Genomic DNA, 288,358 nt, shown 5'->3' with positions numbered 1-288,358 from the left:
GTGTTTGTGTATATATACTCAAACATACACAAACACTACAGTGACATTTTTTTTTATATTAAGAATGAGGAGGCAGAGGTCATATCCACACTGTAGAGAGATTTTATATTACTACTGTCATGCTTATTATACAAAATAAGCATGACAGTAGTACTGAACAATTGAACTTGATAACTACCAACATTATATTGTACAGTAATAATTTTATTATTGTTGAACAGGTGGCTTCCAAGACTTCACATGAAGAAATAGTTCCAATGGTAGCCATGGATTTTGTACTGACTACACCAAAAAACTATGGCCAATACGAAAAGGAATACACACAAACATCACCAAAGCATACAAATTCTGTATCAAATATAAACATTAATGCATCAATTCAAGATGCTAGGGCGTCCAGTCAGTGCCAGCAAATTATCAATCATGTTTTACTTCAATGTGACATGCCTAACTTGGTGAATCTAACAAATAAATTAGAATGTGCCCTTAAAGAATCTAAAAGTCAACATGTACGTAAAGTACAAAGGTCTTTATAGTAAATTCTAGTTAAGATTTTAGTTAGGATTTTTATTTATAATTTATTGTATTATATTCGCAATGTGTTATAGATTTAGAAGGTGTAATAAATGTATTTATATTGTAATCATTATTTTGTTTTAATTTAGCCAATCCACTGAGCACATACATGCACAATTTTATACTTATTTACATTATCTATACCTAGTTATACACTATTATTATAATCAGGTAGTTCGTAAGTTTGTAGCATACATTGTAAGGGGTAATCTTCGGAACTACTGATCAGATTTCAAAAATTATTTCACCAGTAGAATGCTACATTATCGGGGAGTTCTATAGACTATATATTATATTGGTATCATGTATATTAGCCGGGATATCAGAATTTTTGTGCCACAGGTCGGATTGAAACTTAAAACAGCGTTAAACACATGCGCTGCCATAATTGCATATAATATTTAAACCAATGCACGAAGGTATTATGTATCTATAAAAGTTTTTTTTATTAAAAAAAAGCCTCGACACCATATCTATCATCTTCCGTATTTTAGCATATGTAGTAACTTTTGTGTTTGTGTTTTGTGTTATAAAAATAGTTTTACGGAACAATAAAAATCTTAATTATGAGAAAGACAATATTGACCAATTTAAGTGATACGTATTTTTACTACTGCGAGAGAATAGAGTTTGGTTGGGGTAGAGGTAGTGTAGGGGTTCGGTATATGTAGGGTAGGTATATTGTAGGGGTAGCCACTCAAACAATTTGGTTGGCTGTGGAAATGAGTAATTTTAATTCGGAATTCGTTGAGACTACCGCAGACTTCGAGTTTTTCTTATTTCTAAATGTACCTATAGGTACTAGGTAGGTAGGTTTTTCTTATTTCTAAATGTACCTATAGGTAATGTCAGTACGGTGAGTTGGTCACAAAAAATATTTGATGGTACGGTACGGGTTGTGAACGCAATCCCTGACACGTTAGAGTCCATTTTATCCAAACAGAGCAAATTAACGAGCACACCCAGATGCCTCAAACACGTCCAATGTGCGCTCCATTCGTCCTAGGATTTTTGCTGATTGATAATTATAATTATTATTTATTATTCTAAGTCAGAGACAAGTTTGTTAATTTATTAATTAGGTACCTGGAATCCTAGAGATTTGAACTCGGGTGTCAATAGATATCAAATATATCTGTTTGTAAATGTGAATAGACGACTAGCCTATTATAAAATACGTGACCAGAAAAATAAATATGCCGTGTACTATATACAAGCATAATTTTCTACAAAAAGCAAATTTGCTTTTGGAATCACGAATAGGCGGAGGAATATTATTCCAGCAGCGAGTGGCGGCATATTTAAAACTACCCCTAAAAGCAGCTGAACAATGTCGAGGGACGCTTAGAGGCTTACGAGCGAATCTAAATTACTCTCTGTCCGGGTACATCCTGTTAAGCTTCTGACTCATGTGTAATGGCTTACCATCCTTTATTACACCAAAAACTATACTAGCGAGATGTACTTTCCTCCTAGACCTCATCTTTAGCAAATTATGCTTATTCAAAAACGGAGTGACATGAGCTCGAGGAGGAATGCTGAAACTGTATCGTGCACACGCATTTTGAACCCGCTGTATGAGCTTATTGGTTCTGGCCAAGATACGAGGCCTACATCTGCATAATTTAATTTGGATAGTATGAGGCTTTCCACCAGGTGAATACGTACTTCTTGACTGATGTAATTACGAATTTTGTACAAGATCTTTAACCGGTAAAAGCAATTACGTACTACCGCAGCTATATAGTTATCGTATCTTAGCCCAGAATTGTCGCATTGGTTCGTCGGCTTTTCGCGGATAATAGCAAAATAAATAAATTATTGTATATTCATGATGGACTTTCATTTGGTTTTACCAGTTGCACCTATATTTATTGTAAAAAAATCCGCACTAATCCCCAGCTAGGTCATCATTACAGTATCATATGATGAGAAGTACAAGTGTCAGTATAGTACCTACCCAAAAATGTACACCAGCTCTCGGACTATATGAAGAGAGTCTGTGAGTGGTGGCCGGTGCCGAGACGAAACAGTGCTGATACCATTTCGAGTTTTAGAGACTACACCTGAATCGTATAGGAAATCTAAGTAGTTATGACCACAGTAAGTAATTATGTACCTACCTATACATAATAGTACAAGTACGTACCTACCTAATATTACGTTACGTACGATAAAATAAAGTAAAACGTATGTACGTAATACGTATAGCTTAGACCAATGGTCTAAGACGTAGGTATAGGTAACATTTTACTTTATTTTTACAGCGATTAACTTGGTCTTTTTAGGTCTATGTAGGTACCTATGTAAAAAATTATTGATTGTACCTAATTAAAATTATCTAAAATATTTTTTTAACATGAAAATGGAACCGACTAACTTCAGTTATTTTGATTGTAACAATTGTAAATTACTATACCGATTTTCATGAAAATTAAATGGGACCAATTTGAAATTATATTCTTTCAAACAAATAAATAAATTTCAAAATTGAAAATAATAAAATTATGAGTTAAAAAAAACATACGAGTCGACCTTCTCCTTTTTTTGAAGTCGGTTAAAAAAATATTTTGAAACGACCACAGAAAGTCTTCCGAGACGGTATCTTCAAGTAGAGAATAATAAATGCATGACGAATGATACATACGAGTCATGAATGCAGAGTCTGGGATGCCTTGCTGATGTAAGCTTAGGCTGTGGCTTAGGTGGGAGTTGAGACTAAGTTTTTAGATTAATATTGTAAGCAACATCGATCGTCACAGATCGAAGGCTTTCTCATAGTCATTGGCGTATCTAAAATCTTTTCCTAGGGTGGGCCTGGGTCATAGGTCATCAAACGCCAAGCAACGTGGTTGGTAATACTCTTCGGGGTTTTGTATAACCTGCATTGACGTATCTAGGATATACGCCTATGGTAACCTGCCTCAGCGTATGTATTTTACGAGTATGTGGTCTTTCAGGAGTTCTGGTGTGATTCAGCGAGCACCAGGTTCCTTGTTGTTCTTAAATTGTTTGAGAGTCATACTAATCTCATATAGGCTGATAGGCTGGCTGATATCCCGGAGGGATATCTTCGGTATAGTGTCGTGTCAGTTTAGCTCTGGGATCCTTGCCCAAATTGTCAACAGGCTTTTGAGTATAACGGTTCGTAGAACTTCTCGAATAGCAGGGCCTCCGGGGCACTAGGGGCTGTTTGTTTTTGCCTGTATCCATAAATGTTAATGCCCAAAGAATTACCACGCTGGCCATGCATTCGAATGGCTGGATTTTTTCCGCACCGGTTTCGCTGCTGCCTGACACCAGCCTGTGCCATTTAAAAAAGTCCAACCAGTTTCGAATGGTTATACCGTATAACCATTCGAAACTGGTTGGATTTTTACTTTGGCAACCGATTTAACTTATACCGCCACAAATCGGTTGCCAAAGTCAGTCTGCGGGGTGCTCCACGAGCAGGTGAGGTTGGCATTTGGTTGGCTGACTGGTACTAGCCTCCCCCTTACACCCCTTGATTTGTAATCATACAAAATGTAATGAATGACTTGTGAAAACTTTCGTGAGTAGTTACCTTATCTACCTACGTAAACGTCAAGTGGTTATTGATAGACCAAAAAAGAATAAATCGTCCCGTCACTAGCAATGATTGACTTTATTGGTAAGTAGATAACATTTTGTGGTAGGTGTGATTTTTAAATATCATAACTAGCGGGCGCCAGCGACTCCGTCCCCGAGAAGTTACGTTTCCTCCTTTCAATTTTTCTTCCAAAAGAGACTGTAATTATGAAAGCCGGGAGGAGCTTACTATGTTTAAATACACATTAAGTAGGTAGGTGTAAGTATAATAATAAATGAAAACTCTGTCTGTTTGTTTGTTAATTTTTCATAGCTGAATCGATTTTGATAAATATTCGTAGGTATAGGTACAGATAATTTGAACCCTGGAACAGAACACACTAGGATTTGGTAAAAACAGAATTTACAAGACATAGGTATCTATTATATAAAACTATCTATGTCAATAAAAAACAAGATTTGTTCAAACCGTAGGGCCTAGTTCGGACTACTTTATTATTTTAGTCGAGTACGAACAATTTTTGGGCGGTAAATCCAAAAAAATTACATATATAGGTAGGTATATACTCCACTAAAATACTAAAGTAGTCCGAACTAGGCATTAGTATTGCAGTTTGAAATAATGTAACTAATCCAACTGTTTTGTATATATTGATAGGTATATTGCATGCTGACCATCTGGTTTAAGTGTATATTATATAATACACATTAAATACTTAGTAATCATGATTCCGCAAAATCGGGATGTGGAGTTATAAAGAGCGATATGTGAACATTCAACAGCAACACTGCCCGTCTGTCTGTACTTCGCTCGGCGCTTCGCCGCCGCGTGAATTCAGTCAGTTGTTCAGTTTACGCGCGACGCGGCGCGACGACGTTCGCTCAAACAAATGTACTGGCCTGATATTCCCGTACTTATCTGTGATATTGTTATTCATACTGGACTTATATTCCGTCGTACTTATTCACTGTAGCTACTTACAATTCTTATAAAATATATTATCGCGGCGCCTAATAAACGTTCGTATTATTGTTTCTCAAAAAACTATCGAATTGCCACCTCATTACGCAATGCAATACCAAAAATTGTACTGAGATCAGTGATCTGCGTGACACATAAGTGATTTCCGATTTAAACAAGAGCAAGTGATATTTATGAGGAATATTAATAAACTATGTTGTGTGTATTGTGGTCTAAGTGCTTAAAGTGTAATAATGTGATTAAAACTCAAATATTTTTTGATTAAAATTTATTGAAGTTTGTGCTGACTCAGAAAAATAGTTACTGTTTAACTTTAAAATAAGATTTGGGAATCTGTGTCTATTTTTTTGGACTTATAGATTTCTAACTCCAGTGCAAGATGGATTCAAAAGTTGTACTCAAAGAAAAAAATCCGCACGATAATGCAAACATATTATCGAAAATATTTTTGTGGTAAGTGTCGCCTTTTTTGCTAACCTTTCAAGCTATAAATATTAAATGGCATTTCATTAAAGGATAATATTTTAATGCTTTTGAGTTTTTTTTAATTAGCCATGTATAAAGACATATCACATGACCATAATTTTTCTTTTTTCTCGCATCGCAGTTAGTCGAATGCAATATGAATACCGAACCTCATGCTTCTCAGATTTGAGTCCGGTCCCGTAACAGGGTGTCATTTATAAGTGGACAGCTGTTCGACATTTTTCGATAGCTATTATTTAATTTGAGACAAGCTGAAAACTTTGGCCTATTGCTACTTTTTCTATACCTACTGGGTATAACACAGAGTTTAAGACCTTTGGAGTTACTTTTTAAATAGCAATTTAAAGGGAGATTTTATTTTTAATTGAATTTTTTATGCAATTAAAAATAAAATTTTAATCTTCATGTACCTAAAGGTTGATTTATCCCTACTATAACCCAGCCAGGTCACCAGTGCAGTCTGTTAGGGTAGTAGGTATAATATAAATATACACACAAAAGACAATTTTTTTTGCATGCCTCAAATATCTTGTTAAAAATGTCGACCAGCTCTCGGACTATAAGCCAGCCACTCACGATCACGGATCAAGTTTACCGTCAAGTCTGCAGTGCGCTAATGCTACTCACCGACGGTCCGATATACCCACATGCCTGCAGCGCTGCTGGCATGACGTCCGGTAAAATGTAAAACTTATCTTGTGTTGGTCGCGATGTGCAGGATGGCTCGACTTAAAACAAGAGTCGCGACGTATGTCAGCCACTAACGTAATACGCGGTGAATTTTTCTGGACGTCATGCCGGCAGCGCTGCAGTTAGGTGACTAGCATTAGGGATGTATGTAATGAAAATAAATATAGAAACCATGCCCTCAAAAGCTCAACCATTTTCGATATGTTATTTCATTGTCCTCGTGGACACGTTTACTTTCAAGCAGTGTGCTGGGGGATGTACTGACGGTAAACTTTGTTTGTGTGTACAGAGAAATGTATGTATTTGTACACTACATTCCTCAAAAATTAAATAAATATCAAAATCAAATTTAATTTATTTTAAGCACGCTTGTAAACTACAAGCACTTTTAAAACATCAAGTTTGACTATTTGTAAAGACTACGGCAGGCACGTTTTGTTGAGAAGACCCAACAACAGTTACAATTGTGAAATTTTACAATTTTACAATTTCTTTTACTTTAACGTGAAGGTGGAAGCTGATCCAATGGCATTCAAGCATGTTTATCATTAAAGAATTCATCAATTATGTAGTAACCTTGACCAAGTAAATGATTTTTAATACATTGCTGAACCTTTTGACTCATATTGTTGCATATTATGTTGAAAAAAATGCATTGGCCGGTCTTTGGGTTCTTGTTATAGAAGAGTACACCCAACCCACAAACACACGCACACAGTTTTTGTTTAATACAGAATCTTACGTATTACTCTTATTGTATTTTATGATATAATGGGTGTAAGGGGGAGGCTAGTACCAGTCAGTCTCCCCAACTGCCAACCTCACCTGCTCGTGGTGCACCCTGCAGATGGACCGACGAGGCTCTGGCGACCGACGACGAATGGCGGTATATCCATTCCCACAGGCTAGATTACGAAATGCCTCAGGCCGGTGTCGGGCAGCAGCGACACCGGCGCGAGTAATCTAGCACTGCGCTGACCAACCCGCATGCCCAGCGTGGTCAGTACTGGGCAAAACTTTGTATGGACGGCAAAAACAAAACACAGCCCCTAGTCCCCGGCAGCCCCGCTATTCCTGGCTCTGGCAGCGGTTATGGTAACGGCGGGGCAAGGGGTGTTAAGAATCTCCGGCAGAGATTCCGCTGCCAACCCCGACGACTAGACCTGGCAACATACAACGCACGCACTTTGAGGTCCGACGAAAAGGTCATCGAGCTGGAAGAAGTTATGAGCAAGTTGCACTGGGATATCATAGGATTGTCTGAAGTCCGAAGAGAGGGGGAGGGCTCGATAATCCTTGAATCCGGCAACATGCTCTACTACCGGGAGGGCGACCAACAGTCCCAGGGTGGTGTCGGATTTATCGTTCACAAGTCCCTCGTGAACAATGTTGTAAAAGTCGAGAGTGTGTCGAGCAGGGTAGCGTTCCTGGTCCTCCGAATTACCAAACGGTATTCGTTGAAGGTTATACAGGTTTACGCACCGACCTCGACACATCCCGACGAGGAGGTAGAGGTATTGTATGAGGATATTTCTAAAGCCATACATGCCTCAAACTCTTATTACAATGTTGTGATGGGGGATTTTAACGCAAAGCTGGGCGAACGTAGCGGTTCAGAGTTGAAAGTGGGACGATTTGGATATGGGCAACGGAACGATAGGGGCCAAATGTTGGCTGACTTCATGGAGAAGGAGGGCCTCTTTATGATGAACTCCTTCTTCAAGAAGCCACCACACAGGAAATGGACCTGGATGAGCCCCGATGGTTCCACGAAAAACGAGATCGACTTCATCTTGTCTACCAGACGGCAAATATTCAACGATGTTTCTGTGATCCATAGGGTGAAAACCGGTAGCGATCACCGAATGGTTAGAGGCACGTTGAATATCAACATTCAGCTGGAACGGTATCGACTGGTGAAGTCTACGCTCCGACCTACTCGTGCCCATATTCAAAACCCCGAGTCCTTTCAACTAGAACTGCAGAACCGCTTTGATTGCCTAGCAAATTGCGAAACTGTGGACGATCTGAACAACAGGTTCGTGGAAACTGTCCATTCCGTTGGGTCTAAGTTCTATAAGACCCACCGTGCGAAAAGAACCAAAAAGTTCTCGGACCAAACACTTAAACTCATGGAAGAGAGGCAAGAAATGAGATTACAGTCTTCAGCAGATGCGTCAAAATACCGACAAATCAGTAGACAGATCTCTAAGTCGCAAACCAGCGACTTGCGAAATTTCAATACCGAGCGTATTAAAAATGCGATTGAAAATAATCGAGGCTCGAAAGTTTTCGCCAGAGATCTGTCTATTGGACAGAGGCAGCTGACGCGTTTGAAGACCGAACACGGTAATCTAATTTCTTCCAAGCCCGAGTTATTAAGTGAGGTCGAGAAGTTCTATGGACAGCTATACACGACTACTCAGCAGCCTGTTGCCAATTTGGCTAAAGACCCCAGAGCCAAGTTGACCCGACACTATACCGAAGATATCCCGGACGTCAGCCTATACGAGATTAGTGTGGCTCTCAAACACCTGAAGAACAATAAGGCGCCAGGTGAGGACGGAATCACAGCAGAACTCCTGAAAGCGGGTGGAAAACCGATACTTAAAGTCCTTCAGCGATTGTTCAATTCCGTCATTCACGAGGGCACGACGCCTGAGGCGTGGCATAGGAGCGTGGTGGTTCTGTTCTTCAAAAAAGGTGACAACACCTTGCTGAAGAATTACAGACCCATCTCGCTGCTAAGCCATGTTTACAAATTGTTCTCGAGAGTCATTACGAATCGTCTCGCTAATAGGTTTGACGACTTCCAGCCTCCCGAACAAGCCGGTTTCCGAAAAGGCTTTAGTACCATAGACCACATCCATACGCTGCGGCAGGTTATACAGAAGACTCACGAGTATAACCAGCCACTTTGCTTAGCGTTTGTGGACTATGAGAAAGCCTTCGATTCGGTGGAAACCTGGGCTGTGCTAAGGTCATTGCAGAGATGCCGAATTGATTACAGGTATATCCAAGCGTTGAAGTGCTTGTACGAAAACGCCACTATGTCAGTCCGTATTCAGGATCAGACTACGAGGCCAATCCAGTTGCAGCGAGGAGTGCGTCAGGGAGATGTGATCTCTCCGAAGCTATTTACCGCCGCACTGGAAGACGTCTTTAAGCTTCTGGACTGGAGCGGACTTGGCATCAACATCAATGGCGAGTACATCACTCAACTGCGGTTCGCGGATGATGTAGTCATCATGGCACAGACTCTGGATGACCTTAGTACCATGCTCAATGACCTCAGCAGCGTTTCTCAACAGGTGGGCCTGAAAATGAACATGGGCAAAACAAAAATAATGTGTAATGCTCATGTATCGCTCCACCCAGTTATAGTTGAGAACGCTGCACTCGAAATTGTAGACGAATACATATACCTAGGACATATGATCCAGTTAGGTAGGTCCAATTTCGAGAAAGAGGTGAACCGTCGAATCCAACTCGGCTGGGCTGCATTCGGGAAGCTTCGCGACATCTTTTCGTCCGAAATTCCTCAGTGCCTGAAGACAAAAGTCTTCGAACAGTGCGTGTTGCCAGTGATGACCTATGGTTCCGAGACTTGGTCGCTAACTATGGGCCTCATAAGAAGGCTTAGAGTCACACAGAGGGCGATGGAACGAGCTATGTTAGGAGTATCTCTGCGTGATCGAATCAGAAATGAGGAGATCCGCAGAAGAACCAAAGTCACCGACATAGCTCAACGAGTTGCGAAGCTGAAGTGGCAATGGGCGGGGCACATAGTTCGAAGAGCCGATGGACGTTGGGGTCCCAAAGTGCTGGAATGGCGACCCCGCACTAGTAAGCGCAGTGTTGGCCGACCCCCCACCAGGTGGACTGACGACATCAAGCGAGTCGCAGGGATTCGCTGGATGCAGGCGGCTCAGTATCGTGATGTTTGGAAGTCCCTACAAAAGGCCTATGTCCTGCAGTGGACGTCCATCGGCTGATATGATGATGATGATGATGATGATTTTATGATAAATAGCATACGCGACTGTAGGTTATTCAGATAACCGAATTCTAAGCGGCAGATTAAATATGTATGACGCGAAGTGTATTTGGCTTAAACGATAGTGTCAAGTCGCCAATCGCGTTTTACTCGTATTTATGTATTACAATATTCACGATTTTAAGAAGTAAAGCACTAAAAACTTGAGCGCTTTATATTAAACTAGCGGACGCCCACAACTTCGTTCGCCCTTAAACCTCCTTAATCCGGCCATGTCGTAAAATCCATCCTTATGTATAAACTATAAAGTGCCTCCCTGCTAAATTTCATCTTTGTACTACAAGCGGTTTTCGATATTTCGTGACCTTTCGCTATTATATATTTATATACAGGGTGATTCGGTCTTTAGTGCGGATATTTTTTTTCGTGGTTCTGTATCATTAATAGAATATAAATCTACAAACAGTTCGATACATTTAATGTATTTTTTTTTTTAATTTATGTCTCTAAAATAACAAAATAATGTACATATTATTACTAAACAAGATATATTCAGCTTAAAAGTGATCTGGTGACGTCCTTTAGGTATCAAACGAAAATAAAATAAACGCACAATAGGGTGACCCTAAAATTCTGTTCAAAAGTAAATAACTTTAGCTAACGATAATTTTGTTATTTTTGAGTTAAAAAAAAAAAGAAAAAATACGTGATCATTAAATTTTGTTTATGTACAAAATATAAAAATATCCGCACTAAAAAAATTTTCTTCCTGTAGATAATTAGTAGTAATATTAAAGCGAGATCTGTAGGGATGTGTCGTAAATATCGTTATGACTTAATGGTATAGGTAGTTTATGTAATTACTTATTTCTCTGCGCGCGCTGCAAACTGCGCTGTATATTTGATCGTCTGTAGCCGCCGTAAGCAGATTCTAAATTTTTAACTGATTTACCGGAAAAACTCGTAGAGATCGTGATTTGCTATGGATAGGGTATTATCTCGGATCTCATTATGGAGGCTACTAAACTCAACTATGCTCTCGCCACAAAATAATGATATCCTTTATCTACACTAACACATTAACTACTTACTATTGTTTAGCTAATAATCTAGGAAACACATAATATCTCTTTTTAGTTTTAGTGTGTTTTACAGTTTAAAGGTCATTACTTACTAGGACTAAGAAGAAAACATTAAACCGCTGTTTCATTTGATATCCTGACCTTACTAAGCGAAGATGATTTTGTTAATTGTCTATATTGAGAGACGCGCCAGTACGAACGCTATGTACTTAGTAGGTACCCATTCCCATCATGCATTTCAATTGAACTCAATAAGCTATTATTTAAACGCATTGTTGGTCAGTTACTCAGAATTTTGTAAGGCGCGTGAGGAATATCGACATTAGGAAAGCACTTAATATACATATAACTAGCCGACGCCCAGTCGTTTCACCTGCGTAACTTCCGTTCCCTTGAAACGGGTATAAAATATAGCCTATGACACTCACAAATAACGTGGCTTTCGTTCAGTAGATTACCCGCTGCAACACCACAAACTGTACCTCTCTATAATACCTATTAGAATTTGATTTTGGCAGACTTTTATTTTTTATAGAGAAGCACAAAAACACACCGAATAAAATTAAAAGACATAAAATGCCAAACAAATTTTATAAATTGATTAAATACCTACAAAAGTGGAGATGGACAGGGCATATGATAGGAGAGAAACAGGAAAAATGGACCAGACTAATATCAGAATGGTATCCGAGCGGCGGCAAAAGAAACCTAATGAACTTAGCTGATGAATGATGAGAGAACTATAGAAATATAGATTAAATTATTTTCTTAATCATCATTATCAGCATTCAGCCTATTTTAACAGCCTAATACAAGGTCAGATTTCTATCGAGAAGAGAAAAAAAGAGATTTTATTGAACTAGTTCATGCCTAATATGGCCTCTTCTATCTCCTACTTAATCTCTTTTTATTCTTCCTCATATTGTATAAGTATATTCAGAGTTTATCCCGATCCCGATTAAATTAGTTTTTGTCCGACAAATGGTCTTAAACAATAACAGTAAGGTAATAGTAAATAAACAGTAGGTATATAAATCATAGTTTGGCTGTCACGTTTCATCATCATCATCATCATCATCATCATTAACCCGTATTCGGCTCACTGTTATGCACGAGTCTCCTCTCAAAATAAGAGGGGTTAGACTAATAGTCCATACGGATTGGCAGACTTCGCATCCCACGAACCGGTTTCGAACCTACACCTTCCAAATCGAACGGAATCATGTTTAAAAGTTTTAAAATATACAAGCCAAAGAGAGAAGTATGATTTGAAATTCAAAACATTCTCCCGACTGTAGACACACATTTTTAAAAATCCAACCACAAAAGTATTTGATTCTTAATATTTTGTCCGATTCGGTATGGCGATCTACATTCTTAATTTGGCTATTCACTCAGGACTGGTTTGGTACGACCAAACCAATTAGAGTGTGAGATAAACATTAAAATGCCACGCGATGAGATCGCAAACGATTTATGGTGATCGAAAAAAATCATAATCGTGCGGGTGAAGTCGAAAGATTTTATATACTAGTAGATAGGCTAATCTTATTAAGTTAAGTCAATGATAAACCCACCTTTGCTTTTCATATCTCCTTTGCTTTGTAAACAATGATGTTCCCAACAATTGTTATATTTTATGACTATTGCGTTAATCTCACCTAATTATCAGCCTAGAATTCATATATTTTTTTAGTAAATCGTGTTGATTTTAGTGATGTTTAATTTGTTGGTGTCTACGTTTGGGCGTGGTTAGGTTAGGTTGTGGTTTCTATAATCGATTTGTCTGTTGAGTTATCGATAAGATTATTTTTAATAATTAAAATACTCTCAATACCGAAAAATATCGAAGTATGGTGGCTGGCGTAAATGGTGCATCGCAAAGATGCATCGATATCGCGTGGGTTAATGTACCTACTTTGATTATAACAGAAATAAAATGATAAGAAAAGAATTTATCTAAGGAAATAACGGTCTCTTCTAATAAATTATAAATATTGTGACTGAAAACCACGACTAATACTGCCCGACGTAATTTATTTATTAATAACTAAATAACTAATTTTATAGCCTCAATAGCTCAACGGTAAGAGCGGTCGGACTCATCACCGAGGGGTGGTGGTTCGATCCTCACCCTGTTGGTCTATTGTCGTACCCACTCTTAACACAGTCTTTCCTGACTAGTTGGAGGGGAATGGGAATATTATAAAATATATGACAAATATTCTTTTATAAAAAAAAAAAAAAAACTAATCGCCGCACGGTTTCAACCGCGTGGTTCCCTTTCCGTAGGAATACGGGAATGAAATATAGCTTATTTATAGCACTCGGGGAGAGTGTAGCTTCCCACAGACAGCCTCTGACGATCCAATAAGCCTGACGATCAAATATCCTACTAATATTATAAACGCGAAAGTTTGTATGGAGGTTTGGATGTAAATGGATGGATGGAAATGGATTTTACTCTGGATTAACACATAGGCTACTCTTTATCCCGAAAAAATCCATGGTTTCCCGAGATTTGCGAAAACTGATGATTTTAATGATATGAATACTCTTACACGCCTCGACTACTTAACCGAATTAGCTGAAATTTGGTATTAAGACATATTATAGCATGGATTAACACATAATCTACTTTTATCCCGGAAAAATCCATGGTTCCCGAGGGATTTGTGAAAAACTACATTCCACGCGGACGAAGTCGCGGGCGTCCGCTAGTATTATTATATTTTACGAAGTAAATAACTAAATTATTTATTATATTTAGATTTTGATAACTGATACTATGTCATTGACTTCGTTTGTGTTCTGCTCGTTCCGTGTATCGTACACGTAATAGATTATGATAGTCGCTATAGATACCTATGTAAATGAAATATTATCAATTCAAAGGTATTAAAAGGTATTAAGCTAAAATATTTGTTGAGAAAATATAAAAAAGTATAAAAGAATAACAATGGATCTGTCAAGGTATGATACACAAATATTACCTCTTCTAGAAGCGTACAATAAACAGATCGGTTATAAAATTATTTATATTTATACAAAATTATAATGAGGTAAAGTTTGTGGTATTGTAGCGGGTATCTCTGGATCTACCGAATCAATTTTGAAAACTTTTTTACCACGTCCACGTTTTTTGTAAGTGTCATTTATAATGGGGATGATGACTAGGTTTGAATTTATTGATTTTTATGATACATTCGGGTAAATAAGGTCAATGTTAACTAATTTATACATAAAAAGCAAAGACTGTCTGGATATTTGCAAAATAATTAACATTATAAAATTTCAAAATCTATTAAAAATCTTTTATCGTAATTAGATGAAAATTCATACAGTTTTAGCTTCATTAAATTAAATGTGACATTTTTCAAGATATGAATTATAAACATAAACGCACAAATAATAATCTATACTAATATTATAAAGCTAAAGAGTTTGTTTGTTTGTTTGTTTGATTGAACGCGCTAATCTCAGGAACTACTGGTCCGATTTGAAAAATTATTTCAGTGTTAGATAGCCCATTTATCGAGGAAGGCTATAGGCTATATATTATCCCCATATTCCTACGGGAACGGGAACCACGCAGGTGAAACCGCGCGGCGTCAGCTAGTAATAAATAAATAATAAATGTACTTGAACAATACACATCACTATCTAGCCCCAAAGTAAGCATACAAAGTAACTTGTGTTATGGGTACTAAGATAGTTGATATAATAATATTAATATACATTTATATACTACATAAAGATACTTATATAATATAATATAATGTATAAATACACACAGACACTAGGAAAATACCCATGCTCATCACACAAATATTTTCCAGTTGTGGGAATCGAACCCACGGCCGTAGATGCAGAAAGCAGGGTCACTAGCCACTGCGCCACGAGGCCATCAAATATTATTTTACGTTATATAAATAACAAAGATATTATTAGTAATTTTGTTTGAACGCCCATACAAATCTAACGACCATTATTATTATGACGTCATTAAATCGTACCATTTTGTATGGAGCATCTTCCAGGGATGAAACCGAAACACATAGGTACCAAATATAATTTAGCTGCAATATCATTTAAATATCAATATAATTACTATTATCAATTCATATGAGCTATCAATTAAAATATTAATCAGCTTCAATATAAATAAAATACCAATCAGTATCAAATACCTACCAATACCAGCATTAATTAGTTTTTTTTAAACTTTAGTGTAAAAAAAATGAGCCCGAAAATACAGAAAAAAAATATTTCACAAAAAAAATTACGCCGATTTTTTTTGACCTGCGCGGGACATTTAATTTTTTGATAATAAAATTGGATCGTCCCACCAAAATCGGGACGTTTGGCAATGCTGATACATACCCACATACACAATATGTATCAGAGTACACCCAGCGCCGGCCCAAAGTAAATTTTAAAATGGAGCGAGATCCAATTATGGCGCCTCTCCTGTTTGCTCCTAATAATATGTACCTAGATACCTATACCAAATTATGAGTGTAAAGTAAGAATGAAAAATTAATTAAATACTCTGGGGTGACCAATTGAAAATCAGGCGCAGTAACGTCTGAGGTTGACTAGGATTATCATTTAGGCGCTCTCTAGGATTTGGCGCCTGGAGCGACTGCTCGGTTCGCTGTATCACAGTAGATATAATAAGGCTGTATGGACGTGCCGGCTCTGCGTACAGCGTACATATTACTTACATAAATACTCTCGAAAAACATTACCCCCTTTCTGAAACAGGTTGTGTAAAAATATAAATAATGTAGATTTTTTTTTTGCTTTAGGTGGAGTTTTCGTTTATTCAAAAGAGGCTACAAACATGGCCTGACGTTGGACGACCTATGGCAGGCCCGTAGCGGAGACCTCTCCGGACGTCTAGGCGACAGACTTGAAGAAGCGTGGGAGAAAGAGTTAGAAAATTCTCGTAAAAAGAAAACAGAACCGTCCTTATCAAGAGCAATTATTAGTTGCTTTTGGGTCGAATACATGACATGTGGATTTTTTGTTGGGATACTTTTCATAGTTTTATGGTGAGTTACAATTATTACTATAATCTGTACATTTAGATCAGCAGGCGTACATTTTGTTTGTAATTATAAAACTTCGCCATTCATATCTATTTTAATATGTTATTTTTTGTCGATATACTCACTGCCTCGAGGGTTTGTACAACTCTACATGTCTGGATTTAGCACAACACACTTTTCACCTCACTACGATCACAAAATTTTAATAAATTCAAATCACCTATAGTTACAACACTATTGGAGAAAGTAGAATTTTGCGATCTAGTGAAATGGAAACTCTCTTTTATTTCCCTCAACATATCGGATGTGCGTACTCGTAAGTTTTACTTAAAATACACTTTTAATACAAAGCCATTTTCTTTTCAGGCCCATGATACCTTTTACTCTAGCTTTATTTATAGAATATTTCGCTGGTGAGAAGACTAGAGAAACGTATAGAAATGCGCATATTTATAATTTTACATTGAATTTTCTGAGTATATTGACCGCAATGATGTTGAATCACACGAATTTAACCCAAAGTTGTGTTGGGATGAGAGTTAGAATAGCATCGTGCTCGGTCATTTACAGAAAGGCAAGTATTTTTCAAAAAATGTATGTATGTTCTTGTAATAAAATTACATGACTAAATTGTTTCCGTCATCATCAAAATCTGTAGTAAAAAATATCTACAAAATTCAATTAAAAATGCAATGTGTTTTAATTGCTACTTAATATGAGAGGCTTCAATAAAAACTCCGTTTTGTTATTCCTGCTATTATCTTAATTGTTTGCTTGTGAAAACGCCAATAGATTGTTTTTTATTTTCTGAAAAAGTTATTAAAATTCAGTTCTTTGGTGGACAGAGCTTTTTTATAATAAGTAGGTAATTATGAATGTTGCATTTTAACATTGTACATAATGTATTGTTTGTTCACTTAAATAAAATGGCACTCGTTGTTGTTTTTAATCCAGTTTTTTTAAATTACAAATTAAACTTTGTCTACAATCTCACCTAATGTTAAGTGAGGATGCAGTCTAAAGTTGTTAAGGGGTTCACTTGACTTGCCTGACAGTTTCTAACGGACAATCATACCGGAAGTATGATTGTCCGTTACTTAAATCGCGGTTGGACGTTACCTATATGTTAATAAGTAGACAACTGCTTACCATCAACCAAAAGGTAATCTTTCTGTAGTCTAAAATTAAACATACTCGTAGTTTAACCTCGCTACTCCCAAAATAGTGAAACTATAAACTAACATGTAGCCAATGGCGTAGTGCGCCTTGGAGGGGCCCAGTAACAAAGTTAGTTAGGGACCCAAATGAAGCGTAAAGATTTCTATACAAAAGAAACAAAAACGCTTGTTTAAAATAAATATGTAGGATATTTCCATTTCCAACTTATGGGTGAATGTTTAACTCGAAAAAAAACGATTTTTTTTTTCACTTTTCTGAAATGAAAACTCATAGGCAGTTTTTTATAATGTGTTTTTTTCGGGAAGCATCAGATGTGAGATTGTGATTAAAAAATTAGTAAAATATTATTGGATAATATTTTACTAATTTTTGCTTTCACACGTAAAGGACCCCTGTAGTCCGGGGTGTCCGTGTCATTGATACCGCTGATACGGCGATAGCTACGCCTCTGCATGTAGGTCAGGGTCAGTTTGTAGGTTAAGGTTCAGCCGATTATTGACCAATGACAGTGAGGACAAACCACATTGTTTCTTTACTTAAATCTTTCCTTTCAGATATTAAAATTAAACCGTATAGGTATGAGCAAAACAGAGACCGGACAAGTGATTAACCTGATGTCGAACGATGTGAATCGCTTCGACACCGCCGCACTATATTTGAATTCCATTTGGGTGATGCCTATAGTAGTGCCGATAGTTTCGTATTTGGTGTGGCAGCACATCGGTTGGGCAACACTGGCTGCGCTCCTCGTCATCTTTGTACAATCTGTGATCATACAAGGTACTGATACTTTCTAAAACTTCGTCACCTTTAAATAAGTTTAAGGTTCCTCTAATGGGCCTGCCACACACTCGACGAATGGCATAGACAGTAGTGAGGAACGGAGGCAAAGAGTATTCCAACATTACTCGTCATACCGTATGTTATGCTCCTCGTCGTGCTAGTTTTGCCAGGTATCTGATAAAGCCGGCTTTATCCGGACACCTGACCTGGCTATAATGTAAAGCCTAACAAAAGCCGGACAAGCCGGACACGGAAAAGAAAAGCCTAACTATGTCCGGACATAGCTAGGCTTTTCTTTTGTCCTTACATTTAGCAACCGAGCGAACGACGAGTATGTATTGGAACATTTACGGTAATAATCATGAATGCTTGATTTTACTTACTTGAAAAAAAATTGTCGTAGGTACCTATTAATACTGATGTACACAAAATCCTCAATAATGTATTTATCTGTCCGGCCTTTTTACTCAAATATCAGGCCAAAAATGACTGGACTGTCCGGCTTTTAAAATCGCCGACCTGATAAGTGTCTAACGCTCAATTTTGACGGTTTTTTGAGCGCGAGTCAAATTATTGTATAGCAAAGACAAATCACAATGAGGGATCGTCGCGATTAGACCAGTGTAAGGGCAGAAAGAGCAAAATCGACAATACAATACGCATACGCAGTGCAAGGAGCATAGTATGGAAGGCCCATAATACAACACATATTACGTAATATAATATTTGTGGTTACTATTAGTACCGCAGGTAGATGTTGGTGTTTACTATTTGTGTTGAAAATGTGTACAAGTCTTAAGTAAACTAAAGTGAGAGGCTAAAAATATACTGGACACTCAATCACTTGAACAAATTGTTGTAGTTAGGATAATCAGATAATTGTAGCAGAACAATTATTCTACATTAACTCTTGTATAGTATCTCTAGTGTTACGTGTACCTATTTACAGATGTTAATTCAAAACAATAAAATTAAACTACGTATATAAATGACAACCAATATTTGGATGATGCCTCAAAATCAAGGCACTCCTTTCTGCCAATATTTACCTAAATTACTACTTACCAGCTAGTTATCAACCACACATTTTCCTAAGTATTTTGGTACTTACCACCTTTATTCGATTCCATTATTTACATAATTATTAGCTAAATGTACTCGTTGTTGATTTCACTAAAGGTCTTATTTCAATTTGATGTTTATTAGTTATTACTGTGTTTGTATATTTTAGATGTCTATGTTAGGTAAGACCTTCAATCTTCGAATATAAAGGTAACCATAATTATGTTTGTCAAATCTTGTTACTAGTTTGTGCATGTAGGTTAAGCTCAGGAAACTATAAAACCTAGATGGCTAAACTGTATATGTTTAAACTAAATGACATCAATTGGCTATACTTATTTGTGCTTCACAGCACATTACTGGTTTTCCCTATATTAATAAAAAAACTTGTTTTCTTTAATGTAATGTCTTCCACTAAAAGGTGAGGTAATAACAAAATTCCGTTACATTTAATTCTGAAACTTCTTGTTCTTTTTATAAAACAATATTAATAAAAACGATAACGATTTGGTTCTCTAACGCCAGACACAGACGGTCAAGTATACGTCAAGTCTGCAGCGCATTTAGGGATGTGGGCAATTTGATCTTTAATTCAAGAATATTCTCGTGTTAGTAATAAATATGTATTTAACATTAGCATTAAAGCGTAAAGCTGAACTATTCACTATTTTGGTCTTTATTATCAACCTAAATAAACATCAAACCAATTATTGAGAAAATGTCATTTACCTACTGTGTGATATCCACCAGTAAGCACCGGATGATATTTGTTACATAGAATCTCCATTTCGTATATGTCAACTAGCATATGTCAAAAATAGTGAATAAGCCTGCAGGTATTTCTTGCAGTATTTTTTTACGAACCGTGATCTGGTACCAAGTACCTGGTGTTAAAAGATAATAATTAAAGCGAGCCTATAATTATGATCGCCATGCCTTACGCTCGTTAGTTTCGAAACGGACAAACGCACTAAAAACTAGTCAATGTGAATTATTATTTATATATATTCTTTATATTTTAGCATATTTAAGTCAACGTCAAGGAGCATTGCGAGGTAAGATAGCAAAGCGCACAGACCAACGGGTAAAAGTTATGAGCGAATTGGTGAATGGTGTTCAAGTGATAAAAATGTATGCATGGGAAATACCTTTTGAGAAACTCGTTGACAAACTACGCAAGTAAGTGAGCAGGTAGTAATTATATGCATATTCACTTTTTTAGGCTTTCATATTAGATGCTTTTACAATTTTAAAGCCTTTATTAGCCTTTTGTAGTAGTTGTAGATTCTTTCAGTGATTATCAAATAGTAGTGATATTACTTAAGTAAATACTTTCTTAGATAAGTTGACTTACTTGTTTAACTTGAGCTTTCATAACCTATGTTTGATAAACGTTTTAAACAAAGACAAATACTTTGATTGTTAAAAGGGCTCTTTATAAAATATGAAGTAAGACAAAACTATATTATGTGTTATAAATTATAAGTTATCAGAATGATTATAAAAGTATGTTTACAAATACGCATAGATAAAAATGTATAGTAGCGTAAATTTATGGTAAATTTTTAATTTTGTAATGTGTGTAAACACATATTTTATTACATTTTCTTATTACAGGCATGAAGTGAAATTCATATTAAGGACTTCGTTTATCAAAGGATTTTCGACTGCTCTTAGTGTTTTTACTGAGCGATTCATTCTTTATTCTGCCGTTGTCACATTCGTCGTAATCGGGGGAGACATTCGGGCAGAGATCACGTTTTCTCTTGTGCAGTATTACAATCTACTCCAGCTCGCTTGCAACATATTCTTCCCATTGGCACTTGCTTTTCTCGCAGAATCCCGAGTGTCTATCAAAAGGATTGAGGTAAAATTCTTGTCCAGATGTTTGTCATTAATTATTTATAGTCTCCCTTTTCTTATACCAATTTGTAAGGGCAATATAATATGTATAATCACCTCTACATACATTTCTTCTTTGGCCTTCCTTTTCTCTTGTGTCTTTCCACTTAAAATTTCATTATTCTTCTGCTAATATGGTAATTTGTCATTAATTCTTATCCTCTAATAATAATTTATCTTTAGTTAGTTATTTAACATATATAAAAAGTAAAACTATATTTAAAAGACAATAGTGTAATTATAAGATAATCATTATTAATATTGTTTGTTAGCGTGAGAATTGAGTCGAATTGCGAGTAATTTATATTCTGTTACAACTTAAAAAATATTCTGTTACAACTTATCAATTGAATAGGTACTTATATAATTTTATTCGAATCTACTTTATATGTCCTTGAATTTAGTTTCCTGTGCGAAACAGCTCAATGTCAATTAGATGCAGATATCAGTTCACAAAAAATATTGACAACTTCAAGATCAACAATCACATTTCCATCAGACATTCGATAAAAATCTTAGATAAGTAGTTAGATAGCGATATATTTATAGGAATTTACATTATGGATATGAGAAACGCTTTACTATTCCTTTATTTTTCACATAAATATGTATATATTTATAAAGAAATAGGTATTTACAAGCAAATGAGCTTTTTAAAATGTAGATGTTTTACATTATGGAATTTCATTATGAAAAGTAAATTATTCTCTTCGAAAATGATGAATTTTTAAGTTTTAAGCGGCAAAACAACTTGAACTTGAACAGAACATCTACTTTTACATTTAGATACGTTTCACTCTGAAACTGCTGAACTGAGCATTCTCAGGGAAGTTTTCTCAATGTTCAATTGCGAAATCTCGCGAATTATTTCGAAATCGAGCATTGTTGCCCCTTGGATCTGATGGTTTTTGGTGAAAACTGTGTCCTTGGTCCAGTGGTTAACCTGATATGTCTGCAGATCACGAGGTCCTGGGTTTTGAATTCTTGTGTCTGGAGTTGGGTAATTGGTAGTGTTAAAAGAGTACTTTAAGCCGCCGTTCTCGTTCGCTAGAAGTCAAACATTGTCCGGCCAACCCACATTGAACGGTGGTGAGACGAAGCTCTATTTCCCCTCCTATAATAGGCTGTCCCTATAGTGGACTGATAATGACGATTCCTTTTTTTTTCAGGAATTCTTATCTCTGGAAGAACTAGAACCAGAAGAGCCTAAAATTAACGGTTTCAGTGCTGATATTATAAGCAATGGTATAGAGAAAGACAAGGAAAATGCTAATACCAAAGTGAAATCTACGAGCTTGGTTTTATCTAATGTGTCTGCTAGCTGGATGCCTAACCCTATTGTGCACACATTGAGGAATATATCGCTGACAGTACATCCGGGAGAATTTGTGGGGGTTGCTGGATTAGTTGGATCTGGAAAGGTATGTAATATATTATAGTAAAATCATGATGTACGTATACTGTATTGCAGAATATACAAAATGGTAGAACATATATCATATCATTAAGAAAGTTTAAAAACATAGTGCTTTTATTATTATTCTATTAGCTACTTCGAAGATCTCAAATAACTTTTTGTCTTATTATAATAAGAAATACGTCACCTCGTGAAATCGCCAATTTCACACGTTTAATACTTCCGAGTAAATGTTTAAAAAATCGCCATCACATTCTGTGAGTACTGGGTATAATACTAATTGTCTAAGAGCCAGTGATGTCCAGACCTTTGTCATTTATACAATTTTGATAATTAATTACCAAAGCTGCATGTTTGTTTCGTTAGACACACTTCCAAGTAAATGTTGGTAGTCACATAAATTGGCTAGAATCCATGAAGATCTTGGTGGCTTAGGACACGATTTAAAATAAATAAAATAAAATTTATATTTTGTCTGTTTAAGGTTTTGATTTTTGTTACAAAGCTAATTAGGGGATTGGTATGTAGCAGGACAGATGACTAAAACATAGTTGTCTATGGTAGTAGCATCTTCTTCTTCTTGTAGGTGTAGCGGCTCTGCAGGTCTTTGTATCACGTTTACTGCTTCCAATATATTGTCATCGATACTGACTAGATTTTCCCTCAAATACTGGTTTCCGCCAGATACAGCAGCAGTTTCTTGGCTGGGGTGTATTTTACCTCTTCCGGGTTTACAATGAAATGTTAGGCATTTGCATAGAACGCGTTTCCTCTGCCTCTGGACAGAGTCAACACAGAAAGTCCCGAAGCTTAAGGTTAAACATGAGTCGAGTATCCACAGTGACCGGTAAGTGCCCACACTAAGATACATAGGTTTTTCAGACTGAGCGCTAGTAGTTTTGAAGCAACCTTCTTATTAAAGATTTTAAGCTTTAGAGTGGTTCATTACTGGTTATACAGAGGAGCATACTCTGATATGCCTATAAATTACCTTTTATAAAATTACAAAGGTCTGCCCATCTTATAGACTCTCGTACTATAATGTATTCTCGACTTTAGCGAGAGCTTAACATTATTTATTACATTTTATTAAAATAACATTGTCGCGTGTAACTGGTTAGCTGATAATATAATAATACACGGTAAATTTCAATATGACCGCGTTTGTTTACTGTGAGAACATTTTTATAATTACGGTACCTACCTATTGTATTTATTTTCCGGGACATGAATAACTAAGGTAACGTTAAACCGATTCTACGAAAACACGATTAATTCTAACCACAGAACATAAGCTTAAGCTGTGCCTTGAGTTTAACAAGTAATATAACAATCAATTATATATAAGCCTCAGTATATAACCTACGGGTTGCAGGGAGCCGCTGGATGCTGGCGGCTCGAGACCGTTTTGTTTGGAAGTCCATGCAAGAGGCCTATGTCCAGCAGTGGACGTCCATCGGCTGATAATGATGATGATGATGATATAACCTACGGTAAATGGACTGGAGTCCACACCGAGATGTCGTCGGTTCGAATCTAGCCCGCTGGACTATTAAACGTAATTTATTAACTGTAATTATTTTCGTACCTAATTCAAACACGGTCTTTTCAGACTAATTGGAGGGAAACAGGCTATTGATCACATTTAATAGATGTGGCAAATAGGTATTATAAATCCTGTTTCTGTACGAGTTTTAGAAAATAAGAGGCTGTGATATAATTAATTACTATCGCGACTTCGAATTTTTATAGTAATTATGCAAAAATAGAGATAAGTTTTTAATCTAAAAGTCTTCACTTTTTTATCTTATTTTTTCTTTAAAAGAATATTTGCCATATCGATTTTTTTTAAATACTCCAACTAGTCGGGAAAGACCAACGGGGCGGGGATCGAACTACCACCTCTCGATGATAAGTCCGACCGCTCTTACCATTGAGCTATTGAGGCTCTAGGAAAAGGATAGAGTTATAAATATTTAGGCATGTTGGTTTGTTGCTTAGTTGTAATCGAATTAGCCCCAACATAATTATGATAGGTATTTTACATAATCGTATTTTAAATATGTAATTAAATATCGGAAGTAAATAAGATTGTATTGAAGAATACTTCATGTTTACTTTCGGTATTTACAATTAAGTAAGTATGTTGACTATGATGGAATGTCAGACGTTAAACAACAATCAAATAACAATGTAGTTATTTGATTCCAGCATATTAATTAGGTACCTACGTCAGAATTATTCATTTCTTTTCATTATCACATCCCAAGGAAATAACACTATTATAAAAACGACATTACGCAATAATGACCTCCATAGAGATCTAGAATTACCGACAATAGCTAAGTACATGAAACAGCTCTCTCAAAACTATTTTGACAGAGCTGCCTTCCATCCCAACCAACTAGTGGTTGAGGCCTGCAATTACACTCCCAACCTAAACGCTAACTGCAAGCAGAGGCGTCCCAAGAACGTCCTTTACGATCCAGACGATGACATAACAACCGACAATGCTTCCCAGGCAACACAATCACAAGCTGCACAGCGTCTTCGCCGGCGAAGACGAGGTCCCCGATATCTAACGTCACCCGGACGTGGGTTTTCTAACTCACGACCTTGGGGGCGTCCGGACTGATTCACTCAGGTCACGGTTACCTCCTCCAGAATGGCCCTCTAAGCCGAGGTCCGAGTCTCATAGGAGACGCCCTTAGAGAGCCGTTCCGTCCTCTATCTTTCTTTCAGCCTTCGGGTCACATCAGGCGATGTTTCTGCGCTCGCCCAACCCCCCCGGTGACGCCGTAGTGGTTCCGCAGGGAGCTATCGGCACCTACTCAGACAGAAAAAAAAAATAAATAAAAACGACAGTTTATGTGTGTATTGTTGTTGTTTGTTACTCTTTCCGCAGTATTTCAGCAGCCACACACGATCATGTTTACCTGACGTTCCTAAGCGTCCTGCAGATTTGACTGTCTGCAAGACGCGTATGTATGCACCTCCAACTTTTCAGTTGTGTGCATTTTAAGAAATTAAATATCACGTGTCTCAAACGTTGAAGGAAAACATCGTGAGGAAGCCTGCATACTAGAGAATTTCTTAATTCTCTGCGTGTGTGAACTCTGCCAATCCGCATTGGGCCAGCGTGGTGGACTAGTGGCCTAACCCCTCTCATTCTGAGAGGAGACTCGAGCTCAGCAGTGAGCTGTATATGGGTTGATAACGACGACGACGAAGACGCGTATGTAAGTGGGCATTGAAAAAAATATAGAAACTGTACCCTAATGTAGCGGTATTATTTTTTCACTGCCCACGTCGTTACGTGCACTAAAAACTTGAGGGTAACGGGTAAACTTGACCGTGTGTGGCTGGCGTTTTTAAAATATGTGCAAAACAAAATTTCACGTCTGCTAGTGTATTATAGCTAGCTATACCTACTAATATTACTATACTCTACTACGATTATTGTAAAGAGATAATGTTTGTGGTAAGGGCCAATCTCTGGATCCATTAAACCGATTTTGAAAATTCTTTTACTACTAGGAAGCCACGTTATTTGCGAGTGTCAAAGACTATTTTATCCCCGATTCTCACCGCGGGTGAAACCGTGGGCCGTCGGCTAGTATATTATAAAAAGAACTTGCTAGAACCTAATTATTGCGATAATGTTAATCCTATAAAAACCTATGAATGAAATTTCTCAAATTACTGAAGTGGTTCTTATAGCTAATTACATTTATTGTAGGATTGACATGGAATTTTATGTCGATTTTATGTAATATAATTAAAACAATAGGTATAAAATAAACTCATGGTTATGAATTATAAGGCAATTTAAAAAACATATAGCGAACACAAAACATTTGTACAGTAATTAAAAGAACAATAATTGACATATAATTATACACCTACTTCTAATAGATAATGTTTTTTATTAACGTATGAAAAACAGAAAGAGACTATAAAAGTGGCGATCATCATGCTTAATAGGGTAATTTACTATTTTTTTTAATTCTCTACAAGTTACCCCCTGACTATAATATCACCTGATGGTAAGTGATGATGCAATCTAAGATGGAAGCGGGTTAACTTTTTAGGAGTAGGATAAAATCCAGACTCCTTTTGGTTTCTATACAGCATCGTACCGGAACGCTAAATTGCTTAGCGGCACGTTGGTAGTAACTAGCCACGGCCGAAGCCTCCCACCAGCCATAACTGGACCAATTAAGAAAACCTCAATCGGCCCAGCCGGGGATCGGACTCCCTGCTAAATTTCAAAGTTTGGGAACCTCTGTAAAAAAGGAATAAAAACTGATTAGATATTAAATAGTTTCAATATCTAATAATTTTGAAAAACACTAAACACTTTGGTTAAGATTTTGTGTTTGCGTGACGTCATAGACCATCATGGCCGACAGCGTTTCGACTCGTATTGAGTAGAGTTATTGTCAAAAATATTTAAAATACTAGGGATTTTTCCAGGAAGAAAAGTAGCCTATGTGTTACTCCAGAGTAAAATCTATTTCCATTCCGAATATAAGCCAAATCGGTTTAGTAGTTGCGGCGTTAAAGAGTAACAAACATCAATACCAACTTTGCGTTTATAATATTAGTTGGAATTAAAATAGAATTCCTGTATTTGACGGCCTCCGTGGCGCAGTGGTATGCGCGGTGGATTTACAAAACGGAGGTCCTGGGTTCGAACCCTGGGTGGGCCGATTGAGATTTTCTTAATTGGTCTAGGTCTAGCTGGTAGGAGGCTTCCGCCGTGGCTAGTTACCACCATACCGGCAAAAGACGTACCGCCAAGCGATTTAGCGTTCCGCTACGATGCCGTGTAGAAACCGAAAGGGGTGTGGATTTTCCTCCTCCTCCTAACAAGTTAGCCCGCTTCCATTTTAGATTGCATCATCACTTATCATCTGGTGAGATTGTAGTCAAGGGCTAACTTGTAAAGAATAAAAAAAAAACAATTTTTTTGGTTTTTTTTTTGTTGGTATTTTGTATGGGTATGATATTTTATATTGTGTTCTGCACAGTCGTCTCGCTTCCCATCAGGTGCGATTGTAGTCAAGGGCTAACTTGTAAAGAATAAAAAAAAAAAATTTTTTTGGTTTTTTTTGTTGGTATTTTGTATGGGTATGATATTTTTTATTGTGTTCTGCACAGTCGTCTCTTTTGCAAGTGATCTTGGGGGAGCTGCAGCCATCGCAAGGGACGGTGTCGCTAGGAGGCGCGCGCGTCGCTTACGCCAGCCAGGAGCCGTGGCTGTTCGTGGCAACTGTGCGCCAGAACATCCTCTTCGGCCTGCCCTACGACCGAGTGCGGTACAAAAAGGTAAAATAAAAAAAATATATTTATTAAATAATCAAAACTTAAAAAAAACTGCATAAAATGAAATAATAATGTCAAAAAAGAACGAACTGCGTAAAATACGCTAAACAATAATTTAGAAGATAATAATAACCGAAACTGGAGGTGTCGTAAATATTTTCATAATCGATACTTCGACATAAATTACACAAATAATAAATTTTAATGCGTTAAGTACTCGTAGCAACTTCACTGGGACCCATTTTTAACACGCTTATACTTATTAGCTTCACTTGTAACTATGTACCTATGTAAGAAAATCTTGGAATCTTAATTTGACCCACTTCCCTGTTTTCGATTAGGATGAAGTTTTGCACACGCTCTGAGTTCTGATTACAATACATCATACGTCATTTCAAATCTAATATGGCGAACGTCTAAGATGGCGGACAGGCTATTTGAAATGCGCTTCCATGATATGGGTATCAAGCGCGATTTTTAGTTTTTTATACTATTCATTTTTTATTGTCAAAATGAACAAATGTCTTCTATATTCCAATGTCAAACCCAACATTATCGACTATCAATTCAATATCAAAGATTGTGTTTAATGTTTATGAATTTCTGAGTAATAGATTATTTTGGCAATATCGACGGAACTCCTCAAGGGTAAATCTCATGCAATCAAAGTTTTAATTGTTTTAATGTTTTTTATTATCCAATTATATTATCGGTTTTTAGTTTCTTCATATTAATTTTAATGGACTGTACTTTCGGCTATGTAGCTGTTGCCCCGTGGTTTGACTTGCGTACATATGTGACCTGTATATGGCCTGTTCTCGTAGGAATGTCGGGATGAAAAATGGCCTAAGTATGTGAATGACTGAATGATATATACTGTATCGTACACCAAAAATACTAAAATAATAAACTAAAATACAATTGGCGGCCTTATGAGCAGTTCCCGTAGGAATTCGGGGATAATATATAGCCTATAGCCTTCCTCGATAAATGGGCTAAGAATTTTTCAAATCAGACCAGTAGTTCCTGACATAAGTGCGTTCAACTAAACAAACAAACAAACTCTTCAACTTTATAATATTAGTATGTATACCGGTTAGATGAAGACTGACTCTACTAAACTACTCAAACACTAAACGGCACGAAATAAACGACTGGCTTAACATTTTTGATCCTATTTTTATGATTCCAGGTAGGCATTTTAATAACATGCTCGTATTTTATACTCTGCCATTCCCGGAATACAATGTAGGTAACACAATGGAGTTTGTTTATACAGTGATCTTTACCGCCGTCTCTAATGTTAGCCACTCACCATCCTATTAGCCCACATGCCTGCAGCATGATCATTTTTATCCGATAAAACTGACCGTGTTTCGAATAATGTCATGCACATCAGGACCTCACACAATCGGTTTTTTTTTAATGCAAATAGGCTCGCGTTTGACCATGATCTAACATGATGGTAAGTGTAGATACAGTCTAAGATGATTGCTTGCCTAGAAGGTGCCTATTCACTCTTGTTTTGAAGATACCCAAGTTATAATATTCAGGAAACAGACTAAAATACAAGGGAAGGGTATTCCAAACCTTAGCCGTGCGTATGAGAAAAGAAGACGCAAGTTTTGTCTAGTTGTCTCTTAGCGCTGCAAGCATGTGAGCTGACTTGATCGTCAATGGCTGACATAATAACTTTCCATCGCGAATATGCACCCGTAGTTTATTGTTAATATATCGAATTACCGTTATTGTGTTACTGCTCGATGCGTTATCGAACAGTACAACAATTGTGATTACTGTTACCCGCCCGGCACACAATAATCACGAGTGGCGTGGAAAGTAGACAGCATGAACGTGTGGTGACGTTACTCGTCCTGCCGCATATCATGCCGCTCCCTATTTTGTTGGTTTTTAGCGTGAGTCAAAGACTAGTCAAAAGACTAGCTAGGACGAGGCGTCTTAGTGCGTGTGTAAGACAGTGTAGACACTCATGGACAGGCATGGCAAAATCGCAGCAGCACGAGGCGCAATTTTTTTTAAAGGATATTTATCATATTATATTTTTTAATATGACCAATGTTCTCTTTCCTTTACAACTAGTTGGGAAAGACTAACGACTAATAGACCAACGGGGCGAGGATCGAACCACCAACCCTTGATGATCGAACCACCACCACTTTAACCGTTGAACTATTGAGGCATTAATGGCATAATAGATATTTTGGGGCAGCTTGCCGTGGATGGAAATAGCATTTCTCAGGTAGCCTCAATAGCCCCACGGTTAAGGGGCTCAAAACCCAGAGGTCCTGGGTTCGACCCTCGCCCGCTGGACTGTTGTTGTACCCATTTCCACAGTCTAGACTAAGTTAGAGGGGAATGAGAATTTCATAAAATATTTTTTATTGATCTATAATTCTATACTAATATTATAAAGCTGAAGACTTTGTTTGTTTGATTGAACGCGCTAATCTCAAGAACTACTGGTTCAATTTGAAAAATTCTTTCAGTGTTAGATAGCTCATTTATCGAGGAAGGATTAGGCTATATTTTATTCCTGTATGTCTACGGGAACGGGAACCACGCTGGTGAAACCGCGCAGCATCTGCTAGTATCTAATAATTTTCCTTACAAAACAAATCAATAATATCGCAAGAGTTACTTACTTAAAAATAGTTACAAAGTTATCCATTTTGCTGTGGAGAACATATAGTCGCTTGTAGTTGCTGTGGTGAACATGGCTTGGGTCATGTAGTGCCAAAAAATTTCTCCGAATTATTTCACTGCAGCTAGTTGCCTCTACTGCCTCTACTGCGGACAGAAGAGGTATATATCTTTACTCTGGAAGAGGTGACATTCCAACACGGAAATGCATCCAGAATTCTTGCCACCATTCCACGTGTCAGGATTTGTATTATTAGGATGACTTAGCATAAAAGTTTCTTAATGTATTATTTCTCAGAGTTCTTTCATTGTGGTTAAGAAAAAATTCAATAGACATACAAGTCAGTACAACGCATCATTATAGTTTTAAGATACTTACTGAGTTTTTATTAGCGTGTTGGAACAATAGGCAGCTCTCATTGTGTTTTTACTAAGTAACAAGTAATGGGCTCAGAAAGCACGCGACACAATCGTACCGTAGATTGTCGTATAGATATTCTACTTTCGGAAGACGGTTTTTCTTCGGTTGTAGTGATAATGTGCACAGTTATGTGTGTAATTGGAGGAGCGTTGGGAACGCAGAAACATTTTTATAACTTGGCAAATTCGTTCGTAACAATCCCGATTCCCCGCGCGCACGACTTCACACTCGCGTAGTCATTCAATATGCCCCGCGCGTACGACTTCACACCCGCGCAGTCCTTCCCCCGCGTCGCCCGTCATGGGAGTGTCATCAACGAACAAGCTATAATTAATTAACCCGTAGTGGTTTCCGTTCCCGTAGGACGGGGATAAAATATAGCCTATAGCACTCGGGGATAGTGTAGCATTCCAACATTAAAAGAATTTTCAAATCGATGCAGTAGTTTCAAAGCCTATTCAATGCAACCAAACAAACAAACATACAAATCTTTCCTCTTTATAATATTAGTATAGATATCATGTCTGTGAGTTGTTGCTAAGCATTGGTCTTTTGGTAAACTGTTTTATCTTCATGTATAATTAAGTATCTATGTATTCTTTCTTAGTCACGGCATTAGGGTAGCCAAATATTTTTAAGAAAAATATTTATTTGTCATATTTAAGTTGAAAAAAATATAGTAGGTACACTTAAAGAAAATATAGTATTTTTATGAAATAATCAAAAAATAGACGACGATAATTATATTTGTTGCCTATTTATTTTATAAAATAATTAGCATCTAAATCAGCAATTTTTGTCTAAAATAAGAGTCATATGATTTTTCACATTTAATTATAAAATTAATGAAAACCTACTTTAAATTAGACATGTTCGGATACTGTACACTATTGTTCTGTCGAAAATTAATGTAAAAAAATATAGTACTTTTGCGTACCATATATTTCTTTACCAGTATATGTATACTTAGTACGCAGACCCAAAATATAGTACAATAAATAGTACGGTTGGCAACCCAAACGGCATCACGCACGAATAGCTATATGTACTCACTAATATACTATGATTTCTCTAATTCTTTTTTGTTGCTTGTCAAGAGGAGGTTCTGATAAATGAAAAAAAAATACGAAAATTGCGCGGGACATCACCAAATACTTGTAATTTTATGACCACCAATAAAGTGATTTATACCCTAATTTTTAATTTGTTTTTTGGTAAACAGTAGGTACTCATCAAGAAATGCTGTAGTATAGTTAAATTGCGGCCGGATAGTATAAAATGTTGATTTTTTTTTATTAATTTTATTTACTCTACTTCCCTCATTGTTTAATAAAAAAAAAATCGTACACATCCAACAGAATTGAAAACGTAAAGGTTGCCTGCTTTCTGCAACAATAGTAGTCGACAGTCCGCGAGGTGACGTCAGATTTTATTGATCGTGAGGGGTTTAGGTCACTTACCCATTGTTTGTAGCAACCATACTAGGTTACAAAACAAAACTATTATCTTTAACGATAATTGTTGCTAGGGACGCGTTACATGAATTACCTACTTAACCAAAATTATCATTATAAACATATTTTAAGTGCTCAGCTTAGTGTTATTCTCTATGTAACACTTGTTTGATTTAATTCAAAGACTTTTTGGTGTAGGTATAGTTTCTGATGAATAATTTCAGGATTACTTTCGTATAAATTACCTACTGAATAATTTAATAATTTAGCATTTCTAAGGCCTTTAAAATTTATATACTTATAACATTATATCGATGCCTTTAATGTATTTAAAATGATTTTCGTAGGTGGTGACGGCGTGTGCGCTAGTACGTGACTTTGAACAGCTCCCTAACGGTGACTCGACGCTGGTGGGCGAGCGCGGCATTAGCCTCAGCGGCGGACAGCGCGCGCGCATCGGCCTCGCGCGTGCCTGCTACAGACAAGTGAGTATCGTGACTTTGAACGTGACTTTGAACATTTTGAACAGCTCCTGAACGGTGACTCGACGATGGTAGGCGAGGGCGGCATTAGCCTCAGCGGCGGACAGCGCGCGCGCATCGGCCTCGCGCGCGCCTGCTACAGACAAGTGAGTATCGTAGTACGTTACTTTGAACATTTTGAACAGCTCCCAAACGGCGACTCGACGATGGTGGGCGAGCGCGGCATCATCCTCAGCGGCAGACAGCGCGCGCATCTGCCATAGACAAGTGAGTACCATAGTACGTGACTTTGAACATTTTGAACAGCGCCCAAACGGCGACTCGACGATGGTGGGCGAGCGCGGCATCCCTTTTAGCGGCTGACTGCGCACGTATCGGCCACGCCGCGCGTAGTACGTAACTTGAACCTGCTCACGAAAGTTCGACTTCGACCGCGTGCAATTATTTTAAAATATAACTTTCCCTCGTATTTGATTTTATTTGTACGGATCCCTCGATATGGCTATCCGCTTCGTATTTACTTAGGCCTTAGACTTAGGCGGGATTTTTATTTAAGTAACAGGAAAAGGATAGATATGGTCTTAAAATATTTAAACAATAAGGTATTTTAGTAAAGCGATTCATCGTAATTCTGAATAAAATTAATAAATCAGTTCTACTTCCCTATTAACGATACTACGCATACAACGATACTTCCCTATTAACGATAGACGCAGCGAACCCACTACGATGTGCAAAAGGTTTTTCTTGTCTTACAAGTTGCAAGTATCTCAATCTCATGCTCAATTAAACACCGTTTATATTACAATTAACTCCTCATACATGCTTCGTCATGCAGTTTTTTATATTCGACACAAACTGTGAAGGCCGCTACAGCTTATACTTAAGTACTAGTGATGTATTAATGCTTATAAACGCGGCTTTCCATAACTCCATAGCCAAGTGTAACGTGTAGACTACGATTAATTAAACGTGTAGGTTAGCTTTTAGTAAAAGTAATAAAATGTCGTAGCCTTAAGTAAACAATCTGATACAGACATGCATGTCGCTGTCGAATGTCGATCCACATGCAAATGTAAAACAAAAACAGTCGATCAGTAATGAGTAAACCTCCTAACGTGAACACGCCTTTTGTTAGCAGTTTAGATGCCTAGAAACTCTAATTACTCTCCTTTATAAATAAGTATGAAAGTAAGTTCGTTCGTTCGTTTGCTAAGCTCTTCTGCTAAGTTAGCTGTCCTGTTGTTTTGTCATGTTTTTTCACGTACAAAAACACTTAAATCGACAGTTATAACCGGTCAAGTGCGAGTCAGATTCGCGCGTACCATTGTGTATAAAAACGACAAAAAATCACGTTTTTTAATAGGAGCCCCCTTAAAATAATAACTTTATAGAGATCTTTTTAGTATTTGTACTATTTTTATTTATTCGTTTACGTGGATTTACATTTTTCCTTAATTCGATGGAATATTTAAGCCGGAAATAGATCGAATTTATACTAGTACTAACTCGTATTAATGAAAAGTTAAGCCGGAAATAGATCGTATTTATAATATTGTAGGATATCACAGGACATAGATAAAGCGCTTTATTTCTTTTATCCGTGGTAGATAACTTAAGATGGTTAAGGGTTCCGTCATAGGATCATTATAAATACATTCAGGACAGATAGACAGACAACCAAGTAATCTTAAAAGGGTTCCATTTTTACCTTTTTTAGGTATAAATATAAAAAAAAACATAATTTGCCGCAAGAACGACAAAGAATACGAAGCAATCTCGTTAATTTTAAAATCAGTTAATTAGATACGTATTTGAGATATATATTTGACTAGCGGACGCCCGCGACTTCGTCCGCGTAAATTTCGATGTCAACTTTACTACTACCCCTACCCTACCCTACCCCAAACCTACCCCTACTCTACCCCTACCTTACCTACACCCTACCCCCATCCTACCCCTACCCTCCCCGTACCCTATCCCTTTCCTACCCCTCTCCCAACCGTACCCCTATCTCACGCCTATCCTACCCCTACTCTACCACTTCCCTATCCTACCCGTACCTCTACCCTACCACTACCCTACCTCTACCCCTACCCTACCACTACCCTAAACCCGGCCCTAAACCTACCCTACCCCTACACTACCCCTACGCTTCCCTACCTGTACCCTACCCTACCCTGTAACTTCTCTATCTTACTCCTACCCTTAGCAAAATCGGTCCAGTCCTTCGAGAGTGGTGGTATGACCAAGAGAAATAGAGACTTCTATGCTAATAATATAAAGAGGTAAAGTTCGTGTGGTTGTAGGAGGTAATCTCTGGATCTACTGGACCGATTTGGAAAATTGTTTTACCAATAGAAAGCTACGTTATTTGCGAGTGTCATAGGCTATGTTTGATCCCCATATTCACACGGGAACGGGAACTACGTAAATGAAAGCGCTGGACGTCATATAGCGGAATTTCTGCGTCTTTTAGAAATTTTGTATTATATCCGCAACTATTTAAGTAATTAACATACTGTAAAGGGCAAATCTTATCTCCATAATATCCTTGTGATTATTAAATAATTTATTTTAATAAGGATTAAAGTTTAGTTGTATAAATAATGACGTAAACCTAAGTATATAAAATTAATAATTTTTAAAACACAAAAGGCTACTACTACTATATTTGCTAATATATAGAAGATAGATATATGTGTCGTGATAGATGTGTGTGTCGCGGACTTTTTTGTAGAACTTTTAAAGATACATAAAGTCTCCATACATTAATTTCAATTTTACACAATAGTTAAGGCAGCGCATGCGAATAAGTCTGTTTAAGAGGATTTTCAGTCCGACCTGTATGGCAAAAACTGTGATAACTCGGCTAATATATATGATACCAATATAAAATATAGCCTATAGCACTCCCCGATAATGTAACATTCTACTGGTGAAAGAATTTTTAAAATCGGACCAGTAGTTCCGAAGATTACCCCATTTAAAAAATGTGACAAACTTACAAACTTTACCTCTTTATAATATTAGTATAGACGACTCTTTATTGTCACTTATGTATGTAAAATAATTTATTGCATAAATCCATCGATCACTTAATGCATAAATCATAATAACATTATCATAAATTCGCACCCATTAAGCAAACCCAGTAACATTAAAGCATAAGTATCAAATTTTTATTATGAAAAGAAGTATAAATATATTTGCTATCATAATTAAAATTGATGTCAGTCTGTCTGATCCTATCTATTAGGTATTGTGTCTAAATTATAATAAATTATCGTTATATTTTACTGTAAGCAACAAAGTTAGTTTAATCAGCTCACAGCAAACTATTTAACATTAGTACTTAATTATTTTAATTTATTCTAATGTAAACTGGCTCTTGTAACGCGACACGATCTAAACTGCAACTCACAGTGAAGGTTCCGTTACACTGTCCGGCGATTCCTAAATGTCATCTTGATTGGACCCGTCATCTTATAGGCAAACCGAAGGCCTAATTCGGACTACTTTAGTATTTTAGAGTACGAACAATTTTTGGATTTACCGCCCAAAAATTGTTCGTACTCGACTAAAACACACAACTTTACTTACCTGAATGTATCATAAAAATCAATTTACTCAAACCTAGTCATCATCTCCATTAATATTTCCGCCCTATAAGTTTATTATTTGCGACATCGAATGAAAAATGCAGTTCATGACTAAGGGTTCCGTATGGGTCGGGCATACTCCGACGTTGTATCACGTGAGTTTTAGTAGTATTTCATAATAAATTATTATCATTATTATTGCTCAGTACATATAGTTCCTATATTTTGTTATATGCTGTTGATTTCTCTGATTATATTTTTGATGGATTTTGTTAGTTCCCGATAAGCTGCAATCCGATCAAACCGATCGATTGTATCGAAACTAGATAAAAGTCAGGAATCAAGATCATTGATCTATCTATGTTATGATTTTATCTATGTTCTGCGATCATCGATAGTCATCGACAAGGATTACGATGACAATACAATTCTGTAATGCGAAAAATAAAGACAAAATTATTAATTTTGAGACTATTCGGTTTCTACATCTAAATAGTCAAAGGTTCCTACAGTCGCTTTTACAATGTGTAGGTGATAATTTATTTCTAACTATGGGCCTAAGTCTTTCTAACTTTCGCTAACTATGGGCCTCATAAGAAGGCTCAGAGTCACACAGCGGGCGATGGAACGAGCTAAGAGTATATTTGCGTGATCGAATCAGAAATGAGGAGATCCGCAGAAGAACCAAAGTCACCGACATACCATACATACCGAAGCTGAAGTAGCAAAGGGCGGTGCACATAGTTTGAAGAGTCGATGGACGTCGGGGTCCCAAGGTGCTGCAATGGCGACCCCGCATTAGAAAGCGCAGTGTTGATCGATCCCCCACCTGGTGGACTGACCCTACAAAAGGCCTATGTCCTGCAGTGTACGTCCATCGGCTGATATGATGATGATGATGATGATGATGAATCTCTTTCTTCTATCGTCTATCTTCATTTATACTTATTTCTTAGTATTATCTATAGACCATAGATGCATATAAAATACAACATAAATAAAAAAACGATATCATGTAAAAGATCCTTATCAAATCTAAAATAAACCGTCCAAGTGCGTGGCGAGCCACGCGCAATGCAGGGTTCCGCAGTTATACGTACCAATGCAGACATAGAGGTCTTGGATGGGTCGACTAAAACTGTTTACCTTTTAATTCGGTATACTAGGTGCTTCTGTGGCTTTTTAACATACCGTAGGTATCTTGAAAAACACACTTACAATACTCGTGATATTTAATTTCTTATAATGCAATTCATAGCTGAAAAGTTGGAGGTGCATGCCCCGGACCGGACTCGAACCTACGCCTAATCGAAGGCAGAGATCATATCTACAAATTATAAATATAGATAGATATATTTAAAAGCATATTACACTTAAAATACAGAATACATTTGTAAATAGGTCCGAATATGTTAAACTCTAAAACTTTCAAAGAAAAAATAACGATTTATTAAAAAAAATATTTAAGTTATTACTGCAGATCATGAAGATTAGTTTTAACGATAATGATATTCCAACATGCACAGTACTCGTCCAATCTACATAATATTAAGATAATGTTATGCAGTGTAAATGGTTATCTATTTGGTATATAGTCATACTTTAAATTTATTAAAGCAGATTTGTTTACACGCATTTACATAAAATGATTTTTATAATGCTATTAAATAACGATATACCATAATTTACTCAGTTTCAAGTTGAAACATGAGCGTTTTAACTTTCAACACGTCTTAATTATGTATGTAATCCGATCCGTGTAACAAATGTTAAGTATGTTTTTATAACTATGAGTAGATGGATGGATTCATTTGATGTTATATCGTATAACATGAATGATAACAGTTATAAATCAAAACAAATGACGCCCGCGACTCCGTTCGCGTTAAATTCTGTTTTTTAGAAATCCCACAGGGACCATGAATTTTCCCAGGATAAAAAGTAGCCTATAATTATGTTCTGCTTCAAGACATATTTACGCATTTATAATATTAGTATGAATAAAATGTACTGTAATAATTTTCTTTGGTTACAATAACAATTGAGGAAGTTAATGTTATGGCTTAATGCAATAATCATTTAACTAGCAAACTACCTATTGTGTTATGCTGATGTGATTTGTAAAGTAGTTTGTAACGAACAAAGAATAATGTTTGCAATTCTCCAAGAATCCAAGGGGCAAACCTGACGGAAAACATAAAAAAATACGTTTTACGTACTAAACAATTGAAGGTCTGGACCCTTGATACCTGCTAGCTCCCAAAGCTACGACGGACAAAACTCCGTAATTGCCTACCATACGTCTTACTTTCATATCTACCTATGGGCTGGGCTGACTAATTGTTACATTAAAAAAATTATTCTATCCTTTAAAACACGTTTACAGTCCAGTGACTTATTATATCTACTGTGCCAGTGAGCCCAACGTACGCGGATGCCTTGTCCAGAGTAAAGATATACTATTTACTGTACCTTGTCGCTCCTCACAGGTTCGTAGAAGTTACTTGTGAATTTTTATTAACCTATTGCTCAGACCAATTACCATAGGACTTGCCTCGCTAGACGTTACCCCTCTTTCAAAGTATATGATCACGATCTAACATGTATAAATACAAACTGCGCTGTGACTAGAATCTATACTATGCACAAAAATTAAGGGAGCAGAAAAAAAATCCAAATTTTTGGGGGATTTTCAACAGGCTGTAACTTATACAAAAATGGTCGTACAGCAAAAAAATAAAAAGCAAATTGTAGCTCTAAGTGTTTAGTTTTTGGATCTGAGTTTGAAAATTTTTTTTTGAAAATATTTTTCGAGTAATCATAAGAAAACCACTGAAAAAAAAATTTTCGAAATTTTTTTGGTTTTTTTTTTAATCTACGGACGTGGAAAAAATTTTTTCGACTCAACCTCCATATGGACCGGATAGTTTGTTTATTCAGATTTATTTTCGTTTTTTTTAAATCTCGATACGAGCATTTCTCGCTGAGATATCGATGTTTGAATGGAAAAAGATCATTTTGTCTTTGATTACCAATATCTCAGCAACCAATGACCGCTCAGAAATTTTGAGGTTGGTTTCAAAAATTTGAATAAACTCTCTACAAGGATTGGCAATTGAATTTTGAAAAAAAAATTTTTTTTCAATCATTACATGAATTTGAAAAAGCATCCAAAAAAGGGCTTTTTGTCGTTTTTTGGAAAATCAAGCGCCCAATCAAAAATATTGCGGAAACCACTGACGTTAAGTGTGCCTTTTACTGTTTAATATACCCACAAAAACCCTACAAAGTTTCAATTCAATCCAGCCAACCGTTTTTTTTTTCCACTTGATCGAATTTTTGAAAAAATTAAAGGAGCAAGAATTTCGCTCTGAAAATGTCATAATTTACGCTTTTGTGCTTGCGCACGTGTATGTGTGTGTTCCACAGTATTTTGTGACTCCAAACTCACTCTCCGAAGATGTATGTGTTTGTGTGTGTGTGTGTGTGTGTGGAAGTGACGAACCACAGGGTCTCAATCTCTGATAAAACCACATACATACACGTGCGCAAGCACAAAAGCGTAAATTATGACATTTTCAGAACGAAATTCTTGCTCCTTTAATTTTTTCAAAAATTCGATCAAGTGGGAAAAAAAAACGGTTGGCTGGATTGAATTGAAACTTTGTAGGGTTTTTGTGGGTATATTGAACAGTAAAAGGCACACTTAACGTCAGTGGTTTCCGCAATATTTTTGATTGGGCGCTTGATTTTCCAAAAAACGACAAAAAGCCCTTTTTTGGATGCTTTTTCAAATTCATGTAATGATTGAAAAAAATTTTTTTTTTCAAAATTCAATTGCCAATCCTTGTAGAGAGTTTATTCAAATTTTTGAAACCAACCTCAAAATTTCTGAGCGATCATTGGTTGCTGAGATATTGGTAATCAAAGACAAAATGATCTTTTTCCATTCAAACATCGATATCTCAGCGAGAAATGCTCGTATCGAGATTTAAAAAAAACGAAATTAAATCTGAATAAACAAGCTATCCGGTCCATATCGAGGTTGAGTCGAAAAAATTTTTTCCACGTCCGTAGATTAAAAAAAAAAACCAAAAAAATTTCGAAAATTTTTTTTTCAGTGGTTTTCTTATGATTACTCGAAAAATAGTTTCAAAAAAAAATTTTCTAACTCAGATCCAAAAACTAAACACTTAGAGCTACAATTTTCTTTTTATTTTTTTGCTTTACGACCATTTTTGTATAAGTTACAGCCTGTTGAAAATCCCCCAAAAATTTGGATTTTTTTTCTGCTCCCTTAATTTTTGTGCATAGTATATGTTTCATTCTGTTAAATTTACACGTGTGTGTAATACGATTTAAATTTGTAATTGTGTGTCGTTAGGACACAGGATATATTATTTATTGAATATTTTCGATGTGCGAGTTTACCTCGTCCCTCTAAAAAAATTACAGACAATTTTGTTGGTGAATTTGAGTGCAATACAAGTTCAAAGGTAATTGGTCTGAGATCTATTGGAACTTGTGGGTACTTTGTATGGGGACAGTGAACGTGTTAAATCGTCATGTTGTGCCTACGCTTCTAATTGTACGATTTTTTAACAGGCTGACATATATATCCTGGACGATCCTCTATCTGCAGTGGACACCCACGTCGGCAAGCATTTGGTGTCAGAATGTGTGATGGGACTCCTGCGACACTCCTCACGCATCCTAGTCACGCATCAACTGCACCATCTGAAGTCTGCAGACAAAGTTATCATACTGCGAAACGTAAGTACTGACATCATCACATTATCCGCCTAATTACACTAATAATGCTCATATTTATCGCTATCTATAAATTAAAGTCTCCCGCACTGATAGGGTTTGTTCCGATCGTATTTGTACTCGTATTTATATATTATTAATTAGTAAATTAGTATACCGGTTTTCACCATTACAAAGTCCACGTTTGATTGAACAACTGGGGTATTTTTTAAACATGATAAAGAGGCATCTATACTAAAGCCATACTCGAGGAGTACTGTTTACTAACAAACAAATTAGAAATGAGGGTAGAAAATGGATGTCATTTCATATCTTTTTCATTTAAAATTATGTATTGTTTTTCCATAAAATATTATTCAAAATATATTAACTATATCTAATTGTTTTAAGCTTATTAATCAAATTAATTTTCATTAATTTAAGAAAAAGTAAATTATAATTATTATTAGTTGTGAAATGACTAGCGATTTATAGGCGAGTGTGTATTATGCCGCTGCCACATACTCGTAAGGCAAGAAGAGTACGAGGAAAGTGGACTGGAGTGGGAAGTTGTTGTGGCCGAATTACCCTGCTGCTAATATTTGTGGAAATATTAAAGACACATTTAGAAAATATTTGCACACGACGATGACTGTGTGTATATTCTTTTTTAAACAGTGATATACCTGATTAGCTATAGGTTTTTGAGCCATTGATTTAGGCTATACTATAAAAATTCATAGCGCGCACGCTGCCAAAAGAAAGACAAATGACAAGAAATGCGAAAATTCTTAGTTAAAATCACAAAAAACTTAATGTAGGAAAATTATGTGTCACTATCACAAATTTCTGAACAGTCTGCCTATTCATTGAGGTTCACACAAAATAACAATTTTATAGATTGTAGAGCCGCGAGGGAAGCCGAGGCGAGTAGCAAGAATATTAATAAGTATTTGACTACTTACATATGCAACACGTGTGTTTATGACTAAGCTGATAACATGTACAGAATTCGTTATCAACCCATATTTGGCTCACTGCTGAGCTCGAGTCTCCTTTCAGTATGAGAGGTTAGGCCAATAGTCCACCACGCTGGCCAATGAAAATGCGGATTAGCAGACTTCAAATACGCAGACAATTAAAACTTTTAATAATTATTAAAATTCTCTGGTATGCAGGTTTTCTCACGATGTTTTCCTTCACCGATTGAGACACGTGATATTTAATTTCTTAAAATGCACACAACTGAAAAGTTGGAGGTGCATGCGCCGGTCCGGATTCGAACGCACACCCTCCGGAATCGGAGGCAGAGCTCATATCAACTGGGCTATCACGAGTCAGAGTAACCTACACTAAATAAACGGTGTTAGTACAGACATAAAAGATCGTATTTACTCTGTGAAGCATAATCTTGATAACGCTTATCATTGTTCATAAAACTCGCGTTAGTTTAAGAACATTCTAATATACTAACACGGTAAGCCGTTTATCTGATTTCGAGGTTATTTATCTTGCTAAATAGTCGTAAAATTGTTGACATTAGATTATACTTACGTCCTTCAGCATTCACCGCGTTATATTAAATCCATGTTTGCACATGTTTTTTCGTTACTGGGCAAAAATTCGTTATATGCACAGCTTAGGATTTGTGTTTAATTTTGAGTAGGAATTATTAATACTCGTATGTATTTCTGTCGGCAAGCAGTATAGATGTTTTCCGGTCTGAAATGTATGGTTGCATAAATGCATAAAAAAATACCTACAATTAAGCTTAACAAGAGCTTCACTTACATTTGAATCTTTATTTTTACCGGAACTTATAATTCTTATTGTATATTTGTTGTTATATTATTGTTTATAGTTTATTTGTTAGCACTACTATTATTACTACTTTTTACTATTCTTGTACGCTCAAACTGAAATGTACTAGCCTGTAAGTTTCACATAAGTGAATGAGTTAATTCTTAGTGAAATAATAAATATTTTAAACCCCTAAACCCTAACTTGATTTACCTATGTTTTGTCTGAGGCAGTATTTTTGTGGCGCGAAGTCTAGTTATGTGATAGTTCATGCTGTTTTTATGCCGCAGGACAATCAGGAGACAAGAGATAATATGAGTCGAACAATAGCGCCGATTTGAAACATTTTGCTTCTTTCGTTGCGATAGGACGAAAATGAGAACGACTTTGATTTATTGTCCATTGTAATTTTTTACTGTTTTTATTATGCCCGCTGTCATATTTTTGTAACTCTATTGTAAATTCATCCTAATTGACAACTAGCTGACGCCGCGTGGTTCCCGTTCCTGTAGGAATCCGGGGATAATATATAGCCTATAGCCTTCCACGATAAATGGGCTATCTAACACTAAAAGAATTTTTCAAATCGGACCAGTAGTTCCTGAGATTAGCGCGTTCAATCAAACAAACAAACTCTTCAGCTTTATTATATTAGTATAGATTTAACGGTTTCACTTCGATAGATTATAATATACCGAAAAATAACACGTTAAATTGTAATCAGTATGTTCAGTTCACAAATATCGACAGATTACAATATCGCGAGTGAGATTAGAAACTAACGTATTTTACAATTTAATGGTGACATGTATACAACATTCGATCTCTACGCATATTTATGCGTATACTTATATACAGGGAGAGATAGAAACACAAGGCAGTTTCGACGAGGTGTCAAAGACCCCGTTGTTCGATGAGCTGTTAGAGGATGAGGAGCTAACACCGGCAGAGGAAGTGGCCCGGACACAGTTGAAGAGGCAACGCACTATGTCTGTTCAGGTAATGATTTTTTAAAATAATATAATTAATATTTTTGTGAATGACTATGTTGTATAGGTAGATTACATTATTACGATAAATCCCATTTTTAATTTTATGTATTTTTTACTGTGAAAGTAAAAAGTATCCCAAGTTTGATTGTATTTAAAATTCCATGATGAATAATTTAAATTTAAAAAAAAATTGGTGGTAAATAGCTGAGGTACATCTAAATATGTACTCGTATTGTACAATTAATATATATGTTGCATTTTGTTTCCATTGTGTTCTTTGTTTATTTATTTGTCCCGTTATTTGATGATATTCTTATCGTAATGAATAATTTTGATGTTATTGATGTTATTATGTTGCGGGACAAGTGCAATTTTATTTATAGTTTTTTAAAGTTAGTATCCCGTAAATAATACGGTCTTGATGTCAGCTGTCATCCTGTATAGTGTGTCGTAATATTTACGGGACACTCTGTACCTTATATGCATACCTACGTACTTGATTTTCAAAAGTATTAGTGAAGCAAACCATGCATATTTGAGATATATGGTTTAGTGTATAGTGGTTTAGCCACGAACGCAAATAGCACAGCAGTGACTGTGTATGTTATTGAGCTAGAAGCAACTAAATAGTATTTATTTTTATTATTTTGACATTTTTATTTATTTTATTTTAAAATTTTAGTCTCATTCAAGCGTCAGCACTACAGCCGAGGGCGCTCAAGATGAAGACGACGATCCAAAAGAAACTGCTGAACTTATGGAAACTGGTGAGTAAATATAAGTGTAACCCACATACATAATAGGTTCTACTTTTGACGGCCTCCGTGGATTTACGGATAAACGGAGGTCCTGGGTTCGATCCCCGACTGGGCAGATTGAGATTTTCTTAATTAGTCCAGGTCTGGCTGGTGTGAGGCTTCGGCCGTGGCTAGTTACCACCCTACCGGCAAAGACGTACCGCCAAGCGATTTAGCGTTCCAGTACGATGCCGTGTAAATACCTACTGAAAAAGGTGTGGATTTTCATCCTCCTCCTAACAGTGTTATCCCGCTTTCATCTTAGACTGCATTATCACTTACCATCAGGTGAGATTGTAGTCAAGGGCTAACTTGCAAAGAATAAAAAAAAGAAATAAACATATATTTTTTGTAGAGAATATTTGCCCTATCTTTTAATATTACCCTTTCTCTTTAGGTTATTTAAAGTTAATTAGTCCTAAGAACTGACAGGAGCGACGTGATTACGCTTCTAAATTACACCGCGTTCACACATAGTCTACGTGTATACGGTACCCGTTTTAACGGATACGACAAAATACTATGCTTTGTTCACAAATAGGCACCGTATTCGTCATTACTGGATACGATATTCACAAGTCCATTCACACTCACAGTATATCGCCGCTATTCTACCAGGATGGACGTTCTCGTGTTGTATTGGTGGAGAAGGAAGAATCGACGTTACTGGCAGCATTCACTCTTGGCGTTAAGACCTACAGGAGCTTACAGTTTACTCATGAGTCAGTTGCGAGAGGAGACGACTCAAAATTCCCCCTCACCCCCACACAGTTTCTATCCGGTAAAATTGTACGGAAACATGACGGATAGAGTTTGGCTAATGCAAGTAGACATTGAAATCGCCCGCCAAATTAAAAAAATCATTTAAACAAATTAATTTTCATAATATTTTTTTGTTTGTTTACACATTACTACATATACTATAAGAATTATACTAAGTTATTCCAATATTTGCACTATAATTTTGAGAATTTACTCTGATTTTTTTTAAAGGAGATGTCCCACTCCCCATACATCAATTGCCCCAGGAAAAAAAGTTTATGCGTCACAAAGATACTTTTACCGTTGAGTTGGTTGGGTTTACGTATTGAGTACCAAAACATCTCACTATAAATACCTATCTGAATATAAAAGATCGAAGCGTACAGATGAAGAAAGTGACTTTGGTTTAACTATGGTATGTTGAGATTATGTTGATAGTTGAAGTTAAGTCAACAAAAGATTACGCAATGGAAAGTCCATACCAAGCACTTCTCGAGATACTACGCGAGGATTATCTTTATGTGTAGTTGAGAGGCATGGTATTTTTTCAATTTACTGTCTTGAAACGATCCTGAGGCTATTTTGGAGCATCTCCTTTGGCGGGCGATTTCAGTCTCTACTTTCATTAGCCAAACTCTACGTATTTCGTTATCCGGTATTCAATGACAAAACGGAATGTCATAATTTAAGAGTGAAGTCGCTCATACAAATCCATGCGCCATCGATGAAAAAAAAACGTTAAAACGGACCAGTAAAACGGAGACCATGTGTGAATGGGCTGTTATTTAGTGTATGCATGCTTACCTACATCAAATTTTGACCCTAGACCAGCAGCTGCAGCGCCCTTTGGTAGCCTATAAGTCCTATAACCTATAACCGCAAAGTATGTCATTACATTTGTGATAGATACTTGCACTAATGTACGCTGAGTCATAATATCATTTATTGTTATTCTGATATATTCGCTTATAGGATACGACACCGTTTGTTGTTTATTTTTTACGAGCCGACGCCCCGTGGTTTCCCCTACGTAGTTTTCATTCCCGTGGGAATACGGGGATAATATCGTGTCATATACTATACACTCCCAAATAAAGTGACTATCTATTAGTAACAGAATTTGCAAAAACGGTTAAGTAGATCCAGAGATTACCCCCCACAAATACCACACACTGAACCTCTTCATAATTTTAGCGGCCCAACCCGGCTTTGCACAGGTGCTATGTAGATATTAATATGGGGCAGTGTGTAGTGTTTAATAATATTAATATTATGAATTTTGATCTCTATGGCAACCCCCCCGACTGCTGCCATGACGAAACGTACAGCCCGCCATTAGTTTTGCCTCTGTTTTTAAATCTGTGATACATTTTCTGTACTATAATATGTATATAAACCTTCCTCTTGAATTACTCCCTATTGCTGAAAACTGCATTAAAATCCGTTGAATAGTTTAAAAGATCTAAGCAAACAGACAGCGGAAGCGACTTCATTTTATACTATGTAAATGATGTTATAGCAAAATTCATCATATTTATTCGTCCATGAACGTTACCTTCCATGAGCAATAACACTGCCATATGTGGCCCACATGTTATTCCAGCAACGGGTTCGAACATAGGTAAAGTTCGTTGTCTAACGGTAGATACAGAGCAAAATGTGTAAGGTTTTGTTTGTCCATTCCATGATATTGCCTATGAGGTTCAAATGTTATCACTAATCCCGACCACGGGTTCGGGGCTTATCATTATCATTAGATAGGTACTGTTGTACCTTCAATTAATCCTTAAATTACTAAATATTACCATGAAAACCATTTAACATTTCCAAAATTTCTACTTTGGTGGGCCTAAAAATATAACATACAGAACCCTATACCACCCGCATAGTTCCCATTCACGTGGGAATATACTAGGATAAAATAATGTCTGATAATAGGTATATCTTTTTATTGGTGCATAAATTTTTCAAATCGGTCCAGTAGGTAATTTTGAGTTTATTCATCTTACCTATTTGTATTAGTTATAAATGTTTTACAGTAATTGATAAAGTTTTAGACTCTTACTTTTTTTTTAATTCTCTGTAAATTTTAATTCTATGTAGCTCTCCTAATGCTACTTAAGCTATAACATGAATTAACTAAAACTATCTTACGACTAATTAATATTACCTACGTTTATCGAAATTATCCTTTACTATTTTGTGCAAAAATGTTGCGTGACTCTTACTTGTGAAAGTAATAAATGATAATCTATATATAGTATAAAAGAAAGTCGTGTTAGTTACTCCACTTATAACTCAAGAACGGCTGAACCGATTTAGCTGAAAATTGGCAGGGAGGTAGTTTAGAGCCAGGAGAAGGACATAGGATACCTTTTTTTATACTTTTTTTTACGAGTAGGGTAGGAGTAGGGTAGAGGTAGTTGAAAGTTTACATCGAGTTTCACGCGGACGAAGTCGCGGGCGTCCGCTAGTATATAATAAAGTAACCAAGAAATGCACTAAACAATGCGATGCAATTGTCTCATTATGTGTTTTTATGGATATAATAATGTATGTGTACGTAACCTAGTTTAAGAGATAATATTATACAGCAAACAATAATAACGTAATTTGTAATTTGCGATGAGTATGTAGTTGAGTACGTGATTGATTGGTGTAAAATCAGCAAACGAAACCCGCTTCTTCGTTCAATTGAATTTTCTAGATTTTTCATCACTATCAGCCTATTTTAACTTCCCCCTTCAGGGCCAAGCTACCCTTACAAGTTACTTATCTAGGTAACAGCGGTGAAGAGTCCACACAGGCCGATTCACGCCGGGTTACCTTTTCCATACATAAATATTCATTATTGTATTGAATATAAATGTAATATGTATGGATGTGTGAAAAACCGGAGTTTGTTTCAAGCGTTATGAATTTTCTTTTCTTTGGGACGGCTTATCTTCGTCAAAATTCCACTCTTCGCTACTGCTAGGTAGGTACTACAAAGATATACCGATAGTACCGCCAAGCGGTTTAGCGTTGTTCCGGTACGATGTCGTGTAGAAACCGAAAAGAGGTGTGGATTTTTATCCACCTTCTAAAGAATCAGCACGCTTCCATCTTAGACTGCATCATCACTTACCATCAGGTGAGATTGTAAGTCAAGGGCTAACTTGTAAAGAATAAAAAAGAATATCACTGCAATATCTTCAAGTCATTATTCAATAGGCGTCTTTTAGGTAAACATTTTCCACTATAGACTGCATCGTCGCTTATCATCTTGATTGCCGTCAAACGCTAGCCTATTCATAAATATGAAGATATATATTTTTTAAACAGGATTGGTATTCTTCTTTCTTCTTCTTTTTACGAAAAAAGAAGAAGAGTGTTGTGTGGATACTTACGACAAAATTCCATTGGCTGCGTGGGTATCAAACCTAGGATCTCTCGGACTTTAGTCGGACCTCTTAACCGTGGAGCTATTCAGTATAGGTATAAAATATAAGAGTATGTTGAGTTTATTCAACTTTAGGCAATAATTTTATTTTCTCGCACTAATAATCTCGTCATTGAGTTAGTGTGGTTAGGTCAAACGTGTATAGGTATTAATTATTGTTATATTAAAAATAATTATTTATGTGGACTATCGGAAACTATTTAAAAAAATATGTTAGGTAACAAGGCCACATTCGTGATAACGCAAATAGACTATAGCGATATGTGTGGCCAACATTTTTTGAATATTCGGGTGCTTTGGGCGAAGACACAATCACTTCGCCATTGAATAATTATGTACTGTACTACGTACTAGAGAAGCTGTTGGAAACAAAAAATCATATAGTAACACAATAACGCCGGAGGGCCAGCGCAGAACTGGCTAATTGAAATATTTGCTGCTGCGCTAAAATATTAGTTATTTTTCCCATACTAAAACAATTTTATATCTATACTAATAATATAAAGATGAAGAGTTTGTTTGTTTGATTGAACGCGCAAATCTCAGGAACCACTGGTCTGATAAAAAAAATTCTTTCAGTGTTAGATAGCCCGTTTATCGATGAAGACTATAGGCTATATATTATCCCCGTATCCTACTGGAACGGGAACCACGCGCCGTCAGCTAGTGTATAATAAGTGGATAGCAAGAAACTAATGTATAGCGATATTGCCGCAGGAACGGATTGTAAGGTTGCCAGTCCACCGAGAAGCGGAGCGAGACAGCGGAGTTGAGAAACAGAAATATTAACCAATAGGATGGCACAAAATCTCCGTTCCTCTTAAGTGGACAGGGGCTTGCGAGCTAGTATAAATTTCATATAAAACCGGTAAGCGGAGCGGGGAAACGGAGCGGGGTTAAATAAATTAAATTTAACATTTATTTATTTAGTATAGTCTGCAACTCCGCTCCCCATTACTCCGCTACGCGCCCTCGCTAAGCTCTGGTAGACAGGCAGCCTAAGTGTTGTCTTCTACTATTGACATACCTACTACGTAGGTACATAGAGATTAGTGAGTCAAGGTACTTCGCTCCTCCTTCACGAATATTGCAGCGAACATTATCGCGATGAGTGCAGCTGATCTTTTAATCGCTTGACCTCTTTGTCTGTCTACCCTCTCTCTTTTCCTTGTGTTTTTGACCACAGAACATATTTGACGAATAGCATTACGTTTGACGGGGTTAATTTAAATGATTTCACCCGATGACATTAGATAGAGACAAAGACAAATACAAAAAGCGACCCTATCGATAAGTAGCGATTTCTTCCAGGCAACCTTCGGTTTAGGAAAACTTAAGGACATCAGCAGGTGGCGTAAAACAATAATAACCATAGTATTAGTAATACACATACATACAAATAATTTAAGTCCTAATACTTAAACAATATTACACGAATACCTACAACAATGAATATAATACATATCAAAATATACTAATAAATACATTAAAAGTCATATTGAAGAGAAATAATAGATACAGTTCTTTATCTCGACATTATCTGGACTATGTAACTAATTAAAACAATATGTATATCTGTCTTATAGAAAAAAAAATATCTGGCGTGTGAAATAATCCAAGTTAAACGAACAATAGGTACAAATAAAGCTTAGGGACAATTTTATAAAGATATCGGTACATTGCACTATATCGTTTCTTTGTTATTTAAAGTTGCTTGTGATTCGGATTAAAAAATGTGTGTGTGCGATTATAGTTGCTATGTCGTTGTCATAAGGTCGCGTGTCGGGGTCGGTGTACTGGAAGTACTTCCACGCGGGCGGCAGCTGGGGCATGCTGCTCTTCACCTCCGTGGCCGTCATACTTGCGCAAGTCGTCACATCTGTGAGCGACCTGTGGCTCACTTACTGGTAATTATACTATGTGCGCTGTAGCATGGTGCGGGTGACAGTTGCCTTATGACGTTCTTAATACGTAGCTTTCAAGACTGAAACCAACTGTCACCCGCAACATGCAACAACTGTCACACGAACTGTTTCATCATTCTATTTATTAATTCTCGTGTCACATTGTTACGCTAGCCACTCACCATGTGCATTAGTGCTAGCATTAGTTGCCATAATCCTCGGAAACTGCTTGACTGATTTCGATGAAGTTCATACAACTATTGGCGTGCACAAGTTTTTCAAATCGACAATTAAATATTGTCGATTTGTTAGTTTACCTCATCCCCCTCAAGTCCTCAAAAAACGACAGACAAATAATATCTAATTCCTCTTTGGATGGACCTAATGATTCGAAGTCACGAATAAGCTACACAGGAATCAGGAGGAACGAGGCAGTTAAAGAGAAAAATACATCAGCTAAACTGTTATATAATTATAAAGATATTTGTGATAGAAATAAATTTATTTCAGGATGAACACCGTAGAAGCGACGCACGTCAACGACTCTCTGAAGGAAGAAAGAATAATTCCAAACATTACTATAAATAATGGTTCCGCTGATTCAAACATCGAGGAAGTTTATCTAACGCCGATAGATCACAACTTTTTTATTTACGTTTGGGGAGCAGCCATTGTTGGATGTATTATTCTTACTACGGGCAGGTAAGAATATGAAAAAGTAATACATTATTTATTAGACAGCTGAGTGGCTCAGTGAATAGTGACCCTGCCTTCTGCATGGCAGAGAGGCCGTTAGTTCGATTTCCGGAATTGAAAAATATTTGTGTAATGAACATGGATGTTTTTGTGTTTATACTCGTATTAGTAGTAAGTCGTGATAGCGCAGTGGATAAGACCTCTGCCTCCGATTCCGGAGGGTATAGGTTCGAATCCGGTCTGGGGAAAAATCGGAGGTGCATGCCTCAAGACATAGATAGATAAAGCGCTTGAGGCTGCTAAAGCCAACCTTGAACAATAAAATCCATTGTTCATCGCAAGTTTATTTATTGTTGCATTTTTCTTTAATATCTCAATCATTTTTTTTTTAACAAGTTAGTATTTTTACTTTATAAAAACTCTAAATTTGAAATGAATGAAATGAAATGAAATGAATGAAATGAAAATTTATTGTTTTATCAAGTTTACATAGCTGATTGGGCTGGGACCTTCTATTAAGTACTAGACCTGTATCAGAAAGCCCCGCTCTTCCTTAACTATAATATTATTATAATTATAAAACAAAAACAATAATTTTAACATAAATCAAATAATACATAATTTTCTTACAATTCTAACATGCAAAATAAGTGAGAAATAAGAATAAAATTGTTTGCATGAGCATGCGAACAAGTGCGTGTGTGCGTGTATGTGCGTGTGAGTGTGTGTGTGTGTGTGTGTGTGTTTGTGTGTGTGAGTAATTGAAACTGAAATGGAATGTGTATCCAATCTAATATTCCTGTTTATTGTTTTGTCTTAACTAACTCGGAATTTATTTAATAACGTTTAACAGATCTTCGGTTTCATCATAGGTAAGGCCTTGTAACCATGGAGAGAGCTTCCCCTTGCAGTCAAAGTAGTTTAAGGGGTAAATACCCAAAAGTTTATTAAGTCTATTATATAACATACTTGATCGTTTTTTATATTGCATAGCTGCAAAACAAATTTAACAATTTATTAAAGTATGAGACAGCGATAATAAAGGTCTAAATAAAACGAAGGTTGTCGGCTTGTCGCAAAAAAAACATAACAAAGGGCAAAGACCTTTGCCTTTATTATTATTACTTTATATTTATTTAGAATCTCATGGCGTCGTTTCTCCTGCATTGCCTTGTTCCGATAATTCCTGTTACACAAACAACATGATTTGTGTACATTGTCACATACCTACTTATACATATGCATATGTAAAGTGCGCGCAAGATAAGTCTGCGCGCGACTGGCGGCGCAATTATATTGACAGCTTTATAGCTTGGCAATTTCGTTCGTAACATACCCTATGGTCCGCGCGGGCCGGGGGCGTGTAACGATGTATGAAAAATCCACGACTGATGCACCTCAACTCCCCGCCCGCACTATTTCACACCCGCGTAGTCTTTTCCCCCGTCGCCCGTATATCATGGGAGTGTCATCAACGAATTTGCTAGACTATAGTGATCTCTTTTGTTTGCCAAGAGATAGATGAGATAGACAAGATGGAGGCACTTTTGAGTTTGGCCACGCGCAAACTTATCGTGCGCGCACTCTACACATTGTTCAACTTCCGAGAATCATGTTGTTTCGCATTCGATGGTACCTCATTTTTGTAGCTTATTTGTAGCTCATTTTTGTTTGTATTTCTCGTTTCTTTTCTGTTTATTTATGCCTGCTTACTCGGAAACAACTGCAAATGCAAAATGCAATAGTTTATTATCTACTAGATTTAAAAAAAAAAAATATTTTTGATTACATACATGACGTGATTACATGATAATTTTAGTTTTTAAATGTTTTTGACACTACGCGCCTAAACGCCTGTCAGCCATGATGGTCTATATTTCAACTGTTTCATGACGTCACCATAACAAATCCCTTTCAAACGGAGCGTTTGACAAAAATATTAGTTAACAATTAGTTTGAAGTTTAGTACATCAAGTGACATTGTGACGTCACAAAGTAGACCACAACGTTTTTGTCGTTTGGAAAATTTGAAAAATTACGTCATGATTTTTAAATTATAAGAAATTCTTAACTTTTATTAATTAATATCGATATATTTCGAATATTTATTCCATGTACTATGCAAAATTAATATTGTATTAAATTTAATATGAGTCAACTAACCTATTTCAGCGAATACAGCACAGTTGTTACCTGTCTATACTTAATCCCAAATTAAATCAAATTGGTGCAGTAGTTGCGGCGTAATGAAGTAACAAACATACACAAAAAGTTATATATTGTTTTAGATCTCTACTGTTTCTGTGGGTGTGTATGTGCAGCTCCATAAAGTTGCACAACAAAATGTTCAGCAACATCTTGTCGGCGACTATGAGGTTCTTCGACACCAACCCCTCCGGACGCATCCTGAACCGATTCTCCAAAGACATGGGGATCGTGGACGAGATTTTACCCAAGATGTACCTCGATAGTATTCAGGTGAGAAATATTTTTATAACGTACGGAACTAGTAACGATGAACCGATGTATTCATACGTTCGAGTTACAAGGTGCTGGAATGGCGACCCCTGGCCCCCTCTCATTCTGAGAGGAGACTCGTGCTCAGCAGTGAATCGAATAATTATCAACCCATATTCAGCTCACTGCTGAGCTCAAGTATGAGAGGGGTTAGGCCAGTAGTCCACCACGCTGGCCCAATTGGCAAACTTCACACACGCAGAGAATTGAGAAAATTCTCTGTTAAACAGGTTTCCTCACGATGTTTTCCTTCACAGTTTGAGACACGTGATATTTAATTTCTTAAAATGCACACAACTGAAAAGTTGGAGGTGCAAGCTCCGGACCATATTCGAACCCACGCCTTCCGATCGGAAGCAGAGGTCCTATCCACTGGGCTATCACGGATTTGTGAATCGAATATGGGTTGATAATGATGATGATATGATCATACAATATTTCAATCCATATATCACAATAAAAAGTAGCATGTCTTTTCATCAAAGGTCCCATTTATCTGTAGTGTAGTATGTAAACAAAACGTCATCAGAATCGTAAACGAAAACATAAGAGACACTAACTTATTATAACATCTACTTATGCAGACGACACAATATGAATGTGAATGGTTAAACACACTTATGTGTCCTCATTCTAAACCTGTTGCTGCGAAAGATAATTAACTTGAACTTTAACGTAGACACCTAACACCTATTTGTTAGCATTTCCATCCTACATTTCTGAATAGTCGTACACATAACACGTGGTTAGCTATTTTACCTATTAATATTGCTTAATTCATTGGAAAAACAAGCAAGTATCTCAAGATATTGAATGGCGACTTGGCTACGAAATTCATTGTTCATCCCACTTTCACAATGCGGAGTAGCGAGGCACATAATATTTATAAATCACTGGATGAAACATGGGAAAACCTGTAATATTAATAAAGTGCTGTAGCGACCCATAAAGATGAGGTATACCTAGGTGAATATAGTTTAAAACAGTTTTCTACATTACCCATGGAATATTAAATAGAACCGCCTTCAAACTGATCATCAGTTAGTACATAATATGATATATAGAACTTAGTGTGATATTATTTTTCGCTTTTTAGTTTAGTCAGTATGTTTTATTTAGTGTAATCATACCAGATATACTAGATCTACTCGTAGTGCCAAAGGTATGTTGCTATGACTCGTGTTAAAACATTGTATTTAATAGCGTCGTCTCACTTAGATTTAAATAAATTAATGAGTAGAACACACGAGAAAAGAGCATTACTTATTATGACTTGATTACGCAACTTGTATTCCGTCTTAAATTGATGCACCATCATGACTAGTACAAGTAGGTGGTTGTTGTACATGTAAAACTTTAATCATTTTGGTATATTGAACCATATAAAATAAGCCTAACAAAAAGTAGCTACTGTAAACCGATGAAAGTTCCCTTAACTGTCCTTAACTTAATCACCATACTCCTAATGACAGTCACAACCCATCTAGGTGGAATGTTCTCATCGATACAAATAAATCAAGCTCAATCACAAGGTAGCTACTGTAAACCACCAAGGAGTTCCATAAGCTGTCACTTGTCTTCATCATCAGACTCCTAATGACAGTCAAAACCTTTCTAGGTGGAAAGTCCTCATCAATACAAATAAATCAAGGCCAATCTCAAGGTAGCTACTGTAAAAAGTAGAGGAGTCCCATTACCTGTCCTTCGTCGTCATCATCATATTTTCTTCGGTGGCGTGGCGTGGTGAAGTGGCGTGCATAATATTTTTAACTATTAGGTAAAGTAGGCACTAGACGTACAGATTTAGATACAATAGGAAATTCCTTTTGGTTTGGTTTTTCCAAAATAGGCTTTAAATGAGTTCCCAGGATACACGCAAAAATGCACTGATTGCATTTTTGTATATATGAAGTACACGCTACTGCTTGGACGGCAGAGGGTCTGATTCTTAAATTTACTACTTCGCATTTAGTAAAACAACAATGGTCTAAATTGCAAAGTTGTCTACAGTAGGTACTTACGGCTTACCTTCCTTTGATAGGTGCCAGGAGCTACTATCTTTCAGTTTTTACAAAATGGTTTTATCACAGATTTTTAAATATCGCATTTTTGATTCCAGATGTTTATGGTGATGTTTGGTATATTAATAATGGTGGCCATAGTGAACCCGTACATGCTGCTGACGACGCTGTTCTGTGGTATATTCATGTACTTGTGGACAATGGTGTATTTGAATACGGCGCAGGCTATAAAAAGGTAAGCATACTGAAAATAAAATCAAAATAAAACCTTTAAATCACAACATATTTGTCTTGGCATTTTCTTCAAACCGATCAGTAAATAGCACATAGGTACAGTGTTATTTATCGCTTTTTAGTGTAATCTATAGTAATATTATAAAGTGGTAAAGTTTGTGGTGTTGTGAAGAGTAATCACTGGATCTACTGAATAGATTTTGAAAATTCTTTTACCATAGGCCGTGTCATAGGCCATTTTATCCCTGTATTCTCACGGGAACGGGAATTACGCGGGTGAAACCACGGAGCGATGACTAGTACATAATATACGTGTGCATATTCACCTTCCGTATTAAAAATGAATAAAATTTGTTGACTCGTCTTTCATACAAAAATATTGGGGTGCTATTAACACCAATGTTGAAGCCTCAACGGTAAGTGGCCGGACTCATTCATTACCATTGCCGTGAGATGTGGGGCTCTGGGCCCCTTGTAGGTTTTACAGAATATTAATAAAACACGACTTGGTTTGTGGAAGGTACGATGTATTCTCTCTTATGTAAAATGATCGGCACATCAATGTGAATGTGCTATGTTGCAATTTTAAACAATAGAACGCGGCTGGTGGCACACCGCGCGTTATTATAAATATACGATAAAACTTGGACTACACCGAGCCTCACTACAACCGAGAATTTGTGGTTCGATCCCTGCTCGCTAGACTATTAAATATAGTCGTACCTACTCTTAACAAGGTCTTTTCCGGCTAAATCAAGGAGAATGGAAAAAATGGGCCAATGTTTTAAAAAAAAATGTTTCCGTCAGAGTGGAGGGCGTGTCTCGCAGCCCGGTGTTCTCGCACGTGTCGGCCAGCATGGCTGGGCTCACGACGGTGCGCGCGTGCGGCGCGCAAGCCATGCTGCGCGCGCACTTCGACGACAAGCAGGACGTCCACACCGCTGCCTGGTAATGTTCTTTTTTTTTTAAAGAAAAAATTGTTATCGCCGCTTTGCAACGACTTGCGGTACGGACGGCTTCAGTGTGCTCGTGACGTTCGAGCCGTCCACATCTCTTGTTGTGTAATTCTTTATGGGCTACTTGGGATAGGCGGGGAGAGTGACTTGAGTGGAAAAGGGGAGTGTTTGTTAACAGTCAAAGGTACCTTTAACCCTACACACAACGTTCACAAGTGCGTGACTTTACTAATTCTCTGCCATTTTAGATTTTGGTTACAGTTTGATTTGACAATTAAGTTGTCCTGACAAATGTTGTGAATCATCATAACCTTTGTTCGACATTATTTTTCTTATTTTTGTAATTACTTCTGAGTCTGCTAAAAATATCTTTAGTATTAACTACAGAATATAGAACCGATCAGGCATAGCGCGCTGCTATCTTGATCACAAACATTGTCTGTCAAAGAATAAATTCACAGAATATCCTTTCTTCGAGTTGTGATATTTTTTTTTAGATAAGTATGTATTTGTTTTATTTTACAAATGAGTCTAACTTTAAATACCTATAGCATGAGTATATATTAGGTATACATACTCGTACGATATATTACGATAATGTAAGCAGTCATTGCCCGGGGTTAAGCTTCACTTAAAAGAGAGGATTTTGGGACTTAACCACGCGGTATTGTATATAGGGTACCACGCAGCTTCAGGGCGGACTGGCGAGCTTTGATGATATATAAAGCTGTCACGGTCACTTTTACATTAATAAATAATATTGACTAGGACACAACAGGTTGACATGCATTTCAAGGTAGGGGGTGTAAGGCCTAACTGCCTTCCTAAGTTTAAGCTGCTACTAAGGTAGTCAAGTGCGAGCTTATTTCATAAAACAAAGGGAAAAAGAAAAGCTAAATCTAAATATATAAAAGCGAAAGGTCACTCATCACGATAATTATCTCGAAAAATGCTTGACCTACGAATTGAAATTTGGCAGGGAGGTAGTTTATAGTTAGTAGACGTTCGCTAAAAACGGATGGCGAGAGGGCCAGATTACTAAGGGCGGGCGGATTCGCGGACGTCCGCTAGCCTCACTCAGGACTCAAACCCAGGGTCTCGAGATCTAAAGCCTCATATACAAAGAGAACAAATAAGTTTTCAAATGTAACATTTTAGTCTTGTGTGGTCAACCTAATATAAGTGTTTAGAGCCGAAGACTTGATAAATAAGAAAGTAGGTCGAGAGGGAATGGCATTGTATATTATTAAGTACTTAGATTAAGAGCCGTGGTAGCCTAGTGGATATGAGCTCTGCCTACGATTCGGAGGCCGTAGGTTCGAATTGGTCCAGATCTGCCTGGTGGGAGGCTTCAGCTGGTGCTAGTTACCACCCTACTGACAAAGACGTACCGCCAAGCGATTTAGCGTTCCGGTACAATTTCGTGTAGAAACTGAAAGGGGTGTGCATTTTCATCCTCCTAACAAGTTAGCCCGCTCCCATCGTAGGTTGCATCATCACTTACCATCAGGTGAGATTGTAGTATTGTAAGAGCTAACTTGTACAGAAAGAAGTGCATTTTAAGAGTTTAAAATATCAAGTTTTATCACGTGTCTCAAACGGTGAAGGAAATCATTGTGAGGAAACCTGCATACCTGAGAATTTTCTTAATTCTCTAGGTGTGTAAAATCTGCCAATCAGCATTGGGCCAGCGTGGTGGACTATTTGTCATGACCCTTCTCATTTTGAGAGGATTATCGTGCTCAACAGTGAGCCGAATATGGGTTCCTAGATTACACATCGTCAACCATGATAAATTTAATGTAAATATAATAATTACATAATAATATAGCGAACAATCGCGGGCATTGAAACTCACGGTCTATATCGTCAAGTCATAGATAGATAACACAGTTGATATGAAATGTTGAACTTAGTTCTACAAGGAACAGTGTATCTTTCAACAGATTTTAATATTATTAGGTACTTGGACAAACACAATCACTGAACTAACTGTACAGTCATGCTGATAACGATGATTGATAGATAGGTGATAATCGTATCAAGTACCAATCTAATAGCTGGATAGATCTAAATAAGTATTGTTGTTTTTATTAGGTACCTACCTACATAAACATCAAATTCTTTATACATAGACACAAATTCGTTATCAACCCATATAAGGCTCACTGCTGAGCTCGAGTCTCCTCTCAGAATGAGAGGGGTTAGGCCAATAGTCCACCACGCTGGCCCAATGCGGATTGGCAGACTTCACACACGCAGAGAACTAAGAAATTCTCTGGCGTGCAGGTTTTCTCACGATGTTTTCCTTCACCGTTTGAGACACATGATATTTAATTTCTTAAAATGCACACAACTGAAAAGACACAAATATTTTATACTATTAGATGGTCACTAGCGTGGCGTTTAGTCGCATTATAAACAACGAAAGTTACTTAAACAAATAAAAAAAATAAGTATCTACGAGTGAATGTCGACTTATGTGTTCAGGAATAGGGATGATGACAGTTTTTTAAATTGTATGTAATTTAAGAGTATGCTAATAGTAAAGTAATTTTGAAAAAGGAACAGGGTATCTGCGATCATTACTTTCGGAGCTACAGGGATTTAAAGGGTCAGATTTGCGGCGCTGCCGCGGATCTCTGAAAAACGCCCCATACAAAATGGCACGAGCTAATGACGTCGTAAGCAATGTAATGATCGTTAGATTTGTATGTGCGTTCAAACAAAATTACTAATATCTTTGTTATTTGTGCGTTTATGTTTATAGTTCACATATTAAAAAATGTCACATTTCAAGTAAGGAAGCTAAAACTGTATGAATTTTCATCTAATTACGATAAAAGATTTTTAATAGATTTTGAAATTTTATAATCTCATTTATTTTGCAAATATCCAGACAATCTTTGCTTTTTATGTATAAATTAGTTAACATTGACCTTATTTACCCGAATATATCATAAAAATCAATATATTCATTCCTAGGCATCATCCCCATTGTATAAGCTATATGTATATACGAGTACCTACATATACCTACATGCATGTGCGCTCAGTGGAGTAGCACATGGTGCTTCAGTTGTTTGACAGCGAGATATGTCTAGTGTCTGCCTATTTTTAGTGGTACTGAAGCACCATAATGGCGCCGAGTACCTACCTATCTGTCTGTGAATGTCCAGTGTTTTTTTCAAAACTGCACATGTTAATTACATTTAAATATTTTGTTATCTCATTAAAATAAAATATCTTATCTTTATCTATTTATTAATACCTCTGTTTTTTTGTTAAAGGTACTTAACTTTAATTACAAACACGGCCTTTTCGATATGGCTGAGCCTCATCTCCGCGACGTATGTCATTGTTGTGGCGTATTCCTTCCTGTTGATGGATGACGGTAAGATACTTTGTTTGAGGTCGTTATTCTATTAGATACTGAATACTGATAAGTTATATTTACCTTGTATGTGGTCAGTGGCGTGCACAGGGATTTTAACTAGAGTAGCCAGACGTACAAATTGTAAAAAAAAATGGATTTTTTTTCATCAATATAGGTTCGAAATGAATCCATTGAGTAGGCAATGCATTATTGCATCTATGAAGTGCACGCCATTGTATGTGGTCAATATACAATTTCATGTACCTACCTAGAAATAAAATGCAATTACTTATTATATATTTTTTTTGTTTATATACTACAAATTACCTATTATTCGATCCAAAACACAGAATAACACGATTTTTAAATGCATACCAACAATAATATTGCATTGCACACTCGCAAAAATATTTAGAATCAATAATTATAGTACCTATTTAAAACTAAATACAATATTTAAATTACTAGTAACTAACCTAACCTAAACATAATATTATAAAAATAAAATATAAAATTATATCTACAAGCTTAGGCGTCGTAGAATTTATCCGAATCGATGAATTACCTATTTATTTCTATTGATATTTGATTTTTTTTACTTACTATAAAGGAACAACCAAGTCGGGCAACGTAGGTACTACAAATTACCCATTTATTTTCCATTGACATTTGTTTTTTTTACTTACTATAAAGGAACAACAAAGTCGGGCAACGTTGGTCTAGCAATCAGCCAGGGGCTTATATTAGTGAACATGGTGCAGTACGGCATAAAGCAGACCACAGAAGTGATATCGCAGATGACGAGTGTGGAGCGAGTCATCCAGTTCACCAAACTCCCCAAAGAGAAGATAGATGGGCCTTCCCCGCCGAGGGACTGGCCTCAACGCGCGCGCCTCGTGTTTAAGGACCTTTACCTGAGATACGACAGGGAATCGGAGCCTGTACTTAAGAATCTAAATATAGTCATTGAAAGTGGATGGAAGGTAAGTGTGTCAATCCTACTTCCTATCGTACCTACTAATATTATAAACCTATCCTACCCTACTAATATTATAAATAATAATAATATAAGCGGCCTCCGTGGTGCAGTGGTATGCGCGGTGGATTTACAAGACGGAGGTCCTGGGTTCGATCCCCGGCTGGGCAGATTGAGATTTTCTTAATTTATCCAGGTCTGGCTGGTGGGCTTCGGCCGTGGCTAGCGTGGTGGCTAGCGTGGTGGCTTCGTTACCACCCTACCGGTAAAGACGTACCGCCAAGCGATTGAGCGTTCCGGTACGATGCCGTGTAGAAACCGAAAGGGCTGTGGATTTTCATCCTCCTCCTAACAAGTTAGCCCGCTCCCATCTTAGACTACATCATCACTTACCATCAGGTGAGATTGTAGTCAAGGGCTAACTTGTACAGAATAAAAAAAAAAAAACGCGAAAGTTTGTATCTATGTTTGGATGTTTGTTACTCTATAACGCCGCTACTACTGAAGCGATTTGGAATTGAAATAGATTTTACTTTGGATTAACACACGTATTAGTCTATTTAGACCATTGGACGGTCCCCTACAGTAAGCCTACTAAAGCCATACTCGATATGCAATGTTTACTAACAAATAAATTACAAATGAAGATAGAAAATGCATGTCATTTCATATTTTTCAATCATTAAACAAACAGATGGGTGAAGGTCGTTTCTAAGAAAAAACTGTTTTTAATGATTACCATCAGAAGTCGATGGCTATGACTTATTCGTATTGACCATAAAATACATAATAAAACACTGGTTAGTGGTTTTTGTTGTTATGAATTTGTATCGCGTCCTATTTAAGTGTTCATTTTCTCTACGATGTTTGAAGTTTACATAATCCACAAGTTCTCATCTCTCGGTTTATTATATGAGTATGACTTACACGGTATGTAAGTGCGAGTGTTTGATCTCTATTTTCTAATAAATAATTTATCCCTTGTACTCATATGATTTGTTTTAGTCAATATAGATTAGATTTATCTTGCTTTATCTAAAGAAGTGAGATAAATCGAAGATAGGTAAATATTCAATATATTTTATTAGGTAATATATTATTAGGATTACCTATATACATATAGTATACTCTATATTTTATTGATAAAAAGGACACTATTATTTGATAATAATAAGTATTATTGCGCTTTCCTCCATATAATACAAAAGTACCTATTAATGTCATTCATAAATAACAGCTATTTGTGTATTACTTATGTCATAAATACCATTTTAAATAAAATCCGACATTAAAATTAGAAATTTACAACCTAAGCATATTATCTACCTATATCTACTTATAATTTACAAATATTTATGTACTTTATGTTTAACTGAGGTATATTATAATTATATAACATACATAAGATAAACGCGCCACGCAGTGGGTAGTGACCCTGCTTTCTGCATCCACGGTCGTGGGTTCGATTCCCACAACTGAAAAATATTTATGTGATGAGCATGGGTGTTTTCTAGTGTCTGTGTGTATTTATACAGTATATAAGTATTTATATGTAGTATACATAACACAAGCTACTCTGTATGCTTACTTTGTAGCCCCAAAGCCTGTAAGCATACAGAGTAGCTTGTGATGTGTATTATTTAAGTATATTTATATATATATTAAGTATATTTATAAGAAGTATACAACGTATTTAACTCAGTATTTTAAGCAGTTAAAAATAGGCAGTATGTACTCGTACATTGCGAAATTTTAATATATATATACAATGAACAAAAAAAAAAGAAATACGCTTAATTGACGAAACGAGTCAACTGAGTATGCAGCAATAGACATATACAGCAGAGTACATAGCAATTGTAGAGAAAGTGAAGATTGCTGAATTCGATTTAATAAGTATTTAATGATGATAGAACAGGGAGATATATTATTACTATTATTTGCTAATTTTATAGGTACTCATTAGCAAATAATAGTAGGTAATAGACGAGAGAAAACGACGCATTTAGAGGGAGTCATATAAAGTCAATAATGTTTCTCTAACCTCATGGTTTAGAAAATACATAGGTACATGTGTCTTAAAAGAAGACAGCCCTTGACTACAATCTCACGTGATGGTAAGCTGTTACCTATATAGGCGCGCCTGTCACTTCATAATCAAGAAGTAAATGTTAAATAGAATGAGCCGAATTAAAGTCATGGGAACATTTGTTATAAGATATAGAATAGAATAAGTATTACGTATTACATAGAAAACAACTGCCAATATACATGATTATGTACAATTTCAACAGGTGGGGGTAGTCGGCAGAACTGGAGCAGGAAAGTCCTCCCTGATATCGGCACTGTTCCGCTTGGCGCCCATCGACGGGCATGTCTACATCGACGATGTCGACACCGGAGACATTGCACTTAAAGTAAGTCCTATTCGTGTAAAATAGATTTTGAGTTATTAGGGAAACCAAAGACTAAAGAGGCATTAAATGCTTCGCGTAAATATCTTGTCGCTTTGTTCACCAAAGAGTATAATTGTTAAAAGTAAAAGTTAGTAATAAAGATTACTGTTAGGCACACGCATGTCATTATGTTTGCTGAAGTCGTACCTATATATATGGTACGACTTCAGCAAACATAACCTCCAGGGCGGCACCTGAACTGGGTCCTAACTGAAAATCAGTGCTGCATACTTTTTTTATTGAAAGTATGCGGCAAAATGCTGAGTTGGGGCCTTTTTCTAGGTTGTGCCACATATTACAGGGAATTCTTTAGTGCTCCACTGTTTGAGTGGACAGTTAAGCCATAATATCTTATAATTTAGATTTTATGTGATATGTGGCATTACTTAAAAATAAAGATCTTTTCTTTCTTTCTTTCTTTCTTTCTTTCTTTCTATATATCCCGTAAGGATACAATACTTTAATATTTGATACAATACTTTAATATTTGATACAATACTTTAATTTTTATACCTCATCATCATCATCATCATCATTAACAACCCATTTTCGGGTCACTGCTGAGCTCGAGCTGTGAGCTGAGAGGAAGGATTGGTAGACTTCACACATGCAGAGAATTAAGAAAATTCTCTAGTATACAGGTTTCCTCACGATGTTTTTCCTTTACTATTTGAGACACTTGCTATTGAATTTATTAAAATACACACAACTGAAAAGTTGGAGGTGCATGCCCCGGACCGGTTTCGAATCCACACCCTCCGGAATCGAAGGCAGAGGTCATATCCATTGGGATATCCTACATATATGCTCTATCCTATATTTTTATACCTAATATGTAATAATGGATGGGCCAAGCAAATGGTTCATCGAACGGTAACTGCCAATTCATGGTCCCTAAATAAAGACATACTTCGCTTGCAACAATCACGTCCGTACATCGGCAAAGATTCCCTTCAGACCTGAACATAACAATGCTGCTTGGCGGCTTAATAAATTGTTAACTATTAATTAATTTAATGTTCCTATTATTATCTATTTAATTTGACTTAAATCGTGATATTTCCATTTGCAGGAGTTGCGGTCGAAAATTTCAATCATCCCTCAGGAGCCCGTGTTGTTCTCAGCTAGTTTACGATACAATTTGGACCCCTTCGACAAATATACGGACAACGATATTTGGAAGGCTTTAGAGCAGGCGAGTTTAAGTTATGCTTAATTAACTTGAAGTTTAGCTTAACCGACGGATCACCTGACAAGGCGAGATGTGAATTGTGACCACCATGCTGCTACAGTGTGGATTGATGGGTGGTAAATGTAAAAATCCAATCACACTATCACACTAATTATAATATTAGTGTGATAAAGAGAAAGGCGAAAGTTTGTGTGTAAGTGTGAAAGTGTGTAAGTATGTTTGTTCCTCTTTTACGCTACAGAAGCGATTTGGCTGAAATATATTCATCATATTTTTTCATTATATTTATTCATATTCATCCCGGAAAAATCCATGGTTCCTGCGGGATTTGTGAAAAACTGAATTCCACGCTGACGAAGTCGCGGGCGTCCGCTAGTATTTCATAATTCAATTCACCCAACCCAGGGCTAAAATTTTGGCCCTTAAGTTCGGATGAAAGGGTCGACAAATCATAGAACCTACTCCTTTTTAGAAGGCAGTTAAAAATCAGAAAGAATATCTAACATAACAGTATAACATAATATTTTAAAATGAAATAACATTGAATGAAACGCGTACAAGATTTGTATCTTGAATGAGGTGTCAGTGCATGACCCATAAAGTCGTAAGGTCTCGTGAGATAAGCGTGGTTGATCCAAGATTACAGTAATCGTTGCGTTATACGGTTAGTTACTCGTACGAATACCTACAGATGTAGTCGGAGATATATAACCGGCTTGAAGATGTGCTTCCTTTGTTACAAGGGCATCTTATCTAACTGGGTACCTAAGTTCTAATGACGTTTCGCTTCAACGTTTCTATTCGAACTGATAAAGTGTGGAATGCCCTTCCGGTGTCTGTTTCCTGCCTACAATCTAAACATCTTCAAGGCATTAGTGAGTAGGCATATTCTAGGCAAGTGCCCTACAAGTTAGCAAGTTTTTACAAGTTAGCCTTTGACTACAATCTCACCTGATAGTAAGTGATGATGCAGTCTAAGATGGAAGCGAGCTAACTTGTTAGGAGGAGGATGAAAATCCACACCCCTTTCTGTTTCTACGCGGCATCGTACCGGAACGCTAAATCGCTTGGCGGTACGTCTTTGCCGGTAGGGTGGTAACTAGCCACGGCCGAAGCCTCCCACCGGCCGTTTTCAGAGAAATATTTTATATTTCTGCTTCTGTCGTTAAACACTTTCTTCACATTATATCTATATACTAGCTGACGCCGCGCGGTTTCACCCGCGTGATTCCCGTTCCCATAGAAATACGGGGATATATAGCCTATAGCCTTCCTCGATAAATGGGCTTTTTTTTAATCTTTTTAAATAGGACCAGTGGTTCCTAAGATTAGCGCGTTCAAACAAACAAACTCTTCAGCTTTATAATATTAGTATAGATAATCAGCGAAAAACATAGACACAATTAAGGCTTTGTTAATAAATTAATCTATTACTACAATAAACCTTGGCTGCTAAGAGCCGTTTACAATAAATAAGTAGATAAATATGCAAGATCCCTTTAATTTGCATGTATAAGTTGTTTAGCAACATTGTCATTTTGCTTAATTGGTATCTTACATATGTCTGCCTATACTGTCAGATTACAGATCGATATAATCCATAGCTACTAATATTATAAATGCGAAAGTCAGTCTGTCTAACTGTCTATTTATCGGGGTTAATCATTAAAACGGCTGAACTGATATCAATGGAACTTTCACTGAAAGATTGAAGATTATTGCAACATATAGGCCACTTTTATATGTCTGTTCTACAAAATGAAAAACGTTGCAAAATTGTGTACGAATTGATATTTTTCAGAAGACTTAATGACTGTTTTATATTGATATTTGTTAATTACGACTCTACAGTTGAAAATAAATGAACAAAAATATATTAAAGTCTGCTAAAGTAAATAAGCTTCTTTTTAACCCGATGTTTTAACATTAAAGGGATTATAACGATTCTTTGTAGACATTACTAAGAAGACGGCGTGAATGATAAGATAAAAAAAAACAGCACGCTAAAAGATAATTCAAGTCATGATTAAATATTTACTCTATCTCATCGGAATATCTCAGTATGTATAATGACTGTCTGCGGATTATGACAATACAAACTAAAACATTGAGTTTTGTTGTCCTATCTAGGTTTTTCCCCGCATTTACCCGGACATAGTTAGGCTTTCTATTCCGCGTCCGGCCAAAATAAACGGTGTCCGGCTTGACCGGCTTTTTACATTTGGCAAATTTGCGAGCGCCGAGCGTGGCCGAGCGAACGCGACGAGAATCGAATGTTGGTCGCTCAGGCACCTATTAATACTGAGACAAAATCCTCAATAATGTATGGTGTCTGGCCTTTCTACCCAAATCTGTCTGTCCGGCTATTAGGTTTGGATACCTGGCAACCCTACTCGCATTATGTGCGTTTGTTTGGCTTCTAATTGTATCTACTAGAATCTAGATTACCTAAGTACCTATCAGCAGATATTATTTTTTTGCCCTACATAAATCTAAGTTGAGACGTACTTACTTCAGTAATAAGTACCCACTTAGTACTCGTATTATGAAATTACAATGTACTCTGTAAATATTAGAGTACGCAGTAATTACTATTCGTGTACTTACCTACTAATCGTGTTGTTTGTGTGGTATTTTCGTCCAAAATTCCTTCCAGTGCCTGAAAAGTCTTCGGTCAGCGGTGTTGCCAATGATGACCTTAGGGTTGAGACTTATACGCTAACTATGGGCCTCATAAAAAGGCTCAGAGCCATACAGCGGGCGATGGAACGAGCTATGCTAGGAGTATCTCTGCGTGATCGAATCAGAAATGAGGAGATCCGCAGAAGAACCAAAACTACTGACATGGCTCAACGAGTCGCGAAGCTGAAGTGACAATGGGCAGGGGACGTAGTTTGAAGAGACGATGGGCGTTGGTACTTGGTTCCAAGATGCTGGAATAGCGACCCTGCACTTGAAAGCAGTTTTGATGCAGCAGGTGGACTGACGACATCAAGCGAGTCGCAGGGATTCGCTGGATGCAGGCGGCTCAGGGTCGTGATGTTTGGAAGTCAAAGGACAAAAGGCCTAACTCCTGCAGTTGATGTCCATCGGCTGATATGACGATGACGAATCTTGTTCAGAGCGGAGTCGAAGTTTAGGGTGACCTACACGAGTAGGTACAGGAACAATTGTTTATAATAATTTGATCGCGCGTTTGATTAGATATAGGTGCAGTTGTTAGTCGATGTATTTAATCGTCGGTTCGGTTGTTTGTTATTATAGCTGTTTGTTTGGATGTTACTTGACACAGTACCTGTTTATTTATTTAAACCATTTTTTTGCACATCAAATTATGAAATTAAACATAAATAAATAATAAGCAAAAGGGGACCTTATCACTCGAATCTCTTCCAGGTTAGCAAAGTTTTAGAGAGATATATGATTTTCAATTGGCACAGGTGGAGTTAAAACAGAGCGTGACGTCACTGTCGGCGGGCGTGGAGGCGGGTGGAGCCAACTTCAGCGCGGGCCAACGCCAGCTGCTGTGTCTGGCGCGCGCCGCACTCGCGAGCAACCGCCTGCTGGTGTTGGACGAGGCCACCGCCAACGTTGACCCCAAGTGAGACCCAACGGCAGACACACACCCAACACTTAACAATCCACCTTGTCCATACGTCGTGACTACGTTTTGTCGAGATTTCGCTTCGCAGCTTTCATCGAATGTGTTGTCTTGTCCCTTGAAATAAAAAAAGTCCGCGATGACATATGAGTTTTACTTATATAAAAAAAACACATACTACGAAAGTTACTTAGTACGTGGACGAAGTATACTTTACAGCATGTGCTAATGCCTCGCAGTTTCACCCGCATGGTTCCCGTTCCCTTGGAATACGGGGATAATATATTTTTTCAAATCTTACCAGTAGTTCCTGAGATTAGCGCGTTCACACTTTTCAGGTTTATAATATAGTACAGATAAGATACTAGGGTCCCTAGTATCTTATAAATTATAATATGATTGCACACCAAGCGGAAGATGGACTTAATCTCGTATTGTATGTATTGACAGCACGGACGCGCTGATCCAGAAGTCCATCCGCAAACACTTCTCCGAGTGCACCGTGGTGACCGTCGCGCATCGCCTGCACACGGTAGCCGACTCCGACAGAGTCGTGGTGAGTATTATCCTAGTTCTAGCTCAATACAAACCCATTATTTCTTTTCTTAGAGTCATAGAGCTGTTTATGATTATGATGGGAAAGTTCTGTTTATTTTATTCAATGACATGTAAGCCCTTAACTGCGATCTCACCTGATGTTAGTGACAATGCAATGCAGTCTAAGACGGAAGCAGGCTTTCTTGGAAGAGGTACCTACAAGTCTTTTCTATGACGATTCTCTTGACAATTTCTACGTGGTGCCGTACCAAAAAGCTAAATCGCTTGGCGGCACATCTTTCTGCTACCGACATATTTACTCGTACCTATATATTTTTATATTTTAATTTATATTATTGCCGCCAAAAATTGCCAATTGTTAATTTATCCGATGGTTATAGCTATTTGTGGTTTCGGATTATGAGATCCAGGGTCTGGCTATGAGATACTGAGTTTTTAGTATTAAAACACTTTTAGTTAGCTAAAATTACTATCTTAAATGTATTAAATAAACTTTGGAAGTTGGTGGTGTAACACCCCCGTGCCTCGGAAAGCACCTTGAGCCGTTGGTCCCATTATCAATTATACATATAATTTATATGTATAATTGATATATTGTTTATATGATATAAACAATTATTATTATTGTAATTAGCCTAATCAGTTTATTTACTTTATTGCGTTATAGATTGTTCATCTTGCAGACCACCACTCACTTGTGAACTGTACTCGAACAAAGTGCGAACGATTTTTGAGCAGTAGCAAGTAGTTTAGTACGCTGCTCAATTAAAGCCTGGCTTAAGTAGTAGTAAACCTTTAAAATAGGCCGTTAATAATGATTCTGTTCGCACAGGTGATGGAGGCAGGTCAAATAGTTGAATGTGGCCACCCTCACGATCTCCTGCAGAACGAAGACGGCCACTTCACCCGAATGGTGAAGCAACTCGGCAGCTCCTCGGAGCAGAGTCTACGAGAACTGGCGCGAAACGCACATCTTCAGCATATTAAATACGTAGACGCAGACGACCAACCTCAAGCTTAGGATACTATGGATATTAACACGTATTCCTCAGGAACAGGAACCTTCGCCGTTCTACCACAGGACTGCTAGGCATCGCAGTCCAGTGGTAGAACGTTGTCTATATACGGGTCTATTATTTAAATCAGAGATTCCCAAAGTGGTCTATATCGACCCCTAGGGATCTATGACAAACTGCAACTGTCTATGTACGCGAAAAAATATTTGGGGGTACATTAAATGAAAATGGTTTCCACGATAGTGGATCATAATACATACACTGGTAGTACCTATTTTTTACATAATATTATCTTATAATATCAAAACATATACATTACAAAATACATTTTAAAAGTAACTATGAAGTAAAAAAAATATTATATATGTTTATAAAATTGTGTAAGTTGTGTAGGATACAGAAAATCAATATCAAATAAGTAGGAGGTCTACCCAACACGGAAAAACATGGCAAGGGGTCTACGACACAAAAAAGTTTGGGAAACTCTGAATTAAATGAATGATTGAATTTGTCATTTATAAAATCTATATGAGATATAGATATAATATATGGAATTGTGAATTACACCGTTTCACTCAAGATGAGTTAAATTGTAACCAGACTTGACAGTTTACAAGTCGACAGCTTCCAATATCGCTAGATGGATTAATTATGTACCTATATATATTTAGTTTTTAAAATACTAAGATGTCATGGTAGTAGTGGTGTCCACTAGCGGGTGTACTGTATAGACCCCCTTCACTAAGATTTTAACTAGGGTGCTTACCCTAGTTAAAATCTTGGTGAACGGGGTACTTACTTTGCGAACGGGGTACTTAACGGAATTAAGGAATACATTGCATGTTGGAAGGCAGTGCATTTTTACATCTATGAAGGGCAAGCACTGTACCAACGATATTTTATACTAGAGACAGGGCACTAGCACGTCAAAACTGAGGCGGATAAATGTGCATAATTATATTTAAACAAATAATACCTATATATTATTTACAATGTCGAGTTGTATGTTCAAAAAATGTAAAACTATACATTATCTATTCTTATACTTATCTATATAAAGTGAGTGAACAAAAAATTATGCATGTGTGCGCTCAGTGGAGTAGCTAAATTCAAATCGCTTTTTGCGGTGATTTTGTAGGCACTTAACATATCTATAGAATAAAATATCGTTGCTATAGACCACATACAGTGGCGTAGGTAATACCTTTTTGTAATGTTACAACATGTTTCTATATGTTTTATTTTCTAAATATTCTTATTACTGCAATGGCCTTTGTACATTTATATGAACGTACTTAATTTATTGAAAAAATATGTCTTAATAAATTATAAACCAAGGCCTTATAAAATAAACATACTTAAATGAAAATGTTGACTGACAAAGTGATAATAGAAAACCGCTGAAAACGGAAATTATCTACATTTTATAAAGTAGTTACTTTGTTCGAGTTAAATACTCAAAAAAAACAATGAGGGATCACAGAGTAACGGTTTCTCGAAATAATCGTGTATAGCGATCAAAGAGTTTAAGTTATAAATAAGTATAATGATAAGTATTTTAATTGAAATGTTACCACTAACCGAGTATTTGTTCTTTTGTGAAACTATAGATGAATATATACGATTTTTATTATATAATTTTTTTTTTATATTATAGGTATATGGTAAATACCTAAATTATATACGATTGATTATTATATGTGGTAAATACCTAAATTATAATGAAAAATTAATATGTATTTGTTGTAATTGCTTGAACATAAGCAAATAATATTTTATACAAAATCATATATTTTTGTATCTAGAATAATACAATACTAAATATTTTTTCATTCTGAAACATTCCCCATACACGCCACCACTCTAAAAAAACTGGTTAGTTAAAAAAAAACAATAGTGCCTACAATACATTTCATTTCAAAAAAGTTCTACTAAACACCACCATAATTTAAGCCAATGTAAAAGAAGTAGATGATTATGAAAAAAAATCAATAACTATACGCGCGTCATATTAAAGAGGGCGGATATTTGTGCCTCTGAGTATATTTCATCACATTGGGTTTGATTTGGTTATTACCCGACATTGGGCGGATAATTGTGCCTCTGAGTATATTTCATCACGTTGTGTTTGCTTTGGTTATTACTTGACATTGTGTTCATACTACATGTCTCTTATTTCTTAGACGCCGCATGCTTTCACCCACGTGGCGTAAAATTCTGTTTAACCCACGGGAACCATGATTTTTCCGGGATAAAAAGTAGTCTATGTATTAGTAAATAGAGAGTAAAATCTATTTCCATTCCAAATTTCACCAAAATCGGTTTGCAAGCCGCAGCGTAAAGGAGAAACAATTAAACATTTACACACAAACTTTCGCCTTTATAATATTAGTGTGATAGCACTCTGGGATAGTGTAGATTCCCAACAGTGATTGTGTTTTTAAATCGGTTCATTAGTTTCAGAGCCTATTCAATGCAAACAAACTATCAATTCTTTCCCCTTCATAATATTACTATAGATGAAGGTGCTAGTTAAAGTGCATTTTTTTTTTCAATAAATGCATGTGCATTTTATAATCTAAGAGCCCAAATAAGGTCAACCTTTTATAGCCATGGTCATATTTATTTATTTTATTGAAAAAATATCATTTTTATCTGGTAAACAGGTGGTTGAATGTTGATCTTACTTGGGATTCTACTATTTTAATAATTTTATTTAAAAAAAACAGACATTATCCGATTGTTTAATGACAATATTTTAAGTTTAGTTGCAGATGAGTATATGATATAATATGGCATAATTCACTGTGGACCAAAATGTGTACCTAATACAAAGACTGCATAATGTGTCACTATCACTAAATTACATCACAGTTCACTTGTTGAAATTGACAATACAATAATGGATAAATTATTTACATCAACAATATCAACAGTTTGAATTTTTGGTGGGGTAAAAATGTACCATAAAACTAACTACATATTTATTTTTCATTTTGTACTTAGAAAGATAGGAGAAAAATATGAAGGTATTAATTGCTTGAATTTTGTTTGCAACGCAATGTTGATAATTTGTTCATAATATGTGGTATGCAGTGAGATGGAATTTAAGCAATTCTCGATGTCTTCATAACATTTATAGTACAAGATCCGGCTTAAGAAATATATACCCTCATCTGTTATTTAATTGGGATAATAAATAAATGAAGGAAAATAATCACATTCACACATAAATAGGTTGCCTAGTTAAATTGCGGCTGAACAGTACTAACTGATTATTATTTTTTTTTAATTTATCCTTCCGCATTAATTAATTAAAAAAAACGTACACTATTTAATAGAAATGAAAGCTTATTTTTTGCTTAATTTAACTGTTTGGTTTTGTGGTTTCCTAGATTTTGCATGAAAAATGTGTTTGGCCGCAATTTACTTAGCAATGTATCACTATGAATATTATCTAACATTTATTTCATAGCACTAATATCAGATGATGGTATATATTTCTAATGTCAGATCTTAGACTATTACTAAGTAATAGATGGTGCTTTCAAAAGATGCCTTTTTTATGTATGAAATGTATTCCTCTCAATGTGATACTGCTTAATCATTATTGCAAGCAATGAAAGTCACAAAATTAGTGTCATAAAATGAAAGTACTTAATAAAGCTTAGTAAAATAAAACTCAATATAGCATGTATTCATATACTCAATATTTTCTATGCAACAGTTTTTACAGCAAGTTTAAACTTGCTAAAAATAAAATTAGTAACTTTTTACTACAAAATGTATCACTGTAAATATTTAGTTAAGTAATTAATTATTTGTTATATTTTGAATGATAAATACCATTTGTTATAATTTTTGCTTAATATTAAGACAATAAAAGTAATAAACAATTATTATAAATTTGTATGTTATTGAAATATTTCTCCCATCAACATCAATATTAATCAACAATTTATTATAGTAGAATCACAGATTAAGGGAATAAATAAGAATAATAGGCAGATAGAGTGTACGGACCATTTCCCTCCAGCTTCCAAATTGACTGAAAAGACTGTTACATGTAGGTAGGTCAATACACCATGTGCGGATCAAATCACAACTGCTCAGTGATAAGTCCGGCCCCTTTTATAGAGGCTTCAAACATTGATTATTGATTATTATTAAACTGATTAAGTTTATATTTGTTAAAGTTAAATTTTTTTCATAAAGAATACTTGCCATATATTTAAAATATGACCAATATTCCAATTCCCTTCCAACAAGTCAGGAAAGACTGTATTAGGAGTGGGTACCACAGACCAACAGGGCGGGGATTGAACCACCACCCCTCGGTGATGAGTCTAACCGCTCTTGCCATTGTGCTATTGAGGCTCTAATTAATAAATTAATAAAATACATAACGCTTTATATTCTTTAAACAATATTAGACATGTGTTATATAACAACCAAATAGTTGACTGAGTTTATGATTGCCTTGAGATATTTCTAGCCCATTATAAAATAAGACTTCTGTACATTTACTACAGCATAACTAATAAAATGGTAGGTACAGCTAGCTATAGCTTGGGAACTTTGTTCGTAACACTCCCGATGATCCGCGCGGGCCGGGGATCGTGTAGCGATGAATGAAAAACCCACGACTGATGCACCTCACTTCCCCACACGCTCGATTTCAAACCCGCACAGTGTTTCCCAACGTCGCCCAGCATATCATGGGTGTGTCATCAACTAAATTGCCAGACTATAATTCACTATATTTGATGTATGCTAGTTGACATGTACAAAATTGACATTCTATGTGAAAATTTTGTCAGTTGCTTACTGGATTGTGTTAATCACACACTGTAAATGACATATTGTCAATTGATTTGATGTTTATTTATAAAGGCCAAAATAGTGAATAGGCTGGCAGTCTTAGTTTGTAAGCAAATTGACTTTTACACAATTACTGTCTCAAACAAATGCTCAGTAACCATCATGATATTCAAATGGCTTCTTTCTTGAATTCATCTTTCACACATTTGCTGTTGTATTGGAGAGAGTATGTTACATTTTGCTCTTTTTATTTCTAGGAAAAAAAAAAGACTTAGGAAAGTATATAAAAAAGGTTTATTAAGGCCACTTGTGGAGAAGTATCATACTAATTGAACTTTACCATTTTTAACCAAGTCTGCAATTGGCTTGTATTGTAGTATGTGCTGGGAATCCTCTGAAAAAAAAAGAAAACAGGAATTCATGTTAAAAATCATAATTTTTTTTATAACTTTTGTCATTGTTAAATTACTACAATCTATGAAAGACAAGGGTGTTTATTTAGACAATTTTTAAGGCTTATTTGAATGACATATTTGGAAAGATTTTGCCTTTTTTTTATTCTTTACAAGTTAGTCCTTGACTGCAATCTCACCTGATGGTAAGTGATGACGCAATCAAAAATGGAAGCAGGCTAAATTGTTAGACAGAAAATCCACACCCATTTTAGTTTCTACACAACATCATACTGGAATGCGAAAGCTCTTGGCGGTATGTCTTTGCCGGTAGGGTGGTAACTAGCCACGGCCGAATCCTCCCACCAGCCAGACCTGAACCAATTGTAAATCTACCGCACATACCACTGCGTCACAGAGGCTGTCATATTCCAGCAGAGTGCTAATGAAAATGCTAGTATTTTTATGCTTGTCTATCGGTGAAAGTATTTTCAAAATCAGTTCAATAGATCAAAAGATTACAACCACACAAACGTTACTTCTTTATAGTATTAGTATAGATTAGATTACTTACCCTCTAAATCTATTTCTTCATCTTGATCACCAATCATATCTTCTAAAACAATTCCATTCACTGTGCTATTTGCTTTTAGGAAGACATGAGATTGTAAATTAGGGTAAACAGCCATTTTATTATGTTCAAACGTCTGCATCCTTCCAGGCACATGATTCAATACAGTATTTTTCAAATGATTCTCCATATTCACTAGATATTCTTGAGCATACCTGAATTCTGAAGGTGTTAAATAATTTGTACCAGATTCGGTTCTCTGCCTTTCCTCGTTCACTATTGATATGCAATATTTCTCTATTTTATTTAGTCTTGTTTTAAGATAATTGCAAATTATATATTTAATTCTATTCAATTCCATTTTATGGATACAAGCACGGAGGTCTGTTTTAGGGAGCTTGTTGATATTGCGTTCCATATGTTGTATTTGACCCAGCATACATTCGACCATGTCGTTCCGATGAGGTAGTATTTCTGGAGCTAAGCGCTCATTCTGCCATGCACTTTGGAGTGTTTTCAAAACAGTTTCGGCTGTGATCTCTTCTTCGTCGGCGCTCAAATCTAAATCTTCGGTACTCATGGTCGAACTTTGTTATTTTATTTGAATTGAGAATATACTAAGATAATAATGGTTATTCACAATTGGAAAATTTAGCCTAATTTGTGATAACAACTTTTAAAAATAAATTATACTCTAAAATTTATATAAAATTAACAAATTACAAAACAAAATAAACTTTTGAACTTGAAGTTTGATTTGACGGTTAGTTAGAAGTTGTAGTTGTTATTTGGTTGACATTTACAGTTGACTTTTTCAAGTTTCACAGAAAAAAAATCACGCTTCTGAAGTTCTGAACAGAAGACAAAGAAAAAAATAGACGACTGTCAAAAGATTACCAAAGAGTATATTAATCACTTCGTTTGTTATTTTATTTTGATGTGATTTACAATCTAAGAGTATCTATGGATTTGAACATCACAACAAACTACACCATTTTTTACTAAGATATTTTAAGCTAAACCCTTACCAATGCCAATTACTTTCTTTGCGTACAGGTTATGTCCGTGAAGCGTGCTAGCGTAAGTATATACTAAGTACTAACGGAGAACCTGGCGTTAATTAGTATGCATAAAGTTGGTATTACCATTATATTTAATAAATTCGTTCTAATTTCGTTAGATGGGGAGCCATAGAGGATAATTTGAATTTACTCGACCGCATCACTTAGGCCACATGATAATATATTAATATTCTAAAGAGAGTATTATTAGTAGTAATAATTTATTACTTAATATGTGGTAAGTAGGGTAGTCTTTACACATTGACCGTCCGTCTCTTTACTTCTCTGTCTACGATCTTACCGCATTGTGGTACCCGCAAAAGAACATAAATTAACCTCAGACATTAACAAAATGATTAAGGTAGGAGAGCAGATATGAAGCGGGTTGCTGGAAGCCACTGGATGCTGGCGACTCGAGACCGATGTTCTTGGAAGTTCATGCAAGAGGCTCATGGAGATGTCCAGCAGTGGACGTATCGGCTGATAATGATGATGATGATACAGACGATAAGAAATACTTAAAAGAGGGGTAGGGTAGACGTAGGGTAAGGTAGGAGTAGGGGTAGAGAAGAAGTGCACATAAGGCAAAGCGAAGCTTGACCGGATCCTCTAGCTAGTACCTACCATCTTATAGTATACCTACATTTTTAGGAAACTACATAATTAACTTTCCTACTTCGTATACTTATGTACTTAATAAAACTCAGTAGGTTATTAATAATTTAATTCTTACAATATGCACCTACTCAGACATTCGATTATACTATTTTATCACAGAACAGAAAAAGCTAAAAGCTAATGCTTTTAATAATTTATTATCGACTAGCGGACGCCGGCGACTTCGTCCGCGTGAAATTTAGTTTTTCACAAATCCCTCGAGAACCATGAATTTTTTCGGGATTAGTAAGTAGCCTATGTGTTAATCCAGAGTAAAATCTATTTCCATTCCAAATTTCAACCAAAGCGGTTCAGTAGTTGCGGCGTTAGAGAGTAACAAACATCCAAACGTCCATACAAACTTATTATAATTACCTATAATTAGTAGGATTGTCAACTACGACCTGTTCTGCCCGTGCCATGTCTCACATAATAATTAATATTAATACCAAGATATAATATACCTAAATAAAACCGCTTGACCGCAATACGGCAGTTTTTCTCATTTGCCTAATCTTATAACCCAATGGCTATAGGGGTAGGATGTGTCGTCCTCTTAGGCTGAAACAAGAGGAAAGAAAGATAATAAGAAATGAAGTTAAATTTCGAAAAGGCTTGGGGGTTCGACGAAAATGAATCCGTATGTTTCCGAGACCGTGGTGGTCGGGTTAATAGGTATACGTACCTACGCGTATTAGCGTAGTGATCAATTTTCGTGTAGATACTAAAAAATCAAACTCTTCTCCTTCGATGATAATTAAAGATATGGCCTTGTGCAAGAGAGTAGCTTGAACTGAAACATAATAATAAGGATATACAACTATTATATGTAGGAAGGAAATTTTGTGAATAGTTGTAAAAAACAGGAGTTCCTACTAGGTAGGTAATAATATCTCTGCTGCAATATCACCTTGAGAATAGCCACAGGAGATATTTACCAGATGGTGTATGAATGCTGGCCCAAGTAGCAGTGGCGTAGCGTGTCTTGGAGGGGCCCTGTATGAAAATTAGTTAGGGGGCCCATTGGACGAGCGGTAAATCCCGAAAAATATCTCTAGTTGTTGATTAACCCCTAACTTGTCTTTCACCACAAAGTAAAAATTGGTACCATGTTTGTTGTAACATACTCGTACTACACAAGATGTAATATTTTTTTTGGATTCTTCTTCCGGGAAGCATCAGATTATCCCCGTACCATTGATAGCGGCAGAGACGGCGATAGCTACGTCTATGCCAAGTAGGAAGAGGTACCTACACAGGAGGATTTTGCATGAAATATAAAAATTAAACACACAAGATTTTAGTCTGAAAACATTTAAATACTAATCTTCACAATTATTAACTAATGTTTAAAATTACACTTCAGACTTCAGATATATCAGTAGGTAGGTACTTGTACCTATCCGATAAGTTTTGAAGAATACAGATAGAAAATATTACTTTCATGTAGGTAACGTATGTAGCTGACGTTCGAGAAATCCGGCATCATTATTGAAAAAGCTTTTAAGTTACAAGTTACGACTATTAAGTAGATAGGTTAGCATTACCATACATAAACCAACCACTACAGCAATAATAGTTAACTAATACAATCGATGGGGTCACTAAAACATTCGGCTTAAATATTTACCTACTTACATAAGTATAAACAAAAAGAAATTTGTAAGTAGCCACGAGTTAAGCATATTAGGCATAATTAATATAGAGAAATAAATATAAATATTCAAGAGTTTGCTATGCCGTCTGTGTATAATCTTGTTATCAGACTTATATTTCCAGTGACTTACTTAGTGGTGCCGTAACTATATTAACCGACTTAAGGAAAGCCAGGGTGGTATTGAAAAAGTACAAACTATTTTTTTTTTAATATAATATATGAAATATTATTACGTACTTGACCACGACCTCACTTGATGGTAAGTGTAGATGTGGTCAAGGATGAAACATGCTTGTTTGGAAAAAACTTACTCTCTCGATCTGAAGGTTTGGTACCTTATTTGAAGAATCAGGAAAACCATATCTCGTAAGGGAATGTCAAACCTACTCATAGCAATGCAAATGAGATTTCGTTTTCAAGAGAGAACGATTTCGTTTTCTAATATATATTTCGTAAATTTAAATCCAATTTACGAAAAAATACGATTAGGAATCGAACCGAAGGTACCTACAAGAAGGTACAAGAAGAGTATAGAGTGGTCAGTGGTCAGTTTCGGACTACCTTCTAAGAGGAAGCCTGCGCATTGGCCTCTGTAGGATCTGGGTACCCAAATATAGTATATCCTATTAAAGGGAAAATACTTATCTCAAGTTCTTTTTTGCCGAGCAAAGCTCTTCAGTGGCAAGCGAATCATAAGTAGGTAACGCAGGTCTACAGATTTGGGGCGACCCAGCCTATGCTTCAGCAATGGGTACTAAGGAGGTAAAGGGCCTTCCGCCTTGTGCTGGTCTTTTCTCGATGTGATGTTTTAGAAGGTAGCTAAAGTGATGATTAGAGTGCCATGTGAGGAGCGCCTCAGATACCTACCGCACAGCACATTCTGACCGAATGTCCGCGTTAGGCGGTAATATACAGATACAGATAGTAGGTAATAGGGTCTTTTGCAAAAGTGTGATATCGCAGCGGTTGAGAAAAGTTGATTCTCACATGATCCATCACAAGAAAATCGGACGCGAATCGAAAGAAGGCAAATAGCGTTTGCGAGCGAGCAGGCGGCTCGCTCACGTCCGCTATTTGCCTTCTCGATGAAGAAGAGTGATAAATACGAGTTGGTAGGCACATGTGCTCCTGTTGCGCATTCAAGAAATTAGGGTTCTGTACCTATAGGTACAGGAGGGCCTGCTACCTCGGGTGCCGCTAACTCGCTAGTTGTTGTCCGTGGTAGCGTTCGCTTGGCCTAGTCACCAGGTGACAAGGGGCAGCATCGTGGGTCTTAGTCGGTAACAGTCTCTCCCCTTTTATTTTATGAAAACCCCTGCTTTATTGTAATACGTAAAATATGTAAAGATACAAATTATGAAAAAATATTATCTGAAAGAAGCCCTCCCTGTATAAGACAGATGCCGGGTAATGTATTCACCCTATTATCTATATCTAATTATGAATATCGATCTTTTTATGACGATACTTTTAATCCCCTTGCTGTTATTATAAAAGACAAGTGGATCGGTGGAAAGAACGAGTAGCCTCCGCACCGCCTTAGCATCCCCGCCGGAGATTGGTTATAGCAAACTAAAGACTGGAGTAGTTCGTCAAGCGATTTTCTTCAGTATTTTTGGTATTAACCATCTCGGGGCGACCTATCCACCTGTAACCCTTTTTTTTTAGTGAGTCCTATAGAAAAATTTGGTTTTAACACCATAAAATATTGCTTCAGAACTAAAAATAATTTACCAAAATTTCACAGTAAAGTTTTAAATTGGTGAAAGATTCAATTCTTAAAATATGTAATTTGGTGCTAAAACACTTGCTTATGAGAACATAATCTCCAAAAAGGACTTCCGCTTATTGCATATTTGTGTGTGTTAATGGTATTGTAAAAATGTGCATCTGTTTTACAGGTAACGTAACCAAGCCAAGCACAGAAATGGCAATCACAAGCATGGACCCCGGACCAGGCATCGCAGCTCTGCAAGCATGGGGCGGACACGCGGCGGCCTACGGCAGCAACGAGACCGTTGTCGACAAAGTACTCCCAGATATGCTACACCTCGTCGACCCCCACTGGTAACAGAATATTTCCAATTAAATTCTTTTTCGATTTCCGTCCCTCGAAAGTAAAAGTGTTCCCTTTTAGAGATCATTTGACTAAACATAGTCATACCTGTCTCGCTCCTAATTTAAATAAATATCAAATATTCACATCTACAATCCACTAGACATTTTTTAAACAGTGAAAATAATAGTCTAAAATGCGGCCAATTTCGAGACTCGCAAGTCAAATAAGTAATTGTACTAACGTTAAATGTACCTACGTGAAAAACTAAACAATCTAAAGCTATTTTTGAATTTTATAGGTATCAGTTCCCACCCATGAACCCGCTATGGCATGGCTTACTCGGATTCGTAATCGGAGTTCTAGGCTTCGTCTCCATCACAGGCAACGGCATGGTCGTATACATCTTCACAACCACAAAGGTTTGCATTTGACTCTACTAAATTATATTCTTGCACAAGTTGTACTTTTATCTTTTACTGTTATTTTTCATTTCAGAGCCTCAAAACGCCCTCAAACATCCTCGTAATAAACCTAGCATTTTCTGACTTCCTCATGATGTTAGTGATGTCTCCTCCCATGGTAGTCAATTGTTACAACGAAACGTGGGTATTCGGTAAGTGTAATAAACAAAACTTACATAAAGTCGAACATACGAGTTGAACATCCATTTTGAAAGTCGGTTGAAATTTCGATCCAGTAAATTTTACTTATTGGCAAAACAAAATGCAGATCTTTTAAATTATTAACAAACATTATCGTCGCAAGGAGTCGCTGGATGCAAGCGGCTTAAACTCGTGATGTTAGGAAAACCCTAGAAAAAGCCTATCCTGTAGTCCATCGGCTGATATGATGATGATATCATTAATTCCAGTCTTATACATTTATTGTGGCGATCCAACGAATAAAGAGATCATTATTTGGTTAGTTAGCAAAATCAACACGAATATTTTTGTATGTCACGAATAAACTCTAAAAGTACTGGACCGATTTGAAAAATTCTTTCACTAATAGAAAGCTACATTATCAGGCAATAACATAGGCTTTATTTCATCTCCGTATTCGTACGGGAACGGGAACTACGTGGGTGAAATCGCGGGGCGTCGGTGAACTAAATATTCCCTTTTGCAGGACCGTTGGCATGCCAACTGTACGCCTGTGCGGGATCACTGTTCGGGTGCACATCAATCTGGACGATGACCATGATAGCTTTCGACCGATACAATGTCATTGTGAAGGGTATTGCCGGCAAGCCCCTGACGATCAACGGCGCACTGCTCCGAGTCTTCGCTATCTGGCTGTTCTCGCTGGCATGGACCATTGCACCTCTGTTCGGATGGGGCAGGTCAGCGACAAACATTTTTTTTTCATTTGCCATATTATCTTTTTAAAATGTGATCAATATTACTATTCCCCTTTAACTATAGTCGTAAAAGACTATTAGAGTGGATACAACAATAAATTGAACCACGGCATGGTGATGAATCCGGGGCCCATTACGGTTACGGTTGAGGCTTCCTAAAAAAATTAGAATCCTCTAAATTGAATTTCCCAATTTGAAGATTCGACCATATTACTTATTGTTCATGTTATTACTAGCTGAACCAACAAAGGTTCTGCCGTACATATTTCTTTTTGTTTTTTTTAAACTATTAAAGCGATTAAAAATTGGGGGTATGTGGGTGAAAAATACTCTACGACTTATCCTCATACCTACCAAATAAACAGAACATACAAATAAAATACTATACAATTGGTCGAGCCACTTCGATGACTACGGCCTCTAACATGGACACGCGACGCACGCTTGATTTGGGGAAGAAGCTGCTAAGGGTGAGGCGAACGGACGTTAAGAGAGCTAAAGAAGTTTTATTTCAGTCGTGTGGTATATGCCCGCTCGATTTTTATTAAAATTCTAGATTTTAGCGGTAAAATGGGTGTATTTCGCTGTAGGTATGTGCCAGAGGGCAACATGACCGCCTGTGGAACCGATTACTTCGACAAGTCGTGGCAAAACCGCAGCTACATCCTGTTCTACTCGATCTTCTGCTACTACTCGCCTCTGCTCCTCATCTGCTATTCTTACTTCTTCATCATTCAGGTAACTTAACGTTTGTATTCTTGTCACAGTTTTGTAAGTTAGATTACCTCTACTTACTAATTTTAAGGAAAAATTTGTATTATTGGACGAGTAAATATGTAACGAATAATCTAAACAACTACTGTATTGGATGGAAAAATTGTTGCACGAATAGAAAGCTACATTATTAGAGAGTATATCTTATCCCCGTATTCCCACAGAAATGGGAACTAAGCGGGAGAAACTGCGAGTAGTTTTTAATATTTGTATTCTCAAACAGGCTGTAGCGGCTCACGAGAAGGCAATGAGGGAACAGGCCAAGAAAATGAACGTCGCTTCTCTCAGGTCATCAGAGAACGCCAACACCAGCGCTGAGTGCAAACTGGCTAAGGTAGGACAGATCACCACTAGTCTCTGTTCATAGAAGAATACTTAATTACGATTCGTTCAAAAACAGCTAAATATTTTTTATTTAATGTAAAAAGGTAAAACTTCCAATCGAGTTCGAAATTCGAGAAGCTAGACAGACATTAAAATAATCGAGATTTTTTCTGATAATTTACAATCGCTTTGTTATGAATTCCTGTGATAACATTTTAGGTGGCTCTAATGACCATCTCACTATGGTTCATGGCGTGGACACCATACCTAGTGATCAACTACGCTGGCATCTTCGAGACCATGACGATCAGCCCTCTGGTGACCATCTGGGGATCTGTCTTCGCGAAGGCTAATGCCGTCTATAACCCTATTGTATACGGTATCAGGTATGAGATTTACTGCTATGACATCGTATCCTATAATATGTCCCTATAGAAACCAAAAGAAGCAACACGCAACTTTATCATCATACACAACTCTTTTAATTGCCTATTGCAAAAAATTCTAAGATTGAAACACAACATAAAACTTGTTGGTTCAATGGTTAGCATATAATTATGGCTTCCTTTACGATCATGCGATCCTGGTCTCTAGTCTTGGATACGGTTATGAAATATTGACCTTTTCTATAACCCGAGAAATTCTTAGCAACAGCCAAGAGAAGCTTGTTACGAGTACACCCGAAAACTACAATAATTGTTATTATAATCTGATAGTTATAGTTACTTAGTCAAACCAACCCTCACAAATGCAACAACCCTCTCTCCTTTAGGGACGGACATCTGGCAATGTAGTAGACTATTCAGGCTCATAATGATGATGAAAACCCATCTACTCTTACTGTATTACATGATTGCGGAAGAGTTCTTTTGCATTGAAGCAACGTCCATTCTTATAATGACGGAGATCTGGCACTTTAGTGAGCATTCAAATAGGCTGATGACGATGTCTAAAGCCTACGTCCTCTAACTGTTAACATGATTGCAGCCACCCGAAGTACCGCGCCGCGCTGTACGCGCGCTTCCCTGGCCTCGCATGCCAGGCCGCCGCCGAAGACAACGGCTCCGTGGCCTCGGCCGCCACCGCCACCGAGGAGAAGCCCTCTGCGTGAGCCCTCCGCCGACCGACGACCGACCACCGCCTGCCAACGATTCTGCCGACGCGATCTTTATTATTTTTATACGTGAAACATTATTGTACAAAGTTATACACTTGAACACAGAACGCGAGCTGTTGAATATTCAGGCCTTTGCCATTAGCCTTTGTAGATATCGCCCTCGCGACTCCTGCGTATTTCTTGTTCGCGTTTTGTCCTTCGAGTTGGACGTTGCACACTATTCTTATGCCTTTGCTTTTAAACATTGGCCGGCGGCACAAAAAATACAAAAAAAGTGAAGGGAATCATGTCGCTAGGCCGCCCCGGTGACCATGAGCCTGCTCCCATTAGTAATAGTAACGCAATGGAATCTCAATGACGACGAAAAAGACGCTCTGTATCTTGGACAAATAAAGTTAACGACAGGCAAAGTGGTTCATGACCACATAAATATGACTTTTATTAATTAAAAATCCCTATACCTACATTTACTTAGGACCTAGGTATAACAGCTAGGTCCTAGGTGTTATACCTACCTTAGTTTCTTACAAAACAATAGCAATCAAAGATTGCATAACAATAAATAATAATTGATTAGCTACAATTTAAATTAATAACAGTTTTCTCATAGCAACTTGAAACAAACAAATGAGATGGATTTCACATCTGCTACATTCTCTTTGGCGTTGCTTGGCAACGAAAAGTTATAAACACAGCAGTATAAATTGATAACTTGGAAAGAGAATATTATTCATAGATGACTAATGGATTAATCATATTCTTTGCTTTGACACTAATAGTATAAAGTATCATTTTAAAATCAAAATGACGATAAACGAAGTTGAAGTTTTGTATAAACAACCAATATAAAGAAAGTTTGAGTTTAAAGTTTCAAGTGGTACTAAAATAGATAACAAAAACAAATGATGACTTAGTTATTTGAATTTGATTTGAATATGGCTTGTAAAACATCATTCGAACTTCATCACAACTTTCCAAAATTAGCAGAGGAATCAGGATTCACATTCAACACGCACAGGCCACGAGTTCATATCAATTGGAATAAAATAAGTAAGTTAAAGTTTCACACACATTTCAAATCACATACTTACTCTATATGTAAGGTGGTATAAGTTACTTACAATAATAAAAAATACTTGAAATACAATAATTTGAAAAGCATTATCATCATTATCCAGACTTTACCTATAGGAGAAGGGAAAATGGAGATTAGATATAACCGCTGCTCCAATGCGGTTTGGCATTTCTAATTCTAATATTAAGAAATAAAATACCATTAATTTTATAAAGTATACAAAATCGCCCTTTTTTCAGAACTTATTGATATCGATAATGTAGTCCGAGATAGAAAATTTGGTCTGGTCGAAGAACACGTCAATGATGTAAGCCTACTCAAATTAATTATGTTTTTAAAATGATTTGCAATTGGCAATTATGAATATAATTGGTAAATAACATAAATAAATAAGTATTTATTTATCTCTTTTTGTGTTAATAGATTTTAGATTGTGTGCTTGAATCTGAATTTGATGTGAGGATTCTAGACGAAGGAGTTTTGAAGTTATTCCGTCTAGCACAATTGGCAGTCGAGTATCAACAATTCTGCCGCCATTATCTTGACCGCAGTGTTTTCATTCTAAAAGAAGAAATTACTAATTTGCTACAAGTAAGCATAATTTAAATTCTTAGTCTAAACTAGTGCGGTAGTTTAACCCAACTACCGAAAGTGCAATTGCGGGCGTTTACATTTTACATTATTATTTTTATTTTTTAGAGTCTTGATGCAACAAAAAAAAGTTTGCGAGAAAAAGAAGAAGAAAACAGAAAATTTAAAAGAAAATCTAAACATTCCGTACGAACTCCTTTGCCTTATGGTAATGAGAATATAGCAGCAATGATTTTAAAAACCTTAAATCAAAACAAAGGAGAACTATTTGCATCTACATCTCAAATAGATTCATTGCAGTACAACAAATGCAATTATTGTGAAAAGGTGTTTTTAAACCAGCTTTACTTAAAAAGCCATATTTCCAGACGACATGCTAATATTCTCGAGGTACCTCAAAGAGATACCCCTGACGAAGAGGCGAATGATAGTAGAAATACAAAATTAGCTAGCGAAGTTGATGAGTTAAAAGCTAAGCTGAAGCAAATGGAAGAACTCATTGCAAACAAATATAATTCTAATACCCAAACCGTTGTTCATGAGGCTTCACAACTGGATAGTGGTGCCAAGAATGGAGGAAACAGTGATAATCATTGTAAAAAGGAAATGAAAGACGCTGAAGTTTCCACAAACGAGGATGAATATATACTTGATAAAATTCAAGAATGGAAAAAAGAAGAACACGAGAAATATAACGAAGAACTAAGTTCGTTGCGAAAACAAATAATAGAAATTATAAGTGCGAAAGAAAAACAAGATAACACATCTGCACAACATGATTTAAAGATGATGGATCAATTACATGCCACTATAAAACAACAAGGAAATGAAATATTATCGTTAAAACAAGAACTAATAAAAGAGGAAGGCAATGAAAAGGAGAAAAGAAAAAAGATTGAAGAGCAAATGGAGTTTTGGGTTAAAAGAGCTGAAGTTCAATCTAGCGAATATAAATCATTATTGCAAAAGTTAAATGATGTAGCAACAGAGGCACAAGAATTTCGACTTAAGGCAAATACAGAAAAAGAAAGAGCAAATCAGCTAGAAAAAATGTTACAAAATCATCTAAGTAAAACATCGCCCAAACATACTGATACTGAAAATAAGCAAAAAGTAAGTACATACAATATTAATCTAAAGACCTATGTTAAAGTACATTTTATAATCCATAATTTAGTAACTTATATTAACTAAATTTAGTAACTTATGTTAGGAGGTTCTTATTAGTCTTATAAATTACATTAATGGGTGGAATTAATGGGTGGTGCTTTTGAGAGACTTCGAGACTTTTAGGAGGGCAAAAGTTTATTTATTTATTAGTAATGTACACCGTAACGTTAAAGTACATTTAATAATACAGTTATTTACAGTTAGCTCAACCGCTGGCCTGAGTAACAAAGAATATTTTTAGTATTTTCTTTAAATATTCTCAGCAGTGTTGGTGCTCCCCAAGGCTCGAAGAGCATGTTAAGCCGTCGTCAGCCTTTTTCATAGAATTTGGAGCAATGTGGGTTTTAAGCTCCCTAACCTCAAGAAGGAGAACTCCTGTGGGCACAGGGGTTCATTTAAAGTCCATTTAAAATATATTGGTGAAGATAATGACTGAACTATTTAATTTCAACAAAAACATTTATTTTATAGGCTACACCTACAAAACACAACAAAGAAAGCCATTCAAGGAGAGAACTGAAGACTTCAAAAGATTCACAAACAAAACCTACAGCAAATGAGATCACACTAAAAAAACTACAACAAAAAGCTCAAGAACTACTTAATATTGAACAAACAACTACTTCTGATAGTTCAAGTATCAGTGACGATAAAATAGAAAAAGAATCTCCAAAAAAAGAATCTAATTATGACGATATGGTTAAAAAGAAAATGAAAAACGAAAAAGTTAACGAAGACATTATCAAACTTAAGCCTAGGACTAGTTTACGGGCATCTGATAATGTCGAATCAGCTGACAATAAATATATCGAAAAGAAGCAATCAAGTAATAGAAAACCAAAACCCACAATAAATAAAACATCAAAGAAGGGAAATGGGTACGTTTATGTCCCTGGAAGGTTAGTGCATTATCTATGAGTTACTAATAATAGCTCAAATTAATTACACAGTTATTTTTAATTAATCTTATTAAACACTTTGCAGTCCAATCAAAATCGTAAGGGCAAAAATTACTGAAGAAGTCAATCAACGATTAATTTCTCTTGGAGTAGATCCGCTTAGTAGCAAATTACCTCAACAGGTCTTTCACAAACAACGGAAGCTATTGCAAGAACAACAAGAGTATAAATCTAAGGTAAATTTCAATTTTTTTTACAGAAATAGCTATCAATGTGTTTTTGATTTGTCTCGATATGAGCCGGCCAATATCTAGTTGGAAAAATCTATAGTGAAAAGGGAAAGCAGATCCAGCAATGGTGCTTCACATTACTTTCCTTATTTACAAGAGCTTTTATTTTTCAACTGACGAAAAAACAGAGAGAATGTTATAATGAGAAACATTTGGAAAGTGACCAGTATATGGTTTTAATTTTATGATTTTGTTTTAGAAATGGCCTTCACGTAGTAAAGTGCTACATTCAATAATATGTCACTTGGATCAACATACAAGTAATACAAACTCTATCCAAAGAAGTGATTATTTACCATCAAATAACCCTCGAAAGACTTTTAGTATTGCGTCCGTTTTATCTAATGTCAAAACGAAAGCATTATCACTCGTTAAATCCAACGAGCCGACATATAAACCTTACAAACCTTACGATGACGTGGCAAAAAAAGCCATGGCTTTACTCAAAACTCCACCAGGTTCTGCTCACTCTAGTCCTTTATTATTACACCGTAAGTCTGTTAATTCACCTCAAGAGCGCGAAGTTTTGAAAACAAAAAATAAATATCTATCTCCTAAAATAAAAACGAAAAAACCAATAGAGACAGAATCTAGTAACGAAAGCTATTCGGATAATGATGACGCTATTAATCATAAAGAATCATCGATGAATGTTAAGACAGTCACCACTCCTGTACATCATTCTATACGTAACGATGATAGGCGTAATTCTACTAACAAAAAGCGAAATGAAAATGGATCAAAACCGGAAGCTATAAATGTGAGCACAAAAACATTTATAGAAAATAAAGATAAAGATAATAGCAGCGACGAAAAAGAGTCAATTGTTGATATATCACCAAGAAAATTTTTATCTGAGGAAAATCTCAGTAATCTGAAACAAACAAAAGGAGTTCTAAAAAATGCATCTTCAACATCCTCCCTAAATAAGAAAAAGGTATTGTTTGACATGGATGCGATACAAATGAAGTCTTTGAGTGCATCTCCGTCACAAAGCATCACTGACAAAAGCGACACGAACAGAAAGAATGAGTCAGGTATAATAAATTTAGACACTGAAGAATGGGACATATCTAGGTAAGTGCAAATATAAATGTCGGTCATACGTAAGAAATACATACAATAGTAAAACATTCCGAAATTCGCCAATCTACAATTCTACTAAGCCAGGAATTTTTCTAAGCTTTTCGTTATAAGATCATTAACTTAAATGACTACCTTTCTCGACTTAATGACTTATTATATCGCTAATATTTATCCATTATTTTTACAGCATAGAAAACGAACCGACTGGGACTAAGATTAATAGAATTTCCTCACATACGAGCCCAAAAATTGCAGAGTTGAGACAAACAATAGAATCAAAACTAATACGGAGAAACCCAACACTTTCCACGACTCTGGTAGGAGGTGTCGATGTCTTAGACGTCCCAAAACAAAAGGCAACAATGCAAAGCCACGGCGGTAGTAACACGAGCCTTGGCAGTTCAATACTAGATGATACAGAGAGCGGTCCTGTGCTCGACTTAGCAGTCCTCAAACCAAGAATGGCATTTGGAAAAGACGACAGCGAAATAGAAATCTCTGACTTGACTGACGATAAAATAGTGCGTAAAACATTTTAAGTAGTTAATAAAATTAAACTTATTTTAAGTGTAAAAGAATAATAAGATTAAAATTAAAGGCTTTATATAGAAATTGTTTTATAACTACTTTGTTAATTACCTACTTCATATACATGTATATAATTTTAAAAATCATAAAATTGAAATTTTAGTATCCCCAGATACAAAAAAAATAATAAAAGGTAACTTTTGCCTGTTGCGATGCTTGCTTGAATGTTTACATAAATTAATGTAACAGCATATTAGGTTTAGCAGCTTAGGGTTTCATCCTTGTCTCATCCAACCCTTACTGGTTTTTCATGCTAACCCAGTAAGGGTTATAAGTAAGAGTTTCTGCACGTATTCGATCGAACAAAGTAATATCACAGTGCAACAGCGCCATCGAATATTCGAAAAGTGTATTTGGTTATCTTGATAAAACTAGATGGCGTAAAAATTAAGATTGTCGAAAACCATGATATGATGATTGATTAAAATGGCACACAGTGCAAATATGGTGCAAATATGGTGCAAATTAAGGTCGCTGCTTACACATCAGGGCTAGGATGTGGTGTTAAGTAAACACCCTCTCGCCGTTCCGATCATCCCCCACGACGTATTTTTCATGAAAGAATATTTCCAATATTTGTCACTCATCCCGTCCGGTATTCATCTATGCCATCGAGCTTTAGTCAAGATCAAGGAAATTAACTAATGTAATTTTTTTCAATCGCTGGAAGAACCAACTTGTTCCGTCAGCAAAAAATACAGAATCAAAATAGGCCCATGTGTTAAGATGCCATAGACAGACAACAATGTATAGTCGGATGCAATATGTATGGCGTTTTCGAACATCTTACGTTAAGCTGCGTAATACAAGATTTAAGGTATAACCGGTTACGTAGGGACGCGGCAGCAGGGCATCACCCTGCGCGCGCATTTCACCCACTTGAAAGAAAATCACTATTTACACCCGCCCGATGTCCGCTTCACGCTTCTTGAATTATAGAGTACTTTATGTATGACCTGCGCGTACCGAACCTTTTTTCTGAGACGTCATTCACAAAGATTGCATCCTGTATCAGACTACACCTGCTTCGCTTCAAGGTATTTATTAGGATTGGTACACGATTGCCATAAAGGCTAAATTACTGTATGTAAATAGTAATCCAAGAATTGAAATTTTGGATATAAAGGGTATATTTTGAATTAAACATACATACATGGATTTTATAACTTTTATTGATGTTATGTATAAGTTTACGTCTCCTTCTTTGTTTCTGTCTTGCCACCACGGATTCTTCCAGTTCTGCGAGCAGCAATAAGACCAACTTTGCGACCGGCAGATGTTCCTCTCTTGACAGTCGAAGCCTTACCTGTGGAAATAAGTATAAATAATGAAGTTAGCTTTTTATCTATATGTAAACTCATAACTCTAACTTTTCCAGGGAGAAATCTAAGGTCAAAACTTTAAATGCCTAACATATTGACAATGAGGTATTTTGTGACAGAGGTTGTCCAGGGAACTAACTAACCATGCTCATAACTACCACCAAACAGTATTGCTGTGTTAGTGTTGTTTATAAGTGTTGCTCTGTTGAAAGGTGATGGTCATCCACTTGTACCATCAGCTGGGTCATTTACTTTCTGGATCTTTCATTTATTACAACATTATAAAGAGCTGGTTTGTGAGGTTATAGGGGGTAATCTTAGAATCCACTTAAACATTTTCGAAAATTCTTTAACCAATAGAAAGCTACATCTTTACTGAGTAACATAGGCTAGTTTATCATCCCACAGGTACAGGAAACTAGCACTAGTACTTTGTTAACTTCAAAAAAAAGGAGGTTATCAATTCATCAGAATCTTTTTTTAAAAATAATATATCACTTACCTATGTGCTGGTGGTTACCACCACCGTGAGGATGCTCCACAGGGTTCATGGACACACCACGCACGTATGGCCAGCAGTTACGCTTCACCTTGTACTTGTGGTACGCACGACCTGCCTTCAGTATGGGTTTGTCTATACGTCCACCACCAGCGACAATACCTATAAAAAAAATTCGTGCATCAGTTCTCTTAATATTTATATGAATTCCATCAACCATGTGACCAAATTCATCAGAAAGAGCCTCTGTGTAATCATAGCACATTCAGAGTAGGTAAGTGAAAGTCATCATTTCCAAAATGATCAAATATGACCATAATTTTAATGTTTGACACGCTGTGTAATTAGGTCCAATTTATCTTTAAGTTTCCAACTTCTAATTTCCATTCCATTTGATTTCAAACATGGTATGAAAATAAATGAAGGTCTATTTCCAACACCCAAAATTGAAAATGCAATACTGCTCAAAAAAAGCAGTATTTTAATAATACTGTTGTGTGAACATACATAGCATTTGTTGTATTTGAACAGTTTTTTAACATCCATTAAAAAAGTTCTCATTTGAATGAGGGCTTATTGCTTGAAAGCCTGTGTACACTCAAAATAAGTTTCTTTGAATTAGATTTTAGCTTTTTACTCACCAACCATTCCTCTATTGCTGGAGGGCAGCACTTTCTTAGCACCGGATGGAAGCTTGACCCTCGTGCGCTTGGCGTCAGGGTTGTGGCCAATGACAGTGGCGAAGTTGCCAGAGGCGCGAGCCAGCCGACCCCTGTCACCCATTTTCTCTTCCAGATTGCAGACAATTGTGCCCTCAGGCATAGCTCCAACTGGCATCACATTTCCTGTGAATACATAAAAGACCCTGATTTTCATTTCATATTTGCGAGTGTTGCTTTTTTTCACAGTATACAAATTGACCCATGTTGAGACCCTCAGGAGCAATGAAAAGTTCCTTGCGGGTCATAAACTAATATGGATCACAGAAGTATACCAAATAAAACGGAGCACCAAAGCCAGGATTATTTTATTCATATATTATGTTCATTGATTATGTAAATTAAATTAATAACAATTAATATACATTTGGGACATTTGTAACTTTTCTGCTTGGGTTTATAACATCAAACAGATAAAAAACTTTTTTTTACTATTTAGTAAAGCAAAAAATAGGCTCTTTGTAGGAGGGACTTCCAAACATAGCAAGCACAGCAGAAACAACAAAAGAAATATTCCTGCCACCAATCTTTGCATCTCATAGTTTCAGAGCTCCTGTGTCAATAAATAGTTAAAGATGTTTGTCTATTTTTAAAAAATATGAAATTAAGGAGAAAAATAAATTATCATATGAAAATATCCTATCAAATTCCATATGGACTAAGTTGTTTTAGGTGTTCACTGTTATGCTCCAACGCTGATTTGAACTCTAGGCCTGCCAAACCTAAACCTTGTTACAAATCCAAATATTAAAATCACTTACCAACTTCAAGTGTTGCTTTTTTCCCACAGTATACAAATTGACCTGTGTAGAGACCCTCAGGAGCAATGAAAAGTTCCTTGCGGGTCATGAACTTGTATGGATCACGGAAGTGTACCACAGCCAACGGTGCACCGCGGCCAGGGTCGTGAATGATGTCCTGAAATTAAAACTATAATTAATAAGTAGAAACTGTGTCTTCACACAGTTTACACGGGTAGATTACACTTAGTTTGACATATAGGGTTGCTCATGTGTGAAACTGTGTTTTCAGGTTTCACACAGATTAACCATGCCTCAGAGACCCTAACATGCACCCAGTAGTGCTTACATGCAATCAAGAGAAGATAAATAGACAAAATATTGTCCAATGATAGCAGCGTTGTCCTAGTCCCATCTCTTTTGACACAATGCAATGAAAAAGATACCAGTATTTTCAGTTGCACTGCCATTGGTTGAAATTTGTCTATTTATTATTATTTAATTAATTTGATTACAAAAATGGCGTCTCTTTCATTGTGTTGGGTCTACTATGCCGCCATTGATTAAATTTTTTTTTACACATGTCACATGTTAGCGCCACAGGTTAAGTTGATGAATACAATGTGGAATTCTGTAGGATGTGTTCTTTGCAAGCCATGCAGTTCTGCTCTGTTTATAGGTTATGGGTTTCCACTTACCATAATGTGGTTAGTTTTTAGCTATAATATAATTAATCAAGGAGTCTTACATTTGTCAAATAAGTTTGTGTATTTACTTGTTACACTTTTACACATTAACAACGTAGCTGATCATCATGAAAGCTAACTTACACGTATTCAGGAGTACAGAATAATGTAACCTAAAAAAAATAGCCGTTTCGGGAACAGAAGAAAAACTACATGCGAGTGATAATGCAGTAGCTAGTTGTAGATAAATAAGTTACACTAGCACTTATAGCACCGAATGGACCAATATGTACTGAATAAATCGTGCAATAATGCTAGAACTTAGCTAACCAACAACAAGTTACCGATCTTACCTTTACTACGCCCTTGATATAGCCGTGGCGTTCTGCATAATCCAATGAACGGAGTTTAGGAGCTCCTTTCCTTTTCTTCGTATGCGACACGAAGACCGACCCGGCACCTTTACGCTGAGCGCGAATCACACGACCCATTGTCACGTCCCGTCAACCCTCACTGAAATTATTTTACACCTTATTATTTCACGAAATAAAGCCATTGTATAAATATTTATATGGATTCAAAATGTATTTTAAACACTTTATTTAAAAGTCAAGGAAATAAGCCATGATATCTTCAGATTAAAAATTAGTCCATCTGTTTACGTACATTTACAATGAGGGAAATTTCAAAAAGAATTTATTTCTGACAATGACAGATCCAAAAGATCACAGAGTCAGACAACCAAAACACAATACAATAGACATCACAGAGTTCGAGATCCTAGATAATTAAGGTCGACTTCGAAACCTTCATTTGTGGTCTCTGTTCGAAACTAAGATAACCATTTATAATCTAGGACCCTCAGATGAATTATATACGGACCTACCTCGCTAGACTTTACCCCTCTGTCAAAGATCAATCAATGATCTGACGCGTTTAAAAAAACTGTCTAAGAATCGATGTTTTATTGTTGTCATCATTTTTCACCCCCGACGCAAAAAGAGGGGTTTAAAAATGGCACCATAGCTAGCTCCTGAACGGATGAAGCGATTTCAATTTAGTTTTTTTTTGTATGAAAGGGCTATGACTTATGAGCGAGTGTTACATATCTAAGATATGTTTGATGAAAATTGGTTGATCCGTTTAAAAGTTCTGGGGGTTGAAAGTAGGGAAGAATAACCGAATGTCTGCAAATATACTCGAGTGGGGTCTCAAATGAAAGTGCACTAAAAGATAATATTGATTACTTGATCAAGAGTATACATAGTTCTTCGGGGGTTTTTCAAAACTCTCAATTTTATGTTACGTCGTTTATCTAGCTCCCTAAAAATGCAGGTTTGCGTAATTATACAGAATAAAAAACGGTCAACAAATTCTAGTTAACTAAAAGATGAAGTAACGTTTTATTTGTAAGTATTTCTAGATTAATTACTCGTATATAGAACTAGCGGACACCCGCGACTTCGTCCGCGTAGATATTTAGTTTTTCTCAAATCCCTGGGAAGGGAAACCATGAATTTTTCCAGAATGTAGCCTATGTGTTAATCCAGAATAAAAACTATTTTTATTTTCAATTCTCATTTCAAAAGTAACAAACATCCAAACATCCATACAAACTTTCGCGTAATAGGATAGGAAGTAGGATCATATTATTAATGCGAAAGTCTGTCTGTCTGTTACCTTTTCATGACTAAACGACTCAGCCGATCAAAATGAACTTTGGTATTGTGATACAAGGGACCTTGAGGGAGCAGAACGTAGTCTACTTTTTATCTCTAAAATAAAAAAGAAGGGGTGAAATAGGGGATGAAAGTTAGTATGGAAAGTCGCGATATAATAGAAAACCCAAACCCCATTTTGAGTTTTAAAATTTCTTAAATCTAAATATATTTAGCTCAAAGGTGACTGACTGACTGACATAGTGATCTATCGACGCACGTAAACGTATTTAATGGTCTTAAACGTAATAAAGTGTGAGTTTACGTCGTCCCCCTTAAAAAATGACGGATAATTTTGTTGGTTAATTTAGGTATGATACAAGTCCATTTATAATAGATCTGAGCAAGGACCCAACTTCAAACTCAGAGGAATTAGGTTGAAAATTCGTCCACCACCATCCAACTATAAACCAACTTTATACTATTTAAATTTATTAGATGTGTATGTGTTACTGATCAACACGCAAAATGTGCAATGCATAAAATGCCCAAGGGGAGGGGTGGTAGTTCGGTGTCCGCCCCGCCCCATTGATCCATTCTCGTATCCACTTATGATACAGTACAGTCTTTACCGAGTAGTTCGAGGGGAATGGGAAATGATACTATAATATTATAAATCCGAAAGCAAGTCTGTCTGTCTGTTACCATTTCACGGCTAAACAGCTGAACCGATCAAAATGATTTTGGTATTATAATAAATGTGACCTTGGAGCAGTACGTAGGCTACTTTATATCTCTAAAATAAAAAGAGAAGGGGGTAAAATAGGGGTTGAAAGTTTGTATGGAAAGTCACGATAGCGATAGCGATGATTGAATATAATATAATAGAATGAAATGGAATGGAAAGAGATGGGATGGGATGGGATAGGATGGGATGAGATTGGATTGGATGGGATGGAGCGGGATGGGATGGGATGCGATAGCGATAGCGATACCGGAATAAAATAAAATAGAAAACCCCGTTTTGAGTTTTAATTTTAAAAATAAAAATTCTTAAATTACATCATATTTCGTAACTTTTTTCATGATTTATGCAAAAATTTAATATATAAATGTAAAAAGTCGAAAAACCGTTTGATGTACAAAGCTAAAATTTGGCAGGAAGGCAGTTTATACTTAGTAGGTATTCACTAAGAATGGATTTTGCGATAGTCAAAGAGCAGACGAAGTCGCGGGCGTCCGCTAGTATTGTCATAAAAGTTGACAAAGATTTGAAAAAAAATTACCGGATTTTCAGTAAAGATTTAACATTGAGCATTTTTTGCGAAAACAACCATTTAGACTTTATTTTTTGCTTTTGCATTGCGATAATAATTCGTTTGTCCGGAACTTTGACTATTTAAGGTCAAAGGTCCGAACTCCGGAACGATCCGGGCATTACTATTTTTTTCATTTTTAAATTGGCCAGTAACTAAACAACATACTTAAACAACATACTTATATATATGTTGTAATAGGTAGAATAGTAGGTACTTGCTGCAAAGTCACGTTGCTAGCGGCGTGGATATATCGAATCTTTGTCTGTATGTCTCTCTCTCTCTCTCGCTCTCGCGGTTTGGAAACGAATCGAAAGCAAAACTCGGATTCAGATTTCAGACTTCAGTTAAATATTTTCTGTTTATTTTATTATCAAGTGTTGAAGTGACGTATTTAATTCAATTTCTAAAATAATACATCCTGATCAAAATATTAGAATTGTTTAATATGTTTTATTAGCAAATGTAACAAAGTGGTTTGTAAATACAAATGTTCGAAGTTGAAAACGAAACATATAAAATGGATTTACTTACGAATACAATAATAAAATAGCACAAATAAGTATTAAACATAGGTGTCGAATATTTCGCGGTTGAAACAATAGTAATATTAATAACGTTTGGACAGATAATCGTATTTTAAAAATGAAAAATTACTTTTAAAAATATCAACTTGGCAAGTTATGTTTTTATCTGAAAACTGAGGGGTCAAATTATTAATAAGTATCTATTACAAAACACTTCAGTGGATCTACTTACAAGGTTAGTGAAAAATAATCCTAAGCTATTATTAATTGATAAGGGTGAGTTATTTGCTTTGCCATAAACCTACTGTGATTTTTGGTAACTACGTACTTATTTAAAGTAATTTTGATAATGTTCAAACTATAATAACTGCACCGTTTAAGATTTGGACTATAATAGCAGACATTCAATCCTAAATTCTTACCAGGGCCTAGTAGAGATTGGTACTAAGGTAAGCCCACCCTTGGAACTTCTGTTGTATGTATTATATTCTAAAATGTAGTGTACACATAAGTGTAAATAAATAAATTAAATGTAGGTATATTACACACTCTTAAGCCTAGTTCGGACTACTTTAGCAATTTAGTTGAGTAGCGTACTAAACTATTTACTACTGCCCTAAAATCTTTCACACCTTGTTTGAGTACAATTCACAAGTGAGTGATGGTTCGCAAGATGAACAATCTTCAATGCAATAAAGTAAATAAACTGATTAAGCTTATCACAAGGGCTATAATAGAAGAAGAGGATGAGGAAATTTGTGTGATTAATAAAAACAAGCTATGGGTACGAAAATAAATATTTTGTAACAAATTTCATAGTTGTTTCTTCACTCCAGTGAAACATCATTTTGTGATTTGAGGAACAACTAATGGACTCAACTAATTTGCCTGGTTCGGAGTTATTAAGTTGGTGAACCAGTGAGCATAGAGGCGTGGTGGAAGGCGCATGAAAATAGAGTAAAATAGATTGAAATAGCTACTCAACTAAACTGCTAAAGTAGTCTGAACAAGCCTTAAAATACTAAAAGTCCCTATCAAGTATCAAATTTCTTTGTTAAAACAAATGTGTTTGTCAAGCACATTTTGTAATAACACTAAGATCTTCGCACATAGTTTCATATACTGCATTTAAATTTTTCAGAACTTAAAAATACTGAGACATGCAGAAGAACTCTCAAGACGTTTCAAATGTAGATGTATTTTATAAACAGTATCTTTTTAGATCAGGGTTTTGTAATGGTATGGCAGCATTTGTCAAACATGATTGGTCATTAACAGACACCCTAAAAGGTGTGTGTGTGTGTGTGTATACTTACATTGTACAGTGTGAGTCTAGGGAGGAAGATGTACTTAACATAGTTTATTTGCTGCTTTTTATAGGATATCTTCCAGATTATAGATAATTAGTCCACTAATCTTTATACAGGCTTGTGATAGCCCAGTGTATATGACCTCTGCCTCCGATTGGGGGGGTTTGGGTTTGAATGCGGTTCGGGGCATGCACCTCCAACTTTTCAGTTGTGTGCATTTTAAGAAATTAAATTACACATGTCTCAAACGGTGAAGGAAAACTTTTAAGGAAACCTGCATACCAGAGAATTTTCTTAATTCTTTGCATGTGTGAAGTCTGCCAATCCACATTGGGCCAGCGAGGTGGACTATTGACCTAACCCCTCTCATTCGGAGGAGACTATTGACTATTGACCTAACCCCTCTCATTAGGAGACTCGAGCTCAGCAGTGAGCCAAGTATGGGTTGATAACGAAGACGACGACCCTGTATATACATATACTAGCGGACGCCCGCGACTTCGTCCGCGAATTCGATGTCAACTTTCAATTCCTATTTCACACTTTTCTGTTTATATTTTTGCAAGTTTTCTAACACATACATTAAAATAGTCCAATAATCATTTTACATTTACAACTGTGCCTAGAAAAATTAAGGACTTTCCATACAGGGATCCAGTCAAGATTCGCTTTTACTTATGTGCACTTCTTCCCTACCCCTACCTTACATGTTACAAACTTTACGTCTTTATAATATTAGTACAGATTACTAATTCATTTAACAAAATATTTCTTTTATTTTTCATTTTATATGTTAATTTTTTTAATTATATACCTATGGACGAGTATACTGGCGGATGCTTGTGAGTCCGATAGCGTGGAAATCGTTTTTCTTACCTTTTTCCAGCCTTAGGGAGCGCAGGTGTAACAGGGGGTGGGATACAACGTGACCGCGCGGCGTGACTGAGTGGGGACAAAACCTCAAGAAAAATACAATAATATTTACTTTTATATACTCTTTATTTTAATCAATACAAGCTTTTGAAAAATAAATCCGTCTATCTCTTTGTCCGGGCTAATATATGAGACGGCTGAACCGATTAAAAGTGGACTTTCGCTGAAAGATAGAGGAGGTTATATAGGCTACTTTTTATCCGGGAAAAACCCGCAGGATTTCTGAAAAATTGAATTTCACGATTATCACGATTCATTTAATGATTATAACTATACCTAAATATATTTTTAAATAATAAATATACTTAAACAATACACATCACTATCTAGCCCCAAAGTAAGCATACAGAGCTTGTGTTATGGGTGCTAAGATAGTTGATATTATAATATTAATATACATTTATATACTACATATAAATACTTATATAATGTATAAATACACACAGACAATGGAAAACACCCATTCTCATCACACAAATATTTTCCAGTTGTGGGAATCGAACCCACGGCCGTGGATGCAGAAAGCAGGGTCACTACCCACTGCGCCACGCGGCCGTCAAATTTATGTTGTAGGTGGGTCATATTATATTGTGTGATTTAGTTTTATATTTTGTTTATTGATTATCAGTTTGTTTATGTTTGTTTTGCATTAGCCGCTACTTTTGACTTTGAAAATTGGATTGCTGAAAGAAACCCATAAATATGGTTAAATACCTAAAACAGGTACGAGATATCCGTCATGTAGGAATTGCCTCACAGATATTAAATACCTTAGAGAAGGATACATTTATAGGCAGTAATGTCGGTGACGTAGTCATGTCTGCTGCGGAGACGCTGCCGGCGTTCGTCGAGCTGCCGCCGGAGCCCACCACACCGTCGCCAAGAGGAGCGGCGGGCAAACACACAGTCCACTGGTTCAGGAAAGGGCTGCGCCTGCACGACAACCCAGCCCTGCGTGAGGCTCTGGTGGACGCCACGACGTTCCGATGTGTCTTCATCATCGACCCCTGGTTTGCTAGCTCGTCCAATGTCGGAATCAACAAATGGAGGTGTGTGTGAAAATAAGGTGTCAGATATTTTATTTCGGATTAGGCTGAAAGTCCACCGAAGCGGAGCGAGGCAGCGGAGCCGAGAAACGGAGAAATATCAACCAATAGGATTGCACAATGTCTCAGCTCCTATCAAGTGGACTTCCCCCGCTCCACTTACCGGTTTTATATGAGTTTTTAAACTAGCTTGTAAGTCGCTGTCCACTAAGAGGAGCAGTTGTGCAATCCAATTGATTAATATTTCTCCGTTTTTCGGTTCCGCTGCCTTGCTCCGCTTCGGTGGACTGGCAGCCTTATGCTTGCATTAATTTAAAAAAAAAAGGTTTTCAAAATGCAAAATTCATGGTATTTCAATTAATACCTATTATGTAAATAATATTGAGAAAAAAAATGCAGTATAATTGTTTAAAATTCTATTATAGGTTACTCATTGCGGTTGGAATTATTAATTCACAAATGGCTAATTGAAATTTGCCTTCGCTTTAGATTTCTTTTACAGTGTCTCGAAGACTTGGACGACAGTCTGAAGAAGCTGAATTCTAGACTGTATGTGGTGAGAGGCCAGCCAGCAGATGCGCTGCCCAAGTTGTTCCGCGAATGGGGAACTACCGCGCTCACGTTTGAGGAGGACCCAGAGCCCTATGGCCGTGTACGCGACCATAACATTATGACGAAATGCCGCGATGTTGGTATCTCTGTGACGTCAAAAGTTTCTCACACTCTTTACCAGTTAGACGAGTAAGTAATTCCAAAATGAGTTTAGATGGCCTGACTTTTCTTAAAAGCCTACTTACTTAATCATCATCATCATAAACCTATATACGGCTCACGAAATGCGCGAAGTTGGTATCTCTGTGACGTCAAAAGTTTCTCATACTCTTTACAAGTTAGACGAGTAAGTAATTCCAAAATGAGTTTAGATGGCCTGACTTTTCTTAAAAGCCTACTTACTTGATCATCATCATCATAAACCTACATACGGCTCACGAAATGGCGCGAAGTTGGTATCTCTGTGACGTCAAAAGTTTCTCATACTCTTTACAAGTTAGACGAGTAAGTAATTCCAAAATGAGTTTAGATGGCCTGACTTTTCTTAAAAGCCTACTTACTTGATCATCATCATCATAAACCTACATACGGCTCACGAAATGGCGCGAAGTTGGTATCTCTGTGACGTCAAAAGTTTCTCATACTCTTTACAAGTTAGACGAGTAAGTAATTCCAAAATGAGTTTAGATGGCCTGACTTTTCTTAAAAGCCTACTTACTTGATCATCATCATCATAAACCTACATACGGCTCACGAAATGGCGCGAAGTTGGTATCTCTGTGACGTCAAAATTTTCTCATACTTACTCTTTACAAGTTAGACGAGTAAGTAATTCCAAAATGAGTTTGAATGGCCTGGCTTTTCTTTAAAGCCTATTTACTTAATCATCATCATCATCAACCTATATACGGCTCACGAAATGCCGCGATGTTGTAATCTCTGTGACGTCAAAAGTTTCTCACACTCTTTACAAGTTAGACGAGTAAGTAATTCCAAAATGAGTTTGAAAGGCCTGACTTTTCTTAAAAGCCTACTTACTTAATCATCATCATCATCAACCTATATACGGCTCACGAAACGCCGCGAAGTTGGTATCTCTGTAACGTCAAAAGTTTCTCACACTCTTTACAAGTTAGACGAGTAAGTAATTCCATAATGAGTTTAGATGGCCTGACTTCTTAAAAGCCTACTTACTTAATCATCATCATCATCATCATAAACCTATATACGGCTCACGGCTTCCTCACGATGTTTTCCTTCACCGTTCTTAAGAAATTAAATTTGCTCAATAATATCGCGTTATTAGTAAACTATTATAAATAGTTTACGCCGCGTAGCATGACCAAGTTCATGATTATAGTATTATTAGTTTATAACTAGTTTTCCGCACTCCGATAATTATTAAGTTGTGGTTTAGAAGTTATTCTAGTTTAATATTATGGAAAACATTCAAGATAATTTTAATAATTCTAAAACCAATTTTATTTTGTGTAAGCAATTTTTTAGTAAATAGGTTGAAAGTCACCGAATAAAGAATGATCCAGAATGAGTCCCCTCAAGCGGCGTGGTGCAGCCGGTGAAACCGATAAAAAAGCCAAAGCGTCTCTCTCCTTCACATCCGCAAATACAAACTTTTTTCATAATTTGTATTTTTAAATTGAACTCTTAACAACAATTACGTACATTAATATAATAATCAATAATAATTACCTATAAAAAATACTCCCATCTTATTTCTTTAGTTTTAGTGAACAGTTTTTAAAATATCTTTTAAAAACATAAGACGCCTTTTTTTTTTTTAATATTATCAAAAAATACTGATACTGATACGCTTCGTGTCGACTCGAGAATGTATCCGTTTTTGTTTTTTTTTTGTATTTTACGGCTACGACACCGTCATGTCCCTTGCGCTCTATCTGCCTATTATTCTTTAATCTGTGTTGAAAGTATTATAACTATTTTTTCGATTTTAGAATCATAGAGCGCAATGGTGGCAAAGCTCCTTTGACGTATCACCAATTCCAAGCGCTGATCGCAAGCATGCCGCCGCCGCCGGCGGCCGAGGAGACCATAACGATGGCGACGCTCAATGGAGCCATCACTCCAGTTGCTGATGATCACGATGATCGGTTCGGCGTGCCTACTCTTGAAGAACTAGGTTTGTAATTTCTTTTTTTTTACAAGTTAGCCCTTGACCACAGAAAACATATGTACAAGTACAGAAGATTCACTCCGCAACGTCATTAAATTAAATAGTATTCAATGTATAAACGGGTACGATCATTTCAGTTTTCAACCGACGAAAAAACGGAGAACGTTATGAATTCGACATGTATATAATTTTTTTTTGTGTATGAACACGCATAACTTTTTACCGAGTGGTCCGTTATTGATAATTTATGCTTTATTGCAAAGGAAAAAACCTTCGAAGTTGGTTCCATACAAATTTGGAAAAGAATTCCAAAACTAAGAGTAGGAAAACGGGGGATGGATGATTATCATCATTCCGGCCTGCCGTCGTTACTAACAAAAACCACATTATATTATTCTAGAAAAAAAATACTATTCTAGAATTTAGTTACTTCCTCATTTTGTTTCCGTTTGACTACTAAGGCTGAGTCATCAGTCCTTACGTCTTCCGTGACGTAGTTGGAATTCACGTCCGGGTGATGGATGAGGAACTGAGTGTGATCATATATAGGTAGTAGTTTATATTAAAATTATAACAAAAAAGTCTGACCGAGATTCCGTACTAAAAGAATCTCGTCCAGAATTTTTTACCTATGAATCTATAACCCCCAGTTTCTCCCGGACGTGAATTACAACCATATCACGGAAGAGGTAAGTACTGACTCAGTCCACAAATACCATCGGTACCAACGTCCATTCAAGATGATATTCAGGAAAACATCCCTCTATCCTCTAGGCCTAGCGGTTTCACCTTCACCTAGGACACGCCCTCTGACTTCTATACGCTCTCTGAAATCCTTCAGTAACCCTCGATCCCATTGTAGCACCAAAAAATATCATAAGAAAAAAATTAATTGAGTTATCATCATTATAAACCCATATTCGGCTCACTGCTAAGCTCGAGTCTCCTCTCAGAATAAGATCGGTTAGACCAATAGTCCATCACGCTAGCCCAATGCGGATTGGCAGACTTCACACACGCAGAGAATTAAGAAAATTCTTTGGTATGCAGTTAGGTTTCCTCACGATGTTTTCCTTCACCGTTTGAGACACGTAATATTTAATTTCTTAAAATGCACACAACTGAAAAGTTGGAGGTGCATGCCCCTAACCGCATTCGAACACAAACCCTCCGGAATCGGAGGCAGATGTCATATCCACTGGGCTGTCACAAATTGAGGTATAAGTACAATATATAATTTTCTTTTTTTTTTATTAAAAGAAGAACAATTTTAAAGGGCACTGGGGAAGTTTGTTGTGAAACAGCTGCGCACCTTTTGTTGTGGGGTTGAAGGGTGGAACGTGCCTTAGCACGTGTTGTGGACGGATGCCCGGGAGGGCTTGTGGGAGGGCTTCTTTGAACTTTCAGAGTTGTTTGTTATAATCGATGTTGAACCTTTAAACGGAACACGTTTAAGTGCTGGTATTTCAAAATTTTCATTATGTACCTACATTTTATATAATCTTTTTAACAAAAATATTTAACTGACTTTAAAATCACAAAAATAAACTAATAACATCGTATGTGCTACGTTCTGATCACTTTGTAGGCGGTGCCAAGCCTGTGGCGTTTTAATTTAAGCCGTTTCTGGAAAAAAACATGAGAATCTGATAGTCCTAAAATGTCATACGCTGCTTACTGGTGGATATGACAGAGTTGGTAAATGACATTTTGTCAATTGATTTGATGTTTATTTTAATAGGTTGTTAATAAAGACAAAATTAGTGAATACAACTCAACTTTTTGATAATTGATTTTTTAATGCAAACTGAATGTAATAACTGTCTATAATATAAATCTAGTCTATCTGCCTACCTACCTACCTACTTCCCAGAGGCTTGTACCTAAACGCTTGTTCTTGGTTATACCACAGAAAACATATGTTATACTCAGTTGAGTACAGTTAAATTTGCAGATGCAATTTATTGCATACTGACTTACGAATAGGTGTTTGAGCGGAAATAATTAGGTACGCCAATAATATTTCTTTTTGTAACTGTTGACAACATAATAAATAACTTTAAATAGTTAAACAAACTAAAAAACACACTTTTAGCACGCACTAAAAATTACAAATATTCGATTTAAGTCACGTGACTATTTTTTTCGTATTCCTGACAGTAAACCCTTTCATTTGAAAGCCATATCATGGGGGTGGATCAAATCCGCCATCTTAGGGAGGCCGCCATATTGGATTTGTAATGACATGTCTTAGCTAGTCATGTATTGTCATCAGAAGACAGAGCGTGTGCAAAATTTCATCCTACTCGAAGACAGGGAAGTGGGTCAAATTAAGATTCCAAGATTTGATTTTCTTACATAGTAACAAGTGATAGGGGAGGCCGTAATATTGGATTTGTAATGACGTTTCTTAGCTAGTCATGTATTGTCGTCAGAACTCATAGCGTGTGCAAAACTTCATTCTAAAGATTTTCTTGCTTACATAGTGAAGCTAATATAAAGCGTGTAGAAATTGAATGAATTATATGTTTTTTAGGTTTCGAAACAGATGGTTTACAGGATCCAGTATGGATCGGCGGTGAGAAGGAAGGGCTATTGAGATTAGAACGTCACTTGGAGCGCAAAGCTTGGGTCGCTTCCTTTGGACGGCCTAAAATGACACCACAATCGCTTATGGCGAGTCAGACTGGACTTTCCCCTTATTTAAGGTATGTTAAAAAATCCTGAGCGTCGAAACGAGACAATGTACCACGCAATTTGTAGGACATTTTAGAAAACGCTCAGAATTTTTTAAATATAAGCCAGATTATATATTTATTGTTATTTTTTTTGTCCAAAGTATTATTATAAATAAGTATGAGTGTGTATATAGATTATGATAGTAACATTTTTTTTAATAATTAAAAAGCTTTTTAATTTTAAAAGATAAATTAATATTGCCGAGAACATCATTTCGTTTTTGTAGTAGGTATAGTACGCGGTCTGTAAGTGGAACTATGAGCAGTAATACATTTTCGGGTGGTAAACGCGTAACAGTAGCAATATGTTGACGACAATACAATCGCGTACGAAAATTTTAATTATTTGACACGTTTATTGTACCGGGCAACCACAGAGGACGCGTCTGACACTTTTGGTTACAATAGGGATGATGACAGTTTTTTAAATTGTATATAAATAAGAGTACGCTAATAGTAAAGCAATTTTGTAAAAGGAACAGGGTATCAGCGATCTTTACTTTCGGAGCTACAGGGATTTAAAGGGTCAGATTTGCGACGCTACCGCGGATCCCTGAAAAACGCCCCATACAAAATGGCACGAACTAATGACGTCGTAGGCAATGTAATGATTGTTAGATTTGTATGTGCGTACAAACAAAATTTCTAATATCTTTGTTATTTGTGCGTTTATGTTTATAGTTAATTTATTAAAAAATGTCACATTTAATGTAAAGAAGCTAAAACTGTATGAATTTTCATCGAATAAAAGATTTTTAATAGATTTTGAAATTTTTTAATCTCATTTATTTTGCAAATATCCAGACAATCTTTGCTTTTTATATATAAATTAGTTAACATTGACCCTATTTACCCGAAAGTATCATAAAAATCAATATATTTAAACCTAGTCATCATCCCCATTGTACTTGCGCAGACAACTGTAATTTTGGTTCAACTTACTTGCCGGTATCTGTACCTACTGTACTTCTATTAGACAGTTCAAGTATTTTTTTGTTTATTTTTTATTTGATTTGCAGCCACCCAGATAGCTAATCTCACTTTTAAAATAATGATGCTGGTATTAGCCCATTGTGCATGACCTATGCAGTCGCCTACCTAAATCAACTACCAAGTTAAACGGACAATTTCCGTGGTCCTAGCTTATCTGGCGACAATATACACTAGTTCTCCTGCATTGGTTTTTTTCTTAAAAATAAAGTTTAGAACAAGGTGTGTATATAATATATACGTATATACAAACTTTTATCTATACTGAGACGTTTACTGAAGCACATTAAGTTTAAGCTGGAGTTATATTTGTCGGATTTGTCGTGTACTGACGCTTCAAAACGGAATTGGTTTCGTACCTTTAGTATGAAGGTGTTCACACTTATCTTGCGCCATGTGACTAGGGTTGCCAACATTTCTTAAGAAAAATATAGTGTGTTTCAGATTTAGCCGTAAAAAAATATAGTACGCTTAAAGAAAATATAGTATTTTACGAGGTAAGACAAAATACACGTTTGTTTTTATAAAAAACTATATTTATTTAGACTTATTACATTTTTCAAGAATTATTGTCGTAAGTAAAAGATATATGCTTTTTCAGGTTAAATATTAAAAATAACGAAAACTAAAAGCTATTTTGCAATTCAATTTTTCAAATTCGGAATTCGATAAGAATGTTCTTTCTTTGAAGAAAAGTTCGGATTCGATGAAAATTCAATTTTCCTCATATAGTTATAAATGATGATTTTTTGTAAAGTTGTTGAAAATATAGTATTTTTGCATACTATGTAATATTTCTTCAACAGTATAAAGTACGCGAACCCGAAATATATTATAGTATTAATACTTGATATTATAGTACGGTTGGCAACCCTACATGTGACACGACACGACCAGATAAATATAACTCCATCTTTACATACAGTCACGTGAGAATTCACGTTCATCACAGGATAGTATGGAACTGAGCCAATATTAAGTTAGACAATATTAATAGCTTGTATTTTTTAATTATTCTTAGTTTTATTAAAGCTTTTTTATTTTATTTTTTATTATTTACAAGTTAGCCCTTGACTACAATCTCTCCTGATGATAAGTGATGATGCAGTCTAAGATGAAAGCGGGCTAACTTGTTACGAGTTTCGGTTTCTACATGACATCGTACCGCAACGCTAAATCGCTTGGCGGTACGTCTCCCACCAGCCAGACCCGGAGCAATTATGAAAATCTCAATCGGCCCAGCCGGGATCGAACCCAGGAGCTCCGATTTGTAAATCCACCGCGCATAACAATACCAATAAACTGTCTTCGACAAACAGAAACTTCAACTCCGCTTGTAATAAGATTTCAGTATATAGATATCAAGATGTTGGTTTTTTTTTTATTTGCAGCAGCTAAAGTCATCATAAGACCAAACAAGAAACATGCTGTTACGTGAGATAAAAATTCATCACAGAAGGATTGAGTTGTATTCTTAATACTTTTTTCTTTGTTTCAAGGTTCGGGTGTTTATCCACCAGACTATTCTATTACCAATTGTCGGATCTGTACCAACGTGTAAAGCGTGTACGGCCTCCATTATCTTTGCACGGACAAATTCTTTGGAGGGAGTTCTTCTACTGCGCCGCGACGAGGAACCCGAATTTCGATAGAATGGAAGGCAACCCGATATGTGTGCAAATACCTTGGGAGAAGAATGATGATGCTCTTGCGAAATGGGCCAGTGTGAGTATCAATATTTTTGATGTTATCTCTTCTCTGGATAATATAAATGCGTCACTTGTATTTGGTTTGACGCGCTACCGGGTGTCTCGATATAGTCGCTTTTCTAAAGTTGTTCAGGACCAAACTACCAATCTTGTTCAGAATACTTTTATTCATAAAATACATATATTATTTGTTTTTTTTTTCAAATATTTCTTTTTTTTTCATTTTTATTTTCTACAAGTTAGCCCTTGACTACAATCTCACCTGATAGTAAGTAATGATGCAATCTAAGATGGAAGCGGGTTAACTTGTTAGGAGTAGGATGAAATCCACACTCCTTTCGGTTTCTACACATCGTACCGGAACGCTAAATCGCTTGGCGATACGTCTTTGTCGGTAGAGTGGTAACTAGCCACGGCCGAAGCCTCTCACCATCCAGACTTGGACTAATTAAGAAAACCTCAATCGGCCCAGCCGGGGATCGAACTTAGGTCCTCCGCCACGGAGGCCGTCAAATTTAATATTCAGATACGGTTCGTTTACGATTTTATTATACAAATATGTATGGAGTACGACTGTATTTGCAAACAATACTTTTATTTCTGCGAATGGTTATTTAACATTTATTACTGTGTAAATTAAAGTTTAATAGCTTACCATTGTTTTATGTTTTTTACACAATTAGAAGCATTGTGTAAAAAACATATGCGAACTAGACGCGAATTTATATATATATTTAAATTTATATTTCATTTTATAAAATTCTTTTATGAAATGTTGTATGCATATCGGATAGGTCTGAGAATCTGCCAAAATCTATTTTTCACCCCTAAGTGAGTAGACTAAGTCTACCTCAATTTTTTTTTATTTTTATTTTTTATATGAATTATAGTGCGACTTAAAAGAGTAGAAATTAAAAAAAAATAGAACTAAACATTCGCTGTGTGGCAACACCACATTTATTGTCATTATCAGAAAGATCTGTCATTATAGAGCAACCAATCATTATTGATAGTTTTATCAGATTATTATAATCATAGCGGGAAATTCGGATAATTACCTGACAAATTACAATAAATATAATTTTTTTAGATGAGATTGACTTGAAATTTAATAAATGTAAACGATGAAATCATCTATTAGCCATATCTTAGTACCCACAACACATAGTGCTTACTTCCGGGCTCCATAGTAAGTAAGTATTTTCCATATGTATTTATTAATTTATTTATATTAGATAATGATATTATTTTCAACCGATCATCTCATTTAAAATAAGAACATAATATTACCTACGTATAAACAAAACATCAATTAATGTCAAGTATCAAGGTAGTTGCAATACCAAGTGGGTGACAGTACACAGGGTTACCCTATGAACGACAATATGTGACTACATCACCCTCATTTATTTTCTACTCTTTTGTGTCGCATTATACCTAGCATTGCAAACAAAAACACCGTTTGCTGGGTTAATACAACAATAAAAACACAATACAATAAAAACGACTTGTACTTGGAAACTTCGTCTTTTGTAATTGAAAAACTTGTTAGAATAAAAAGAAAAAAAACAATGACATACATAACAGCGAAGTTGGGAAGTTTTACAAAAGAGCACTTGTAAAGTTTCTACTTCCATACTTTGATTTTTATTCAAATGTTTTTTCCAAGATTCATTGAATAGGTGTTTTAGAGGTTTCTTTAACTAGGTAAAAGAATCCTCTAAAACACCTCAAAAACAAAATTAAAATATTTTTTAACCTGAGTATCAAAAGGAATAAAGGGTATTTCATCCTTAACATAACCCAATAATTATTTTATACTATACATATGTTCCGTGCCTACAAAATCACCGCAATAAGTCGAATTGTGTTTACTTACATAATATATTAAATATATAATGTACTTACATTATATCATCATCATCATCATATCAGCCGATGGACGTCCACTGCAGGACAAAGGCCTTTTGTAGGGACTTCCAAACATCACGATACTGAGCCACCTGCATCCAGCGAATCCCTGCGACTCGCTTGATGTCGTCAGTCCACCTGGTGGGGGGTCGGCCAACACTGCACTTACTAGTGCGGGGTCGCCATTCCAGCACTTTGGGACCCCAACTTCCATCGGCTCTTCGAACTATGTGCTCCGCCCATTGGCACTTCAGCTTCGCAACTCGTTGAGCTATGTCGGTGACTTTGGTTCTTCTGCGGATATCCTCATTTCTGATTCGATCGCGCAGAGATACTCCTAACATAGCTTGTTCCATCTTCTTATGAGGCCCATAGTTAGCGACCTAGTCTCGGAACCATAGGTCATTACTGGCACTGTTCGAAGACTTTTGTCTTCAGGCACTGAGGAATTTCGGACGAAAAGATGTCGCGAAATTTCCCGAATTCAGCGAGTATACTTACATTATATATTTAATATATAATGTAAGTATGCTCGTAAATAGTTTTTACACTTCCTGAGAACATAACTCGACATTGTAGACAATATTTAGGTATTATTTGTTTAAATAACTTTCGTGGTTTAATAAGCGACTAAATGAAATTAAGACAATTATGCTCATTTGTCCGCCTCGGTTTTGATGCTCTAGTGCCCTATTTCTAGTATAAAATATCATTGACATAACCTACACTTCTTTTAAATACTTAGTACCTACCTATATTTTTTTTATTAGAATATTTGCCATATATTTTAAATATGACCAATGTTCCCATTCCTTTCTAACTAGTCAAAAAAGGCATTAAGACAATTATAGACCAACGGGGCGGGGATCGAACCACCACCCCTCGGTGATGAATCCGACCGCTCTTACAAGTACTCACCTTTGAACTATTGAGGCTCAATTGTGAACCTATTTAGATCGACTGCCTAGTGTTTACACGAGTAGCTTGTCTATTAACTATAAACTATTTTTGTGTCTATCAACAGGGCAAATCAGGCTTCCCTTGGATTGATGCGATCATGATCCAGCTGCGGGAAGAAGGTTGGATCCACCACTTGGCGCGTCACGCCGTCGCCTGCTTCCTCACCAGGGGCGACCTCTGGATCTCTTGGGAAGAGGGCATGAAGGCAAGTAAACTCTGATTGGATGATATGTATGGCAATAGGCCCAAGTTGCTGACCTATCTCGAGATGTTATAAAGACAAGCGGACCCATAGTGGCGTGATAGAAGATATCGCTCTGTATTTCATTGCGTTAGGACAGGAGAGGGAGAGATATTTCAATTCGGCTATTGGTCGACAATATATTTTTTTTCTCTGTTCGAAATATGTCGTTGTCGCATGCTAGACCTACAACCTATCTCGAGATGTTATAAAGACAAATATAGACCCATAGCGGCGTGATAGAAGATATCGCTCTGTATTTCATTGCGTTAGGGCGAGAGAGGGAGAGATATTTCAACTCGGCTATTGGTCGACAGTTTGTTTTTCTTTCTCTATTCGAAGTATGTCGTTGTCGCATGCTAGGCCTACAGGCACACTTCCGAGTAATGTTGAGATTGTACCTACCGATATCATACTCGCCTTGACATACTAAAATAGACCTTGGCATGCTAATTTGGTACAAATTTGTTAAATGTGGGTCATATATCATAAATCAATAATTTAGGTTTATTTAAAAGAAAATTACTCTACATTAATCAAAATTCTAATCTATTTCAATATATTTATATCAAAACTTACATATATTTATTAAAAAAAAATTAATAAATAGATGTAATTTTTTAAACAGATGGGTAAAGGTTGTTTCTAATACTGATCTTGGACTAGTATGTACTCTACACATTCATCATCATTATCAACCCATATTCTGCTCACTGTTGAGCACGAGTCTCTTCTCAGAATGAGAGGGTTTACGCCAATAGTCCACCACGCTGGCCTCACGCGGATTGGCAGAGTTAACAGACGCAGGCTTCGCCCGTGGCTAGTTACTACCTTACCAGCAAAAACGTAGTTTAGCGTTCCGTTACGATGTCAAAACCGAAGGGAGTGTGAATTCTCATCCACCTCCTAACAAGTTAGCCCGCTTCCATCTTAGATTGCATCATCACTGAATCACTTACCATCAGGTGAAACTGCAGTCAAGGGCTAATTTGGAAAGAATAAAAAAAAGGTTGTGCTGTTTGCAGGTGTTCGACGAGCTGCTGCTGGACGCGGACTGGTCGGTGAACGCGGGCATGTGGATGTGGCTGTCGTGCTCCTCCTTCTTCCAACAGTTCTTCCACTGCTACTGCCCCGTGCGCTTCGGACGGAAGACCGACCCCAACGGGGACTTCATTAAGTACGCTGTTACCTTTGCTTTGAGCCTTTTTAAAGTCCAGCCCTATATGTTAGCCCGCACATCTTCTCCAACAAAATCATTTTTCAAATATTTGAGCTATAAACATAAACGCACAAATAACAAAGACATTAGTAATTTTGTTTAAACGCACATACAAATCTAACGATCATTATGTACCTACGGCGTCATTAAATCGTACCATTTTGTATGGGGTGTTTTTCAGGGGTCCGCAAATCTGATCCTTTACGAAAGTAATGATTGCAGTTATCTTGTTACTTTTACAGAATTGCATTATCAGCATACTACTAATTTATATACAGCTAGCGGACCCGGTCAAGCTTCGCTTTGACTAATGTACGCTTTTTCCCTACTCCCACCCTGCCCCTACCCTATCCTACCCCACTTTCTACCCTATCCCACCTTCTACCCTACCTATATCCTACCCCTATCTTACCTCTACTCTAACTCTGTAACGATTTTTAGCTTCATACCTTGAAACTGCGAAGTCCCATATAAAATTTCACTCCTGTTTTTAAAGGTTTGGGGGCGGGCGGATTTAAAAAAAAAATATGCACAGTTTTTTTGTTAGTCACTAACAGTCTGCATACCAAACTTCTACCCTTGATTTAAGGAAAGTGGGGGGTTAGAAAAAGACAAACAGTGGCCTATGTCACTTTACATCCTTTCAACTATCCAAACTTAAAAAATCATGACAATTCGTCGCTCCGTTTTGCTCTGGAAGACGGACAAACAAACAGACACACCCACTTTCACATATATAATATTAGTATGGGATTTAAACTGCCATCATCCCTAGTTCTCTAAGGGCTGACGTACGTAACAAATGCGAGAAGCGATAATATACGAGTACCTACATTCCGAATGAAGAAAAACTTAAATGTCTGCGGTAGACTCATACGGAATCGAAATCGATTTTTTTTTGATTTATTCGTTTTGCGTAATGCGTAATTTCGATTTCCCAAATTGAAATTACGCATTACGCAAAACGAATACGGAAAACGAGTGTACGCGGCCGGCATTAACATTTGATGGTAGTGGTTATTAAAGAAACATCGTCACATACGTCCGGATTCCCTTACTATTGGCAGGCTGGTATATAAGCAGACGGTCTCCGTGGTGCAGTGGATTTACAATTTTACTGGGTTCGGTCCCCGGCTGGGCCGATTGAGGTTTTCTTAATTGTAATATTAGTATGGGATACTGCCATCATCCCTAGTGCTCTAAGGGCTGACGAATTGTCTTTTTCTGTCTCCAGGAAATACATTCCAGCTCTAAAGAGCATGCCCGTGGAGTACGTGCACGAGCCGTGGATGGCGCCCGAGGCGGTGCAGGCGGCGGCGCAGTGCGTCGTGGGCCGCGACTACCCGCTGCCCATCATCGACCACAACAAGGCCTCCGCCGTCAACATCGAGCGCATGAAGCAGGTCTACGCGCAACTCGCCAAGTTCAAACCCCAAGGTATTCTATACTTACTTGTCGGCCTCCGTGGCGCAGCGAGATCCCCGGCTGGGCTGCTTAAGAGTGTGCAATATGTAATTTGGTGGTTACAAATGGTTCTGGATCTCAGATTCTGGAATAGTTACCTTACCTTACCTTACCTTATCAGCCGTTAGACGTCCACTGCTGGACATAGGCCTCTTGCATGGACCTCCAAGCACAACGATCTCGAGCCAGCATCCAGCGGCTCCCTGCAACCCGCTTGATATCCTCGGTCCACCTAGTGGGGGGTCGCCCAACACTGCGCTTTCCGGTGCGGGGTCGCCATTCCAGCACCTTGGGGCCCCAACGTCCATCGGCTCTTCAAACTATGTGGCCCGCCCATTGCCGCTTCAGCTTCGCGACTCGCTGAGCTATGTCAGTGACTTTGGTTCGTCTGCGGATCTCCTCATTCCTGATTCGATCACGCAGAGAAACTCCAAGCATAGCTCGCATCGCTCGGAATAGTTAGGAGCCTGATATTTGGGTAAATGATATTTCACTCTACCAAAGACGTCGAGCGATTTAGCGTTCCGGTACGATGTCGTGTAGAACCCGAAAGAGGTGTGGGTTTTCATTGTACTCTTAACAAGTTAGCCCGCTTTCATCTTAGATTGCATCCGGAGATCAGTCTCTGGACCATAATCCGATCAAAAGACTGCTGCAGCTTAGTATGTCGTTTCGGGCTCTGCACATCCACTGATGTAGCGTCCTTCCAGGAATGAGTATATATTATATTATGTTGGCCAGTCGTGTCCTTTTGTTCTTGACGGCCTCCGTGGCGCAGCGGATTCACAGTGGAAGTCCCGGGTTCGATCCCCGGCTGGGCTGACTAAGGTTTTTAATTGCTCCAAGTGGTTAGTGTGAAGCTTCGGCCGTGGCTATTTACTACCCTACCGGCAAAGACATTAGGTTTTATTTTTAGCGTTCCGGTACGAAACCGAAACAGGTGTAGATTTTCATCCTACTCCTAACAAGCCCACTTCCATCTTAGATTGCATCATGACTAACTATCAGTTAAAATTGTAGTCAAGGGTTAACTTGTAAAGAATAAAAAATGTATATAAATATGAATTCTGAAACCAACCAAAGTTACTTACACACATACTAGCAGAAATGCTCTCAAAACAGCTTCCAAATTCACATTTCTTCATACAGTCAATGAGTTTCATCAAATATAAGGTCTTATTTTATCGAAATCGGGCCAGGATTTACAAATTTACTGCAGTAAAGTTTCAACACTTTTTGATCGGTCTGCAATTCATTCTGATTTCGTCACAGAGTCTCTACTTTGTCATTTTGAAGATGGAATTTGCTAGAATTACATATTTTTGATATGCAGATTACAAAAAAACCTTGTGACAACTCCAGCGAATCGTTACTGTGTACATGTAGATTAAGCGACAAAGTAAAACTAACCATATTTTGTTGCAGGATCAATAAACCCTCAGGTGGTGCAAAGGCCCAATGCCATGCAATCCTCGCCGAGTCCAACATCTATTATAGTCAACATCAACCAATCAAACTATTTGTGCAGTCAATCGTCTGATTCAACACAGACCAAACAGTACAATGAAGACTATGTATTCCTGAAACCCTCGAAGAATTTCAGAATGCGATCCGATCCCAACAAACAAACGTCCTTCAAACAAGTTGTTATTGTCCATCAAGTTCATAAACAGAGATTACATCAGCCACCTGCTGAAGTACAGTACATTAATCTTATTAACAGTATGCAAGGGTCAGTGGCACCTGAAAACTACGACTTCACAAAACTAGCGATCAACAATCTACTAACAAATGATCCCGGTGCATATCTATCAAGAAACGATGGATATATGCAAAATGATAAATCAGACGAGTACACCACTGGTAAACCAAAAATGTTTTATGTGGAAAATGATGAAATTCCTACAGATGATAACGCACAAAATTATATACCTCATTCGTATAATAATTACCACTGTATGGAGAGAAAATCAGAATTAAATGTTGATAACACCAGAAATATACACAATTTGGATATAAACGAAGATCCATCTAATGCCAATGATGAGAAACAACATGATGATGAGAATTAATAGAAAATGTAAACTATTTTGATGTCTATAATTAAATAATAGTACATTAAGATAGAAGTGCGGTAAGTTGAAAATTACAGCCGAAGCGATATTGCAGCTCGAGCCAAAGGCGAGTATTCCTATAGTAAGGAAGCAGAGGCTGTAATTATCAAAGCGCACATATATCATACGACGTTTTATAACACATTTGCGAGGAAACACACTTTCTGAAAATGAATTTGCATCTTTGCCTGTTTTCCTTAATAACATTTTGATACGCTTGTGATTTTTGCACAGATAATGAAGTGCACACATCATGTTTGTTTATTATATTTAATCTCACGATTTAAATTTTATTCTTAAAATGTTGAGCACTTTTCTGACATAAAAACTCTGCCAAGATTTAAAAGTACTGTTTGTTATAAGACGGAGGAAAAAGGCACATGTGCGTAATGAGATACATTATGAGCAAATGTGTTATAATAGTATTTTAAATTAAATGGAATAGTATAAATGAGTCAAAATGTCGTCAAAATTGTCTTTATTAATATTAAATGCTATAAATATATTAATTACTATAACTCTGCCACAGTCTTCATGTGCTGTTGTAGAGCTTTTGCTGCTTTCCTCGATTTAAAGCCTGGTTTTTGAACAGGTTTTTTACCTTTGTTTATTTTTAATTCATTCTTTATACTTTCTAAGATGGGCATCTGAATAGGAGAAAATACATAGTATTCAGTTAACAAATCTTAATTAAAATCTAATAAATGTACAAAAAATCATCATTTTCAAACAAGTTCCTCTGGTAGCAGTAATTCAGTTGACCAAAACAATGCTATGTTCAATGGCCGTTTAGTAACATTTAGGCAATTAAATTTTTTTAGCAAATGGCATGGTATCTGTACAAATGCAATGGTATTTTTTAAACAAACATATTTGTCATAAAAAGACTCTAATAAAATAGTATTTCTATTTAATGATTAGGATTTTTTTTTGAAAAATGTAATAAACGATCTTTATAAAAATGTTTTACATTATGTTACAGTATTCATAGCAAAATTTTTAAAATAAATAATTAAATAGTTTAATTTATTTGTTTAGGTGCAATATAAACCAAGGGTTATCTAGCCAAATACACACATAACTGCATGTATTAGCTTTAACTGACTCACTGTTACCAAAGGTACATGTTAGATCTCATTATTTAAATAAATGTCAATACATTAAACCATATGTGGTGTTTTATTTAATATAAAATCTTTTTAATTCCTATATTGTTTTCACAACATCATGTAATGTAAAATATAATTTTGCTTACTGTCTCTGGTATATGAACATATCTAATATTCCGAGCTTGTACAAAAAGATTATCAAAACTGAATTCATTTTGTTTTGTATCACAATACACGGCCTTATTAAACGACAGATTCATAAAGCTGTAAAGCAAGAGTAACAGTGAAAATAAAAATAAGTTAACATAACTTCTAAAAAAAGTGACAAAATAGATAGCCAATTCAAAAACAAGAAAAGTAGTAAAAAGTGACATGTTTGATGATTTAGATTGTCTATAGTCTGGTAAGTTTGTTGATGACACTCCCATGATATTGGGTCGATGACTGCTCAGATTTGAAAGCGTGCATGTGAGGAAGTGAGGTGCAGCAGTCGTCGGTTTTTCATTCATCACTGCACACCCCCCGGCCCGTGCGGCCCATCGGGAGTGTACAAACAAAGTTGCCAAGCTATAACAAATTATTTGCATTATCATTGTGTAATACAGACAACAATGATTGGATTACAAGATTTTTATTTATTTATGTGCTCAGAAAATTATAGTGTGCAACTTACCCATCCACTGTAGCTAACTGACCACATACATATGAATCATTGCGGAGATCAACAGTAATATTTTTGCCTTGCAAAGATCTAATGAGACATATCAAAGTGTTATGGTAGAAAAACTTCTCCCTGTTTGTACCTTCAAAATTCATTTTTGACCGGAAAAAGCACAAGGCTGTGTGTAAAAAACTGGAAAAGATGTATGTAATATTGAAAAAAAATCCTGAAAATGAATACTTCCAAGTGTCTGTCACTAAATCCCAATCTAAGTGTCTCTTGTAACTATCGCCTGCCGTATTGTACGCCCACATCAAAATAAATACCTTAAATTTATCATTTCATTTTATAGACCAATAGCCAACATATACACAGTGTATCTGTATATATGTTGGCAACTATTTTAACAGATGGATGGATGTATAATTCTGTTGCTGGTACAACAACAAAGAGCAAACATTAAGAACAGAATAAAATAAATTTTAAAGGACAGCTCCTTTATAACAAATGTGATTTTTTGCAGTTTTATAGATAATAACTGAGAGTACTGAATTAGTGAGTGAGTCTGACTCTGACATGGCTGGTTTTATTAAACAGATTATTAACAAATAACAGTTGAACTTGCAGGTAATCAACATTATAATTGTTCATCTAGAATAGCTACTTCAGCTTTAGCTATAAAATAATGATGAACTAAAAAAAATACTACTAAACACTTGTTACCTGTGTGGAGCTTTTTAAAGTTACATTCTATCAGTGAAGGATAGAATTTTGACAAAGGTAAGCTGTCCCAATGAAAAGGAAATTATACCCCTTGATACAAACTCCAGTTTCTCATACATTCATACAATTAAATCATATTCATTACAATTATGAGTATATGTGTATGGGTTTTAAAAGGTAACCCACCAAGAAGTGGCCTGTATGGACTTTTCGTCGCTGCATTCTATTAATGTTTTTACTACTGTTTTATTGTGATACAGTGTATTATTTATTTTCATGGTTAAATTACTAATCTATGAAATCCTATAGAGGTAAAGTTTGTGGTTACAACACCACATTTTGCGGGTGATGTCTGAATTTACTGAACCAATTTTAAAAACTCTTACCTCTAGAAAGCCACATTATTTGTGAGTGTCATACGCTATTTTTATCCTTTATTCTCACGGGAATGGGAACTAAGCAGTTCCCGACTAGTACTGAATAAAATTAAATGCTTCAATGTCAGGGTAAGAAAATTAACAACAATGGAAAACAGTTTAACAAACAATGTACTAACTAAATTTGTAACATACAAATTATAATAAAACTTAACTTTGTTGCACTATCACCAGTCTTTCATCTGGCTTTGACTTTAATTCCAACTCTGCTCTAGTGATTGTCCATCTACTGTCCATATTTTCGGCCCAAATATAATAGATTCCCCGTTCTTTCTGACCACTTACTGGTATACGGAATCTGGCTATTTTACCGTCTGAAAAGTTATTCTCACTGTCGCTCAATTTAAATCTTCTGTCTTTAATCGGCTCTCCAAGATAATAAACGGCGCCTGGGTGGGTCCGAAGTTTTTTCAAGGCATCCTTATAATAATCAAAGCTCCTAACTCTATCCACAAGTTTTGTTTGCAAATAAAATCCAGTTGAGGCAACCACAATTCCACCCCAAGCTGCTATTTGAACGAGTCTTCGAGTTGAAATCGTCATAATATTTTGAACGTATGTACTTACTTTTCAAAACTGAACGAGACAAATCAAAAAGTTTCCAATTTAAACTTCTTTTTTTACAACAATACAACTATTTTTTTGGTTGTGTTATTATTGAAGTAAATTTAAATGGTAAGAAATAAGAATGCGTTAAATTTTAATAGATACTATTTTTAGGGTAAAAAAATGAAATTTAAAATATGGTAAAATTCACAGATTAATAGTAGCTGTAGAATGTCAAATGTGTATAAACTATAAAGTCTTCACTCTGGACAATCAAACGAACAAAGAAAGTAGCGCCCCCTGGCGATCTGTGACGTAACTACTTTTTAGCCATTTAAATAACTATACCTATCTGAGTATATAGCTGTAGTATATATAGTACCTACCCATAATTTTTACTTTTATTTCCGATATAAAGGAATTAAAGGATAATAATTTGACATAAATTGCATTCCTCCTATATTGATATTTAAAATAATGTTATTTAATGAAAGAGTGTATAAAACTTTTAAACCAAAAATAAAAAAAAAATACTTAATCATTTTTTACTTCTATTATAATAATGTACAAGCAGTTGTTAAAAACATTTTACTTACGCGTTTTACCACAGTTAGGTACAAAACATATTTTAACTTTCGATAGCGAAATCGTCAATATACAATAATATAATAATAGCGAAACCAAAACGAAAAGAAAACATGTCCTTTGGGTATAGCGTGGGTCAGGGGGGGGACAGTTCCATACATTCTGAGCAATTTGTTGACTTACAGGCCATCTAGATATAGTAGTGAAACAACTTTTCGACTAAGTTGGTAAAAATATCTCAACAGATGGCAGCAATTCCATCGCTAATCTTAGTGTGCCCAGTATCAATATTTGCAACCATTTCGTAATATTTAATAATTTTAACGATAATGAAAAAGATAGTAACTCTGTAATAATCTCATAGACCACTACATGAAATATATATTTAAATCGTTTTGCAAATCAAACTTCTTCATTTAATAAAATATGTGACGCATAAGTTAACATAGAGTGTTTGGTTAGTTTTTTGGCAACTACGCAACAATATTAACTAAATGGCTAAGATGATATGAAGTAATAATCTTTATATTATGTCCGGGAACAAAATATTTATAGTATGTGATATTCATGGGGAGGCAAAACATGGAGCAGTGGCGTTTTTCTTCCAAGCCATTTTCCAGTCCTGAATGCGTTTGATAGCAAATAATGTCTGCAAATTAGTTACGACTTCATATACTTTTCTATATTTATTCTGCAATTATTTTTTTAAATAAAAATATTTTGACTCCTCAGTTTTGTCCGATTGCCCGTGAATATTACTTAAACAGTTTTTACAGTATGATCATGAATTAAATTGTGTTGGTTGCGATTGTAAGATAATGGGTATAACAAAGTAAACGTATATTAATTTCAACATGGCCAATAACTGTCATCTGGTCCAGTGGTGAACATGGTCGAACGGATTCTATCAAAGTTACGTATGATTAGGAATAGTCGTAGGTTCGAGCCCGGGTGGGGAATGGATTATACATCACAATATATTTTTTTTTGTTTTTTTTATATGTTTTTCTCAATTCGTTTTTTTTAGTATTTTTGAGTTTTATTAAACCTCGATTAAAAATCTCCATTTAAATAAAATTGCCGCTGTTTTAGTAGTACCTATAAGTTTACTCCAAACCGCAGTTGGCGCTTCAATTTAAGCCACCGAAAATCTTCAAGAGGGCTCTCTTTTCCCATATACTTATTATACTCTTTGGCGTGGGTTAAAAATAAAAATTTTGAACACAATAATTTTGAGTCATCTGTCATTATGTCAATTGACATTCACATTTTTTTCCTTATTTTTTTTTCCATGAGGAAAAGGCAAAAGGCAAAGGTACCGTACAGCCATGTCTTCGGTTTATATCATTTAAATTCATATCAAATCAATCAATCAATGTCATTTACATTTACAAACGCAGTTCTTAAATTTGATATTTTCTATTTTAAATATTGCAAAATGAAATGTAAAAAAGATTTTTTGATTTCCAAAATGAGGTTTTTTCAACATTATTGTATACAAATTAAAATTAAAAAAGGTTTATCCGCTGAAATGTCCCGTGCAACCAAAATCGTTGCATTGCAAACACCCCTAAATCATAATGCAACCAAAATGGTAGCATGAATAATAACGCGTAGTTTGTCCATGCAACGAAAATGGTTGCATAAATATTAACTTGTATTTTGTCCGTGCAACCAAAATGGTATCATAATATTCGTCTTCGATGTGTGTCGAATTATGCTTTCCCAATCGTTTCAAAGGTAAGTTGTATATTTTATCCCGCTTCTCTATAAAATTTGCCACTACTACATGCACACACATTAAATATTTGATTCATAGAGAATTACGTAATAAAAATAGCAGCCAGTTGACCCGCGCCCTTCGTGCAGTGCGCTCGTGGTGACGTCGTTCCATAATTCTAGTTTTAAAATATGTTTTTATGTGATAAGTGTGTGTTTTTAATACGTAACTTCAGTGAATACTAAAAAAGTAACTGTAATTTAAAGTAAAAACCCTATGTCGTCGCTTTAATTTTTGAGATATGATCCATTGTGTACTAACATTACTTGCGATACGCTTGCTCTCTACTTATCAATTAATTACTCTACAATAGAGTCATAAATGCCAAATATATACATTGTGCGGTTTAACTCCTAGTGAATATAAAAAATATAACACTTGATCGTGTTACGAAAGCCATTGAGATATGAGAAACGTTTTTGTGAGTGCACGACGAGCCCTTCCAAGTACAGAAAACTCCGGGGGCACTTCAAGGATGAGTACAACTGGTACAACATCGCTCTACGGGCTATTTACCTATAAAGAGCGGGGCATTTAGAAGTGTTTGTAAAATCGGCTGGTATAGTTGAGCGGCTAAGAATTGATTGACATTTTATTGAAGTCAAGTTATCTTTAAAGAAATTTATATTTCGGACAATGCTGACAATGCTGTGAAATGAAATGATGGATGATGACAAAGCATACCATTACAAAAAATCTTTGGTGTGGCTGTTAAAAAAAAAAAGATTACCGCCCTCTAGTCATCTGTGGCGGAACTATACCTTTTGTATGTTTCTACCTAAATACTTGAAGTGAAAAGACTGTGGCTATTGCTCTTAGTGGTTGTCAAATTGTATTGTCATTGTCAATTTTGTCAAATTGTCAATAATGGTTTGGTAATTGGTTGTCAACTTGTCAAATTGTTCGTCATTTTGGTAATTTTTGTTATCTTTGCTGATCAATTCGATATTAATATTGTTTGTACTGATATAATTAAAATTCCTTCAATCGAAACAAATCAATGATTTTCTTTAACTTGGATTAGTAAGTGTTAGCCCGGAAAAATGTTCAAAAAGTTCAAAGATAAGTTGGCTGAGGAAGTGAAATCGTCTCCTCAAAGGATCCAACAGTTTGCACAAGCTGCTCAGGTATGTAATTAAGTCTAAATCATTAATATACTTTACTCATTCTAATTAAAATTTATGAAACAGACTTACATGTAGATATCTAGTAATTTTCTTTAACTTTATAATCTAGGACACCCGCGACTCTTCTCGTGAAATTCTGTTTTTAACAAATCCCGCGGAAATCATGGATTTATTTTGCCATTAAATGAAATTTAAACCATTAAACCATTTCCTATTCAAATTTCAGCCAAATCAGTTCAATAGCAGCAGCATGAAAGAGTAACAAACTAACTTTCGTCTTTAAATCATTTAGTAGTATAATATCTTGGGACTTCTAACTCTATCTCGAGTTGTCGAGTTCTCAGACCAAGGGGAGTTTGGAAACCTCATAATTTTATTTTAAATTTTCGACTATAATTACTGCCATTCAATTAAACTACGACATAACTTGACGTTTGAAACATAACATTCTGAAGGACAGCAGTATAAAAGTGAATAAATATTATGACCTTACAAATTAACTAGCTAAAAATGTCTATGTAGTTACTCTGTACGCCGTAGAAGTAGGTGCGAGAGGATTACCAGCAAAATCTCTCTATAACTTGCTTAAAGATCTTGGCCTCTTTTGAAGTGCAGCTAGTTATATTATATAAGAACAAGTATCCAAAGGTGCTCTAATAGGATATTACCAAATTTGGCTAGGCAGGCAGAAAAAAACAGGGAACGGGGGGTGTTGGTTGATTGTCAAGGAATTCCTTAATCCTACTGCATCCTGTAGTCACAAGTTCAGGACTTTGCTCAGAGTTTTACTCTCTACCATGCGATGGACCCGGCACCAGCAGGGTGAATCCCTGGAATGCTAATATGTATGTCTCTGCTTGTAAACTAAGCCTAATTGAAATAAATGAGTTTTGAATTTTAATTGAATATGTTTGATGATCACAGAATTAACACTAGTGTTCACAATCAATGCAGACATTGAATGGATGGATATGTAAAATACAAATACTGTATCTTAATCTGACCAAATATGCCCTATAGTTTCACTCTTTTGGATCATGCTTTCTTGAAAATAAACTAAGCAAGATAAAATATTTTTTTGACTCAATATTCTTAGATTTTAGTCTGGAAAAGCACACATTTTATGGAATTATAGAGTTGTCATCATTAAATAAAGCAACAAAAGAATGTACACAGCTGAGTGGTTTTGGATCTTATACCTACCTAACATGGTGCCAGTATAACACTGCCTTATAGTGTTATTTAGATAGCATGGGTACAGTGACAGTTGCCTGTTTGACGTTCATAATACATATTATTATAGTGAATCACAGCAAATTTTCAAGTATGAAATGAACTGTCACCCGCACCATTCTACATAAAACAAACTATAGGAGAGCCACTGTAAAGAGTGTCATATGTAAATGTCTAACACTCCTAAGCTGCAAAGTGGACCAATGAAGAGTTCTCATAGTGTTGCTGTACAGTTATAATGCAATATGTTCATTTTATTTCAATCAAGTCATTCAATGATGACCTAAGTGATTCAAATTAATGATTATGTAACATTGAATGTATTAGTTCTGTAACAAATTCTTTATTCCTGTGACTCAGTTTGTGTAAATTTTGGTGAATAATTACTAGATACATGAACTACTTTTCATGGTAAGAAAATTATGGTTCCCACAGGATTTGTGAAAAAAAAGTACAAATTTACACACAAATGTTTATATTATACACTAATGTAATATGAATTGTGATGTGATTGGAACTTAGAAGAGACCATTTAGTTGATTAACTGTTATTATAAACTCAAAGAAATGCTAATGCTCCATTCCTCAAAAGAAAAAGAATGTAACCCTTGTCTAATGGTCTATTTGTCTGCCAAATGAATGGATGCCAGTTCATTAACCAACCAACTTCCAAATACTGCAGTCCTGTGTCAATTGCAGCCTTCTTTTCTATAATACAGCCTTTCTTGGTGAGTACTGTTTACCAACACGGAAATTAGAAATAAAGGTAGAATATGCATGTCATTTCATAACTTATTTATTTTAATTGATTTATGGTTTGTTTAGAATAGTGGATTGTTAACTGAGGGTAAAAAGAATCAATTCCCGAGGTAATTAGACGCACGTTCGTAGCAAGGGCGGCTATAGTCCGAGTAGGAATAAATAAGTTATGAAATGACATGCGTATTCTACCTTCATTTCTCATTTCCGTGTTGGTAAACAGTACTCACCAAGAAAGGCTGTAGTATAGATTACATTTTATTTAATAGTAAAAAAATGAGAGTAACTTAAATTTTAGAGCATTTAATGTACAAGTACTTTATGTATTGTTACAGGCAGCCGTGACTTCAGCATCCAGCAGCATTTCAGACATCACAAATAATGATTTGTTTTCTATTGGTGACAATGGTAAATAATGTACATACTTGTAGCTTTATTTACATACTGTTATTCCTAATATTAAAAGATTAATTTACTTCATGTATGTAATCAATTAAACATTATTTTGCAGTGTACATTTATATTTTTGTTTTGAATTGTTCTAGTCTGATTTATTTAGAGATTATTGTTTTCTTGTAAATTCTCAGATGCTACCAACAAGAATCGGACTCCAAACAACCAACAAAATAATTTACAAGAAGTGCTACTTGTGCAACCTGAAACAACTGAAACAAATGCTGAAGCTATGAATTATCATGTTACTCAAGAGGTAAGAAAGTTGTTTGTGGACTTATTAATTTTAATTCTCAATTTGAATGTCTAGGTAATTTTAAGGTTTCCACCTACTCAGCAAAAATGGATATTGTATAAATTAAGTATTTCATCATAATCATCATGAACAACATTCTGGCTGGTGGGAGCCTTCGGCCGTGGCTAGTTACTACCTTACTGGCAAAGACTTACCGCCAAGCTATTTAGTGTTCCGGTACAATGCCGTGTAGAAATCGAAAGGGGCGTGGAATTCCATCCTCCTATCAAGTTAGACCGCTTCCATCTTAGATTGCATCATCACTTACCATCAGCTGAAACTGTAGTCAAGGGCTAATTTGTAAAGAATAAAAAAAAGAAAGAACAGATGTCTACTGCTGGAAATAGGTCTCTTGCATAGATTTCCAGAGAACACGCAATTATACAGCGGCTCCCTACAACCTGCATGAAGTCTTTAGTCCAACTAGTGGGGGGTTGACCAACACTGCGTTTTCCGGTGCAGGGTCACCATTCCGGCACCTTGAGAAAGCTCTCAAGGTATCATGATTAAGGATCATCACCATCATTATCAGCCAATGGATGTCCACTGCTGAAACATAGGCCTCTTGCATGAACTTCCAAACATAATGATCTCGAGCAATGAGCATGGTGCTCCTTCTTGATGTTCTCGATCCATCTAGGGGGTTGACCATTGCCATTGCCATTTGCCATTCCAGCACCTTGGGGCCCTAACGTCCATCGGCTCTTCGAACTATGTGGCCTTCTCATTTCAGCCTCGCGACTCGCTGAGCTATGTCAGTGACTTTGATTTATCTGTGGATGTCCTCATTTCTTATTCGATCACACAGAGAAACTCCAAGCGTAACTCGCTCCATCGGCCGCTGAGTAACTTTGCCTTGAACTATGTAATACCTTTCGCCCTCAATTATATAACACCTTGCAATTAAATATTTAAAAGCAGTAAAACAATATTTAAAATCTTTTTTCACAGCAGTCACCCCAAGAAAGGCAAAGAAGATTATCGAACAGTTCTTTGGCTAGCGACATATCCTTTCGACTGCCAAGCTATGAAAGTCCATCAATGTATCATTTACAGGTAAATTGTATTAATAATGGGAGTTGTTACATTTATCACCGTAGTACTTTCACTAATTATCTATGTCAATATACTTGCAGTCAGATATGGAGGTATCTGCAAGTGAAGCTGAGGATAGAGGAATATCTGGTGGAACAGTTAATCTTGACCGTGTGACGAAAGATCAATTATATTCAGCATATCGTCGTACTCAGGATAGATGTACTAAATACAAAACACAATATGCAGATCTTGCTCGCCACTACAAACTTCTGGAAAGGGAAAATGCAAAAGCAAAGGTAGATATTTAATATAAGCTGCATTTACCATTGTCTCCATGACCTGAATCTTGTCTCAATAATTATTAAAATCAATATATTTTTCAGAATGTTCTTGTAGAGACACAGGACAAGGCACTGAGAAGAATATCTGAATTACGAGAGCAGTGTTCATTGGAACAAAGTGCTAAAGTATGTATAAAATAAACCTATGGCTTTTACAAATTAAACGCGTTACTTAATTATTGTTTATTTATTTTTAGGCTCATCTTGAGAAAGCACTTCGGATCGATATAGAAGAAAAAAATATGAAAATTGAAACACTTAACACAAAGCTAAGTCTTTTACAAAGCAATAATATATCTGAGAGCAATAATTTACTAGGAAATAATAATATATCAACATTGGTTGAAGGTAATGGAAATGATGCACCTTTGATAACATTGGCTACAGAGAATGTATGTGTAGAAAAATTAACAACCGAAGACTCTGTATCATCAGAAATCACAGTTTTAAATAAAAAAGTTGAAAAAATGGAACAATTACTTAACAAATATAAAGAGTCACTTAAAACAACTAAAGAAAAAAATTCTCAGTTAGCTGCTGAGTTACAAAAAACTTCGAATGAATTGGATATTAAAGAAAAAGAAAATAATCAACTGAAAGCTACAGCCGCCGCTTTATTAGAAGCCCGAAAAAAAATTGAAGACCTTAATGAAACTATAGAAGAGTTGCAAAATAAAAATAACTCCAATGAATTTTTAAAAAGTAAAGAAATGTCTATTTTAGAAATAAGTCTAAAAAATTCCCAAGATGAGGTTATGCAATTGCAAAAGAAAATCGAAGTTCTGAGTAAAAGAGAAGAAGAATATGCTATATCATTGGCTGAAAATAAACTTAGTATTCATAAGGAACTAGAAGGAAAAGAAAACGAAATAAAATCATTGAAAGAAAGTTTAAAGAATAGTCAAAATGAGATTCAATCTCTTAATATAGTAATAAACGACTACAAATCGAAAGTAAGTCAAATAGAAGAAGCAAATTCTAAATTAAGAAACGAAATAACTGAACTAAACACGGACAAAGCTAAAATTGTAGAAGTAAAAACTGAACTAGAAACTTTTGCACAAAAATGTCAAAATCTCGAAAGTTTGATTAATAAATCAGATGAGGAATATAAATGTCTTGAACTACAGTTAAAGCAAGAAAATGCAGAAAAACTAGCAATGATTGATAGGAATGGTTATTTAGAAAATAGGAATGCACAACTACTAGAAGATAACTCCAAAAAAAATTCACAAATTAGCCAATTTGAAAATGAACTGCAGACACTTAAAAACAATATTGAAAGTCTAAAAATTCAAGAACCTGAAGAACCAGAAGTAATAAAAAAATATATTGAAGAAGTAAACCAATGGAAAGTGAAGTGTAATAATTTGGAGTCTGAAATACAAGACGAAAGAGAAGAACTCGTTAAATTACAGTCTGAAATTGAAAAACTATTAGCCAATCATGAATTAGTGCAGAGTTGTAATGAAGAATTAAAGATTACAGTTAATGATTTAAGATTGGAGATCGACATTTTGAAAAAGAAAGAACAACAAGCTAATGAACTTAATTTAAGATGTAACGACTTGGAAAGCAAAATTGTCAATTTACGAAATATAATTAATGTAACCTTAGAGGAATCTAAATCTTTTAAAAACTTTATAAATACTTCCATAACAACTTTAAAAGACAAAATTGTGTTGCTAAATGGTATGGTTAAAATGTCTGAGGACTTGCAGACAGGTAACAATGAATTACAAAAAGACGTTCGGAAAATGTTTGAACAATGTAATATTTTAAAAAAAGAGTTAACCGAAAAAGAAGATGAAACTCGAGCACTAAAATTACAATTTAATAATCTGAAGTCAGAGAATGATTTGAAAATTAATAATTTAATTGAAGAATCTGAAAAGCTGAAAGAGAAAGTGCATATTTGTAATGAGGAAAATATATTGTTGAACGATCGCAATAATTCTTTTGCTAAAGAAAATGACGAGCTCCGTATTAAAGTACAATCTATTTTAACTGAGAAAGAATCGTTAACAGAGGAAATTAACAAAGTGTCCGATAAGTATAAAGAAAAGTTAAACAATTATGAAGTTTTAAGTAAAGAATTTGATGAATTAAAAGAAGTCAGTGCTAAGAAGTCGAATCGCATTAGTGAATTGGAAAAATGTCTTGAAGTACTTAGAGAAGAAAATACATCATTAAAGAATTTATCTGATACAATTTCGAAGAGTGTCATTGATATTGAATTAGAGTTAAAAGAAGTTCAGAAATCACACTCTCAGATTGAAATGGAAAAAGACCATTTGATTACAGTAATTGATAATTTAGAACAGAAGGCTGTCGAAAGTAAACAATCGGATGTACAAGCTACGCAGACAGATATAGACATTCCTAACGTCAAAGATGAGCTTGAAGAAAGTCATAGAACCATAGAAGCATTACAAGACGAAATGAATTCATTAAAAGACTTGAATGCGACTTTATCAACACAAAATGAACAAAATTTGTTAACCATTAACAAAACTGACGATATATTAAAAGAACGAGATTATGCATTTGAAGTACTAAAAGAAGACAATAGACGTTTGCAGTCTGATATTGAAGGTCTTCAGACTCATATAACTAAAGTTTCTAAGGAGAATAGTCAACTAAATGATAAATTACGAGAGCTAATTGTTTCAACCGAAAATATTCCTGAAAAAGGTGTAATGTCCCATGAACACGAAACTTTAAAAAATGAACTACAAATAAGTAAAGAAAAAATAGAAAGCTTGATACGAGAAAATTCATTCCTTGCCGAGGAAAATTTAGAACTTAAGGACCAAATACAATCGCAAACTTATTCTCATTCCCCGACTGTGAACATTGCGAGTAATGTTGATAACATGGCGGATAAATATAACACATTGTTAGATACAAAAAATAAATTGGAACAGAAATTAAGCGAAACAGAACAGATGAATCAATCGATAACTGGAAGTATGCAAGTAATGCAAACTAACAATGACAAACTAAAACTTACAAATGAAAAGTTGGGACTAAGATTAGATGAAGCACTTGTTAGCTTAAGGCATTTACATTCACTTCAAGAAAATACAGAGTTAGAATATTTAAAGAATATTCTTTACGAGTATTTGACTGGTAATGGAGTACATTCCATAACTCTTGCTAAGGTATTAGCGGCTGTAGTTAAATTTGATGACAGACAAACTGATATGGTACTACAAAAGGAGAAAGAAAGACAGGGCTTTGTAAGTATATGATTATCATCAATGTCCTATTAAAAAGTGGATGCACAATTATCGACCAAAAACATTCCCACTTAATGAGTGCCAAACACAACTTCTTGGCACTCAATTCAAGTAGTCGCATTTGCAAATTCAACCTTAAACTCAATCCTTAAGGTTAAATTCGCTCTGAATTTAGGATTTTATTGAATATTGGACTATATTTAAAGGCCTTTAGTTATAATTTTCTTTACCAATAATTCTAAAACTGTCAAAGCAAAATTGGCCACTTTTTAAGTGAAATTTTCTATATGATTGTGCGTCCATTTATTATAAGAGGTCAATGGGGGAAATATAACTCATCTGTTCCTCGACATTTTGTTTTTTAAAATATTGCGTTCTTCTTTTTCAGTTGCGGCAACTCGGGATAATTTGATACGTGACATGAAGATAAAATTAATTTATATTAAAATAACATTCTTATTTATTTTATATTATTCTGTAAGTACAAACCAATTGTATAAGAAGCACCCACACTAAAATCACATTTAAATGAAATTATCACTCATATTGTTCTGCATAAACAATGAAGTGAAAAATTATGTACATAAGTAATGAAATGATAGAATGTTTTTAGAAAAATATTTTAATTAAGTAGGTTAAGATTTCCGTTTAATAAGTATATAATTGCAATAATGTTGCCATTTTGTACAATCTTGTTCTGTTAAGCACTTAAATTATAAAATAACTTATAACAATTATTATGTACTAATGTAAATTTTAATAAAAAGATTTACAAGAAATTGTTAATACAAAATTACTGTGTAGTGTTTTATTTTAACGAGTATGTATTTCTATATCTCATCCCTGAATCAGCTCGACAGTCTTTTATAATGATAAAGCCAAGGCAAAGCCTCAATAGCTCAAAAGTCGGACTTATCATCGAAGGGTAGTGGTTCGATCCCCGCGCCGTTGGTCTATTGTCGTACCCACTCCTAATACAGTCTTTCCCGACTAGTTAAAGGGAAATGGCAAAATTGGTCATATTAAAAAGAAATGGCAAATATTCTTTTAGAAAAAAAGGATTCCTTGGCATGCATAGTTTGAATATTATAATTTAGAAGCTGTTACCCGCGAAAAATAAGTATGTAATTTTTCCAGGATAAAAGAAGCCTATGTGTTAATCCACGATATAAGCTAATTCGTTTTTCAACCCATATTCGACTCACTGCTGAGCTCGAATCTCTTCTCATTCTCAGAATGAGAGGGGTTAGGCCAATAGTCCACCACGCTGGCCCAATGCGGATTGGCAGACTTCACATACGCAGAGAATTAAGAAAATTCTCTGGTATGCAGGTTTCCTCACGATGTTTTTCATTCACCGTTTGAGACACGTGAAATTTAATTTTTTAAAATGTACACAACTGCAAAGTTGGGAGGTGCATGCCCCGGACCGGATTCACACCCGGAGGAATCATACCCACTGGGCTATCACGACACGGCTATAAGCTAATAATCTATCTCATTTCAAAATTTTAGCTTATTCGGTTCTGTAGTCGCGACGTGAAAGAGTCACAAATATTCATACTGTTACGGTGAATATTACCATCATAACCATTAGTTTTTCGCAAATCGCGCAAAGACCATTTTTCCGGGATAAAAAGTAGCCTGTGTGTTAATCTAGGGCAATAAGTTTTAAAGGACATGGCCGATTTTTGTATGAGTTACTAATTTTAATTTACACAAATGATATTTGGTATTTTATAATGCTAAAAATGTGTATATTAAATTACTATAAATATTAAACTCGCAGAAGTTGTCATTACAACAGACTAGACTTAAACATGTCATGTTTATTTCGCGCGAAACGTCCGCTCCTATGTACTACGTTGCAAAATGGTGAACCGCGCTGGCTCGCTGACCGCTGAGCGTCGTAGGCTCGTCTTCAAAATAATGACGAGCTCTAGGTTTTGCATGATTTATAAGTACCTATAGTATAAATAAATAATTATTCTGATAGTAAAGCACTTATGGCGCTTCACAATATCATATAGATGGTTACGGTAACCTGACATGGATTAAGTAATAGTAGGCCACATTTTTATCGAATTATTCAGAATCGTACACCGAGAAAAATATCCACCGCTGAATATGTGACCTACTAAAACCACTAAAATATAGATATACAAAATAGGCCTGAAGGTCTGATCTGGTGGTAGATAGGTGTATTACCAGTGGCTAGTTACCACCCTAGCAGTAGAGGCGTATCCCCAAGCGGATTTAGCGGTGTAGTACGTTTACCTACCTGTAAAAAAACGTACGTTAAAGTACGTTTACCTATGTGGAAAAAAAGGTAGGTACATCTTCCAAGTAAGCGGCCGTCAAAAATTACAATGTCCTGTACTGCAATGGTTATTTACATAAAAAAACAAGATTATTTTCAAAGGATATATAAAAACAAAATACTTTGTGTCATTATAAAATGTATAATATCTATAATGCCTACCTACAAATAATTGTTACATGTTTAGCAGTGTCACAGTACTGTGGCAGTGTTTAGCAAAAATACCTATGAGCTTGTATAAATCAGATTATTTTTTTAATAAGTATTGTCGTGCTTCATTAATAACATGAATTGGTTGCTCTCTATATAACCAGACGTATAAACATAATATAAAAAAATTGAAGTGTATGTAGTTATTTAAACGATACTACACCTAAGTCCTTTAGGCATGGTATAGATTTTATTTTGATTACTAGCTGAAGCCGCGCGGTTTCCCGTTCCCGTAAGAATACGGGGATTATATATATCCCCATAACCTTCCTCGATAAATGGGCTATCTAACACTGAAAGAATTTTTCAAATCGGACCAGTACTTCCTGAGATTATCGCGAGTATAATATATTCTTTGGACAGAAGAATTGGATGTGGACGAATTCATATTGCAATCTTTTTATTTTTAAATAAAAACTGAGAAGTTCAGAGAGGTTAAGAATTATGTGTTAATTCATCTTTTTATTTTTATTATATAAATACACTTGCTAAGTACGTGTAAACGCAATGTCATTTTTCGGCCATGTCCTTTCCACTATGTAAATAAAATTAAGTAGTTGCGGTATTATAGAAGTTACAAACTTTCGTATGTAGCAGACCGCGGGTTCACCCGCGTAGTTTCCCGTGGGAGAACGGAGATAAAAATGTAGCTGTTACTCCCTGATAATGTAGCTTTCTATCGGTGGAAGATTTTATATAAATAAAAAGTTTAGATTAGTACCTACAAGGAAACAAAATAAAAATTGACATAGGATGAAGTTTTTATTGTAAATTAAAATTAGGTATATTTAAATTAAATATCGAGCAAATATGTTTTCACTTGCTCAGCAGAAAACTTTTGAATAATTTCATTTATTTGACTCAGAACCTGGTTGCTCACGTAACTGTCGACTGTCTTTGTTAGGTCTCCTAAATTGATATTTGATTTATAGGACTCTATTGCCTCCACAATATCCTCATCAATATCCAGGCCTTCAATGCTAACCTGTAAAGTTAGTAAACATTAATACCACTTAAAATATATCTAGGTAGGTACTTATAAAAACAAGTAAATATTAAATTGATTTAAAAATTAAACACTGAGAAGTAATGGAAAAACTGAAAAATAATAGCTGTTGTATGTTCAGCAGTGTTACCAACTCTCCAAAATATTTATCCCTAAAGTTTGTGTCAAAAACCTCAAAATGGCCTTAATTATTGAGTTGTCCCCCTAAAAATATAAATTCATAGTAGGTAATTTAGAAATAATATGCTGTAATATGTTCCAAAAGCCTATATTTAATACAGACAAAATATTACGTCTTTATCTGAAGATTCAGATTTTTTGAAATCATACATGTTGACAATGAATAAATTTAACCATTTTTTTTATTCGATGAAAATTGCCGCCAGTTGCCTCAGAGTGGTTGTAGAATAACGTAATATCGTAATAAGTCGCTAGGTCAAGAAAGAAATAATTAAATTATCATCAATTTAAAATAAATCCCTGAAAATACCCCTAAAAATTTCAGACCCCTAAAAAATCCCATTTCACTTATTTGCCCCCTAAATCTGGGGGGGAAAACCCCTAAGTTGGGAACCCTTATGTTGCTCCATCTGATACGAATCTAGACTATTCACACACGCAATAATATTGCGAATAAATTGTGTTGCCTGCGCACACTCAATAAATAATATTGTCAATATTTTATGATAGTCAACATACCACGGCAATAAGACAGTGATATTTGAAGGGACAATTTTCACTTTAGGTAGGTACATAGGTAGGTACCTATTGTTAATAATATTGGCAAAATTATTGACCGTAACAATCACTATTAGATGTTTACGATAATGAAACCGACGGGTGCCTCTCAGAGTATTTGATAATAATCGTTCACTCAAAAATTACTGAATGGATTTGGCTGAAATGAAGAAGATTACATCCTGGACTAAACTTTCATCCTATAAATATGTATCGCTCCTGGCGATCAACAGAATTTGGACTTCCTCTATTAAAAATAAAAAAGAATTACACAACATACCTTCATGTGGTCGGCATGATAATGTGCTTGCAATGCCGACAACGTATAAAATGGTTCAGAACTAGATGTATTCAAGTGTCCACCAATTGAACATTCAACCATTATATTTTTTAGTTCTGCTCTGCGTGATAAAAAACTCATTTTTATAAGAAAATAATGATAGAATTCGTTAGTTAGCCAGTGGCGTAGTTACGCCAATATAATATTATTTAACTACCTAGTTAGTTAGATAGTTACCTATTTACGTACGCCACTGCCTTAAATAATGCTGGTTCTTAATTCAGGAACCTGCCTGAATTGAGAACCAACATTATTTAAGCCAGTGGCTTGTTGCCAGTTGTATGTTTCTAATTAAATTTATGAACCTATTTTAATGACCCACATTAGTACAGGAGAGGGATATGAAGCTTAGAACCATCACACTGCTCTAATGCGGGTTGGCGCGCATAGAGCGATAATGTTAAATTCTTTAATGATTATCAGATGTTAATATACTCAGAGGTACAATTATTCGCCCACATTAATATACTCGCGCCATATTAAAGTGGGCGGATAATTGTGCCTCTGGGTATACTAATGGGACCGTAAGCGTAACGTGCTCCGAGGCCCGGGAGTGTCTACCAACTTCCCCACACTGTGCTGAGAATTTTAACAGGAAATTCTTAGAAGAAATAAAAGCTACGTATTTCGAACTTACTAAGGACCTCGCGGTCCGAAGCGACATTAGGTAACCACTTCACCAAAGAGGTAGACAATTACCATGGAGCTTATTATGGTTACCATTGTAATATTGATTTATAATTATTAAGTTACCTTAATGTTCCTTCTATACTCATTGAAAACAAGCCACCCAGTAGCAGCTCTGCATTAAAATTGACTAGAACAAAAATATGATGAAAAATTTACAACTTTGTTTGTTACGGTTCTTTATTTATTACGGTTATCTTGACCCAATTTAAATATTAAGGTAATCAATTAAAATTAAAATATAAGTGAAAACAACGTATAATTAGATAAACGAGTATCATGAATATCATACCATCGGTAAGTACTGTCAAATGCAATTTTATTACAAGTACCTTCAGGATTAAAATAACATCGAGAGGTCATAAATTCAATCCCTCATACATACGTGGGCCCCATTCCGAGCACTAAGGGTGGCCTCAAAATATCTCAATCGGCCCAGCCGGGGATCGAACCCAAGACCTCAGTTTTGTAAATCCACCGCGCATACCACTGCGCCACGGAGGTCGTCAAAAATGTGTCCAGAAGGGATTGTTTCAAAGTTCTCTAAGAACGCCCTCTATTGGTAGTTTAAAGTAATAAACATTGTCTTACTATGCCTGTAGATGGCAGCACGCATCGCCCAACTACAATTTTCGTAACGCTCAACTCACTCATACGTACCCAAGTGTATTATATCTATACTCATACGTCAAGCGTACGTAAAGAAGTTTTAACTCTTACTTTAAAAATATTACCTTCTCCTTTTAACAATGGCACAGTGAAGGTCAAGTCTGCTCTGACAGAGTCCAGGTGAACCTCTAGCACCGCTATTTTGATACCACTAAGACCAGTAAGCTTCACATCCGTAACATCAACTGTACCACTATAATATATAATATATATAAATAAATACAAGTAAAGTAGTTAATTATTATGTAGTGTTTAAAAAAAGTAATACCCAGGACTCATTTTTTGTAGAATAGTTATAGAAATATTTAAAATCAAGTTATCAAATCGGAAATTTTCAGGGGCTTAAGTCCTACTTACACTTAAGTCTTACAGTGGTATTCATAGACGTCGTAGGGGCACCCTCAGGGGATCTTTCAGCCTGGAGTGTCGAATTTAACCTATATTTGTTTGAGAATTTGACACTCAGCGGATGATGGAAGGAAAATGTCCCCATGGCTCGTAACTACTAATATTATATACGCGAAAGTTTGTATGGATGTTTGTTTGGATGTTACCTACAACGCAACAACTGAACCGATTTGGCTGAAATTTAGAATGGAAATAGATTCTACTCTGGATTACCACATAGGCTATTTTTAATCCCGGAAAAATCCTTGGTCCCCGAGGGATTTGTGAAAAACTAAATTTCACGCGGACGAAGTCGCGGGTGTCCGCTAGTTGGTTAATAAATGATGAAGCTATGAGGTAACAAACATGAAAAAAACATACGAATTGAGAATATCCTCCTTTTTTTGAAGTCGGTTAATAAAGAAAACACAATTGCAATAAAGAAAAGAATATGTATGTAGAATATGGATTTATTTATATATCCACGCCCCTTTCTACATGACATCGTACCGGAACGCTAAATTTATCGGTAGGGTGGTAACTAGCCACGGCCGAAGTCGGCCGGTCGGTCAATCGGCCCAGCTGGGGATCGAACCCAGGACTCCGTCTTGTAAATGCATCACGGAGACCATCAAAAAAGGTAACCCGGTGGGTATCGGGTTGTTTGGACTCTTCGCCGCTGATATATACTAATACTTACCTCACGTAAGGTACACTGATAGGGAGTGTCGGAAATTTACTGTGTGTATATGGGTCTAAAGGTGGAATTCCGTATAATCCAGTTGAAGACGAGTCCCGCAGATCTTCCAGCAGCTTGCGAACGTTGTAGCTGGCCTTGGCGTCGTCCGCGGTCATTTGCGGCTTGCTTTGTGGTAGCGAACCAATGTTCACCGTAAAGTCGTTAGGGCCGAGATCGATTTCGTTTCCACTCACTGAATAAAAAATATGAAATGTATGAAAAATAAAATAAAATTAAAACAAATTAAGAAAATCTCAATCTGCCCAGCCGGGGATCGAACCCAGGACCTCCGTCTTGTAAATCCACCGCGCATACCACTGCGTCACGGAGGCCGTCAAATATAGGTTATATAACTATGTTTTCTCCTGTGCATATTACACATAACTAAAACATAAACAAACTTATTTTTTTTTTAATTTTTAATTGTTCGCCGTCCGTCGTATGGGCTGACAAGACTTAAACTGGCAAATAAAGGCAACATAAAGGCTACCTTTAAAAAAGTCCTTGGTTCCCGCGGGATTTGAACAAACTGAATTTCACGCGGATAAAGTCGCGGCGATCCGCTTGTTAACAAAATAATGATTTTCCTTGCAACGCTATCATGAAATTCTTTTAGGTATCAATATGCAACCATCCTCGTACCTACACAGTCTTAGCTCGTCCCCCTCAAAAAATGACAGACTTTTTTGTTTGTGAATTTGGGTGCGAACCAAGTCCAGTTATTAATGGTCTAAGTACACAGTGTAGGTACGAGGCGGTAATGCTTAGTGTAGGCTACACTAAGCAGTTACGACTACAAAATAAACCTTAATTAGATTAGTATGAGCTAATATGATAATAGAAAGAGGTAAGTCTTGAATGTTTGTTTGTATTATTTGAATAGGCTCTGTGAATTTGTTGATCTTCAATTTCTTTTTCGATATCTTTTGAGATACGTACAGTAGGTACCTACCTACACGTCTATATTTATTTTGACACAAGAATTTCTCGTTGTAAAGGGTAGGTTGTACAATTTAATATTTTGTTTACAATTTAACTCAAAACTACTCGACCGATCTTAAAATTCTTTCACCATTATTAATTCTTTCACATTTAAAAGCTACATCATTACTGAGTAACATGACCAATATTTTATCCCCCTAAACGAAAAAAAGAAAAAGATGGATAAAAGCAAAGTTTAAGTACCAAGTCTGCGATTACGATTTTAGGCAAAAAACATATAATAAAATATTTATATCTAACGAAATAAACTTACAGAGATCGTTTATATCTAGTTCCGCTTTTGCACCAATTAAGCAACATATTAATATTCCAACTAAATAATCCCTACATCCAGCCATGGTTGTTCAAAAATGTTCGATTTAGAAGTCATATTCATCGTAACGAATGCTTTTATATTGAAATCGATCTTATTTATTGATATTTAAATAACCATGTTGTACACTCTTTACAAGTCGAATGGAACATGCAATTTCATACTTTAATCTAAAACAGTAAATAGTTATTACGTGCGTAACTAATAAAATTATCGGATGAAAGAAAATATTGAGAAAGTGGAAAACTTCTAAGAACTCGTGGGTATAACTTTAGTTTATTCGGTGAGTAATAAAACAATATAGGTTGGAGAGCCACTAATCGATCTTCGCTCGCGCCGTGGCCAAAAATGGAAATTTCCGCAGACGAACGATCACTATTAACTACGAGATGAACGTCTTACCGCAATTGGCACCGCCCGGGGCACAACATTAGTTATGATACCGCCCCAGAGCAGTATAGCGAGCAATCTCAGCCCACGTGGGGGACCTGTACCTACTTAGCACCTACAAGGCCTTAACCCCGAAAGGGGCTGAAATAACATAACCTGGTAAGCAAGATCCCACGCGCCCTACCCTGGCAAGGAGGCTAAGCCTCAAGGCCCGTACTCTCATCCGCATTTGTCATCTGGGAGATGTCCTCTATTTACTAGTGACGTACCATGGTTTATGTTTTCGTAACACATTCACCAGCTTGCTCCCCAAGCCTTGCGTCGTTCGTAGATTTTAATCTGACTACGAGTACGCCTCAGAATACAGAAGTGGTTTTCTGTATTCTGAGGAGTACGCATATTTCTTTCATAAACACTTACAAAACATATCTCACAAGATAAGATTTTACGCCAGTGTGAGTTTTCATGTGACGTGAAAGTAGGTTTTTATAAGTATAAGTACGGTAATTTTATATGCATTTCTAAAATGATATATTTCGCAAAAAGAAGGTTTTTCACCAGAGTGAACTTTCATGTGTGCAGTTTAGCAGTTAGGTATGCTATCTTTACAAGCACTTTGTGCACGTCTCACAAGAACAGGGCTATAAATTAGTGTGAGTATTCATGGTTAATTGAGTAACTTTTTCTTGCACCTTTTTATTAGCATATTATTATGACAACAGCAAGGTTTATCATCAGTATGGGTTCGCATGTGAACGAAAGGGGTCTGAAATACGGAAAATCTGTGCAATAACTGCGCAATTTAAATTCTGAATTTTATTCTAATCTAAATCTAACTACTGAATTAACATTTTATCCTACGTACGGAACCCTCGGTCAGTCGGTCAGGTTTTTTATCTGTGGGGTTTTTAGCCGTCCCGTCTGTGGTTCGTAAACTCTGTGAACACAGACTAATTCGTCTGAATCTATAAGGGTACGAGATCCAACATAAGAAATACCCTCATCTGTTATATATTTGGGATATGAAATAAATGATAGAAAATAATCACACATAGACATTGCAAATAACTTATTTGAAATATGTCAATGTGAATATTTTCCATCTTTATTTCTAGTAAAAGCCTAGTGAGTATTCAATTATTATTTATTTTATTAAATTTATTTAATCTACTTTTAATTTATTTTATCTTTGCATAGATTAATAAAAATCGTAGACAAGTTACAAGAAAATACCCGACAGCATAAAGGTTGCCTGCTTCTTGCACCCTGCAGCTGTGGGGTGGCCAGATATAATTAATTAGTTAATAAGGCCAGATATAATCAGTTAATTAATGTTATTTAAATACCCTCATCAGTTGTCTTATATGTCAAATGAACGCTTATTTTATGTTTAATTTGACTGTATTATGCTACCTTTGTCTAATTCATGGTTTTCTTGATTTTGTATGAAAAATTTAACTAGGCAACCTATTTGCAATGTGTCGCTGTGAATTTTATCTACCTTTTATTTCTTATCATAAATAACAAGTGGGGGTATATATGCCATTTTTTTATATAAAAGATAAGTTAAGTGGCGTAAAAAATGGTCATAATGGTTAACTTCTAGTTTACTAAAAGATGTAATTACGTCTCATTTGTAAGTACATATTTTCCATGTTAATTATATCTTTGTAATTATAAACTTATCTAAATATTCGATTCTCTAGCTACAGCAGCAACAGGAATAGTAAAACATCGATAAAGTAGGTAATCGAATATTTTATCCAACGAGTGTAATGCCTAGTTCGGACTACTTTAGTATTTTAATCGATCTCTAAACAATTTTTAGATTTACCGCCCAAAATTCATTCGTACTCGACTAAAATACTAAAGTAGTCCGAACTAGGCCTAAGCGATGTGTTTGTTAGCTGCGTACAAATTATAAGTGTGTATATTGAGAATCATAGTAGTGTGTAGTGATAAAAAATATTAGGTTGTTAAGTATTTTCGATGTGTGACTTCGTGAAAGGGTGCGACATATTAAGTCCATAGGTATTTGGTCTGAGTACGAGAGGCTCAATGATTGAAAGTCATAAAGGCTAGAACTCAGAGCAGTAAGACAAGACCAGTTGATATTTAATCTGTGATTCTGTGACATTTTGTGTTTACCTGTCTGTCACAGATTATTAGTCGTTATGGTCATTATGTACTCTGGTCTCTGTCTGTGGACCTGATTAAAAAAAAATCGCTTCTGTGGTGTGGTGTGTTTTCATTTTCAATTTTTAATTTTTCAAGACTTTTACTAAGTGATTAATTGTTAAGTATTGACTAGATTTTTATTCGAAACCTTATAGCTAATTACTTATAATTTGAAATCTTGTAAGATATGTATTAGAGATATTATCGTAAATTAATACGCCATGGCTGGTAACTTTTGGCAAAGTTCACATCATCAACAATGGATACTGGATAAACAAGATCTATTTCGTGATCGTCAACATGACCTGGCAAAGCTGACAGAGGAGGAGTATCAAAAAGTATTCAACTTTTTTGCAAGTATCATACAAGTATTGGGAGAGCAGTTGAAACTTCGACAGCAAGTTATAGCCACTGCTACGGTCTACTTCAAAAGATTCTATGCAAGAAACTCGCTGAAATGTATAGACCCGTTACTTTTAGCGCCCACTTGCGTGTTCCTAGCGTCCAAAGTGGAGGAGTTCGGTGTAATTTCCAATTCAAGACTTATAACGACATGCCAAACAGTGATCAAGAACAAATTCAGTTACGCGTACGGACAGCAAGAGTTCCCTTACAGGACAAACCACATACTGGAGTGTGAATTTTATTTACTTGAAAATTTGGACTGTTGTCTCATTGTATATCAACCCTATAGACCTTTGTTGCTATTTGTTCAAGACATACACACTCAAATACAAGATGACCAAATTCTTACATACGCTTGGAGAATTGTTAATGATTCGTTGAGAACTGATGTCAGTTTGTTATATCCTCCTTATCAGGTAATCATTTTAAATCAGTAATATTAATACAGTGTAAACTATACAACAACATATTACTCTGTTTTGACCTAGCAATATTTGTGCCCTGTATGTGCATGCAACAAATGTCATACCTTGGGAAGTGAAGTAGACAAAATGTTGACCAAATGTACCAAAGTCATTGTTGCATCTCTTTCGTCCAACACCATGAAAGAGATAGCTGTATTATTGGGTGTGTTGCTAAGCCCCCATTCGCACGAGAGTTTTTTTAACAGACATTAAAAAAGTGTTCAAATACAGTATGAAGTGAAATGAAGGTCTATTTTGATCATTTCTGTAAATTCTGTCTTTACTATCAAGTGTTTAAGTCAGTTTACTACCATTGTAAGACATGTATGACTACTTATTATCATTCACTCTATTCTGTTCATCGACTGTGTGTACAGTTGAATACATACAAAAATGTTATCAAAGTATTTATGGCATGCGGCCCCCAAATCAGTTACCTGGGTGCTGCGTACAGCATCATAGCATCATAGTTAAAGATGCCTCTGTTGTGCATCAATTTACATGTTACATTGTTCATTCAATATATTCAAATATTGATCCCAAATATGTATATTTCTCATAAATGCAAGTGCAATATTTTAATTGTGATTATTATTTTCAGATTGCCATAAGTGCCCTTCATATAGCTTGTGTAATGCTCGGCAAAGAGAACCTCAAGCCCTGGTTTGCTGAGCTAAATGTAGATATGGATAAAGTAAGTTATAAATAGAGTATTTTTTACAGATTTTTACTTTATTATTGTTGCAATACAAAACCTGAATATGGAAAACTAACTACAATTTGTTTCAGTCTTGAAATTTCGCCACAATTCATGATAATTATACATATTATGAACGGCATACAGGCAACTGTCACTGTACCCGTGCTATCTGAAAAACACTTTATTATCTTTTTTGTGCTCATTTGGAATATAGTATACTAATAAAAGCAAATCTGTACAGTACAGTATGTGCAAAACTTTTAGTCCAATCTGTTATTGAAAGAAGCCATACAACTAGTATAACGCTGCTGGGATGTTGTTTTTGTGTACTAATCAGACATATGCACATGTTCAGAATGGACACATAGGTTTTGTGTAATACAATAAACACAATATAAGATGATTACAACCATGATATGCAATGAAAATGAATTACTTAATAAACTTGCCGGCCCTGTTGGCCTACCTCCCTCCCAGAAGAGGAGAAATAATGTTTTGTTTGTTAGTTTGGTACAAATTTGTAATTTTTGTTGTTACAAAAACTACACATTAGTACAGACACATACTTTTTTTTATATTTGTTTAACTATTAAGTTTTCCAATACTTTGTTCACAGATACAAGAGATAGTAAGGACCATTATTAATTTGTATGAAATGTGGAAGAGTTACGACGAAAAGAAAGAAATTCAAGGACTGCTAGGGAAAATTCCTAAACCTTCTCCAGCGCCACAGAGATAATGTTCCAAATGATTGCTGAAATATAATCAATATTTTATTAGATAAACTATTTTTTTTTTATTAATCTCCTTTTATTAATGCAGACCTTGCATAATTCTTATTGCCGTGGGAGTACAGGGTTAAATTAGGCCTATGTTACCCTGATAATATAGCATCCCATTACAAACAACAACAAGTTAATGCTGTCTCCGCCAGTACCCTCGAACGGTAGGTATGTATTTGTCGGTAGGATAATACCTTGCCACGGCCAATGTAGGCATAGGTGGTATGCCACTAGGACGTGAGTCTATTGGATAATATTGTTTATTCAAATAATCAATTTAGAATACGACCATGACCGAAGCTGTGAGTCGAACCTACGACTTTCCAGCTGTGAATCAGCACAATTTTTGACGGACCCCGTGGCGCAGTAGTATGCACGTTGAATTTACAAGGCGGAGGTCCTGGGTGCTATCCCGGCTAGGCCGATTGGGGTTTTCTTAAGTGGTCCAGGTCTGGCTGTTGGGAAGCTTCAATCGTGGCTAGTTACCACCCTTCCGGCAAAGACGTACCGCCAAGTGATTTAGCGTTCCGTTACGATGTCGTGTAGAAACCGAAAGTGGTTTGGATTTTTATCCTCTTAACAAGGGCTACCGGCTAACTTGCACATAAATAATACAAAATGGCAGTATTCTAACTACTACGTATACCTACTTTTCTTTCAAGAAATCTATATCTATACTTATAATAAAACTGTAACAGGTTCAATTCTGTACAAGAAAGATATTTTGGAAATCTGGTGGAGGTCCAAGCACTCTGTATAATCGATGCTGAAGCCAAAAGCATTTTAATTTTATTTTTGTGCTTCCTGTCAATGTCTGTCCGTGTTTTTATTGAAGGGGTATTGAGCTCAGAACCGCCACGCTCCTCCAATGCGGAGTGGCGGGATTAGGGTGACAATGTTTAATTATTAACCACTATCGAATGTTAATGATAATAACGGGCGTGAAGGCTTAACGTCCCAGACACGGGGGAGTAAATCCACCATCTTCCTAACTACGGACTGAGAATTTTTACTGAAAATTTCTTAGAAGACAGAAACTCCGTGACTCAACAGGATTCGAACCCAGGGCCGCATGTTCCGAAGCCACATAGGTTAACCACTTACCAACGAGGCAGTCCCTTTGTTCTTACCATGTAGGTCATCATCAACAACCCATATCAGCTCACTGTTGAGCACGAGTCTCCTCTCAGAATGAATTAGGCCTTAGTCTATTACACGTCCCAAATGCAGATTGGCAGACGACACACACGTAGAGAATTAAGAAAATTCTCGTGGAGGTAGGTATGCAGGTTTTATCACGTTTGGGACACGTGATATTTAATTTCTTAAAATGCATATTAGCTTTTGAAAAGTTTGAGATGCATGCCCCGGACCGGCTTCGAACCTACGCTCTAAATAAGCAGAAGGTAGAGGTCATATTCACTGAGCCATCACGTCACGTCAGTAAATTGTTTCATGTAAATAGTCGTGAAGTCGTAATTTACTTAATTAATATTGCATAGAGTGGAGCAATTTTAATTACCCGGTTTAATGCATCTATAACAATGTACGTACAATGTCTCAAAACAAATGGAACTTCTGGTACGTCTAACTGCTTATTGTACAAGTGATACAGTAATAACACTGGCATCGTGTTTTTTCAAAACATTGATGATCGTGTTTCGTTACGACGCCCACAAGTTTTCTTTGTCTTTCCCGGACGGATTAGCTAGCTTAGGTAATTTTACTAGTTATTGTCTGACAAACAGAGATTTCGCTAATTTTTAGGACATTAGTCAAAGAATAAGAAGCCAAAATTTAAATCCAAGAATATTTCCCGGCCGGATTAATAATAATGTAATTGCTGTATTTATATCCCAGATGCAGAAGGAAATATTGAGCATACTAACATTTCGCTTGTTTTGTTAATAAATCTGTAGAGAGGTCAATTCTGTACATGAATTAAAATTCCAAAATAACTATCAGGGGGTGATTAGTGATCGATACTGATGCCAAAAATGCAATCAATAAAATTTTTGTCTGTATGTTCTTTATAGAAACAAAAAGTACGGATTTTAACGAAACTTGGTACAATTATTCTACATACTCCTGGGGAGGTTATAGTATACTTTTCATCACGCTACAATTAATAGAAGCAGAGCAGTGAAGAGAAATGTTGAGAAAACGGGAGAAGTTACTCCATTTTTTAAGCTTCCGTCGCGTGTACATCCTTAATGGTTAAGGCTACATATAAATCATGTATGACGGACATGTTCTCCGAGTAGGATAGTGGTAGGGTAAGGATAGGGTAGGGTAGGGGTACATCGACTTTCACGCGGACGAAGTCGCGGGCGTCTGCTAGTAATACATAATAATGTTAAAAAGAGTCGATAAGTGGACAATCGACTATAAGCGACATTGGCCTAATGTCGCACTTTCAGTTCAAATAACACCGGAGGGGAAGGCATAATGGAAATAACGGTCAAAATGGTGTTTTATATTTATAAAATCTACGTTACTTGCGTCTATTATTGAAAATTCATCTATTAAAAATAGTTGAATAATGAAATACGTATTTTATAGTAGTCAGTAGGTTTAAGACGGGTCCTGAAATAAACCAAACCAAAGCAAGTGTGGTCTTCCTAATGAACAACAGGCATTCAAGTATTTAAGCAACCCCGGAACAAATGGCAGTTCATTGCACTGCTTGGTTTTGTGTCTTCCATCACCATGTTGGGAATCGTATTGTGTGTCCACATAGCCTTCCTTGGAATCGCCTTCGGAGACTTAACTGGCACCACCAGGTACTTAATATAATTTTGTATTTTAAACTAAACTTGTTATTTTGTAGGTACACCTCGGCTTTAATTGCAGTCTAATCAAAAATATCGTTGAGTCAAACTGTAACTTGTTAAGTGGTTAGGTAAATAAAAAAAATCCCTGGCTAAGGATCATGACCATGAGAGGCTGGGTTTAAGTCCTAAGGCGGGTTATGAAATATTTTCTTTTACTTTCTATTCGCAAGAGTAGAAAGTTCAACAGGTCACGTTAAATCGTCGGTCCAAACTCGAACATAATCGTCTCTCAAATCCCTTTACCGTGAAAGAGCCTGCATTTAGTTGCAGAAAACAGTCTTATAAATGGCGCCCTGCCCTGCGGAGAGTCCAGTGAAAGTCCCGTCAACATCGGTCCAGCCGTTTCAGAGATAAAAAAAGACAAACAGACATAACTTTAAAAATCGAGATTTTGACGTATGTCGTATATTCCTTCATATAAGTATATGCTTTCAGTTCAAAGCTGTTAATTTAAAATAATAACAAACAGATAGATAGATAAAAAAACAGAAGATTTCAGTATTATTCATTTGTTTATCTACATTTCAATTCATAGTTCAGGAGCATTTGGTGATGGAGCTAGAGGCAACTGCACCTGCGGCGGATTCCCCACTCCATCTCCCGCAGCAGACCAGCTTCCACTGCTGTCTCAGTCGCCGGGGCTGGTTGTGGCTTGCACCGAGGAAGGGGACTCTACCTGCAAGAGTCTCTGCCTCGCACTAGCAATGGCCGCGAAGGCCAAAGGACCTGAGATTCTGTGTAATAGACTTGGTAACGCCGACGATCTTAAGGTAAGGTTTTGTACTATTCTGGTATTTTGCGACTCAATTGATACAATCTACCGATTTACATGTTTAATTGTATGTCAATCTCGCGAGATAGATTATAATCTAACGGTATTTACCTTCAATTTAACGGTAACATTTAATACAGTTTTTACACTTTCTGAGCACACAACTTGACGTTGTTGACAATTATGTATAAGCCCAGTGAATATGACCTCTGCCTCCGATTCTGGAGGGTGTAGGTTCGAATCCGGTCCGGGATTTTCAGTTAGGTATCTGCATTTCATTTTAAGAAATTAAATATCGCGTGTCTCAAACGGTAAAGGAAAAATGTCGTGAGGAAACCCGCATACCTGTGAATTTTCTAAATTCTCTACGTGTGTTAAGTCTACAAATTCGCAAACCTAACCCCTCTCATTCAGAGGAGACTCGTGCTCAGCAGTGAGACGAATGTGAGTTGATAATGATGTATTATGTTTAAATAACTTTCGTTTTTTAGGTACCTACTATGCGACATAAAATTAAGACGATTAAGCGCCTCAGCATCGACGCGCCAGTGCCGTGTCTAATATTATTAAATATCGTTGCTAATAATGAGGTATTTTATATATCTGTTCCAGTTATCTGCTTTTTACCAAGCGTGCGATAAACCGTGGACCTACGCCGATATGTCAGCTGACGAACCGCTTTGCTGCGAAGACTCCAAAGTAAAAGTTTGCGAATCATCCGCAAAGACCGGCACCACTGATGCTGTTGTCGTATAAAACGACTTAATCTCTATCTACCGCCATTCATTGCCTGTAGTATCAAATGTGTAGTGGTAAATTAATATAATATTATTTTAGTTTTGGTGTTTTATTTCGTTCGCAAAATTTCAACAGGCACGGGAGTCTTTTTAACGGACGCTAAAAAAGCGTTCAAATACAACAAATGCATTCCCAAGCAGCACCGGCCCGAAGTAAATTTTAGAATGGAGCGAAATCCAAATATGGCGCCTCAGCTGTTTGCTCCTAATATTATACCTATAGGTACCTATACCACTTCTGAGTACAAAGTTGGTAAGTATGGAACGCGAAGATCTGGACCATACTTTGGACATCTGGAGTGACCAATTGAAAATCAGGCCTGCGCCTGCGCGCTCTATTTGCGCCTCTCAAGCATCTCTTCGTTAAATTTAATATAGACAATCGAAAAAAAGAAATTTCTTTTATTTTTCTTTAACATTTAAGCCCCTCAAGTATATGTCCACACGACGGCGTTTTTAAAACACAAAGCTTTTCGAACAGTGTTGCATTTTCAATTTTGGGCGTTGGAAATTATCTTCATTTAACTTCATACTATATTTGAACAACATACTGGTCAGACCAACGCATCGGGCTGCACACTTCGGGCCTTTTTCGTTCCGATGTCTCCGTGTTTCCTGACAATGTGTCCAAAGTACTTTAAAATACGTTTGAGGCACATGGTAGAGCCTTGTTTTAACCTCGAGCAAGTACGTATGTACCTACAAAACCTATTTAAACACACACACAGTCAGTCACAGTATAGACACACAACTTGTAGTGCCTCGTTGATCGTGCGGTTTCGTATCATGAACTCATGATACGAAACGAAACCACAGTATTCGAATCCTGTTTCGGGCTATGAGAGTATCTTCTTTCTTCCAAGAAATTTTCATTTAAAATTCTCAGCCCAGTGATGTTACTCCCTGCTCTGTGCCTCAGAGGGCACCACCTTAAGCCTGTAGCCATGTGGTACGTCGATTCTCTTCCTATCTGGTTAAATTATTGGCTAAATAAAAGCATGTTACTCGAAGAAATAAACATTTTTTTTTCTCTTTTCTTGCTTGTTTGCCGGTGTATTTTTTTTTTCTTGCCAAGAAGTTTAACAAACAACAAGTCTTCAAAAATTGTCGTAAAACTCAGGCTGTCGCAACTTCTGAACTGATAAAGCTGGAATTTGAAATGCAGATAGATTATTATACGTACCAGAGTACGTAATCTATCTGCATATCAAATTTATCTTTATCAGGTTCATCCAGAGATTAACACAGGTTTTTTCCTGGAAAATTCCATGATTTACGCAAAATTTGTGAAAAACAATTTTAAGTGAACGGAGTCTTATAAGTTGATTACTATTGAGTAAAGTTATTGAAATCAGGCGCAAGGAAGTGTTCTGAGAAATATCAAATCCACTCAAAAGTGTAAACTGTAAACTGTATTCAATAAAAAGTCAGTTTTAATTAAAATCATGTGTCTATATTTACAAAATATTCGCATTTATACTAATCCATCAATAAACAATACTAAGTACCTTAATAACCAATACATAAGTCTACATAAAATTAGTAAAAGCTTTTATTACAATGCGAAAACAATACCTATACGTTAAACTTCTTCCGCGCTGAAAACGAGGCGAATGGCGGCACAGATACAAAATCCCAGTTATAATATCTGCGCAGTTCGGCCCGTTGCAACTTCAGAGCGGACTTTAAGTTTGGCGCATATTACACTGCAATTAGCCAACCATGTTGGTTACGCGACTGACTGCGAAACGTGGTCAGTGATCGCGCTGAAATAGCATCAAATATGTACGGAGGCTTACATTTTGTAAAATTTCACACTCTGATCCAACAGCCTAAATAAACGTTCTTTTGAGTTTACTCTTTCCCTAAGCCAAGGCTTTTAATCACACACACTTGTATCTAACAGCCCTGGTCTTCTCTTGGAAAAGTTCTTTTGAGTTAAACATTCCCCTAACCTGAGGTTTAGTCTCACACATGGATCATACAGCCCCAGTATCCACCAACAAGTCTCATATGTGGATGAAAAAGCCCCAGTATCCACCAACAAGTCTTATATGTGGATCAAACAACCCCAGTATCCTCCCAAAAGTCTCACAATTTGTTCAAAAAGCTCCAGTCTTTTCCCACAAATGTTCCTTTGAATTTAAGGATTTTCTTACAGAAAGCCTTTTAACAAATAATAATCAAACAGCCCTAGTCTCCTTCTACAAACGTCCTTTTGAGTTTCATGTTTCCCTAAGTGCTGATAGACTTGAGCATTCACTTGTAGAACATCTGAACTGAACAACGAGAGAAACATAGATCTAATTATTGCTACGAATATCTTGAGAATTTTGAAACTGAACATCTTGTGTCGGCAAAAAGGTCCAAGTAACTGCTCGCTAAAATGTTCTCGTATATTTCTGTGATGTAACATTCGCGCGAATGCTCATTACAAGTGAATGCTCAGCACCTTAAGCCAAAGCTTTAAATGTCACACTCTAGACATGACAGCCCTAATCTCTTGTTGCAATTACTTTGCGTGTTTAGTTTCCCTAAGCCAATTGTATTGTTGTTGGTCACAGTTAGCAACTGTTTAGAGACAATATTCAATCAGAAAGTTTTTAAATGGAGCACAAATATACTTGAATCTGGCTTTCTGAATAAACAGTACACTTAAAATAGGTACATATATTTACTTTAACATCAAGAATAAACTTTACTCGATTTTACTTTACGAGTATATCGTTAAAATAATATAATTCATCATCATTCAGTATGTATTGTGATTGTGTGTATGTAAATTACAAAAACTTTAATATTGAGTTGAATTTAACAAGTTGACCCACAAAATTTATGAAAGTTTGATATTTACTACAAATGTGTAGCATAAATTCTGTATAAAAAAAAAAAAATCATATATAATATCATGAATAGGTAGACAGATAAAAAAGTGTGACTTCCCTACAAATATTTTGCTTCACCACTAGAAAATCTGGTGTTTAAACCTTGAGCTTTCTTGATGATGGATCTCTTTTGAGCTTCATCGAAACGGTTGACTTGCAAGTCCTGGTCGCGACTGAATGGACGGCGTTCCTTCTTCTCCTCATCTTTGTCTTCTTTCTGTAAATATATTAAACTACTCAGGCCTAGTTCGAAATACTTTAGTATTTTAGTCGAGTACGAGCGATTTTGGGCGGTCAATCCAAAAATTTTTCGTACCCGACAAAAATTCTAAAAAAGTACGGTTTATTAGGGATAGTGTAGCTTCTCAACATTGAAATAATTTTTCAAATCGGTTCAGTAGTTTCGGAGTATATTCATTACATACAAACAATCAAATCTTTCATCTTTATAATATTAGTATATTTTAGAGTGCTTAAAATAAAATTAAGCATACAACTAAAAAGGGGTGTAATAAGTGCTTAGCACCATAGAGCTTAAATGGGTAAAATTTGGATGCGGTTTCATCAAAGATGTTTCATCTAAAGTGAAGTGTAGGTGAAAAGTGTACTACTTACTACAGTATTTTAGCTATTCATTAATGACTATCGGTTTTTCAAATTATTTTTCAACTTTAGCATGTTGATTGTTTAATAAAAGATGTTATACCTTTTTCTTCTTTTTCAGTTTCTTTTGGTGCATATCCAATAAGCTTTCTTCCCTTTTATGCTTCTTTTTGTGTTTTCTGGAAAATTAATATATTCATTATTGAGAAATTCGGCACAAACAGTGTAATTTTATTAAAATCAGTATATTTGTCAGTTGTTTTAAAATATTATATATACAACATTTTTTAAAATATTATATTAAAAATATATTACTTGGCAGCTTTCTCTTGTTCTTCGTCCCGCCTTGCAACGTGACGTTCCCTTGCTTCTCTTTGCAGTGTAACATTGGTATCCTCTTCTTTTGGTATACCTAACGCCTTACGAGCCTTATCTTCAGGAGTGTCCGTCCAACTTGACCTTAACAAACACACTAAATTAGCATTTTGTTTAAAAAAAGTTGATAATTAAGCTTAAAATTTCCAGTACCTATCAGACATATCAGGTCCTTCTTTTGCTCTAAAACTTCTAGCTTCTAATCCCAAGTATTTTGTCTTGCCTTCTGGTAGTTCCAGCATCCATTGTTCTCTAGATTTGATGTTGGAGTTCTTTAATGAATATCCATCAAGTTTCTTTATTTTCATCTCCATAGCTCTCTCTTCTAGATGTTGGTGCGCCTCTGTCCATTTATTTTCAGCCCCGGCAGGTAATGGCCCTATTCCATCATCGTCTGAACTGTCATGTATGACTTCGTGAATTATTTCACTATTTTCAGCTAAAACTTTCCTCATGTCTTCAGGTATTGATGGCCCTGAAAAAAATAGGCTAGTTGACACTTTTTTTCAAATGGTCCTAAATAGTTCATTGTCAATCTACTAGACTAAAAAAAAAATTTTTTCATATTTTTTTGAGACATGATTACATGATAATTTTAGTTTTTAAATATGTTTTTGACAATACCAGCCAAAACGCCTGTCGGCCATGACAGTATATTTCAACTGTTTCACGACGTCACTAGAATAAATCCCATACAAATGGAGCGTGTGACAAAAATATTAGTTAACAATTCGTTCGACATTTAGTACATCAAGTGTGTTAGTGACGTCACAAAATGGACGACAGTGTTTTTGATGTTAGCAAAATTTGAAAAAAATATGAATTATTTAAATTAAGTTTTAAAAGAAATCCTTAACTTTTATTAATTGATATTGATATATTTCGGACCCTTATTCTATGTAGGAAATTAATATTATTTATATTAGATTTGATATAAGTCAAGTACCCTATTCTTACAACATCAAACATCTATGTGCTTAAATAATAAGTAAGCTAAGGCATGCTTGATAACGTTCTAAGTGAACCTTTACCTATATTATGGCCCTTTCTCTGTAAATGAGGAGGTAACAATGGTCCTTCCGGTGATGCACTTTCTTTAAAATTTTTATCTAAATGTGGAGGTAGTGCCGGGCCCCAAGCATCTCTGTTTTGCTGGCCTTGGGATGTTTTTGATCTCTTAAGTTTATGTCTTAAGTCGTTTGGATCAATATCACTTTGAGAGTCATCACTTAGTATTTCACCTTCTTCGCTGCTCTCTTTCTGTGCAGTTTTTTGTGTAGACGAAACTTCAGCACTAGCAAGTAAAGAAGATTCAATAACAACATCCGGAATATCTGTTGTGCTGGTCACTTCTACAGAAGCTGATGAGTCACGTTTGTCTTTATCAGACTTTGAAGTTTTCCTTTTGTGCTTTCTTCTATGTTTCTTCTTCTTTGTCTTCTGCAACTCTTTTTCTAAATTTAGTAATTTTGCTCTTAGCCTCTCATCATCTGAAGAATCAATTTCACTAGAATCTTCTGATATCACTTCAGTATCTTCAAGTTTTTCTTTTACAATTGCTGGTATCATGTTATAATATGAGCCAGGCTGTACTTCATCAGATCCTTCACTGTTTCCATGTACATCAAGCAATATAGGGCTATCACTCTTCTTCTTTCTAGCTTCAGTAGTTGGTTTTTGCACTACTGATTTCTTTACTACAGGTTCTGGGGATGAAGATTTTTCATCCCATGACTGCTTTTCTATTTTCTCTGAACTTCTATCTTTATTTGAAATTAAACCTTTGATTTCATCTCTTACATTCCTTGTGTTTACAGGAGATTTTTGAGATCTAGGTCTAGAATGTATGTGCTTGCCTTTACTTGTGCTTCGACTCTCCCTTTGTTTAGACTTTTCTTCTCTGGGCTTTGAATGTGTTCGCCTTCTGTCTCTATATCTCTCTGAAGATCTTTTACTTCTTTCTCTACTTCTATCTCGTGAGTATTTTCTTACAGGAGAATACCTAGAGTATCTATGTCTTTCTCTTGATCTCTGTTCAAACTTTTCTCTTTCATGTCGCCTTCTATCACCTTCTCTATTAAATCTGTCAGCAGATCTCCTGTTCCGCCCTATTGATCTGCCAAATACATTTTCTTTCTTTGTACTAGTATTAGATTTATCATCTTGACGTTTGGTTTGACCTTTGAACCTGCCAGTTTCTGAATCACTGCTTGATTCATCAGATAGCATATTTGCACCTAGAATAAAAATTATGGTAATGAATTATTTAGGAATAAAAAACCATCTGTAACTTAAGTTATTTCAAGATTTATTTTGTACACTTCGTCATTATCCTAAAGTATATTTACAGTAAATTTTACATAAAATTATATAATCAGAACATTTTAGCTATTTTCTTAGCACTGTAACGAACTGATTTTAGGAAACCAGCAGTAAGAATACCCTTTAGTGATTGCCTTACACTTGACTGCCACACAAGGTCTTTTAGTATTTGCCGCAAAATAACAGCACAATCAATATCATATGCTACAGCACGGAGAACATCCTCCATGTCCTGTTGAAGTCCTCCGTGATTCCAAAACTTCACTATTCTCTGTTGTGGAACCATAGGTAGCTGCATTAAATGGTGTAACTTAGTTTCAGGATGTATGTCTTGATGACACTGAGCATCACCAGTTGGAAAATCTACGTAGGCATGGAATTGCTGCAAGATTGGCCTGTAGAGCTCGCGAAAGTTCAAAAGTTGAGGCTGGACAATGTTACGAACTTTATTTTTGTTTTCACCGAAGGTCATGCGGAAGTCTCCAGCATAACTTAAATTGGATATTGCAAAGTAAAAGTCGTATTCAGAAAAAGTCTCAGGTAATACAAGAAGAGCAGTATGTACAGCTGAACGTAAGTTTGACTGGAGGGCAATCTGTAGTTGAGAACTGTTTGTTTGTTTGATGATCTCTACTGGCTTATGAAGTCTGCCCGCCAGATACAAGTTGTTCCAATCGAGGAGATCAGCGATCAGGTCCTTCTGAGATACAACACCATATTTGATTGTTACATTTTCTTCTTTAATGTCCACCAATGTGTTAAAGTAAACTTTTGCACCCCACTTCTCTTGAAATCTTGCAACAAATCCTTTGCCCAAAAAGCGCAGCGCCGAGTAGTGTGATGGATTTATTTCGATGTTAGCACCATGCCAGCGGTACGAGTTGTCGACACAATATATGAGATCGATCATATTGTGCTTCTTCTGATTGCCTATTTGAGGTTTGACTGCTGATCCATAGGCAAAACAAAAAGTAAAGTTTTGTGGGAATTTCGATAAAATTCTGTAGTACAGGGGAGAAATATCCTTCGCGGCGGCAGCTACTTTAACTGCTGTAGATGCCATGACGATAAATATAGACCAATATTGGAAGATTGGCTGACCTGTGGAGCAGCTTCAGTTTAGCAATCGCTTCTTGACATATGATTATACGTATGTGAGATTCGCGTTATGGTTTATTGGTGACGATTTATTTAATTTGTTTTAGGATTTCAAAGCATTTCCTGTTGGTTAAATTATTTTTTACGATTGTTCATCACAATTCACAAGAAAGAAACATCAGTAATCATAGACAAAAAGATTTTGATTTTTTATTTTTGGCAGATGGCCATAGAGGTTTTCTTTTTCTAAACAATTTGCTTTACGTGTCTGGGTTCTGGCTTTTTAGCCGACTTTCAAAAAACGAGGAGGTTCTCAATACTAGAATTTTTACGGTTGAATTACAAGCAGTGTTGCCAGTTGGGTCTTGTGAGAAGTTACGCGAAATGTTAAAAAAAGTAACCTTTTTGTGTAAAAAGTATCCTTTTCACTAAATACTCTTGCTTTTTGCGTTCCACAGCATGGCTAAACCGCCATTTCAGCCTCTGGGGGCTAAAACAATTTTGTTTTTATTTTTAAATATCTGTCTGTTACGAATACTAGCCAAGTACTAAATTACTATAAACCGAAGGAGATTCTACTCGTAAATAGAATCATCTTAAGTAAGGCCCCGATTGTTTGCCTTTTCCTCGTGAGATAAGAAAAATATAATTAAAGAGCAAGAATTTAAAAAACAATTGACATTAATTTCTTAAATTCATACTTGATTTTTTTAAGAAATTCAATGTGACTGCAACTAACGTCAATTGTAACGTCTTCATATAAAGTGAGATTGACACAGAAACATCGATGAGTTCTTGAGCATTTGTCAGCATTTCTTGATTTAACGACCGTTCTGTTTTAGATGTACGAAATTGTAAGTTAATTCTAAAAATTCCGAAAAATCACGTAAAAGTAACCTTTTTATTAATGTAACCTAAAAGTTACCAATGCAGTCAAAAAATCACCTAAAAGGTTACAAAAGTAACCTTCTGGCAACACTGATTACAAGAAAATTGTTAAATGTGTTGTCAACGGCACTAAGCCGTTTTTATCGCGGGCCGTAAAAATATACAATTCTTTGGTACGTTGGCCTAAAAAGAACACTTCTGTGGTACGTTGTGATTATATACTCTTTGTCTGTGGTCAGTGCTTGTCAATGTCATTTGTCAAGTGCCAAGTACCGAAGTACCAACGTCAAGTCAAATCAATGTTTTGCTTGTTGAAAATTGAATTAAAAAAAAAAACAATTATTATTTGTGAATATAATTACTAAATTCTTCTAATAACTGAATGTGCTTTTTAACAGTTGTCTAAAGTTCGAATTAAGTATGTCGAGTGCCGACCGAATTGATTTTGAAATGGAGGTGGAAGTAGAGAGTGCTTCGTCAGGTCCACCGGTGGATCTGCCAAACCCGACATCCCCAGCACCCCCCGCCGCTGGCACCAAGAGCGTGGTAGTAACGACTGCTACATCAGGGTCTGTTACGGTCTCGCTTCACCCACTCGTCATAATGAATGTTTCTGAACATTGGACCAGATTACGGGCACAGGAAGGTTCGCCCCAGACAGGTGAGATAAGGATGCCTTTGTATGTTAAAATGTACTTAATATTACGACAACTACAATTATACTTTATTTACATTTGCTTGTCAGTATGCCATGAATTTTTGGCCTTATTTTTTTCTTTGGCCTTATAAGGGTTATTGAGATAACTAACCTTACTCCTTTTTTACTCTTACTTAGTGTTGTTTTACATTCTCTACATTATACATTTTTTTGTAGGGTGGAAAAGCTTTATAAGTTGTCAACAATAAATTATCTTTTATGCATATTAGTGTAACTTTAGTTGAAATTATATTTTTATGTTTGCAGTGATTGGAGCTCTTATTGGCAAACAAAAAGGTCGTAACATAGAAGTTATGAACTCCTTCGAATTGGTATTTAGTGTCATTGATGGTGATATTGTTATAGACAGAGATTATTACAATTTAAAAGAAGAACAGTGTAAGTATTAGATGTAGAAAATAAATTTATACCCAAAGTTTAAATTTAAATACATTTATTCTTATTGTTAGGGTCAATTTTCACTTTCACAGAATGAAGAACATTTTGCCTGTGCCTGGCTAGTAGATTTTTCCTCTAATACTTTTAACTCCTTGGTAAAAAATGCTATAAAAACAAAAGTTAAAATTAATTGGTAAATAATATTTGTTTTTGCAGTTAAACAAGTATTCTCTGACATGGACTTCCTGGGCTGGTACACAACTGGAGACACTCCCACTGAAAGGGACATTGCTGTGCACAGACAGATCTGTGACATAAATGAGTGTCCAGTGATGCTAATGCTCAATCCAGCTGGCATTAAGGGAGATGTATGTATTATTTTTATTTAAAACTAGCTGATGCCGCGACTTTATCCGCGTAAAACACTACCCATACCCTACCTCTTACTTACCTCTGACCTACCTCTACCCTACCCCTACCCTATCCCCTAAGGGTAAGAGTATGATAGGGCTATCCCTATCCTACCCCTACCCTAATTATCCTATCCTATGCCTCCTGGTTCTACTCTACCTCTTCACCAATTTTCAGCCAAAGCAGTCCAGCCATTCTCGAGTTTAAAATGGTGTAACTAACGCAACTGACTTCCATATATACTATATGTGGATATAGACTAGAGCTACCTGCATTGTTACTGAATACAGGTTTAATATAAAGCCTGTTACTCCATGAAGTAGTTTTTGCACTAAATTGTAACAAACAGAAATTAAATTTTTTATTAATTTATAGATTATATGATGAATGATGATAAACAAGAGATTTAGTTAAGGGTGCCCTTTTTAGATTAATCACATGAAATCAATGACAAAATTTGATGAGAATGAATTTTATGATGCGTGCTGTAAAAAAATGGTGGTTATCCACCTAATTAAATCTAAATTCATTATATTACTATATTTATCTCACCATTGTACCATTGTTACAGCAACTGCCAGTAGTGCTGTACGAGTCAGTCATAGATGTAGTCAATGGTCGCGCGACTATGCTGCTTGCACCTCTGTCGTACACCCTGGCAGCAGAGGAGGCTGAGAGGATTGGTGTTGACCATGTGGCTAGGGTGTCGTCTGGTGAAGCTGCACTCAACAGCTTGGGTAAGGATGTTCATATTGCTGGGGTTCCATAGGCAAATCGCTGAACAGATTCCTTGCTAGACATTCGCTAGGTTTCTGTTTTTTGTTTTTAAAAAAAAAAATTATTTGCCATATCCTTTATATATGGCCAATATTCCCATTCCCCTTCAACTAGTCGGGAAAGACTGTATAAGGAGTGGGTACGACAATAGCGGGCACTGCTAGACCAAGGGGGCGGGGATTGAACTGATCAATGATGTTACATAAATCAATGGGGATGACGACTAGGTTTGAATATATTGATTTTTATGATACATTCGGGTAAATAAGGTCAATGTTAACTAATTTCTACATAAAAAAGCTAAGATTGTTTGGATATTTGCCAAATAAATAAGATTATAAAATTCCAAAATCTATTAAAAATCTTTTATCGTAATTAGATGAAAATTCATACCTAACTTCCTTACATTAAATGTGACATTTTTTATATTAACTAGGTATAAACATAAACGCACAAATAACAAAGATATTAGTAATTTTGTTTGAACGCCCATACAAATATAACGATCAAAATGTACCAAGGACATCATTAATTCGTACCATTTTGTATGGGGTGTTTTTCAGGGATCCGTGGCAGCGCCGCAAATCTGAACTTTTAAATCCCTGTAGCTCCGAAAGTAACGATCGCAGATACCCTGTTACTTTTACAAAATTGCTTTACTATTAGCATACTCTTAATTTATATACGATTTAAAAAACTGTCATCATCCCTATTGTTTGTTTATTGTTTGTCTCATTGTCACAGTGGCAGAGCACCTGACAGCGCAGCGGTCGGCCATCAAGATGCTGGTGTCGCGGGTGCGCGCGGTGCTGGCGACGGTGCGCGCCATCCGCGACGGCACGCTGCCGCCGCGCCCGGCGCTGCTGCGGGAGGCGCGCGCGCTGGCCAACCGCCTGCCTCTACTCACTTCACAGCAGTTCCGCACTCACTTCTACAATGTAAGTGATTTAGAGCTTCCTGCTCCATGATTAAGTGCACTTCATAGATGCATAAAGGTATTGCTTACCCCGAAAATCTATATTGGAGAAGAAATTTTTTATTTTGTATAATCTGTGAGAATAGTGCATTGTTATTAACCCATATTTAGTTTACTGCTCAGCTCGAGTCTCCTCTCAGAAATAGAGGGGTTAGGCCAATAGTCCACCACGCTGGCTTAATGCGGATTGGCAGACTTCACACACGCAGAGAATTAAGGAAATTCTCTGGTATGCAGGTTTAATCAAGATGTTCTTCCTTTACTGATATTTAATTTCTTAAAATGCACACAGCTGAAAAGTAGGTAGGTGCATGCCCCGGATTGCCGGATGCCGAAAACTCACCTCTGTGTAACCCAATTCAAAACACTATGACGTTTCGGTACATTGTGTGTTAAGATGCGCAATGCAAAATTTTAGTTACCAGCGGACGCGTAGAGACGCGACGAAGTCTTTCTTACCCGCAGTCATCTCCGTCGTTTTTAGTGCATTTTGTAGTGTGCCAAAGAATGACACGTAATGTTAAGTACGTTATGTTATGTCACCTTCTTTCTCACATGTCCTCAAAAAATTAAACCTCCTTTCGTTAGTTATAAAAGAAAAATTAAAAAAACTCAAGCGTGAAATAATATTTCCAGCAATGCAACGACGTGGCGCTGATGACGTCACTGGGCACGATCACGAAGGGCTGCAACGCGATCAACCAGCTCGTCAACCGCTTCAACGTGCTGTACGACAGACAGGGCATGGGTCGTCGCATGAGGGGACTGTTCTTCTAGCTGCACGGTGATATGCACCGAACAATGTTTAGCTGCAGGTAGGGTATTGTATGGTTACAGTTGGCATCAAGTTTTGCCTCTCTGAAGTTGGTGCAAAGGAGATGGTCCAAAATGGTATGGAGCCCAGAATCAGTCATTGTACCCTGGCGGAAATAAAAGAAAATATATTTTTTTTAACTATTTTCGATTATACAAATCTACGAATTTACTATAATTCTTTCGAAATAAAATTCATTTTCTTCCCAAGAAATGCAACACTATAATGGCGGATTGATGACGTTTTCAATTCAGTAGTCGTTTTGACGTTTGCTGTCAATTATCATGTCATAGTTGCTTATAGGGCGCCATCTTGATTTATCTCAAAAACTTGGGTTTTCGTTTTATTAATTTCTTTTTATTTAGTTAATCTATTCACTTGTTTAGATTTTATTAAAATTCTTGTATTTTTTAAATTTTAATGATTTAGGGTACAAGAGTGGACCTGAATTAGACCATCTCCTTAGGGATGTTAAAGCCTAATTCAGACTTTGTGACGTCTCTGAAGTTAGCTGCGGGTGTAGTAAAGTCGCTGTGCGCAAGTAGTAAAGTCCTTTTCATGAAAAGAAAGTCCCCCAAACGCGGCACTAATGTCTTAATGGCGCTTGTTGTCATTTGGTAATGGCGGTCTTATTGTCACTTGTCTAAGGCGCTGTCAAGTTTAGTTCAGGTTTTAGCCGCGGACTTCTTTCATGAAAAGGACTATATAAAATACAGTATAAACGTCGGATATGACTGCGGGTGGGATAGACTCCACCGCGTCCCTACGCCTCCGTTGATAACTAAAATTTTACATTGTGCATCTTAACGCACGATGTACCGAGACCTCATAATGTTTTGAATCAGGTTATACAGAGGGGAGTTTCCCAGAACCTAAGTCCTTCTGTAACCTAACCTAACTTAACCTCAATAGCTCAATGGTAAGAGCGGTCGGATTCATCACCAAGGGGTGGTGGTTCGATCCCCGCCCTGTTGGTCTATTGTCACACAGTCCTTTCCGGCTAATTGGAGGGTAATGGGACTCACTTTATTAGTAGAGTGTGACTTGGTCAAAAATGTTACTGTGTACCTAAATTAAATATGCTGAGAGTGTTTGTATATCGACAATATCCCCCTCTTACCATGACATATGTCAAAATTAGCCAATTTGTATCCAGTTTTATTGTTTTTATGTGTCTGTATAAATTTTTAAATAATTGTGCCGAGTGAACATGTAAAATTTAAGGAACAATAAAATGATTATTAAGTATTTGTGATTTGAATTTGCTAATACAGTATGTTTATGGAGCTTTAAAGATTTTAGTTTTTCTTTTTTTATGACTGCATGCAATTATAGACCGTGGTGATTGAACTAGTTTATTTCCAGCATTGGACGTCCATTGATAGAAAATGATAATGATGATGTTATATGAAGACTTCTTTAAATTCAATCCATAATGATAGCTAATTTAGAATACTGCAAAGGTGCTTCGGGCAGGGCACATAGTTCGAAGAGCCGATGGACGTTGGGGTGCTGGAATGGCGACCCCGCACTAGTAAGCGCAGTGTTGGCCGACCCCCCACCAGGTGGACTGACGACATCAAGCGAGTCGCAGGGATTCGCTGGATGCAGGTGGCTCAGTATCGTGATGTTTGGAAGTCCCTACAAAAGGCCCATGTCCTGCAGTGGACGTCCGTCGGCTGATATGATGATGACGATGATGATGATGAAAGGTGCTTCAGACCCGATTCGAACCTACACCCTCCGGAATCGGAGGCAGAGGTCATATCCACTGGGCTATCTCGACTCTTATATGAGGGTGCTCTTATATGAGATCGACTATACGGAACAGGCAGGATCGACCCCAAAACCTTTCGGTGTTGAGTTATGTTAAGAGTGGCGATATCCGGACACCTGGCAACACTATCTCCGGACGTTTTTGACGACCTCCGTGGCGCAGTGTATGCGCGGTGGATTTACAAGACGGAGGTCCTGGGTTCGATCCCGGCTGGGCCGATTGAGATTTTCTTAGTTGGCCCAGGTCTGACTGGTGGCAAACTTCGGCCGTGGCTAGTTACCACCCTACCGGCAAAGACGTGCCGCCAAGCGATTTAGCGTTCCGGTACGATGTCGTGTAGAAACCGAATAAGGGTGTGGATTTTCATCCTCCTCCTAACAAGTTAGTCCGCTTCCATCTTAGACTGCATCATCACTTACCATCAGGTGAGATTGTAGTCAAGGGCTAACTTGTAAAGAATAAAAAAAACACGTTTTGAGTCCGGCCCTATGACAGTGGAACTATTGAATCTTACTTTTAAAATGAAAAGACAAAGGTGACGCAATAATTTTATTAGCATCATCTGGTTTTTCGGTTTCTTCAATTAATTACACAAAATGAACAAACTTTGGACACATAGAGATTCATACTATGGAAGACCTTTTCATATTAAGACCTGTACACATGTTACCGTACATCGTAGAAGCGTGTCCCCTTGTTTTATGTCTACTTAAAATTAAGTTTGTGGTAAAAAGCTAGCAGCATAGCGTAGGTGATATATAAAAGTCGAATATACAGATTGTCCCGTAATTAATGGATAAAACGCAAATGGCAGATACCCCGCCTAATTATCTAAAACTAATTTACAGTAGTTTTCCAAAAATCCCTAGGGTGAACAAGTTATATATTTTTTCGGAAATTTCAAATTTTCTTTCTTAATCAGTTTTTAATGGTCATTCATTACGGGACATCCTGTATAATACCGTTAACCTTGACACGATTTAAACATATGTAAGTAATTCATTAAAAAATTAAGTGATATCCTGAAATGTAGGTAACATTTAGAATTTCACTGAGATTCGACCAATTTACGAAATAATTATTACCTATTTATTAACTAACTTTAAAAACAGAGGATGAATGTATGCAGTCATGTATATATGTTTTCTTGTATGTAAGCATAAAAACTTGTCTTAAAACATTTCAACAAATTAATTAAACAACAAATTAACAAATTAAATTCCTTGTTGAAAAATGCCTTTTTAATAATTTATCTTAAAATACCCATTTTAATGTGTAGGCTTACCTTAATACTAAGGCCAAAATAAATTATATTAAAATATTTGTAATTAAACAATTAATTTTATTTTTGGATCACCACGCTACGCTACCAATTATAATTATAATAATTACAAACATTTTCAAACAAATAATAACAATAATTGCAATATATTTACATACGATACAATTATATATTTTAAATATCTGGATAGTTTAAAAGATTAGCGTGTGTTTTTAAATAGATTAGGATACTCCTATTTATGCGATTTCAATGTATCGCGTAATGTTTATCCTATCTCACGACCGTTCTATCTCGTTGTAGTGCAGTTGTGTAAACGAAGATAATGTAATCGTGACTTGAAAACATTAGAAATCTTAATGTCAAGGTTATAGACAGGGGCGTAGCTATCAATATATTCGTAGCAGCCGTATCAATGAAGCCCCTTATGTGTGAAAGCATAAATTAGTAAAATGTAATCCACAATCTCACTTAACCTGGTGCTTTCCGAGAAAAATCATAAAAACATGTAGATTCAAAAGTAAAAATAACAGTTTTTTCCCGGATTAATGGAACCCAAAGTTTGAAATATCATACATTATGTCACTGTCATATTTATTTTAAACAAGCATTTTTTTGAGAATTCTTTACCCTTCATTTCCCGCCGCAACTAATTTTGATACAGGGCCCCTCCAAGGCACGCTACGCCACTGGTTATAGAAATGGTTTTACCTTCAAACTATATAAGAGCCCGTAAACCCTCAGACCTTCGTTTGTTAGCAGTCATTCATAATATACGTCACATTTTGAAAAGAGACAGTGTGTGACATTGTGTGACTTGGGAAGGCTTGAGGAGGATTTCCTAAATTGGGTGACATCACATTTAAAACACTCCCACCTCCTATCATATTAGTGTTTTGAAAAAAAAAATGACAAAAGTCATAGTTCATATGCTTTTGTTATTATTATTGTTAGTGCTTTGCTAAATAAATTTTTAATAATGATAAAATTAGGCTTTTTAATTTAATGGCTGGAAATTCGTGTGACAATTTATGCATGGCCTTACAGGGATTACGTTTTTCGTGAGTTTTGAGGTGTAAAGATTGCTGCCACGTTATCTGCACATTATGATTTCTATGCAATAACCCATCAATCCTTAGAGTACAGTTTTGTGAGATAGTCCTAAGTTACCTTACTGTACTTAAGTGATTTCAAAGTATAATAAATTATATAGGTATATTATTCTATGTTAAAGTATATGTATTAAAATCATTTATTTATAGGTTTTTTTTACAAGTTTATTCATATTAAATTCATAAAAATCCTACAATAATGTATAAATTGATACACACACAGTTGTACTGATAATTTTGTACAAAAATATTAATTCGAATATTTTTTTATATTGCTTTTAAGTGTTTCTAATTTAGATACAACTACTTAAATTGCACAAAACATCGTATAATATACCTAAGACACAGCTGCCATAATCACATACTATTTATAAATTGTAGATTAGATTGATTCATCAATATTAGAAAAGTTGAAATAAATGCATTGGATCTAGAAGATGACGTATTGAGCGCAGAAAATGATTTGTGTGTAATGACTAATGAGTATACTTTTGTGTGAGTAAGTACCTACTATAATAAATAAGTCAATTATTAGTAATGATAGAAAAAATATACCCATGGTTGTACGAGTAATGTCAAAAAAGTTACTTTAATATTTTTTAGGGATCCACACCTAAATGGGAAAACTTAAATGGATGATGACTTCGTTGTCTGTTTGTCTGACTGTTTTTACCCCTTCCCGTCACAAATATTTAGTAAAGTTTAAAGAAATTGATGCAGTTTTTAGAGCTGTAAAATATATTTTATGGTATAGTTGATCTCGGGCTAGATTGATGTACCTATTTGCAAAAAAAAAGAAAATAATATCGTGAGTGATAGTGTTAGTAAATGAATAGTTGTTAAATATTAAAATAAGGAAAAATTTACAAAACTCTATCGTTATTAATGAAAAAATCATCCATTCAACTTCAGTGTTTTACGTGTAATTATTAAATATTTATTTATTCTTATCGCGCTGTTATAACATTTTTTATTGAAAAAGGAAAATAAATTGCAACACTTTTATTATGATACAGTAACTTTTCGTACAAGGATACATGGTTGCTAAAAACGTTCGCTTTAGCTTTTTCTGTTCTGTGGTCACATTATTAAACAAACGTAATAACAATCGATAAATATCAAAAAATGTATTTTTTTATTACTTCAACTGAATAAATACTTTTCATTGTGTATTTATTCAATTTATCATAGGTTTAGGCTTTAAACTTGACAACGATTTCAGCTTTCAGATTAAAAATAATATAATAGAATCGTATACTCAACATCATAGACCGAATTATGCAATATATTTTGCAAAACTGAGCTCAGTTTGAGTAAATAGCTAAGTTTTTATTTATCGCTTATTATCGTATACAGTGGCGTACACTGCGCTTTGACACAGGACAAACATTTAACACCATAGCGGTGGATAAAAGTAAAACAAACATAAAATTTCGGTTTTATAATAAGGTAAATTAATTCTTTTGTCATAGGATAAGTAGAACTTATACACTTCTGTACAGTACACGTCACTGACGACATGTAATCTACCGTTTTAGGGTTCCGTACACAAAGGGCAAAACGAGACCCTATTACTAAGACTATGCTGTCTCATTTCTGTCCGTCTGTCACCAAACTATATCTCATTAACCGTGATAGTTAAACAATTAAAAATTAAAAATTTAAAAAAATACTAAAAACATAATAATATAAATATTTATGGGGCTCCAATATGATTTTTATGCTTGTTATCTATACCTACTAATATTATAAAGAGGTAATATTGTGGTATTGTAGGCTGTAACCTCTGGATCTATTTAACCGATTTTGAATTCTTTTACCACTAGAAAGCCACGTAGCCACGTTATTTGCGAGTGTAGTGGTAGTAGGCTATATTTTATCACCGTACGCGGGTGAAACGCGGTATCAGCTAGTTATTTATAATGGTACGGAACCCTTCGTGCGCGAGCCTGATTCGCACTTGTACGTTTTTATTTATGATAAAGCCTTTAATAATCGTCAGGGGTTTTCTCAATGCCGATGAGTTCGTCAAACAGCGTCTGGTTGTCAGGGATGACGTGCGGCTCGTGGAGAGTTTGTCGCGCGAACTTCAGGACCGCGCGCGCCAACTGCCCCACTGTCCACTTCCTGTCTGTTAGCACCCTTACTAGGGTGTCCAGCTGGAAATAAATATATATGTTACCGTTAGATTATATAGCTTGGCAAATTCGTTGACGACACTCCCATGATATGCGAGCAACGGCAGTGGTGGATTTACCAGTAGGCTAAGTAGGCTGGAGCCTAGGGCGGCAGATTTAAGGGGGCGGCAAATTTGACCCAAAAAACTTTTTCTTCTACAGAAATTGACGGCCTCCGTGGCGCAGTGGTATGCGCGGTGGATATACAAGACGGAGGTCCTGGGTTCGATCCCCGGCTGGGCAGATTGAGATTTTCTTAATTTGTCCGGGTCTGGCTGGTGGGAGGCTTCGGCCGTGGCTAGTTACCACCCTACCGGCAAAGACGTACCGCCAAGCGATTTAGCGTTCACGGCATCGTACCGTAAGGGTGTGGATTTTCATCCTCCTCCTAACAAGTTTGCCCGCTTCCATCTTAGACTGCATCATCACTTACCATCAGGTGAGATTGTAGTCAAGGGCTAACTTGTAAAGAATAAAAAAAAAAGAAAATGTAACGATATAATATTATAAATATAAAATAAATAAATAAATGTATAATAGTAATAATAGTAAATATTTTAGTCCTGTACGTCCTGTACAGTCCTATACCTACTAAAATTAAAACTTACAATTTTATTGATACCATACCTATATGGCAATTGTATTGGTTGCGAACCAGGATACCTATCGAATGTCAGAGTTTAGTAGGGGCTGCAAAAATTCAATAGTCTACTGGCGGCAAATTTGCAAATCCGCAACTGGGCAACGGGATGAACTAGAGCGCGCGGGGCGAATTTGCTAAGCTGTTCGTTCGTTTGTTTTCCGCAAAAAAACGATGATTTTCTGTAAATTTTCTGGACAGGCAATCAGATAACTTTAAAATCTAAAACATCGTGACATTTGAAACCTTACTTTGAATAACTGCTCGTTCCCGAACGTGTAATATATGAGGGCTGGTACGCCGGCCACGCTAGCCGACAGCCATTGCAACAGCAATTTCAGTTGCGGCTGTCCGCGCTGACGGCTCCCGCAGCCCCAGTTGCCGGTGGCGACGGGGCGGCAACTGCCTCCCGTTACTATCTTGTGAGCCAGCTGGTTTAGCTGAAAACAAATATATGTTATTGACAACACTTTTACCAGTAGAACTGCCAGACATAGAAGTAACCTAAACCCGTAGACCTTAACCAAGTAACACGTCGATTCTCTTTCCACAAACACTAACGCTTCGAAACTAACAAAATTTATGGGAATGACAGATCCGATCGACAAATTGATTACGTGACCTGTCATCAGTGAATGTCATTCCCATACATTTTTATACTTGGCTAAACGTCCTTACTACGTGTGATATCCGTTGGATGCGTACAACTTTTTGGTGCTTTGCCTCTGATTCGTATTTTCTAGATATGAAATGCCCTTCCAGTTCGAATCCTCAATTGCTTCGCGGTAAATGGTCTGGATACATCACCGAGAGGTCGTGGTTTGATCCATGTCCGCTGGAAAACTGTCGTACTCACTCCAAACCTTTTTCCACTAGTTACAGGAGAACAGAAATATAGTTCATATTTTATCCAGACGTGGACATCTTCTAGTCAAGAGTAAATAAGCCTTTTAGACAAGTGTGTTCCACCCCGCTTAGTCACGGCTCAAGTGATTTATGTTCTGTGGTTTCACCGTATGCTGCATTGTCGCTTATCATCAAGCGCGATTTTAGGTATGCGTTAGCCAATACCAATAGTATAAAAGACACACAGAGTCTGAGTATTGCTTGTTATAAACTAAACAAGGGGGAAAATCTAAGAGCTTAAAAAGTAGTCTCCAATGGCAATCGGCAACCTAACAGTAAAAAAGTGTCTATCAAAACTTATAATCCTAATTATTAGCAAAATGCAAAAGCTAAAAGTGATTGTACTTACAGGTACCCACAATTAGTTACAAGTATTGCTAGTCAGTCAGCAAGTTTTAGAAGAGATCAGCAGAATGAGCATCTAATCTATACTAATAATATAAAGAGGTAAAGTTTGTAAGTTTGTAAGTTTGTCACATTTTTTAAATGGGGTAATCTTCGGAACTACTGGTCCGATTTTAAAAATTCTTTCACAAGTAGAATGCTACATTATCGGGGAGTGCTATAGGCTATATTTTATATTGGTATCATATATATTAGCCAAGTTATCACAGTTTTTGTCATACAGGTCGGACTGAAAATCCTTTTAAACAGACTTACTCGCATGCGCTGCCTGAACTATTGTGTAAAATTGAAATTAATGTATGGAGACTTTATGTATCTTTAAAAGTTCTACAAGAAAGTCCGCGACACCATATATCTATCTTCTATATATTAGCAGTTATAGTACCTTTTGTGTTTTAAAAATTATTAATTTTATATACTTAGGTTTACGTCATTATTTATACAACTAAACTTCAATCCTTATTAAAATAAATTATTTAATAATCACAAGGATATTATGGAGATAAGATTTGCCCTTTACAGTATGTTAATTACTTAAATAGTTTCGGAGATAATACAAAATTTCTAAAAGACGCAGAAATTCCGCTATATGACGCCCGGCGCTTTCATTTACGTAGTTCCTGTTCCCGTGTGAATATGGGGATCAAACATAGCCTATGACACTCGCAAATAACGTAGCTTTCTATTGGTAAAACAATTTTCCACATCGGTCCAGTAGATCCAGAGATTACCTCCTACAACCACACGAACTATACCTCTTTATATTATTAGCATAGAAGTCTCTATTTCTCTTGGTCATACCACCACTCTCGAAGCACTGGACCGATTTTGCTAAGGGTAGGAGTAAGATAGATAAGTTACAGGATAGGGTAGGGTACGGGTAGGGAAGCGTAGGGGTAGTGTAGGGGTAGGGTAGGTTTAGGGCCGGGTTTAGGGTAGTGGTAGGGTAGAGGTAGAGGTAGGGTAGTTGTAGGGTAGAGGTACGGGTAGGGTAGGGGTAGGATGGGGGTAGGGTGTAGGTAAGGTAGGGGTAGGGTAGGGGTAGGAGTAGGGTAGGGGTAGGGGTAGGGTAGGGTAGGGGTAGGGTAGATGTAGGGGTTGGGTAGGGTAGGGTTGGGGTAGTGGTAGGGTAGGGTAGGAGTAGGGTAGGGTAGGGGTAGTAGTAAAGTTGACATCGAAATTTACGCGGACGAAGTCGCGGGCGTCCGCTAGTAGTTATTATAAAGTCTTAAGATACAATGGGGGTAAAGATTCGAGCAATAGTAAACTATCCATTAATTATGTAGAATAATACCTACTGATTTAGATATGTATAAGAATAATAATTCAATTAGATCCTAGCATTTTATGGCAATAGTAATGTGTACCAGAAGTGCGTTCAATTTAATTGATTTTACATGCTACATACAGGTAGGTTTGTAATTATCAAGCAAACACCAGTGCATTCAAACTATGTGATTGTTAGTTGGTAGTTTGATTTAGACGTTTTTAGATTTTAGAACGAGCAGAGACCACATTCTGACCTTGGGCGTTTTTAGTTTAATAGTCACTGGTTCACATTCGACAGTCTCTTCTATAGTCTCGACTATCATATTTACAACCCAGTTAAGATTTTTCTTTCTTACAGCGGGGTTTGAGAACTGTGTCGAGTTCGTTTCAGTCGACGAACTGAATGACTTTTCGTTGCAATCATTGTCATCTGTATCGCGATTGGCACTCGTGTTTTCTAACACATCTTCTGGTATCGATTCTCTTACTTTACGTTTCTGTCAAAATACACCATTATGTAATTTTTTGTTAAAGGATTTGAATGTACTTACTAGGTACAGCGTTAGTATCTTGGTTTTTAATATGCTTAATTACTGGAAGTTCCAATTCAAAACTGATAATTTAGGTACTTAATTATTGCCTAATGCATCGATCGTCGATCGATTAAAGGATAGTGATTTTTCAAATATCCAATATATTAGTCTATTGCGTTAGTCGAACAACACAACCGTGCCTATGTAACAATTGAAAAAAGAATTACAGTAAAAAAGCAAAGATAACAAGATGCGCATCCTTACTTAATAAATAGGTAGTTTTGCCATGATATTAGGTGGTACTACATTTTAGTTTCCATAAATAATCAAGTTTTCAACCGGTAAATAGTAACGGCAATCTACCACTAAATATACATTGTTTTATTTCTGGGGATGTGAATTTGTTTGTGTTTAGTTGTTATGTCCAAAAATTCAATAATTAAAGCATTTACATACCAAATGTGCGGCGAGTCGGTGTCGATGTCTTGCCAGTTCCAGTGACAGAGAGCGAGCGGCTAGAGCGAGGCTACGAGGCGCCATTCTATCGCGTGTATCGCGCCCATATAGCTCTGCAGCATCAGCACCGGCTCCGCATGTCACACTCGCCATTGATTCGCTTAGCGTTCGCTTTAAAAGCGACCCGGCGAATCTGTAAATGAAGTGGAACTTCGACATCTCTACTAGAGTAGCAGAAAAGCACAGTTGCTTTATCGTAGGCATTGGTCATAAGTTCTAGATTTTATAATCATCATTAACAACCGATGGACGTCTGCTGCTGAACATAGGCCTCTTGCATGAACTTCCGAACAAAACGATTTTGAACCACCATCATCCAGCGGCTTCCTGCAATCCGCTTAATATCCTCAGTCCTACTGGGGGGTCGATTAACACTGCGCTTTCTGGCGCGGGGTCGCCATTCCATCACCTTGAGATCCCAAAGTCCATCGGCTCTTCGAACTATGTGCCTATTGCTACTTCGGCATTAACAACCCATATTCGGAGCACGAGTTTCCTCTGAGATTGATAGGCTTAGGCTAATAATTCACTACGCTGGTCAAATGCTATTTGCAGACTTTACATACTTAGAAAATCAAGAAAGTTCAATGGTATGCAGGTTTCCTTACGATGTTTTTCCTTCACTGTTTTAGACACATGATATTTACCTTCTTAAATGCACATTAACTGAAAGTTGGAAGTGCACGCCCCAGACCGGATTCGGACTTACGCCCTCCTAATCGAAGGCAGAGGTCATATTCACTGGGCTAAGTATTTTAATTTTCTAGTAAAGCTAAATAATAGTTATAGTTTGGATACCTTATCACAGCTAAATCACGAGAGTCCAGTTCTCTGTTTTTGTTTTCTGTGTTTTCCTTATCAACGATTGGATCGTTCAGCCACTGGTTAAATTGCTCATAAACCTCTTCTAATTCTGACCTGAAAAGAAGAATACACTTATGTTACTTACTGTGTAAGGTACCGATACCAACTATAGAAAATCAACGAATAAACCATGGATGGACAAAGATGTAGAATCTGAAAAGCATAATAAGAAAAATAGATACTCACGTATATTCAGTACTAAAGCTGTATTTTGAACTATTTCCTGTCTCTTTTCTAGATAGAAGCCGCCTCGGTGGTTGGTTACCATTTTCTAGATTATCTTTCTCTGTTAATACAAAACCTACAGACCCGCCACGTTTTACCCTGGAACAGAAATTGTTTAATTCAGTGAAGCGAAAATCTTGAGTCGGGCTTCGAAATATTAATAGAATATTTTTATTTTGACTTTATTTTTAATAATTCCGTACCTATGTTGCTCTAGCAAATAGATAGAGGATAAAGATATTGCTCTTTCTATCAGCAAGCTTGCCGTAATCTGATTTGAAGGCTGTGGTTGCCGTTGTTAATAGGCACATGAGACTAAAAACCTATGCCTGATGTCAATAGGCGCAAAGTAGTGCGTAGTTAGGACATGAGCGTGTGTTACGTGTAAATATTGCTCTGTTTTAGACGAAAGATGTTCTTAAATGAACCATTAGGTGGGCCATCTATTTGTTTCGTCAACTATTAGTTAATATAAAAAGTTATTTTGAAACTAAACATTCTTCCTGTTATTCTGACTAGTTACTCACCTAATATCATTGTCGTTGACTTCAGCTCCGGATATGCTTATTCCGACAGCGTAACTAGAACTGTCCGTAGACCAGTCACCGGTCGTACTTGTGGTGCATGAATTTTCCGCCTCTCTCCGTAATGCCTCTCTGAGGCGATCGGCGAAACTCATCCTTCTTTCTTCCGTGGATAAATCTTTGGAATATTGGAATGAATTTGGTCGCGCGCTTTCTCCTCTGCCTTCGTCTTCGCTGCCTGTAAATGAAACAATAAAGAAACTGATCAATTTAACTTCCTATTTTATACTGCAAAATTCATGTTCCCTAGCAGTTTCAGTATAAATGATATAGTTATTTGTTCCTGTTCTTTATTTCAATTTTAAGTGCTTGTATCTATGGAACATAAGAATCCTCACAAACTATTCTGATTAAGGCAATATCAGTTTAAACTCACCGTAATCAAAACTATCATTGGCACTATGAAATTCGTCGTCACTGGAGTTGCAACTAGAATACAGGCTGTCCTCTTGCGTGTTCGAGAGTCCCGAACCTCTAGTGACGGGTAGACACTCCCCAGAGGAGCCGAGCACTATGAATCTGCCTCGTCGGTTGTTCAACGTACCGCCGTCAGGCGAAAGCCAGCATTTGCGTTTTTGTAATTCCACACCTGAAAATGTTGATTTGTATGTAATTATAATCATGTTTTGCTTACATACTAATTGTTTAGGTGGTAGAGTTCTGTAGAGGATCATTCAGTAGATTACATTCTTCCTGATGATTTTGTTTCCTCGGCGACCCCGCATTTAAAAACTTAGTTTTGATCGACCCCTTACCATGGAGTTTGAAAATAAGCATGTAGGTTTGTTTCTGGTTTCTGAATTAATAGAGATTGTTGTATTTGATTTTTTTTTGTTTTGTTGTGTTCGGCTTACTTCGTACGAGAATCTTTGCTTACTTGGATCATTAAGATTGAGGGCTGTTGCACTGTAATTTTGCGGGGAAGGGCTTCTACTGCCGATACTGTTTAGTGTACTACAGGATGATGCCTGTTTTATCATTACTGTGGTTTCCACTTCTGGCGTCTGGCTAAACGACTCTCCTGAAAATTACAAGTTCATAATTCATAATTCTTTATTTGCAAATTGTTAAGTACAGATCTTGATATAAATGTTGGCATACAATTTGCTACAAAATAGCATGCAAATTTAAAAATAATCTTATAACTAAATTACATTGTCTATAATACACTATAATTATTGAAATTTACTTAATGACTATGATGTTAAAATTATTAATTTATTATTATGTCCGTTATACGTTAATTATTATTGTTTGTCAGTTAAATAGTCTTTGATAGTGTAATACCGTTTTTTTAACAATAGTTCTTTGATTTTAATTTTAAATAAAGCAACACTTAAATTTCTATCAGCCAATTTTGCTGGTAATTTGTTGTAAATTAGAGGTGCCATATGAAAAATGCTATTGCCATATAATGAAGTATTATGATGAGTGAAACAGATTTTGTTTTTCCTCCGTTCTTTATCTGAATATTTAAATAGGTGTTTATGTAATTTGACAAATACTAAAACCTCGTAAATGTATAAACATGGACAGGTTAGAACTTTAAATTTATCAAAATATGGCTTGCAGGAATCTGTGGGTTTCAAACGGCATATGGATCGTATACATTTCTTTTGGGCTTTAAATACTCTGTCTCGGTCATAAGAATTACCCCAGAAAATAATTCCATATCGTATAGTAGCTGTTACGTAGGCATTGTACGCTACAATTACTGCTGACTGGTTAACTACCTTGGACAACATATATAATGCATATGAAAATCGGCTTAGCTTTAAACATAAATTGTCTATGTGTTTCCTCCAATTAAGACTGTCATCAATATCGAGACCTAAAAATTTAGTATGTGTTGTTTCGGAAATTTTTTTACCTAAATAATTAATGTCTAATTGTAATTTATTACGTCTATTTGCATATGTCATAATTTTTGTTTTGTCAAGATTAATAATTAAATTGTTACATGTCATTTAGTTCATCAAAGTTACGGTGGTGAATGGTGGTTCATAGGTGGAACGAATACATCAAGAGGGTTGCAGGAAGCCGCTGGATGCTGGCGGCTCGAAACTATGGTGTTTGGAAGTCTATGCAAGAGACCTATGTCCAACAGTGGACGTCCATCGACTGTTAATGATGAATACCTAATAGAACCAGAGCCTACAATATCACACTACATACTCGTAAAACGGTCTCCATAATTGGCTACCGTAGTTACCTAAGGTAGTACTTAGTATAAACTGAAGAATTCCTTCTATTAAATGAGATAAGTCGGGCATTAAGTCCATAATTTCATTCATTTGTATGCGTAATTTTAAGAAAAAAGATCATTTTGTTTGTTAATCAATCATAACTAACTTCTTACCAATAGGGGACAGTCGTCGTTCAAGTTTTTGAATTTCGCGGCTTTTCATAGGCGTTTGTTGAAATGCTAATAGACATTTGTTTAGTTCTCGAAGGATGTTGTCCTCTTCCAATTGGCTTAGTGGTAAGGCGCTGTAATCTTCGGGATCCATTAAACATACGGTTACCTGCAAGTTTCAATAATACTATAGTAGTGAATTTGTACCAGTAACTGTCTCATTGAGAAATTTCTATTATACTTACAGTTTTGGGTTCATCTAGAAGTTCAATATTGTCTTTCTGCCTTTTGTTACTAATTCTGCTAAACATCCTAACTCCCTCTACTTTTAAAACTTCGTTGTCTTCTAGTGCCTCTACGGAAAGCATAGCAGGCAGAAGTTCTGGCATCATGAACATTGTTAAGGATTCCTAAAAAATATTTCGATTTACATAAACTTTAAACAGAAGGCGACGGGAAACCACTGCACTATTTTCCCTAGTCGTCAGTATGGAAAAGTCTCAGAGAGTGGACCGGGATCGCGAGCGCCGCACAATTATTTCGCCTCGCGAAGGATTGAGACGAGTTCAAGAAACTGACTGCCAACCTTCGCTAGTCGGAGAGGCACCTTAAGAAGAAGAAGAAACTTTAAAATTTCTTATTTTTATAACAAGTAAAATAACACTTTCACGTTTATTATGTTAGTGTGCAACTAACATAATAAACGTGAAAGTTTCTGTGTTTGTGTAAGTAACTGTTTTAATTTTTGCAGTTGTAATAATTGCAGAAAGAAATTCTCGCTATCTTTAGTAGTGAACATTTTTAATATTTAGAAATGCTATGTTTGCAAGTACAAGGGCACAAGAGGAGACGAATGCCAAAGAATATATGGTTGGAGTGTGTATAAAGGAAGTTTTTTATTTTTTATACTTAACAAGTTAGCCCTTCACTACAATCTCACCTGATGGTAAGTGATAATGCAATCTAAGATGGAAGCGGGCTAACTTGTTAGGAGGAGGATAAAAAATCCACACCCCTTTCGGTTTCTACACGACATCATATCGAAACGCTAAATCGCTTGGCGGTAAAATCCACACCCCTTTCGGTTTCTACACGACATCATATCGAAACGCTAAATCGCTTGGCGGTACGTCTTTGTCGGTAGGATGGTAACTAGCCACGGCCGAAGCCTCCCATAAGTCAAAAGGAGAGATGTTAAGTTGACGAGTAATATGCCGAGTTGACGAGTAATTGAAGCCGAATGAAGGAGATTGACATATCGCACTATTCCTGGAAAAAGGAAGTAAGTTATTTTCACCAACTTTTCAGGAGCTAAAAAAAACTGTCCTATATATTTTTTATGAGTTCTACAAAAAAGATTCAAAGAGAAAATCGTAGGTCACAGTTGCCTTCAACTACGCGTGTTATTTAATTTAGGAACGGCTTGATGTACTTCGAGATATTCTAAAAAAATACGGTTACATCGGTATTCCACAAAACATAAAGAACATTTGCAGGAGTAACTACAAATACTGCTTTTTTGTTATGTGTTTTGAAATATATGAACTAATTTATCTCTACTTACGGCTTTATACTCTCCTATTTTTAATTATAATCTAGAGTTGTAAGTATAATCACGCTGTTATTTAACGGAAAATCCTTTTTTGTACATAGAGTTACGTATTTCCAGGGAGCCATTTATTTTAGAATAGTTAGTGTATTTAAAAATATAGCTTTTATTATGCGGAAAGGAACTGAATATTCAATTTGTATCATGTAATACCTACTTCTTACAGTAAATAGTCTATTATGTGCGTGTATTTAAGTCAAAACTATAAATATAGGGACAAAATTTATTTAGAGGAAATGAAAATAAACAGGGTTATTATTAAGTTTTTATTATTTTTAAAGAAATGTTTATTACATCCATAATCAGCTTAATCAAGAATAGTGATATTTTTATTAACCTTCATTATCCTCAACTTCGGAATCGGACTCGGTGGCAGCAGATTGAGTACTTGAACTGTTATAAAACGTCTGGTAGTGTGGAGGTATATAATTATATTTACATAGACTCATCAAGTCTTTGTATATTTTTTCAGGTATCGGTAGCGGCGCATCGTATAATTGCATTAATGCCTGATGTGTTTCAAAAGGCTCGCTGCATGCAGCTCATTTTTTCTCGTGACTCTCCGCTTCTATTTGTGTCTACAATTATTGGTGTCTCATCATCGAATGCATATTTTATTTGCAATTTCCCCGGACATTGAGGATCTGCCGAAATATCTTTAACTTTACTCCAACTCACTTTATTTCCGAAGTTATCTTTTTCCCAGTTTTTATTGTTGGCTACAAGCTTTTTGAAAACGAAAAAAATGTCTTAAGTCATTTCATTGACGTTGTATTTTTCCCTTGTACTTTTGCATTTCGAATGATTGCATATATTTCTTCAGGAATATAGAGTACGTGCATCGAGCCACCATCATTTTGAGTATGACCTTCCTGTAAAAATCTGTGCGAAATTTTTATACCTAATGCTTTAGATGCGTGAATATACAGTGCAAAAACAAACCGATTACGATTTTGTCCAAATCAAATCAAAAATCATTTATTTCAAGTAGGCTTAGTTTACAAGCACTTTTGACACGTCAGTTGACTATTTTTAAAGATTCTACCACCGATTCGGAAGGCAGGTTCTGCTGAGAAGATACCGGCAAGAAAGTCAACAGTTGCTCTTTTGAAAAAGTCATACAGTATTATAATTTACAATTGATAACAATTACTGTTTACATTTCTTATAGTTTTACTTCCTGTGTGAAGGTGGAAGCTGATCCAACGGCCTCCAAGCATCTTTAAGTCCAGTGTAGTTATCCGAATAAAAAGAAATTACTTTGATTCCTTTCGCAGCTTCACCTTGTAGATAACACCATAGACAGTTGGCAATTTCATTGGCACCTTTTTTTGCTATTTGGGCATGCCAAACATAACAATGACTACTTTTTGTCAATATGTTATATACTGTGTAATTAAACACTGGGTACTTGCGTTTATAATGGAAAACTCCAACCTCTGATTGCGATAAGTTTAATACTTTTTCCAAATCAAAACAGCGTTTTCTTTAGGACCTAATTAGGAAATAATTCTTCTTTTTCTTGGATTTTAATTTTTCTTATAAGCTCCTTATTTTGTATGTGCTTTTAATATTCTTCTTTCAACTGTTCAGTTTTTTCAGAATCAGCCTGGTCGTATAAGCTGCAAGTTTCGCACAAATCATTTTTTGGCTGGAAGAAGCCAATATTAAATTTTGTAGTAAATATATTATAGTACTATCTCTCGGATGCTGGAGTAACATCTGCAATCAAGGTTTGTTCGAGCTTACTAGAGCAACACGTGATGGTTTCCCTTTAACGTATTTTAAAATATAATCTCACTGACGCTCATGATTAGCTAACTGCCAGTAGCTTTCGAACGCAAGTTTTCTTTCTGATTGATCAATTTTTTCGGTGCACTTTTTTTTACATGTACATGGATCACCTATTTTCTTTCGTTATATTTCCTTTTTAGCAGATTTAGAATGGTAACGTTTTCCAGAATTTTTCAATAGTTTATTTTTGTTTACTTGCCACAAACTTTCATATCTAACTCTTTTACGACTCTTTTGTGACTTTTTGTTAATTGTCTTAAAAAGTATTTTCATCATTAAGATACACCGTGAACTGTAATGCGATAAAGTTAATCTGTGTAGATTGTGCTGAATCCTCATTGGAATTCGATGACGACGGTATTCGAAGATTTTGATTCAAAGGTTTTATGTTTTCGCAGTAAAGGGTACTCCTTTCAGTGACATCAAACATACTATTATCATTTTCAATATGATCAACATTAATGTGGTAACTATTGTATATTGTAGAAATTGACGCTACAATATGAAATTTCTCATAATATTTGGTGTCTTTTCGTGTCCGGAGGTAATATCTATTTTGCTTGGAGGTCAAACAAATAATCTGTTTTTCTTTCGATTCATCTACGACAGCTGTATACTCATTCAGTTTATTTTCTTTAGGTTGACATCGTACAGTTCTTAAAATCTCTTTGAATGAATCTGGGGTACTTATCTTTGTAATAGCAAGACGTGATGAGGGCGGTGTAGACATAATGACATCAACAGATGATTTTGGACTACCTGCTTCAGGATCTCCACTTATTGGAGGCTTTAATATCACGTCAGCATCGCTTTTAGTGCAAATATTTGACCACATATATTTTCAATATTTTGAGTATATTGAAAATTTGGCTTCTTACGTTTCCTGCGTCTTTTATGTGCATTTTCAGCAGAGATATTTTCATCAGAATCGAATGAATCAGTTTCAGGAATATACTCTGAAACATCTGATGAAAATGGCTCCTCTAATTCTTCGTAACTGTTATCTAATAATCGTACTAAACTAACCGACGAGCGATAGCGAGCCGCGAGTGGTGTAGGTACTACTGTTGCGTGCCTTGTATTGTTAGATGCAATACATCGAATAAGTATTTTTTACGACACTAAAAGTAGTTTATTTTTTACTTCATTTTAACTACACGAACACATTCTTAATTTTTTTAGAGCATAAATTCAAAATTACCCAAAATAAGATATGAAATGTTTCGTGTAATAAAGAAATAACTGAAACTACACTTTACGCATTGTGAAGTTTTGCCGGGTGGAAAGTATGTAACAATAATCACACATAAACTATCAGCTAAATTTTTCGTAAAAGAAATAAGTAATTAGAATTACACAATAGTCCAAGATTGTAAAATATAGGAACAAGTATTTAAGTTTATTTGCGTTAAACATTTTCTTGTAAATCTTCTTTTAAAATTTACGTAAACATAAGTATGACTTTAAGAACGGTATAATTGTAAAGCGAAATAAATGTAAATATCCATACCTCTATTTTATGCTGGAATTTTATGTTTTCTAAAGTCGTAAAATTTTAGTATTTTTGCATTTATTCCTTCATTTTTATCGATAGCTTCACGATATTTTGACAGAAGGTGTAAATCATTATGCTCGATTTATTTACGTAATAAAACATTTTTGACGCAAGTGTAGTTACGTCTTTTTTACAGGGGTAGTGCGATATCTTGCCAAGCCCACTTTAGTGGGATAAGGTAAAGTAGATGATGAAGATGATGTGTTTCAGCATAGAGACTTCGTGGAAGTTCTTACCTGCGATTCTCCATCAAGTAGAACCTCGCCACCTATTCTGCTGGACGCAAAGCAGACCCTCAGTGCTTCATCGCTCTCACATCGTTCCGGCCTACCCTCGTGTCTTACCAACAGTTTGCACAGCGGCAGCGTGCATTCCAACCAGTCTTCTATTGTCAACCACTGCTTTGACGTCATTACCTGAAAAGAGACAAGTATCATCATCATAACAACCCATATTGGGTTCACTGTCGAGGAAGAGCCTCCTCTCAGAATTAGAAGGGTTAGGCCACCACGCGGCCCCAATTTGGATTAGCAGACTTCACACACGATGATTTTCTTTCACCATAAGAGACACATTATATAAAAATTCGTATCCGGATTCGAATTAAATGATATCAACTGGGCTATCAGTTATTACTGCTAAACGAGACAATCTCAAACTGCAATTGTTGAAAACTGCTTATCTGGAGGTTGGGTTGAGACTTACTTTTGGTTAGGTACGGTGGCTATAACTTATTCAGAGGTCAGTGACCTGGATAGTGTATCAATCTAAATGCGGCCATAAATGCGGACGTAGGTAAACTATAAATACGTTTAATAAATATTTGAGCCAGTCGTAATTACCTGTCTACTTAATTTAATAGTTCCTTCACTACTATTCTTATCCAGCCATTCAAAGTAATGAAGTAGACTTTTTAATTTATTTCTTTGTGATTTTCTGTAACAAAATATACATATTCTTATATTGAAGCTTAAAAGTATAATTGTATTTATACAACTTAAATGAGCCAAACTTATAAGTAGGTCACTCACCTATGTAAATTTTTAAAAAAATGCGTAAAATTAAAGTCTTGTAATGTCGGATGTGTTTTGAGCGTCCGTTTTGGAAAAGTAGAAAAGAATGCGTGTGCAACTAGTGACGAAAGAAAATTGTAGTCGAGTTCAGTCACGTCACCTGAAAAGTTAAAATGATTAGGTGCAGGTAAACTTTGTCATGACAGTGTTCTTACCAGTATATAGGTAGCAGTGGCGTGCACAAGGTTTTTAACTAGGGTATGCTCTATAAATAAAATATAATATATACTGTGGTCCAACATAGGTTTGTATCGAGTTCTTAGGGTAGGCAGTGCATTTTTGCGTCTATGGAGTGTACGCCACTGATAGGTACAGTGTCCGCCACGAGATATTGTTTGTGAAGTTAGCAACAAATGACTGAGAAATGAATCAATAACGGTATAAACGACGAGGGCGGGGAGCCGGCAAGACGCGACCGCGCATCTATACACATTCTGCAGCTAACTTCACAAACATAAAGTTCCGTGGCGAGCACAACAGCCACAGTATATTGTACTGTGCTACAGCCTATCTATAAAAAAATCCCGATTAAAATAGGTAGGTACCATAGGTGCTATAGGTTTAGTCATTAGCTAATAAAACCGGGAAAATACTCTGATGTCTAGCAGCATCACTGCCTTCTAGTCAAACGGCCGTGGTTGTCGATGAAACATTCATTACAGGACATGAGGTTTTGATACGAGTAACTATGTCTCAAGGCCGATGAAGAGCAGCGCAAGCTAAGTTGGACTTGGACGTGTGCTCTGATAGACGCGAAAGCTTACTTAGCATCAGGTGGAACTGGGCCGCTATTCCGTTACGTTGTTTAGTACAATTCGCAAGTTCGAGTTTCGAATTCATCTCTATCTCTCTCTTAATTTTTAATACGATACTATAGAAAGAGAAAAATAGAAAATAATTCGCAAGTGCGAATAACAGGTACAGAATATCGTTTCGAGTAGCTCTTCTGGAGGGCTACCTATTCGGTAACAATGTTTTCTATAACTCGCAGGTGCGAATTTCGAATAAACCTCTATCTTTCTCTTTCTATAGTATCCTTTAGGCAAACTTTGTTCCATCAACTAGGTATGTATAAAGAACAAGCCAAAAGTCTTTTAAATAAGATTGTCTTACTTTGCTGCTGTAAACTAAACATGAGTCCTTTGGGAGGACGCCATCTTTTTAGATGCAATGCTCTATTAACCATGATTCGGATTGTATTGTCTAAGAAAGTTCTTCGTTCCTCGTCCGATAACTCTTCCTCTAGAAATTGTTGGAAGCCTTTCATTAGATCCGGGTCCCTGACATCGTCGTCTGGATCTATACCTATACTGCAATAATAGAATGCAATCCATTACAAACTGAATATCAAACTATGATTCTAGTGTAATAATTATTATTTTAACTAATCTATACTAACATTAGAAAAAGGTAAAGTTTGTGGTATTGTAGGGGGTAATTTCTAGATGCAGAACCTCTCGATTTGGAAAATTCTTTTAGCACTAGAAAGCCACGTTATCTGTGAGTGTCATAGGCTATATTTAGCGGGACAGCGGCGTAGCGTGCCTTGGACGGGCTCTGTATCAAAATTAGTTGGGGGGGCTCCAATTAAGGGTAAAGATTTCTCACAAAAGAAACAAAAATACTTGCTTAAAAGAAATATGTCAGTGACTTAAGTTATCTATGATGTTTCCAACTTTTGGGAGCACGCTTTACCAGGGAAAAAGACAGATTGTGGATTACCTACATTTTACTAATTTTTGCTTTAACACGTAAGGGGCCCCGTATCATTGATACGGCTGATACGGCGGGAGCTACGTCCCTGGAGCGGGACCTACACAGGTGAAACGCGGCGTTAGCTAGTTATAGGTAATTTTATTAGCTTACTAGCTGACGCCGCGCGGTTTCACCCGCGTGGTTCCGGTTCCCGTAGGAATATGGGGATAATATATAGCCTATAGCCTTCCTCGATAAATGGGCTATATAACACTGAAAGAATTTTGTAAATCGGACCAGTAGTTCCTGAGATTAGCGCGTTCAATCAAACAAACAAACAAACTCTTCAGCTTTATAATATTAGTATAGATATTTTCAGATACAAACTTGCACATGTCATGGATTTTCAACATGCTAGCTGTTAATTTAGCAGGTGATGAAGCGACGAGGAGATGCTTCAAATGTCGCTGCACTGATGTCCACCAGGGCAGGTCGCAGGGTAACATTACAAGCGCCATTCTGGAAACAACGAGCACAATTTTTATATAGATCTGCACCACAATAATGTGAAAGTCCTTGAAATACATTTGACCTAAATCCTAATCATTCATCATTATAAGTATGTTTTAGCGGCCCAATACTGGGCCAGGCATCCCTCCTTATAGAGGAGATATGGAACATAAAGCCACCACGCTGCTCCAATGCGGATTGGCGGGAGATAATCAGTAGCGTAGCTAGGCGAACAAGGGCTCTGGAGCAAATGAAAAAATGGGCTCCACTGCCATTTTAACTGATTAGGTTTTATCAAGTAAAAATATTCATCAGCTCTTGTTCGTTTACGAAATTTTTTAAGTTCAGTTCGATCGCGATTTTCTGGTAAGGATTCGAGGGCCCCCTGAGCTTGGGGTCCCCGGGGCATCGCACCGCCTAGCCCTAGGGTAGCTACGCTATTGATGATAATGTTTCTTTAACCACTTTCAGATGTTGATGATAGTGACCGGGATCGACGCCGACGGCTTAATGTGATCTCCGTGGCACAGGGTGTAACACCATCAACAAGCGGCTGAGAATTTTAATTGAGTGAAAAGAGTGCCATGATAGCCCAATAGATATAGACCTCTGCCTCCGATTCCGGAGGGTGTGGGTTCGAATCCGGTATTGGGCATGCACATCCAACTTCTCAGATGTGTGCATTTTAAGAAATTAAATATCAGTTATCACGTGTCTCAAACGGTGAAGGAAAAACATCGTGAGGAAACCCGCATATCAGAGTATTTTCTTAATTCTCTGCGTGTGTGAAGTTTGCAAATCCACTTTGGGCCAGCGTGATGGACTATTGGCCTAACCGCTTTCATTCTAAGAGGAAACTCGAGCTCGAAGGAAGAGGAAGCTGTCGAGAACAGTGAGCCGATTATGTATGGGTTGATAATGATGAGAGAAAACTAAGCATTTATAGGCAGACTTAGGATTCGAACCCAGGATCCGGTCATGATCCGAAGTCTTATAGGCTAACCACTGGACCAACGGGCAGCGCTTGGCCTTTTTTATAGGAGAGGGTATTTTAATAAACTTTCACCCACTAACGAGACTAAAGATATCCATGATTTATAATTATTATAATGTCCGGAACTGACGACTTAATGTGGTTTCCGAGACTCGAGGGTGTGAGGGTGCGACGCCCGTAGATTTAAGTGTCAGTACAGAGGTAACACCACCAACTTCCTATCTCAAGAGTGATGAAAAATACCTACCCCATGACATTAATTTAATATCCAGTCCCAGGACTCGAATTTAAGAAAGAACTTTTATCTAATCGTACTAGAAACAACTAAAGTAACGAGACATTGACCTATTTAATATTTATAGTTACTAATAGCGTGATTAGGATTATGGTACCTATTCTTAGGTGGCCGTTAATCACAAAACTATTAGTCTTATAGAAACTTTACATATTTGTCGTTTTGTCATTAAGTTTAATAGAGAAAATAAAAAGTACATATGCAATGCGTAATGTTCATTCAATGTAAATAACTAGGCAGCTAAGCGACAAATATAGAACGCGACTGTAAGTTTTAATTTAAACTGTGAACGCTTCCAGAGATGTTTGACATTTCGCTTTGCGCATGTCTTCAAGGTCCAAACTCCATCCATTTCAATTTGACAGTTTGTTGTTAGCTTTGTTTTGTTGTGTAATGTTTTAGAGCTTATTTTTATTTTTTTATACATATTTATTGTATTGATATAAAGTTTTAAGTTTTAAATTAAATTTTATAAAATAAATGTTATCCGCTAAGCAAACACTGTGCATAATTCTACGCCTACGCGACGATACTACGAAATACGAAACTTATCAATACGTAACATGGAAACATCGATGTGATAAGGTATTTTTTAAATTATTTCTATAAAAATGACGTAAACCGCAACGGGGAAATTCAGATAATATATTATCAAGCGAGGCCGCCTCGCATAATCGAAACAGTCTATTTGATCAACGTATCAAAGTACGCAAATCAAAGGTCGCTCGGACATAAATCAACCGACAATGACGGTTAAAGACAAAATATTGAAAGCGTTAATATTGGGTGCTCCAGCGTCTGGAAAAGGGACAATTTCGTCTAGAATTGTAAAAAAATACAATATAGAACATGTGTCTAGTGGAGATAAGTTGCGGGATCATATCGAAAAACAAACTGACCTAGGAAAGGAAGTGAAATCGTACCTCAATGAAGGAAAACTCGTGCCTGATGATGTAATGATCAAGTTTATGATAGCGGAGTTGCGTAAAGTGGAAAATAAACCTTGGCTTTTGGACGGTTTTCCGAGGACAGTAGCTCAGGCCAATGCTTTGTGGAAAGTGCAGCCTGTTGATGTTGTTTTGAACTTAGTTGTGCCATTTGAAGTTATTATTGACAGAGTGAAAAGCCGGTGGGTCCACTTGCCATCAGGACGAGTGTATAACATAGGGTTTAACACACCCAAAATAGAGGGCAAAGATGATGTAACTGGAGAGAATTTGATGCAGCGACCAGACGATAAACCTGAGGCTGTACAAAAGAGACTTGAAATATATGAAAAAGTTACTCGACCAGTTATTAATTTTTACAAAGAAAAAGGTATACTAAAGGAGTTTGAAGGAAGGACATCCGATGAAATATGGCCCAAAGTTACAGCTTACTTAGATCCTATTTTTCAGAAGATTTAGAATGTTTGCATTGTAGACGGTGGAGTTGTTTAGTCATGTTTGAAGTGGTTTTTCTATAGGAATGTAGTCTAGATAGAAACAGTAAGTTGTCAATTATGAGCACAAAATATTTCCTATTTATTTTAATGTTCCTTATACAATCTCATTTTATTTTGTAATACCTCTTCAAACTATATTAATCTTATTCATAAAATTATACATCTACAAAAATGTGTAACAGTTGGTGCAATAGATAACTAGGTAGTACAACTAGTCTTCCAGTAGTTAAAAATGTACTTAGATAATTGTAGTAAAAGACATAAATTGTTTTAAAGAATTTTTTATTCTGTAGATTACTAAGTAGTATAATAGAATATTAAATTTATTTGTTTTTATTAGATTTTTTTTTATCTACTCGTAGGTATCACATTTATAGTACTAACTTTCTTTCTTCTTTCTTTCTAAGAATATTTTTTGTTTATTACATTTTATGCACTGCATATAATTGTAATATGTCCTATATCATGTTTTGTACAATTTCTTTTATACACAATTTATTACAGTGATTAATTTTCAAAAACCACATCATTAGGATTTCAATGTTCTGAATACAAATTCTAATCAGGAGGGCATTATAATCATCCTTTTTAGTCCCATAAAGTTATTTTTACACTTGTTTACTTATTAGTTTTGTAACTAAAAAATTGGCATATTTCCTATCCATTCTAGTCAAATGGTTTCTATGACAATATTTATATTGTTTTTATACGATATATTTTTATTTTTGTACCTTGTTAAAGGCTCAAATATATTTATAATTTTAATACTAATATACATAATTATTTATCTCTGTTCTTGACAAACATACCTATAGTGTGTCCAATGTTTGAATCATGGACAATAATTTTGTGCCTTATTTTCAATATCTATAATAAGATAACAATTTGTAAGTTTGTACACCAATGAAGATAACAGCGATTTTAATATAATAATTAACATTATGGTTATAGTGACATTTTGATGATTCATTTTAATCATAAGTCAATGGAGTTGGGTTTTAAAGTTTTAACACGATTAGGGCTATGGGTTTCAAACTGTAGTTACATTCTTGTGTAAATAATATGTATTTAAAATATTTTTGGTTTGGAGTGATATTTATTGTCTCAAAGAAATTGTTACTGTTAATTTTAAGATTTCATTTATTTTAAGAGTTCATTTAATTTTAAGAAATGAATTTAATCCATTATACAGATATCTAAAAGAGCACAAAGTTATATATAATATTGTACCTGTTTGTTAAACTTTATATTTTCTATTTTACAACTTAATACAATAAATGAAACAGAACTGAATGAAACAAAATTTATATAAAAATTTATAAAAAAACATTTGTTGATAACTATTTTGTTTTGCTTGTTGAATCGTTTTATATTAATAAAATTTAAATTAATTTATCTTATTTTTATTTAACATCTATATGTGTTCCTGGTTAGATCCCGTTCGTGTCAGAACCAATATAACTTTTTGAGACTAACTTTGTTCTCTGTAAAACATCCAGATATTTTTAGCCATTCTGGAGTTAAGGGCGGACCTAGTCAAGATTCGCTTTGACAGCCCTGCAACCAACTCCTTATTCGCTTATATGTATAATTATAAGTTAAGTGGATTAGATTGGTATATCATAAAAAACCCGTTGTCGTAATATTATGTTGGTACTAACCCATATACAATTATACATACGAGTCGCAAAGCAGAACAATGGGCAGGCCATATAGTTCGAAGAGCCGATGGATGTTGGGGTTCCAAGATGCTAGAATGGCGACCCCGCACCGGAAAGTGCAGTATTTGTCTCCCCCCCACTAGGTGGACCGAGGATATCAACCGGATTGCAGTTAGCCGGTGGATGCTCGCGGCTCGAGACCGTTTTGTTTGGAAGTTCATGCAAGAGGCCTATGTCCAGCATTGGACGTCTATCGGCTGATAATGATAATGATGTAACTTTTAACTCGTAACTTTAATTTTAAGCTTTCGACTCTAATTACTACCATTAAATTAAATTAGGACATAACTTGACGTTTCAAAAGTGCTTGTAAACTAAGCCTAATTGAAATAAATGGATTTTGAATCTGAAAATATGAATTTTGATGATGACGAACCCATACGGGGTTCATCTTATCAATTTCGATTGTTCATATTCTTCGTTAGTAATTTTATTTGATTCTATTAAAATTTGTCTAGTAAAATGCTCGGTATTTGTAGTGCAAGGAATGTAGGTCGAATACTCGGATGATTATTAACACCTAACTAACACATTGCGACACCTTTGACGACACCTTTGACGTAGGTAAGGAGAAAAATACGACAGATGTTTTGGAACGATTGCATTGGTAAAATTATACGTTAGTTGTATCTATTTCTTTCGAATCAAGGCACTAGTTATAACGTACCGTAATATACATAGGTGCCTATGTTCTATAAGTAACAACCCATATTCGGCTCACTGTAGAGCACGACTTTCCTCTCAGAATGAAAGGGGTTAAGTTAATAGTCCACCACGCTAGCGCAATGTGGATTAACAGACTTCACACACGTAAAGAATCAAAAAAATTCACAGGTTTCCTCACGATGTTTTTCCTTCACCTATATAATTTCTTAAAATGCACAATACTGAAAAGTTCAAGGTGCATGCCCCGGGCCAGATTCGAACCTACGCCTTCCGAATAAAAGGCAGAAGTCATATCCACTGGGCTATCAAGGCTCTTTAATCTATATTCATCATTAATTGAGACTACTCAGTAGGGGAGCGCCGCGGTATGGAGCAAAGACCCACCACACCAATGCGGCTGGCAGACTTAGTGTGTTAATTTTTTTATTATGTAATGATCATTATCAGATGTTAATGATCACGAGACAGACGGCTTATCATCTGAGGCAAGGAAGTGTAACTCTACCATTTAGGTACTATAGTGTTTTGTCAGATAACATGGGTACGGAGACAGTTGCCTTACGACATTCATAATACGTACTATTATCGCGAAGCGACTGTCTTTCAAAAGCGAAACGAACTGTCACCCGCACCATGCTATACGAAACGAACTGTACAAGACTGAGATATTTTTTGAAAGAAAAAGGAGCTCTATATACCAGACCCAAGAGTAGAACCCAGGGTTTCTTAATCCCAAGCCACAATATCTAACTACTGGACCAATGAGGCAGGTCTATCATATCACATGTAGGTATAGAATATATATTGAAATGTTTTAATATTTACTCACTACGAATCGGCAAACTTTACATAACCCAGATGCCAAACGTGCTGCGATAAATTTGACGAGTATGAATAGATATCTACTATACTAATTAAAGCTTTATGCATGCATAAGTACCTACCATAAGCCTAACTAATCTACTAACTACTAACCTACAGCTAGGTTCACCTGACACCGTACATGCAATCTATTCCTGCTGAGCTATTCTCTAACTTTGGTCTAGCAACCTAATATAATTGACATCAAATCGACAACAACCGCGTTTTTCATATTCCTTAAAGCCCATTATTAACGAAAATCACAATGTCAAACACGCTGGTTAGTAATTTTGATGAGTTAGCTTTTAGTTGGTATTGATGGTAATTTTCATGTATATCCATAATAGAATAAGCCAGCCAAGTTAGCCCTTGACTAAAATCTCACCTGATGGTGACGATGCAATCTAAGATAGAAGCGGGCTAACTTGTTAGGAATAGGATGAAATCCACAATCCATTCGGTTTCTACATGACTTCATACCGGAACGCTAAGTCGCTTGGCGGTACGTCTTTGTCGGTAGGGTCGTAACTAGCCACGGCCGAAGCCTCCCACCAGCGAAGTCCGATGACATACCAAGCGCGATTGTGTTTATAAATATTGGATACTACCTAGTCGTCCATTTATGGATGAAGGCTTATAGGCTTTAAGCACATCACGCTACGGTATGCCTATTCAATGTTTTCATACTGATAGGACGAGTAACCGTAAACGCGAATTTCTAAGGAATTGAAACAGCGCCATCCAATGCGCGCGCCACCAACTGTTTAAATTCCTTAGAAATTCGCGTTTACGGTTACGCGATAGTCACAGTATGAAACTGCCACTAGGCACACAGTAAATGCAACTCATCAACAAAAAATGCGACAAATACAAGAAAATTTATTTCTTTTTAAAAATTTCCCTTGCGTGACTGCGTAAAATGGAAAGTTACGCAGAAATAATGTAGATAACATGTCCTCTATAAAAGTTAAAAAAAACTCACGTTCATGGGGCGTTCACTAGTAATTTACTGTAATACTAATTGTTTACAGAGTCAAATATTATTAATCTAAGGCGGCTTCTATAGGAGATACGGCCTGTGGGTCTTTCTTTATTTAATGACAGTGACGATGCAGTGAGATCGAGAGAGCCGTGATAGCCCAGTGGATATCACCTCTGCCTCCGATTCCGGAGTGTGTGATTTCGAATCCGGTCCGGGGCATGCACCTCCAACTTTTCAGTTGTGTGCATTTTAAGAAATTAAATATCACGTTTCTCAAACGGTGAAGGAAAACATCGTGAGAAAACCTGCATAACAGAGATTTTTTTAATTTTCTGCGTGTGTGAAGTCTGCCAATCCGCATTGGGCCAGCGTGGTGGACTATTGGCCTAACCCCTCTCATTCTTGAGCTCAGCAGTGAGCCGAATATGGGTTCATATCGACGACTTTATTTAGTTTATTTTACCCATACTTCAGATGATTTCTACGTGTCATACCAGAACACTAAATCGTTGGCGGTACTTCTTTGTCGGTAGGATGTTAACTACCGCTAGCCAGGGCCTTTGCCACCAGATCATTTTCTTTTTTTTGCCACCAGATTATTTTCTTTTTTATGCGTTATTTTCTTTTATATATTACTTCTATAAGCCTAGCCTAGCTAGCCTAGCCTAGCTAGCCTAGCTATATCTTTATAATTTTTATTATTAGTTTCTTCGTTAGGTTGCCTGGAAGAGATCGCTTTTTAGCGATAAGGCTGCCTATTGTGCATTTTCTTTCTTTCCATTATTTTTCTGTATCGTATGTTTCTGTGTGGTGTACAATAAAGTATATTTTCATTTCATTTTTCATCAATGAGGACCAATTTAGAATATACTTGCAGAACCTCGCGGTCTCACCAGCGTAGTTCCCAGTCCCGTGGGAATACGGGAATAAAATATAGCCTATGTTACTTCCTGATAGTGTAGTAGATTTTGACGGCCTCCGTGGCGCAGTGGTATGCGCGGTAGATTTACAAAACGGAGATCCTTTGTTCGATCCCCGGCTGGGCCGATTGAGATTTTCTTAATTGGTGCAGGTCTGGCTGGTGGGAGGCTTCGGCCGTGGCTAGTTACCACCCTACCGGTAAAGACGTGCCGCCAAGCGATTTAGCGTTCCGGAACGATGTCGTGTAGAAACCGAAAGGTGTGTGGATTTTCATCCTCCTCCTAACAAGTTAGCCCACTTCCATCTTAGACTGCATCATCACTTACCACCAGATGAGGTTGTAGTCAAGGGCTAACTTGTAAAGAATAAAAAAACAATAATAAAAATATTTCTATTATTAAAAGAATTTTTCAAATTGGTCCAATAGTTTTTGAGTGTATTCGTTACATACAAAAATATAAATTTTTCCTCTCTGTGATGTTAATGTAGATAAAATCCTGAAGTGACCCGCCCGGGAATCGAACTTAGCACTAACGACTGCGCCAGAAAGATTGATCAAAACTAGTTTTACAACAGGCTCTGAGGTAAGTAAAATGAGACCGTTTGTTGTACTTAGTTATTAACTTTGTTACCACCAAGGTTATGCCGCGATTATAACCATGATATCCTATATCTAGGCTATCTTTAATCTGTGATTGGAACTGATTAGATTTTTATACAGACACACTCGTAAATATCTACAGTATTGATTGACACCATCTGTTCATAATGAGATATCATCGCATCATAAAATAGATAGATACCGTTGGAATAGTTAGATATACCTAACTAGGTTTTTGATTTAACGCCTAACCTAAACCTAGTTCGTGGTTTGTGAACCTAAGGTAAGGTTTTGAAACTGCGATCTCGTTTGGTGTTAAGTAACGGTGTGATCTCTAAAGTCAAAAGAGAATATTATTAAAGTTACGCTTTATATTTGGACTTTTGTTACTTTCCCAAACCCAAGGTGATCCACCACGGGTTGACCATCACAGGCTCTTTGACCAGCAGGCTAATTCACTAACTTTGAAGTATGTTAGTTGACATTAGAAATTGAGATTCTATGTAACAAATGTCATCCGGTGCCTACTGACAACCCTTCGTGGTTATCATACAGTAGGTAGATGACATTTTCCAGATGATTTGATGCTTATTTTAATCAAATTAGTAAATAGGCCAGCCGTGTATTAAGTAAGTATATTGTCATGTCATCGTTTATCTTATCTAATAAACGAACAATGCTTGTTTAGATACTATAGTAAAAAAAAAACATCGAGGAAATATCTGTTACCAAGGTACTTGAACTTGAAAAAGGGTCCGACCCTTATTAGCACAACGTGTTTTAGGTGATTTATTGCGCAGATGGTATTACCACCCTAAGGGTAAATAGTTTATCACCCCGTTACGATAAGTATTGGTGTAATAAAAGATCACATTAAATCCTGCCCTTATAGAAAGTGTAGTACAGTAGATTCTCTTTCTACGATCGCAAACGTTTCGAAAACTAGAAAAATTTATGGGAATGACAGATCTTGATCACGTGACTTGTCGATAGCAAATGTCATTCCTATACATTTTTCTAGTTTTCGAAGCGTTTACGATCGTAGAAAGAGAATCGACGTGCCACTTGGGTACAGGGGCTGCATTGTTAGGAGTGTCGTCGAATCACATCAAAAATTGCAGTCACGTCATGAGAATTTAAAAATGTTTCCGTTTTTTTGTTGTACCTACTATGTAAAAATCTCTATTATATAGGAACATTAAATTAATTAAAATAATTAGCATAAATCTGTACGTATTTTCAGAAAAGAGGATTTATATTTTCTTTCTGCTATAAGAAGTATAATTTGTGGCACTTAGAATTACCTAGACGAAGGAAGCCTGTCGAGTTGTTTGGTTAAAAGGATTGCATTCTGGGCAGTGCTCTAATATCCCCAGTATGTCAGGGCACATAGGTAGTTGATAATTCTAAATACTGCTCTAAATTACTTACTTTTTAGCGGCGTTTGCGTCGTTAAATTAAATATAGTCACTGCAATCACTGTAACATTGGAAGTCACTGTCGCTTTTGCGACTATCGATATTTTTTTCGCACTTTTCTCATTGTCCGCACAGGAGTTTATCTATTTCTCTTTTCATGTATTTTATCTTATTCCTTTTCTATAGACAGAAATAGTGTGAGTAGTGAAAACGAATGCCGGTTGCGGCGGACGAGAGCGCGCGAACCCCAGTTATTTTTAGCAGCTTTCGTGCATTGGTGCTGAAATTAGATTGTAAATAAAAATGTTGGGTTAACAGGAGTCGTAGTCCCCGTTGGACATGCAAAGATAAACCATTTTTCACCAGTTTTTGTTAACCATGTGGCTATGATAATTAGATATTAACAACACGACAGTCAGATGCGTTACTTAGAAATGTTTTGTAGTGTAAAAAAACATAATTTAATATGTATAACTCAAGGTTAAATTACGAGAAAACACATCTGTGTTGGCTGTGGCATTTGTTTTGGATTTCAGGGATTTCTGTGCTGAGTTATATTTTCCACTCATGTTTATTGATATCAGTAAGTTAGTGTTATTGCTTTTATAATAATTCAACTTATAACGATTTTGTCGTTACTCAGCCTCTTAATTTAGATGCACTCTATAAAGGCGCTTCGGAGGAGAAAATTTTACAAGGGAACATAATGTGATTGTTTAACTCCACTAGTAATATAATTACATTTACACTTTACCACGTAAAAGGAGCTTTAAAAAGTTTGCAGGTTATATTATCGGCGTACATAGAGAAATTGAACAACGCGACGTGTTCTTCACTCGACGGTACGATTCGTACTGACGCTGACTTTCACTGGGGGGTGACTACCCTGGTTGTCGCACCCTCCACCCGCGGTAGTGACGTCATCGGCGTCGCGTCACGACCTACGACGCCGTACGCCCTTAGCTCGATACTCCCCCCCTCCCCTGACCTCATGGAACACCGTGAAACCTGACACGTTACGTAAAATAAAATACTTAAGCGCAAATACGTCAGCACGTTTGTCATTTTTAGCGTTGGCCTTTAAACTTTAGTGAGCCATGCATCTTGCTACTACTATTATAATGTGGGTAGATACAAAATAGTCATAAACATTTCACCGTTTGTTTCATACGCCGTATGTTTCCGACTATACTTCTTTAGTATGACAGCAGAGTGTTACCTAAAGCCTTCCATTATTATATATCAAAACAAATTTATTTATAACTCCATACTCCCACGTAATAATTTTCTTCGAACCTTTTGAACGTGAGGGCGCAATAACCCTTATTGCGCATGCGTGTACACGCACAAGTACATTTACTAGTGCAGAACAGAGATAACGCCGACGTCTAGCGGTACTCCTGGCATTATCTGATGTCCTGGTAATTGCACCGCCCGTGGAAAATTGTTGCCGCCCTACAAATCGTTGTTGGGCGGGTTAGGGCGGAGCGGCAAAACTGCTATCTAAAAAACGCTTAGTTTGCAATATGCCCCACATTTTTTGGGCTGTACGGTAAACAGCAAAAGAATTTAGTCAAACATGTTAACCAAACATATAAAAAATACAACTAAAATCTGTATGAAATGAAAAATATTGGTTACAGGATTGATCAGCGTTTAGAGAATTTATTGAGAATAAACTTTTCCAAGAATAATGAGGTGATATGAATTATTTTTCCATCTTACATTTAACTTATCTGGCTTTTACTTTTTTAAAAATAAGAAACCCAATAAAGATTTAACAAAATTATTAATTAAGTTTTTGCGGCCTACTTACTTAAGTATATTTGATTAACGTCATTTACGTGCCACAAATCTATTTAAGGAATACTTCACGGGCTTCTCTTAAATAGATTTGAGATTTAATATAGCGATGTTAACATTTTTACGTCTGTTATGATATGAAGCCCTAGTAGTACGTCCGCGTGACTCGGTGGCGTTATCCGTAAGCGGAGGCTCTACGGGCGGACTTCGTAGACGCGGAAAACTTCGTAGCTCATTCGCTGTTACTAAACGTTCGATGTTCTAATATAACTAGTAAACAATCTATCAAATACTTTGATTTAAGCTTCATATGTCATTAAATACATTGATATTAAAATGTATATTATTGCTATATTTTATAGGTACCCAACTTTCGGATATTGTTTGGTAGGTATTCAAAGCTACGTATTCGTAGCTCATTTGTTATGATTATGTATTTACACAATTTGACAAACATACTGGAATACAAGGGCGTAGTCAGGCTTATATATGGAGGGTTTAGCTATACTAAATTTGAGTATCTCAGATTGAAAGTGTCCGACAGAAACTTAAGAATTAGATTTCAACTAAATTGGAACTAATCGATGTGGTTTTCTGACGTTGAGAGATAGATATATAGAGATACCGATCGACTATACTACTACTAATAACAAAGAAAAGCCAAGTAGATTCTAAAACTATCCGGAACATACTCGTAATGACTACGAAAATCGGGATAAAAAGTGTCTTGTCACCGTAATACTGGATAAGAACTAAATACTAAATTTCATCGAATTCGGTTGTTTTTGCATGATTTGGTAAATATGAAAGAACACAGAAACATAATCTTCGACATTTAAAATGTATATTTATGAATTGAGTAGGATGTCAAAATGTATTTGTATGTAATTTTAGATAATAATTGTAAGATTTTACATCCCTAACTAGGATTCTAAAATAAAAGATAATTAAGCACCATCGTAGGCACGTCGTAGCGGGTCCAAAACAAGCCTCCTTAAATTCTATGCTAACCTGGTACAAACGACCTCTGACGCGGTTACTTCTCCCGTGACGAGAGAAATCTTTTAAAGGTCACGCTAAATGGCAAAGGTTTTTCGGGTTCCACGCGTTTGGAATTGAAAACATTTGTGAAACGTTTCTCTTATTATCTTTATTTCACATGATGTATGCTGTTAAAACAAAATTAATAACATTAATAAAAAATTAACATTTATAGAAATTAAGTTTTTATGTGAATCTATACTAAAACTGAAGAGTTTGTTTGGTTGAACGCGCTAATCTCAGGAACTACTGGTCTGATTTGAAAAATTTTTTCAGTGCTAGATAAATTGGGCATTTATCGAGGAAGGCTATAGGCTATTTTATCCCTGTATTCCTACATTCCTACGGAAACGGGAACCACGCGGGTGAAACCGCGCGTCGTCAGCTAGTATCAATATAATAATCAAAAATAATCTGTGGGCAAAAATTTTTAATGTGATTTTAACTAAACTATTGCTTTATAACCAGTATCTTAGCTAGGGGGACATCCGCAACTCCTTTGGCGTGAGATGCCATTTTTTCCATTTTAGAATATATTAGAAATAAATTAGCATAACATATACAAAATATATTTGTTAGCACATTAGATGATTTGTATAGATTGCATTTTTTTTGTATTTCATAACTCAATGATAACTTTTAAATATATGTAATTACTAGCGGACGCCCGCGAATTCGTCCGCGTGGAATTCAGTTTTTCACAAATACTTCATGAATTTTGCCGGAATAAAAAGTAGCCTATGTATTAATTAAAGAGTAAAATCTGTTTCTATTCTAAATTTCAAAGAAGGAACAAATATACACACAAACTTTCTCCTTTATAATATTTTTGTTTCAAATATTTTATTTTGGTTAAAGCCATGCTGGCTTCAAATCAGGATCAAGATAGTTCCAAATAGTTCACCCTTTAAAAAGTATTCGTTCGCCTCTAGGGGTGGTTCTTGGAACCCCCTGTTATTTTGTGCTACGTCAGCATTTCGATCGTGACCCCTTGGACCAGGGCTTTATGAACGTAAGGGGATCGTTTCGTGTTAACCACACTTGGTGACCATAAAACTGTAGTTTGATGCATCCAATTATTATTACGTAATTATTAACCTATCTATATTAATTGATTATGAAACACGGCTAAAACTCACGTGTTACAATCGATCGAAGTATGACCGACTAGTTTAGTTTAGTATTAGTACTAGTTTAAATGGTTTTAGCCATGTTTTATAATAAATTAATATGAATACTCACGATAGTTTAAATTCTAAAATATTAATAATAAATAAAATATTTACCTACCTAATGTGTATACTAGTGATCGCCGAGTAGCCCAAAATCAAACTTAAAACTTTATTAAGGTTAAGCAAGGACTATTGGCAAAGACTATCTCTATGATGGAAGATATCGCTAGGCAATACATAATTAATTTGCCTATCTTTTTCAATATATTTTGTGTTTTGTATTATATTTTTATATTAGCATTTTTAAAAATTAAAAAGAAAAATAAATAAATGAGAGAAAAAAAAAATAAAACTAAAAAAACAAAATAATCAGACTTAAATAAAAAACATAGTACTCGTAATTAGTGTCTGTAATATTTATATATTTCATTTATTTCATAGTCAAGTCAGAAATTCCATTCAAAATAATTTCAATTTAGTTATTATTTATCACTCTGAGGTCTTTTACGCCACATATGCACATACTTAAGTTGTATTAATTCAAAAGCCCCATTCCTTACACTAGCCAAACCTGTTTTCCCCACAATATTGACTACATATCGTCTACCCTCTGGATTTATACGTACTATTACGAGGGTGGACCTCACCCCATCCACCTCCACCCTAATAGTTTGAGCAAACTATTTACACCCATTCGCGATCCTGTTACCCTATTGAAGTGCACTAGCTTACGCGGGGCGCCCGCCTTCGCGGGCACGCGTGGAGCGTCGATGAGCTTTCTGCAGCTTATGACTGCCTAGTAACTTCGTAGACAAGGTGTTACGTCAGCAGGAAAATTTTGAACAGAATTTTCGTCGTAGCTTTCTATTGTAGCCACGCTACGCGCAGAGCTACGCTACGTAACATAAAGCCTTAATATGTGTAGAAAGTAAAGCAGTTTTATATCACGTATAAGGATTTAAGGATTTTTCGAGCGAAATGTAGGCTATTTTTATGCTGAAATTCTCGCGGGATTAGTAAAAAACAGAATTTCACGCGTACGAAATCGTAAGCGTCCGCTAGTTTTAAAAAAAATATCAAAATCAAATGTGTTATCTCTGGTTACTAGTTTTGTAATTTTAAAGCGGAAAAGAGCTTAATTTTACATAATTGATAAATTAAAAAAACTAGTATTAAGCGGTCTAAATTTTTGAGTTCAAATCCTACAAGTAATTAAACTGCATAATAGAGAATGATGGATACATTGCTCTGATAATATTATGTTTTTACTAAATGGTGTAAGTAGTTAATTGTCATTATATTTTTAGAAATAAAGTCCTGCTTGACCACGAATCTACAAACTATAACATCTATTAGGGGCGGCCGGTAGCTACGTGTTGGACCATACATTATTGTGTAGTTTTTTCCGGAGAAGCCTTAAATTTGCTGGTCATTATAATATTTTTACCACTTGCAAAGTAACGCATACTCTTTTAATATTGAAAATTACGCGGAAAATAAAATTAAACTTTGAAGCACAGAATAAAGAATAAATCCAGAATGAGCGTTTACTAGCAGCGTGGTAAAGTCGGTGAAACTCCTATAAAAAATGAAACGTCGCGCGTCTCCTTGACATCCGCACATACAAACTTTTTTCATAATTTGTATTTTAAAATTTAACACAAACAGCAATTACGTAAATTAATTAATATAATAATCAATAATTACTAATTAAAAAATACTCCATTTTGTTTCTTTAGTTTTTGTAAACAGTTTTTAAAATATTTAAAAACATAAGACGCCATTTTTTCTTGAATAATTTTGAAAATTACTGATGCGACGCTTCGTGGCGTACTGACTCGAGAAATCCACATACAAAATTAAAAAACTAATACAAGTTTTTTAATTTTGTATTTGGATCGGCTACGACACCGTCATGTTCCGTGCGTTCTATCTGTTAAATTGAACTTTGAAGTCAAATTACTCAAAACGGCTTTTTATGCCCACATTTAGACCCTTGCAAGGTAATCAATATCTATTAGGCTGCCCTTTAACCAGAAGACGAAGTTTCTCTAAAATGTATGGTTTGTTATTTTCATGGTTAGTTAAAAAAAATCATTTGGAGTTGGTAAAGGACCGCAACCTATGACGAGCCAAAATGTAGTTGTGGGACAACAGTTTCCCAATGGCAAAATTAAAAAGGGAATGCACATCGGCCCAGGGAACCCAGGTATACCCCCGTATACCTATATATATAGTATATGCAGATGATACCTGATATGATGTTTAAATAAATAAGGATTTGATTATGACAAATTACATGAAAATTTGTATTTGTAGTGAGTATTGTCATGGACAAAAATTAAAAAATTAGGACCAAGTTTTCTAAGACATCTTTTCCTTTATTTCTATTATATTCTATATCAAGGGAAACTGTCTATCATTATAATGAAAAAAGAATGAAAATAAAATGTGTTTCCGATCTATATTCATTTGTCCAAGATAATTCTAATATAAACAATAAACATTGATTTTATCTAGCTCTACTAGGTACCTACTTCGTATGGTGTCCATTACTAATCATTATCTGTTTATTATTCTAAACAGTAAATAATTGGCATAAAATATTATTTGACCTTGTCACTCGGATAAACAAGTAGCCGTGGTTAGAATAAATCATGTTGTCTTTTGTAATGTTATTTGTTTTTTATGTTAAATCGATTATTATTATTAGTTTAAAGAGTAGAATGATAAGTTGCAGTTGCAGTGGTAACTTAGTTACTTAAGTGTCAGATGCTTTATCTCCTCGTGTCTCCGACAGATGTTTAGCTGGATTTACTTCATTGTCTCTCTGTGGTGGGGTGATTTCCAAAAAAAGCCTTTTTTAACGAAAAATTAATGTTTTTATTCTTTTCCAAATGGTAAATCATACAAATGTACCTTTTCTGAACTTTAATGTTTCTATATCCAACTAGAATACTAATGTATAAAGTATCTATATCATACCCAGTGATAACATTTCGAATTCAAACTGAACTGAACTGGATGACGTCATTGGTCGAGTTCAACCCGTGCCAGCTACGTCACAGCTGACACAAAGGCTCAAAATATAATATAAATAACTGTTGTTGATGGTAATATTTTAGAGTAAATTTTTAATAACATAAAGAGTTTTTTAATAATAGTTTAAGAGATTTGGATTTACTAAAGTTTTATTTAAAAAAAAGTCTAGATTGAGTGGGAACGTATCTTCTGTCTCTCTCTGCTGAGATCTGCGTAGCAGAGTACGACACTCACACAAGTAGTAGAAAATCAATAAAGTCTGTACACCACACACAGCTAATCGCACGCGATCGATGACCACCCCTCGTGACGTCATTCGATGATATTGATTTAAGTTACCCACATTCTACATTTTATGCAGTCCTGGTATCTAAGTATGCCGAGGAAAGCTTTTGAATTCGGAAAACTTAAGAAGGTCGGAAAAATCTTAGAGATACGACGCTACGCGACGTTTAGGGGGTCTCTAAAAATAAAAACTAAACTCTAAGTTGTATTTTTTGCACATTGATTGTAATATGTTAGTAGGTCCCTGTTTATGATACACTGTGTGGGTGGATAATAAAGCTACTGTTACACATGCTCATTTCAAGCATGCTACTATTGAGCAGTTGCTACTTATTCATGTGTATCGCAACATTGCTGATAATGAGCATGCTTATTTCGAGTTTACTCAAGAATCAACAGTCGTGCGATTTATGAGCATGCTACTTGCTGTGCGGGTGGAAGGGGTCGTGCTTTTAGCGCGTCTGAATAGGTAAACCCTTGGTCATCGTAGGAAGGTTGCTAGTCTCTCGGTTTTTTACAGAATATATTTCGGAGAGTGTGCACAGGAGCTATTTGAGCTTGTACCACCGTCACCTTTTTACCACCGCACTGCAAGACACCGGGTAGGTTTCCATTCCTACGTCATTGACATTCCCAGGACTCGTACGAAGCGATTTGCTTCTTCGTTTCTCATACGTATGGCTAGGGTATGGAACTCTCTCCCGAAGTCAGTATTTCCTAATTCTTACAACTTGGGCATCTTTAAGATGAGAGTGAATAGGCATCTTCTAGGCAAGCGCGTATCACCTTAGGCCACATCTACACTTACCATCAGGTGAGATCGTGGTCAAGCGCGAGCTTATTTTGTATAAAAAAAAAAAAAAAAGGTTTGCTTATTGAGTATGCTAGTCAATCTGTCTACTATAATAGATACAAATTAGCATGTGTAATTGAAATGTTCGCTTTGAGCATGCTTATTCAGGAGCATACTTAAAAATAGCATACTTATTGCTAGCAAATGTAAACTGATGAGTGACATGCTTGTATGGAGCATACTTAATAGCACGTTTTAAGCATGTTATTTTAGTGCATGTGTAACAGTACCTTAATGACGATAGGGGACTGTCAAACAGTTGATAATGTTTATAGAGGAAGCATTCACGCGTAGCAAGCAAATTGTCTGAGTTTGAGCTCCGAAGAGAACTTCAATTGTGTGAGTGCGGTTCATTTGAAAATCTGCCCACGCCTCCTAAGCACTCCGCCAGTTTTGTCTGTACTAAATCTGCCGGTTAATCTAAACGACACCTCCAGGAGTGCATAGTCGCCTAGTAGCCCGGGCTCTGTTTATCCGAAAGATTATCCTACATTTGTCCGGGTTTTACTTGACTTTATCATAATGGATTATCCTGTTTTCATTATATTAATTGGTCTTTGTTTGGGATATATTCAGTGTTACGGTCAAAATTTTTATTACGAAAACCATAAATATTGTGATGACATGAGTCCTTATTTTGGTGATATAGATTTAGATACAATTTCTGGAGTTTGGTACGGCGTGGAAAAAATTCCTCACGGCACCAAAGGTGAATATAGGATAGAGCACACAAATGAATGCTTCAGCATCGAAATTAAGGAAATTCACGTACAGGTAGTTGAATTTATTTTATTTGCATGCAGTTAATTTAAATAATTTTAATTTATAATATTTGTGGAGTTGTATTCATCAAGATTTTTTTTTCATATTCACTCCTATACTACTAGTATAACATTTATTATTTAATAAGTACTATAAAGAAGTATTACTCATTAGTGTAATTTATAGTTTAACTACATATACTTTTACTTTCGTTTAATTTTCAATTAAGTGATCATTGACAATAAAAACAAATGATTTATTAACTCATTACCAAAAAAAAAAATTTAACTTATTAAAATAAAGAAGTGCTTTATCAAATAATTAAAAAATAATATTATTGTTACCGGATAAACATCTACATTTTGGTTGATCAATTCCAATCAGTAAATAGAGATGGTACGAGTCAATTTAGTTTTATAGTAGATATATACAGGGTGTCCCGTAATTAATGAATAATACGCAAATACACCACCTAATTATCTAAAAGTAATTTGAATAGTTTTCCAGAAAATCCTAGGGTGACCAACTTATATTTTTTTTTCGGATTTTTCATATTTTTATTTCTTGAATCAGTTTTTTCAATGCTGTAACTGTTGTAATTAAGATTTTAAAGATCTGACTTTTGTTATACATTGCGGATTAATTTACCAATGTACTTTAATACTATTTTTATAAATAATGTCTTATTTGTTTTGTACAAAAAGCTTTGAATGCAATAATTATTTTTCTTTCATGAAGATGACCCGATTTAAAAAAAGTTGACCTGTAAAAAAAATATGGAGCTAAAATGTACTATTATTTCAAAAACTTATACACTTATATAGGTTTATAAATTGGTATAAAACTTGTGTCTACTATTGTAGCTACAAAGTTGCTAGTAAAAGTGTAGGTGAGGTGCCGAATTTTCAATACAAGAAAACGTTTTTAAAGTGTTCAAACTTTTTTCTTAAAAATTTATTATAATATCTGCCAACTTGCCTAAATTTACTAATGCAGTAATTTGTATTGATTTGCTAGTAGTTTAGTTTAGTTTGGTTGTAGTGATTTGGTATTAAAAAAACTGTTTTTGTTTTTTTTTAATTACGCTTACTCACAGATACGTACGTGTTTTTCAGATAGCATCGCGGCAAACTTACAAGAGTGAAACGAACTGTCACCTAATTATCTAAAACTATTCAAATTAGTTTTAGATACAATTTGCGTATTATCCATGTATATATACTAGCAGTACCTCGCGGTTTCAGCCGTGTAGTTCTCATTCCTTTGGGATTACGGGCATTAAATATAGCACTTGTTACTTCTGATAATGTATCCTATTGGTAAAAGAATTTTCCAAATCGGTTCAGTAGTTTTTGACTTTATTTGTAACATACAAAAACTCAAATCTTACCTCTTTATAATATAAGTACATAGTATAGATACATATTACAAGTACCTACTTAGAATTCTAAAATAAAAATCCTGTAGAAATATAAGTAAAAGAGGTGAGGAAGTATCGCGATTACAATTTCCGGGAACTGAGGTCATTATGAGTCAATTGTCAGGTTAAGAGCGACGTAATAATGTCAATGATACTGAGCACCTTCAATTAACTATCTCAGTTGACTCCGTGTCTTGAACTTATAATTAGAGATCTAGTTGTGAATAATAATAACTAATTAGGCGATGATGTTGACACTCCCACTATTACTACTAATTTCCCTGTCAAAATTTAGTTGTATAAATCACAATTACTGTCAAAATCTGCATCCGATCGAAGATTTCGATGAAGATGCTCTTCTAGGAATGTGGTATATACATGAGTACATATATCATAAAGACAATGCATCTGCGATTGAGTACAATCCGTATTGTCCAGTAGTTTATTTGAGGAAGTTCGAAGATTACATTAGCGGAGGTTTGCTGAACAGGAATTTCGTAAGTACCTACCTACTCCTGAGGCAAATAAAACAAAACATTTAAGAAATGGTTTGGATACTACTCATAGACAGAATACAACAGACGATTATTATACATATTATTTAAAGAAAGATAAAATATGTAATACGAAATAATTAAATAAATCCCGAAAATTCATGCAGTGTTTATATACCTACATAACTCATACTAGCGGACCCGCCAAGCTTCGCTTGGACTTTTGTGTATTTCTTGTCTACCCCTACCGTACACTACCCTAGTTCTAGAACTACCCTACCCCGAACCCTACCCTACTTCCACCCTACCCCTACACTAGCCTACCCCTACCCCATGAAATTACTGGTATTTAGTTCAGGAACTATACTTAACAACTAAGAATAAAATGCTCCTAAACCCCAACGATCATTATTTCCTCGAAAAATTCATTAAAAGTTAATCAACGTGATTTACATAAAAGTGTTTTTTAGGTTTATAACATATTTCTGAACCTAAACTGTTAGTTTCATCTTAAAATGTCTAAAATGATTTATTTGTTTTAGCCAACGCCACCAACGCCGTATCCTCCTCTCACGAACTACCCTTATGTGGATCGAACCTATGGATTGCCGGAACCATATAGGATAAGGTACTTCGTGTTGGAATGGCGCGAAGGACTTTGGCAAGAGGACTACCATGTCAGAGTCAACACATCACACAAGGGTTTCTGGCCTACTGACGTGCCGGATAAATGTAATTATATATTTAAGCCATTTCTTAAAGTTTTTTAAGTGCTGGGGATTTTTGCCTTAAGTCGAGGGCGTCGGATAAGCCTATAGCTTGGCAACTTCGTTCATAACACTTCCGATGGTCCGCGCTTGGGGGCGTGTAGCGATGAATGAAAAACCCACGACTGATGCACCTCACTTCCCCGCACGCACGATTTCACACCCGCGCAGTGTTTTCCCCCGTCACCCGCATATCATGGGAGTGTCATCAACAAACTTGCCAGATCTGTTGAGTACCTCCAGTAAGTATGAGCACTTACTATTTCGTTTGGGGAAAAATTTTGGGTACGAACCGGAACAGTAAAAAGAAGCTTAGGTACATGTCGAAAACATCAATATGGCATTTTAACAATTTAACGTAAATTAACTTAAGTTAGTGAAAGACTTGTAGGGACAAGAACAATTTCTACAGGCCAATTTAAAAAAAATAGTATATTTTTTCTGATAATTTTAAATACATGTAATTTATTACCGTGAAGTACTCGTATGGTTGCTATGTACGAATAAGTGCTTGTAGTAATAAATCCATAAGCTCAAGTATATTCCTCAGAATACAGATAACTCCAGAAGGTGTGATCGCGCATAGGAATGAAGCTGTTAAAATTACTCTTTTTTGGTGTAATTTCACGAACAAGCAATTTGTCACTCTATGTATGCCGTATTGTGTGACGAGCTTTATAATGACGACTGAATGTGGCTTCTGGTGATTTCTGTATTCTGAGTTATATTCATATTCTTCTAATGTTTTACTTTTGAGAAGATTGTCTTGTATCTGAAAATAATAATTACTTGTCAATACAGTTATTCTCGAGCTGCCAGCAACTGCAGTAACCGCGCGTTGTTTTTTCCTTACAGGAGGCCTATGTTCAGCAGTGGACGTCCATCGGCTGATATTGATGATAATAGGGATGATGACAGTTTTTTAAATTGTATATAAATTAAGAGTACGCTAATAGTAAAGCAATAGTAAAGTAACAGGGTATCTGCGATCATTACTTTTGGAGCTACAGGGATTTAAAGGGTCAGATTTGCGGCGCTGCCGCGGATCCCTGAAAACGCCCCATACAAAATGGTACGAACTCATGACGTCGTAGGAAATTAATGAACGTTAGATTTGTATGGGCGTTTAAACAAAATTACTAATATCTTTGTTATTTCTGCGTTTATGTTTATGCCACGTTTAATGTAAGGAAGCTAAAACTGTATGAATTTTCATCTAATTACGATAAAATAATTTTAGTAGATTTTGAAATTTTATAATCTTATTTATTTTGCAAATATCCAGTCAATCTCTGCTTTTTATGTATAAATTAGTTAAAATTGACCTTATTAACCCGAATGTATCATAAAAATCAATATATTCAAACCTAGTCATCATCCCCATTATGTTGACATTTATTCTAATTCTCATTATTTCTAAATTTCCAGCCGTCGACCAGAACTACCGCTTCTTCGGTGGTGTTATACAAGTGCTGAAGGTGTCGCACAACCACCTCGTCCTCAACTTCTGCATGAGACTGCCCAATTCTCAACTTTACAGCGTTGTGTTGTCGAGGAATGAAAACCAGCTCACTCCTGAAGATCTATCGAGCATACACAGAATTTTTTCTATGAAAAATCTATCAACGTCCGCTTTGAAGAGAGTGTGCGAAAATTCTGCATCTAGTTTCTATATAACAAGAGTTTTGCTTGCTTTTGTTGGTTTCCTTATTTGGAGATCATCTTAGTATTAATTTCTAAAACTCTTCATTAAAATTATATACCTAGATATCATTTGACTGTCGATGTTTTATCATTGAAATTATTTGTATGTTTCATGTATTTATTAATAAAAATTACTTTTATCTTCTGTAGTTTTTCTTACTTCATTTTTAGGGTCCCGTAGTCCTATGGAACCCTTATAGTTTCACCATGTCCGTCTGTCTGACTGCGGCTTAGCTCAGAGACTATTAGTAGGTACAAGGAAGCTAATTTAATTTACTCTGTTTAAACTGCTTATTTCTGTTAGTTAGTTAGTTTCGAAGCCAGCTACGAGTAGGTAAATGGATGTTCATATAGATTCGTAAAGCAATTTACACAAATAATGTTTAATTAAATAATATTATTCTATATATTATATGTATAGATTAGAAGGGATATCCAAAGCTGCTCTAATAGCACTAGGTAGGGAGAACAACACGAGCGGAGAAAGGGACTGTTAATCGATTGTCGAGGAATTCCTTAGCCCTACATCCACCGGTCACAAGTCCTGGTCTTTGTTCGGAGTATTTCTCCCTGCCACGCGATGGACACGCACGGTGAAACCATGGATTAGCATCAATAGCTAAGATATTCGTCTCAAAGTAAAACTATTACAGCTACGTAGGAATTAAAATTAAAAGAGTTTTAGTCGACCAAAAATTCCAAGTCGGCATTGGTGACAATTTTGGAACACTGCACATGGCCCGTCATTCACTTAACCAATTTTAATATTTTAAATTTTATTCGTAGAGCTTCAGTTCATCAAGAGATTCAAAATTACCGCCGTGTTTATTTCTGTCGCCAAACGGCCGAAGGCTATGTGTAAAATATGAAGTAAATAGGTAACATATATGTTTCATACAACATAACATAACATTTATTAACATCAACCCATAGCTCATTGTTGAGCACGAGTTTCAGAATGAGACGGATTAGGCTAATAATCCATCACGCTGGCCCAATGCGGATTAGCAGGCTTCACACACATAGAGAAGTAAGAAAATTATCAGGTATGCAAGATTTCTCACTTTGTTTTTCCTCCACTATTTCAGACACATGATATTTCATTTCTAAAAGGCATATAACTGAAAAGTTGGAGGTGCATGCCTCGAATTGGATTCGAACCTACGCCCTCCTTATCTGAGATCATATCCATACTAGGTTATCACGGCTCAATCGAAAGCTGAGATCATATCCACTGGATTATTATCATCATTATCAGCCGATGGACATCGCCTAATGGATATAGGCTTTTGTTAGGACTTCCAAGCACCATGGTCTTGAGCCACATGTATCCAGCGGCTTTCTATTAGCTGGTTGAGGGCCAAGTCAAGTTGGGGTCCCCAGGTGCTGGAACGTCGACCCCTCACTGGAAAGCGCTGTCGACCCTTAGACGGGACAGATGCGACTTACTTTACGTAAGTACCAATAGGTACACAAGCGTTGAAGAGTCTATAGAGGCCGATTTCCGCCGGGTTACCCTTTAAAAATCCATACATTCATTAGTTATTGTAATGAATATGTATGTATGAATGAGAAACCGGAGTTTGTATCAAGCGGTATGAATTTCCTTTTATTTGGAACGGCTTACCTTCGTCAAAATTTCATCTTTCGCCACTGCTATACATATATTTTTTACCTTTTCAACTCAATGCAACCAGAGTATAAACAATATACGGGTTTGACGGCCTCCGTGGCGCAGTATTCGCGGTGGACTTACAAGACCTGAGTTCCTGAGTTCGATGCCCGGCTGGGCCGATTGAGGTTTTCTTATTTGGTCCAGGTCTGGCTGGCTGGGAGGCTTCGGCCGTGGCTAGTTACCACCCTAAAGCCAAACACTTACCGTCAAGCGATTTAGCGTTCCGGTACGATGCCGTGTAGAAACCGAAAAGGGTGTGAATTTTAATCCTTTACTAACAAGTTAGCCCGCTTCCATCTTAGATTGCATCATCACTTATCAGGTGAGATTGTAGTCAAAGGCTAACTTGTAAAGAATAAAAAAAACAGGTACTTATGAGTACATATGATTACACAAACATGCATATACATAAGGGTGTCTTAAGTATTATAGTGTGATTCATCATAGCCACTCAGAATATTACCTGAACCAATTCACTAATTAAAAACGCCGCCGCCGTCCGCCACAAGTTGTTGTACCATATTTCCTGTCGTACGCTTAGGATTACCATGTTTACTTTGTTGTTGCAATTTATCTTATTTATATATCCATTGTTTGTTAATGGAATTAATTGTCTCTGCGGTGAGAATATTACGTGGTCTCACAAAGTGAATATGGAGGATGTTTTCGGTATGTGGTATGGGGTTGGATACGCCCAACATTTTCCAGACAGGACCAATATACCAAATGAAGTCGGGTGCGTCTCTCTCTACATAACCGATGTTAACGAATATGAAGACAATTGGCATGACTGGTCCGTGAGTATATTGACCTAGAATAATAATAATTATAAGTGGTTTACTGTGATGTAATGTCACGTGATGAAAATGTGTGTGTTAAAGATGTGGTGTGGAGAAGACATGGAGTTGTTTAGACATTTTATAGGTTTAGGTACTATTTTCCACTGTTTCTCTAATGATTCTGAAAGTGGTACTAGAAGTTGACACCCAGGGGTCGATAGCGATGAGTTAGGTCGGGGGACAGTAGATTATTATTGATTTCTACGATACTCGTAACTTGATGAGTTTAAATGTTTCTTTCATAACTACTTGTTTTATTTACTTTGGTTAATCATACTCGTAAGTAGGCGGTATCATAATATTTTGCTAATAATTTATAAACATTGGTAATCTTAAGTTCGTAGAGACTGCCAGTTGATACGAGTATGTAGCTGCTGGCGGCTCGAGACTGTGGGGTTTGGAAGTCTATACAAAAGGCCTATGTCCAGCAGTGGACGTCCACCGGCTGATAATGATGAATTAAATGAACATTTTATATTCCTGGAAAATAGTCTCATTTTGGAAAAGGTGAGGTGAGGTGACTTATAATGAGACCACTGCCATGTGAATGAGGTTGTTATTTTTCAGTTTCGATATGATCCATGTGACGTATTAGAAGATTCTTGGCAGTCCGTGATTTGATACAATTCATTGTTTCAGTTGCAATGACAAGCATCAAAAAGTGCTGAAGTATGACATTTCTTCATATGACTTTGCAGGTGTTAAAAACCTTTTATTTTTCAGTTGCAACATAGAAACTATTCATCTGAAAATTGGCAGTCTTCCAAAAGCAATCCTTGGTCGCAAAACTCAATGGCCGGTTCGTGGCCAGAGCTTTGGATGAGGAGAATTAAGAGGAACGTAGTCGGACAAAAACGTGTCCGTGTGTTGTGGAATGAAGACGGTCGCACTTTGGAGCAGACATACTTGTATTACGAAGAAGAACCTGGTCTCTGGACGGCGGAGGTACTGCGCCCGATGGAAAAGGAATTGATTTCTAGAGGCATAGGTCGGTACTTTTTTATTATTTCGTTGTTATTTTGTATCACAGAACAAAGAACGCTAAAGCTATAGAAGGACCAAGAGGGCGTGGCGTATCCTCATATATGAAGACGTACGCTAATGTGTTTGTATTATAAGAAAATAGACTTTAATAACGGTTGTATAGTGTATTTTTTTGTTAAGTTAAAGTACTGTAACACTGTTTCCTTGCACTAAACAAGTTAAGTACTAACTAAAGTTTACTCTGTATGAGATTTATTAAAGTTCATTTTCTTTTAATAAAAATTCGATTTTCTCAAAAAAAAAAACAAAAGATCACCAGTGACAAATGGAAATGGAAATATCTTATTCTGAGAAGAGACTCGAGCTCAGTAGTAAGCCGAAAATGGGTTGATAATGATGAATGATGACATTGTATCTCATCATTATCACAGCCTAAATACCTGGCTAATATATACCTACTAACATTCTATAAAAATAAGCTACTCTTTGACATTACGAACAATAGCTACCTATATTTTATTTAAACGGCTGTAAGAGAAAAATACTCGTAAACTGATGCTATAAAGTTGATTACGTTATCTTTATTTTCAGACGTATGGTATCCGGACGAAACACCACGACATCCAGATGTGATCAGATTGATAGAGGTCACCCCTCCCATGGTTATACTGAACCATTGCTCTGAGGTTGGCAACGGTGGTATATTCACCCTTATCCTTCGAAGATCGCCTGCAACTGTACACAGATGGGAGTGGTACCACTATCAACAACAGTTCTATAGATCTGAACTGCCCAACGTTTATAGATTTTCGACAATTTGTTCTGGTTGTATTGTAAATAATTCTCTCATTGTTGTTATTATTTGTTTTGTAAGTTTATTTGTATTCTAAGGTAAATAAAAAAGAAAATGGATATTATTAATATTTTATTTATGAAGACTTCTTTAAGTCTTATATCCTACTAGCTCTGCGCGGCTTCACTTGCGTGGTTCCCGTTCCCGTAGAAATACAGGGATAATACGTGTATATAGCCTATAACCTTCCTCAATAAATGGGTTATTTAACACTGAAATAATTTTTCGAATCGGATCAGTAGTTCTTGAGATTAGCGCGTTCAATCAAACAAACAAACAAACAAACTCTTCAGCTTTATAATATTAGTATAGATTAGTATAGATTCACAGATAAAATAGTTTTAGGGACCAAGTTCATCTAAATTTGTTAACTGATCGTTAATAATCCAATTAAAAAAAGCCGTTTTGCATTGCGCTATAGGTAAACGATATTGGCTGTGGTAGTTGTAGAGTGCCTCCCTTCTTATAGAAGAGGGTATATGGAGCTCAAACCCACCACGCTACTCCAATGGGGGTTGGCGGGCTTACGTTGATAATGTTAAATTCACAAACAACATAGGTACATATTTGTCGACCTTCGGATTCACCAGTCGGAGGTACTGGGTTCGATTCCGGACTGGGTCGATTGAGGTTTTTCTAATTGGTTCAGTTCTGTCTGGACGGAGGCTTCGGCCGTCGCCCGTTATCACCCTCTCGGCAAAGAAGTACCGCCAAGCGATTTAGCGTTCCGGTACGATGTCATAGTGTTGTAAGTGGTAAGTCAAGGGCTAACTTGTAATGAATAAAAAAAACATCATTAATAGTGACCGGGATCCCTCTTAATGATAACTAATTTAAGCGTTAACGACTTAACGCATTAACGCGGCACGGATTACCACCAACTTCGTAACTCCGAAGTGAAAATTTCAATTTAAATTTCTTAGAAGAAAAACTCAGTATCTCATATTACCCCATCTAGGGTTCGATCCCAGGACCTCGTGATCCAAAACCATACTTGCTAGCCACTGGATAAAACGAGGCAGTCGAAAAGTCTTTACGTTATCAACCCATATTCGGCTCACTGCTGAGCTCGAGTCTCCTCTCAGAATGAGAAGGGTTAGGCCAATAGTCCACCACGCTGGTCCAATGCGGATTGGCAAACTTCACTCACGCAGAGAATTAAGAAAATTATCTGGTATGCAGGTTTTCCTCCACCGTTTGTTTGAGACACGTGATATTTAATTTTTTGTTGAAATACGAAGTTGGAGGTGCATGCAGGTATCTGGTATCTGGTATGCAGGTTTCCTCACGATGTTTTCCTTCACCGTTTGAGACACGTGATATTTAAAAGTCTTTACAGTCTGAGAAAAATGACTCAATAGAAACTGTTTATCACTGAGGTCTATAAATTAACTAATTACTCTACTAATGTTGTTTTTGAGGATGTTGTGGCCTACAACCTTTGGCCCGCGGAGGCTGGGTTACTTGTTCGCATGGACAGGAACTGCAGGATGCTCAAATTATACCAATTAGCATTTAGCCTACTAATTGTGACTTGAGCTACTTTGACTACACTTCTCGTCTGTAGGGTATCACTGCTAATTGCTAATAGCCTCAGTAGCTCAACGGTAAAGCGGTCAATTCATCACCGACGGGTGGTAGTTCGATCCCCGCCCTGCTGGATAATTGTTACGAGTTCCTCGACTATTAGAGGTTTTAACATTAATTATTGATAAATAGGAGGTTAGAATATTGAGTCAACTATTATTGTTCCGATAGTTGTTTCAGTCAATGGTCTTATAGCGAAAAGCTTCGACCAACACCTTAAGAAGCTTTCGCTTAACTGTTGGATCAAGAGTCGGATACAAAAGGCAGTGATTCTTGAGACGGCGCGTATTGTGAGGAGGTTCCTCACGCTGGAGCCCTGACCACCGGTTGCTTGGGCACACAAATGTCCCGCAGCGGGAGGGTTGATTTTTTTTTATAAATTTTTAATAGTGTTTTGTATTTTATATTTATATTGAGATTGTTAAAAATTAAAAAAAAAGAACTAATAAAGAAAGAAATGAGAGAACAAAATAGGAAAGTTGTTACAACTCGATTAGTGTAAATAAGAGGGTATTTGATTACTTGAGTTCAGTTCTTTGTTGGACACCCTAAGCAGAGTACGGTTTATGAAGCTCCAAAGGCCCATCTATAGGGCTTGGCCTTTCTTGTATAGAGAGAGGCAAGGCCATACATTTAAGCTCATAATGATCATACTGTCCAATTTATAAATATATACTTAAACAATACTCATCACTATCTAGCCCCAAAGTAAGCATACAGAGTAGCTTGTGTTATGGGTGCTAAGATAGTTGATATTATAATATTAATATACAATTATATACTACATATAAATACTTATATAATGTATAAATACACACAGACACTGGAAAACACCCATGCTCATCACACAAATATTTTCCAGTTGTGGGAATCGAACCCACGGCCGTGGATGCAGAAAGCAGAGTCACTACCCACTGCGCCACGCGGCCGTCTTTTACAACTATAGTAATGTATGAGCACCAGCTGGCCACTTGCAGGACACACTTAGGTAGTAGGAATAGGATTGAAATCGACGTGTCTATATTTTTCTGCAATTCGATGTTTCTTGGCGACAGTAAAAAGCATGGGAAAGGTTGCTGGTAGAAGAGGCGTTGGTCGCAGTAAGAAGTCTTGGCTGAGATACATCAGAGAGTGGACCGGGATCGCGAGCGCCGCGTAATTATTTTGCCTCGCGAAGGATAGAGACGAGTTCTCTGAAAACCTTCTGAAATGACTGCCAACCTTCGCTAGTCAGAGAGGCATCCTAAGAGGAAGAAGAAAATCTATCTCTACTGCAACCTGGTAAAGTTTTATCAACAATATTTTATCAATAATATATAATTGGTAAAGTTTTTATCAAAAGCTCAACTCTTATCTAATATCTTATTAAAGTGAGCAGTTAAAATATAATTACCATGCCTTGAGATGCCTTGATGCGGTCTTTGGATTTTTTTCAGTTTGCATGTATTGTAAAAATGGTGCAACTCCAATTTTTCAATTTATAATTTTTCGTCTATAAGAGTCAAATAATTCCTTTAAGTGTAAAAGTGAACCGAACCATCTCTTTACGAATACATATAATACATCTATTAAGCTACTTGTTTTAATAGAGATTGAACAGCTAATATCTGCTTCACACATTATTTCATAAAAACTTCATTCCTGTACATTCCTCTGAAAAATATTACAAAAAGAAGATGGAGTTTTTATTTAAAAACATTAAATAATATAGTAACTATTAATTTCATCTCACATATTGTCTTAGATATGATCATGTGAGGTTAAGATAAGGTTGCAGACAAATATGTATAGATTATAATTAGCGGACGCCCGCGATTTCGTTCACGTGGAAATCAATGCAAACTTTCAACCCCTATTTCACCGCTTTAAGGGTTTTTTTACAAAGAGTATTTGCCATATCTTTTTAGACCAACCCCCGTTGGGGTTGAACTTTAAATACTATATTCCTGAATCACATTATATTTTTTTGTAACTGTAACTCTAAAAATTAAGAACTTTCCATACAAACTTTCAACTCCTATTTTATCCCCATCTATTTTTATTTTAGAGTCAAAAAGTACCGTATGTTTTGCTCCAATATCCCATTTACTATTATACCAAAATTCATCCTTGAAATTCTTCATCATTCGTCAAAATTGATCGGATCAGCCGTTTAGCCGTGAACAGGTAACAGACAGACTTACCTACGCATTTATAATATTAGTACTTTTATGTTACATTCGAGTAACCTCCAAGTGTGCCCGAGTGCTGTGAATCCATTGGGATAAGTTTAGAGGAAGAAAAACACTTGGGACGGTAACGTAGGCTAATAATATTTGATGGCGAAAATGATGTCGTTCGCCCAACTCTGGGTCCTCATCCTATGTAGGAGTTAATCCTTACTTATTTCACAAAAAGCTCTACCACTCATAAAATTAATTTCGTGAGTTACAACACTTTGGCAACAGCAAGATCGTATGAATTGGACGTAATTAGTTTACATCCCACACTCATAGTAGTAGTAACAGTCGCATGCTATCCACCTAACAATCACGCGATCATTCGAAAAATAGACGAAAAATACCCGAAAATGTATCGAATTTTTGTATTACACCTATTTTTCACAACGTGCTATTGTGCAAGTTATCAAAGATACGGCGATACCCAGTTTTCTACATATTCCACTTCCCCGAATGTTTATAGCCAAGATCAATTTCCGTACAAGACCAATTTCGGTGGTGACATCGCATTGTCAGAGTCCAACAAATATCCGGACTTTAAATCCGTGTATTCTACCGGTAGTTCCAATACTAATTATTATCAACCGGGGTATAGTACACCGAACTACGGTCGGGGTTACGGGTACGGGAGGCAGTATGGTCAAGGTGTTAACACATATGAAGTGCCGTTTGCGGGTTACAACCCAGATTACTGTGTGAACCGTTCTCCTCAGCAAGGGATATCTGTTAGCGAACTGGGTGGTATGTGGTATGGCGTGGAAATCATCCAACACTTATCCGGAGATCCTGGAGTCGATTATGTGAAGCGATGCATCGGAATACACATCTCGGAGCCTCAAGATAAGGTAAGGAAAACTATCAAACGAGCAGTTAAAACATTTATTTTAGATAGGCATAGGTGATCCTATTGAATTTCATTGCGTCTTTGTAGGTACTTATTTTCATACTTCCAGTTTCTTTCATTACCGACTTCAGCCAGTTAAAATTAGAAACAATTTGTTATTATAGACTAGAGCATATGTGCGACTCCGTCCGCTTGATATTTTTCTCGGATTTTTTCCTTATATCCAATCTTGACGATACCTAGCCATTTACTTCAGACTTTTTTATTCAGTTATTCGACCTGGGATAAACACATGAAAATCCGTTGAGTTCCAGACCGGAGAATGAAGAAAGATGAATCACAAGATATATACGAACTTTGCAACAATTGCAATTAGTTCACAATTTGATCGTTGCGACAAATACCAATTTCAGATGATGCTGCTACAGACCTACAAATATAATAAGATCTAGACCTGATAAAGTTAGAAACATCTGATTCAATACATCATAATTCATATATCATCATCATCTTATAACATCAAGACATATAAATAAATCTGTGATTTCAATATTACTCGCCGTTAAAAACCGAATTTTGGCGATTGTTGACAAAGAAATAGACTTAGATAAAAGTGAGAAAGCTCGAATGAAAGCTAATTGTTATAGCTTTTGTTAAGCTTATTTGACAAAAGCCTGGATATAATAATAAAGCCATAAATTAAATAATGAAATGTTACCGAAAATAAATCATCATTGTATTTTGAATTTCATATTGTAATGTCCATCCATTTTACCACTTTATTCGCCGTACAGTAAAACGGTAAGTGCAAGTGATGATGAATTACGCGCACCGACCGGAATATTTTGAACGAGTATAAAATGGTAACTGATATCATCATAATCAAGTCTTAAATTTCGAGTACCGTAAGACAATTGTATAGCTGTTTACCGTACGAAGAATGTTGCTCAATCATCTCATATATCTTTCACAGAAAATTTCATTAAAATCTGTTTAAAGCTGTCCCAGAGATTCAGTCAGATAGACAAACGAAAATTTTAAACAAAGAGTTCGTTTTTGTTTTAGTATCGTATAGGTACTATAGCACTAGAGACAACTCAGTTCGCCGTTCCCGGAGAATAAAATGGTAACCGCCATTACACATGTTTTAGTATTATTTCTTAAGAAGTAAGAATACATTATGGTAATATTATATTACCATTTTATTCTCACACCTTTATGCCAGTGACTATATCTTGGAATACTATTGTAATATTTTGTAACTTCGTTATTAACTGCATAAAAATTACGAAAAAATGATGCAGATGTATACCTATGATCCCAAAAATGAAATAATACTAACATGTGTAACGGCAGTTACCATTTTATTCTCCGGGAACGGCGAACTGAGTTTTCTCTAGTGCTATAGAACCTATACGATACTAAAACAAAAACGAACTCTTCGTTTAAAATTTTTGTTTGTCTATCTGACTGCATCTCTGGAACGGCTTTAAACAGATTTTAATGTCATTTTTTCTATGAAAGATATACGAGATTATTGAGCAACATGTTACTTGTTATCCCGGAAAAATCCATAGCTTCGGCGGGATTTGAATTTAGAAGTTGCGGGCGTCTAAATATTTTTTTTTCGCAAGATTAATAAATAACTAAAGCCTTTCTCATATTTTTCCGTGACACAAGGTCGATGTTTGGAAGTCTATAAAAGAGGCCATCAACGTCCATCGGCTTTACCTTTTTGGTTAGATGTTGTTTATATATTTTTTTTTTTATAAAAAACCGAGTTGAGATAGATTCTTGATTTCCATAAGTAGGTATCTAGACGTAGCCACTATCTACATTTCAACGCTAAATAGCACGTCAAAGAGCATCTGAAAATGCTGAATCATACCGTTCACAATAGCTGCGAGTAGCTAACCGTCTATAATTTTTTTAAATTACCCAAGTACGTGGCTACACCCAACTGTAATACATGTCCCTAATTATGTGTCTGTAATGATGTCATGTGGGTTCTCAGGTAATTTTTTAAGATGACTGGAACCTCTACGCGCCTGTAAGGCTAAGGGTCAATCGAGATAGCATCGGCAATGTGAGTCAGACAGAAACGCCCGCGTGTGCTCCTACTGTCAGTCTATCACTTATCCGCGCTATATTTATACGCCCGTACCATATGCCGATACAAAAATAATATTAGGAAATTCATAATCCGCGATGTGTGTCTGAAAAGAGCAAAAAAATTTGCGTTGATAACATGGAAATGCCAGTTCGCGCCCTTTTAAGACTTCCGTGGATATTGTTGTTGTTTTTCTACACGAGTGCGGAAAATTCGAATTCCACTGACGTTGAGAACGTGAGTTGTGAAATACACCATGAGTATGACGGGCTAGATGTAAGAAACGTCACGGGGATATGGAGAGCGATAGAGGTGTATATGCATATGAGCAAAGAAGGTGTCAAGAGATACAATACCTGCCCAACTATCACAGTGTGGGAGACGGATGAAATACCTCACACTTCTACATTTGGGGTAGGTACCTCTAATTTGAAATTTTATTTAGGGTTTCTTTACTCCCGATATTACTTGTTGTATTTTATTCTCTATTCATTGTCTGGTAGAAATCGTTCATTAGCGATAAAGCCCTAAATAGTATTTTAACAAAATTCGTTGTTGTTATTTTTCTTTGTTGAATTTTATCTTTATTTTGGAACACGTTTACAAAGTTATGAGTGAATAAATCAAAAACAACGTTAAGCCGTTTTATCATCAGATGTTTTAAAAGTACTTACCTACCTATTATAGAAATAAATACGGAATTTTATTAAATACAGTAGTACAAAATAATTAAATGTTATTGGTCATTAACACTGTTGCAAAGGGTTTCAAAACCAGGTAAATTGATTTTAAATGGCAAGTCTCATCATAATGAAAAATTATTCGACCTGGATAAATAATTAATTACCTATAGTTATTAATTGAAATATATAATTTCATTTATAATCTTAATTTAATTAATTATTTTTTAATTTTCTACATAAAGTAAGGATGATGCAAAATACAAACCTAATTATGACATGAACCTACCTAAAAATTTTCAGAGACTTCTTTCGCGGCAAATGCCTACTACTAACTAACTTACTAACGTTTATAACAAAATATAAACACAACATATTATTTATTATCTATGTTAGATATGTTAATATTTAGGTAGGTATGTTTAGAAACACAGATTTATAACAACAGCTGTAGTTTAACGAAGCGCTACCTTCAGACCCATTTGTCTGAAGCATACGAGATCTAAATAGTCCAGTAAACACAAGGCCTGACACAATTTAAACAAAACGCGACTTCAATTGACCGCTCCATTGCGTAATGTAAAGTCTTTAACATACCAAGAATGCGACGCGAAAGCTAAGATTGAATACTGAAATAATCGGCTGAAATTTAGAAAAAGTATGGGACAATTTTAAGATTTCAAGGAACCAAATAAGTAACAAATTCTGTCTTTGATATTTCAAAGAGATTGAGGAAGAATATATAAGAAACCAAATGCGTATTGCATTTGGTTTGTAAGTCTAAAATAAAAAGCTCAGGATTCAAAATTAATATAAATTTCAGAATTTAAATTTAAAATTCAGGAGTCAGACAGAACATTTAATGGAAATTCAATAACCAACGCGTGAGTGGGAGAGGTGGTTTGATATGTTTTTATTTTATTTTAAGATAATATGTAAAAAGTATTAAATAGCTTGTGCAATTATCTCTTTTTTTGGAACCTCACTGTGACGAAGTGACATCTAGAGCTATACCGAAAACCTATTAAATAGTTTTTCACCCTAACAGCCCTTTTCTGTTACCACTCTTATGTATGGACGTTTTCAGCGAATTTGCGACGCTTAGGATTGCGTAACTGACGAGCGCTGAAGGTCGCCATTGACGGTCAATTATTCTCACGTTTCTGAAAAGCAAACGGCAATACCCACGCGGCATACTAAACAAGTCATGTACGCAGTGACCAACACACGATAAATTATAGTCGTGGGTACTACAGAAACGTGAGAATAATTGACCGTTTTGTGGCGTAGCATTATAGGCGATTTTTAGCAGTCGGTAATTTTTTATTTGGAAGTGTTCAGTAAAGCCTCTAAAAGAAGCAGTTTAGAAAGTGGAATCAAACTGATAATGTGTCGATTTTTTGGGTTACTTAATACAAAATTTCGTTTTTCTAATTTAGTCAATCTATTTATTTGAAAAAAAAAAACAACATGGTTACATATTGTACATGAGTTATGAATATAAAAAAGCATTATCATTTCTGTGATTCCCCGTTTCCCACATGTTTATGAAGTAATGATTTGCACTATCCGGCACGTATTATCTCCCTTCCCCGGTCCTTGTATCCTATCGGTTTGTCCCACGGCTCGTGCGGCGAATTTGCGCAATCACTGTATACATGGACCAAGCGATATTAGCTCCATTTTTTTCATTTGTTTTTATTCAATGACAAAATCAATGGTAAGATCACAGTCAAGAGTTAAGTAAGCCCGTCTCTCTCCCGTTGTTGAGTGATGATGCAGTCTAAGTTAGAAGAGGTCTTGCAACGCGGCACGATCCAAACTGTTTGTTTGAGTTTGGATCGTGCCGCGTTGCAAGAACCAGCTCATGACTAAAGGCCCCGTATGGGTTCGAAACTAGTCGGGCATACTCCGACCTAATATCAAGTGAGTTTTAGCCGTGTTTCATAATCAATTAATAAGTTAAAAGTTACCCATACCTCTGACGTACGTAATTATTTACATCACCGATTTATTTAGTTTTAAAAGCTTTTATTTATTTGTCTTGTTAGAGGCACAGATTAAAGAATAATACGCAGATAGAGCGCACAGAGCACGGCAGTGATGTAGCCATCCCAAATACATATTCAAAAGTAATACATTCTCGAGCCAGTACGACACAAAGTACAGCAATTTTTAATATTATTCAAGAAAAATGGCGTCTTATGTTTTTAAATATTTGAAAAACTGTTCACAAAAACTAAAATAATAAGATGGAGCATTTTTATAGGTAGTCATTGATTATTATTATTGTCATATTTATTTACGTAATTGCAGTTAGTGAAATACAAATTATGAAAAAAGTTTGTATTGTTGTAGATAGCAACATTATACGGATGTCAAGGAGACGCACGCGTGATGTTTTTTTTATGGGTTTAACCAGCTTCACTGCGCGGCTTGCAAAGACTCATTCTGTATCATTCTCTATTCTGTGGTTATAGGCTGCATCATTCATCAGGCGTGATTGCAACCAAGCGCAGCTACATTACAAATACTATGCCTGTAATATAGTTTATTTTTACAGACTATGATAGTCTTAATATACTTTGGCGAATTTCAAGATGGCGAACGACCTGTAGGTTAACCTTAGTCCACGTAGGTTGCGCTTGACTCATACAGCAATGGAAAGCTCAATATGAATGACCTATTTAATCTTGTGAAGCCAAATTAATATGATCTCTTTACGAAATGTGTTTTTGTTAGAACGTTGTGTGGGATATATCCCACTTACATTCGTATAGTTATTCTATTTATTGAAGACGTTTTCAACATTATCAACATGTTTCTGTTTTGTTGACGTTCCTTTAGTTTTACACACAAACGTGCCTGTTCGTTAGTAGTTAGTTCTAGCACTTGTTTCATTAGTTTTATAGGTATACTAATTTCTGTTTTCAAAATATAGCAGAATTTAAAATTTAGATGTGAATCTAAATCGTGGACTGCTGGTTATCGCATGTAGCAAAATGAGGTATTTCCCTTTATCGTCTGGTTATCACTTATCAGTGAATAGGTTCAAAGAATAACTAGTCCAATTGACTCAATAAAGTGATGCAGATGCATCCTACCGACCCGACATTAATAAACGTTATATACCTAGTCGGAACATAGAACATTAGATTACCCTACCAAGGGCGGCAAATTTTAATAAGTATTTTTAAGTATTATGTTTAAATTTATTTTAATTATATAGATTTAGTTAATTTACTTCAATGTATGCCTATTAACAAATCAGACTGTAACCAAAATAAGATCCTAGAATGGCAGAGAATGACCTTGAGTGAAGTCACGTACTTGTAAACGTTGTTTGTAGGGTTAAATGCGCCTTTGACAGATATCTAACACTCCCCTTTTCCACTCAAGTCACTCTCCCCGCCTATCCCAAGTAACCCATAAAGAATTACACAACAAGAGATGTGGATGGCTCGAACGCCACGAGCACACTGAAGTCGTCTGTACCACAAGTCATTGCAACGCGTCGATAACAATATTCTTCTTAATTTCCAGCCTTCTACAGAGAACCAGCTGTACCACGTGCAGAGTATACTAGCAAAGTTCAACCAGCAACACCGACACCTGCGCCTGCTGTGGGACGAGAACGGACAGAAGACGGAGTACTCGCTGTTCTTCCGCAACGAATCCGCCGGCTACTGGGAGACGTTTGATAAACAAAATGGTAAGATATCTTTTCGTCCGAAATTCCTCAGTGCCGGAAGACAAAAGTCTGCGAACAGTGCCAGATGACCTATGTTCCTGAGACTTGGTCGCTAACTGGGCCTCTTAAGAAGGCTCAGAGTCTCTCAGCGGGCGATGGAACAAGCTATACTATGATATGCTAGCTATGCCAAGCCGCATCGGATTGGATCGGATCGGATTAGCCTTTAAATTCGATCATTCAAGAGAATACCTAGGACATATGATCCAGTTAAGTAGGTCAAATTTCGAGAAAGAGGTGGACCGCCGAATTTAACTCGGCTGGGCTGCATTTGGGAAAATACACGACATCTTTTCGTACGAAATTACTCGGTGCCTGAAAACAAAAGTCTTCGAACAGTGTTGCCAGTGATGACCTATGGTTCCGAGACATATTTGGTTTCCAGGGTAGGCAGTGCATGCATGTATAAAGTTTCTTGATTGACAGTGATGATGATTTATAATTTCCAGGTTCCATAGCGATGCGTCTACAGTACCAACAGTTTACCGGCACGGTGCAAGTGTTAAAAGCTGTGAAAGACCATCTAGTCCTCAACTTCTGCCAGGCCGCCACAAACGGGATGCCCGCCCAGCTTTATTCAGTACTTTTCTCCAGAGAGCCTGGCCCCATGCCCCAATGGGCTATCAACGCAGTCCATAGCTTACTTCAAAACAAAAATTTGTCTATAGCTTCACGAAGAATGGTTTGCACGAACGGCGCGGGTCAGCCAATGTTGAGTCTGATCTTCGTACTGTTTTCATGTTTATTAGTGTATGCCAGTTTGTCGTAATCAAACAGCATATAAGTTATTTACTTAACAAATGAGACTAAAGCGATATATAATTTTTGGATCATTATTTATTTAATATAATTAGTTTTACTGTACCAAAAGTTTTTTTTAGATAGCATGGGTACGGTGACAGTCACCTGTATGACGTTCATAATACGTACTATTATTATGAATCGCGGCCAACTTTCAAGAGTGAAATAAACTGTCACCCGCACCATCCTACATGAAACGAACTGTACCCACTGTTATATTTTAATTGGATGTTCTCAGACATCTTATCAGACAAGCATATCTATTCAATATTTAATACATTTTAATACATTTAATAAAATAAAATATTTTATTTTTTTATTTATTTTATAATACATTCAATATTTCATTAATTGTATTTAATACATTTACATTCAATTGTTTTTTATTATTTGCTAATTGATTCAGTAAACCTCCTTCCATTTTAGATTAAATTTATTGTAATCCTTCATTACGATCATTTTAATTGTTTCAGTATTTTGATTCGTTGGGTGTCTACATTTTTAAGTTTAAAAGTTCACTGCATTGCAAAGAAAATAGGAATATATTATCAACTATGCGTTGGCGTATCTATTATTTCCTAGGTCCTGGCTTCCGACATCAAGTCTATTATAATTATCATAATAGAATTGCCATATCGGTAGTCCAGAATCCTAGGGTGGGTACAGGTCTATTCTAGGGTGGGCACGACCCCCCTCTCCCCTCCTATATATACGCCTATGCAACTATGTAACCCTAACAACTAAATTGTTAAAGTTAATGTTGAGCTATAAAGCAACAAACGAACGAAAATTGAATTTCATTTTTCACTTTTTACACGAGTAGATTTTCACTCTTATCTAAGAGTAGGTATTATTTTCAGTAACAGGAAAACTGGCACAAAAGACTAAGCGATAGTGCCATATTGTATTCTACTTATTAGTACTATTTATCTCTGTTCGGTCTAAGCTTATTGTAGTATACAAATAAGGTATACGAATACAGCTAATTTGATTAGACTAATTTGTAAGACCTGACTTACAAATTACCTATTATAGATATCCCTGGCGCAGTTATTAGATATTCGTACATAATAATATTGAAATATAATTCGTACATAATAATATTGAAATATGCTGTCAGGATATAAATATAACGCTGTTTATAGCTATTGTTATGCTAGGCTACATAATTATTGTTTGCCTAGACGTGTGTTAGAATATCAATTAAGTGCCATAACGAAGGTTTTGAAAAGTCCCACTAAGATAATGAGTTGAAATAAAATTTTCAAATCTTGGTGAGCTTTATCTAAAATACTTTCAAATTGTGACTTCACTTTTCAAAATTGTTACACACAAAAAAAAAAACAAAAAACAAATACAAAGAAAGTCTTCTCAAAATATGTTACATATCGTGCGATTAATGATTTATATAAATAAACAAAATATTAATTATTTTATTTGTACCAATTTGTAAAAGGAGAATGTTATATTATAATTTTAGAAACGCTAATAGTTATTTTGGTAGCGCCTTCAAAACTATCGGTAAAGCTCGTATTATTCCTTTGTAGTTTAACAGGGTTCTTAAAGTCGGTTGCATTTATTTTCAAGGTTTTATTACATTGGAATTTTGGAAATTGCTAAGTACCTATTACGTTAATTATCATCTTCACATATATGTGTATAACACCAACATATATTTAATATACCTAAGTCTGATAAGGTATACTTGTTTTAACACATTGGCATATATGGATTTAAGGTTATTTACTATAGTGACCATACAATGTCAATGTTATGAATTATGATTTCGTTTGATAATAGCACATATATGTCAAGGGTATGTAGATTACCTAGCTACCTTCATTTTTATATGTAAAGACATGCATGCAATATTTATGTTAATATTTAGTGATGTAAGACACTGATGTCCATTTTACAATATAGTTATTTTTTAAAAATATATTTAAGTAGGTAGATATCTAAGTATTACAATATTAACTAAGTTTAAATCATACTTTAGGGATGCACTGATAGTCTACATAGTTATTTACTGTAAAAAGAGACAATTTTAATAAGTATTTAATAAGAAAAAAAAATTATTATTAATATATTTTTTTATATACTACGCAATGAATTGAATAAAATTTTACAGCACTCTGTCGGTATTTAATTTCTTAAAATTACTTAAAAAAAGAGTTTCATCGTCATTAACATATTTTGAGTAACCCACCTGCTAGGTTATAGTAATAGGAGAAATTATAAAAGCAGAAAGAAAACCATAACAAATGATGATCCATTTATGATGTCTAACCGAGATATTAAAAAAAAACCACGAAATGTTTCTCAAAATACGCGAAATTTTATTACTAAATCCTACAAGAAGATAAAGAATGGCTTCACATTAGTTTCCTGCTAGTCAATCCAATTACTTATGTGGGTAAATAAAGTTCAAACTCGTCTGTGAGTTGGACGGGAAATATTTATAAACTTAGCATATAGTCTTACGTGTAGTAGGTAATAGATTATATAGAGCATAGCATAGAGACTATAGAGTAGTAATAGAAGTGGAGGAGAGGAGGAGATACTACCGTTTATCTCTGGTTAACAATGTCTATCATTGTATGATAGATTTAGGTTATGAAGGTGAGCATGAATTTGATAATAATAATAATAGTTTAAAAACCTAAAAAATTACGTTTTTAGCACGCACTAAAAATATTACAAATGGAGCGATTTGTCCAAAAATAATAGTTTAAAAACTAATGAACACGGTTTTTGCATTAAAATACCCAATCTGCCATCTTGCATGTCCGCCATGTTGGATTTAAGTCACGTAACTATTTTTTTCGTATTCCTGACAGCAAACTCTTTCATTTGATACACTTATCATGGTGGTGCATTTCAAATAGCCTGTCCGCCATCTTGGACGTCCGCTTTATTGGATTTAAGTCACGTGACTATTTTTTTCGTATTTCTGACAGCAAACCCTTTTATTTGATACTAGCGGACGCCCGCGACTTCGTCCGCGTGAAGGTAGATGTAAACTTTTAAGTACCCCTACCCTACCCCTACCCTGCCCTACCCTAATCCTTCCCTACCCTACCCTACCCTTCCCCTACCCTACCCTTTAAGGCTGCACACGCGACGGAAGCTTAAAAAATGAAGTAACTTCTCCCGTTTTCCCAACGTTTCGCTTCACTGCTCTGCTTCTATAGATTGTAGCGTGATGAAAAGTATACTATAACCTGCCCAGGAGTATTAGAAATAATTGTACCAAGTTTCGTTAAAATCCGTCGAGTAGTTTTTGTTTGTATAAAGAACATACAGACAGACAGACAGACAGACAGACAAAAATTTTACTGATTGCATTTTTGGCATCAGTATCGACCACTAATCACCCCCTGATAGTTATTTTGGAAATATGTTTCATGTACAGAATTGACCTCTCTACAGATTTATTATAAGTATAGATTAATATCATGGGTGTGGACTTCAAACAGCCGACCGGGAAGTTAAGATTCCAAGATTTGCTTACATACACAGTTACAAGTAAAGCTATTAGAAGCGTGTTATTAAATCCCAGGAGTGCAAATGTCAGAGAAAAACAGACTTTACCTCACTTTTTGAAAGGGTTGTTTATTAGTCTCAGATTTTTCAATAAGATTTTGAGATTGGTAAGTTTTTAACCGAAATGTTAGTTTACCACAATAGTAGGTACCTACATCAAGCGATCAAACCATAGATGTTTCAGTTCGAGGTTCAAATCCTGCCCGTAGCTGAGGAGGAGAGTATATCAAACGTTGAAACAGTTTTGGGTAAAATATATTTTATAATGTAAAATTAATATAAGCCCTTCAAATATTATGAGTACATAAGCGTCTCATTCACGAACTAGCGGACGCCCGCGACTTTGTCCGCGAGGAAATCAAAAAAATATTTTTAGCTTCAGTATCGATTATATAATGCCCCCCAACAAAAATTTTCAAAATATCTTTAATATACAGAATTGGACCTGCTACAGTTTTATTATACCTAAGTATAGATACAAAATATCTGAAACTTAAATTAAGAAAAAAAAGTCTCCATCTGAGAGCTGGTTAAATTTTCGAATCTGACACTATAACAGTGACCGTAATACTAAACATTATCACTCTCCTGCCTGCATTGGATTCAGCGTGGTGAGTTAGCTCCAAATATCCTCTCCTATAGGCTTTATAGCTAGAGCTCTAGTCATACAGTAGGCCACTAAAATAGTCTGTATAAAAAGTAGAAATAAAATAATCTGATACACGTGTGCATCTAAATTCTAGGGTATCTGATTATACTAACCATTGAAGCAATACCATTTACACATTAAAAGCGAGGATTCAAAGAATGTCGTCTCGCTACAAACGCTCCCTTTACGGTTTCTGGGGGAGGCTATGACGTCATTGCCCCAGAGCCTCTGACATTTAGCCTTGGTACGGTCATTTATTGCAACATGAACGTTAACCCAAATACATAAAGTTGAAATTTGAATGTATCTCACTGAGATATAATAGTGTTCAGTGGTGGTAAATTGGATCGCAAAATGCTTGTCAGACTAGTAGTATGAGGATGATATTTTGCTGAATGTCGTCGCAATTGAAATGTTTCTCATAACAGAACATTCATAATCAATTTAATCTTTGATTACCGACTTACGAGTATGACATAAATCTGATATGTCATAATCACTAATCTTACCTACTGAACTACCTAAGTGCTTACGACAGTCAGACTTTCCTCATTATATAAAAAAATAAAAATTACGCTTTTGGTAGCTTACATAGGTGGATTTCAAGGGTTTACTCCCTTGAGATCTGCTATCTCCCAAAGCCGCCACGTTCAATAATGCCTTGAAATCTTCTAGCTCCCAATCCCAAAGCCACCACGTTTCATACTCCCTTGAAATCTGGTATCTCCCAAAGCCACCAAGTTCCATATTCCCTTGAAATCTGGTATCTCCCAAAGCCACCAAGTTACACTCCCTTGAGATCTGCTATCTCCCAAAGCCTCTATACTCTATAGTTGCCTACCGTACCTACCTAAGGCACGTGTGCACTTTCTATAAATTGAGGAAAATATGGCTCTCACAGGCTCTCGTTCATACCTACGAGTTCTAACTATAAAATGTACTGAAATAAAATAAAAAATAATAAGTAGAACATTAAGAAATTACTGTTACCAAGTACACTGAACTCATTTTTAATATTATATGAAAATAATAATTTAGCGATAAGTATTTCGTTATAGATTTATTATTTTGATTAAAAACAAACCTTTCGTTTCAGTCATATAATTTTTTTGAAATACTTACTTAATAGGTGTTATTTATGCGTTTTCCTAATCTCTAAGAATAAAATAAAACAAAAAGCAGATTATAATATTTATTATACAACTCGTACTTTGTAGTTTTTATAATTATTTTGTACCCCAGTGTACTGATAACGTCACTCAAAAGTAACTTCGTGTTAAGCATTTTTAAGTTAAGTATTATGTGTTAGGTAGAAACTCAATTTTTTTTCATCGTGTGGAAATTGGATCTGAGTCCCTAACAGTTAAGACATTGAAGCTTAATTATTTAGTTACAAATATATTGCTATTATAATATAAATAAGTTATTAACATATCGACTATTATTTGCAGCGTTCTGGCAATAATTTGATAATTTCATAAGGACTCGAGTAAATAATGTTGTCATCGTTATCGAAGGCCAGACCGAATATATTTTTTATACGAGCGACATTCTCGAGTGTGTCACTCGTTTTGTTTGCAACATAAATACCGTCTTTGGCACTAAAATAGGCTACACCTTTGTTGTTCACTTCAATGGCTCGAAACACAGTGGGCTCTCCATAAAAGATCCTATCTGTGGTGTTTTTCTTGATTCTATACAAGCCTGTCTCGTTTGTGATGAAAATATCCTCGTCTCCGTCGATAACGAATTGATATATTTTCTCGTGTATATGTTTTTGATGTTCGGTTGCCACGCCAGATTTTTCGTGAACGCACTTGTAGAGATGTTGGGATGGATATTCGATGAAGTACAGGTGATGTTTAAAAAACATGTCCCAGACATTACGATCGCTGACGATTTTTTCTACAGTGCTGTTTGGTTTGAGGTGATGCTTGTAAATGCCTTCACTGCCTCCGAAATAGATTACGTCATCTTTATTGTCGATTGCGATAGCGAATCCGTTTACAACATCGGGTACTTCCTCGTGTTTTATATGTCCTTTCTTTAGGAAGCCAATCTGAAACGTGTCTTCGGTGTCATTTCCAACGTTGTAACTGAAGAAAACTTTGTGTTCCTTAAGATCGTAGGCTAGCTGATACGGACGGTTCAAACCCATTCCTAGTACGTGTTTCTTGTGCGGCACATTGTTTAAATGTATTTCTTTACACTCGCTGTTTTCTTTGGCACGAACAATGACTATTAGAAACAAAATAAGCTTGATTTTCATTATATTAAACTTCATTTTTAATATTTAGCAGAACTTTCTTGTTAAACCGAAACCACGTACGTTACGTTCGTCGATTTTATCACAATATGGTGCATAATCGCAAACATGAGCCTGGGCCTGGGGATCAATTAGTTGTAATCGATTCAATGGGCGTCTGTTATGTCAGTGTAATTGGATAATAGTAGATTTTATTAGCATAGTTAATTAACATGTCAGTGTTTGAAATGACTCCAATTTTGCGTGATATTGTGAATTAAGTCTTCCATGGAGCGAAACCAATCCTTTAATCTTCTATCCTATCTATATCTATTCTATGAAACATTCTTCTATTTAATAAATGAAGTATAGAACAACGTAACAAATTATTAGGAAGGTAGAATATTACACTGATCGGAAGCAGAATAGGTTATCAAAAAAAAATGGGTTATTAAATAGGTAAGACGGGCGTTCATGCGGGCGAAGTCGAGGGCGGAATGTATGGTTTTTGAGACACAACTATGTAAAATTTCAAAATTCAAATTCAAAATTCATTTATTTCAAGTAGGCTCAGTTTACAAGCACTTTTGACACGTCAGTTGACTATTTGTAAAGATTCTACCACCAGTTCGGAAGGCAGGTTCTGCTGAGAAGATACCGGCAAGAAACTCAACAGTTGCTCTTTTGAAACAGTCATACAGTATTACAATTTACATTTGATAACAATTAAATTACAATTTCTTATAGTTTTATTTCCTGTGTGAAGGTGGAAGCTGATCCAATGGCCTCCAAGCACCTTTATCGTTAAGGAACTCATCAAAAGTGTAGTAACCTCGACTAAGTAAATGTTTTTTAACACATTGCTTAAAGTTGTGCATTGGCAAGTCCATCACAGTCTTGGGGATCTTGTTATAGAAGAGTACACCCAAACCCACAAAAGATTTTTTAACTCTTTGGAGACGATATGCAGAAATAACTAACTTATGCCCGTGTCTAGTAAGACGTGGGTTTAAATCTCCTTTTCGTTTGTACAAATTAATATTTTGTCTTACATAAACTATACTGTTATATATATACTGACAGGCTACTGTTAAAATGCCTATTTCTTTAAACTTTTGACGAAGGGACTCGCGTGATTTTAGTTGATATATGTAATAAACATATATGTAATAAATATATATGTAATAAACAAAAAGGTATATCAGTAAACAATCCAGTTGCTGTTAATAGCAATAGTAGTCTATTGTAGGTCATATAATACATCGTAGAATATCGTCCGTTTGATATTTATTGTAGCAAACTATGTCGTAGCTGACAAAATAAATAAATAGTTACTGTCCACCATTTTGTAGAATTTTCTTTTGGCGTAGCAAATACCAGGATAGCATAAGTTCAAAGAACTTTGCCGTAGACGAGGAGGGTGAGTTTTATCGACCTCACTCCAATTGTGAGGGGGTTGTTCCCTCTCATCGATTTTACCCCATCCTAGCGCCACAGTATAGAAAGAACAGTCAATCAAAATGGTTTGGGGAGTGTGAAATCTGGTTAGTAACAACTTTTGGTAAACTCCCCATCTTCCAACTTGTATCAAAATAGAGGTTATTCAAATTTGTTACTAACCAGCTTTTTTTTTACTATTGTTTAAATAATAATACAACTTAACAGCCACAATGTCAAATTGCCTGGTACATTATCTCGTTCCGACGCTCAGAATTTTTTATTACCTGGTAACCCAGTTAGCTACCAGAATCAAGAATTTTCGTAAATAAAAAAGTTGAGCGTCTCATCAAGATGTAGCTACTCACGGAAAATTAGCATGATAGTAATAAATTGTTGTTTTAAGAAATTAAATATCACGTGTCTCAATCGGTGAAGGAAAACATCGTGAGGAAACCTGCATACCAGAGAATTTCTTAATTCTCTGCGTGTGTGAAGTCTGCCAATCCGCATTGGGCCAGCGTGGTGGACTATTGGCCTAACCCCTCTCATTCTGAGAGGAGGCTCGAGCTCAGCAGTGAGCCGTATATGGGTTGATAACGACGAATAAATTGTAAAAATGTTCCACGGATCCTAAGCTATACTGCGTAAAACAAACATATAGACAATCTTTTCTGCTTTATAATGTTTGTATACGAGGATATTCAAAGAACAGAGACTTGGTTTCTAATCTTTTATTATTGTATAGATAGACTACTAGACAGCCGCGACTTCATCCGCTTGAAAACCGATGTAAAATTTCAACCCCTATTTCACCTTCTTCTTCAATCTTTTATTTTTCACTAATCACTTTATAACAATATTAGCGGACGCCCGCGACTTCGTCCGCGTAAATTTTGATGTCAACTTTACTACTACCCCTACCCTTCCTACCCCTACCCCAACCCCTACATCTACCCTACCCTACCCCTACCGCAACCCTACCCCTACCCCACCCCAAACCTACCCCTACCCTACCCCTACCTTACCTACACCCTACCCCCATCCTAGCCCTACCCTCCCCGTACCCTTTCCTTCCTAGCTTTTAAAGATACATAAAGTCTCCATACATTAATTTCAATTTTACACAATAGTTAAGACAGCGCATGCGAATAAGTCTGTTTAAGAGGATTTTCAGCCCGACCTGTATGACAAAAACTGTGATAACTCTGCTAATATATATGATACCAATATAAAGCACATGCCTATAGCACTCCCCGATAATGTAGCATTCTACTGGTGAAAGAATTTTTAAAATCGGACCAGTACTTCCGAAGATTACCCCATTTAAAAAATGTGACAAACTTACAAACTTACAAACTTACAAACTTTACCTCTTTATAATATTAGTATAGATTAGTATAGAAGTATAGATAACTCAAAACATAATTTATTATGTTGTAAATCTTTTCTCACTACACTGTAGACGTTAAATTCCCGTTCCATATCATAGATGGACTTACCCACCCACCTAGTGGGCGGAGTTCAAATACTTACAGTATATTTTTGTATTTACCTACTCGTATTTATCCAAATTTTCAATTCAACAGTTTTTAAAAAAACAGAATAGCAATTAAAAGTGCAGAATTTTCTATTCATGGCGCCAAGTTCTTGATATTTCGCTCCAAAATGGTTATCCTTTTGACGAGTTTCACATGAAGTACCTACTCGTTACAACTTTTGCAACAAAAACTCTTTAGTTTTTAAATAAATACAAGATATTGAAGAAAATCTTCAAAAATGGAAATACTCGCAATCAACGATTTCCGTCCTCATATAATATGTTTCATATACGAGTAGGTACATTACTGTTTATAGTAACTGCCTTAAGAAAAGCCAATGAAAACCCAATACGTGACCTCCTCAGTGCTCATGTGTTTCTGGTAACCAATGTTTTCAATGGGTCGTAGCTTCGTAGCCAAACTCGTAAGCTCGTAGGACCTTAACAGTGTGACGTCAATAAGAAAATCCCAAGCTTTTCGAAATGAAAACTCTTGTGAGTGGACAATGGTCAAGGTAAATGACAATGCTTGTCTGAAAATCGTCAACCGAGGTCGATTTTATTCGGGCAACATGACTTTATAGAAGGCTTTCGGAGTCAGTATTAGATTTCACAGCATCCGGGGAAATTGGCGCCTATTTTGCGCAGCTGCGCATAAGGGTCGGAATTTTTCCCGCGGGCTTTACTACTTGTTTCTGCTGCTTCCCTGGTAATTGTGCGATGTGTAAAATATTTTTGCTATTCGTCAATTTCAGGCGACATAAGAATATTAAAATTTTGTGAATGGCAATGTATGTTAAAAGAATATCACCAAGTTGAAGTAAATTTTATTAATTATATCACTGAATTACTTAAAATTATGATTTTATACTATGACTTTACTTAAATTTAAATTGTACTGTTTGTTTTTGAGAGTTCAGACTTCGCAGGCTCCTGTGGAGGACACCGTCACCGTCCCTCTTACGTAGGTGACGTTATCGCGACAGTCGCAGCCATCCTAAAAAGGTAGTAAAATTTAATTAATAATTTAAATAATTAATATAGAGTAATTTTGTGTTTTTTGAAAAAAAAAACAAACGTTCTGAACCTTTTGAAAGTACCCGTACAGTTTATGAGAGTTTAAGTATGTAATTTTCGGGTATTAATTTGAATAAGTAACTTTTCAATAACTTTTCTTTGGATAGCAACCTATTATATTTCATCCGAAAAGTGCAATATTGTTCGAATCACCACTAGTTGGCCCGAGGATATCAAGCAGAATGCAAGGAGCTGCTGGATGCTGGCGGCTCGAGACCGTTGTATTTGGAAGTCTATGCAAGATGCCTATGTCCAGCAGAGGACGTCCATCGGATGTTAATTATGAAGATGATGACGAATATTTTCAACATCATCATCATTATCAGCCTTCCCACCAAAATGAACGGCCCACTACAGGCCCAGAGGATATAGAGCTTAGACATCCCCCACGCTGGGAACTAACCATTTAAAGTTAATTTTTAACTTTTTATGTAAGGAAATAACTATAAATAAGGGCCGGTGTATATCTCAAGAGAAGCAATTTATAGTGCATCTGTTAACACAGAATTAATTTCTGAAAGAGGGTCAAACATAGATTAATCATTTTATTTTATCAGAGAGACTTATCATATACTACCGGACGCCCGTGACTTCGTCCGCGTGGAATTCAGTTTTTCAAGAATCCCGCGGGAATTAGGCATTTTTCCAGGATAAAAAAATCTATGTGTTAATCCAGAGTAAAATCTATTACCATTACAAATTTCAGCCAAATCGATTCAGTAGCCGCAGCGCAAAGGAGGAACAAACATATACACTTACTCACACTTTCACACAAACTTTTGCCGTTATAATATTAGTGTGATTGACGGGAGCTAATTTAGATTTTCAATTGATATCGTATCATTGATCTATAGGTCCAAACAATTACTTTAATTTTCGACTTTTTTCCAACGTCGTCAATGTCGATAGATAGATGATAAATTGTCAGTAACAAATGCATTACACTGTGCCTCGCCAGATATGTTCCGGCCCTAAATAAAAAAATAACTTACAAAAATATCGTCAAGTGTCGTGCACTCAGGATTCTGTTCGTAAAATTGTACTTTCTGAAGGTTGTGTTTGATAATTTCTCCCGACGACCGCTTGTCACCTTCGCGTGTCAACTCAGCGACGAGCCCTTTGTTGTTGCGTTTCACAATAACGTTCTCATCATTCATCTTCAAAGGTGCGGAACCGAATATAGCTTTGTCTATATAAGAGCAATAGCTATCTTCATTCCTTTGGGACGGTTCATTAGTGACATTGTCACTTGGACTCGGATCCTTTTTATCTTCATTTTCCTCGTCTAAATAGTTCTGGTACAATTGATCGTTGTCCGGCAAAGCTCTCGTTTTCGATTTGTTCCGCGATTTCCTCACTCTCACATACACCTCGGTTAGATACTGGAATTTGAGGAAGTAAGCCAACACATCGGAAATGCTGGCCGAGCCGCTTTTGCCGTTTTTTTTGTGCATGAAAAATATTTGGTTTGTTGGTGAATTTCCGTATAAATAATAAGCTGGAAAAGAAATAAAATGTATAATGTTGGGCGTGTACTATTGATAAGTTATTAATGTTCTCATAATATTAGAAGTAATCTGTTTATGACAGATCTCTTGGGAAATTGTGAAGTACCTATTATAATCAGTTATTTTGTGTCCGGTCTGAAAGGATTATTTACGCCTCACATTAGCGGCCGCAGGGCAAGGCAATTTTCCTATAGCGAGGTCTGTTATAGGGACGACGTGTACTCAGAGGCACAATTATCCACCCACTTTAATATACTCGCGTCATATTAAAGTGGGTGGATAATTCTGGCTCTGAGTATATATGTGAGACGCAACGTTACTATCATACTATTATGAAAATCCACGTATGTGTTTTATTAACAAATTATGAATGATGCATCAATTAAGCATAGTAGTAGTATTTCACCAGACAAGCTTTGCCACAAATAACTCTGCTAACAAATAACTCATGTATGAATTTAAATTTTACAAATATCCTGTGGAAAACATATTTTTTTCCTGTATGAACAGTAATTTATATTTTGCTCAATAACTTCCTCTATTTTCCAGTAAAAGTGTTATTAAAATCGGTTTACCTGTTCCCTTAGCCCTGACAAACAGGCAAACAGGCAAAAAATTTTTTAAAGCTTTGTTTGTGTTTTAGTATCGTGTAGATAACTATTGTTCGTATAATGTTCTCTCTAATTTGGCTGACGCTCTTTCGCACGTCTCAATTGAATACTTGAGAAAACTCAGTCATCTTCAAGTCACAGACAGACAATTCAATTTTATTTATATATGTAGATATTACCGATGATCACTGGCGTGCACATTAATTTAACTGGGTTAGGATCTATACATACAAATTATACAAAAAGTATGCATTGCGTTTATACATCTATGAAGTGCACGCCACTGCCGATGATGTACCTATACTTATAATAATAAATCTTAGATAATACAAATTTACCAGTTTTGGAGGCACACGAGCAAGGCGTTATCAGAGGCGAGGTCTCAGCTATCTGGCTGGCCGGCGCGCTGCGGCTCCGGCAGAAGTGATTGCTGTTCCACGTGGTGTCAGTGTACGGTATAGAGTTAGCCTCCGACTCCGCTTCTACCCATTTAGAAGACTCGCGCAGTGAGAAGAATGTGAGAGTTATCACGGCCTGAAATACTTAGATTTCTTCATTTGTGTATTTGATAGCTATACGGCGAACGGAGCAGTCGCTCCAGGCTCCAAATTCTAGAGGGCGCCTAAATGGCAAAGAACGTTGGTCACTCCAGAACTTTGCACTCACAATATATATATTATTATATTATATTATAGGACCAAACAGGAGAGGCGCCATAATTGGATCTCGCTCCATTCTAAAATTTACTTCGGGCCGGCACTGCCTCGCACCATACTATCGTCTGGTAAGTTCGTTGATAGGGGGAAAGACTGCGCGGGTGTGAAATAGTGCATGCGGGAAAATGACGTGCATCAGTCGTGGGTTTTTCATTCATCGCTATACGCCCCCGGCCCGCGTGGAACATCGGGAGTGTTATGAACAAAGTTGCCAAGCTATAGTGTGACGTCGATAAATTTAAAATCCGCAAAGCTTTTCCAAAGTGTTAGTGAATAACGTTCAAAGTAAATGACAATGAGAGTCAGAAACTTGAAAGAGAAGAAATATCTATAATTTGATCAATACCTACCGGATATAATAGTGAAGGAAAAGAGCAGTTTGAGAGGGATATGACGTCGCTCGATCTCGTGCTGGCTCGTGCAGACGCTACGTGGCTCGTATTGTTTCGGTAAACGTGAGGTTTTTCGGAAATTATCGCTAGTCTTTTATATATGCGGGCGTAATCGTGCATGCGGGGAAGTGAGGTGCATCAGTCGTTGGTTTTTCATTTATTTCTACACGCCCCTCGGCCCGCGCGGCTTATCGGGAGTGTTACGAAGGAAGCTGCCAAGACATTGGTTTTCTTATTTTAAAAATCCAGCTCTGAGTTTTTTTTTGCTAACTAATATAGCTTAATTTAAAAAAAAAATTGCATCAATAGCTCAACGTTAAGAGCGGTCAGACTCATCACCGAGGGGTGGTGGTTCGATCCCCGCCCCGTTGGCCTATTGTCGTACCCACTCCTAATACAGTCTTTCCCGACTAGTTGGAAGGGAATGGGAATAATCTTACCATAGTAAAGCAAGCTGCAGCGCACAGAGTAGAGCAGAGTGGGAATCCATACATCTCTGACAGCGCTCCCCCTAGCGCGGGTCCCAGCACTTCACCCAGCGAGTAACAGCACGACCAGACGCCCGCCACAGCGCTGTACGTCGCCAGCGCTTCGGGGCAACCGCCTTCGTAACTAAAGAGAAATGTTCACTAAATATTATCTTACAATAAATTCACCTATCTAATGCTAGCCGTAAACGGTCAATTATTCTCACGTTTCTGAAAAGCAAACGGCAGTACCCACGTGGCATACTATACAAGTCATGTACGCAGTGACCAACACACGATCAATTATAGTTGTGGGTGCTACAGAAACGTGAGAATATTTATAGCATAAGAACACTGGGGTTATCAAGATTAATCTAACGATGTCTGAATTATGTAAATCCGTTCAGTGTTTTGGAAGATAAACCGTTCAGTGGTAGTAAAGAATATTAATATACAAGATACGCGCAAAAACATAACCCTTCTTAGCATTTGGGTAAAAAAATCACACAATAAGCCTTTTATTTACAAATTGCTTGTGTATTAAGGATAGAAAATAAAACTTTTTTTTTTGTACACTTACAACTTTTAGTTGGCCGACTTAATCGCCCGATTATAGTACAGGTATAGCGATTTATGACAGCCCGCACATCTGTCCAACTAAATCACGCAAAATTAAAAAGTCGTCCAACTATCGGCCAACTAAAAATTGTCAGTGAGCGGCCACCCTAACTGTCGCTTCGAAAGTCACCCTACACGCTTGTTAGAAATACAATACAATGTCCTCGTTACACAAACAAAGATAATAAGCAAATAAGAAACCGTCATGTACTTTTAGGGTCTACCATTACACACCGAAATAATAGTTTCTAATTCTTACTTAAAAGCATACATTTTTTTCAATTACTTCACATTTACCTTAAAGGCGTGAATGCGTGATTGAAATCAAGCGATAACGAAATATTAAAAAATGACCTTTGAAAATCTCATTTCTACACAAAAATATTGAAAACACTTACATAGAACTAGTCAGCACTCCTTGAAACGTTGGCAAAAGCGTCAGCGCTACAGATATCCCTAAGATAGAAAGCGCAACGAGGTCCAACCATAAGTCCCTGAAAATTACATTACTTTATTGTATACAATTAAATACATATCACGTGTCTCAAACGGTGAAAGAAGAACATCGTGAGGAAACCTGCATACCTGAGATTTTTTTTAATTCTCTGTGTGTGTGAAGTCTGCCAATCCGCATTGGACTAGCGTGGTGAACTATTGGCCTAACCCCTCTCATTCTTTAAAAATTTTGAAAAACCCCCGATGGTCATGAAATTATTAATTACACTTTCTATCAGGTTATCTATATTCTATTTCAGTGTGCTTTCATTTGAGACCCCACTCGAGTATATATTATTTTGCAGACATTCGGTTTTTCTTCCCCACTTTCACCTCCCAGAACTTTTAAACGGCTCAATCGATTTTCATCAAACATGTCTAAGAACACTTGCACATAAGTCATTTTTCCTACAAAATAAACAAAATTGAAATCGTTTCATCCGTTTGGGAGTATGGTGCCACAGACAGACAGACAGACACGTCAAACTTATAACACCCCTCTTTTTGCGTCGGGGGTTAAAAAACAAAGTGTCAACTTAGCTAATATTATAAAGACGAAGTTTGTATGTTCGTTTCAACGAGCTCATCTTACGATCTACTGATTCAAATTGAAAAAAATTTTTTGTTATTGTTTGCGTTTCTTTTGAGAACTTTTGTTGCACTGCATAATTGACTGTGACCAATTTGCACCCCAAACTACTATGGGTTACCACCATTAACATGCATGCATTCCTTTTACACAGTAAGGATATTTAAAAATTTTAAATTTGAACGTATGTATGAAAATTGTATCCCTCTCCTGATATGAAAATTAATAGTTTTACCCGGGCGAGTTTGACGTGACGAGTAGCAGCGACAGTGGTCGTACCATTATTTTGTGGTAGAGGAAACAGCTCGAGCAGGTCCCAGGACTTGTGACGTGACAGTGTCTACGCTGCCTAACAAACAACCGAGATGAAGTCACCAAGTACCCTCATATTTATACCGACACTGCTAGCTCTCATCCACATACATGAATACCATCCGCAATCGAGGAACTTGCAACACGAAGCCAGCTCGTGTCGCTAGTTGTAGTAAAATAAAATCAGACTAAGTACTTACGTTGGCAAACCAGGTATGAATGGACAAGGCCCGAGAAGTAATAAGCCAATGGTTGACAGAAACAAACCCCAAACCATCATGCACCAGTGGTTGTGAACTCTGGAATATAATAATTTTATCACCATAATTAAATTTAATTAGCAAAAAACGTTGCGATTCCGTTCCAGTGAAATCAGCTATGTAAAAATTTTATGGGAACCGTGGATTTTTGCGGGGTAAAAAGTCATGTATGTTCTAATCCAAGATCCAATTTGTCTATATCAAATTACACCCAAATAGATTCAGTGGTTTAGCAGTGAGAAGGTAACAGACAGACCGAAAGTAATACTTTTAAATTTATATAATATTTATACAGTGTGTTATAGGAAATACCGTCCGGCCCTTAAGGGTGTACTTAGGTATCGTGTATACATTATTTTTATGCAGTCCTTATTTTTAAAGAAATACATTTTTTTCCCTGCACGAAATTAACATAAAAAAATACAAAATTATAAAAACTTACATGGCAACACAAAAGTTGAGATAGGTTAATTATTAGTAGGCATTACTACAAAATAAAAACGCCGCCATCTATGTTTTGTGCTGCGTTTACACGTTTCTATTCAAAGCGGTATTGAATGGGCAAGTAAACACACAAGTACACACAAGGTGATGGGTTTGTCAAGGTGCTTTTTCATCTTGTGCTATGTACAAGCATGCATGCGTGCTTGCATAACTGGCGTGTTGTGATGTGTGTAAACACGAAAAGTTAATTTACGCAGATAGACGATGGCAGATGAATTAATGGTTAGTGGATCATTTTCCACATTTTCCACTCCTTGAACATACATTACACCAGAAACTATCCCTTTTACTCTGGAACACAGTAATAGCTCTGTCGCAAATAGATCTACTACTACTAATTTAAGTCTGCATTTTGGGCGAGTGGCGCAAGCAAACTAAACACAGCATTACAGACATTGCACGTGTCGGCGGCGGCGCGGTGTTTCAAAGACAGTGGGCGCCGAAAACGATGGTACCTACTACCTACCCTTTACGATATGCGGTGCGGCATTGTCAAAAGGCTTTCTATTTTGCCGACTTTTGTGCCACAGGTGTGTAGGTAGGAGGTAATAATCTAGATTACGTACCATAATTGATAGTACAGTGTTGTCACTTTTAAATTTTCCAAGTTTCGGGACAATTTATGTTTAAAATGAGACACTTTATTATCACGATAAAAATGCTTAATTATTGAATAATATTTTTTTTAATATTTTTTCTGTTTATAATATTATAATGCTTACACGCACATTTTGGATCGGACGGTATTTTTAAAACACACTGTATAGGTTGGTTATGGATAAGTAAGATATTTACCTATCAGCCACCCAGCCCCAAATAGGACTGAAGATGCCATATAAACTTGAGAACAGTAGAAATATCAATCCAATCTGATTCGTCGACAGTCCGAACTGGCGTAAATGTGGCTCCAGCGTTGGGTCGAGGAACGCCCACGTGTTGGACACGATGACGATCACTAGACCGGTGATGATTATTGACGGTATCTTGAAAAGCCTTAATATCGAGGCCGTTTTCGAACCTGATACGTATTCTGAAATAAAAAAAATATCAGAATACTACGTTGTTCGGCCATATACATTTCGGGATTTAAAATTGGTGTAAGGGGTAATACTTTACGACGTATTGTCACCTATATCCTATACGTATTTTAGCTCTATTTTAAGGAGGTAAATATTGTTGGGTTGTAGTGGGTAATCTCTGGATCTAATGAACCTATTTTGTAAATTCTTTTACCACTAGAAAGCTAACCTTTTTTGAAAGTATCATAGGCTCTAATTTATCCCTGTATTCTCACGGTAACGGGAACCACGAGGGTGAAACCGCGGCACTTGCTTTCCACAGTTGTAATATTGATGAAACGGGATGATGATCATAATATGATGCAAAAAATATGTAGATTCTAACAATGGTATCATCATTAGACATTATCCGTTTGATATCCTGTCTCATTAGATTACGGTATATAAGATGTTAATAAAACCGTTCTATTATAGGCAAATTATGGGATTTACTTATAAAAAGAACGCAGGTTAAAAAATGTAACTTACCTCCACAGTCTGTCAACAAGCAGTAGTTGATAGGCACTGTCAACACCATCGTAATGCCAAGACTGTAAAATGGTAACCCAAATCCTCCGATCTATCTGAAACACACTCACATATTTAATTAAATAATTTCGGACCACTATAGGGACATCAAATAATAAAACGAAAGACATGTACAAGTACGTAATGATCTAGGCATATTAACTGTCATAATTTAAGAAAACATATCTCACAAAACTATAATTGGTCATCTTGGCAAGATACTTTGCATTTATTAACATTTCACCGAACAATTCCTTGTCTTGGCAATTATCAACTTTCGTTCAAGGTTGACTGGATTTATCTTACTGATACAACCAATAACAAAACCATTACACACCGAATACAACAGTCCACCAATCGCAGGTCCAACAGACATGCCGAGCCCGACGAACGTCTCGAGTATGCCCAGCACGGAGCCGATGGTGTCAGGGAAGGCGTTCACCACGAACACATAGCTGGCGGTGGAATAGGCGCTGGCTCCAAGCGCTTCCATGCCTCGCACCACGAAGCATAGCACGGTGAACATTGTGGGGTCTTGCACTAGAACTAATGTTCTGAAAATAATAAAAGTTCCTTGGGCTATAGAGTCGCAGTGTAAAAAAAATCTCCGAATGATTTCAACTACGCTAAAGCTAAACTCGATGTGGAATCTTTATCAAGAAACAACTAAAAGTAAAAGAAATAACTGACACCGGTAAGTGGCACAAGTAGGTATGCCAATCTACACGGCAAAATAATCTAATAAATGTATCTATTAACTCTTTCATATTTGTTCCTTTTGCCGTGGAGAACCTACGACCATGGAATCGCAGTGTTAAAAATCATCTCTAATATACCTATTTCACCGCGCTTCGTTACCTCGAATGGTGACAGAAAGCTGGCTCATTTTTTGGGTAAATAATCAACCTTGCTGAGACACCGAAATGCAGCCATTAGTAGTATTCTTATCATTCCACGTGATTATATGTATAAGATTGTTTCTTGTATTCTATTTGAATAAAAAATAAGCCTTGTTTCCACCCACTCTAATTTCGAATACGCCAATTCAATTAATATTCGTTTATTTCAGTTTCAGGTGTTGGTGAGGTTCGTTAAGCCGTCTGTTTAGTGGAAGTCAAATAAAAAATTAAACATTATCGCCCTAATCTAGCCAACCTGCAATGGAAAGCATGGTGAATCCAAGCTTCATATTCCTTCTATAAAGGGGAAGGCCCTGTTGTAGTTAAAATAGGCCGATAATGAGGTTTCTATAGTGGTATGGTAACGTAGGCATCCGCTTGCTGAAACCCTACTTTCAATAAGGTGAAGTTAAAAGACGTGGATTGTAATATACGGGTTGATTTTGCTCAATGAATATAAAAATCTACCTACTTTTGGCATTTTATCCATAAACTAAAAAATACTTAATGAAAACATTAACAAACGCACTAGTTATCCCTATAATATTCGACAGTGCCCCTCGGTTTCTCCAGGATTCCATCATCAGACATGATTACTGTGGGACCAATTGGAAAGCATACTTTCTCAAACAAAAAAATAATATTTCAAATCGGTTCAGGCGTCTTCGAGTAATCGGTGAACATACATAAAAAAAAAGATTCCGACGAATTGATAACCTCCTTCTTTTTTTGAAGTCGGTTAATAATAAGATCTTAACAATTGATTGGCTGTCCATTACAGGGTCGTTATTATTAAGTGGCACTTACCCAAACAGAACGTTACACGCTCCGGCCATGAACATTCCAGCTATGAACATGAACTTTGCTCCTATCTTTGGTAGCTGAAAACAAAATTGTCTTTGAGAATAATCTTGACAAAAGTTAAAAACATTTTGACATTGTTGATGTCTAGAATTAAACCATCATAGTAGGATGGTATAATAGTAGGATATTATAAATGCGAAAGTTTGTTTGGATGTTTGTTATTCATCTACTGAACCGATTTTGCCGGAAATTGGAATGGATATAGATTTTACTCTCAATTAACATATAGGGTTCTTTTCATCCCGGAAAAAATCCATAATTTCCGAGGAATTAAAAAACTAAATTTCACGCGAATGAAGTCGCGGGCTTTCGCTAGTACCCTACAAAACACAAAAAAGAAATTTAGAAAATAATTGGCTCACAATATTGAAGGAATATTGAGGAACATTCATAAAGAAACAAACAGCCGAATTTTTGAAAGTCGGTAAATGCCTTTGTTCTGTTCCAATGTCCCAAGGTCTCTTAGGTACTGCAGCCTAGCATGGTAACAGACAGACAGACATACTTACTTTCACATCAATAGATAGGTATCTACATAAAACTAAAATTTAAGTGTCTGTATATTGTTTCAATACAACTGTTTTCTCAAGTGCTTATCAATAACACGATACCTAATTACAATCAAGCTTTTTTAAGTTGTCTGTTTATCCGTCTGTCTATCTGTTCGGGCTAATCCCGGAACGGCTGAACCGATTTATATGGGACTTGCACTGAGACACGGGTAGATAGAGGAGGTTATTGAGCAACCTGTAGGCTACTTTTTATCCAGGAAAATTCATGGTTTCCGCGTGAATTGAGAACAACTAATTTATACGCGTACGAAGTTAAAAGACATAAAGCTATATCTCCTTAAATACCTACTTACATATTTACCAAAGAACGGTGAAGTGATGAACATGACGACAGCGTAAAAGCTGAAAACGATTCCGCACATCGTCTCCGACAGGCCCTTCTCTGTCGCCTCTCGGGGGAAGAACGGCGCCATTATGCTCATGGAGCAGAAGCTCATGAAGTCCACCAGAGCCAGGGACGCCAGGGTGAGGCGCTGGTGCCGGGTGAGTTGGCGCACCGCCCCGGGACGCAACCTCGCTTGGGTACGGACTAATCTAAAATAAAAGGTTTTTAGTAAATTGGTAAATCTATTAAAGCTAAAGTTCTCACTCATCCCGAAATATCTAAAGCCGCTAGACGTGCAGAGTTTGGTATTAGGGAGGTAGTTTATGTTTATTAAACGTTCGTTAAGTACGCGTTTTACTACAAGGTCGGATTAAGGAGGTCTAAGAGCGGGCAAATTCACATTCATCCGTGTGATGATAGTTGTTAGAAGTGTGGTAAAAAGTCGTACCTCTTGAGAGTTTTCATCGATAACTAATCTCTTTGTTATACCTAATATAGAAAATAATGCATTGTGGGTTATTTCGCTTTATTTCCGCGGACGAAGTCGCACAGCGTTGTCCCGCAATTTTCGTAATTTTCGTAAGAATACGGGGATAAAATATAGCCTATGACACTCACAAATCACGTGGCTTTTTAGTGGTAAAAGAATTTTCAAAAATGTTTATCCCGTTAGCCAATGTGTGTCTTCGGATCATGAGATCCTGGTGTCGTTCTATTAAACACTAAGCTTTTTTTCTTCAAGGTTGCCCACAACACACAACACGTTAAAGCCGTCAGTCCCGTTCTATATCATGAACATCTGATAGTTATCGTAAAAGAATATACTCGTACCATTACCATCCTAAGCCCGCCAATCCGCGTTGGAGTAGCGGCATAACGTGGCGGGCCTAAGCTGCATAACCTCATTCCTTTCCTATTAGGAGAGCGGCCCGGCCCTGTAGTGAGCCGCTAAATACCGGCTAATGATGATTTTTAATACATAGATTTAAAAATTACTTAATTAAAAAAATGCTTAAGTAGGTAGAGGTACCTACTCCTACTTTTATGGTTTGTTTCAGTAAGCACATTATTTGTAGCAACATTTTTCAGTAAGTAGAAAGGTGACTTGTTTGCAGAATAGGTTAATACAATTAGGTATGCATGATTAGTTAGGTACCTGTGTAACATACCTAACTGAACGAATGTAGGTCTTCTTTTAGGTAAGTAGGTGTTAACGTAGGTAGACGTGTACCCACCTACATTTAACAAATTAAAGGTAGGATCCTGCGCTCAAAAAATGTATAAATTCAATTAAGAGTATTTTTGTCTGTTACGCTTTCAGGGCTCAATTACGAGTATTGATTGACTGAACTGTCTGGAATTTAATCCTCGGACAATATGTACTCAATCGCCATTTACAGAAAATTAATTTCTAATTTAACTAGATAAGTGTACATTTTTGACAACAAATTCGGAGAAAATCGACTGACTGACTAGGTGTCAAACATGAAAGATTGGATATTATTTTTGTAAATGCCCTCTGTTAGTGCAAGTCTTTTAATTTTTTGTTCCAAGAACATTAAAAATATGAATTAAATCGGCTAAATCATTCGTTGAGTTACGGCGTGACCAAGGTTTATAAGGATTCATTTTAATAAATTGGTAAGTACTTTACTTCACCCGCGTAGTTTGGTTCCATTCGAATATATGCAAGGATAAAATATAGCCTATAACAGGTACTAGCTTTCTATTGGTGAAAGAAGAGTTTTATCAGCGAAACCAAAGATCAACTCATAATCACGTTTATAACATTAGTTAGGATAAATAAACATACCTACCGTTCTCTTAATATCCTAACTTCAGAAGCGACGTCATCTGGCGGGCCACCAGACCATGACCTCGTCCTTCTCAGCCTTCCAGAAGTCCCAGACTCTGGGAGGGAGCCCCGTCCGCCCCACGTGGCGGCGAGCTCCTCTGTTTGCGTCGACGTTTTCATCAAATGACTATCAAACACTATCGTGTCACACGAAGACGCCATTCCACGATTACCATAAATACTTTGGACCCTACTATTATCTAAATTGTTTATAAGGCGAACGTTTTCCTCTGTATCATCACTGTCTCTGTCCATTTTAATAAATAACAATGCACTGCAACTAACTGAATTGTAACTCGTAAATAAGTTATGGTAATCACCCGTCAAGTGTCACTTTGCCGACTGACCACTCTAATATTCCAACTACCTCGCATAGCTATCAATTACTTATCTATAATCTTATCGGGTGTAAATACAAACTTCCGAAAGGATAAGGAGTGTATTACAAATTGTTATTGGTCTATATCTGATATATTGTGATGTATCTGTTTTTAATATAGTATTGTAGATAGTTTGTGTAAGTATATATGCCCATTACATACTTACTAGTGGTCTGAGATCCAGCATTAGAAATGTATACCCTCATCTGTTATTTATTAGTGATAAGAACTAAATGATAGATAATATTCTCAGTGACACATTGTAAATAGTCTGCGTAGTTAAATTGCAATCCGACACATTATTCATAAAAAAATCTAGGAAACCATGAATTTAAATTAAGCATAAAATAAGCTTTTATTTGACATATTAGACGACTAATTATTTGGTGAAGATATATAATAATACCTACTCAACTGTTTAGATCAGCAACCCCAGTATGAAAGCAGGCAATCTTTGCGTTTTCAATTCTGTTAGGTACCTATATTATTTTAACTAGAGTACGATTTTTTTTAATTTAACCAATTAAAAAGTAGATTAAATAAATTTAACATTTCATACCAACCGCAATTTATAAAATATCCAACCGCAATTTATTTGTCAATGTATATATTTAAAAGTACCAGATGTAGGTATATATTTTTTATGCTGGATCTTGTACTATAGGCTCGTACATAATAATAATCTGATAACATTGAAAATAATTAGGTAGATATATTTAATGAGCCTATGTAGAAGTACCTACATATATTTAATAAGCATAGGCAATGTAACACCATGGCTTTGCCATCAACGAGGTTACCTACATAATTGAGCCGCTGGTTAGGCTCTGAATCATACTTTTTTTATTCTTTTACAAGTTAGCCCTTGACTACAATCTCACTTGTTGGTAAGTGATGATACAGATGGAAGCGGGTCAACTTGTCTGTTGTTGTTAGTAGGATAAAAAACCACACCATTTCTGTTTTTACACTACACGACATCGTACCGGAACGATAAATCGTTTGGCGGTACGTTTTTGTCGGTAGGGTGGTAGCTAGTCACGGCTGAAGCCTTCCACCAGCCAGACCTGGACCAATTAAGAAAACCTCAATCGGCCCAGCTGGGGATCGAACCCAGGACCTCCGTCTTGTAAATATATAGCTACTTAACCCTTAAGTATATTTTATTGTGCATTTTCTACCTTGAACTCTCACTTTTATGGATTTCTAATTTAGTTAGAAAATATATGTAGAAGACTACTAAGATGTAGCCTGTAGGTACTTGTACCTACCATTATGGCGTTCTGACTTCTGGCTATAATAATTTACTCTTTGGTTCTGGCACGTAATGATTTGTTTATTACTTACATACGCTTTCCTTTGTATTGAAGACTAGTGGACGCCCGCAACTTCATCCGCGTAAAATTCAGTTTTTCACAAATACCGTGTGAACCCTGTAATTTTCTGGAAACCTATATGTTGTACAAGAGAGCCGCTAGCGGCTTTAGACCGTGGTGTTTGGAGTTGTCCAGCAGTAGACGTCCATCGACTGTTAATGATGTCGCTCAATAACTCCAGTCAGTAAGATCCAGTGAAAGTTCTAGCAAAATCGGTTCAGCCGTTCCAGAGAAAAGCTCGGACCCCGGACAAATACACAGACAGACTGACAAAAAAATCTTGTTTGTGTTTTAGTATCATGTAAATAACTAGGTACAAGATTTAAGAAAACAATTACCTATTTGGAAATCACAGAAAGGCACTTCAATTTCATTCATATGTTTTTTGATGATGGATGAGTAACCTAAAACTAATAAGTTTGTTATTAGCTGTAATAGCCCAGTGGATATGACTTCTGTCTTCGATTCGGACGGAATAGGTTCGAATCCGGTCCGGGGCATGTACCGTCAACTTTTCAGTTATATCACGTGTCTCAAACTGTGGAGGGAAAACATCGTGAGGAAACCTGCATACCTGAGTTCTTTTTTATTCTCTACGTGTTTAAAGTCTGACAATCTGCTTTGGGTCAGCGTGGTGGACTTAGCCTAATCCCTCTCATTCTGAGACGATCACCAGTTTGACGAATATGAGTGTTAATGATAATGATAAATAAGTTTGTATTTGATATTCAAATATCGTTAAGATAAATTATGAGTACAATATATTACTCTTACTAACAATAATAACTAATAAGTTTTTCAATAAAGACTGGTCCGAATTCACGCTTTAAAACGCAACTATACCTACCTATTACCTACGTAATGTAATCTATACTAATATTATAAATCTGAAGAGTTTCTTTGTTTGTTTGTTAAGATGAGAATGTCCTCAACGTTTTTTGTCAAATAAACTTTAAACTAAAACTCATAGTTTTGGAGAAAAACTCAATCCAAAAACTTTTTGAGTTTCCGAGTTACACCAAGGGAGGGGCCGGGCGATGTACTCAAGCTTGTTGGGTTGGTTAAGAAATCTCGAGTCATGTAATTCTTGTAGTCATATTTCCTTTTGTACCGAATCGTAAATAAAATAAAATGAAAATAAATAAATCTATGTATTTCCTTAATTTCCTGTACTAATTGTCACCGTCAGGAAGGGTTGCCAGGTAGGTCTGACAAGACAACCTCATGTCATAGGGTACTGATACGATGCTCACCCGTAGGATATTTTACGGGAGGACTTACTTACGTCACTCACAGTCGTGCATTTCTATAACAAGTCTCTCTTGTTGATCCAATGGTTAGGTGGCTTTGACTGCCTCCGTAGCGCAGTGGTGTGGATTTACAAGACGGAGGTCCTGGGTTCGATCCTCGGCTGGGCCAATTGAGGTTTTCTTAATTGGTCCAGGTCTGGCTGGTGGGAGGCTTTGGCCGTGGCTAGTTACCACCCTACCGACAAAGACGTACCGCCAAACGATTTAGCGTTCCGGTACGATGTCGTGTAGAAACCGAAAGGAGTGTGGATTTCATCCTACTCCTAACAAGTTAGCCCGCTTCCATCTTAGATTGCATCAACACTTCCCATCAGGTGAGATTGTAGTCAACGGCTAACTTGTAGAGAATAAAAATCATTATGGACTAAGTCTTCATTATTCCTTACAATCTGAAACTTTGTTGCATGCTCCTACCGTAGGTAAATAAGGTTTCAAGACTTCTGACCGTCAAAATAAGCCTCAATAGCTCAACGGTGAAGAGGCTCATCACAGAGAGGTGGTGGTTCGATTCCCGCCCGCTGCGTACCCGATCCCAACAATATTTTCGGAATACTTGGGGGGTGAACGGGAATACTTATTGGTTATACTTAAAAGATATAGCAAAACCAGGCATCAGATATCGGAACCTCGTCTTCGCCGGCTTAGTTTGTGTTTCTGTTGCCTGGGAAGCATTTTCGGTCGTTGTCACCATCAGGAAGGGTTCCACATAGGTCTGACAAGACAGGCACATGTCATAAGGTAGCCTTCCGTTCTTGGCGACCACGTGACTGCGACCTCCGACCGCGCGACCCACTGCTTAGTTTAAATTTATATAACTAAACAAAGCCCGAGACCGCGTCGCGCGACCACTTTTGTTTAGTGCTCCATATAAATTCATACTAATCAGTGGGTCGTGCAACCCGGTCGCGGTCGCCAAGATCGGAATGTTACCTATAGGATACTCATACGATGCTCACCCGAAGGATATTTTACGGGAGGTCTTATCTACGTCACTCGCAGTCGTGCATTACTATAACTAGTTTTTCTTCTTTCCAATGGTTAGGTGGCTCCGGATCCTTAAGTCCCGGGTTCCTGAGTCGGACTAAGAAATATTGAATTTTTCTTTCTTCCCTGAACTTTTCAGTGGCAGCCAATAGTTGGGAAATTGGTATTTAAATTATAATTGTCAGGAAATAGAAACACATAGTATAATAATATAATGTTTTCATTTACTTAACATACATAGTGTATATAAATATACATTATATAAACAAGACTGCCAAAAACGAGTATTATCTTGGGGTATGATTATGTTTCTTTATTATACGTAAGATGCGTCATCTTGTGAAGAGAATAGTCGACCAATAGCGAGCGAATCGGAAATATTGTTTTTTAATTGTAGTGTAAGATCCGTATTAAAAATGACCTTCACCCATCTGTTTAATGGATGAAAATGTTTTCAAAGGTTGACTAAAAATTTCTTAGCCAAACATTAACGATAGTTAACGATAGATAATATAAATGGTTAATAATATTTTTTTCCAGGGGATTTTTAAGCAACCTACTCACAACATATTTTTCAACATACTATAATTGACTAGCTGACGCCGCACGGTTGCACCCGGTTCCCATTCCCGTAGGAATACGGAGATAATATATAGCCTATAGCCTTTCTCGATAAATGGGCTATCTAACTCTGAAAGAATTTTTCAAATCGGACTAGTAGTTCCTGAGATTAGCGCGTTCAATCAAACAAACAAACTTTTCAGCATATTATTATAGATATAAAACACTTTTCATCTATTAAACAAATAGGTGAAGGTCGTTTCTAATACTGATCTTCTGTTACTCCGATGCGATAGCGACGAAAGAAAGCGATATCTTCGATCCGCCGCTATTGATCAACACTATGTCATTTTGTCTTCACGATATATGTCGTAAGCGCAGTTTAGGCCTAAACTCTCGCAATTTTTAGCAGTCATGTTTTTTTTTATATATAATTCTCATTTGTTCTTATAGTTAAAGGGATCATAATTTAAGTTGTGCTAATTCTTGTAAAAGCGCAGCTTCGTTGTCAATCTTGGCCTGTTGGTTCAGTTCTAGTTGCTTGCCGGCAGCTTTCTGTTGTTTCAACTTCTCTATGTCGCTTAGTTTCTGTAATAAAACATGTTTATTTATTTATTTGTACGAAAGAATCCAGATATAGAGCGCGCCAAACTTCGTGTCCGCTCTGAGTACGAGGCATATGGTTGCACAGCTCAGACCAATTATAAAAGGGCCTGTATCGCACTCATAGTCACGAACAAAACTGTCTGTCATTTTCTGAGGAAAATGAGCTTAGATTTGGTATATATCTTATACTAAATTAGAAGTTTTTGCCCCTTTTTTACACCATTCAATTAAACAGAAAGGTATTTTTACGGGGCTCTTTAACCGACGAACACGATTACAACTATAAAACATCGATACTATAGAGACAGTTTTTATAATCGCATTAGATCGTTGATCATATACTTTGACAGAAAAGTAACAGCTAGCGAGGCAGGTCCTATACAATAATTGGTCTGAGTTGCACAGTAAACGATCCTATAGCTTGGCAATTTCGTTCGTAACACTCCCGATGGTCCGCGCGGGCCTGGGGGCGTGTAGCGATGAATGAACAACCGACGACTGATGCACCTCATTTATGCACGATTTCACACCCGCGCAGTCTTTCCCCCCGTCGCCCGCGTATCATGGGAGTGTCATTAACGAACTTGCCAAGCTATAGCTTGGGTTAATAGCTGCGCAATTCGACGTGTTGCAATGTCAGAGCGGAGTTGAAGTTTGGCGCCTACTATATACAAATTAGGGAGAAAGAAATTTTATATTATAGACATGTTACGTGGCAAAAAAAACCACCGCAAAAAAATATCCGAATTTAGCTACTCCACTGAGCGCACACACGCACAATTTTGTGTTTATTTACATTATGAGTACATATTTATGTATATATAGTTTTTACACTTCTTGAACACACAACTCGCCATTATAGATAATATTTAGGTATTATTTATACATATAAATAACTTTCATTGTTTACTATTCGACTAAATGAAATTAAGATAATGAGGATGATGACTAGGTTTGAATATACAGGGTGTCCCGTAATTAATGGATAATACGCAAATGGTAGATACACCACCTAATTATCTAAAACTAATAAGAATAATTTTCCAAAAATCCCTAGGGTGACCAAGTTATATTTTTTATAGGATTTTTGAAAACTTTCTTTATTGAATCAGTTTTTTTAATCTCAAGTCTGAGACCTCAAGTAACCATTTAAAAATGGGAAAAGAAACCGGGCTGTGTTATACAGTATGGCTGATTATCGTAACGATAGGATATTTCTAGTAAGAATTTAGGAGTCTCAATAGCTCAACGGTAAGAGCGGTCGGACTCATCACCGAGGGGTGGGGGTTCGATCCCCGCCCCGATGGTCTATTGTCGTACCCACTCCTAATACAGACTTACTTATGGCAAATATTCTTAAAAAAAACCTACCTTATTAAGATTCTTAATCTTCTTGTCTTTCTCCGGGTCGCCGGTGGAGACGAAAGGCGCGCGCGTGGCGGCGGGCGGCGCGGGGGACTCGTCGCCGCGCTCGTCCGCCTTGCGCGCCTTGCGGGCCGAGCGCTTCTCCTTCTGCTTCAGTGCTTGCTTCGATGGCGCAGCTGGGAGTGGATGAAGTAATAGTATAAGCCTTATTGTATAGAAGCGGATTCCTCGACTTCATCCACCCTTAAACCTCTTTAATCCAGCCCTTACAGTAGTATCGCTGGAGTAACTTCTCCCGGTTTACCCAACCTTACCCCTACCCCTACCCTACCCGTCATACACGATTTCTTGAAATGGAGTAACATCTCCCGTTTTACCAACATTTCTCTCCACTGATCTGCTCCTATTGATCGTAGCGTGATGAAAAGTGTACTATAACCTGCCCAGAAGTTTGAAGAATAATGGTACCAAGTTTCGTTAAAATCCGTCGAGTAGTTTTTGTTTCTATAACGAACATACAGACAGACAAAAATTTTACTGATTGCATTTTTGGCATCAGTATCGATCACTATTCACCCCCTGATAGTTATTTTGGAAATATATTTCATGTACAGAATTTACAGAGAACACAGAGAAATTTCATCATTATCATCATATCAGTCGATGGGCGTCCACTGCAGGACATAGACCTTTTGTAGGGACTTCCCAACCTCATGATTCTGGGCAGCCTGCAGCCAGCGATCCCCGCGATTCGCTTGATGTCATCAGTCTAGGTCAACGAACATTGCGTATTCTAGTGCGGGTTCGCCATTTCAGCACCTTGGGAACCCGACGTCCATCGGATGTCCGAACTATGTGCACCGCCCATTTTCACTTCAGCTTCGCGACACGTTGAGCTATGTTGGTTCTTCTGCGGATCTCCTCATTTCTGGATTCGATCACGCAGAAACACTCCGAGCATAGCTCGTTCCATCGCCCGCTGTGTGCCTTCTTTTGAGGCCCATAGTTAGCGACCAAGTCACAGAACCATCAATAGAACTGGCAACATGCACTGTTCTAAGACTTTTGTCTTCAGGCACTGAGAAATTTCGAACGAAAAGACATTGAGATGTATCCCGAATGCTGTCCAGCCGAGTTGGATTCGGAGATATTCGTTAAAAGCAAATACCGTCAAGCAATTTTATTCAAAATTAAATACTTGTGACGAATACGGATCTTAATTGGATAAAGATTAACATAATGTTTATATGATAAAGGCAATGTCCAGCAGTGGATGTCCATCGGCTAATTATGATGATGATGGCATATAGCTTACCATCAACAGTCTGTCCCGGTCGGTGTGGCATCTCATGTTCGTGCAAAGTGAAGGTAGACGGTCTGTTCCTCGCGCCGGGCGGCCGGTACGCTCCCGTCGCTTTAGGGGTGGCGTCTTCTATGCCTTTGGGCGCACTCTTTGATAGCTCAGTCTTGGGGTACGTGCCGGGTTGCCAGCTTATTGAGAGGAGGTTCTCTTTCTCGCCGCAGACTCGCTTGTGCATGAGGGCACCAGAATAATGCCATATTTTGTATCTGTAATAAAATATTAATTATATTTTTTTATAGATAAACCAGAAAACTTGAAAATATCTGTATATCAGGTCATTCTTGGAGTAGGAATTTGGTGGTGTCGGGCGCACTGAGCAGTCACAGTTCAGTTACCCGTTGCCGACAGTGAGCCTGGGGTAGGTGGTGGCGGTGACGAAGGTCTCGCCGCGCGGGTCCCACTGCAGGCTGGTGGTGTCGGGCGCACTGCACTCGCCCAGCCGCTTGTGTATACACAGTGAGAGTAGGCACAGTTCAGTTACCCGTTGCCGACAGTGAGCCTGGGGTAGGTGGTGGCGGTGACGAAGGTCTCGCCGCGCGGGTCCCACTGCAGGCTGGTGGTGTCGGGCGCACTGCACTCGCCCAGCCGCTTGTGTATACACAGTGAGAGTAGTCACAGTTCAGTTACCCGTTGCCGACAGTGAGCCTGGGGTAGGTGGTGGCGGTGACGAAGGTCTCGCCGCGCGGGTCCCACTGCAGGCTGGTGGTGTCGGGCGCACTGCACTCGCCCAGCCGCTTGTGTATACACAGTGAGAGTAGGCACAGTTCAGTTACCCGTTGCCGACAGTGAGCCTGGGGTAGGTGGTGGCGGTGACGAAGGTCTCGCCGCGCGGGTCCCACTGCAGGCTGGTGGTGTCGGGCGCACTGCACTCGCCCAACCGCTTGTGTATACACAGTGAGAGTAGTCACAGTTCAGTTACCCGTTGCCGACAGTGAGCCTGGGGTAGGTGGTGGCGGTGACGAAGGTCTCGCCGCGCGGGTCCCACTGCAGGCTGGTGGTGTCGGGCGCACTGCACTCGCCCAGCCGCTTGTGTATACACAGTGAGAGTAGTCACAGTTCAGTTACCCGTTGCCGACAGTGAGCCTGGGGTAGGTGGTGGCGGTGACGAAGGTCTCGCCGCGCGGGTCCCACTGCAGGCTGGTGGTGTCGGGCGCACTGCACTCGCCCAGCCGCTTGTGTATACACAGTGAGAGTAGTCACGGTTCAGTTACCCGTTGCCGACAGTGAGCCTGGGGTAGGTGGTGGCGGTGACGAAGGTCTCGCCGCGCGGGTCCCACTGCAGGCTGGTGGTGTCGGGCGCACTGCACTCGCCCAGTTTCTTGTACCCGCGCAAGTCCCACACCGATATATGTCCGGTCGCTATGTTGCCGAAGCCACCGAGGAGCACGAGTGCACAGGAGTTAAGGGTACAGATTTGGATAAAACTTCAGAGTTTATAATAATTACTATGTGATTAAAGGCAAATGAGGCTGAACACCTACGCATCAGATTTATGAACACGTTGTAGGCCGCGTTCGTTGCATGCACTGCAATGTTTTGCTCTGAGTATTATCATTAATATTACATAGTAAATGAATGTCAAAGAGTGGACCAAGTTAATATACACACAGCTTAAAAATATTGCAAGAGACTGGAGGAGTTTTCTACACATGACCACCCAACTTCAGTTGGAAGAAGGCATCTAATGATGAGTAAATGAAGTCGCTTATCAAATCAATGTATGTTGGCTTATATCTTTTATAGTATTCAACGGATTTTAATGCAGTTTTCAGAAAAAGATAGCGTGATTCGATAGGATGGTTTATGTGTATAAAAAGTACACACATATTATAGTACAAAAAATATATCAGAGATTTAAAATTCGCACTCGTGCGAAACTTGGGCGGGTCGCTTGCAGGCAATAATTTCCAGTTGCAACAGATGAAAACACTAACTGAATTCATCAATTCAGGTATTTTTTTAGTATATTGAATATATTCTTATAGAATTAAGGTATTTCTTATTTGAAAAGGATATTATTCCCCTCGGGCGGAAAGTAGATAGCGTTCCACGCGCCAGTGCCGAACTCGAAGAGCGGGTCGCACTTGGCGTTGAAGAGCGTGGCCTTGGCGGGTGCGTGACCGTACACCGCCACCCACTCGTTCCAGCTGCCGGGGTTCCATGCCAACGCGTGGATTGGCCCTTCCTTACCTAAATACATAGATACATATACATAAGCCCACATAGGAGCAGCGTAGTAGGTCTATAGCTTGGAAAATTCGTTCGTAAAGGTAGCCTTCCGTTCTTGGTGACCGCGACCTGCGACTGCGCGACCCACTGCTTAATATGAATTTATATGGGGCCCTAAACAAAGCCGGAGACCGCGTTGCGCTGGTTCCAGCTTTGTTTGGATATGTTTGGTCGACAAGATCAGAATGCTACATTTACACTCCCGATGTAATGAGTAATCTCAAGATACTTTAGTAAAATCATCAAGAATGCAAATTGCAAACTCTAACTATTCGCAATGCCTACAGACTAATTAGTCCCAACTATTCGCAATGCCCAGAGACTAATTAGTATGTGCATATGTCATGGGAGATGAAATCTTCATTTTGCAACTAAAAATCAACCTAATTAACTGACCTAAACTACAGGGTGGCAAATTCGTTCGTAACACTCCCGATGGTCCGCGCGAGCCGGGAGAGAGGTAGCGATGCCCCGCGCGCTCGAATTAACACCCGCGCAGTCCTTCCCCCCGTCGCCCGCATATCATGGGTGTGTCATCAACGAACTTGCCAAGCTATACTAGTAAACTATAAAACAAAGTCGCAAGCAAACGTTTGTAATAGAAACATGATGGAATATTAGATGAGATACCAATTACAATGTAATTAATATTTGTCAATGACTTATTGTGGGAATTACATTTACTTACTGAATGTCATGTTGCCAGCAGTGCCCTTCACGTCACCATAGGATAATGATTGCTTTCCATAATAGGAGCCACCTGTTTTGTCAACCTGTAATGGTTATAATCTATCTGTATATATAAAAATGAATTGCTGTTCGTTAGTCTCGCTAAAACTCGAGAACGGATTTATCTTATCTTGGTCTTGAAATGTTCGTGGAGGTATAGGGAAGGTTTAAAAGGTGAGAAAAAATCAAATAATTTCCGGGAAAACCCTAAAAACTGCCCTTTTCTATTTCCCATACAAACGTTTAAGAGTCAAGCGGTAGGGGTAGGGTAGGGGTAGAGTATGGGTAGGATAGGGGTAGGGTAGGATAGGGTAGGGTAGGGGTAGGGTAGAGGTGAGGAAGAATTGCACATAAGTCAAAGCGAAGCTTGACCGGGTCCGCTAGTTATATATATTTATATTGTGAAACTACAGGGACTGGATGAAGTTGTTAGCAGATAGAAAACGGTTTATTGAATATATATAAAAAAAGAAAAGAGGTTTATTGCTATTCTAGCACACAGTAAGGGACACAGAGGTAAATAGTGCTGTACCTAAATTGGCCTTCATCACCATCATTTGAGGTTTTGCGACATAAAGGCCTTAAAAAGAAATTGTGAAACATACCTTAATATTATGACAAATCTATACTAATATTATAAAGATGAAGAGTTTGTTTGTTTGTTTAAACGCGCTAATCTCAGAAACTACTGGTCCGATTTGAAAAATTCTTTCAGTGTTAGATAGCCCATTTATCGAGAAAGGCTATAGGCTATATATTATCCCCATACTCCTACGGGACCGAGAACCATGCGGGTGAAACCGCGCGGCGTCAGCTAGTATGTAATACAATTGATGAATTTTGTAAGGTGTTTATAACAATAATTGGGACAAATTACAAAAGCCTGAGCCTATTTTTCTTAAAAAACCTGTGAATAAATAAAATAAATTGAAGATATATATATAAAAAAACGTGCACTATAAAAGAATACAGCGTGAGTTTGTCGCTTTATCGTCAACTAGCGCCGCGTGGTTCCCGTGTCTGTAGAATTTGTAATACGGGGATAATATGTAGCTTATAGCCTTCCTCAATAAATGGGTTATCTAACACTGAAAGAATTTTTCAAATTGGTCCATAAGTTCCTGAGATTAGCGCGTTCAAACAAACAAATTCTTCAGATTTATAATATTAGTATAGATGTCGCTATAAGTGTTAGGTCTATTATAGTAAAACTTTCTAAGTGATTGCACAGTGAAGATGAAATGTCTACCTCTGTTTGTGTCAAAGCGAATACATTGGTCCCCCGCCTGTTCCAATGGAAGGCAGCTTTGTCGGCTTGAAACGATGATCTGCTCACCACAGCTTGAGATGCATCGAAGTCTGGATATTTGAACACGCGCCAAAATGACGGCTGTCCTGATGTACCTACAAATGTCGTGGATAGGAGTTCTTTCAAATTTCAAATTCAATTATCATACCAAAAGTCAAATAGCTGGTATATGTAAGAGCTGAGACAGGTATTTGTTACAATCAAATTATTATTGACTAGCTGACGCCGCGCGGTTTCACTCGCGTGGTTCCCGTTTCCGTAGGAATACGGGGATAATATATAGCCTATAGTTTTCCTCGATAAATGGGCTATTTAATACTGAAAGAATTTTTGAAATCGGACCAGTAGTTCCTGAGATTAGCGCGTTCAATCAAACAAACAAACTCTTCAGCTTTATAATATTAGTATAGATTTTACTAACGTCGTAATAAAATCGACAATAGGCTAATTGACAATTTTTTTTAAATGTCGTTCTACTAGATTGAAAACATTCTTTTCATATTTTTTTCAATACGTGATTATATGAAAATTTTAGTTTTTAAATGTTTTTGAAAATACAAGCCAAAACGCCTGTCGGCCATAATGGTCTATATTTCAACTGTTTCATGACGTCACTATAACAAATCCCTTACAAACGGAGCGTTTGACAAAAAATAGTTAACAATTATATTAGTTAGACGATTAGTATATCCAGTAACATTGTGACGTCACAATATGGACGACAGCGTTTTTAATGTTTGGAAAATTTAAAAAAAAAATTTCAAAAAGTTTCATAAGAAATCCTTAACTTTTATTAATTAATATTGATATATTTCGGACCCATATTCCATGTACTATGCGAAATTAATATTGTTTATATTAAATTCGATATGAATCAACTACCCTATTACCAAAATACCTCCATAGTATATCTTATTGTGTACCTACCTTCAGGGGAGTTAACAATTAGCGCAAACTTGCTGTTAAATATTAAAAATACGTAATAACATTTCATACCTAAAGTAAATATCGAAAAGTAGTATGCCGGCGCTATACTGGGCGATATGCTGAAGGATTGTAACTTCTCTGCTTGGATGTACTCTATGTATCGGTCAAGCTTTACATCTTCATATATGAGCACTCGGTTGTTCTGCTGCATTGCAAAGAATTTTTCATCTGAAGACCATTTTGGTTCCCTGAAAGATGAAAATTACAAATAGACATTCTATTTAGTTTATTTGAAAAACACATCAGGCTAATTCACTATCTTTGACGTATGCTAGACATATACGAAATTGAGATTTTATGTAACAAATATAATAAAATACCTACTGGTGGATATCTTATGTACTTGTAAGTAGATGACATTTTGTCAATTGATTTGATAACTATTGTAATAGGTTGTTAATTACCAAAATAATGAAATGGCCAGCAGAGGCTCCTTTTTAAATGGAATGGCCTATGGTAAGTGAGCTAAGATGGAACTCTAATAAAATGGCGATTTACTCTTGTTTTAATAATCAGTTTGTTTTTCCTGATTATCAGTTATAAGAATCAGGAAAAACAGAAACATATTATTACTAGATACTAAAATACAAAGTGGAAATGCACAGCATGAGATAATTGTGTATGTTTGAAAGAGTGATGCTGTTGGTTTACAATATATCTCTCTCTATCCCTATGCACAACAATTAACTTTGTAACTAAGTGTGGAAAAGGGCCAGGAACAAAAATATGTCTCTCTCTTGTAGTGTTGTACCTAATTTGTATTGAATAATAATTTTAGAACAAATAATAACTTTCAGTACCATAACTAATACATTTCAATAACATAACTTACCATCCAATCTGATTTTTCTGAACAAAGGATGCAATTTTTTCTCCATTTGATGACCGGAACACATGTAGATTTGGTTTTCCCTGTAAAAGTTACAGAATCTTTGAGGTGTAATTTTTTATCACATTTACAATATGTTATTATTATAATAGTTAATAGTTAATTATATTGGTGGCCAGAATATCAAGCTCATTTATGTCATGGACATTGAAAGAGAATATGCTGATTGAAATTGTTCTAGAATGGAACACATTAGACCTTAGTATTTAGAAAATATGGAATCTGTAATTGACTGAAGAAGATTGATATCGAACCCATCATGAAATTTTTTTAACCAAGCTACACAAATTTTCAGTTGTACTCAACTGGTCATCAACATTATAACATTACTAACCTATGTCTTTGTCTGCCCTTAGACCTTTTTAATCCGGCTCTGTCGCAAAATCTGTTCTTAGGTACATTTATTAACTATAAACTACCTCCCTGCCAAATTTCATCTTTGATGAAAATTCAAATTTCGCTTGATGTCCTCCGTCCACCTAGTGGAAGGTCGACCAACACTGCACTTTTCTTGTTCTTCTTCTGGATTTCTGGATTTACTGATTTGATTTTGGAAATTCTTTTGCCAATAGATAGCTAACTTATTTGTGAGTACAGGCTATATACAGGGTGATTCGGTCTTTAGTGCGGATATTTTTTTTCGTGGTTCTGTATCATTAATAGAATATAAATCTACAAACAGTTCGATACATTTTATGTAATTTTTTTTTTTAATTAATGTCTCTAAAATAACAAAATAATGTACATATTATTACTAAACAAGATATATTCAGCTTAAAAGTGATCTGGTGACGTTCTTTAGGTATCAAACGAAAATAAAATAAACGCACAATAGGGTGACCCTAAAATTCTGTTCAAAAGTAAATAACTTTAGCTAACGATAATTTTGTTATTTTTGAGTTAAAAAAAAAAAGAAAAAATACGTCATCATTAAATTTTGTTTATGTACAAAATATAAAAATATCCGCACTAAAAAAATTTTCTTCCTGTATATTTCATCCCCCTATTCACACGAGAACGAAAAATACGCGGGTGAGGTAGCAGGGCATCAAGTATATTATAATATAGAAAATAGATTAATATTTGAACCTAATGTTACCTGAGGGTTATCCTTTGTCATGGCAAACATTTCCCATACAAGGAAGTAGTTGTCTAAAGGTGAGAAGAACATGTCTTTGTAGTTCCCATCAATGGTTGCCGCTACTGACCAATCGGCACATTTTACAATCTCTGCCCTGAATTGTAACCAGATAATGTGAGTATTGTATAGCAGTGATACATTTGTTTGTTTTTTATTAGTTACAGAGGTTGTTTGGGGATGTAATATCTCTACACTTTTTTACATCACCAAACATCTTTGCTGTATTCAAATCTGCAGGTCTATTATGGATCTCAGTGTACTAGTCAATTAATGAGCCATTGAATCGTTTTTTATCGTATTTGCGTTTTATTTATTTTTTTTAGTTATTTCAACGAAATAACCTTGACAGCTCCATTTTACATAAAATTGTAATGTTTTTTTAGTGTCTATGATTATTTACCATGATTTTTTCAATGGAAATAGGTAAACACTAGTTTTTCTTTAAAATAACATTACTATCAGCTACTACCATGACATTTTTATACTTATGTTACTTATGTGATGATAATTATGACATTTAGTTGAAAACACAAAGTTAGATGAATGCAAAAACGGTAATATGATGAAAAACAATGTAGTGGCCGATTGTTTGAATGGTACACCAAGTTACATAATAAACCTGCTGAAGGGTATGGCTACCATTAAAATTACAGGCATACAAGGCTTAACACAGGGTCAAAAGTTTTGATAGACTATTTTCATTTATGATTTCAATAGGTATTGCACAAATCTTAATATTTATACTAATATTGAATGAGTTAAAGTTTGTAAATTGTAGGGGGTAAATTCTAGATCTTCTGAATATATTTGAGAAATTCCTTTACCACTAGAAAACCACATTATTTGTGTGTTATTATGTGGGTGAAACCTAGGGGCAGCCTGTCTGCTTATAAGGAATAAATGTAGTTTCAATGCAGTTATATTTCAGTTCAACTTATTATTTCAGTTATCTTAATTATAGAGATAAGAAATGTTTTTAAACATGAGCATGTCATGGATTTTCCCAAAAAAAAAACAAACTTGGGACAAACCCGTCACACCAAGTTATTATAATTATATATAGGTATTAATAGTTAAATTCAAGATATTCATAATTTAAAGATGATTTAGTTGTTGTTCTCATCAGTTTGTTGCTCTTAACTTATAAAATGTGAATTACATTCAAGGAAAATTTTATCTTTGAAGTCTCTCAATACTGTAAGTTTATAGATACCTTTTTTATTTAACTTCAATAAAATGACTTAAATTATTTTAAAACTCTTGGGGCTTTACCAAATCTGTAGTGTTTCGATATTACGTACTCTGAGGGGACATTATGCTTACTGCAGGACTATTTCATATAGGAATTTTGGACATTTTAGACCTTTTCTTTCAATCAAATTGTATCTATAGTGTATATGTATAATCTACTATATTATATAATCTACTATATCTATCTATTTACAGAGGTATTCCATAATCCATAAGTGTGTGAAAACTATTACTTAAAAAAGTTTTATTCCTTACTTTATCTTTAAGATTTAAAAATACATTTTACAATTTCTCATAAAACTGTAATTAAAATGCAGTATTTTCTTAGGAAAATCAAGTATTTTTATGCTAAAATTTAGTACCTAGATGTACATATTAAGTTAAGGAAAGGCATACTTACTTTCTATCAGTCCTGTAAGCTAAGTAGGTGCCTTTCGGACTAAATGTAACACTTCGTATGTTAGGAGTCGTCTCATCCCTGAGTATTATCTCCTGGTACGGTTCCTGCAGTTGAATTCGAAATAAGCTGCGGTTTGTTAAGCCTGCAAAAAATAACCTTTTGTAACCTAATCCACTACTAATATTTACAAAAAGTAAAACACGAAAAGTTACCGGCTATAGATGGAGTAGCACTCATTTTGAAATTTATTAGGGATTTCTTCTAAAATAATCTTATTGAACTCATTTCTAAAATTACAAACAGAAAAGTTCTTGGATTTTTTTCAAATTGAGCACACGTCAAAAACATGCGCTTTGTCAAAAATGTCATTGCCAAACGTCAAATACGTAGTTTCTAGGACTCTTTGGTAATTATCATACATTATTAAAATGATTAAAGGCTTATCACAACTACGTAGACAAACTATATATGGACCTACCTCCATATCGCTAGATGTTATCTCTGTCAAAGTGTAAGATCAACGATCCAACGTGTTCTAGAAACTCTTTTTATAGAATCATAGAAGAATTAAATATTGAGATGCATCGCATCCAAATTCTCCAACAAAATAGTCAGTCGTTTTCTGAGGGGGCGAGGTAAACTCACACATCGAAAATATTTAACTTCACTAAATGTTAAAAACACTGCTATAAATCTGACTAACAATCACATCGCTTACACGCATTGCACAGAATATTCGAATACTTGATCGGTATTTTAGAACAGAATAAGCACAAGGGTGGTCTTATCGCTAAAAGAGATTTTTTCCAGACAACCTTCAATGAATTATTTAAAGAATGGAAAGCGGAAAGTGCAATAAAACATATCTATGATCGTTAAACTATTAAAAAGAATATTCTAAATTAAACTACTTATACAATTACATACTAAATGTACACAAATAAAATACATACGAGTACGCCTACTTAGATGATTATAAAAATACATATATAAACAGAACTACTTAAAAAATAATTATTTAAGTAGTTCTGTACTTGCGGACGCCCGCGATTTCGTCCGCCCTTAGACCTCTTTAATCCAGCCTTATCGCAAAATCCGTTCTTAGTGGATACCTATAAACTACCTCCCTGCCAAATTTCAGCTTTGTACATCAAGCGGTTTGTGATTATGACAGATTGTGCCTAAATCATGAAAAAATTTACGAAATATTGAAAAAAAAGAAAAAAAAAAACAAACTAATAACGGGGTTTTGGTTTTCAAGTTATTTGCTGTCGCTGTCGCGTCGCGTGGACGTCGCGTCGCGTATTTATCATAATACCAAAATTCATTTTGATCGGTTCTGCCGTTTAGCCGTAAAAAGGTAACAGACAGACATACAGACAGGCAGACTTACTTTTATATATAATATTCGATAGCGATAGCGATACCGATAGTCAGTCAGACAGACAGTTGGCAGTTTTAACTGTAAAGGATTTTTGATACTTGACTGAATGGCAGACTGTATATTGTGAACGGTTTTTATTCGTGGCTCATTTTAGTGTTCCATCAGAAGAATTATTTTTTTAGATATTGTTTTATTACAAAGGAGATCATTCACGCTCCATACATTTTTGGGCTCTTTTTGAAAGTGCCGGCCAACAAAAAAAAATGGCACGACTCGTTAGAATTGGCTATTTGGAGCAATAGTTAATATGGCATAAAAGTTGTCAGGTGGCTCTGAACCAAGTTATACAGGTTCGACGATTCGTTATTTCCATACATTTTGTCAATTTTCAAAAGTGCCCGCTAAGAAAAAAAACTGATACGTATCGTTAGAACTGCCCATTTGGAACAATAGTTAGTATGGCACAAATGTTGTAAGATTGCTCTGAATCAAGTTATACAGGTTCAATGACTCGTCACTTCTATATATATATTTTGAGTTTTGTAAGTGCCCACCTACAATATAAATAATACGTATCGTTGTAACTAGCATTTGCAGCAATAGTTACTATGGCATAAACATTTTAGTATAGCTCTGAGTCCAGTTATGCAGTTTCGATGATTCGTCAAATCCATATGTTTTATTGATTTTCAAAGTACCGTTTTACAAAAATATGCACTTATCACTGCACTTATCGTCAGAACTGCCCACTTGGAGTAATATTTAGTTTGTCACGAATGCTGTAGGTTTGGTCTGAACCAAGTTATAAAGGTTCGATATCTCGTCACTTATATGCATTTTATTGAGTGTTGTAAGTACCCACCGACAATATTAATGATACGTATCGTTTTAACTGGTCATTTGTGGCAATAGTTAGTACAACACGAATGTTGTAGGATTGCTTTAAACCAAGTTATACAGGTTAAATGGCATGCCATCTCCATACATTTTATTGATTTTTAAAGGTGCCTGCCAATAAAATTCTTACAGGTATCATTTTAACTGATCATTTAGACATACTTTGTTAGTTAGTATGGCAGACACGTTGTGTAAATGCTCTGATCTAAGTTATACAGGTGTGACTATTTGTAATATCCATATATTTTCTTGATTTTTAAGTGCCAACTATTAAAATGGTACGTATTATTAGTACTGGCTGTAATAGGAACGGGAAGTAATAGTTAGTATAGTACTACAAACGTTGTAGGCCTGTTATACAAGTTCAATGATTCTTAATTTCTATGCATTTTATCGATTTAAGCAATACAGTTAGTTGGTAGGTATGACAGAAACATTGTATGATTGCTCTGATCCAACTTATTTGCGTTCGATGATTCGTCTCTTATGTTATGGGAAACAATAAATAGGTAATAATGATGAATACTTAACTAATAATATGAAATAAATGTCATCATGGTGTAAGAGCTGTGTGATCATTATTTGTTATTTTCTTCCTTCTGGACCGTTTCTGCACTTGGTCATGTGATTCGCCGTTGTGCGTGTATTTGTTATGTTATTCAAGCTTGTAAACCGAATTTACCATTACTCGAAGAACTTAATAAAACGTTTTTATTTCTCTCAATGCACAATAACACAATTTTTAGTTACATTTGCACCATAATGTTGAATTTGTTTAAATGCTTAGAATCATTATTTCTATATTTTATTATTGCTTTTATGTTTTCCAACTTTTTCGGAAATCAATGAATGAAAGTTATATAACTTGTTTCAGTACTAGAATTTTTCTGAAGCGTGTGCAACGGGTTACTAACTATTGCTCCTATTGACTAGTTTTAATGTTAGGTACCATATTTTAGGTGAACGGTACTTTAAAAAATTCAGTAAAATATATGGATTTGACGAATCATCTAAACAGTATAACTTGATTCGGATCTATACTACAACGTTTATGCCTTAGTAACTATTACTGAAAATGGCTAGTTATAACGATAACATTTACTTTGTAACTTACAAAACTCCATCAAATACATTGAAGTGACGAGACATCGAACCTGTACAGCTTAGTTCAGAACAATCTTGCAACATTTGTACCATACTAACTATTTCTCCAAATGGGCAGTTTTCTGGTTTAAGATCTTTATTTCCTCAAAAGAATTACATAAAATTCGCTTATATGAGAAATACAATTAACTCACTAAGGTAATTATTCACGTGTGTACATACTAATTAGACTTAAATCCTACATACAGTAAATCAAAATAAATAATTGCTAAAAAAAAGAAAAAAAAAGAATGCGGGTAGATTTTAAATTACATGTTTGTAACCGGCTTATTACGTAGTATACTTGACTAGTTTTAATAAAACAAAGATTATAGCTTACTGGATGCGGCATGTGTTACAATGACATGTTGTTCAATAAATAAAATTTTAATTTCTTTTTGTAGATAAGCATAGATTTAGCTTCTTTGATATCAGATGGTAATTTATTGTAGATCTGTGCTCCTTCAAATATAATATTTTTGTTACCATAACTCGTACGAGGTTTGTGACTTAGTAAAAGGTGATTTGCTCGGCGAAATGCTCGTTTTTGTACTTGAATTTTTTTCGTAAAAGTGATTTTTGAATGTAGATCTTTATTTAGTATTTTCCGAATCAGAATTGAAGTGCTATATATGTATGCTTGCTTTATGTTAAGTAATTTTGTTTCTTTGTATATTTTATTGGTAGGTGTTAGAAAGTCGTAATGAAATAAAACCTTAATAATTTTATTTTGTGCTCTCTGAATGATGTTTAGGTTGGTTTTTGTCGCTGTTCCCCATAATTCGATTAGATAATCAATATGCGGCTTAACGAGAGAGTTATATATTGTGTATCTTACATTTTTTGGTAAACAATGAACAATACCACGTAGACATCCCATTAACGATGCAAGTTTTTTGCGAAGCTTATCTATATGATTTCTCCATGTCAGTTGGTTGTCAAGAATTAAACCCAGATATTTTTGTCTGTTTGATTTGACTATAATGTCTTTATTAATAGTAAGTGGTTCAAAAGTACCAATTTTCTTATTTTTTGGAATAAATAAAATGTAATTTGTTTTAGCTGTGTTAATAGTAAGCAGGTTACATTGAAACCATACGTTAAGATTATTTAAATCACTTTGAGCTTCTCGCATTACAGAATCAACAGACCTACCAAAGTAGGTTACAACAGTATCATCAGCGTATAAAGAAATATCCCCTTTTAGACCAATTTCATGTATATTGTTAATATAAATTAAGAAAAGCAAAGGCCCTAGAATAGTTAGTAGTAATAGTTTTAACTGTAAGTACCATATTTTTGTTAAACGGTACTTTAAAAAATCAATAAAATAAATGGATTGGACGAATCATCGAAACTGTATAACTCGACACAAAGCTATACTACAATGTTTATGCCATAGTAATTATTGCTGAAAATGGCTAGTTATAACAATACGTATGATTTATTTTGTTTGCGGGCACTTACAAAACTCAGTAAAATGTATAGAAGTGACGAGTCATCGAACCTGTATAACTTGGTTCAGTGCAGTCCTACAACATTTGAGCCGTAGTAACTATTGCTCCAAATGGACAGTTCTAACGATACGTACCAGTTTTTTTTCTTGGCGGGCACTTTTAAAAATTGACAAAATGTATGGAAATAACGAATCGTCGAACCTGTATAACTTGGTTCAGAGCCCTCGTACAAGTTTCATGCCATATTAACTATTACTCCAAATAACTAGTTCTAACGATTCGTGCTATTTTTTTTCGTTGGCCGGCACTTTCAAAAAGGGCCCAAAATGAATGATCTCCTTTAATATAATTAAGTCAAAACGACAAAATAACGTCACATAATTTTGTTGGTGAATTTATGTGCGATACAAGTCCATATGTATTTGTTCCGAGCCAAAATAGGACACAAACACGAAATTTTCAAAATGTCACTTTGAAGTTTGGATTTTGAGTTCTGACAGATGACTAATCTGTGGATAAAAATAAAAATCGGAATTTTAATCGGAATCGCATCAATTAAATTTTATGCTCTAATTCTAATAAAAGATTCATTTCTACTTTAAAATAATATTGATAATGTACAAAATTGTATGGGAAATTAGCGTCTTTGTTGTGGTTAAAATATTTTACCTTTCAAATGTTTAGTAGTAAAGTGCAGCTTCAAAAACGAACTCCTGCTAATGGAACTGACCGCGAAGGCTATTTATCGTTGTTAGTAGATGAGTACATCAATACAGATTCTTTCGGTACGTTTCAAAATTACTTACATGATGTTATAATTAAAAAATATCAAAGTGGTTGTCTGGGATCTTAATGTACCTACCTATATAATTATTATATCAATTGTGCTTTGCTGACAGTCACATCGCCCTGTTTACATACTATTAAATGAATATTTATTTCCATAAAGAAGAATTGAATTGAAATGAATATTTGTATTTTTCGCACATAATATGTCTAAGCACCATTTTAATTTTTTGGCTTTTAGGTTTGTTATATCTATAAAACATTCTTGTAATGAAAGTTATTTGCTTAGTTAGATAGACAACTTTAAACTAAATTTGAATATTAATACTAATTGTTGTAATGAAACAAAAGAGGGATCTAGGTATATGAAGTAATCTCTCTGTGAGCCTATGTCTTCTGTTAACCCTTACATGTGACCTACAACATTATCTCTTAAAGACAAATCAACCAATGGCATCAAATCAGAAATATCTCTCTCGATGTATAATGTGACAGGTAGCAGCATGACAGCGTTCACACTGCTAAACCAAGAACTGATCTTAAATTATCAAATACCCTTTTAATTATACTATTGCTGTCATAACCACTTAATAAAAATACCTCCTTATATGAAGTAAATAAATAATTTAATAAAATAAATAATTTATGTAAATACAACCCATACTTGTAGTAGATTCTTCCAGTTTCGCTGTTGGCACACGTGTAAGGCCTATAGAACTTCTGGGGGGAAAGCTAATATTAATTAATAAAATAAATGCCTCAAGGCATCACAATTCACCATAGCTCATTTTTTTACTGTCAAAAAACCAACACGCTTTAAAGTTAAAACAAATTAAAAGAAACAATTAGAGGCTATCAAAATCAAAGTTCAAAGAAGTTTATGTTATTCTAAAACTATTTTTATACATGTAATTATATAAGTAATTAATCTTTTTCAGAATCCAAATGCCAAGTGCTGGCAAATTTAGCAAATTTTGCCTATGATCCAATCAACTATGGTTTTATAAGAGATGTTGGAGTATTGGACATCTTCATATATGTGTTGAAGAATGAAAAAAATGATAAACTGCTACAGTTTGCGGCAACTGGCATCTCTAATTTATGTATAGGTAAAATAAACCTTAATTATTAGATTAGAGTCAGATGTTTTCTAGAAGTTTTATGAATTAAATTGAAAGGAGATTATAAATTTTGTATGATTTGAATTAAATTTAATTTTCATTTGGATTTTATTTAAACAGGAAAACAATCAAATTATGTTTTAAATGTGTACAAAGTTTCATCTGAAAGACAGATGGTAAAATAGATTGCATATTTTTATATTTAAGAGCAGCTACTGAGGTTGATTTATTTATTACATATAAAAGTCACAGTCAAATTGTAAAATATGTTAGTTTATAATCTCACCCGCGATATTGTAATCTGTCGATATATTGTGAACTGAATATTATGATTACAATTTAAAGTGTTATTTTTCAGTATATTATAAAGTTCGGACAGTAGACATTTCAAGATTGCAATTTATCAGTTTCGCTTCAATAGATTAAAATATACTGAAAATAATATGTTAAATTGTAATCAGTATGTTCAGTTCACAATATATGTATAAACAGATTACAATATTGTGAGTTAGATAATAAATTAACATATTTTACAATTTAACAGTATCATAAATTTTTTATAACAATGACAAAAAAGAACATGGGTTTCATGTATTTTCTTTATTCCATTTCAGATCCTGAGAATGTTGAATATGTTCTAAAACATGCAGATCTTAAGATCATCAGCTCACTTCTGAAGTCCAGTCAAAGTGATATTGTTGCTGAAGCTATCACAATACTTATTTATCTTTATCACAGTCAAGCAAAACCTGCAGTGGAGTGCTTAAATGTTATCCAAGATATACAGATTTTGAAAAACTCTAACAACAAAGTAGTTTCGAATCTCGCTAATGTCTTCTTAGATGATGTAAGCAAAGAATGCGCTAAATCTTAAATATTTTCATCAAAAGAATTGTTGGATCGTAACCATGAATAAGATGCTATCAAACAGGTTTCCATATATTGCTGTCAATAATAAAAACTATCAAAAGATATGCAAGATACATACATCTTCGTTTAGTCGTGCTTCATTTAAGGCTGGTGATAAAATAAGGATACAAAAGACATTGACTCAAAAAGATCTGGATACATTCTCGAATCTCACAAGTGATCACAACTATCTCCACAAGAATAATGGGAATAAGCGGCCCATAGTTCACGGGGCATTTCTAAATGGGTTAGTGGCTGGCTTGATTGGTACACATTTGCCGGGTCCGGGTACAGTTCTCGTGTCGCAAACTATGAAGTTTCCTAATAAGTGTTTTGTTGGCGAGAAGCTGACAATAAGTGTTGAACTTGTGGACGTCAGAAAAATTCTTAAAGTAAAGTTTTTTTGTATTGTTGAAGAAGAGAAAAAGGTTGTGTTTGAAGGGGAGGCCAAATTGATATTGGCTAAAGACTGTTGAGATTACAGTACAAACTCCTTATTGGTTTCTTGTTTCCATTTTTACTGTTTATAATGTAAGGTCTCATTGCACTGATTGTATTTTTAGACTCTTGCAGGGCACACATATAAGATACTAGCAGACCTCCGCGACTTCGTCCACCCTCAGACTGATCTGTTCTTGGTGGATACCTACTGACTATAAACTACCTCCCTGCCAAATTTCATTTTCGTACGTCAAGCGGTTTTTGAAATTTCGTGATGAATGACCTTTCGCATTTATATATTAAGATTTGCAGAAGAATTATTAAGTCAAGTATCAACCATTTTCTTGTTAATGTTGGTTTTGATAGATTTGTCTCAAATATCTTGCATCATGCATGGAATGTATCTTAAATAATCCTATACCAATTGCCATTTGCAGTTTACGTTTTTGTGGCATATTATGTAAGGTTTTCCTGAAAGTAGGGAGCTTTTACTGCATTTATATTTATACAAATCTGATTACAATGTAATTCTTTGTTAGTGTAAGTTATTGTGTATTTAAAGTGCCAATTTTGCATGAATGTCATGTTTAATAAAAACCAATTTCTAACTAAAATATTCAAAATATGTGTCCATTACGTACAATCTAATAGTCAATAACTAATTGAGACTGATAGTCATTAGAATATTATTTATTAAATATTAACAATGAACAAAATGCAATATTGATTCAATAAAATGTCCAAAGTATGATTAAAATTATAATAATTATTATAACAATAAAAGATGGAAATTGTTTACATTTAAAATGTGCAAATTAAGCAATAATTCATAAAATATTGTAAATAATATTACTTTTTAAAATATTGTAATAACTAAAACTCCATAGCTTATAAATCAAATTTATAAGGTATTCCAGTTTAGTAACTCCTTGGGCCAAGCACAAAATATTTATCATGACCAAAAACATACTGTATATGATATTCATGGCGAGTCTGACAAAACTATACTCAGAGGCACAACTATCCGCCCACTCTAACATACTCGCGTCATATTAAAGAAGGCGGATTAGCCAAGGATAGGAAGGAGCCTCTGAGTATATAAACGAGGCGAGGATTTTACTTCCCAAGCCATTTTCTGGACTAGGCAAGTTTGCTATGGGACGTTGGTGTGTCCGACTGCGATAACATCAGTAACAACTAATATTCTGCTCACTGTTGAGCACGAGTCTCCTCTCATAGTGTGAGGGGTGAGGCCTTAGTCCACCATGCTTGTCCAATGAGGATTCTCAGGTACGACGGTTTTCATATGTCTTTAGAATGGCTGTACGGATTTTAATAGGAGTTACTCACTGGCAGGTAGAGTAGGTATTGAGCAATATTGAGACTACTTTTATCCCGGAAAAATTGATGGTTCCCGCGTGATTTGTGAAAAACTGAATTCTACGCGTGCGAAGTAGCGGGCGTCCGTTAGTCATTAATAAATATTTGGGACTAGTAGTAGATATTTGTCATTATTAGACATGTCCTATTTGCTTAGGTTTGTAGATTTTTGTTTCTAGTAGTTAATAGATACATGTAGAGTGCATTTTCATGATTAATTCTATATTAATACATTTGTCATAATAATCCTATAATTAGTCAGTAGGTCAAAAAATAATCGGATTTTTCAAATTTCTGAAATAGTTAATTAGATGGACTATAATAATGAAATCGAGATTCTGTGATTTAATATTCCTAAATTATGTAATAAGATTTATCTATCTATTTATGGGCCCTCACTTCAATTCTACTTGAAGGCCTATTTTATGAAATGAGATTTTAAAATTATTTAGTGCTTTGGTATTTTTTTTGTTATTACTGAATAAAAATTTAGTTTAGTAAATTATGAAATAGGTTTTGAATCCATCTGGGCTTCGAATCTTAGAGTTAGACATAGAATCTGCTTGTAGGTATGTGTAAGAAAATAAAATGCAAATAATTTATTGTTGTAAATATGTTAAGCTTCATTATTTTGTAATTTGAAAAGGTAATTTATAAAAAGCATTTCTTGATGTGTATATTTTATCTAGTTTGTAGGAAGTAAGCTAATTCATTTGTCAACTAGCAAACCTTGTTTGTCCTAAAAGGTTTTGAAATAGACATGTAAAAGTTATTTTTAACTATATCTAAATTATTATTTTTAGATGTTTGCCATCCACATATAGTGCAAACCAGAGCTATAATGTAAAAACCACTAAAACGTACCAGTAGCGCCATCTATGAAAATACATTAATAAAGGCTTCATAATAAAAATTAAAAGTTTGTAAAATAAAGTTATTAAAGTCTAGAGTTACCTTCATTGTTAAAAAGCGGTGCTAAAATTAACTACCATTCTATCTATGATTTACTTTGCTTTAATAATTTTCAATGTCTTAATGATAATTTTTATATCTTTCCATAGATGGCGCAGCCTGTACGACTTTTTTCTACATTTTGGTTTTTATAAGCATCATCAGATTCATCTTTTCTTATGGAAACGCAACACTTCAACAAGTACTTTATGGATCTTTGCATTGCATATTGTTAATGATTTCATTTAATCCGATATGAAAAAAAAAAATTAAAATTGCGGACAGTAACTGATATTACACTGAAACTTATAACATATATTACGTGATGATTACGTACGATATGCCACGCGATTCTATGTTACAGGTTTCAGTGTCCTGTATGTGAAATACTTACAACGAACACATTAAGTTTTATTATATTTCTAAAGAGAATTACATTTTAAATGAGTTATGGTTTAAGGTCATGCATATTAGAGCCACCCAGCACATAATCTGTTTCAATTCGAATCAGTTGCTTTGGTCCATGACAGTGTGTGAACGAAGCGATCCTGGAAGGCTATGAACCTCTGAGCATTATGTCAATGGAAGTCCATATAACTGTTCTAATTTGAATCATAGTTGCTTTGGTTCATGACAGTGTGTGAACGAAGCGATCCTGGAAGGCTACTTCGGAGCGGTATGTCAATGGAAGTCCATAATATTAAGAATACTCACTGCGGAAAGTAAAGCGTTATCTAGGTACTGATTGTGTGCCAAGTGACCGTAATGTGCTTTGACCTTTAAACTTCTTGCTAGCAGTGTTATGTGTCTATTGCTGCTTGTAGCCACCCACGGTCTAATACACTCTCATGCTTTGCGCTGCCGCCATAACGTCCAGTGAAACTGATCGTGTATTGGTCGCGATTTTTATAAGTCGAGCCGTCATGGATGTAGCGACCAATCAGTGGCGTAGCGTGCCTTGGAGGGGCCCTGTTATAAAATTAGTTGGGTGGCCCAAATTAAGGGTAAAGATTTCTCACAAATATGTATATTATGTTTCCAACTTTTGGATGCTTAACCAGGGAAAAAAGTGATTGTGGATTACTTACATTACAATTTTTGCTTTCACACATAAGGGGCCCCGTATTATTGATACAGCTGATACGGCGGTAGCTTCTTCCCTGCGACCAATGCACGATGCGTTTTACCGGACGTCATGCCGGCAGCGCTGCAGGCATGTGGGTATACAGGACCGTGGGAGGCTAGCGCATCTTAAACTATAGCTTGGCAAATTCGATCTTAATACTCCCGATTGTCCGCGCGGGCCGGTATAGCGATGCCCCGCGCGTACGACTTAACATCCGCGCAGTCCTTCCCCCCGTCGCCCGCATATCATGAGAGCGTCATCAACGATCTTGCCACGCTATACCTTAATATAGTAAATGCCCCAGTGTGCTTCAGCTAAGGCTCAGAAATCGCTTTTTATCTGGATATTGTTTATTGTTATTTATTAACGCTTCGTATTTTCTCTTGAATCGTGATGATCTGTACTTTTGTATGTGTTTGTTAACGCTATAACAATAATAACAATACAGTATTGTTTTCCCCAGAGTACATTAAATGATTCATTTGTGAAATGAAACTTGGTGTTTTACTTTTAATCTTCGTAAGAGAATTTTATCTATAAAAGTGAATAAAATTGAACTATTTTACAGTACCTACATGATTTAAAAAATCTGTCATTATTGTCTGTCTATTTGTTCCGGCTTATCTCCGAAATGGCTGGACCGGTTTGGATGTGACTTACTGGCATATAGCTGATGTTAATAAGGATCATATCTTGAGATATCCAGTAACATATACCTTTGCCCAGCTACCATATTGCCCATTCGCTAGAGTTTCTTTAAGTTTGACTTTTAACAGTGTTTTCAAAAGGGCTGCTACGAAGCTTAGTGACTACTAGTGGTAACTGGGGATATTTTTTTTGCGTCCGTGGCGCAGTGGTATGCGCGGTAGGTTTACAAGACGGAGGTCCTGGGTTCGATCCCCGGCTGGGCAGATTGAGATTTTCTTAATTTGTCCAGGTCTGGCTGGTGGGAGGCTTCGGCTGTGGCTAGTTACCACCCTACCGGCAAAGACGTACCGCCAAGCGATTTAGCGTTCCGGTACGATGTCGTGTAGAAACCGAAAAGGGATGTGGATTTTCATCTTCCTCCTAACAAGTTAGCCCGCTTCCATCTTAGACTGCATCATCACTTACCATCAGGTGAGATTGTAGTCAAGGGCTAACTCGTAAAGAATAAATAAATAAATAAATAATATTATGATTTTTCTTATTATTCAGAAGAAAATATCAAAAATACACTTTGCTGTTTGCTTTTTAACTGACTTGAATCCCACTAGGTACGAGTAGGTCTGAAAGACAATTCAAACAGAAGAGTCCATACAGGCCGATTCCCGTCGGGTTACCTTTTAAAAATCCATACCTACATATTGAATGAATATTATATGTACCTATGGATGTATGAGAAACCGAAGTTTGTATCAAGCGGTATGAATTTCCTATTCTTTGGGACGGCTTACCTTCGCCAAAATTCCATTCTTCGCCACTTGTAGGCATCCCCTTAGCCCGGATTTGGTAGGTAATCATACCTTACTTAATCAATGAGTTTTAATCACGCTTTGGACATAAACTAGATATCTAGGTAGGTCCTATTCTTATCTCTTCAATCCATTAGCAAGATTAACACAAGGGAAAATATTTTTTTTTCTTTTTGTATTTCTAAAACCTACGAGTACTTGTCAGTTGTACCTCTACCCTCTCAATCAACACCTTGTTTTGTTATTAATTGTTTTCAGTTAAGTAGATTATGTACCTTAACCACTAGGTACCTACCCAATGAATGTCAACACATTATTAAGAAGGGTAGGTAAGGAGAACCGTCGAGTGTCGTCAAATTAAAAAGCGTCCTTTTCTATAGAGGTCAACGAACTCTGGTGCAGTATTGAATGCTGTGGAGTGTGGACTGTGGTTTCCAACAGACTACTGGGTTTGTATCCCAGCGGGTCAGTTTGGGATTTTTTATATTGGCACTGGTCTGGTGATAGGCAGCGTCCGTGGATAGTTACCAGTTACCCTACTGGCAATGACGTAGGTAGGTATGTTATGCTAGCCACTGACGATCAACTAAACTCACATCCCTGCAACGCTACCGACCTTTTAACGATGAAACGTCCGATAAAACTGATCGTGTGTTGGTCGCGATTGATATGATGTTATGTACATCGCGACCAGCACACAATAAGTTTTATTGGCTGCATTAGTATTTATAACTAAATAAATTCTAAATTAGTAAACAGGCCAGCTGTGAAGGGCCATTCCATTGAAATATGCTTCAAATGACGATTTAGGTATCTTCTACACTCAATCATTCCAAGAATCCGTTTATCGTATCTTGAAATCCATCTCTAAATCCTTATCAATCGTCAACTTTAGAGGCACACGTATGAAATAGCACGTAGAATAAATGTATGCAATATGCACGTTTGCTGTGCAAGCATTCTTCACTGACGTATGATGTGAATTCCTTTTGACACGGATTTAAATAGAGGCTTTGTGATATTAACCTCATTTTAGTTCTATTGGTGATTCAACTATGTGAAGGGTCATACAAAGTAGCGGGATACAGTTGACTTTAGTGCCAACCTGTACAACTTAGTATCGACTGACTGGCTTAAATGTATATTGTACTGTAAGTACCTTTAGTGTATTTTTTTAAAGAATAATTTCTATATCTTTTGAATATCACCAAAGATCCTGTTCTTTTCCAATTAGTCGGAAAATACTGTGTTAGGAGTGGGTTGGGGGTGACTGACAGCCTCCGTGGCGCAGTGGTATGCGCGGTGGATTTACAAGACGGAGGTCCTGGGTTCGATCCCCGGCTGGGCTGATTGAGGTTTTCTTAATTGGTCCAGGTCTGGCTGGTGGGAGGCTCCGGCTGTGGCTAGTTACCACCATACCGATAAAGACGTACCACCAAGCGATTTAGCGTTCCGGTACGAAGTCGTGTAGAAACCGAAAGGAGTGTGGAGATCCTACTCCTAACAAGATTGTCTGTGTTTCGTCTCCATCATCAGATCGATTACAGATCTTCATGGAATTGTAGTATTTTAAAATACCTTAGGAGAAAAACAATAAATTTCGTCTCTGCGGTTTTCGAAAGTTCCCCTCGATTTCACCAGGATGCCATCGTCAGATCCTGACATGAAGAAAATCGGACCATCCTGGAAGTATACCATTCTAAACAATTTTTTTCAAAATCGATCTACAAATGACGGAAACATCGCTGGACATACATAAAAAAACGTGCATACAGCCTCCTCTTTTTTTTAAATCGTTAAAAAATGAATTTTCAAAATCGATCATCGATCGACCTACATAAAAAAACATACATACAGCCGTATATACAACCTCCCCCTTTTTGGAAGTCGGTTAAAAATACAAAACTTTCGTCTAAGAGTATTAGTGTAGTTCATATTATTTTTTTTACACAGATCATCAGCTATACAATGATTGGGATCCAAAAATGGACGATTTTGGCAGCTATTTTGTGGTTGGCGACCTCGGGCGATGCCAGGCGGAAGCTCAAGCGAGACGAAATGGAAACCTTGAAGTCGGTGGAAACTATTGATATAGACGAGGATTATGTTGAGGTTAGTGATATTCGAAACTTGGTTCTGATATTCTTATTATACGTATATAACCTTACTGTACCACAGAATACATAATATTATGTACAAGACTGTACATATTGAGTCGAGTGTTACCTTTAGAAAGAGTAATGGGTTCGATTCTCAGTTTTTATTGGAACGAAGTTCCTTAACGCGCGTTGCAAAAGAGGACTAGACGGAAAAAAATAAGACCAAAAAGTTGTAACGACACTTTTTGCTATACCTAGTTGTAAGTGACCTAAAGACAGCAGGTGAGCTGCAAGGTACCGATGATAGCTATAGCGATAGCGATTAAGATAGCGACTGCGATTGCGATAGCGATTGCAATAGTGATTGCGATAGTGATAGCGATAGCGATATTAATAGTGATTGCCCCTTCCGGGTGTCCCTTGACACCTCTCAAGTTTTTTTTCATTTCTTTTTCAAAAAGAATATTTTCAATTTTAAATACGACCAATATTCCCATTCCCCTCCAACTAGTCGGGAAAGACTGTATAGTCCAACGGGACTGTATAGTCCATCGAACCACCGCCTGTCGGTGATGAGTCCGACCGCTTTACCGTTGAGCTATTGAGGCTCTAAATTCTATATATACCCGCGGCTTCGCTCGCGTATAGATGTTGTTAACTTCAATGAAACGAAACGGAACTACTTTTAGAAATATGAAAATACATTCTAAAACTAATTAATTAAACTATAGGTGCTTGCTTACTAACATTTAATTTAATTAAAAACATTTATCACCCATTTCAAGTAGTCCTCTGATGGCGATACTATACAAGTCTGTGGATATTTTGCTCTAATTTATTGCATTTCTTGTCTCATTTGCTTGAGAATTTGAGAGCGGAAATCGTGAATTGGACCAGTTTTTTGATCCTTACTCCTGTATTTAATGGCTGTAATAAAAATAAACAAATCAGAGACTGGTGGACGATTTCAAGTTGCTTCTGTAACAATTTGTTAGGGGATAACGAGCAAGCGGTGTTGGGCCTCTAACCATCTTATATATCGATTCTCTTTCTACAATCGCTAACGGTTCGAAAAAAAACGATATCATTCGTTATTCTCGTTAGATCACGTGATTCAATCTTTGGGTTATTTGCTAGTTTTTAGATGATTTTCTGATGATTATAATATCAAGTGACCCTATTAGCCTGAGGTATTTTTTGTTAATTTTTAGAGAATACCTATTTGCTATGAATATTTTTTATACGCCCAATTTCCCCGCTCCTCCAAAAAGTTGAAATAGTTTAGGAGTGGGTGAGTGGGTACGATAATAGTTCAACAGGGGATCGAAATTCTAGTGTCAGTCAGTGGTAAAGGCACCGCTTTACCACTGAGCTATTGAGGCTTTATAAAATGATAGACCCAGCAGTGGACGTCCATCGACCTATATCTAATGATAATTGATGATGAAGTCTTGTGTTTTTTTTTAATTTCTCTCATTCCTCTCATTTCCAGATTGAGTCATGTCAGTGCGGCGTATTCATGTCGCAGCAGGTGGGCTTTAAGGACGGGCGCCGCAGCCGACCGCGCGGTCCGCCGCAGGGCGAGCCTGTAGTCACATACGACACCGACAGCCCTAGCTTGCCGTGCGGTACGGTCGGATTCAAGCACTGCATCAGCACATGCTTGGATGTGGTATGTAATTATCATCTCGCCAAATTTAACAGCCCATTGACAAAGTCATGTCACATCAGGTGGGCATCTAGGACGGGCGCCGCAGCGAACCGCGCGGTCCGCCGCAGTGCGAGCCTGTAGTTACATATTTCTGACAGACACAGCTTGCCGTATGGTACCGGCGGGCTTAAGCACTGCATCAGCAAATGCTTGGATGTGGTATGTAATCATCATCTCGCCAAATTTAACGGCCCATTGACAAAGTCATGTCACATCAGGTGGGCATCTAGAACGGGCGCCGCAGGGAACCGCGCGGTCCGCCGCAGTGGGAGCCTGTAGGTACATATTTCTGACAGACACAGCTTGCCGTACGGTACCGGCGGGCTTAAGCACTGAATCAGCAAATGCTTGGATGTGGTATGCAATCATCATCATTAGCTAAGTTTTAATGGCCCATTGCAGAGTCAAGCCTCGACTTGTAAGACACAATTATAACATAGTTCTTAGTTGTTCGAATGCGGATTTGCGAGATTCAGCTGATACTGATAATATTTGCTTCTGCAACGATCTCCCGGATCTTAAGGAATGAGACTGCTAATGAGAATTTATACGGAGAAGAATATTTCGTAGCCCGATCCAGCAATTGATCATTATTTATTCTAATATTACAGTAATAATTTCATTAAGAGACTAAAGTAACTTTTCCTAACTTATCCTAATTTCCATACAAATCAGGCCCATGTGGATTGTGATTTGTGGCGTAATGTCCATAATATCTTAATATTATTCAGGTATTTTTATATTTATTCGTAACTTAATCTTTTAATTTACCGTAGTATTACATTGATTTATTGTAATATATTCTGTTATTTATTCGTATCAATGAAAAACAACACGCAGATGACTTAAGTTTCAAAGTGACGAGTCTTTAATACTGTAAAAACACACTTTCTAGGCCTACTGACCTATTTCACAAGCTTTTGGCGCCGCGCTTTAGGAGAACACACTACGATACCTACGATGCGGCACTTCTCTTTTATGTGAAGGCCCCATCTTTCAACTATAAAGCACCTACCTACTCCTTCAATTTCAACTACCCTACATCAAAGATTTTATAAAGAATTGGTAAGTTTATACTCACTAACTAGTAAAGTGGTACAAGTATGCCTCTCTGACTGAGAGTTACGTATTTGTTCCTTTTGCCGTGACCTTGGGCCATGAAGTCGCAGTGCCAAAAAATACTCCGAATCATTTCACCGTGTCTAGTTGCCTTGACAGGTGACAAGAGTGGCTTATTTTTTGCGCAAAGGATCAGCCTGGCTGTCGAGCGCGGCAAAGCAGCCAGTATTCTTACCACCATTTCACGAGAGCATGATTTGTTATTAGCATAAGTTAGCTTAAGTTCCATATTGTATTATTTCTTAATAGCAATAATATTTCCTCAAGAACCATATGTGAGGAATACGAGTAAGTTAAAATATTAGAACATAACTTTAGGAATATCTTAACCTTACCTTATTTAAGCCTAATTTAACGACTCACTACAGATCAAGACCTTGTTCCTTTTAGCAGGTTTGTAGATAAACTTTTCAACTTCAATAACTAGTACTATCAGATGTTAATGATAATGACTGGAACCGATGAGACGACTTAACGATCCCTCCGCGGCATTGGCGTGTGAAACCACTAACGTCGCTACTCCGCCGAAAACTTTTACTGGAAGAAAAGCTCAGCATGCCATAGTCAGCCCCAGGTCTCGAACCAAATTCGTGATACGAAGCCATTTATTCCAACACTGGGCCAACCAAGCAGTTTTACGTATTACCTATGTTTATTTTCTGTTGACGTCTACGCAAAGTTAACCTACCTAACATAAATTACATTACTTATTATTTACGTCCCTTACTTTTTGTCGCGCAATATTGAATAACAAAAGGCTTTGTTGATTAAAACTCCTTCCTTAATATTCAGATAAAATATGCCGCTTTGTTGTGTTTGTTTACAGTTTACAATTTAGAAAGTGATGCGGACAACAGTCCAACAATAAAATGAAGTGTGCGTCTTGGCGTCATTTCCCTCGTACATTTCCATTTTAATTGCCAACTCTTTACGATTCCATTAAGTCTAAGCATTTATACGTGAAGGGAAATCTTCGTAGCCCTTTTGCGCCTATAACTGTAGAGATATGGAATAGCTAACTAACTTGGTTTAGAACAGTTTTCATGGTGAAACAAAACTATACAGAAAATGTACTAAAGAATAAATGAAAATTAGATTAGTGTTATCTAGTTTGTCTTGAACTATTTCTGAGACTAATGGACTATTGACAGTTTTCGCAGGTTCAGCAATTTAACTAAAGAGATGTTGATGTTTAGGATGTAGATAATGATCGGGCAGCATAAGTACACTCTAAGGCACGAGAATGTAAGACCACCAACTTTCCAACTTCAGGATTACAATTTCTTGCAGTAAAGCTTTTTATTAGGGGCTACCACCGTATCAATGATACGGGCCCCCGGACTACAGGGGCCCCTTACGTGTTAAAGCAAATATTAGTAAAGTGTAATTCACAATCTCACTTAATCAGGCGCTTCCCGTCAGCGGTGGTCACTTCACTGAAATGACAAAAGTCAAAAAAGCAATCTCTTTATTTCCCGAGTAAAGGTGGGTACAGATTGGTGCAATGCAACATGTAATGCAACATACAATGCAAGAATTTGACGTCCACATTGCTGCAATGTATCACGAATGCTCGTGGTTTGGACGCCTCGCGCGCACAAACTGCGCCTGGGTTGCGCACGCTCTGAGCGTTACAACTCGTGCGCGGTTCGATCCGAGATTTTTCGGTTTTTGGTACGAACACAAAGAGGCGCGCAGCGTGCGCAGGACTTAGCCGTGGACGGTCGTTCGTTTCTTTCGCATGCGCAACGATCATGGGGGTGAGGGCTAGTGTTTGACGAAATGCGGGAACAGATGTTCTCGAATGATTCGTAGTCAATGCGCGTACCGCGCGCGCCACACGTCCAAGGCAGCAGGGAACATGCAATGTAAGGCAGAATATTACATTACATGTTGCATTGCACCAATCTGTACCCACCTTTAAGCGTGCGCACAAAAATTTGAAATTCCCTAGACAGGTAACATGACTGTCATATTTATTTAAGCAAACATTTTTGTTTCTTCTGTAAGAAATCTTCCTTCATTGGGTCCTCATGCCCAAGTCCTTCATTTCCAAGTCACGCTACACCAGTGCTTTTTATAATTCTGGTCACACCTAACAACTTTCCAAATAAATATAACTAACTTGAAGATTTCTTGTCCCCAGATACTCAAATACCTGCCGCGGGCTGGTCCAGTGATCTGTGGCGCGGTCGAGCGTGACGTGCACCGGGAAAAGGCTTTCCTCTTCATCAGGAACTGTGGGGGGCAGTGGACCCCCACCAACTTCTCCGCTGGCAAGGAGTTCTGTTGTACTGACGGTCAGCACCACAAATGCTGATTTGGGAATCAAAGAAACATTAAAATTCAAGGCTTAACCCGACTGCCGAGCTACGAGATTACAATGTATCTTCATTCAATGAAGTCCACTCATAAATGAGGTCCTTGCTCAAGCTTATGTATACTTATACATAATAGATCATATACTTAGGTATAAAGACAATAATCCTCAGAAATGCATTTCATGATAGATACATACTGTATATCTTGTAAATATTATGGGATGCTGGGATGGCAACTGCAATTTCTCAAAAAATCAAGGTTGTAGCTAATACAGTGTTTTGTCATGGTATATAGTATGACATAGTCCTACCTGACTCTATGTTTTATCTTACCTTACAACGGTAATATTGCATCCCATAGACTATGAAACAGCTTTATGTAATCCGTGGCACATCCAGACATCTCAAGAATGTTTACGTTTAGGGAAAAGACCTAGCTAGGTACTAGGACCTCATGGTAAATAATACAATGCTTGCGTATTTTCTATAAATTTTGTTAATGTTTAGAACGTACAATTATAATAAGCTTTTAGATAAGTCCTTTATAATAAGTTAAGAGGAAAAGCAGTAAAAATTACAAATACTTAGTAATAGTACGTTAGTAGAAAATATATAAAAACTTACATCACATTTAGGTTTAATAATTTTTCACACTACGTTTTGAAGCGGACTTATCTCGCTCCAAGTCGTAAATACTGTGCTAGGAGTGGGTAAAATTAGTCAATCGAAGATTGAACCTACTACCCTAAACCTAATACTTGTACATAAACTTCGTTTTTTTAGAATTGCAAAATGTTTTAAACAAACATGGCCGTATTCATCACTGACATTAGTTGTGACGTCATCCTAGGGATGGGCCGTTGATGAACTATATCGAGAATTAACTATATGTTTTCTGTGCTAATACCTCGTCGGTATTGCGCCCAGCTTCGTTACTGTGGAGCTATTCAGGCTTAGCTTACTTATTGTAAGTATTAACATTACTAGCGTATCACATAAGATTCCATGGAATAGAATAATAAATATATTATGGAGATTTGATTTATATTTTTATGTTTAAAGATATCTTAAGAAAAAAATAATAAAAGCAGTCGGCTTAAAACATTCGATACAATATCAAAAGTTGTTTAGTCTAATAGGGGTTATTCTCTACATTGTTATAGTCATCGTAGAGTTCGCCTTCGAAGCTGAAGAGCCTCTGACAAATTGTATCAACGTTGCGTCAGCGTTGAAATGCACATTTACAGTATATAACTGCAGGTGTTAGGGCGGAACGTCACAAATAGAGAAATAAGTCAATCATTGTGACCTAGTTCCGTAGTCTGCGGGAGTGAGGCCCGTCTCTGAGTGGTGTATTTTCGTTTTACACCACGTGTTCTCCCAGCAAAAGCAGGATTTTTGGAATAAAGCGTTTAAAAATACACGCCTATGAAAGTCTTGTTAAATAGAAGAATTTTGTTACAATAAAATCCTTGGGAAAAGTTGTGCTTATCTCTACATGGTCTAATAGCGTGTTTTGGTTAAATATCAATCATTATATTTATAATACTGAAAGAAAGCATGCAAGTATGGTTAAACTATGGTGGCTTTTAAGAGGTAAAGTAAGTTTCTAGTTTTGTCCAACCGATACAACTAACGAGTACGCTCGACAGAAGGGATAACCTAAACCTGCTGCGTTACGTTACGAAGCGGTTTACCCTCCACTAAGAAATTATCACTTCAAAAAATACGCTTGGACCATTGAGGGGAACATCTAGTACAATAAAATAGTTAAGTAGGATTGTTTTAAGCAAATAAGCAAATTTGCGAGGCTTTTATTTTTCTACTTCCTACCTTCATACCTATGTCCTTACTCTAAGCTACTACCTACCTTTGAAACCACTCGTTTCTTACGATGGTCCTTGACGCATGTTTACCTCATCATTAACAACCCATATTCGGCTCACTGTTGAACACTGAGTCTTCTCTCAGAATGAGAGGGGTTAGGCCTTTGTCCACCACACTGGCCAAATGCGGATTGGCAGACTTCACACACGTAGAGAATTAAGAAAATTCTCATGTATTCAGGTTTCCTTACGATGTTTTTCCTTTACGTTTGAGACACGTGATGTTTAATTTAAAATGCACAAAACTGAAAAGTTAGAGGACCGGATTCGAACCTACGCCATTCGAATCGAAGGCAGAGGCCATATCCACTGGGCTATCACTTCTCATGTTTACCAACGGGGTGCGAAAGTGCTGAGTACTTAGTGAGTTAATTAATTACTATGCACTCAGCGTCGGCCCCGCCTCTGACACCAACTGCACGGTGAATCACTCATGGTAATAACAAATAACAAGAGGCTTTAATTATTACAATATAAATAATATTATGCTTACTGTATACCTATTCTTAGATCCTTTTATGTAGGTACCTCGTACTTAATTAACTTCATCGTCATTCAACCCATGTTCGGCTCATTGTTGACCACGAGTCTCCTCTCAAAATGAGAGGGGTTAGGCTAGTCCAATGTGGATTGGCAGACTTCACACACGTAGGGAATTAATAAAATTTTCAGGTACGTATGCAGGTTTCCTTACGATGGTTTTCCTTCACCGTTTGTGACATGTATATCACATGTCTTAAAATATAATGCCTTAAAATGCATATAACTGAAAAGTTGGAGGTACATGCCTTGGACCGGTTCAAACCTGCGCCCTCCAGATCAAAGGTAGAAGTCATATCCACTAGGCTACTACAAAGGTAGAAGTCATATATCACGGCTTTATTTAATTAACTTCATACTTAAAGATAAATAAATATACTTTATTTGCACACCACAAAGACAAAAACAAGTGAAATAAAAAACAAATTAAGAAGCGATCAGCATACAAAAGGCGGCCTTATCGCTAAGTAGCGATTTCTTCCAGGCAACCTTCGGAATACTTAAACCCTATTATCGACCCCTTACCAGCAGTGTGCAGACTTCGCCATAAATAATATGCCTTTGCCCAATAATTTGACACCAATCATTTTTTGCCTATATTACCTTTAGCGCTGTTAAAGTCAATACACTTTTCCGATTGATTGATTGGCAGCGAAATTTTTCAGTTTTCATCGAGCTGATAACGTTCCTGTATTTAGGTCAAGTGACCCAAGCTGCACTTCAATAGTTAAGCACGTTTTAAAGGAAATTTTCTGTTCTTTCTGAATCTTTTGTCAAATTAGAAATATCTTCAATAGTTTTTGAGTTATAAGTCAAATCCTAACCCCTTTTTTAATTTTTA

General features: G+C 36.3%; 25 protein-coding genes across 35 annotated transcripts in view; 15 read left to right on the top strand and 10 right to left on the bottom strand.

Annotated features, from left to right (window-relative positions):
• LOC112047281 (COMM domain-containing protein 2) overlaps positions 1-643 on the top strand; it is a 2,878-nt gene extending 2,235 nt beyond the window's left edge. The window contains exon 5 of the mRNA XM_024084352.2: positions 222-643. Within this exon, the coding sequence (XP_023940120.2) occupies positions 222-536 (315 nt within the window). The 3' untranslated portion in view covers positions 537-643. The remainder of the gene's footprint in view (positions 1-221) is intronic.
• Positions 644-4,977: 4,334 nt separating this feature from the next.
• Positions 4,978-74,519, top strand: LOC112047284 (ATP-binding cassette sub-family C member 4). The gene is made up of 24 exons (XM_024084357.2): positions 4,978-5,581; positions 16,195-16,440; positions 16,804-17,011; positions 18,171-18,396; positions 20,484-20,640; positions 21,079-21,328; positions 22,533-22,784; positions 27,944-28,111; positions 32,992-33,129; positions 41,334-41,501; positions 44,136-44,276; positions 44,952-45,036; positions 51,045-51,177; positions 51,685-51,876; positions 54,159-54,348; positions 56,507-56,643; positions 57,450-57,590; positions 60,889-60,992; positions 61,668-61,957; positions 64,245-64,367; positions 65,479-65,601; positions 69,039-69,199; positions 69,650-69,755; positions 70,590-74,519. Exons 1-24 carry the CDS (start codon positions 5,508-5,510, stop codon positions 70,776-70,778), a joined length of 4,002 nt encoding a protein of 1,333 aa, XP_023940125.2. The 5' UTR covers positions 4,978-5,507; the 3' UTR covers positions 70,779-74,519.
• A 1,351-nt stretch (positions 74,520-75,870) lies between these two features.
• Positions 75,871-77,348, bottom strand: LOC112047295 (DNA replication complex GINS protein SLD5). The gene is made up of 2 exons (XM_024084367.2): positions 76,561-77,348; positions 75,871-75,988 (listed from the first exon to the last, which is right to left on the bottom strand). Exons 1-2 carry the CDS (start codon positions 77,135-77,137, stop codon positions 75,915-75,917), a joined length of 651 nt encoding a protein of 216 aa, XP_023940135.2. The 5' UTR covers positions 77,138-77,348; the 3' UTR covers positions 75,871-75,914.
• Positions 77,349-81,428: 4,080 nt separating this feature from the next.
• On the top strand, positions 81,429-85,996 carry LOC112047297 (opsin-1). 3 transcript variants are annotated; one of them, XM_024084371.2, is made up of 9 exons: positions 81,429-81,550; positions 81,834-81,999; positions 82,290-82,410; positions 82,487-82,604; positions 83,120-83,333; positions 83,942-84,089; positions 84,349-84,459; positions 84,669-84,835; positions 85,437-85,996. In XM_024084371.2, exons 2-9 carry the CDS (start codon positions 81,860-81,862, stop codon positions 85,558-85,560), a joined length of 1,143 nt encoding a protein of 380 aa, XP_023940139.1. In that variant the 5' UTR covers positions 81,429-81,550; positions 81,834-81,859; the 3' UTR covers positions 85,561-85,996. The 3 variants fall into 3 exon arrangements, with proteins under 3 accessions (XP_023940139.1, XP_023940140.1, XP_023940138.1); XM_024084372.2 differs by having other exon boundaries at positions 81,442-81,582; XM_024084370.2 differs by having other exon boundaries at positions 81,442-81,599.
• Positions 85,997-86,100: 104 nt separating this feature from the next.
• Positions 86,101-91,283, top strand: LOC112047296 (cilium assembly protein DZIP1). Its single transcript, XM_024084368.2, has 8 exons — positions 86,101-86,616; positions 86,881-86,948; positions 87,065-87,232; positions 87,341-88,345; positions 88,874-89,301; positions 89,387-89,537; positions 89,791-90,668; positions 90,865-91,283. Exons 1-8 carry the CDS (start codon positions 86,502-86,504, stop codon positions 91,214-91,216), a joined length of 3,165 nt encoding a protein of 1,054 aa, XP_023940136.2. The 5' UTR covers positions 86,101-86,501; the 3' UTR covers positions 91,217-91,283.
• Positions 91,284-92,419: 1,136 nt separating this feature from the next.
• On the bottom strand, positions 92,420-96,045 carry LOC112047303 (60S ribosomal protein L8). Its single transcript, XM_024084389.2, has 6 exons — positions 95,898-96,045; positions 95,585-95,744; positions 94,567-94,723; positions 93,728-93,931; positions 93,090-93,248; positions 92,420-92,571 (listed from the first exon to the last, which is right to left on the bottom strand). The coding sequence occupies exons 2-6, from the start codon at positions 95,720-95,722 to the stop codon at positions 92,456-92,458; spliced, it is 774 nt and encodes a 257-aa protein (XP_023940157.1). The 5' UTR covers positions 95,723-95,744; positions 95,898-96,045; the 3' UTR covers positions 92,420-92,455.
• Positions 96,046-98,472: 2,427 nt separating this feature from the next.
• LOC112047321 (cryptochrome-1) lies at positions 98,473-119,241 on the top strand. Of its 5 annotated transcripts, XM_052891513.1 has the most exons (11): positions 98,473-98,967; positions 101,464-101,548; positions 101,629-102,024; positions 102,511-102,762; positions 104,547-104,731; positions 107,262-107,433; positions 109,953-110,178; positions 113,098-113,238; positions 114,300-114,451; positions 115,728-115,930; positions 117,383-119,241. In XM_052891513.1, the coding sequence occupies exons 3-11, from the start codon at positions 101,678-101,680 to the stop codon at positions 118,027-118,029; spliced, it is 2,325 nt and encodes a 774-aa protein (XP_052747473.1). In that variant the 5' UTR covers positions 98,473-98,967; positions 101,464-101,548; positions 101,629-101,677; the 3' UTR covers positions 118,030-119,241. The 5 variants fall into 5 exon arrangements, with proteins under 5 accessions (XP_052747473.1, XP_023940176.2, XP_023940173.2 ...); XM_024084408.2 differs by lacking the exon at positions 101,464-101,548 and having other exon boundaries at positions 101,790-102,024; XM_024084405.2 differs by lacking the exon at positions 101,464-101,548 and having other exon boundaries at positions 101,769-102,024.
• LOC112047309 (U7 snRNA-associated Sm-like protein LSm10) lies at positions 118,535-121,757 on the bottom strand. Its single transcript, XM_024084393.2, has 4 exons — positions 121,569-121,757; positions 119,854-120,033; positions 119,327-119,444; positions 118,535-118,718 (listed from the first exon to the last, which is right to left on the bottom strand). The coding sequence occupies exons 2-4, from the start codon at positions 119,994-119,996 to the stop codon at positions 118,584-118,586; spliced, it is 396 nt and encodes a 131-aa protein (XP_023940161.1). The 5' UTR covers positions 119,997-120,033; positions 121,569-121,757; the 3' UTR covers positions 118,535-118,583.
• A 3,015-nt stretch (positions 121,758-124,772) lies between these two features.
• LOC112047285 (golgin subfamily A member 4) lies at positions 124,773-133,196 on the top strand. Its single transcript, XM_024084358.2, has 8 exons — positions 124,773-125,039; positions 127,366-127,438; positions 127,618-127,739; positions 128,730-128,834; positions 128,915-129,112; positions 129,200-129,283; positions 129,355-132,399; positions 132,788-133,196. The coding sequence occupies exons 1-8, from the start codon at positions 124,956-124,958 to the stop codon at positions 132,809-132,811; spliced, it is 3,735 nt and encodes a 1,244-aa protein (XP_023940126.2). The 5' UTR covers positions 124,773-124,955; the 3' UTR covers positions 132,812-133,196.
• A 2,475-nt stretch (positions 133,197-135,671) lies between these two features.
• On the bottom strand, positions 135,672-141,553 carry LOC112047302 (uncharacterized). Of its 3 annotated transcripts, XM_052891533.1 has the most exons (7): positions 141,470-141,553; positions 140,751-140,980; positions 139,457-139,688; positions 138,435-138,562; positions 137,767-137,830; positions 136,954-137,074; positions 135,672-135,914 (listed from the first exon to the last, which is right to left on the bottom strand). In XM_052891533.1, the coding sequence occupies exons 2-7, from the start codon at positions 140,833-140,835 to the stop codon at positions 135,723-135,725; spliced, it is 822 nt and encodes a 273-aa protein (XP_052747493.1). In that variant the 5' UTR covers positions 140,836-140,980; positions 141,470-141,553; the 3' UTR covers positions 135,672-135,722. The 3 variants fall into 3 exon arrangements, with proteins under 3 accessions (XP_052747493.1, XP_052747494.1, XP_023940150.2); XM_052891534.1 differs by lacking the exon at positions 140,751-140,980; XM_024084382.2 differs by lacking the exon at positions 141,470-141,553 and having other exon boundaries at positions 140,751-141,353.
• A 1,859-nt stretch (positions 141,554-143,412) lies between these two features.
• LOC112047301 (cyclin-C) lies at positions 143,413-145,732 on the top strand. The gene is made up of 3 exons (XM_024084381.2): positions 143,413-144,199; positions 144,849-144,941; positions 145,564-145,732. The coding sequence occupies exons 1-3, from the start codon at positions 143,600-143,602 to the stop codon at positions 145,684-145,686; spliced, it is 816 nt and encodes a 271-aa protein (XP_023940149.1). The 5' UTR covers positions 143,413-143,599; the 3' UTR covers positions 145,687-145,732.
• A 2,619-nt stretch (positions 145,733-148,351) lies between these two features.
• On the top strand, positions 148,352-150,172 carry LOC112047310 (uncharacterized). The gene is made up of 3 exons (XM_024084394.2): positions 148,352-148,512; positions 149,099-149,333; positions 149,948-150,172. Exons 1-3 carry the CDS (start codon positions 148,439-148,441, stop codon positions 150,089-150,091), a joined length of 453 nt encoding a protein of 150 aa, XP_023940162.2. The 5' UTR covers positions 148,352-148,438; the 3' UTR covers positions 150,092-150,172.
• A 1,391-nt stretch (positions 150,173-151,563) lies between these two features.
• LOC112047322 (peptidyl-prolyl cis-trans isomerase G) lies at positions 151,564-157,621 on the bottom strand. The gene is made up of 6 exons (XM_024084409.2): positions 157,419-157,621; positions 155,027-156,232; positions 154,149-154,470; positions 153,936-154,079; positions 153,724-153,799; positions 151,564-153,234 (listed from the first exon to the last, which is right to left on the bottom strand). Exons 2-6 carry the CDS (start codon positions 156,222-156,224, stop codon positions 153,076-153,078), a joined length of 1,899 nt encoding a protein of 632 aa, XP_023940177.2. The 5' UTR covers positions 156,225-156,232; positions 157,419-157,621; the 3' UTR covers positions 151,564-153,075.
• On the bottom strand, positions 156,283-157,421 carry LOC112047324 (phosphatidate cytidylyltransferase, mitochondrial). Its single transcript, XM_024084411.2, has one exon. It carries the CDS (start codon positions 157,378-157,380, stop codon positions 156,370-156,372), a length of 1,011 nt encoding a protein of 336 aa, XP_023940179.1. The 5' UTR covers positions 157,381-157,421; the 3' UTR covers positions 156,283-156,369.
• Positions 157,622-158,561: 940 nt separating the features above from the next.
• Positions 158,562-163,625, top strand: LOC112047323 (COP9 signalosome complex subunit 6). The gene is made up of 6 exons (XM_024084410.2): positions 158,562-158,964; positions 159,268-159,399; positions 159,616-159,767; positions 160,382-160,547; positions 161,332-161,525; positions 162,200-163,625. Exons 1-6 carry the CDS (start codon positions 158,724-158,726, stop codon positions 162,338-162,340), a joined length of 1,026 nt encoding a protein of 341 aa, XP_023940178.1. The 5' UTR covers positions 158,562-158,723; the 3' UTR covers positions 162,341-163,625.
• Positions 163,626-167,973: 4,348 nt separating this feature from the next.
• Positions 167,974-196,005, bottom strand: LOC112047282 (uncharacterized). Of its 2 annotated transcripts, XM_024084353.2 has the most exons (18): positions 195,914-196,005; positions 195,173-195,439; positions 185,134-185,265; positions 184,165-184,361; positions 183,010-183,151; positions 182,821-182,914; positions 182,215-182,394; positions 177,266-177,430; positions 177,024-177,189; positions 175,542-175,685; positions 175,041-175,253; positions 174,608-174,842; positions 174,042-174,179; positions 173,790-173,909; positions 172,932-173,124; positions 172,197-172,439; positions 169,614-169,802; positions 167,974-168,704 (listed from the first exon to the last, which is right to left on the bottom strand). In XM_024084353.2, exons 3-18 carry the CDS (start codon positions 185,262-185,264, stop codon positions 168,534-168,536), a joined length of 2,721 nt encoding a protein of 906 aa, XP_023940121.1. In that variant the 5' UTR covers position 185,265; positions 195,173-195,439; positions 195,914-196,005; the 3' UTR covers positions 167,974-168,533. The 2 variants fall into 2 exon arrangements, with proteins under 2 accessions (XP_023940121.1, XP_023940123.1); XM_024084355.2 differs by lacking the exon at positions 172,197-172,439.
• On the top strand, positions 186,884-189,375 carry LOC112047283 (GTP:AMP phosphotransferase AK3, mitochondrial). Its single transcript, XM_024084356.2, has one exon. It carries the CDS (start codon positions 187,292-187,294, stop codon positions 187,949-187,951), a length of 660 nt encoding a protein of 219 aa, XP_023940124.2. The 5' UTR covers positions 186,884-187,291; the 3' UTR covers positions 187,952-189,375.
• A 7,625-nt stretch (positions 196,006-203,630) lies between the features above and the next one.
• On the top strand, positions 203,631-208,644 carry LOC112047305 (uncharacterized). Of its 2 annotated transcripts, none has more exons than XM_024084391.2 (3): positions 203,631-204,129; positions 206,574-206,763; positions 208,227-208,644. In XM_024084391.2, the coding sequence occupies exons 1-3, from the start codon at positions 203,878-203,880 to the stop codon at positions 208,523-208,525; spliced, it is 741 nt and encodes a 246-aa protein (XP_023940159.2). In that variant the 5' UTR covers positions 203,631-203,877; the 3' UTR covers positions 208,526-208,644. The 2 variants fall into 2 exon arrangements, with proteins under 2 accessions (XP_023940159.2, XP_052737225.1); XM_052881265.1 differs by lacking the exon at positions 203,631-204,129 and adding an exon at positions 205,804-206,034.
• A 2,012-nt stretch (positions 208,645-210,656) lies between these two features.
• Positions 210,657-212,912, top strand: LOC112047315 (uncharacterized). Its single transcript, XM_024084399.2, has 3 exons — positions 210,657-210,974; positions 211,740-212,004; positions 212,592-212,912. The coding sequence occupies exons 1-3, from the start codon at positions 210,726-210,728 to the stop codon at positions 212,888-212,890; spliced, it is 813 nt and encodes a 270-aa protein (XP_023940167.2). The 5' UTR covers positions 210,657-210,725; the 3' UTR covers positions 212,891-212,912.
• Positions 212,913-216,923: 4,011 nt separating this feature from the next.
• LOC112047317 (uncharacterized) lies at positions 216,924-226,981 on the top strand. The gene is made up of 3 exons (XM_024084401.2): positions 216,924-217,504; positions 223,837-224,005; positions 224,494-226,981. The coding sequence occupies exons 1-3, from the start codon at positions 217,010-217,012 to the stop codon at positions 224,811-224,813; spliced, it is 984 nt and encodes a 327-aa protein (XP_023940169.2). The 5' UTR covers positions 216,924-217,009; the 3' UTR covers positions 224,814-226,981.
• A 3,237-nt stretch (positions 226,982-230,218) lies between these two features.
• LOC112047304 (ommochrome-binding protein-like) lies at positions 230,219-231,604 on the bottom strand. Its single transcript, XM_024084390.2, has one exon. It carries the CDS (start codon positions 231,322-231,324, stop codon positions 230,482-230,484), a length of 843 nt encoding a protein of 280 aa, XP_023940158.2. The 5' UTR covers positions 231,325-231,604; the 3' UTR covers positions 230,219-230,481.
• Positions 231,605-235,077: 3,473 nt separating this feature from the next.
• LOC112047316 (MFS-type transporter SLC18B1-like) lies at positions 235,078-248,263 on the bottom strand. Its single transcript, XM_052881207.1, has 12 exons — positions 247,875-248,263; positions 246,026-246,266; positions 245,104-245,177; positions 243,735-243,951; positions 243,359-243,449; positions 242,607-242,841; positions 241,248-241,346; positions 240,050-240,145; positions 239,007-239,178; positions 237,797-237,992; positions 236,332-236,837; positions 235,078-235,259 (listed from the first exon to the last, which is right to left on the bottom strand). The coding sequence occupies exons 1-12, from the start codon at positions 248,165-248,167 to the stop codon at positions 235,179-235,181; spliced, it is 2,301 nt and encodes a 766-aa protein (XP_052737167.1). The 5' UTR covers positions 248,168-248,263; the 3' UTR covers positions 235,078-235,178.
• A 3,903-nt stretch (positions 248,264-252,166) lies between these two features.
• LOC112047314 (eukaryotic translation initiation factor 2A) lies at positions 252,167-265,164 on the bottom strand. The gene is made up of 12 exons (XM_024084398.2): positions 265,005-265,164; positions 264,793-264,934; positions 263,100-263,235; positions 261,944-262,023; positions 261,121-261,299; positions 260,065-260,219; positions 258,775-258,859; positions 257,874-258,047; positions 257,069-257,246; positions 255,810-256,063; positions 254,501-254,670; positions 252,167-253,111 (listed from the first exon to the last, which is right to left on the bottom strand). The coding sequence occupies exons 1-12, from the start codon at positions 265,027-265,029 to the stop codon at positions 252,986-252,988; spliced, it is 1,704 nt and encodes a 567-aa protein (XP_023940166.2). The 5' UTR covers positions 265,030-265,164; the 3' UTR covers positions 252,167-252,985.
• A 5,017-nt stretch (positions 265,165-270,181) lies between these two features.
• On the top strand, positions 270,182-272,602 carry LOC112047300 (armadillo repeat-containing protein 7). Its single transcript, XM_024084380.2, has 3 exons — positions 270,182-270,458; positions 271,398-271,568; positions 272,195-272,602. The coding sequence occupies exons 1-3, from the start codon at positions 270,350-270,352 to the stop codon at positions 272,452-272,454; spliced, it is 540 nt and encodes a 179-aa protein (XP_023940148.2). The 5' UTR covers positions 270,182-270,349; the 3' UTR covers positions 272,455-272,602.
• Positions 272,603-279,772: 7,170 nt separating this feature from the next.
• LOC112047320 (follicle cell protein 3C-1) lies at positions 279,773-286,890 on the top strand. The gene is made up of 3 exons (XM_024084403.2): positions 279,773-279,953; positions 281,433-281,612; positions 284,917-286,890. The coding sequence occupies exons 1-3, from the start codon at positions 279,810-279,812 to the stop codon at positions 285,088-285,090; spliced, it is 498 nt and encodes a 165-aa protein (XP_023940171.1). The 5' UTR covers positions 279,773-279,809; the 3' UTR covers positions 285,091-286,890.
• Positions 286,891-288,358: the final 1,468 nt, after the last annotated feature.

This window comes from Bicyclus anynana, chromosome 4 (genome assembly GCF_947172395.1).
Source record: "Bicyclus anynana chromosome 4, ilBicAnyn1.1, whole genome shotgun sequence".
NCBI classification, from domain to species: Eukaryota; Metazoa; Arthropoda; class Insecta; order Lepidoptera; family Nymphalidae; genus Bicyclus; species Bicyclus anynana.
Note: the sequence above shows the minus strand (reverse complement) of the source record. Positions and strands in the feature narration are given on the sequence as shown.

Coding starts and splice junctions, on each gene's coding strand:
- LOC112047309 (XM_024084393.2), bottom strand. CDS start 119,996: ATGAATTTTGAAGGTACAAACAGGGAGAAGTTTTTCTACCATAACACT. Junction 119,445..119,853: donor CAGTTAGCTACAGTGGATGG/GTAAGTTGCACA, acceptor CTTGCTTTACAG/CTTTATGAATCTGTCGTTTA. Junction 118,719..119,326: donor ATGTTCATATACCAGAGACA/GTAAGCAAAATT, acceptor TCTCCTATTCAG/ATGCCCATCTTAGAAAGTAT.
- LOC112047324 (XM_024084411.2), bottom strand. CDS start 157,380: ATGGCATCTACAGCAGTTAAAGTAGCTGCCGCCGCGAAGGATATTTCT.
- LOC112047301 (XM_024084381.2), top strand. CDS start 143,600: ATGGCTGGTAACTTTTGGCAAAGTTCACATCATCAACAATGGATACTG. Junction 144,200..144,848: donor TGTTATATCCTCCTTATCAG/GTAATCATTTTA, acceptor TATTATTTTCAG/ATTGCCATAAGTGCCCTTCA. Junction 144,942..145,563: donor TAAATGTAGATATGGATAAA/GTAAGTTATAAA, acceptor CTTTGTTCACAG/ATACAAGAGATAGTAAGGAC.
- LOC112047283 (XM_024084356.2), top strand. CDS start 187,292: ATGACGGTTAAAGACAAAATATTGAAAGCGTTAATATTGGGTGCTCCA.
- LOC112047323 (XM_024084410.2), top strand. CDS start 158,724: ATGTCGAGTGCCGACCGAATTGATTTTGAAATGGAGGTGGAAGTAGAG. Junction 160,548..161,331: donor AGCTGCACTCAACAGCTTGG/GTAAGGATGTTC, acceptor TCATTGTCACAG/TGGCAGAGCACCTGACAGCG. Junction 161,526..162,199: donor TCCGCACTCACTTCTACAAT/GTAAGTGATTTA, acceptor TAATATTTCCAG/CAATGCAACGACGTGGCGCT.
- LOC112047310 (XM_024084394.2), top strand. CDS start 148,439: ATGTTGGGAATCGTATTGTGTGTCCACATAGCCTTCCTTGGAATCGCC. Junction 148,513..149,098: donor GACTTAACTGGCACCACCAG/GTACTTAATATA, acceptor TTCAATTCATAG/TTCAGGAGCATTTGGTGATG. Junction 149,334..149,947: donor GTAACGCCGACGATCTTAAG/GTAAGGTTTTGT, acceptor TATCTGTTCCAG/TTATCTGCTTTTTACCAAGC.
- LOC112047300 (XM_024084380.2), top strand. CDS start 270,350: ATGTTTAGTAGTAAAGTGCAGCTTCAAAAACGAACTCCTGCTAATGGA. Junction 270,459..271,397: donor CATCAATACAGATTCTTTCG/GTACGTTTCAAA, acceptor AATCTTTTTCAG/AATCCAAATGCCAAGTGCTG. Junction 271,569..272,194: donor CATCTCTAATTTATGTATAG/GTAAAATAAACC, acceptor ATTCCATTTCAG/ATCCTGAGAATGTTGAATAT.
- LOC112047321 (XM_024084404.2), top strand. CDS start 101,678: ATGGTTAAATACCTAAAACAGGTACGAGATATCCGTCATGTAGGAATT. Junction 110,179..113,097: donor CTCTTGCGAAATGGGCCAGT/GTGAGTATCAAT, acceptor GTCTATCAACAG/GGCAAATCAGGCTTCCCTTG. Junction 113,239..114,299: donor CTTGGGAAGAGGGCATGAAG/GCAAGTAAACTC, acceptor TGCTGTTTGCAG/GTGTTCGACGAGCTGCTGCT.
- LOC112047282 (XM_024084353.2), bottom strand. CDS start 185,264: ATGGCGCTTGTAATGTTACCCTGCGACCTGCCCTGGTGGACATCAGTG. Junction 177,431..182,214: donor TACTTGATGGAGAATCGCAG/GTAAGAACTTCC, acceptor AATATTTTTTAG/GAATCCTTAACAATGTTCAT. Junction 177,190..177,265: donor TTCTAGATGAACCCAAAACT/GTAAGTATAATA, acceptor TGAAACTTGCAG/GTAACCGTATGTTTAATGGA.
- LOC112047317 (XM_024084401.2), top strand. CDS start 217,010: ATGTATCGAATTTTTGTATTACACCTATTTTTCACAACGTGCTATTGT. Junction 217,505..223,836: donor TCTCGGAGCCTCAAGATAAG/GTAAGGAAAACT, acceptor CTTAATTTCCAG/CCTTCTACAGAGAACCAGCT. Junction 224,006..224,493: donor GACGTTTGATAAACAAAATG/GTAAGATATCTT, acceptor TATAATTTCCAG/GTTCCATAGCGATGCGTCTA.
- LOC112047296 (XM_024084368.2), top strand. CDS start 86,502: ATGGCTTGTAAAACATCATTCGAACTTCATCACAACTTTCCAAAATTA. Junction 88,346..88,873: donor ATACTGAAAATAAGCAAAAA/GTAAGTACATAC, acceptor TTTATTTTATAG/GCTACACCTACAAAACACAA. Junction 89,302..89,386: donor TACGTTTATGTCCCTGGAAG/GTTAGTGCATTA, acceptor AACACTTTGCAG/TCCAATCAAAATCGTAAGGG.
- LOC112047322 (XM_024084409.2), bottom strand. CDS start 156,224: ATGCTATCTGATGAATCAAGCAGTGATTCAGAAACTGGCAGGTTCAAA. Junction 154,080..154,148: donor GGACCTGATATGTCTGATAG/GTACTGGAAATT, acceptor GTGTTTGTTAAG/GTCAAGTTGGACGGACACTC. Junction 153,800..153,935: donor GAACAAGAGAAAGCTGCCAA/GTAATATATTTT, acceptor TTAATTTTCCAG/AAAACACAAAAAGAAGCATA.
- LOC112047315 (XM_024084399.2), top strand. CDS start 210,726: ATGTTTACTTTGTTGTTGCAATTTATCTTATTTATATATCCATTGTTT. Junction 210,975..211,739: donor ACAATTGGCATGACTGGTCC/GTGAGTATATTG, acceptor TTTATTTTTCAG/TTGCAACATAGAAACTATTC. Junction 212,005..212,591: donor ATTGATTTCTAGAGGCATAG/GTCGGTACTTTT, acceptor CTTTATTTTCAG/ACGTATGGTATCCGGACGAA.
- LOC112047305 (XM_024084391.2), top strand. CDS start 203,878: ATGGATTATCCTGTTTTCATTATATTAATTGGTCTTTGTTTGGGATAT. Junction 204,130..206,573: donor TTAAGGAAATTCACGTACAG/GTAGTTGAATTT, acceptor TATTTGTTTTAG/CCAACGCCACCAACGCCGTA. Junction 206,764..208,226: donor TACTGACGTGCCGGATAAAT/GTAATTATATAT, acceptor CTAAATTTCCAG/CCGTCGACCAGAACTACCGC.
- LOC112047297 (XM_024084371.2), top strand. CDS start 81,860: ATGGCAATCACAAGCATGGACCCCGGACCAGGCATCGCAGCTCTGCAA. Junction 82,411..82,486: donor ACATCTTCACAACCACAAAG/GTTTGCATTTGA, acceptor TTTTCATTTCAG/AGCCTCAAAACGCCCTCAAA. Junction 84,460..84,668: donor CTGAGTGCAAACTGGCTAAG/GTAGGACAGATC, acceptor ATAACATTTTAG/GTGGCTCTAATGACCATCTC.
- LOC112047295 (XM_024084367.2), bottom strand. CDS start 77,137: ATGAGTACCGAAGATTTAGATTTGAGCGCCGACGAAGAAGAGATCACA. Junction 75,989..76,560: donor TGAAGAAATAGATTTAGAGG/GTAAGTAATCTA, acceptor TTTTTTTTTCAG/AGGATTCCCAGCACATACTA.
- LOC112047303 (XM_024084389.2), bottom strand. CDS start 95,722: ATGGGTCGTGTGATTCGCGCTCAGCGTAAAGGTGCCGGGTCGGTCTTC. Junction 93,249..93,727: donor CAGCAATAGAGGAATGGTTG/GTGAGTAAAAAG, acceptor TTTTTTTTATAG/GTATTGTCGCTGGTGGTGGA. Junction 92,572..93,089: donor TGGTAACCACCAGCACATAG/GTAAGTGATATA, acceptor TTATTTCCACAG/GTAAGGCTTCGACTGTCAAG.
- LOC112047304 (XM_024084390.2), bottom strand. CDS start 231,324: ATGAAGTTTAATATAATGAAAATCAAGCTTATTTTGTTTCTAATAGTC.
- LOC112047285 (XM_024084358.2), top strand. CDS start 124,956: ATGTTCAAAAAGTTCAAAGATAAGTTGGCTGAGGAAGTGAAATCGTCT. Junction 127,439..127,617: donor GTTTTCTATTGGTGACAATG/GTAAATAATGTA, acceptor GTAAATTCTCAG/ATGCTACCAACAAGAATCGG. Junction 129,284..129,354: donor CATTGGAACAAAGTGCTAAA/GTATGTATAAAA, acceptor ATTTATTTTTAG/GCTCATCTTGAGAAAGCACT.
- LOC112047284 (XM_024084357.2), top strand. CDS start 5,508: ATGGATTCAAAAGTTGTACTCAAAGAAAAAAATCCGCACGATAATGCA. Junction 18,397..20,483: donor ACAATCTGTGATCATACAAG/GTACTGATACTT, acceptor TTTATATTTTAG/CATATTTAAGTCAACGTCAA. Junction 54,349..56,506: donor TGTACCTCGATAGTATTCAG/GTGAGAAATATT, acceptor TTTTGATTCCAG/ATGTTTATGGTGATGTTTGG.
- LOC112047314 (XM_024084398.2), bottom strand. CDS start 265,029: ATGAGTGCTACTCCATCTATAGCCG. Junction 262,024..263,099: donor TGACAAAGGATAACCCTCAG/GTAACATTAGGT, acceptor TAACTTTTACAG/GGAAAACCAAATCTACATGT. Junction 254,671..255,809: donor ACCGGGACAGACTGTTGATG/GTAAGCTATATG, acceptor ATCCACTCCCAG/CTGCGCCATCGAAGCAAGCA.
- LOC112047320 (XM_024084403.2), top strand. CDS start 279,810: ATGATTGGGATCCAAAAATGGACGATTTTGGCAGCTATTTTGTGGTTG. Junction 279,954..281,432: donor TAGACGAGGATTATGTTGAG/GTTAGTGATATT, acceptor TCTCATTTCCAG/ATTGAGTCATGTCAGTGCGG. Junction 281,613..284,916: donor TCAGCACATGCTTGGATGTG/GTATGTAATTAT, acceptor TCTTGTCCCCAG/ATACTCAAATACCTGCCGCG.
- LOC112047302 (XM_052891533.1), bottom strand. CDS start 140,835: ATGGCTGGATGTAGGGATTATTTAGTTGGAATATTAATATGTTGCTTA. Junction 137,075..137,766: donor AGTATAGAAGGAACATTAAG/GTAACTTAATAA, acceptor TTTATCACGCAG/AGCAGAACTAAAAAATATAA. Junction 135,915..136,953: donor ATCATGCCGACCACATGAAG/GTATGTTGTGTA, acceptor CTAACTTTACAG/GTTAGCATTGAAGGCCTGGA.
- LOC112047316 (XM_052881207.1), bottom strand. CDS start 248,167: ATGGACAGAGACAGTGATGATACAGAGGAAAACGTTCGCCTTATAAAC. Junction 239,179..240,049: donor GGAGTGCTGACTAGTTCTAT/GTAAGTGTTTTC, acceptor ATTTCTCTTTAG/TTACGAAGGCGGTTGCCCCG. Junction 236,838..237,796: donor CTCGTGTGCCTCCAAAACTG/GTAAATTTGTAT, acceptor TTTCTTTTCCAG/CTTATTATTTATACGGAAAT.